The sequence below is a fragment of the Lepidochelys kempii genome, chromosome 3, assembly GCF_965140285.1.
Source record: "Lepidochelys kempii isolate rLepKem1 chromosome 3, rLepKem1.hap1, whole genome shotgun sequence".
NCBI lineage: Eukaryota > Metazoa > Chordata > Testudines > Cheloniidae > Lepidochelys > Lepidochelys kempii.
This window is the reverse complement of record NC_136382.1, coordinates 109,940,016-110,186,651: the sequence shown is the minus strand read 5'-3', so window position 1 is coordinate 110,186,651 and position 246,636 is coordinate 109,940,016. Positions and strand designations below refer to the sequence as shown.

Here is a 246,636-nt window from a genome sequence, read left to right as displayed (position 1 = left end):
ATGACATTCACCCAAGAGTTCTGAAAGAACTCAAATGTGAAATTGCAGAACTATTAACTATGGTTTGTAACCTGTCCTTTAAATCAGCTATTGTACTCAATGACTGGAAGATAGCTAATGTAACACCAATATTTAACGTGGGCTCTAGAGGTGATCCTGGCAATTACAGACCGGTAAGTCTATCATCAATAGGGGCAAATTAGTTGAAACAATAGTAAAGAATAAAATTGTCAGACACATGGAAGAACAAATTATTGGGCAAAAGTCAACATGGTTTCTGTAAAGGGAGATCATGTCTTATTAATCTATTAGAGTTCTTTGAGGGGGTCAACAAACGTGGACAAGGGGGATCCAGTGGACATAGTGTACTTAGATTTCCAAAAAGCCTTTGACAGGGTCCCTCACCAAAGGCTCTAATGTAAGTTAAGTTGTCATGGGATAAGAGGGAAGATCCTTTCATGGATTGAGAACTGGTTCAAAGATAGGGAACGAAGGATAGGAATAAATGGTAAATTTTCAGAATGGAGAGGGCTAACCAGTGGTGTTCCCCAAGGGTCAGTCCTAGGACCAATCCTATTCAACTTATTCATAAATGATCTGGAGAAAGGGGTAAACAGTGAGGTGGCAAAGTTTGCCGATGATACTAAACTGCTCAAGATAGTTAAGACCAAAACAAACTGTGAAGAACTTCAAAAAGATCTCACAAAACTAAGTGATTGGGCAACAAAATGGCAAATGAAATTTAATGGGGATAAATGTAAAGTAACGCACATTGGAAAAAATAACCCCAACTGTACATACAATATGATGGGGGTTAATTTAGCTACAACTAATCAGGAGAAAGATCTTGGAATCATTGTGGATAGTTCTCTGAAGACATCCAGTGTGCAGCGGCAGTAAAAAAAGCAAACGGGATGTTAAGAATCATTAAAAAAGGGAAAGAGAATAAGACGGAGAATATCTCATTGCCCTTATATAAATCCATGATACACCCACATCTTGAATACTGTGTACACCCTCATCTCAAAAAGGATATATTGGCATTAGAAAAGATTCAGAAAAGGACAAACAAAATGATTAGGGGTTTGGAACAGGTCTCATATGAGGAGAGATTAAAGAGGCTAGAACTTTTCAGCTTGGAAAAGAGGAGACTAAGGGGGGATATGATAGAGGTATATAAAATCATGAGTGGTGTGGAGAAAGTGAATAAGGAAATGTTATTTACTTGTTCCCATGATATAAGAACTATGGGCCACCAGATGAAATTAATGGGCAGCAGGTTTAAAACAAATAAAAGGAAATTCTTTACTCAGCTCACAGTCAACCTGTGGAACTCCTTGCCTGAGAAGGTTGTGAAGGCTAGGACTATAACAGGGTTTAAGAGAGAACTGGATAAATTCATGAAGGTTAAGTCCATTAATGGCTATTAGCAAGGATGGGTAAGGAATGGTGTCCCTAGCCTCTGTTTGTCAGAAGATGGAGATGGATGGCAGGAGAGAAATCACTTGATCATGACCTGTTAGGTTCACTCCCTCTGGGGCACCTGGCATTGGCCACTGTCGGTAGACAGGATACTGGGTTGGATGGACCTTTGGTCTGACCCATTATGGCTGTTCTTATGATATCCCCTCCCGCTTGGCCCTGCCCCCTGGTTGCCTGCACACTACCCCCATTGCTACACTGGTTGCTACAGACGGTCCTGAAACAGCTTAAGTAAATGGGGAAGTTAGCAGTCTCCGGCCCCAACCCATTGATAGGGTAGGCATGCAAATAGTTCAGGGGCCAAGGACCTCAGCCAGGGTAGGGCACCCCACAGTCAAAGGCTTTAACCCTTAGGCTGGGTAGCTGCGAGTGGTTCAGGGGGCCCAGGCCCTTAGCCAAGGCAGGGACCCCAGCAAGCAGTCTAGGGCGCTAGCAGGGGGTTGAGCACCCATGGAGCGCAGGCCTCCTGACCTAAGGACGGGGACTACTGCCACCCCAGGGGTGGGATGGCAGGGGGAACATGGGCCTGCCCAAGTCCACTGTGTCCTGGCCCAGAGCCCAAACAGCAGCAGAGTGATCTGCCACTGGGTCAGTGGGGAATCTCTGGCAGCACCACAGCCAGATGGTAGTGTGGTTCCCCTAGGCTGCTTCCTATACTCCCCCTTAGGTATACCTGTGTCCAAGGGTCGTCCTCCAAGTCTCCTGGGTGCACTGCGAGCAGCAGTCCTAGTAACTCCTCAGTGTCAGGTAGTCCTGGGCGGTCTCATCAGGACAGCTGATGTCTTCCGTGGGTTCCAGCTCCAGCAGCAGCTAGAAGCGTCTGCCTCTCTCGGCGGCTTTTGTTCAATTGAGCTGCAGGGCCTGCCTCTTGTACTTCCCATTCCTGTCCCGTGCTTCCAGCATGGCGGCCTAGGCCTTCTTGGTTCCGCCCACCAGGGGGCATCTGGCTCTCCCTCGCAGTCAGTCTCTGAAGGACACCACTCCCCTTTGACACCTTTAACACGTCTCCAGGGCTGGTAGGTTCCCTTCCCCCAGCCGCAACAAGGCATCAGTGTTGGCATGCTTCTTACTGGCTCGACGTTATACAGTAAAGGTGAATGGCTGCAAGGCCAGATACCATCGCTGTAATTGGGCATTGGTGTCCTTCATTTGTTGGAGCCATCTCGGGACAGTGAGGAGGGCATGGTCAGTTACCACTACAAAGGGGGTCCCAAGGAGGTAATATCAGAGGGCCCCTGCTGCCCATTTGACCGCTAGGGCATCTTTTTGATCACCAAATAGTTTCGTTCTCATGGGTATAGCTTCCGGCTAATAAAGAGGGCTGAGTGTTCCTCCCCAACTATGTCCTGGGGGAGGATAGCTCCCAGTCCTACTGCCAAGGCATCGGTTTGGACAATGAAACTGCATCTAAAGTTTGGGTATATAACATGGTTCTTGGCACAGGTGGTCCTTCAATGCCCGGAATGCTTTCTCACAGTCAGGACCACCTGGATGGCTGCAGTTGGTCTTTGGCAAGCAGATTATTTAAGGGGGCAGAAATTGTGGCAAAGTCAGGTACAAATCGCCAGTAATATCCCACCAACACCAGGAACTGTTTTTAGTGGTTGGGGTTAGGTGGTCTTGGAGAGCCTGCACCTTCCCAAGTAGGGGGGATAACATACCTCCCCCCAAGGTGCAACCGAGGTAGGTTGTCTCTTTCCACTTGATCCAGCACATCTTGGGGGTTGTGGTGAGACCTGATCCCTTTGGGGGCCTCAGGATAGCTGCCACCTGGTTCAAGTGGTCCTTCCAGCTGCAGCAGGGGGTTGAACACCCAGCAAATAGTCTAGGGCGCTGGCAGAGGGTTGAGCACCCATGGAGCGCAGGCCTCCTGACCTAAGAAAGTGGAGTACTGCCTCCCCCAGCCGACGGTAGTCTGGTTCCCCTGGGCTGCTTCCTATTCTCCCCCTCAGGTGTACCTGTGCCCAAGGATTGTCCTCCATCTCCCCTGGGTACACTGCAAGTGGCAGTCCTGGTACCTTGGCGGTCTCTTCAGGACAGCCAAAGTCTTCCATGGGTTCCAGCTCCAGCAGCAAGCTGGAAGCATCTGCCTCCCTCAATAGCTCCTGCTCAACTGAGCTGCTGGGCCCACCTCTTATACTTCCTGTTCCAGTCCTGCCCTTCTGCTTCTAGCGTGGCAGCCTAGGCCTTCCGGGTTCCACCCATCAGGGAGCATCTGGCTCTCCCTTGCTGTCAGTCTCTGAGGGAGGCCCACACCCCCTTTGCTGCAATCACCCTAAGCACAGTTCTTTCCCAGCATAGTTACCATACCATCCCATGTTCAGGACTGAGTTTAAAGGCTCAATCCAACTCCTAACTATGTTACCTTTATTACTGGTATTCCTGACCCATTTTGGATAATGAGTTATCTCCTGCCCTACTGATAATAATGTCTCTGTATATGATTTATATGTGTGCACACACAGCATGCCCCTAAGGAAAGTGGAAGAATTTTTTACCTTTCATGTGTCTAGAGAGAATAAAAGAATGTTAGTTGTTGCAAACAAAGAGATGACCATTCTTAATTTTGAATACATGTTTATATATCTGCTACTTTATATATGCACCTGGGAATTATTAATACCGGTTGAATTATCTTTCGGGTGTATTTCAGTATTTTTCAGTAGGTGTCACCAGAACTTCATAAGCTTACACATATTCTCTCTTTTTACTCTGTTGATACTTTCTGAAGTCTGGAAGCATTACCATGATTTAGTATGCTATGTGCTCTCTTCACTGGGAGATATTCAGCTTTATGGAAATGGATTAACTAATTTGATTTGATACTGTGTTTTGTCTGGTAATGATTTTAAAATAGTTCCTGTATTACTGTTATTTATTGGGAGGTGACTATAGTTGATGCTATACAGATCACAGAGGAGCCACAGGACCTGCTCTGAAGGAGCTCACAAACTAGGGACCTGATTTTGCAAGTCCTTTGGCAAGAATTCAATAGGACTACTTGTGTGAATAATGACTATTGCTAAAATAAGGATTTTCAGGCTCACACACTACAGGAGCAAGCACAACCCACCTCACTGTTTCTGCTTCTCAGCCTTATTACTGCAATATGGCCAACCCTAAATGTTCAAAATAATGATTTAACCCCCAAAATCACGGTTTAGGGGGTAGGGTTTTGCCTTGGAAGTTAGGAGAACTGGGTTCTAATCCCTGTTTAGCTTGTAACTTTCAGTCATATTTGCATCTTGGGCACTTCACATCTCTGTGTTGCCTCCATTTCCTCTTCCACGCTTTGTTTGGTCTTATAGTGTAAAATCTTTGGGGCAGGAACTATCTCTTACTATGTGTTTGTGTAGCGCCTAGCACAATGGGAGCCAAATCGTGGATGGAGTCGCTGGGTGAAACTGTAATCCAAATAATAAATTAGGAGATTTGTTTTGAAATAATGAAATAGAAATAATACTTAAATTACACTGGTGTTTGGACTGCCTTTTAATTGTTAAACTTTAGGGGGAATTCAGCTGCCTCCACCAGTGTGTGGTCATATGAGATTCAAAATTCAATTTTACATGTACACAAAATGCACATACAAAAATGCAGGCCACCCTCCTGCCTGCTAGGCCACGGGCTCTACTTACACTCACTTAATCCCTGGGATGAGGAAGGCATCATTCTTTTCTTCTCCAGTCCCTTCTCCCAGTCCCAGCAGTCACCCTTCCCTCATCTGCTCGCTATATCCACCCCTTTATATTTTCCTTTCCCTTCTTTTCAGTTTCCTAATGCTCACATTCGACATCTCTGCCTCTCCATCCCAAGCCTGCCCATCGGTCACTCTCCCACATCACACATTCCCCTGTCCCCTCAGGCCCCTGTCCAATCTGTGACCCAGAGGGCATGCTGGCCTTATTCAGCATGGTGGCCATGGTGAATAAGGGTAAAACCTTGCAAGAGAAGCCTCACAGTTTTTGAAATGGTAAAAGGCTTTAAAAAACCCAAACCCCTCCTCCCTGCCAAAGTCTGTTCAATCACAAGACTCCCAATAATGTTGTCAGAGTTGGCAACTCTGATTTAGGTGCCAACATCTAAAGCAAATTTCCTGGTATAACAAACAGAAAGGAACCTAGAGCTGGAGTTGCTGGAATGGAGTGTGCTGTTCACACCTGGGGAGTTTTTTGCAACTTCCATATGAACCTTTCAATTCTCAATGTCCCAAAGAGTTGGGCTTCAGCAAAGCAGCCTGAACTCATGGAGACCTTGTCCTTCCCTAACAGGCTCCTTCTCCTCCCTACCAGTAGTTGTCTTTTGGGGAAGAAGAGGGGGGAAGGGGTGGCTAGTGATGTGCCCTCTCCCTAGCCCCAACATTTTCAGGGCGGAACAGTAGGCCCATCTCTCACAAGGTGTCGCCGGATAGCATATCCTGCATGCTCTGTAGCAGCTGGGCCTCTTCTGTTTCTCTCTTGCAAATTGGGGAGGTTTAGGATACCCCACTGCCACCTTTGTGTGATCCCTGCCCATATTCCACTGTCTCCGAGTGTTCCCCATCCCCATTAAATCAACTCTCCCCACATTCACTGTCTTCCCGCTGTGTTTCTTCTGCACCCAGATTAACTGTCTTCCCTTAATAAACCCTACCATTCATAACTGCCCTGCAACTCAATCTCTAGCTAGCCAGTCAGGACCATCCCTCCGAATAGTGTCTTTCTACTGTATGTACAATAACCCTACCCAGCCACAACCTTTTGAAGCTTGAGCATTGATACTTATATTCAAATCACCTTAAGTTTCCCCAGGATTTGCACACAACCCCCTTCATTTCCTTTGCTGCTCCTAGAGCTGGGGCTCTTCAGAATTGTCCCAAGAAAATATTACAAGTGTTAGCAAATATGGCCTTGCTGCCTGTATTCTCTCTGCATACCGTAGAAGTGCTACTCCTTTTGGAGCATGCTACCAGCGTGCTATTGCTACTGCTGGCTCTCTTTGGAGCCTCCCTTCATGATGGGCATTAGGGTGTGTGTGCGGAGGGGTGTTTCACAAAGTAGAAGAGGAAGCAGTGTACTGCAAGTTACTACAGTTGTTACATTTGGCCTCACTGATGAATATCTAGACTTGCCAGGATCACTGTGCCCCCTGTCCCCCCCATCCTTTTTCCTTCACCAGTTGTAGTCTGAATGCAGCACAGAGGTTTCAAGAAAGAAGGAGCATGGCATTACGCTCTTCCTGGCCTTCTTCCAAACACCATTTGTGGGTGCAAGTTCCCTTCTGCTTAACAGTGCAGAAGGTTCAATATTAAAAGCAGTCTAGCTCCGGAGGGTTTCCTGACTGTAGCAGTGGCTCGTAAAATAACATTTTGGGGTAGTTCATATGCATAATTTTCTATTTTTTAACTAGATAGATTACTTTAAAAACCTAAACTTCAAATACATACATAATTAATTGGAGGGGGAAGTAGACATTTCCTCCATTGTATGTATTACTCCTTATGGGTAAAAAAAATATGTACTATTAGTATAATAAAACCTCAAGTATACTGGCCCATTTTCTGATTTCAGTTAAATTAGAGAAACTCTTAACTTTATTATAAGGAGGACTTGTGGCACCTTAGAGACTAACCAATTTATTTGAGCATGAGCTTTCGTGAGCTACAGCTCACTTCATCAGATGTTTACTGTGGAGTTTCCACGGTAAACATCTGATGAAGTGAGCTGTAGCTCACGAAAGCTCATGCTCAAATAAATTGGTTAGTCTCTAAGGTGCCACACGTCCTCCTTTTCTTTTTGCGAATACAGACTAACACGGCTGTTCCTCTGAAACTTTATTATAGTTTACTTCAGTGCAAAAAAGATGAGAATAAGGTTGCTAAGTATACATTTCTCATATACATCATCAAGAAACAGCCTGTTCTGAGACAAATCCATTTAAGGAAATTGTTTTGCTAAGTAATTGTTTTGCTAACTCTTGCAATAATACTAATGCCATGCTCATAAGCATAGAGTTGTTCTTTCTCTTGCAGTCACCTAATGAATGCTGCTGCTTGTGAAATGTCAAAAGAGTGGCAGGCATGCAGTGGTCTTCCATGAGCTCTTATGCAGTTCAGATAAACATTGCCAAGTTAAATACCTGGGGCTTAATTCTGCTCTGACATTGATGTAAATCAAGAGTTACTTGACTAAAGTCAGCAGAGGGAGTCAAACGGATATAAAACTAGTAAAACTGAGAGTAGACTATTGCCCCTCAATTCAGTTGAATATAATCATACTATCTAAATATTAACTCATCAGAGTGACTGAGCACAGCTTTTAATGGGCAGAACTATCTACAGAAGAGCTGTCAAATCAAAGATGTGTGAGGAGCTTCCAAAAATTAAAATGGAGACCAGAAAGATAATTTCACTTAGTATGTGTGGGAAAATGAACCCCCTCATCTGCAGTAAAGTCACTTTTAAGACAACCATCAGAGGTAAACTTCCTACAAAGTAAGGCCTGTCAGAAACCAGATCCATTACATTTGCATATGTAGTTACTACAAATTCAAGAAGAAAATGTTTGTGTTTCCTAACAGTTTTATTGAGGTAATTTTTTCATTTTATATATATTTATATATTTATATATATAAGAGCTAAACAGTTTTCTAAGGCACTTGAAACTGTGCACAGCAAAGTATCCTACAATATTGTACAACTAGGCAGAACACTGTTAAATAACAGCATAAACACAAAGGAAAGATGGGTACTGTATAAAAAAAGGTAATACATACTCTTTTCTGATGACAGTAGTGGAAAATATATACTGCAGAACAGATCAAGAACCAAGAAGAAACTGTGCTATTAATTAATGTGTAGTTCCAGTTATTTACATTTGCAGATATCAATACACCTGTGTAATCTGGAGTATTGGATTAGTCACTGGAAATGATAAAGTCATTCATTTGGTCTGAGATTTTCATCAAAGTTGCCATAGTTAGTCACTAACCAAAGCTGTTACGATACAAAGGGAGGCATACATGTCTTTACTTTACAATCACAATGATATAAAGTACTCTGTATAAGTTTAAGACTTGATTGTTTGATTCTCCATTGCTTTGCACTTTGTATGGTCTCTTATAGCTGTGCAAAATGAGTGTAAAATGCCACAGTTCTGAACTGGTGACATTTTACACCTACTTGGCATAGATACTAATGACTACACAACTCGCAAGGAAGGGGAAAATCAACCCTGGAATGTTGCTTGCTTCTTTCTTTAGAGTTTTAAGTATTGAACTTTGGTGAAATTCAGGCAGGATACTTTGAGCGCAACTGAGCATGTTTTGTTTGTGTTTTTAATCCAACTAATAATAATAATAATAATAAAGTGAAGTGTCAGCACTGTCCTAGTGCCTGTTGATATAGATAACAACCTTGATTGTATATATAATACAATACATATAATGACAACCTCGATTATAGTCTGCAAGTGAAATCCTGATCGCAATGAAATCAATGACAAAACCTTCAGTGGAGCTAAGATTTGACTATGGGCCCTAATCTGTTTCAAGAAGCAGATGGCAAAACTCCCATTGACTTCAATGAAAGCCCGATCAGCCCCTGTAGGAACTCTATCACTAGCTCTAGTTTGGATGTTGCACATAGTAGGTTTTATTCCTGTCTATTGTTTTAATGCTTGGCTAACCCGGCAAACCCCTCGCAAGGGAGGCATCCCTTTGAAGTGTCCCAGTGGACTTCAATGGAAAGAGTCACATGAGCAAAAATTTGCAGTATCAAGCCTTAACTGTGGTGCACTTCAGTTCTGCATCAGAGAATACTTTATCTTGAAAGTCCAGTGTTCTAGGTCTGCAACACAATGACATATTGATACTGCCAGGCTATGCTAATAGCCAGAGCAATTGGTCAGTAAAGAAAAAAATTGGCAAGTGGCACAAAACTGTTGGTTCTTCAATGTACAGCAGTGTCCATGCCTATCCATCAACTTGCCTAGATTTAACATTTTGCTGCAAATAGAATTCTTTTTCTCTTTAAGAAAAATAAAAATTCATAACCTCTATTTTAATGGAAATATTAAATTAGCTTTTGCTATATCAAAAAAACCAGTACACCTGGCTGTCCATCAAAACAATGCATTTAAGTCACAGATGTTGTTGTGTGGCTCAAAATCATACCAATTAAAATAACTGTCCAAAACACAATGTTTCTTTAATTCAAAAATTTACACAAATTTACAAATCAAAATACCACCGCACAGAATAGCAAAAGGAAGAAGATATGTTCAGCATCATTTTACTCTATTATAACAATACTTAACCATGGTTAAATTTGACATAGTATTGCAAGATGGTGAATCAAGAAATAATGATAGAGTAAAGACAGGCATAGAATATCATTAATCCCTTTGTTCCTACCCAATACAGTATTTAGCTTCTAGATGGAAAAACAAAAAAACAAACACACAAAGAAACCTACTGGTATAAAAACAACTTTCTTGCGTTGCTACAAGTAGCTCACATGAGCTATATTTTCATTAAAGTTCTGGAACAAGATATAGAGATTGACATAATAAAACATGACCTCATTCATTAAAATTAATAAATAGAAACCTGCCATAATATTATATTGAAGTTTGTTTTTTCTACTGCATCTCTCCCTCTTGATCTATATCTATATTTTCATAAGATTTTTCAGATGCCTATTTCTAAGCAGACAATTTAAGCTATTCAAGGGGATTTATTTTCCTTCCTTTTTATTTTATTCTTCAAAATATTTTCACTAGCAACCTAAAAACATCTTTCACAACTGGTTTCCTAAATACCATTCTTGTCCTCCAAAAGCTAGTTTTTAAGTCCCAGCAGTGAGTATTGCACTGTGCATTGTACAATAAAAATACCCATATCAACAACAGTAGAGCTAAATCTGGTGGCTCCTAAAGGCAGGAGGCAAATTTGTTTTTCACCCTGAGAACATCTTAATTTTGATTTACAGCAGCTGCAAAGGTTTAACTCCTTGAGATACAAATAAAAAGGGTGTTAAAGCATTAAATGATGCAGTTGTGTTGCGCCAGGACAATCATTGTGCTGATGAATACAGCATAAACCTTTAACTCATGATACTATCTGATAAAAGTACTAAAGTGGAAATTAAGGACAAAAGGCCAGATTGTGATACAGCAGCATAAAGCTCTATATCTATATTACACAGAGACAATCATGTCAGGGCATCTGATTACAACACATTTGGTCACCAACATGATTACAAACATGGGATGGGCTCTAGTGTCTACCAAAGTGAAGGGAATTCTTTCCATTGACTTCAATGGATGCTGGATTGGTACTCTGGTTCCCCCATATACTGTAATATAGACTTAGCTGTAAATACGTTTTTATTCATGCTAAATCCTTGATTAGACCAGGTTTGTAATTAGGTTGAGGGACAACTATGTTGTAAGCAGGTTCCTTAACATGGATGTAACATAAATGTTGACAAGACTTGTCTATGAAGCAATTCTATTGAAGATGGAATACTGATGAAAGTGAGTTCAGAAAGGGCATCTACCTTAGGATTTTTTTAAGTTTGGGTCACGGCTTTCATTTGATTTTAAAGAAAAAAATATTCTTTAGAGTTGATCTGAAAAGATTTGTAGCTGCCAATGAGCGAGTTCAGTATTTCTTTTGTAATAATTGACGTAAGCTTCACTAAAGCAGGGCAGGGCATGGCCTTAAGTTTTTGCACTGCTTTAGGAGTTCATAGTGTCAACTATAGGAGAGCACACATGGAACTTTGAACTTTGGTGTTTCTAGGTAAGTGCCTGATCCTTCAAACACTTACCTCCCCTGTAAACCCACTGTATGTCTTATTACGGCAAGTAAGCTCATTGATTTCATGGCAGTAATCTCTGTCCCTGGTAGTGCTGCAGGATCGGCCCTAACAGACTTAGACCTACAATCTCTGTCCAAAATTATTTTTAGCTTCTAGGTATCTTGTCTTAAAACAAGTTTAATTTTTAAGTCTACATGTATTTCCTATTAATTATTTAGGATTTTATACCATTTTTATAAGCTGCTCAGTTCACCCATAAGGAGATACAAATGTCATCTAAGAGGCCGGAGTGACTCCTTCAGACATTTCACTCTGCTTTGTACATAAGCGTTTAGGATTTTATTAAGGACCCAATCCTGTGTACCCTCAAGTACAATACAGTGGGATGTTTGGGTGCAAGACAAATGCAAGACTGAGACCTGTGTCTATTATATATCCAATAATTTTGAAATGGTTACTCCAGTCTACTGAGTGTGTCTGTATATATATTTATATCCACTTGGATTGCTGAACACAATACAGGTACCTAAGCCATGGTCAAGTGTCCTAAAATAGATTTGTATTAATTGTCTATCTGGACAGAAGTTCAAACTAACATTGATCACATTACCCATTTCAGCTAATTGGATTGTGTTTGGCACCGGGGTGGGAACTTTTTCACCTTTTTTCCCTCTCATTTTCTGCTGTAGGGACTGCCATGTTGACCCTCCCCAACCAGTTTCTCCCCCCTAGGCCTCATGTTACAGTACTTGTGATTATTTCCTGCTGAGTTGCATGCTGCCAGCCCCTCTGGGGCTTAGATACGCACCATATTCCTTTCCACGACAGCGATTTGAAAAAGACTCTGAGGCAACCTGTACAAAGGACCAAGAGACATATCTGAAATCTGAAGCTGTGCAGCTCAGCAAGAAAAAGCAAACTTGCCTCATCAAACACTACAATGTATCACAATCTCATTAACTTGTCTATCGCTTGGTCAATACTTTACAGCTTTTGTCCTCCAAACCCGTTGCTATTTACAATATATAAAATATATGTACAGGGTTAAACGTGTATGTATATCATACATAAACATGTTGTAAGTTCTAATTAAGCAAAGCACTTAAGTGTGTGCATAAGTCCTACTGAGGTCAACTTCCTTTATCCCATTTTAAGCATGTGGATAAGTACTTTGTTGAATTAGGGCCATAGTTTGTACCTTATTTTAACAGTGAAGGCCACGGTAGCTCCTAGTAGTCAAATATATAAAATGGCATATGTTCTCAATGACAAAGCCCACCACTGATTTCACTGAGAGTACAAGGGGGCCCTAAATTCCCAGTCCTGCTGGCCTTAACTTATATGGGTAGTCATTACTCACACAGTGATATCAATGGGACTACTATCCCGCATAGCATTTGCAGGGTCAGGCCACACATTTGTGAAAATTCTTACAGGACATATGTCATAGCCACTTTTCTAAATTTAATCCCTCGGTAATTTTTTTTTAAATTATCAAAGTGTTTAGGTCGTATTAAGGACCTGTCAGTTGTCCCATTTAATTTTTTTGAAACAAAAACCTCAAATTATATTGTTCAATGTCAAAATAGTAAACTTCTATGCTATTTTGCACTCCACACTTTCTTCAAAATTTGGCAACAAACAAACAAAAAAAAATAGTCTCTGGAGAAGTATTGTTTTGCCAAGCTTTAATCCAGGGTACAGTTTTATGGCTGGGTTTTAAACCCTGAAAATAAGGGATTTTAATAGGAATGCGGTCACAAGTACAACTAATGGCTTGCACATATCTGTATGATTTAGTGTGGTATGCATTTTCATTGCTTCCTTGATGTAAAAATGCTGCTTCCATAGTTACAAAATGATGGCATTGCAGAAGCTGAATTGTTTCCTACTAATTCTATTTTTAATACACCTAATTGATTCCAGTAAGAGGCAGAATGATGCTGATTATTTTTATTTGCTACAAGCTTGTAGTTGGATGTTTTACTAATTATTGATATTTTTGAGTTCATACTCTGCATTTTGTAGGATTTTTACCAAAATTAAAGTGTTCTTAAAAGGTTCTATCAACCTATTTCCTTAAAATGTTTAAATCAATCTATTTAAAAATAAACAGAAAGCCAGCTCATGGCAAGCACTCTGTTATTACTTGATTGCCCTTTACAAAAATAATACATCCCATTTAGGCAAACCTGTTCTTGTTGTAAATATCAGTAAAGAGTGAGATCTAATTTTAGCCACTAAATTGCATTCCGCCTTTAGGCTGACATCTAAAATGACAATCTTCAATTTTATAAATTAAAAACACTCCTCAAGAACCTATTGCAGAATCTGAGGTAAAAATCACTCTGCACAGACCTTTTATTGCCTGAAAAAATACTTAGCTTTCATAATTAAAAACTAAACAGGGCACATAATTACAATTTATTTTTGTCTTTTATGTACACATATAAAAAAGGATAAATAGTATATATACTGTAATACTGCATTACATGTATGTTTATGTGTACTCTAGGCCCAGAAAAATCATTGTGTACATAAACCAAAGGATAAATAAGTGCCAATATAAGACAGAGAATTTTTTAGTGTAAACAATGCCAAAGGCTTGTAATAGGCCTTAGGGCTGACATAACAAAAACATATATTGCCTTTCACGCTCCATACCATTTGATTTTAATAGTATTGTATTCACAAATGCAATTTCAGAAGTTATGAGTTAATAAGCATTCTTCACATACAACAAAAACAGGCTGTGGACACTAAGGATTTTCTGTAGCTTTTACAAGGCCCTTGATGAAGATGTATTGATCCACATGTTAATTCTTTCTAGAAGCAATCCAAGGGATCCATCTAATGTTACTCTTAAAGTCACATTGTTAACCACTTTCCAAACCTACTTATATGCAAATTCATGGCCAATTTCAGTTCTAATTTTGGAGTCAAATTAGAATGTCATGATTGTCAATACTGTCTGCCATAGTTCACAGAGATATTGGTGCCACTACTTTGACTACAACGTGAGTGACAGGCAAAAGAAGAGTGTTTCAAAACATGAATCCTTTCATTGCACTCACAGTTTCTCGTTATTTGTCCTTTGAAACCTACTTGTGTAATTCTGATGCATCATCATGGAGAATCCAAGGTGTAATTGTATTAAAAAATCACCAACCATATTTAGCTGTGCTATATGAATACTCAATGTATTTTCTTTAAGCATGCTTTTCAGAATTTTAAAAAATATATCTGAATTATAACAAGAATATTTTCTGGCAAGTAGGTTCACTGGTACCACAAAAATTACTGTACTTCACTAAAGTACTGATGAAATGAGGACTTGGTGGCTCACTGTCTTGCTAGGACAGGCTGAGGTCTCTAGAAAACACACACTCAGTTGCTCAAACTCCCAGATTTACAAATTTTTTCCTCCCGCCATCCAAATATATAATTAAACCAGTTTCACAAAGAACTTACTATCAGTTTGTTCTAACTTTTTTCTGTTAACTTACAGGTGAAGTCTCTTTCCCTGCCCGCCTCTCTCTGTGTTCCCACTGTACCCACAATTACACTCAGTCACCATGATGTGAAGTCTGATGAGTTCCTGGCCACAGGCTGTCAAACGATTGTCTTCAGCTCTTCCTGTCTTCTCAAGCTTTGATGAAAAAATATCAACATCTCTGTGTGAGCTAGCCACAGAACCACAATCTCTCTTACCATCAAGACATTGCTTAGTTAAAATGGAATGCTACTCCCACTTTCCCTAGGTTCTGGTCCCAGTCAAATCTCTTGTTCTCTAATCAAGATGAGGGCCACGTTCGTCATTATCCTCAGAGTAAGCTGTAACACGCACTCACGCTTGTTCAAGTGCCAGTGCAATCTCAGGTCTTCATGATGCAATGATTTTCCCAAAGGAAACTGGGGTGTGAAGTATGGGATACAGTCAAACAATTATGGACGATGAAACCTGAAACATTAAAATCAAATAAAAAGTTATAAGTGTTATTGTTTCATCAGATGATGGCATTGAGCCTGGTTCTGATTTCACACCTATTTATTTCCATTGACTTAACAGAGCTGTTCCTGATTTTCACTGATGTAAATGAGATCCAAACTAGATCAATTGTGTCTCATGTTTGAAACAACTGATTGGGAATCAGAAAAGCTTAGCGTCTCTGAAAAACAGGTCATTACTTTTAAGTCTGCTTCCTTATCTGTAAAAGGGGGATAACAATACTTAAACATCTTTGCATGTTGCTTTGAGATCTTAGGATGAAAGATACTTTGCACTTGCACAATATTATCTTCTTATTAGTTCAGTCAGTTATGCCAGATAAAGCATTAGAAGAGCACCAGGACCTGGTAATATAACCTATCATCAAGGATATGAATTTCTGTTTAAATAGTTTCAAAATGTATACACACGCATGGAAAATATAAAAATACTATATTGAGAATAATTCATCCAGTGCAGGCAAAATATTAAATTTTGGGTAGATATGATTATATGTTTTCTTCTGATATAGAGGGATATTTCAAGGCAAGAGAAAACAAGCTACACTCTACTGCAATATAATATAATTCATAGTTATATATAGGGTCACTTTTTAAAGTATGGGCACAATGGGTTTATCTGCAAAACCCAGTATTTGCATGTTAAGCAGGTGGATAACTAGCTGATGTTATACTGATTTGCAAAGGCAGATGTGTGATTTTAGTATTTATATTAATTAGAATGGTGTCTAATGACTGCAGAGGTTGAATGATGAAACTCATGTGAGGGTGAGACTTTTTAAAAATAACACATAGCACTGTATAAATATACACTATGTTGTCTTCCCAAATCTGAATGTTTACAAATTGGTAAATTATTCTGTTAATAAAATACTGTACATTTAGGAATTCACTTTCTTAGGTGTACATCTAAAATGACCTAATTAGTGTAATTACACAAGGAATCAGGCTACATTATCATGACTAAAAGGAAGGCTTTGGCCATTATACTTTGTAGACAAATAAATGTCAAAGCTTTTCTCTTTATTGTGTATCCAAAGCTCAGTGTTAAATCTGGGTAAGGCAAAAGAACTGTAAAAACAGATTAATAATAACCTATAGAAAGTAGCTCCTTTGTCTTCTCATCCTACCACTGAATTTTATGAGCAAATCTGTTCTGACTAGCTGCAGGCTGCAACTCACTTTTAATTTGTATTTCTTAAATAGTTCTTTTTTCTTTTAAATGAATAATTCATTCTATGCCGCAGAGTCACTTGCCCACGATACTATTAGACCTAAGCCTACTTTTGCTTTTTCAGTCCAATGTTATTAGTGACCTACATGAGTTACATTCCTTTTAACAACAGGGCCTTGAGGAGATTGAAGCTCTTTCCTTTCTCCCAGAATTGCAATCCTACAACATCTGTGCTTGATTCTGCTCTTAACCGCAATGGTTCTTCTCTAGTGTTACTCCACTGACTTCAGTATAATTACTCCTTCCTCTCACAGGCCAATCAGAGAGAACAGAGGGAACTGATGGGCAGGATCCCCTGGGAGGCTAATATGAGGGGGAAAGGAGTCCAGGAGAGCTGGCTGTATTTCAAAGAAGCCTTATTGAGGGTGCAGGAACAAACCATCCCGATGTGCAGAAAGAATAGCGAATATGGCAGGCGACCAGCTTGACTTAACAATGAAATCTGTGAGCTTAAACTCAAAAGGAAGCTTACAAGAAGTGGAAACTTGGACAGATGACTTGGGAGGAGAATAAAAATATTGTTCAAGCATACAGGGATGTAATCAGGAAGGCCAAAGCAAAACTGGAGTTGCAGCTAGCAAGGGATGTGAAGGGTAACAAGAAGGGTTTCTACAGGTACGTTAGCAACAAGAAGGTGGTCAGGGAAAGTGTGGGACCCTTACTGAATGGGGGAGGCAATCTAGTGACAGATGATGAGGAAAAAGCTGAAGTACTCAATGCTTTTTTTGCCTCGTTCTGCACAGACAAGGTCAGCCCCCAAGCTGCTGCACTGGGCAGCACAGTATGGGGAGGAGGTGAGCTGCCCTCAGTGGTGAAAGAACAGGTTAAGGACTATTTAGAAAAGCTGGACATGCACAAGTCCATGGGGCCGGATGCGCTGCATCTGAGGGTGCTGAGGGAGTTAGCTGATGTGATTGCAGAGCCATTGGCTATTATCTTTGAAAACTTGTGGTGCTTGGGGGAGGTCCCAGACGATTGAAAAAAAGGCAAATATAGTGCCCATCTTTAAAAAAGGGAAGGAGGAGAATTTAGAGAACTACAGACTCACCTCAGTCCCCAGAAAAATCATGAAGCAGGTCTTCTAGGAATCCATTTTGAAGCACTTGGAGGAGAGGAAGGTGATCAGGAACAATCAGCATGGATTGACCAAGGGTAAGTCATGCCTGACCAACCTGATTGCCTTCTATGATGAGATAACTGGCTCTGTGAATATGGGGAATGCAGTGGACGTGATATACCGTGACTTTAGCAAAGCTTTTGACATGGTCTCCCACAGTATTCTTGCCAGCAAGTTAAAGAAGTATGTACTGGATGAATGGACGATAAGTTGGATAGAAACTAGATTGGCTAGGTTGTCGGGCTAGATTGTTGGGCTCAACGGGTAGTGATCAACGGCTTGATGTCTAGTTGGCAGCCGGCATTAAGCAGAGTGCCCCAGGGGTCAGTGCTGGGGCCGATTTTGTTCAATATCTTCATTAATGATCTGGACAATGGGATAGATTGCACCCTCAGCAAGTTCGCGGATGACACTGAGCTGTGGGGAGAGATAGATACGCTGGAGGGTAGGGATAGGGTCCAGAGTGACCTAGATAAATTGGAGGATTGGGCCAAAAGAAATCTGATTAGGTTCAACAAGGACAAGTGCAGAGTCCTGCACTTAGCATGGAAGAATCCCATGCACCGCTACAGGCTGGGGACCGACTGGCTAAGTGGCAGTTCTGCAGAAAAGGATCTGGGGATTACAGGGGACAAGAAGCTGGATATGAGTCAACAGTGTGCCCTTGTTGCGAAGAAGGTTAACGGCATACTGGGTTGCATTAGTAGGAGCATTGCCAGCAGATCGAGGGCAGTGATTACTCCTCTCTATTCGGCATTGGTGAGGCCACATCTGGAGTACTGCATCCAGTTTTGGCCCCCCCACTACAGAAAGGATGTGAACAAATTGGAAAGAGTCCAGTGGAGAGCAACGAAAATGATTAGGGGGCTGGGGCACATGACTTATGCAGAGAGGCTGAGGGAACTTGGCTTATTTAGTCTGAGAAGAGTGAGTGGGGATTTGATGGCTGCTTTCAACTACCTGACAGGGGGTTCCAAAGAGGATGGAGCTCGGCTGTTCTCAGTGGCGGCAGATGACAGAACAAGGAGCAGTGGTCTTGAGTTGCAGTGGGGGATGTCTAGGTTGGATATTAGGAAACACTATTTCACTAAGAGGGTGGTGAAGCACTGGAATGGGTTATCTAGGGAGGTGGTGGAATCTCCATCCTTAGAGGTTTTTAAGGCCTGGCTTGACAAAGCCCTGGCTGGGATGATTTAGTTGGGGTTGGTCCTGCTTTGAGCAAGGTGTTGGACTAGATGACCTCCTGAGGTCTCTTCCAACCCTAATATTCTATGATTCTAACAGGGAGGGGACACTTTGGGGCCGAGTCTTCCTCAGGTAGTAGCTCCTTGAGGACCACCTGGACTCACTGGTTACGTGCACGATGGATAGGATTGGCATCCCTGTTTCAAGCCCCTCCCCTAAATACCTTTCTCACTGAGTTGCTGCAGTATTGGATCGCTTCAGACCTCTGGGCCCAGCTTCTGAGAATCCTACTGCAATCTGTGTCCATCAACTACTGTTTTCAGTGTTGGTGAGAAACGCTTCCAAGTTCCTCTTTGGTGTCTCTTGTACAAATATGTGCTAATTTTGCCATATAATTTGTAATGATGTAATCAAGGAGTTAAATTTCAATTGTATCAGTTCATAGCACAGAATAGTCTCTTGCAATTTACTTTATATTGCACTTTTCTAAACCTGTATTTTTACATATCCTAAAGACTAACAAATACAAGGAATACAAGACACAGGAAGCCAAATGGAGATACACGAGTTATGCACTTGGCCTAGTGATCTGTATCCATATTCATTATGGGCATTTTCTAATAGTCTAAGCAAAACACTGGGTTCTAATCCCTAACTGTATGTATGGTTATAATCCTTGGCTCAGTTTTTCCAGTTGTAAAAATGACAATGTTTCCTTACCTGCTTTATGCGGTGTTATGAGGATCAATTAGTTCATGTTTATAAACTGCATTGAAGTGCTAGGTGTTATTATAATTACATTAAAAACCTTATTTTAAAAGATGATTAAAGTTGTAAAGTCAAGCACTCAAAAATTAGGAAATGCCAGAATTAAAGTTGATCATTTAGACCAATTCAGCCTCACTGTGAGTATGCATTCTGATACAGTCTAGCTCAGGGGTCTCAAACTCAAATCACCACGAGGGCCACATGAGGACTCGTAGTTGGCTCGAGAGCCGCATCACCCCCTCCCAGCTGCCCCCGCACACCACCCCCACCCCTGGGGTGCAGCAGGGGGCTCAGAGCAGGGAGTTGGGGTGCAGGAGGGGTGTGGGGTGTGGCAGAGGGCTCAGGGCAGGGAGTTGGGGGGAGGGGTGCAGGAGGGGTCGGGTTCTCGCCTGGTGCCGCTTACCTTGAGCGGCTTTGGGGTGGCAGGGGCGCCTGCCTGCCTGTCCTGACCTTGGCCCTGTGCTGCTTCGCTCCGGGAAGTGGTGGGCACCCTGTCCCTGCGGCCCCGAGCGGAGGGGGAGCAGATAACTCCGTGAGCTGTTCTTGTCTGCGGGTACCTCCCTCGAAGCTCCCATTGGCTGCGCTTCCCCGTTCCCGGCCAATGGGAGCTTCAGGGGAGGTAACCACAGGCAAAAAACATCTCACGGAGTTCTCTTCTCCCCCTTCCGCCCTGGTAGTAGGGAAGCGGTGCCCACCGTTTCCCGGAGCAGTGTGGGGCCCTCAGCACCACGGGGTTGGCAAATCCATGGGCCGGATTCAAAGCCCAGAGGGGCTGGATCCAGCCCGGGGCCATAGTTTTCCCACCCCTGGCCTGGAGGTAGGCTGGGGACACGGCACGCTGGGGAGGGGCCGCGGGGAGCTTGGCGGGTCTCAGGAAAGAACCCCCTGTGTTTGAGACCCCTGGTCTAGCTACAGGATCACACACAATCACGGAGTGGTGGCAGCAATAGCAGTGGGAGGAAGGGACCCAGTTATGGATCAATTTTTGTGTGTGTTTTATCTGAAGGTTCAGTTTTTATAGAATCATAGAAATGTATGGCTGGAAGGGACCTCGAGAGGTCATCTAGTCCACAACCTCTCTTGATAACCTATTCCAGTACTAAGCTATCCTTCTAGTTAGAACATTTTCCTAATATCTAACCAAAATCTCCCTTGCTGCAGATTAGGGGAGCATGGTGTATGCAATGGTGAATGCAGGGTTTAATTTGTGGTAGGGCTTGCCAGGGCTGAGCCCCAGCACCTCTGGGCCTGGCAGTTCATAGCCCTAGCACCTGTAGGCTCGCTGCATCTGTTATGAATGTAAAAAAATTGCTTGAGCCCCTGCATCTTTTTCATTACAAATCAAGCACTGGTTGAATGATTTTAGCAGCAAGCTCTACTGAGCATAATGCAGACTGCTAAATGCAATCTTCAGAAGCTTAGAATTTGGATAAATCAGAACAGCTTTTCATGGGGATAGCAAAAAAAGCACACACCTGACCTCTGGAATAACCCTCTGTCAAATTTCAAAATCCTGCTGCAAATCATAGAGACATTAGAGCTCCTCAAAAAACTGTCAGAAAAAATAATTATAATGGGAATTGTTAGGGGACCTAAATAAAGGATACCACTTTCTCTATAATGATCTATTTGATAATTATATAGTGGTTTTAAAAATATCAGGGCCTTGTTTATTATTAATACAATAACACTATATTGAGTAATCCTTATGGAGTTGTAGTAGCTTGAGTGCAAAATTGGTTTACACTGTTAGTACCTTCTGATCCCTAATTTAAAATCCACACTAAAACTCCTATTAGCTTCACATTTGTTTTGTTTGATCTGTAACCAGCAAACTATTTTTAGACCAAATTTAAGGTTATTTAGACATGCACTTTTAAAGATATGGGATTTAAGAAAGACAGGTATTAATCATAGTTCGAAAATTCTTTTAGTTTTTTTTTGCCACATCCTAGCTGCAAGATAACGTATCCTGAATACTTCAAACAAGGCTTATTTGAAATATCTTGGTGAGATCTACGGCACAGGTCCAAACAGAGATGCATATTAAAACGTTATTTGTGTCAAATTAGGTATGTTAGAATGGAATGTCTGAATCTGGCAAATTTCCTAAAGATTGCTAGGAGCTCTGGCAATTGTTAGGAAGTTCTCCAGAATGGGAATGGACTTTGTGAAGTTTGCTAGACTGCTAGCTTGGTTCCAGTGTCCCAAAGCACCCACTAACACATACTTTCATATGCAGTGGTTCTATGGAAGCAGGCCTCTCCTCCCACACATGCAGACTGCGAATGGCTGATTTAGAACAACGCTTCCTCAGCTCTCGTCCCCTAAAGCCCCTACTCTACTTGCGCTATATTGATGACATCTTCATCATCTGGACCCATGGAAAAGAAGCCCTTGAGGAATTCCACCATGATTTCAACAATTTCCATCCCACCACCAACCTCAGCCTGGTCCAGTCCACACAAGAGATCCACTTCCTGGACACTACAGTGCTAATTAACAATGGTCACATAAACACCACCCTATACCGGAAACCTACTGACCGCTATTCCTACCTGCATGCCTCCAGCTTTCACCCTGACCACACCACACGATCCATCGTCTACAGCCAAGCTCTGCGATACAACCGCATTTGCTCCAACCCCTCAGACAGAGACAAACACCTACAAGATCTCTGTCAAGCTTTCTTACAACTACAATACCCACCTGCAGAAGTAAAGAAACAGATTGATAGAGCCAGAAGAGTTCCCAGAAGTTACCTACTACAGGACAGGCCTAACAAAGAAAATAACAGAACGCCACTAGCCGTCACCTTCAGCCCCCAACTAAAACCCCTCCAACGCATTATTAAGGATCTACAACCTATCCTAAAGGATGACCCAACACTCTCACAAATCTTGGGAGACAGGCCAGTCCTTGCCTACAGACAGCCCCGCAACCTGAAGCAAATACTCACCAACAACCACATACCACACAACAGAACCACTAACCCAGGAACTTATCCTTGCAACAAAGCCCGTTGCCAACTGTGCCCACATATCTATTCAGGGGACACCATCACAGGGCCTAATAACATCAGCCACACTATCAGAGGCTCGTTCACCTGCACATCCACCAATGTGATATATGCCATCATGTGCCAGCAATGCCCCTCTGCCATGTACATTGGTCAAACTGAACAGTCTCTACGTAAAAGAATAAATGGACACAAATCAGATGTCAAGAATTATAACATTCATAAACCAGTCGGAGAACACTTCAATCTCTCTGGTCACGCGATCACAGACATGAAGGTCGCTATCTTAAAACAAAAAAACTTCAAATCCAGACTCCAGCGAGAAACTGCTGAATTGGAATTCATTTGCAAATTGGATACTATTAATTTAGGCTTAAATAGAGACTTGGAGTGGCTAAGTCATTATGCAAGGTAGCCTGTTTCCTCTTGTTTTTTCCTACCCCCCCCCCCCCCAGATGTTCTGGTTTAACTTGGATTTTAACTTGAAGAGTGGTCAGTTTGGATGAGCTATTACCAGCAGGAGAGTGAGTTTGTGTGTGTATGGGGGTGGGGGGGGATGTGAGAACCTGGATTTATGCAGGAAATAGCCCAGCTTGATTGTCATGCACATTGTGTAAAGAGTTGTCACTTTGGATGGGCTATCACCAGCAGGAGAGTGAATTTGTGTGGGGGGGTGGAGGGTGAGAAAACCTGGATTTGTGCTGGAAATCACTTTAGATAAGCTATTACCAGCAGGACAGTGGGGTGGGAATAGGTATTGTTTCATATTCTCTGTGTATATATAAAGCCTGCTGCAGTTTCCACGATATGCATCTGAGGAAGTGAGCTGTAGCTCACGAAAGCTTATGCTCTAATAAATTGGTTAGTCTCTAAGGTGCCACAAGTCCTCCTTTTCTTTTTGCGAATACAGACTAACACGGCTGTTACTCTGAAACCTGTTCAATTCTGGTTACCCTCATTGCCATATCAATTATGTGGTTTCAGTGATCACATCAGCAACACTGGGAAATCCCACCAGTCAAGGAATTAATTACAGCATAACTCTAGAGGACTTGGGAAAGGCAGAGACTAATACATTCACCTCTCATTGGCTTTACGCCAAAAGGTACTTTTACTCACCTTGTAAACTGTCGACTTTCCTCATGTACTTCCATTTCTGTGCTTTTAAATTCATTCAGTTCTTTCCGTATTGCTGCCTAATTAAAAACATGCACAAACATCAGAAAGGTGAACATCCAATAAAAATACATTAACAGAACAAATTCCAACTCCTATGAGGTGCAAAATACCCTAATCTCTATTGTTTTCCATTTACTTTTCACTTAAATCCTTTCATTTAATCCATCACTCTTGCACACTTCTGATCCCAAGAACACAGTGGCTCTTTCAATTATGGTTATTTGAAGCAGTAAAACCATTTTTAGGAAAGCCATAAGAAAATATCTGGGGCCAGAAAATCCCTCCCCCAAAATATGGCATTTGCTACAAAAGAAGCAGGGAAAGGGAATTTGTCACCCTCAACAGCCACCTGCTTAGTATGCATCTGCAAAGAGATTATCACAGCATACAGCCCTGGAGGGGAGGATGAGTCATACTTCATGCATAGCAATTGCATAAACTGCAAGATTCCTATAGCTCCTGACTGGAGACAAGATTTTAGGAATGCTAGATGAATGCCACTTTTCAAATGGAAATTAGTCACTCTGTTTGATCAATTTTATGTAACATTACGTGAGGTGTTTAGACATTCCAGGGCCCTGTTTTCAGCTGGTAGATACTAAAGAACAGCAGAAATTCAGCACACTTTAAAATGTCAGTCCTTAATGCCTATGAAAAAGAATGGTAATCAATTTAATTCACTATGTAATTCATATAATTTCTTAAATGGCCACTCTACACACACAGGTATTGCTATAAACGCTTTTGGTCCAAATCTATAAATATTTTAAAACCACTGCTTTCAGACCCCGCTGTTCAGTGAAAGGTTTGTTCTGTCTTTCTTCTTTCTGTATGTCAAATACAAGTAATACCATTTGAGTAATCCTTTAAAAAAGCAGCTCATTAAAGAGCAATGTCTTTCAAAGCAGGACAGAATTCCAGTGTGGTAAGTTTACACTGTGTCATCAGAATGCCATCTCCTAAATGATAAATTTCACATTCCAGCAGGGGACTGTCCTGCTTAACACCAATGATACACTAGCACAAGGCTGCTGAAATAGTAAGGAAAGAGACAGCTCAGATATTGCACCCTTCCTTGTTTTTACGCATATGCCATACTGATTGACAAGATATCAGAGTCCTGAATCCACAGAACTGGTATAGCGCAGGCTTCATAGATTCATAGAATATTAGGGTTGGAAGAGACCTCAGGAGGTCATCTAGTCCAACCCCCTGCTCAAAGCAGGACCAACACCAACTAAATCATCCCAGCCAAGGCTTTGTCAAGCCAGGCCTTAAAAACCTCTAAGGATGGAGATTCCATCACCTCCCTAATGAAATAGTTCCAGTGCTTCACCACTCTCCTAGTGAAATAGTTTTTCCTAATATCCAACCTAGACCTCCCCCACTGCAACTTGAGACCATTACTCCTCGTTCTGTCATCTGCCACCACTGAGAACAGCTGAGCTTCATCTTCTTTGGAACCCCCCTTCAGGTAGCCGAAGGCTGCTATCAGATCCCCCCTCACTCTTCTCTTCTGCAGACTAAATAACTCAAGTTCCCTCAGCCTCTCATAGATTAGGGCTGGAAGAGACCTCAGGAGACCTCTTTTCCACTGATGTGCTTCAACTGGACCTAGAGGAACTACTTCTACGGAAAAGAGGTAATGGAGTCTTCAGATTCACTGGACTCTTTGCCCCTCTGCTGAGACTGAAAACATGGAGACCAATTTGTGCCAACTGTGCTGTGGAAACCTGTTCATTACAAAATGTATTGAGCCTAAAAATGTACTTCAGGTGGGTAATAATGTATGCAGTGTTGTTGGTCCCAGGGTATCAGAGAGACAAGGCGGGTGAGGTAATCTCTTTTATTGGTCCCTGTCTCTCAGGTGGTGAATAATGACTTTCAGCCACTATTAGCCAGACCTGAGCATGTGACCTACAAGTGAAAAAATTCCACTGCTATCATGAACAATCAAGCCCTTCTTGTATCATTTCTAAATGTGGCACTCTGATCTGCTGTGACTTGAGGCCTCATCTACACTGATTTGACCTATCAGCGCTAGCTACCAGTGTAGTTTGCTTGGTGCAACTCCCAACGCAGATGGATAAAGCTGCTATTTGCACCAGGACTGCTCACCTCAGTTTCCTGCAAGGTGCTGAGTGCTCTAAGCTCCTGAAGACTTCATGGGGAATAGAGAATGTTCAGCACCTGAAGCCCAGGGTCCTGAGCCCCGCCACCCGGGAAGAAGCTGAAGCCTGAGCAATGCAGCTTGGCATGGGCCCCTATGGCATGGGGCCTCAGGCAATTGCCCTGCTTGCTACCTACTAACACAGGTCCTGGCTTTTATATGCAGAAAACCAGTTGTTGTTGCACAGGTGGGCCGTGGAGTTTTTAATCGCATGTTGGGGGGGGGGGGTAGGCTCAGAAAGAAAAAGGTTGAGAACCTCTGCCTTACTTGGTATTGCAGCATCTTGAATTTTCTCCACAATTTAGTCCAGAAACAGTGGTTGGTAAACCACCCATTTCTAGTAGAGAAATCCTGCAGGTATCTTTGCAGGGGGAGTGGTGGTCAAAGAGGGGAATGGGACAGCTGACTAGATTTTTCTGAAATGCCCTATTGATTTGACTTGAAAAAAAAAAGAAAAGTAATTCCTTCCAGAAAGGCAGAGGAACAAGCAGCTTAACAGAATTGCACCCAAATAGTGTGTTGTACTGTGTAAGGTACAAACTTCCTGAAGAAAACAGTGCTCTTCACAGCATGATCAACAGTAACAGGAATGGCCAGCTCTTTCCTTGTGGGCTAATGTCATAACTGGATCCTGAACTTTACAGCCATTTCACAACAAAAATCTGAGGATTCAAGCCAGCTTCTCTTGCCTCTCTTCCCACCCCTACATTCACCTCTCTCAACTTGCCCCCTTCTTTTGTACAGGTTAGAGATATCCAATAATGTGAAGCACCCGGGATTCCTTCAGATCTGAGCATGGCATGGAAACACCATGGCTGAGGATCTCCAAAGGAGACTTAAGGCCAAATGTCTTTGGTGACTCTACTTGATCTTTCAGAGGCCTTTAAGACAGTTGATTATGAGGGGCTGCTGAAGTAACTGCAGGCTGGCAAGAGTAGATGGGATCACGTGATAATTCATCTACTCATTCCTTTCAGAGGAATAGTGACAGGGGATGGTGTTGGGTGACTGGTCCTCTCTTTCAACTGTGAAGTCTTGCAGGGCTCAGTTCTGACAGCCCTACTGTTCAACCATTATAAAACCACGAGGGGAGATCATGAGGAAATACGGGCTACAGTGAATTCAATGTACTGGTGACTTTCTGCTCTAGAGCCCCTTTTCATCAGACTCAGATGTACCAGTCTACATGCTCTCCCAAAATCTGGCATAGATGGGGCCTGAACAAAAGCCAGTTGACCTAAATTCAATTCTGAAAATAGTGATAATGCTGGTTGAAAATATTGTGAGGATCTGGCAAGGTATATGACTGCTTCCTCCTTTGAGAGTGTCCATCGGCCTGTTGTGAAAGCAGAAGGTAATATCAGGATTTAAAGTTAGTGACACCATTGCACATAGATGCTCAGATGGCACCAGTGGGCACAGCCATCTTTTCTTCCCCATTTGGGGCTGGCATGGACAGCCCTTTCCTCTCTGATGCAGACACTGCTACAGCCACTCAGGTCTTTGTTCCTGCCTGGCTAGAACAGTGTAACTCACTGTACTTGGAGCGAACTGCTAAAGTCACTTGGAAGCTAAGACTAGTAGCTGCCACTGCCTTTTGAGTGGGAGCTGGTTCCTTATGCTCTGCCCTCTGAAGTTATCTGCAGCCACAAAGAATGAAAACACATTGTTCTCAGACTTGAATCCATTTTTTAGCAAAGTAAGCCTGAAATATTTTATGACTTTTCACCAAAAAGCATGACTTTTCTTCTGAATTATTTTACCTAATTTTTAAAACTCTACTTATAAGTAAATAAGAAACCTGGTAGCTTCTCTCACTGTTTAAAGTTCTCTCTACTACCGAGTTAATCTCACCGCTCTGTTAAATTGCAGGGTAAAGACATAGGATTTTGACGCTGAAGGCTGAGTTTATTCCCCAATGGTGCATGAATGCAGTTGGTCACCTGACAAATGTAGTGATGGTGCATTCATGTGGCCAAACATTTTACAGTAATGGGAGAGCCTGTTATATTTCACTGTAACTGGTTTTAAAAGCAGCACTTAAGGGCCAGCATGTAGGCCTCTAACTGCAGAAACATTGGTTAAATTCCAAGGACTGCAACTAAAAGCTCACAGCAGTGACGTAACTGGCCTAGGAGGGATTTTAAAAGTGAGAGAGATTCATCTCTGAACTGCCACAACTGAGCTGGTAAGTACAATTTTAATAGGCATCTGAGTGGGTTCTGCTATGTGTGGGGAATGCATGGTACCCTATCAATGTCACTGCCTCAAGAAGATGTCATTAATGATACTAGTGTGGAGGGACTGAAAATAAGACCGGAGAAATATTTTGAAAGTTATAGAATTCAATCTCTATTTGTCTCTTGCCTTGTCTGCAGGCGTTAACCTTGCCCAGGGCTTGTCTGCTCGGCGATCGTAATCTGGGGAATCTGTTACCTCCACATACTCATTGAAACGTAGGATTCTTCTTGCCTGCAGTTCAGCCACTGTAGGTCTCAGACTGAGCTGTGAACAGGAGGTGGAAAAGAGTAAATTGAATAAGCCAAAATAAAACCTAGGGTATGACGTAACCTCAAGAGAACATTAATGGTATTTCTAATCAGGGTCACTTTCTGGTGTCTAAAAAAAGGCACCATCTAGGGAACATCAAACAGGAACTAGAAAGCAGTGCAACCTAGTTTCTTAGAGTATAAAATTAATTTTTGTCAGACAGGCCACAAAGAATCTTGACAGATCGTCTCTAAAACATTAATTTTTACTTTGCTACACTGGTGCTATTTACCCTCTTAGACAATGCTAGTATTTACATTAATACCTACAATCATCTGTTTTTCACTACAAAAAGAGAACAGGTTTTTGATGGGTTTCTCTAACTAAAAAGAATTTGTGAATCAGAGAGTCTATCTTTATTATGATATTGAACCAAATGATCCGAGTCACCCCAATCAAGGTACACATTAACTAATGTGAACTAATGATTGTCACAGTAAACAAAATTCTGCCATTGCACATATATTTTTGAAAGTGTAGGGAAATTGTATGTCATACTACGGGGCTTCCTCATCTCAAAAAGGATAGAGCAGAACTGGAAAGGATACAGAGAAGAACAATGAGAATGATCAAGGGTCTGGAAAAAAATGCTCATATGGAGAGAGACTAAAAAAGCTAGGAATGTTTACCTTAGAAAAGAGACCCATAAGAGGGGACATGATAAAAAATATATAAAATAACAAATAGAATAGAGAAGGTAAATTGGGAACTTCTGTTCTCCCTCTCTTGTAACCCAAGCACACGGGGATATTCCATGAAATTAAAAGGTTAAAATTCAAAACCGATAAAAAGAAATACTTTCACACAGGGTTTCAGAGTAACAGCCGTGTTAGTCTGTATTTGCAAAAAGGAAAGGAGTACTTGTGGCACCTTAGAGACTAACCAATTTATTTGAGCATAAGTGTTTGTGAGCTACAGAAGTGAGCTGTAGCTCACGAAAGCTTATGCTCAAATAAATTGGTTAGTCTCTAAGGTGCCACAAGTACTCCTTTTCTACTTTCACACAGAATGTTTGATTAAACTGTGGAACTCATTGCCAGGAAGTCACTGAGGCCAAGAACTAAACAAGATTTGAAAAGGGATTGGATAGTTGTATGGATAGCAAGAATATCCAACATTATTGCAATTAACACAATTTTGGAAGGGATATTAAACCTTCTGCTTCAGGGGGTTTAATCTGTAACTGTTAGGGACCAGGATGAGCTCAGGGTAGGGGGCAGACAATTTCACATCTGTCTACTATGGGATTCTTACACCTTCCTCTGAAACATCTGGTGCTGGCCACTGTCAGAGACAGGATATGAAACTAAGTGGACCTTGGGTCTGATCTAGTATGACAATTCCTGTATTCCCAAAATCCAGTTGATATCACTGGGTTTGCATTGGTCTAATGGAGAGCAGAATATAGCCCTAATCTGCAATAACATGCACGTTTACAAGCAATTTAGACACAATTAGAAAAACAGTAATTTTTTATGTGCTTGTTGCTTCAGGATCACATATATATAATTAATAATATATATGTACACACACATCAAATATGTGCATTATATATATATATGTAAAATTATTTTTTAAGGTTTTAAACTTCTCATTATTCAGAAAAAAGAGACATCCACGAGATTAACAGGACGATCACAATCCAAAAAAGTAACACAATTTAACAATTGACTTGGGCACAATGATAAATATTTTGTATACTGTGGTTCTCTCTTGTACTAGACTAGGAAAGACAAGCAAAAAGTTATACATTACCTGTTGAGAGAGCCTTGCATTGCAATGTTTTACATGGTACTACCCACTTTGCTCTTGATGATCAATTTTAGTGATTTAGATATACTCGATGGATCAGGACTGTGCCGTTGTCCCACTAAGAGCTCTGAGAGACACTGTGCATCGCTGAGGCACTGTGGGTGGGATTTTCAGAAACCTTCAGTGTTGGCTTATGTCTGCTACCACTGAAGTGAGTGGGAGATTTACCATTGACTTCAATGGGAACAGAGTTAGGCCAACTCTGAACAGGAGAATGCAGTATGTGCTCCCATCTGTGATGGGCAAGCTCTACTGGCTTGTGTATTGGATAGTGGTGGAGGGCTCTTCAGGGCCTCACACCTCTTCCAGCACCCTCCTTTTCCAAAAGAGGCAAGTACCTACACCTGGGGTTGCATGGGTGTGTGTGCGCACACTCGGGAAAGCTCCTGGTACTCACACCCCCTCCTTACACACACATGCAAAGGCTAATCACAATCGGGCCCTACATTTCCTTCAAAGATGGCAGTTCTGCCCTGTAAAAATGCTAGGGAAAATTGGACAGACTGGATTTATACCAAGGATGACTTTGGCCCATTCTATCTTTTAAACAGGGTTTACCTTTTGGGAAAATGGAGATGGGAAAGGGAATTTTGTCAGTATGTCTGAATATACTTTAGAATAATATAAAGAAAAATTCTCATCCTTTATTATACATACAAGTATACTACACATAAAACATTTTATCACCTTTCTGCTGAGTCTGCGTTTTAATTCCCTCCTGGCTTCCTGTTCTTCTTCTTCATTCTTCTCTGTTTTTGGAAGAGAGAAATAAAGGGGATGAGAAAGGGGCTATAACTGTATATGGTATATTTCTCCTGGCAGTAAGTTTCAGGCCTTAGAATATTGGCTCATGCATACTCATATTTCTGAGCTATCCTGTTTTTGTGTGTGTGTTCTCATTGCCTTTCTCTGTCCTCTCCAATTCCCAACTCTGTAGCCTTCTGTAGCTATCACCCTGTGCCTGGAATATAGCAGAGAGGCTACCGTCATTTCCACTCTGTGAAATAACGAACAAGGAGTTGCACAGCTGCTTCACCTACCTGCCAAGAGACTAAGATCATCATTGCCTTTATTCCCAAGGTCCCCTTTACCTTAGTCTAGAATCAGAGTTTAATTGTGTTTACTAGGGCAGAGAAAATAATTTGCAGTGAATAACCTACCTGATGAACCTAACCTCTTTTTTTGGCTCCCAGAATATCCATGAGCAGAGAGCAAATTCCTCAAATTTGTTTGTTAGTGGAAATTAAACAGTGAACTGCTTTGTTGTTGTTTTTTGTTAGATTCCATGGATTGATCATTAATAGTTCTCAGTGAGCATCTGATTTTCATAATTTGAGCTGTCTTGGTTAATTGTGATTAGTCAGACCAATCACAATTTATTATTTCTGTTCCTTGGTCAGATGAGGCAAATAATTTCATACGCAACTTTAAAATTTCTGCAGATATTTGTGCATGTAACTGAAATTTGCTTTCCAGAAACTTTTGTGTCAGTGAAAACTGATTGCCTGAATGTCTGTGGAAAGCAAATTAAAAAGGGGTACAAACATGGGTGAAACAAATTATTTTAAACTGATGAATGTTTGCAGAAAATTATTTGTATCATTTGCCCAGCTCTGTTGCTTATGTCTGAGTGTATCTTTACTGTGGATGAAATATTCCAATCAGAGATGTTGGCTGAACTGCAAAGCTCAGATCTGGATCCACATTTCCCCCAGGTCATGAGTTTGGATTGAGGGTTTTGGTTCAGGACCAACTCTAGTTCTAAAGGAGTTTATCTGTCCACTGCGGATGTGACCAAACTGCGTTAGAAGGTGAGAGCACAGTTTTGAACACTTGTTCAGTATGATTTGCCCTCATCCATAATAAATGGCCAAACTGTGTGAACATACAGTGTTTCCAAAACGAAGTTTGAATCTCGCGTAGGCGTTAGGCTTATGGTTGTTCAACAGGTACACCTGTTGTAAACGTTTTCACAGAGGGTGACCTGGGTATCACTGAAGACAGAACATCATTCAGGACTTGTAAATTTCCTTTGATAAAACATGAGATGCAGAGAAAGAAACAAACAACAAAAAACAGCATCAGACGAAAATCACAGCACCCGAAAGAAGTCATCAACACCAGCATTGCTCCTCAAGAAGATTTTGCCACCAAACTTCAAGCTTCAAGCGAGATAAAATCTTGCAAAGACTGCCAAGGCTAGGTTAACTCTATGATTGAAATTACATGTATTGAGATATGGAAGTGAATATTCTTCATATGACTTCTTTAAGTAGTCTAACTAAAGCTCTCTTTCCTTTACTGTATTTCACAGAGTTCAACAAGATCACTTACCTTTACTCATTTATTAGCTGTTTTAGTATATTTATGATGACTCACGTGGAAATGACTTACTTTTAAACAAACTTCCCTTTGTAATCAATAACCACAATATCTAAGGCAACTAAACAGGATCTATTAAATTAGGGATTAAGTCACTTGGTTTTAGCTCATTTAGAGAAGACTGTCCCTACAGGAACTGGATCTCCCGGGTGTAATCTCTGTTGCAAGCTCTTCATGAGGGAAGAGAGAGCCCAGAGGAGATTGTAAGTGAACACACACGTTGTACTGTTGCCTGTTTTTGTTATTTTCTTTCTAGAATTAGTTATTATTCATAACTTTGAATTCTCTTGCTTGTCTAAATCACTGTATGTCCTAAAGCATGGTAAGAACCTCCATATGAGAAATACTGGGATTATGTCTCTGAATTTATATCACAAGGAACCATTACTAATCATTTAGTCTACCGGATCTATGTTTCTCTAGACCATAATTCTTTTAAATTTGGGGATACAATTACTTGGCAATAGGCACAGGATGTGCTGGCCTTTAAAGGGGGTCAGAGCTCAGCTGCCCTCTGTGCCACCAAGGTGAAGGGAATAAATTCTGGGGTCACGTGGTTGAAGATTGTAACTCAGAGCTAGGCCTCTTGCAAAGCTTGAGTTAAGGGAGAAGGCTAGAGATGAGAAAAGAGCAGAGAGTTTCTCCTTAGCAACCAGGCCTGGGAGTGTGCACCTTGAAGGGAGCGGGTTAGGAAGGCTGGAAGTAGGACTGGCTAGAAAGAATTCCATTTTGTGAATAATTTTGAGATTGGGATATTTGTTTTTGTTTTGTATCTGAGTGAAAATGAGACCTTTTGAATTCTTTTGTGAAAAATTATTAACAAGAGAGAGACTGCCCCTACTAGTAACAGCCCAGTGGTTAGCGATGTGGGAGACCCAGGTTTGAGCCCCTACACTGCCTGATTTGGAGCAAGGACATGAATGTGGGTCTCCCACATCCCAGAGGAGTGCTGTAATCACTTGGCTATTGGGTGTGTGTGTTTGTCTGTTTCTCTCTCTCCCCCGACCCTTGTTCCTTCACCTGAAAGTTCATCCCAGACCGAAGAAATCTTCGCACTGAAATTTTAGTGGAAACTGAGACATTTCCACAAGAACATTTTGGTTTTGATGAATCCAAAGAAATGTTTAGTTGAAAAATTCCTGAACAGCTCTAGCTGGAAGCCACTCTGTTGAAGGAAAGCTCCAGCAGAAGGGAATAGAGAGCCTTCTTTATACCCACACAGAGGGTGTGAGGAACGAGGCCTGCATTGAGTAGATGACCTCCATCAGGAGACCCTACAGTCAGGAGAAAGGACATGGCTTATATGTTGAACTTACGTTGAACTGTTTTATTTGGAGAAATAAAACTCAAGCCCTAAAGAAAAAGGACTGAAATCCTGTGGCTACGTAGAGTTCTTTGATACACTGGCTGAGGAGCTGGCACTGATTTAAGGCACTCAGCACTGTAACTCACGCATAAAACACCCTTTTCACACTGTAACAGGGTGGATTGCCCCTTCAGGGCTGGAGGGCTATGGCTAGTCAGCCCTGATTACAGCATGATCCCCATCTTGGAGAGATTAGGGATTCCAGGTGGTTTGCCCTATAAAGAGCAGCAATGGGCTGCTCTGCAATGAAGGGGAGAAGCTCAGGAAGCTGTGGAGTCTGCAAAAGCTTCTGTGAGGAAGACCCTCAGACTGTGGGAGTTGATCATGGTAGGGACCCCTGGGAAAGATCTAGTCCATGCAGAAGAGACAATGCAAAGGCCCCAAGCAGGAAAGGCTGGGAGGTGGAAGAGAAACCTTGTGTTGTGTGGGATTATGAACGGACTGTTTGGGATTTTAAATTTTATTTAGAGTTCATTTTATATTAATAAACCCAGACTCCAAGAAGGGATTTTTTTGACCAAGAAAATGCCTGGGTGAAATTTTATTTGAACAGTCCAAGAGGGAAAAACTGAGACAGGCTGCCTGTAGTAAGATCCTAGACCACAAGAGGATGCACAGGAGATAGTTGGCCAAGACGACCGAACATTGTTTTAGTGTAATTCCTACATAAATACTGTCCTTAAAACAGTTCTCAGCAATAGAATAATGTTTTTGTTTTCCGTAATTGGCCATACTGGGTGAGATTTTGAAAGATGCCTAAGTGATTTAGGAGCATGAGTACCACAAAAATTCAGATGTGCTCCTAACTCACTTAGGCACATTAGAAAATCCCTCCTCAGTGCCAAATTCTGGCTGCAGGTATGAAAGTGGCTGACTTGCCCAAACAGGCATACACATTCATGCTGCAAAAGAAGTGTTTATGGGACCAGTTTGGCTGCTCTCCACCCTAGGAGCAGAAATCATCTGTATGGGGCTGAGAGTTAAATGCACGCACCATGCTCGCAATCTGCAAGCCCTATCCTGGAATGTCCCTCTGCAGCTCCACCTACCGACGACCTGCAGAGTGATCTCCTCTGGTTTGAAGGGCAGCTGGAATTTGACCGGAAAAACTATTCTATGGTTTCCTTCCTCTCCTGGCTGCTGCTTCTGGAACATACATGAAGGCACTGCCCAAGCCAGAATTTGATCCTAGATGAGAGGAATTTTAAATTGATGTCAATTATGGGATATTTTGGTGTCTCTTTAAATCAGTGACCTTGGAGAAATAAACATCTATGCCACGACTGCGACAGAAAATACTGGCATTTTAGACCCTGGCCTCATTATGGGATTTTTAATTCACCACAGAAAGTCAGGAAGAAAAGAGAGAAATCTTTCCGCATAAGGACTGTTCTGTTTTCAACTATAAAGTAATCCAGGAGCGTAAAACTGAACTTTCCACTAAGTCCCTGTGGGGATTAGCTATGTTTAGATTACTTTGTAGGATTGCTAGGGAAATGAAAAAGACGACAAACAAAGCACTAGGATCCTGGAATGCTGTCAAAAACAAAAAGCAGTTTCTGTTTTCACATTCAAAGATAATCATTAATATTCCCTAACTAGCATCAAAAGCTACATCACGTTTCTAAAAAGCCAGGCTTGGCAAGAGGACAGGCACACGGTCCAAAAAGCCTTGCTATTCTTTACAGCTACAGAAAAACACAATGGCTGTAAACTTGATTCCTTGTGAGAGTTGAAAAAGCTTCCTTGCTGTAATGCAACACCATAATTGATTCAAGGATGCACATCTAAAATGTTTCAAAGTCAGCATGCAAGAAACCAGCCTGTGTTAGAACTCATTCAAGTTACTACTTAACTTTTCATTTTTAATGTGGAAGGGTACAAAAGTCTGGATGCTTATACACACTTATCCAAGGGTCTATGATCTAGAAATCAGGCTAGAATCTCTGTCACAGGATTTCCAGTACTTCCTGGTTTCGCTGAAACTATAAAAATAAAAAAATATCTTTTGACATCATAAATCTTTGCTTTAGCTAGAGGTGCAAAAAACCAAAGTATTAAAAACTTTTTTGAACCTTATGAAAGGTTTGGATTCAACTTAATTTTGGGGCAAACATTTGGATCAATGTGATCTGTGCATCAGCTAATCTATCCCAAATGTATGCTAAAAAATAAATCAAATCACAATTTTTCTCCAGCTGCAGTACTGCTCTGTTTATGGGTAGTTCTAACACTAACACAACCCACCACAGCAGAAAGGAAGCTTTATGAAAGAAATTCTGACTCACTCACAAATCCTGCACACAACAACAATACAGGAATGTAAGGGATGTAAACATTTCAGAACTGTCCATAGGAAGTGGGCACAATAAACCCATAAACAATACATTTGGTTTAAGAGCTAAGAGAATTTCAGAAAGCCCACACTGGTAATGGGCTAAGGGCACTGTCAACATAAGCAACACACCTATTTGGCATTTAAAAGATCACCATCGACTTGAAATGTGTTACATTTAAAAAATTAATAAAAAGTAGTTTCAGGTACTACATGTGCTCTTGAGTGCCCACGCCACCTTTTACAATAAAAATTTCCTAATTTTTGAAATGTTTTTCTTTCTCCTGCTTCTCTGAGCAAGACCCACACAAATACCACAGGAAAATGAGAGAGACCAGGTAGGGTGAGGGTATGTTCACACTTAAAACATGAAACTAGAAGGAGAGCACTTCAGTCTCCCTGGACACTCAATAACAGACTTAAAAGTGGCCATTTTTCAACAAAAAAACTTCAAAAACAGACTTCAACAAGAAACTGCAGAACTGGAATTAATTCGCAAACTTGACACCATCAAATTAGGCCTGAATAAAGACTGGGAGTGGCTGGGTCACTACAAAAAATAATTTTCCCTTTGTTGATATTCACCCCTTCTTGTTAACTGTTGGGAATGGCCACATCCACCTTAACTGTATAGGCCTCCTTAGCACTGACCCCCCACTTGGTAAGACAACGCCCATCTTTTCATGTGATGTGTATTTATACCTGCTACTGTATTTTCCACTCCATGCATCTGATGAAGTGCGTTATAGCCCACGAAAGCTTATGCCCAAATAAATTTGTTAGTCTCTAAGGTGCCACAAGGACTCCTCGTTGTTTTTACAGTGGTGTAGACACTCACTACAGCAATGGGAGGGATTCTCCCATTGTTATAGTTAATCCACCCTCCCTGAGGCCATGTCTACACTTACAAGCGTACAGCAGCACAGCTGTACCGATACAGCTGTGCCACTGTAAAAGCGCTCATGTAGCCGCATTATACCAATGAGAGAGAGCTCTCCCATTGACATAATAAACGCGGCTCAATGAGCGGGAGTAGCAATGTTGGTGGGAGAGTGTGCTCCGCCGACATAGCACAGTGCACATGAACGCTTATGTTGGCAAAATTTATGTCACTTGGGGTGTGTTTTTTTCACACCCCTGAGTGACAAACATTTTGCCGACATAAGCGCTAGTACCGACCTGATCTGAGATGTGGTTCCTAGGTCGACGGAAGAATTCTTCCATCAACCTACCGCTGTGCACATAGCAGGGGGTTAGGTCTGCATAGCTACGTCACCAGGGGTGCGGATTTTTCACACCCCTGGGAGACGAAGTTAGACCTATGTAAGTTTTCATTGTAGACCAGCTCTCTTCAAGTCTGGGGAAAGTAACCTGAGTGTTCAAGCTAAATTCAAGGTGTTAAAGATTGTTAAACATAACAATTCTACATACACACACTGTAGGAGACCACTTAAAACAAAGTGGGCAATTAACACCTCTGCAGTTGTAGAACAATGGAGGGTTAGCAGGCAGTAGGGTGTATTACAAACTGTAATGAGCCACAAAACCAGTGTCTCTGTTAAAACCATGGTTTTTAGTGTCCAGCAGAGTTATAAATTTTGACGGAAAATGACTGTTTATTCTATGAAAACAGTGAAAGTTACTATACACAAAGTGCTGTCAAACCCACAACGTAAACTAGCTGAAACGACAGAGAAAATATTTATCTTCTGTTAATCTCTATCATCTATATTCATCTTTTGTGTTATGTGTAACAGTAGTAGGTCAAAAAATTAGTTCTAGGTGTAATTTTTAGTTTGATTGTGTCCTTTGACATGTTGATAGATCACATTTATTAGACCTGGACAGGGAAAGTGTAACTCGTGTCCTCAAAGTCAGCAGAAGTAGCTTGTGATATACTGGTATGAGTTTTTGGAATTATCTTTCTCGTGTACACAGGGCTTAAATTCAGCTGGAGTTGTCCAGAGCGGAGCTCCGGTAAATTTTTTCAAAGGCTTTAGGCGGAAGCCCCAAGCCCCAGCGCGCCCCGCGGGGCAGGAGCCCCGAGCCCTAGTGTCCCCTGTGGGGCAGAAACCATCAGCCCCGGCACCTCCTGTGGGGCAGAAACCCCCAGCCCTGGGGCTCCAGGAAATACTATATGAGATTTTAAACCCTGCATGTGGTCCAGTGTTTGCTGACTGGTTATCAGATTAATATGGTTATACTTCACAGTTTATCTTTATTACATTTGATAGTGTAATACAGAGATTCAAAATTTTCCTCATTACAAAATATATTGCAGATCACCTCTTGGCTAGGAGTTTGTTGAACCCTCTTTTATGCATAGCAGATAACCAGAAGCTACAATTTTAGTAATTATCCTAAAGGCTGGATGACATCACTGGTATTTTATCAGCATTATGGTTTCTCTGAAAGCTGATAACTTTTTTTTTTTTTTTTTTGATTTGTTGGCCTGATCAAGTGATGTTGCCAAAGTCACTTGGATTTCACAAGGCATGCCATCCATGCCTTCTTCTCTTCCTCTCTTCCACTCACACATTCTGTGTAGGTATTTCGAGATGGATTCCAGGCATGCAATGGTTGACTATGTGCTTGAAAATGTAGCATTACACACATTGTATCATTTATGTCATGGTTAGAAAATTTCTACACATCTAGTCTACATGGTGGGTTTTTTTGGTTGTAAATGGACTAGTTTTCCTATTATTATTGCTGTCATTTATTACTCATATGCTGGTAGAACCCACAATATGGTAGGTATTGGGCACTCACAAAGGAAGACACAAGTCTCTACCCCAAAGAGCTTACCTGTTTGAGTAGGCAAGCAACATAAATAAGGGTGAAGATGGGCAAACAATCAAAGTATGTACAATATACTTCATACTCATTGTTTTTTTCAACAATTAAACAACACATCAGCTATACTCAACCTATTCAGGATAACGGGCTGATTGCTTGTAGATGTCAGGGAAGGTCTGAGTCCTGAGAGGTGAGTGGCAGCCTTACGGATCAGTTGAGCGAGGATGTTCCATGCATGGGGGCAATATGGAAAAATGCATAACTATAGTTATGGGAGAAGCAGATCTGAGGGTGGGCAGGGCTGACATCACTGGCGGCATGCTGCCTCTCCTCCTCCCTCCCCATTACAAAGGAACCCAGCAATACTAATACAGCTTTAGGGAGGCATGGTTTCTTTTACATCTTCAAGGAGCTGGAATGTATTGTCTCCTCTCCTCCAGGACCCTTCACCTCCCTTTTTGCTCTTTGTACTTTACTCACTCATGTCTACCCCTGTTTGGGGGGCACAGAATATTTCCCTTCCTCCTTATAAAAGTTAGTGGGGAGTGATGAAAAGAATTAAAAATACCTTTAAGGAGTACCTGTCTGACTGATTTTTACAACAGTAGGAGCAGATTCTGTGCTCAGACACACTCATGCAGCTCTACTGAAGTCAAGGGAAAGAGTATGGGTGTGACCAATGACTCAGTTTGTCTCCCTGACTACAGCCTGTATTTAGTGCTGCCATTACAGATTTATGATGGGTCTAATGTCAAGATGCTACTTCACCAAGCACCAATCTCTCTCCAGGCATGAATCTAGCGTTTTATACTAGCAGTCAAGGTTCCTAATGAATCCCACAGTTGTTGTGCTTTTTTGCTGAATAAATAATTACACTAATCTGCACAGAATACTTACGCTTCAGGATGTTTCTCTGCTCTAGCTCTTCAGTTGTGGGCCTCTGGCTAAGTCTCCTGTGAGTACAAATTAAATGACCATTTATAAACCAAGATTTCTTAATCAAAGGTTAACAGTAAAAACAGCAGGTTGCTTTGTTAAAGTCTGCAATGCAACTCCTTTAATCAGTCTTTTAATGCTCTTCATTTTCCACTGAGGGGTAGGTGTGCAACTGCACGGTTAATCTGAATGCAGTTTCTACAACTGAGCACATACACTGGGTACTGAGCAGGCATATGTCTAGTTTGAGGCATGGTTGGCCACTTAGATATGCCAGTGGCCAATGTGAGGATGCAATCATGGTAACTGTGTGTGCAAACCTTTAAAAAAAAGGCTCTAAAATACTCCACTTTGGGATCTAGTTTGATGGAATAATCTGTACAAAAAACCCCCTGTACTGTATTGTAATATACTGTGCAACTGTTGAAATATTTTCATGCATTTATAAATTCTTTCAATTTCATTTGTTTTAAACACAGCAAAATGCACACTACTGACTGAGTACTACATATATGCAAACTCTGGAGATTTAAATCAAAACTATTTTAGTTACCTACATGCCAAAAAGTATCTGAACATTTTAAAAATGTCTGAAAACCACTTATTTTCAGGCTCGTATCCTATAAAACATGGTTAATATTGCCATAAATTTACTAAAGAAATTCACTTCTGGGCTGCAAAGAAGCAGGAGAAGTTTCAACAGGAAAGTTAATGTTGGGTATCTGTGCAAGTTAGGAGACCCAGAGGCAGCTTCTCTGTCTAGTAAACTCCTGTGATTCACCAAGGAGCATCACTGGCATAATTAATCGAATCATGTCCACCAGACTGCACTAGAAAACCTTAGCTGGTCTGTGGGAAAATGGAAGGAAGGGGCAAAGACAGGGGTGGGTGAGCGCATGAAACTTCAGCAGGGGCTGGAGCCACAGAGGTAGGCTAGAAAGTGGAATTGAGTGGCTGAGCTCTGCAGGATGGACTTTCTGGTAAGAGAAGCAGGTGAGATGTAGCTACAGGGGACTGGCACTGAATAATGGAAGTTCCCCACAAATACATAGTATTCCATTGATTTGCATTGTAGAGAAGAAACCTGTTAAAGCAATGGGCTGCAGTAACTGTGTATATATATTAAAGTAGCCCATGTCAATGGAGGACTGAGTTATGTACAAATTTTCAAGTGTGCACATGACTATCTCCAGCTTACAGAGTTTGAACAAAGTCAGACAGGGTTAAAAATGAGTGATTTTAATCTGTTTAGCAATCACTCATTGTGAAAAGTACATAGAAAATTTGGACCTGATCCAAAGCCCATTGAATAACAACAATATTAATAATATAAAATAATATAGTACCTAGCGCTTATATAGTGCTTTTCATCAGTAGTTCTCAAGACTTTCATTGACTTCAGTGGGTTTTGAATCTGACCCTTAAAGTGCCAGGTGCTGACTGAAATGTTAAAAAGTTTGATAAGAGTGTTAAACTTCATAGTGCTTACACAGGTTTACACTCCCCTTTAAGTGTAAAGCTCTACATGAACATAACCATGTAGCCACTAGGGTGGCGTAATAATCTATTATCCATGGCCAAAATTCAGCCACCTCTGGAGTGGAGCACATCAGTACCACCACTACTACGCAAGGCAGCTTAAGACAAGAAGTTAAGAACAGTGTATTCATTTTAACCTATGGTTAACCTATGGAGGAAATGTAGGTAAGCACAATATGATTACTGGAGTTGGAATTTGGCCAGGACACTAGTGATAAGAACCATATGCCTATATTTATTATTAATTAATTATTATTATTATTATTAAAGGGAAAGTGCCCCATGAATTCCACACATATGATCATCACACCTACCATTAAGGAATAAAACATGTTTTTTAATCTGGCTCTCAAGTTCACAAAATAATTTAGTTCATGCCATAAGAATGTATCAGATGTTCACAGACCTGGCAACCCAGAATATCCTGCACCAAATACCATGGCTGCATTTAAGATGTGATGCCAGTGTTCTTGTTTTTTTCCCTACCTCCCAAACCCACCCTCAGATTGCAATGGATACCTCACTAGCTTCGTTCCAATCTGATGTCTGATTTCCTGCCTCTCCTCCTCAGAGGTACGCTGCAAGATATTTTTGTCTTCCAATTCTTTTTTAGATGGTCTGTTGCCAAGTTTGATAGCAAGAGTATCCCTACGACGGATTTTACTTGCCAAAGAGCCTGAGGAAAAAAGGAGGGAGACAGTCAGTTCATTCACACTCAGGTTACAGATGCAAACTATCAGCAAGAACTTTTAATACATCCCCACAGCAGCCGCTTTTTCCACATGCAAGAGAGGAATTTTAATTAACCTCAGAAGAAAAAGAGTTCCAACTTGGTTCATGCAATAAAAGGCTGAAGGACTCAGAAAACAACAAGCTGACTGCCAAGATGTTCAAAGGTAGTGAGTGAATTTCCAAGCTTCACCCATCGTCTGTGAAGTGATATGATAAAAATGAGAAATCTGGGCTTGAATCTACCTGAAATCTGATACATTACAGGTTACTTTATTTTCTTTTTAAAAACAGCATGTTTAGCAAACTGCTTCTCTTTTCTTAAGCCTTACACTGTTCAGTCTAATTCTCCTCTTCTCCCTCACTCCCCCTCCTCATTTTTTAATGCTACTTAGCACTTTTATAGTGCTTTTCCTCTTCAAAGCACTCTGCAGACATGACCTAATCTGTGAAATTATCACACAACAGCAAATCCATTTTCTAAAAGTGCATTTAGTGCATGTAAAGTATTTTAGATGGAAAGCTGTGGGGGCTGTAGTCATCTATTCATTAAAAACCTGATACAGCATGGACAATGACAATGCAAGCCTCCCAACACTGTCCCACCAAAGTACTTAAACTAAGGGTGGGACCCAATCTCAAAAGAAATCAACGGAGCTACCCTGTACCCCTATGAATAACATTTTTCATACTGCTTGCATTGTATTGGACCAATGGGCAAATGAATGAAATACTCAAGCAATCGCATAACCGAGACTGCCATTCCCCTGCATCCCAACTCAGCACAGTGACAAACAGCTTCCTCCAGATCATTCCAAGATAGGTCACTCCGATGAAATTTCAAAACTTTCACACACACAGTGTATCATCTGTGCTAAGAGAGTCAAGTGCCTGAAAAATCCATAACCAAAGATGAAGGAGGCTCTTCCAGAAAATAGCTGAGTTAAACTACCGGCTCACTGATGGGTTACTTTTGCCATTCATATAAAGTGACCATCTCTCCCCCACACATCCCTCTTTAAATTGTCTTACTTTCTGCACTTGTGTTATCGTCGTCATCATCGTCATCATCAGTGTAGAGTATTGGCCCATCTGAATCGGAGTCACTGGTGTGGCTCTCTTTGCTGCTCTCACTTTCCGGACTGGCCATAGGCTCAGGAGGTTCTTCTGTTGGTTGAGGACTTGCTAGGTTAGGAGTCTCCTCTTCCTGATCTTCTTTGGTAACTGAACTGTTGATACATAATAAAGATGCTGTAACATTAAGGTAAGCAACACAGAACACCAAAAGGAGACCGCCTGGATAAGCAAGCATGAAAATACAAGCTGTTTTATTCAGACTGACTTAATCTTATATATAAAGAGATGCAAATGGTCTTAATGATGAGCTGCACCAGTAATACATAAAATGCATTGACAGCCAACAATCGGAGGTGTATACAGTGCAGGAGATTCTCTCCTGAGCCAGAAGTCTGCTTGTGGTAGGGGGATGGGATGGTACAAAAGGGCCAGTTCCAGCTTCCTGATCTGAAGGCCAGCCTGGCTCCATCACTGACTGCTGCTACTAGGTAGTTCTAAGTTACACCACTCGTGTATGCCTCTCCTTAGTGGAGCCTGTATCAGTGGAGGACTGGGGCAACTGAGTACAGCTGCACCGTGCCCACTGCCCTTCCACCCTCTGTGTGGGATGAGAGGGAAGGACAGAGGCACGGGGGCTTGATCGTGGCAGAGATGTGCTAGCCAGGAGTTCCCCTATACCAGGGGAATTCTTTGCTGGTGATTAGCATCTGGATTACAGCCCCTTTATGCCATCTAAGTGCAGAAACTAGAACTGCTTAGTGTGGTTGTGAATGATGCTGATTTCTCTTGTGAGGACAACAGAGCACGGTTGTGATAATGGGGCTGACAAGTTTACCCTAATTGTGAGCTCAGTCAGTAAGACGTTACAATAACCTAAAATAACAAATGTTGATGAAAAGTTGGTCAAGTTGATTTCAGTAATTAATGTTATAAACAGGTGCACGAGAACCAGACATAGACACTAAATTAGTCCAAACAAAACAAAACAAAACAAAAAAACCGACCACATTGATATGATTCAAGAACTATGTTGAAATCATGCTTGGTAAAAATAGAAGCTGCACAACCAGAAATTAATGAGCCAAAATTGGTGTGTCGGATACTAGGCCTAATTAGTGGACAAAATAATGACGGGATGGGCTATTCCACCATCATTCCCTTTTTGGGTCCTTAAAAGAAAGAGACTGGGGAGGGGTGTCAATGGAAGAACAGATGGAGACTACTGGAGTGAGCTTTACCCTCATGGCTGCCAACTCCACCATATGCTGGGACCCCCCAGATCTTCTTTGTCCTAATCCCGAGGGATATTCTGACCAGACTGGGCCAGAGAGAGGGACCCAGTTACATCACCACTCCAGATGAATCCCAAACACTGCTTTAGATGAAATGGGATCAGACTTTAACAACAGACACAACAACAGCAGCTCCAGCCCATCTCAGCTAACTTCTCTTCTCCCCAAATGGACAATTATTGCCATCTTTGATACCATCTAAGAGACTGTCAAACAAAGGGGGGTGAAAGTTTCCTTCTAAATTTTCTCCAGCTAAAGGGAAAGGGAGAAGGGATGTTGTTAAAATGAAAGCCTTTCTTAACACTTTACATTTCCAGTGCTTTAACTGTTCTTCCTTCTTCTCTGTATCTTTGATAAAAGGTTGAATGATTTTTAACTGTACTTGCCATGGTACTAAGAAGGCTACTGTCTCTGGATACCAAACCCCACACCTTGTTTAACACTGTTTAATGCTGACCGTGACTGGGTTCAGGGGCACCAGAGCAGGGGGGCCAGGGGGCTATGGCCCCATCACTTTTAAAAGTCGGGGAGCTATGCCTTAAGGGTGAGTGATGGGGGGGAGGGAGCAGACAAGAGCGAGTGCAAGGTGGGGCCTTGGCCGGAAGAGGTGGTGCAAGGGCAGGGCCTCACGGGAAGGTTATTTAGGGTTTGGTATTGATGCCCATCACTGTAATATTTGGGCCCCTTCCTGTTACTCAGAATGGCAATAGTGAAGTCCCTTCTGGACTCTAGAGTCTCTGATTCTTCTTCCTTTCTGGTTGATAAAAAAAAATACCCCAAGCAGATATTTCTATTATTATTCTTATAAAAGGGTGGGAGAGGGGAGCAGTTGCCATTGCAAACGTCATTCTGGTTATGTTGGGAAAGCATTTTCGAGTTTCGTTCATGTATTTTGCCACTTCTACTTTTGACTGGGACATGGAAGTGTAAAGGCAAGTGAAAATGAATAATAATGAAAAACAAGTTAACTAAAGTTTTGGATCTGATAGGCAAAGGTGCAAGACTGCAAGCATTTCTTACTTTATCTGAATCGTTTCGCCACCCCTAGCAATGAACTGAGCACCTCATTGCTTATCAACGACAGTAGAGTCTTACCATGTTGTGTTTTCTTCACTCCTATCCAGGCCACTGTCTAGGGCTGCCCTGCTAAGGTTTTCATTGTCTGTTTCATGTTCAGTCTGGAGAAGAGGATTAGAATCTGAGTCTGGGACAGATGCTTCGGTGCTAATGGGTACATCTGGTGTTTCTGGAGAGTCAGTGGACTGACTGGCTGAAGGAGGAGAGGAAGGTGGCGGCGGCAGAGGAGGAGGAGCAGTGGGAGGAGGAGGGACAATCAGTTTGCTCTGCTGGTCTGTATCTTCAGCTTCAGAAATTATGAAGGGAGGTTGCTCTGGATGAGAGTTTTCCACCTTTGTTTCTAAACTGTCTGCTGCTGCATTGGAGGTGGAAGAAATGTCCCCATCTGCATGGGTTCGTGGGGTTGACTGCTTCCCGGGTTTTCTCTTGCCCCTGGAAGTTCCTGATGTGCCCGTTTTACTAGGTGCTGTCTCCTTAGAGGCTTTCGGATGAGATGATGTGGATGAAGGAGATTGTGAAGAAGATGACTTGGAGACAGATGATTTTTTTACGCGAGAGGAACTAGCTAAAATGAAAAAGGACAAACATTTTACAACCTCAGAAATGCAGTTTTTCTTTAAACCATTTGAACTGTATCGTGACTTGATATTTTAATAATAAAACAACTATACTTAGTACTTCTATAACTCTAAGCATTTGACAAACATCAGCTAACTACTTGATCCTCACAAGTCCCCTGTGAGGTAGGTAAGTCTTATTAGTTCCAGTTTTAGAGGTGGGTAGAGGCAGAAGGTGTAAGTAGTTGCCCAAGGTCATTAGAGCTGAGGCTAGAGATCCTGATTGTCATCACTGTGTGGTGACCACTAGGCCAATGCCTAGTAATAATCTTAAAAATCCAGTTGTTTAAAATAATAACACAGTTGTCCTGACTGAATAGCTAGCTACACATCGGGAAAAATTTTCAGAAGTGCTTGGGTGACAGAAGCCTGTCTCATTTTCAAAAGTGACTCAGAGACTTATGAGCTACTGACTTTCAGTGGGACTTAAGCAATCAGTGCTAAATTACTCTTGAAAATGAAACTTAGTTTCCTAAATCATGTAGAGGCTTTTGAAAATGTTACTATGTCTGTGTATAAGTCTTGATTCACAATCATTAAAGCATGATTGTACTGTACATCCTCCTGTAGATGTACATGAATGTAGAGCATTTGTGAGAATTAGTTGTATGCATTCTGTGGAGAACTAGCTCCAGTGAAAACTTCCCTAGTCCCTCTTTTCTAAACAATGCTGGCCCCAAAAAGATACAAATAATCCCAGTTAGTCTGCAGCTAAAGTTAATAATCTTCAACACTAACCTTTCCTATTACGTTTTTTTGTCAGAGTATTATAGACTGTCATCATTATTGCCATTCCATAGCACCTTTCATATGAAAATCTAAATGCACTTTATATCATCCCATTATGTCTTGCAATGTTTAATTTTACAGATGAGGAAACTGAGGCACAGCTAGCTGTTTTGCCCAAGGTCACACAATGAGTCAGTGGCTAAACTGGGAGAGAATACAAGAATTCTGACTCTCATTTAAACACAAAACATACAATTAAATCCTTTTAATCAAAACACTGGTGAAGTCAAACACAATTTTTGGTAAGGGGAAATGCACTAAAATTAAGACAATGGGAGCATTTAAAAAAGAATCACGTAACAGATCAATGGATTAACATTCTGAGAATGGAATGGGGTCAACAGGTCCCACACTGAACCAGGGTGGGGAATAGAGGAATACTGCACTAGGAGGCCCTGGTCCTCAACAGATGCAAAGCATGTTCCCAGTGGAGGAACATTTTAGGGGCACTGGCAGCCCAGAAGGAAGGGGTGGGGGAATGAACTGTTCTGCACTGCACGTGGCACCAGGCAACAAGGCTGATGCTGAGAACTGTGCAGGGAGTGGCAACAGCTTTGTGAAGGGGGATTTGGGATCCCTCGCTCTTTGAGAGTTGAAAGCCCTGAGACAGATTGACTAACTGAACTGGACACTGATGACATGTCTACATTGCTGTTAGACACCCAGGGAAGTCCCATGCCAGCTGACTTGGTTTCCTGGGACTCAGGCTGAGGGGCTGTTTAATTGCAGAGATAGGGTTAGCTCTGGGACCCTCTCACCTCACAGGGTCCTAGAGCCTGGGCTCCAGCCAAGGCATGAACATCTATACTACAATTACACAGCCGCTTAGCCAGAGTCAGCTGGCACAGGCCAGCTGTGGGCTTTTAACTGCAGTGTAGACATACCCTAAGAGACTGAGGAGCGTCTGCTTATCCTGCAACCATGCCCCAAACTGAAGAGCATCAGACTGATAGGAAATGACCAGGGGGATACATAATTTGGGGTAACTCAGTAACTGGGCTGGCCACGTTGAGAGACTCCTGGGGGCTCTGCGCTGGTATCTGTTGGAGTGGGGATTCCCCCCCTATGTTGCCTCCCCCACCAGCTCCTTTGTAGTGATGAGCTCTGGAACATGAGGGGGTGAACGAGGCTGCAGCTGGGGCTCCCTCTGGGATGACTTGACTGGCAGAACTTGTAAAGTCATGAGCTGACCACTAGGCCAGATGGTCACCAGACCTTCCTGCTACAGAGTAGAACAGAAGGCTAACAATGTGTAACAGAAATTCACTTAACTGTATCTTTAAAACAGTAGATTATTATGGGAACCAAAATAAAGCTATTTGCCAAACTTATTTCAGTGAAATAAGCTCATGATACAAAAACAGCTTCCACTGCATGAAGTCTGAAACAGGAAAGTAATAGAGAAAGCCTATTATGCCATTTTCTCCTCTAACACAATTTTATGAGGTACAGACATTTAGAAGGTTCTCTGGTATAGGGTGCAACCTTAGGCAAATCACTTGCTGCTCTCTTTATGTCACAAACTAGCTGTAAAATGCACAAAAGCAGGACCTGACTGTAAAGCAGGTATTGCATATGAGCGGAGCTTTAGGGGTAACTAATTTACAAATCAATCAATCAAAAAGAAAAGAAATGTAAAGGCAGAAGTGGGAACTTGCAATGGAAACAAATAGTATCTTATTCCTCCTCAATATTTAGTAGAAACCTTTCTGTGAAGGTGAAGGGTGCTTACAAAGGGCTTAATCCTGCAAGATGCTGAGATCCAGCATACAGCTTGATCCAGTAAAGCATTAAACACAGGGTTGAAATCAGCAAGGCTAGACACATGCTTGAAGTTAAAAACCGGAACAGAATCTACAATCAATCTATAATAGTCACTGGTTAAACTTCAAAAGGTGAGGGTATTGAAAAATCTTGTCTCTTTCTTAGAACCTCTCTGGACTTGAAATCAGGCTGGAAAACTGCAAGAATGTTTCTCTGTGACATCGCCTGCCTAATTTCAGCTGGGTCAGCAGTATTATCATTCTTGTCATTGTTAGGGCTGGCTGAAATTTTTCCATCAGAACTGGTCTTTTGATGGAAAATTGGGTTTTCAACTAAGTAAATTTTTTTTGTGTGAAAAATGTTTGCTTTCCATGGAAAATTTCAATTTTTCATCTAAATAAATAAATAAATAAATAAATAGTTCAGCTAAAACCAGATTTTTTTTCCAATTTGGAAATACTGCCATGGTACCTTATGAGAACAGAAGCTCAGCTGACTCATGTCCCCATTCTCCTCCATGGGCTGGGCTCACTGGCTGGCCTATATATTCTAAGGTATATTGTGGCTGGGGATTCCCATGATGCATTGCCTCTCCTCTCCAGGAGGCAAGACCATGGTTCCTCACTGGAGAAGTAGTCCAACCAGAGAACCCTACAACTCCCATGAGGCACCACAACAGCATTGCAATTTTGGGGCAACATATTTCAGTTTTCAATAAATTGACATTTTCCATGGAAAATTTAAAAGAAAATTATTTTTTTCTATTTTCATCATAATTTGTGATGGAAAACTCGCTATTTTCAACCAGCTCTATTTATATGTATTGCCATAAGTGTACTTGGGGCCTTACAATAGGTATAGTGTGCTAAATATTTTGAAAGCCACCAGTGTAAAACAGGTTTCAGAGTAACAGCCATGTTAGTCTGTATTCGCAAAAAGAAAAGGAGTACTTGTGGCACCTTAGAGACTAACCAATTTATTTGAGCATAAGCTCACGTGTAGCTCACGAAAGCTCATGCTCAAATAAATTGGTTAGTCTCTAAGGTGCCACAAGTACTCCTTTTCTTTTCGCAGTGTAAAACGGATAATTTTTTTTCCATCTTTTAAAGGAACATGATATACCTAATGTTGAAATAAATTATTAGCACAGTCTGTATTACTTTAATAGCCAACAGATCAAATGCAGGTTTCAGTTATACTCATGCAATCTAAATAATTTTATGGAGTTACTCCTGACAGAATTCTGCGCCCAGGAGGGGGTGCAGAATTCATTTGGCCCGCATATTTCTGTGGCCGCCGTGCAGAAAAATGCAAAAGAAATCTGTGGGGGGACACGCGTCTCTTCCCCGGCAACCCAGGCAGTAGGTCTGTTCCAGCGTGCCTGGAGCAGCTTCAGAGACGCAAATCACTGCAGGGGGAGGGGGACTGGGCATGCGTGCCTGCGGGGCAGACGTTGATCACCGTCAGGGGGCGGGGCTGGCCAACAAGTGAGAGAGACTCTGTCCTTCTCTCTTGATACTGCGGCTCGAGAGGTGTGGACGAGGGTAGGTCTTTTTTGTCATGCAGGAGGAAGGCTCTGTCCCAAAGGCAGAAGTGTAGCAGCCTGCATGCTCAGTAAAATATAACTTCTTGAGAACTGAAAAAACAATTAAATATTAGTATCATGTTACTGAAAATTGTTTGTTTTTAAATTAAAGAAAATAGCTTTTGTAAAAATAACCACATTTTGTTAATGTTTCTGTTGATGGTTAATTGATCTCATTCTCTGAGACAGAAATGTAGCAACCTGCCTGCATAGTAACATTGTTAATTATTCTATTATTAGTTAACTGTTCTCAGTCTCAGTCAATTCCCCCATAAGCATAAAAGCCTGTAAAAGTTTTAAGGCCCCTACATTGCCAGAAGAAAAGGAGTACTTGTGGCACCTTAGAGACTAACCAATTTATTAGAGCATAAGCTTTCGTGAGCTACAGCTCACTTCATCAGATGCATATCGTGGAAACTGCAGCAGACTTTATATATACACAGAGAATATGAACCAATACCTCCTCCCACCCCACTGTCCTGCTGGTAATAGCTTATCTAATATTATCTTATTTGTGCAGGAAATAGCCCAACTTGATTGTCATGCACATTGTGTAAAGAGTTGTCACTTTGGATGGGCTATCACCAGCAGGAGAGTGAATTTGTGTGGGGGGGTGGAGGGTGAGAAAACCTGGATTTGTGCTGGAAATGGCCCACCTGATGATCACTTTAGATAAGCTATTACCATCAGGACAGTGGGGTGGGAGGAGGTATTGGTTCATATTCTCTGTGTATATATAAAGTCTGCTGCAGTTTCCACGATATGCATCTGAGGAAGTGAGCTGTAGCTCACGAAAGCTTATGCTCTAATAAATTGGTTAGTCTCTAAGGTGCCACAAGTACTCCTTTTCTTTTTGCGAATACAGACTAACACGGCTGTTACTCTGAAACCTTACATTGCCAGAGTGATGTAAGCCTTATAAATGACAGTAAGGGAATCAGCTAGGAAGATCTATGTGCTTTCTCACTTTTTTCCTGTGCCAAAGTGGCATAATGGGATTATATTTTTAGTTACCCATTTTAAAAAAAATAAAAATAAAAGGACTTCTGAGGGCAAATAAAACATTTACCAAGTAGTCAATAAAATGTCAGGAAAATCAAAACCAAGCACTTTCCAAAGTACCCAGCTAGGTCCAGGACAATGATTAGCAAAACTGTATGACTTTCATGTGTGAAAAGTCTGAGCAATTTAGGGCTTGTCTACACTGGATATTTACAGTGCTGTAACTTTCTCACTCAGGGGTGTGAAAAAAACACCCCCATGAGTGCAGCAAGTTTCAGCGCTGTAAAGCACCAGTGTAGACAGTGCACCAGCACTGGTAGCTACGCCCCTCATGGAGGTGTTTTTTTTAGAGCCCTGGAAGAGCTCTTTCCCAGTGCTCTGCCGCGACTACACAAGCCACGTTAAAGCCCTGCCATGGCAACGCCGCTGCTGCAGCACTTTAGCGTTGCCAGTGTAGACCAGCCCTTAAAATGACATTCTACTTTTTATTTTTCCGTTTGGTGTTCTGTAATGTAATTTAAATGAAAATCCAGGATTATAACTGGAATGCAGGGTATTAGTTACCAAGTATTTGTCATTTAACTTTCATGTATTTAGGAAATGCTGAATAGTTATTGTGACTTTTTTCCTGTATTGTAGTTTAAATAACTTACCAAAACAATTGAAACTGGTGTGATTATATTGCATTATTTTGACAAATACAATCTGCAGAATTTTGCAGTATTTTTTGGCGCAGTATTTTAAATTTTTTAGCGCATAATTTTTAATTTTCTGGCACAGAATTCTCCCAGGAGTGTGAGTTGTACAAAATCACTGAGGACAGAATCAGGCCCCAGGATAGCACCTATTTTAAGCAAACAAGTAAGATAATTATTTACCTAAATTCAAAATACGGATCTAATCACCTTCTTCACCTAAATCCATTGCTTTATTTCTATAAAAAAAATCTATTAGCTTTACCTTGTCAGAAAGTTTCCCAACCCTGTAAGAACTTAGTTTTCCACCTGAATGTGGAATACAAGCAATGCATTCTGGGTTAAAAGTGAACATTTGGGTAACTGGTGTAGTTAATGTCAAGTTCATGAATGAGACTTTTTCTGGTAACGTGACTATCAAAACTTTAGCAGCTTTGTAGTGTCTTCAATAGGATTCTTCTTTCATGCTTCAAACGCAAAACCTGCCAACATCTGCAATCTATCAATGGTGATATATTTGGAGAGAAAAATGGAGGCACTGAACGAGCTTTCCAGTTGGCCTAGTGCATAAACAAAGTGCACTGATTATAAACTCACTAGTGTTTTAATTGCCTTCTGGTGGTTTTACTTTTTTTTTTTTTGGGTCATCCTATAATTTATAACCACTCTCAGTCAAAGGATATTAGTGTTGTAGGCTTGACTGCTTACAATATCATTGCTAACTGATAGCTACACAGTATCCCAATGGGTAGGTATATCTGCGATTTATCTGGCAACATAGTTTGTCATGATAAGGGTATTCTGTATCTTTGAAAAGTATCCATCAACTGAGGGAATAGTTGGACTTTTTCAATGAGCTGTAATCATTCTAGCAGCTAGAGGCAAATATATTTGAGTCTCTAGGGCTAAGTTAGTGGTTTTAGATTCTGCCCTCTTAAGAGAACTTGTAGTCTTATAAAATTTACTGAAATGTTAGTTATTTCCAGGAGAAATATGTAGTGATACATTTCCCAGAGCTTTGGAGGAGTAACAAAGATAAATTTTGTCTTGGAACTCACCCTTTCCTCTGCAGCTTCTCCCAACACCTCTACCCTCAGTTTTTGCAGTTAACTGTGTATTCTACATCACCTCTGTATAGTACTTAATCTCACATATCCAGACATTAGACAGCAAAGTGATTTCTCCATTTTCAGAGGAGCTTTTATACAGCAAAGTATGAGCCCAATGGAGAGCTAGTAAGGTGCAGATTCATTAGTAATTACAATTTACACAGAGAATAATTAGCACAAGCAACCCCATGCACATGCACCCACCATTCTGGCACTGCCTATCCAGTACTCACCAGCTTCTCGATTTGCATTGTGACCTGTTGGCTTGGGAGGTGGGACAGGGGGCTGCTTAGCAGGAGCCTTGACCTTTTTTTTAACATGAGGTGCTTCATTACTCTTATGGCTGGTGGCAGTGGCAGCAGCAGGAGCATTTTTTGAAGGTATTGATGCTTTTTTAGGCTTAGGCTTAGACTTAGGAGGCAGTGGAGCATGGGATGCTGGTTTTTCAGGACAGTTAACAGTGCTCTCTACAAAGAAGAAAGTGAACAGAAGCCGACTGACACAGACATACACAATGTAAATGCAATGACAAGCTAGATGCTGCTGCTTAACCTCTTGGGAATCGGAAGAGAGTTCCTCTTCTCTTATTTAATAACAATGCATCACCCCAATGAAATGTTACACTAGGTCTCAACTGAAAACCTTTTTATGGAGGATGGAGCACGTACCCTGCTTCTCTCAATTTTTATCTATCCCATAGGTTTCTGAGTTCCACCCTTGACTTGCAGTAGCACTGATTGGTCTGCTAACTACAGTCTGAGTCAGTGTTAGAATCCAGGAGCTCCATCCTCCCCTCAAACAAATTCCCTGAGGTTCTTTTTCCTTCCCTTGAGAGCAGCAAAATGTATAGCGTTGTATTAAATTTGTGACCATTCAATAAATGGGGGCATCTCCACAGTCACAGGTTCAATGGTTACCAAACCTGGCAGTGGCTGGAAATTTCAGCTGCAGCAGCTAATTCTCCTGTACCACAGCATGTTTGCTAAAAATGGTAACTTTATTCAGGCATCTTCCTCACAGTACCTCTATTCTTCAGGCAGAACTGAAGCCAAATTAAATGGAATGTTATTTGGCATGGGAATACTCACCCACCCTTGCACGGACTCTGATTGTGACTGCCAGCACTGACAGTGTTGTCAAGAATCAATAATTCCTAAATCAAAGTAGATTTTGTAGTCTCCATAAAATTCTGCATCGTGTGGTTGTGTCTAGGTGCTTGCCAGATGGAAATTCTATTCTACTCCATCATTCTAGCCCAGCACTTGTTCAGTCTCCAGGTAACCTTCCTGACCTTTTTCAAAAACACTTTATATAACAGTAAGCGTGTGTCAAAAATCACAAATGTCTTACTTGCCCGTTAGTGACAAGCACAATGTTTGGGAAAATAGAGGAGAAAAGTGCATAGTTAAAGTATTTCTAAAAATAGCTACCTTTGATATTGGAGGTAGCTATTTTTGGCAATCAGTGGCAATCTGTGTACCAGCTCTTACAATTAAGATCATATTAGAACCAGATTCTGCATGCCAAGTGGCCATTTCTGGATCTCTTTGTCCTGCCTTCCACCCTCTATGTTACTACATCTCTAATCCATTCCCAAAAAATAAGCAGCATTTCTTCACTGTAAAGATTAGTAGATGAAAGACAAATAACGTGTTAGACAACAATTACACTGCTTTATCGCAGGATCAGGGATAAAAGATTAGGACCAATGCTGTGGTCTAGCAATGGTGAACTTGAGCCAGTGTGTCATTGGTCATAATTACACACAGCATGCACACTTATTGGTTTTCACATGTTGTGGGAATGAAGACAAACAGTTCATTCCTTTTCACTTACTGGGTTATCTAGCACAATCAGTTTACACTAACTGTTGATTTTGTCATTCTTTATTTCCAGCCTAAGCTTACAACATTATGGACTTGGCTGTTCTTGCTAATACTTTTGATACATTATGACAACCTTTTACAACTATTAAACTGAGGGCTACTTTTGCTCACTGACCCCTTGAACTATCTCTCAGCTCTCTTGCTTTTTGTTCCTGGATCAGACACACTCAGGGAGAAGGAGGAGATATATTTATTAAACATTCCTTTCCTCTTTTATAATACATTTTCTGTGCATATCTACCTAGTCATTACAACACCTATGCATCTGCCTCAAAATTCTCCCCAGCTTCCCTTTTCGATGATGACTTCTACTTTGATGCAGTGGAAGAAAGTATCAAGACAGCAGCAGAAGATATATGAAGGAAGCCCGCCTATTTTTAAAAGGCAAGATTATGACAGAAGCTGCCAGTGGGAGAGAAAAATCAGACAAGAGATTTCAGTCTTATGGCTGGTTCAGTGAAATTCCCAACTGGACCCTTTCTGATGTCAGCCATTTAAAAAAATCATGAATTTCAATTCCCCCAGCTCTGGACTAAGAGTGCAGAACTTAAATCAATTAATAAAATATCTTCCATTAGCTCCACACGGTCTTCAGGAAGTAGACAAACAGATTGGTCTTTAATAGCACAGTCCCATCCATCCACACAACTAGAAATCTTATTGTCTCACATCTCAATTCCTGCAGCATCATTTTCTCTGGTCTTGATGAGTGCAATCTTGCCCCAGTCATATCTATCCAGAATGCTGTTGTAAGGATCATTTCTCTAGTCCATCACTTTGACCATGTCACATCTCTTCTTGCATACAGCAGAGCCTCAGTTACGAACACCAGAGTTACGAACTGACTGGTCAACCACACACCTCATTTGGAATTGGAAGTACACAATCAGGCAGCAGCAGAGCCCCAAAAAAGGCAAATACAGTACACTACTGTGTTATAACATAAACTACTAAAAAAAAAAAACGGGGGGAAAAGCTTAAAAAAAGACATTTTACAAGGTAAGGAAACTGTTTCTGAGCTTGTTTCATGATGGGCAGGGATGGTGTGCCTTGCTTCTGTTTGCCAGAAGCTGGGAATGGGCGAGAGGGGATGGATCACTTGATGATTACCTGTTCTGTTCATTCCCTGTGGGGCACCTGGAATTAGCCGCTGTTGGAAAACAGGATACTGGTCTAGACGGACCTTTGGTCTGACCCAGCATGGCCATTCTTATGTTCTTATCTGAATCCCCCAGTGTGATTCTGCTTGTACATGACTTAATCTTAATGACTATTCATTCTTTGACACCTCAGCTGAGACTGACAACAGCAATAGCCATCAGAGCCAACTCTATCTGTCCGTTTCTCCATACCCATCTCCATGGTATGCCAGCACCAGCTATGAGGTGCTATTTTCTGATTTGGACATCCGTCCACTTGGAACTGGACCAAGATGACCAACTCATTTTATAAAACAATCTGAAACAGCCATCAGATGGGAGTAACTTTTAGTCACTATCACCTTGTACCAGATTCGGACAGGGAGCAATCACTTGGACCAAGACAATCCACCCATAAATTACCCTTTTAGAAACAAACAAAAACAAAGCAAATGTTAATGCCTCATTCAGAGCTTCAATCAATATTGCATTTATATTTAGAATATATTTCCCTAAGGGCCAGATGTTCTGATGCTGAGCACCCACAACGAGAGCCAGAGAAAGCTCTGCTCCTGCTGTGTAGACACCTAAACGACGTCCAGGTTTACAAAATGTTCACCATCCAGCAGCTTTCACTGTGACCTGATTTTCAAAAGGACGTGATACCCAAACATGCTGAGTTCTTTTGAAAATTTGACTATTTATTTTATAAGTGACAACTGAAGTCTTTTTAAACCAGGGTCCCAATGGTGGCGGTCAAACCCTTCTGAAAATTCTGGCCATAATGTTTAGAAATAACTCCCTGCATATTCATAAATTTACTGTTAACTTGTTGTTAATTGCTGGGGATATTTAATAATGAAAGACCAATGTTTTTCTCAATCTATCACAGCATTATCTCATACTGTTCTAGTAGTATTATTTCTAATGCTAGAGGAGCACCACAAGGAAACAGCAACACAGCAGACTCAGGAAGAGAGAACAGCTAGAGTTGCAACTCAGGCACCTAATTCACATCAACAGCAAAGTCACCCCCTCCAGGAAGAAAAGTGTAACTCAGCGGGTGATGCTATGGAAAAGGAGTGTTGCAAACAGCATGTGGTTATCACAGCTTACTGCAAAAATGAAACTGCTGTGAGAAGAAGAGGGATTTTTCCCTATGGCTGCTTGCATACAGAGCATTGACATGGTTAATTAAGAACATGGGGGTAGCCACTTGTGGACTTCTAACTCTATGTCACCACTTGTATCAGCAGCACAGTGCGCAAGAGGCCTTGTACAAGGGAATCTGCAGGAGTCTTTGGGTCAGGGGAGAGAGGCTAGTTTACATATGCCTCTCAGTGGAATGGTTTGCAGAGTGTAATTCTGCAGGGAGCAACTTATGAACGAGAAGGAAACAGACGCTTGCCTTGACTCAGGCTCCACAGGTCTGGAATCCTTTAAGGGGTAGATAGGCCCCTGCAGAAGTCACTGGGTGAGGGGAAAAGGATGTGGTTGATATGCTGAATTTGTGTTAAATAGTTTTACTTTGAAGAAACCAAAGCCCTGAAGAAAACAGAACTGAAAATCTGTGGCTGGAGACTGTTTTTTCATGCATGGGCCAGAGAGTTAGCCCACTGGCTTACATGCTCAAATAAAAAACTACACTGAAGGGAGATAAGGGATCGGTGGACAAATAGAAGGGGTAAGAAGCTACATCACAATGAGTTAAAACGCAGAGCTTTTGTTGAAGCTTGGAATAGAACTCTCCGTTGGAAAAAGACTCACAGATGTTGTGAAATCCAGCCGGAAATCAACATGCAAATTTCCTGCAGTGGGGGACATGCAGAAATCCACCAGAACACACAGCATTGTTCAGCTGATCTACTGTAAATGCTTAGGAACATTTCAGAACCTTGTGCTCAGTCTCACAGCATCCAGACACCAGCCCTGGCTTCCAACATTACTATAGTTTTTTACAGCACTAATAATCATGGCTGGCTACCAGGCTGCAAAATTAAACTTTTCCGTCCCCGTTCCCATCACTATCTTGCTCCTGGGTATTCAGCCAAATATTTCCTCAAGCCCAAGAAAACCACGAAGCGTGAAATTAACTAGTGGGGATAAAAACAGATTGAATCAGTTTTGTAAACTAAACTGAACTGAATGCTTAAGGTTCTAAACTAAGACAGTGAGCCAGAGACGGAGAAGGAAGAGCAATCCTGCCAGGGGCACTGGAGGTATTATGCTGTGTAGTGAGGAGTAAGCACACTGCCTCAGGAGTGCTTGGGGAAGGGATGGGAGGATCGTCCTTAGCAGTTACAATTCTGACACTTTTTCTACAACAAGTGTAACCTGTGCTCTCCCTAGTGCTGCTTCCTGTCTGTGGGTGGGGCAGTGCACATGAGGGGGAGGGAAAAGCACAAGTCCTTGGCTTTACCCCTCCTCCACACTTTTGCCCAATCTGGAGCCAGACTGGCAATCTCTCTGCCTAGCACTTCTGTAGCTCCAGCAACCCAATTACATCTGCCTTCTGTGTGGGTGAACTGGAGTGGGGAGGTACTTAGAAGCTCCCTATTCCCTCTTCTCCACTCCCGTGTACCTACACAGGACAGCCATAATTAAGCTCTTCATTTTCCTTGAAAGGTGCCGGGTCATTTTCCTTTTAAAAAACACTGGAGTTCACAGAGTAAATAAATGATCTATAACAATATCCAGGTTTCGCATCTGCAAAGGCTCAATAATCAATTACCCGTTGCATGTAAAAACTGTCAGCAGCTCCTCATTATCCTTATGCCAGGGAGGAATTTCCTTTTAAACATGCCACTTGGATGACTGACACCCTATCATTATTTCAAATAGCAACAGTTACATTATTAAGCTGCCAAAGGGAATTTTTTCACAAAATGTTAGAAGCATCTGTAAACTGACAAGCAGCAGATGGGTTTATAGTTTATAGAATTGTTTGGCAGCACACAGGACAACTTGGAAGGTTTTTTTTGTTTCATACACTTTTGCTTAATTCATTTTACATTGTATGTTTCAGTCTATTCTTTGCCCGTTTCTCTACCTCTACAGATCACCATGGGATGGTTCTTCCTTTAACTCCTAACATATTCCATTTCCAGTGTTGCCAATTCTTGCAATTTTACCGAGAGTCTTGTGATATTTGTTGTTTTTCTTAAAAGCCCCAGATCCTGGAGTCTTGTGAGAATCTCACTTTTTTTTTTTTTTTTGAAAAGTTCCTAGCCCTCCTGGTTGTGGGGAAAACTTGAAAACATGAACTCTACAGTCTCAAAATCCAGAAGACAGGTAGAAAGACCCCTCCACATTTTTTTAAATCTCATGATTTTTTAAAAACACTTTGGTCTGTCAATATTGATTACTGCAGCATGCCCTGATACTAAATGAAAGGAATTAATCCTGTCTCCAGTCCTCATATGCATGTCAAGTAGGCAAAAATTCTCCTTTAAGATTTATGCACAAGTACAGTACCTCTAAAATGGTTAAGAGTATCTGCCATGGGATTGTACTTCCTGAATACGTTACCCTGAATTTTTGAGCTAACTTTGAAGCTCTCATATTTTGATTTTTATGACAGAGTGAGAGTTGTCATCAGAGAGAGCAGCATGTTCCATGACCTGGGCACAGGACAGTGAGTCAGGAACTCCTGCATTGCAATTCCAGTTCTGACACAGACTCTTTCTGAGGCCACGAGCACATCATTTCCCTTAAACTCCAACTGAAGTTAATAGGCCCAACTGTCTTTTTACTTAATGTGGTGTAAGTCAAGAGTAACTCCAGTGAAGTGCAATGGGCTTATGCTGCTTTTGTTCAGCAAGTGGGAGGAGTGCGTTCACCACTTCTTGCAGGATTGGCCCTCTAATATTTCCATTGTCCTATTCAAATTCAAAGTGCTTTATATCCCCTATGTAATACTACTAAAACTTTATTGAAACTAGAAGATCAAAATCCCACTTTTCTTATTTTTATTACATCGCTTCCCCAAAGCATCTCAATTTCTCAGAGGAATTGGAGAGAAGAGGTATCATAGTTACGTATTCCTCGATTCTCAGATAGCTTTTGTGGTAAGGGTTTGGAATGGCTCTCTACAAAGCAGTCACAGTAGGTATAGAAGGTAGCAAACATATGTAGACTTTGAACCTTCTATTTTAACTAGAACTCTAAATTCTGCAGGATCAGCCATGTAGGATCAAATCACAATTAAAATAAAATGTTATTTTGCTCTTAAATGTTTCAAGGAAAACCCCGGAGTAGAAAAGCATAAAATAATAATTGACATAATCTTTAGCCCCAAAATCAATGTGAACTCTTTTTTGGTGAGTTTTCCCTTCCCATTATTTTCCATTCTACTGAATCTACGCATTCCTAGTCCTGGCTGGGACCAGAAGCAGGATGTGCCAAAATACCATGAGAAGGGCTGGTCTTGTTTTTCTGGCTCAACTGAGGGTAGCAAGTACTGGAAATCTCACAAGAAAGCCAGTTCTCAGATTTCCAGCCACATTTTGCAGCTCCAAAAGGTTTGCACAGTTTGGAGAAGGATCCAAACTTTTTGTGTGATTAGCTGAATTGACACACTCAACCTTCTGAGGAGCACTTCTCACTAGACAAGCCTACCAGAATATTTTGGAAAGGCTGTTAAATCAAACATCCAGAAATAGAGAGATCCCGACCCTTTGCATTCCTGATACTTTTCAGGAAAGTCTAACAAACAGGCTGTAATTCAAGAGTAATTTTCACTGACAATGAAATAGCAGTGTGCATTACCAGATATGTTGGAAAAGAAACAACAATTACGGGACAAATCCTGTGATCTTCACTCCGTGTTTACTCTTCCTTATTCCATCAAACTTCTAATGAAGTCAATAGAAGTTTGAGTGAAGACAGTATAAGCTAAACTGACTTCATGATTTGGCCAAATAATAATATTTAGCATGTATATGTTGCCTTCTACAAAGCACCTTACAGATATGGGATCAAATTTTCAAAAGCACGTAAGTGACTTATGAGCCGAAGTTCAATTTTCAAAAGTGACTTAGACACTTAGGTGGCTGAGACTCACTGAAAGTCAGTGGGATTTAGCTTCCCAAGTTACTTTTGACACCGAGACATAAGCTCATAAATCACTCTGGGCACTTTTGAAAATTGTACACATGAACTAATTTCTTCAACAATCCCAAAAGGCTAATAAGTATGTATAAAGGGGCTTAACCACCATCCACTAAAGGCAAGGGGAAGAACCCCAATTAGTCATGCTCTACAGCTGGGGAAGTGATTAACTAATTACCTCTTGCCTAAAGAAGGCAAAATTAGGCCTTATAAGTAGCCTGAGGGAGCTCAGTTATGAGAGAGAGGTCTCTCTAGTGGGGGGAGAAGCTCTGGGCTAAGGCTTAACAGACAGGATATAACAGGGGAACTAGTGAGAGGGGTGGAAGGGCCATTAGTTTGAAGACTTGTTTGAACCTCCATTTGGACTAACTCATGCTTCCTTAGAAAGGCTTTAGACTTTCATGTGACTTGACCAGAAGGCCAAGCCAAGTATGCCCTGAGCAGGATTTAGACAGTTGCAGGTTTGAGGAAAAGCCTTATAGAGAGTGCCAGAGACAAGAGCTCTGTGCAATGCTGTGACCAGCAATGAGGGGGTACCCATGAGGTAAGGATGCACTCTTACACTATGTATTATTATCCCCATTTTACAGAAGGAGAATCTGAAATAGAAACTTGCCTGAAGCCAGAAATGGACTCAGCACTGGAGTCAGGGATTAGAAATCAGACCTTCCTGACTCCCACTTCTGTGCTCAGACCACTTTCCCCTTTATGACCCATAAAGGTTTGTGAGAATATGAAGATTTGTTTGTTTACCTTTTTTATCTTCTTTTTTTCCTTCCTCAGCAGACGCGTTGGCTGATAAGGAGCCATTGTCTTCTGTGGTCTTTATTACATTTTCTTCCTGGATGGTTTCTTCACTGATTGTTATGGTGTGTCCATTTGAGGTTTCAAAATTTACTGTTACATCACCAGCTAAAATGAAGATTAAAAAGCCATTATCCAATTTTACAGCCTGCTCAAGAGCTAGTTCTCCATTTGTTGTCAACTCAGTGATTTTTCAGGTTTTAAGTTTCCATGAAAGAAAAGCACAATTTCACATTAATTTATTTTATGTATAAAACATTTTGATGAAGTTCTACTCTAACCAACTCTGTAATAGTATGTTATAAGGCTCTCCATTCACTGAGTTTGTGACTTCCAGATCACATGTGCCCAGCTAACAAGTAACATAGATTATTATCATCCAACTTCCCGCCCTTCAAACTGAACCTTGAAACACAAGATGAATTCTAAGTCATGCATCAGACAAGTAATAAAGATTATGCAGACCAAATTTTGCCCTACCTCTTACAACAGATTATCTTTACTTACTAATATTTATCTATAGTTTCCTCAATCTTTTTAAGAACCTGTCCTTAACACACACACCCTCCCTTCAGTGCATCTTGCTCCTCACTCTTTGCCTCCAAACATCTGGAGGACATTATCTACTTATGCTGTCCTTGACTAACTACAATCTGATTTCCACTCCTTATTAAGATACTTCACTGTCCTTATTAAGATAATCAACTATGTTCTTTCTGGTCATTTCTAAGACATTCTCTTTTACCTTTCTTCTCAAGTGCCTCCTGCCTTTCCCCTCCTACTGAATTCTCTCCCTACTAAAATTTATTACTTTTTCTATCTCAATTCTCGTCTTCTGTCTCCAACTGCTGCTTTGTTGACTTTTTCAATAGCTCCTTGTCCTCCTCCTGCTCTGCTGGAGTCTTGTGGCATTCAGTTCTTGGCCTACTCTGCCTTCCCTTTATTTTCATCCTCTTGCATAGCTTTTCTTACCATCTTTATGAATCTCAAATCTTGGTCTTTATCCTTGATCTCCCCCGTTGTTCAGTCTTATGACTCTGATTCTATCATTCTGGCTATCGAGACACCTGCTCCCACTCAACGTGATAAAAATAGAACTCCACTTTCTTAAATTCCTCTCCCTTCCTTGTTCATTACTGCTGATAATTCCACAATCTTCTTTTTCACTGTGCTGTCATAGTTGACTCCTCTGTCTCTCCTTCAGTCCTTTGTATACTGAGACTGTCATAAACCCATACTTTCCTCTCCACCTCCAAAGTTAAATACCTTCCCCCACAGCCCCTTCACTGCTATAAACTTGTCCTCACTAGCCTCACCACTTCCCCCCATCCACTCTTTAAGCTACACAAAATGCTGTCACCAAAATTATCTCCCTCACTGATTGGCCTTATCATGCCACTCCCCTGACCACCTTCCACATCTGGTTCAGACTTCTCATTCTCACCTTCAAGACCTGGCAATTCCTTTACCTGTCTACATCTCTGTGCTCATCCCTTCCTCCTCTCCATCCTGCTTAACCATTCCCTTCCTTCCAACTTTTACTCTCCTATCTTTGTGTGCCTTCTTTCTCAGAGCATCAAGCGTCTACTCTGTCTTCTTTTAGATTGCTCTTTAAAACATACATGTTTATCACATGTAAAGCAAGAAGCATTCTAGGAAGCATAGAAATGAACAGATGCCCCTTCTTAAACAAGGGAGAAAATATTTCACCTTCCTATCCTTTTCTCTCTTTGTACTGACCCAATCTGAACGAGAATTTAATGTGTATTACAACAGAATACCGAGTACTCTGGGTAGGGTGACCAGATGTCCCAATTTTATAGGGACAGTCCAATTTTTGGGTCTTTTTCTTATATAGGCTCCTATGATCCCCCCACCCCCTTTCCTGATTTTTTCACATTTGCTGACTGGTCGCCCTAACTCTGGGGTAGGGGGAAGGAAGGCAGGCTAAAGAAATAACAGCCGTTGTGTGTCCATTTTTAGCTCATTTATTTTAAATCTTGTTCTAATCAAAGTTAGAGATTAAAAAACATTGCACTTATTGCCCTTTCCCACCAAAATGCAATTTACAAACATCAATCAACTAAGCCTCACAGCACCACAAAAGAAAAGTATTTTTAAAAATTTGGTTTTACAAATGAGTAAACTGATTCACAGAGCAATTAAGTTCCTTGTTCTAAGCCACAGAACAAGACAGTAGCAAAGACAAGCTTAAAACCCAGATGTGCTGAGTGTCATGCTCTGATACACACACTGCAAGGGTGTCTAGAGACACGCCCCAGCACTAGCAGATATAAAAATAACCCCCCGTTTCTAAATATTAATGTATATGAAGCTGCAGGGAATATAAATATTAAGCTATCCCTGACTTCACACCTAACATTCATTACACTGATTCCTCGGGTCAGTCAGAGTAAAACTTTTTTTTTAGTGGAAATCTATTTTTAGAAATATCAGAACCTGTCCTCTAAGACTTTTATAGTCCACTAGATTCTTAGTCAGTTCCTTTTACTGTTGTCTTTTTAGTCTTCATGACAAATGGATTAATTTTAGGAGATGGAAAAGCATTGCAGTTACTAAAATTATATTAGACAAAGATTATATTAGCTCTAGATTTTTTTTATTAAATCAAGAATAGTACAAACACTACCACTATGAACAGCAGAAACAAACAACATTTTAAAGAGAGATGTGCATACTGCTGAAAACCTTCAGGTACAATCGGAGTTAGGTAACAATGCTTTACACAAGCTTTACATAATACATCTTGCTATGTTTACCATTTACTAAACCTGGCTGTGTTTTTAAACAAAGGGAGTTTTCCTCAAAGCTCCTTATGCCTCTGCTATTTGAATGTAGCATGTGTGATGGTGGTGGTGTGTGTGAGATACTGCACCTGTTACCTCTCAATATTGGAAACACCAGCTGTTGAGTTGCTTGCTTTGGTTTACACTTGTGACACATAGGGTGTTTCTACTCTGCAATCAGACAGCCGTGTCTGCCCCATGTCAGCTGATTTGGGCTCACAGGGCTCAGGCTGTTTAATTGCCGTGTAGACATTTGGGCTTAGGCTGCACTCTGAGCTGTGGGACTCCCCCCAAAACCTTGCAGGGTCCTAGAGCCTGGGCTCCAGCCTGAGCTCTAATGTCTACATCACAATTAAACAGCCCCTTCGTCTCAGTCAGCTGGCATGGGCCAGCCATGGGTTTTTAACTGCAGTGTACACATACCCCAAATGCAAAAAGAAAAGGAGTACTTGTGGCACCTTAGAGACTAACCAATTTATTTGAGCATAAGCTTTCGTGAGCTACAGCTCACTTCATCCGATGAATTGGTTAGTCTCTAAGGTGCCACTAGTACTCCTTTTCTTTTTGCGAATACAGACTAACACGGCTGTTACTCTGATACCCCAAATGGTAAGTGGCAGGGCCCCAAAGTTTTTAGTTTTCTCATCCATAATCGCCATATCATCCTCCAGCTGTTTTGGAAAGAACTGCTCAACTCAAAATATCCTCTGAATCACTGATTTCAAAAAGTAACATTAATTACTTAGCACTTTTCATCTACAGAACTCAATTTGCTTTACAAAAGTGCTAAGTATTACAGAGAACACAGAAAGGTTAAGTAACTTGTCCAAGAACACACAGCAAGTCAACAGCAGAACCAGGAACAAACTCCAGGTCTCCAGACTCCAAGTTTGGTGCCCTACCCTCTTGGTCAAACTGCCTCTCCCACTTGCTGCCAGTGTTTTGCCAAATCTGCCTTTTTATAACTGGATAGCTGATATTCATTATAAAATGGAACAACGTGATAATAATGTCCATGCTTAGAGTTTAAGATCTAAATTTTAGGTTATTTGTCATCACCTTGCTCAGATATTTCCTTCAGAACTCCCTTTCTTATCAGCTCCTCTCTGCTTTGTCTTGTTGAAATCTTCCTTTCCAACACTTAGAAAAAGAGAAAGCACAGTTAAGAATACATCCATTCTGGTACCAAATGTAAAATTAAAAAAACAAAACAAAACCACTCTGCAGACTCTTTGATTTTGCTAGAAAAAAGGGTTATTTTTTCAGATCTCACAAACTGGAAATATTCTTTATTTTATTAGTCAGACAGTAACCAATATCCTCAGCAATAATATTGCTTAGCATAACCTGTGCGGTGCCCTAACTGTATGGGAAAAACAGCTTTAAAAGAAGTTAATATGGCCTGTTATAAACAGGAACAAAATCATAATTTCGGCTGATTATCACAGCAAAAAATGCAAAGTCGTGTTTTTAGGTTGGGGAAAAAATCATGGCAAACATTTTAATTAAGTTTATTTTTCATTAAAAATAAATAGCTTTGCAGTCATTTAAAAACATATAAAGATAGCAACATACCCACACAAACAAAACACACACCAAAATAGAGCGCAGGGTAAAAATTGATGGAGACATCTTGTTAACAGCAGACAGTGCAGGATGAAAGAGACCATGAGTGAAATTTTCAGAAGCACCTAACTGACTTAAGAGCCTCAATCTCATTTTTAAAAGTGCCAGGCACTTACAGTCTGATTTTCAAAGGTATTTAAGCACCTAAAGAAGCAGATAGCATCAATTGGGATTTTCAAAAGCACCTGGGCACCTACTGCAATTAAAATCAAATTAGTTAGGTGCCTAGGCACTTTTGAAAATTCCACTAGACACCTACCTGCATCTTCAGATGCCTAAATACCTTTGAAAATCTGGTCCTTTGAAATCCTAGGTCTCACTGAAAGTCAATGGAACTTAGGCACACAGAAGTCTAAGGCCTGGTCTACACTACGAGTTTATGTTGGATTTAGCAGCGTTAAATCGAATTAACCCTACACCCATCCACAAAACGAAGCCATTTTTTTCAACATAAAGGGCTCTTAAAACCCATTTCTGTACTCCTCCCCAACAAAGGGATTAGTGCTGAAATCGACATCGCCGTTTCAAATTAGGGTTAGTGTGGATGCAATTCAAAGGTATTGGCCTCCGGGAGCTATTTCACAGTGCACCATTGTGACTGCTCTGAACTCCGATGCACTGGCCAGGTGTACAGGAAAAGCCCCAGGAACTTTTGAATCTCATTTCCTGTTTGGCCAGGCAAACTCATCAGCACAGGTGACCATGCAGTCCCAGAATCGAAAAAGAGCTCCCGCATGGACCGAACGGGAGGTACTGGATCTGATCGTTGTATGGGGAGAGGAATCCGTGCTATCAGAACTCCGTTCCAAAAGACGAAATGCCAAAACATTTCAAAAAATCTCCAAGGAGCTCAGACAAGCGTACTAGAAAAACAAAGAATCAAACCGACGCTCCGGGACAGAGCCCCAGACATGTCGCTTCTACGCTGAGCTGCATGCGATTCTAGGGGGGGCCGCCACCACTACCCCACCCCGTCCATGGACTCCAATGATGGGAGGATTTTGCGGATGGGGAAGATGAGGAGGAGAAGCTTGAGGAGAGCACACAGCACACTGTTCTCCCCGACAGCCAGGATCTTTTTATCACCCTGACTGAAATACCCTCCCAACCCAACCAAACCGGAGAAGGGACCTCTGGTGAGTGTACCTTTTAAAATACAGTACATGTTATAAAAGCAAGCGTTTTTTAATGATTAAATAGCCCTGAGGACTTGGGATGCATTCGAGGCCAGTACAGCTACTGGAAAAGTCTGTTAACGTGTCTGGGGATGGAGTGGAAATCCTCCAGGGACATCTCCATGAAGCTCTCCTGGAGGTACTCTAAAAGTCTTTGTAGAAGGTTTCTGGGGAGAGCAGCCTTATTCCGTCCTCCATGGTAGGACACTTTACTATGCCATGCTAGTAGCAAGTAATCTGGTATCATTGCATGACAAAGCCTGGCAGCGTATGGTCCCGGTGTTTGTTGGCATTCAAGCAACATCCATTCTTTATCTCTCTGTGTTATCCTCAGGAGAGTGATATCGTTCACGGCAACCTGGTTGAAATAGGGGAATTTAATTAAGGGGACACTCAGAGGTGGCTGTTCCTAATGGGCTGTTTGCCTGTGGCTGAAAATAAATCCTCCCCGCAGTTAGCCACGTGGTGGTGGTGGTGGTGGTGGGGGCATTGGCGCTGAGCTGTTCGCGTTTGGCTAGCAGGGATCTTCCCTGATATCAGCCATGTGGTGGAGTGAGGAGTAAAGCGATCATCCCAGAGAATTGGATGGCGGGGGGTTAGTCTGGTTTCTGCTGCTGCACATTAACAGGAAAACTGCAGCACTGCACTAAATGGCCAACTCAACGTGCTTTGCTTGGTATGGGAGAGAAGGGCGCTGCTGTTATGAAGGTTGCAGAAGCCGAAAGACTATGGCTTACCATGGCTGCCTGCAAGCCAAATTCTGTTGCCTGGCACTGCGTGTGTGATCTCTAACACCAAAGCCACAGGCACTCAATATAAGATGCAAAATGCGACTTTGTACCAAAATCACATGTGCTATGTAATGTGAATAGTGTTGTTCATCGTGAAAGAGTATAGCCATTGTTCTGTAAAATGTACCTTTTTAAATACTTCACTCCCTTTTTAACTCCAGCAGCTAAAAATGTTTCAAGCCTCCCTCCTCCATCCCAAAGGCTATCTCAAAAAAGGCAGCAAAAAAAAAACGCACGCGCGATGAAATGTTCTCTGAGCTCATACAGTCATCCGGCGCTGACAGAGCTCAGCAGAATGTGTGGAGGAACACAATAGCAGAGTACAGGAAAGTGGCCAATGAATGTGAGGAGAGGTGGCGGCAGGAAGATCAGAGGGGCATGATGCAACGCTGGGGCTACTGCAGGATCAAACAGACATGCTCCAGCGTCTGGTGGAGGTTCATGAACAGCAGCAGGATCACAGACTGCTGCTGCAGCCACTGTTTAACCATCCTCCCTCCTCCCCACGTTCCATAGCCTCCTCACCCAGATGCCCAAGAACGCAGGGTGGGAGGCTCTGGGCACCCAACCACTCCACCCCAGTGGACAGCCCAAGCAACAGAAGGCTATCATTCAACAAGTTTTGAAGTGGCCTTTTCCTTCCCTCCTACCACACCCCACCCGGGCTACCTTGTGAGTTATCTCCCTATTTTTATAAACAATTAATAAAGAATACATGTTTTTTAAATAATAGTGACTTTATTTCCTTTGCAAGCAAGCTGTGATCAAACGGGGGAGGGCGGGTGGCTTACAGGGAATTTAGAGGCAACCAAGGGCGGGGGTTTTCATCAAGGAGAAACAAACAGAAGTGTCACACAGTATCCTGGCCAGTCATGAAACTTGTTTTCAAAGCTTCTCTATTGCGCAGCGCTTCCTGCTGTGCTCTTCTAATCACCTTGGTGTCTGGCTGCGCGTATTCAGCGGCCAGGCGATTTGCCTCAACTTCCCACCCCGCCATAAACGTCTCCCCCTTACTCTCACAGAGATTGTGGAGCACACAGCAAGCAGCAATAACAATGGGAATACTGGTTTTGCTGAGGTCTGAGTGAGTCAGTAAACTGCGCCAGCGACCCTTTAAATGTCCAAATGCACACTCTACCACTATTCTGCACTTGCTTAGCCTACAGTTGAACAGCTCCTTACTACTGTCCAGGGTACCTGGGTATGGCTTCATGAGCCAGGGCATTAAGGGGTAGGCTGGGTCCCCAAGGATAACCATAGGCATTTCAACATCCCCAACAGTTATTTTCTGGTCTGGGAAGTAAATCCCTTCCTGCAGCCGTTTAAAAAGACCAGAGTTCCTGAAGACGCGAGCGTCATGAACCTTTCCCGGCCATCCTACCTTGATGTTGGTGAAACGTCCTTTGTGATCCACCAGTGCTTGCAGAACCATTGAAAAGTACCCCTTGCGGTTTATGTACTGGCTGCCCTGGTGGCCCAGTCCCAAGATAGGGATATGCGTTCCGTCTATAGCCCCACCACAGTTAGGGAATCCCATTGCAGCAAAGCCATCTAGTAGAACCTGCACATTTCCCAGAGTCACTACCTTTGATAGCAGCAGCTCAATGACTGCGTTGGCTACTTGCATCACAGTGACCCCCACAGCAGATTTGCCCACTCCAAATTGATTACTGACTGACTGGTAGCTGTCTGGTGTTGCAAGTTTCCACAGGGCTATCGCCACTCGCTTCTCAACTGTGAGGCTGCTCTCATCTTGGTATTGTGCTTTAGGGCAGGGGAAAGCAAGTCACAAAGTTCCATGAAAGTGCCCTTACGCATGTGAAAGTTTCGGAGCCACTGGGAATCATCCCAAACCTGCAACACTATGCGGTCCCACCACTCTGTGCTTGTTTCCCAGGCCCAGAATTGGCGTTCCACAGCATGAGCCTGCCCCAGTAACACCATGATCTCCAAATTGCTGGGGACCGCGGTTTTAGAGAAATCTGTGTTCATGTCCTCATCACCGCGCTGCCATCACCTCTTCACCTGGTTTTTCAGGTGCTGGTTCTGCATAAACTGCACGATAATGTGCAAGGTGTTTACAATGGTCATAACTGCTGCGGTGAGCTGAACGGGCTCCATGCTTGCTGTGTTATGGCGTCTGGCTAGGGCAATCCAGGGAAAAGGGCGCGAAATGATTTTCTGCTGTTGCTTTCATGGAGGGAGGGAGGGAGGGAGGGTTGACTGACGACATTTACCCATAACCATCCGTGACAAATTTTTGGCCCCATCAGGCATTGGGAGCTCAGTCCAGAATTCCAATGGGCAGCGGGGACTGTGGGATAGTGGGGACTGTGGGATAGTGCACAGCTCGGGTGCACAGTGGGGACTGTGGGATAGTGCACAGCGGGGACTGTGGGATAGTGCACAGCTCGGAATGTCGACGCTTACCACAGTACTGTGGATGCACACCGCCGAATTAATGTGCTCTGTGTGGACACGTGCACTCGACTTTATACTATCTGTTCCCAAAAATCGACTTCTGTAAAATCAGAGTACTTTCGTAGTGTAGACATGGCCTAAGTCACTTTTGAAAATAGAACTTAGGTTCTTTTGAAATTCACAAAAATCATGGCCATGACAAGCATACAGATTAATGCCCAGTTCTTGCAAAGAGATGTGTGTTGGTGGACACTTATGCCGCCTGGAGAGTACCATTAAAGTCAATGGGACATGACAAAGAAATAAAGGCCCACCTGTGCACATACTGTTGAAGGACTGGAGTCTTAACCATCATAGTAAGCAGGTTTATTTATGATAGTACTGCACTGAATGCATCATTCTATCACATAGGTTCCAAGGACAATAAAGGAGGCATGTAAAAAATTGCTTACCTGTTTTACTAATAACAATTTAGATTAAAAATCTTGCAGTTTTCAGAACCTAATTCACTTAATTCTTGCATTTATGCTTACTGCTTCCTTTTTGCATCTCACTTGCCCTGGACAGTGAAACTAGACTGATCAGTATCATTTTCTGCTTATAGGGCCTGATCCAATCTCCACTGAAATCAATAGCATTTTTTACACTGACTTCAATAGGCACTGGATTGGACCCATAATCTGGTTTTACTCTTCATTTCTCATGATGATGTTTTTCCAATGCTACTGGGTAACACTTGAATTTAAAATTGTTTTAAAAGAAAAATAAAAAGAACCATGAAACACTTCCTTTCATATTAGGATGAAACTCTTTACACTTTCAAAGCACTATACTACCATTACTACACATATTACCTAGAAGATAATACGGTGATAAGTAACAGTCAGCATGGATTTGTCAAGAACAAATCATGTCAAACCAACCTGATAGCTTTCTTTGACAGTGTAAGAAGCCTTGTAGATAGGAGGGAAGTGGTAGATGTTGTATATCTTGACTTTAGTAAGGCTTTTGATACTGTCTCTCATGACCTTCTCATAAACAAACTTGGGAAATACAACTTAGATGGAGCTACTATAAGGTGGGTGCATAACTGGTTAGAAAATCATTCCCAGAGAGTAGTTATTAGTGGTTCACAGTCATGCTGGAAGGGCATAACAAGTGGGGTCCCGCAGGGATCGGTTCTGGGTCTGGTTCTGTTCAATATCTTCATCAATGATTTAGATAATGGCATAGAGAGTACACTTATAACGTTTGTGGATGATACCAAGCTAGGAGGGTTTGTAAGTGCTTTGGAGGATAGGATTAAAATTCAAAATGATTTGGACAAACTGGAGAAATGGGATAAATAGATAGGATGAAATTCAATAAGGACAAATGCAAAGTGCTCCTCTTAGGAAGGAACAATCAGTTGCACACATCCAAAATGGGAAATGACTGCCTAGGTAGGAGTACTGCAGAAAGGGATCCGGGGGTCATAGTAAGAAGAAAAGGAGGACTTGTGGCACCTTAGAGACTAATAAATTTATTTGAGCATAAGCTTTCGTGAGCTACAGCTCACTTCATCGGAAGCATTCGGTGGAAAAATGGGGTCATAGTGGATCACAAGCTAAATATGAGTCAACAGTGTAACGCTGTTGCAAAAAAAGCAAACAACATTCTGGGATGTATTAGCAGTATTGTAAAGCAAGACACGAGAAGTAATTCTTCCGCTCTACTCTGTGCTGATTAGGCATCAACTGGAGTATTGTATCCATTTCTGGGAGCCACATTTCAGGAAAGATGTGGACAAATTGGAAAAGTCCAGAGAAGAACAACAAAAATGATTAAAGGTCTAGAAAACATGACCTATGAGGAAAGATTGAAAAAATTGGGTTTGTTTAGTCTGGAAAAGAGAAGACTGGGGGGACATGATAACAGTTTTCAAGTACATAAAAGCTTGTTACAAGGAGGAGGGAGAAAAATTGTTCTTCTTAACCTCTGAGGCTAAGACAAGAAGCAATGGGCTTAAATTGCTGCAAGGGAGGTTTATGTTGGACATTAGGAAAAAATTCCTAACTGTCAGGGTGGTTAAGCACTGGAATAAATTGCCTAGGGGAGGTTGTGGAATCTCCATCATTGGAGATTTTTAAGAGCAGGTTAGACAAACACCTGTCAGGAATGGTCTAGATAATACTTAGTCCTGCCATGAATGCGGGGGACTGGACTAGATGACCTCTCGACATCCCTTCCTGTTCTATGATTATGTAAGCTTCACAGCACCCCTTAAATATATTTATCCCCATTTTAAAGACTGGGAAATTCATGCGGAAGGAGGCTATGGTCTTGATCCTTCATCATTCCTAGTATTAACTGACTGTGTTTTATAAATTACTTTAAATAACTTACGTTCTGTTAGCCCAGCACGATAATATAATGTTCTCAATTTATTTGATTATTGGAAAGAACATTAGAAATTACGTTAATATTTGCTATGAATTTAGTTCCTATGAACAAAAAAGGTTGCATAACAAATACATCTGACCAAGATTCTGTACTCTTGTATAAGAAGTGTATTGTGTCTACTTACGTTACCTTAATATGAAAAGACGCCAGCATCTAATAAGGTTGAATCTTAATAATAATTTATGGCATATCACAGATATTATACATTACATTGCATTTCACAATCCAATATTTTCAAAAAGTAAATGCACTTATGCTGGGATTCATTCACTTAAGACAATAATTAAATCCAAAAAAACTATTTTAGAAGACTTAAGAATGTACAAGTCAAGCACTCAAAAGTCAGGAAATGCCAGAACTAAGATTGCCTGTGCCTTAATTCAGCCCCCTTGTGCCTAGGCATTATGACAAAACCTTTCATTACATGATCACATGCTATTTTTTCCATAGGATCTCTGCCTCATTCAGTGCCTGGGATGAATGGTGCTCACTGAACAAGTTGTTGTTCTTTCTTTTTCTTTTAATCCTTACTATTCAATGTGTGGCCCTAGGTCTTGTTCACTGTACACCATTCAAACACTGCTCTGAAAATTATTAATTTCCTCATGGGCATTTCTATGGTGATTTCACCACAGAATCTGAGTGCTTCACAAATATTAATGAAGTTACCTTCACAACACCCCTGTAAGGTCAGATGGTATTATTGTCCTCATCTGTAAAATGGGGAAGAGAGAACAAGGCCAGAACTGTCAAAAGAATCCACCCATTCTGAGAGATATTTTTGAATGTAATTTCCTAAGTTTAAATATGCAAACTGAAAAAAAACAGAAATTCTGTGGAACCATATTGACACCCACGTGGTTCATCAGCTGGCTCGGAACCTTGCATTGCATAGACCTCCACCATTAGAGCTAAGGGAGTTACTGATAGAGGTATCAGGCTGTTGTCTATGTGGCCCAGCCACTAGAAGCGGCGGGATGAAATGCAGTTTCCTAGTGGGTTTTGCTATTTGCTGGTAGCAGAGAAATATCAAGACAAAAATCTCCTTGGTTCAAGTCCAGATTGTGGAAGGTGGGCATGGTCTAATGGTTATAAACCATTTTGCCCCCTCTCTAGCTCCTGTCCCTGGGCCCTCCCATCCTACCCTAGTTCTTACCCCTGTATCCTCTCCCTGGGGTTGATTCAGCTGGCTCCTACTCCCCTCGTTTTCCCTCTTCCCTTTATTCCCATCCCCCTTCCATCCATCCTCCTGCATGTGTCTTTCCACTCCTAATCCCAGCCCCTGTACACACTGCTCCCATCCTCCCCTATGCTTCCCTACTTCTCAGCTCTTGCTCCTGCCTGCCCCCCACTTCTCTCACCCTCTGCATGCTAGTCAGGTTTCTTCCTCCTTCTCTTCCATGCTGCCTGGCCGCTAGTGTAGCTCAGTTGCTCTGTGGGGATGGCACAAATCCAGTTCAACTGACACACAGGCATTTAATAGACAGCAGGTTTAAAACAAACAAAAGGAAGTATTTCTTCACTCAACGCACAGTCAACCTGTGGAACTCCTTGCCAGAGTATGTTGTGAAGGCCAAGATTATAACAGGGTTCAAAAAAGAACTAGATAAGTTCATAGAGGAGGGGGTCCAACAATGGCTATTAGCCAGGATGGACAGGGATGGTGTCCCTAGCCCCTGTTTGCCAGAAGCTGGGAATTGGCCACAGGGGATGGATCACTTGATGCTTACCTGTTCTGTTCATTCCCTCTGGGGCACCTGGCATTGGCTACTGTTGGAAGATAGGATACTGGGCTAGATGGACCTTTGACCTGACCCAGTATGGCCATTCTTAAGTTCTTATTGAGAGAGGATGGAGCATGCTCAGTGCAGACAGACTCTATGGAGAATGTAGCCTCCAAATTTCAAGACGTCTCCATTGAGCATATGCGAACTTCAATTTTCAGGAATTTATAATTTGGCCAAATTTGGCTGGTTTTCCATGGGATGATAAACATTCCTGAAACCAGCGTGATCGCTCTCCCCCCAACACACCAAATTTCAAGCTCATACTCCAAATCACAAAGCTGCTAGAACTTCTCAATGGATAGTTGTAAGATTTTTTTTTTTTTAACATGGGCAAAACAATATATATTTTCCCTATTCTCATTCTCGGAAATGGCTGAATTATTTTTGGATGAAATTTAACACAAAAACAAAAAGCCCACACACAAACTCAGACCAAGTCAGATACCCAGCATGGAAAATTTGAGCCCAAAACATCTTAAGTTTGGCAAAGTTATAAATAATCAAAAATAGTGGTCTTGTAATGGAATGTGTTAGGCAGGCTAAACTATAGGCTATGCGATGGACACCGCTTACAATACACCAAGGGAATCTGAACACAACTAGAAGTCTCATCCATGCCTGATCATTTCCTGTCTTGATTACAACAAGGCTTCCCTGATACTCAGTCCATTAAAAATACAGTGGCTAAAATTACAGAACCATAGACATGTAGGGTTGGCAGGGACCTCAAGAGGTCATCAAGCCCAGCACCCTGCACTGAGACAGGACCAAGTAAACCTAGTCTATACTTGACAGGTGTTTGTTCAACTTATTCTTAAAAACCTCCAGTGAGGGGGATTCCACAACCTCCCTTAGAAGCCTATTCCAGCGCTAACTACCCTTATAGTTAGAAAGTTTTTCCTAATATTGGTCCTGAATCTTTCTTGTTGTAGATTAAGCCCATTACCTTTGGTCCTACCTTCAGCAGACCTGGAGAACAATTGATCACTGTTCTCCTTATAACAGCCCTTAACATATTTAAAGACTGAGGGGAAATCTGATAAAATTAAGTCTTCTTCTTAAGATTAAACATGCCCATTTTTTTTAACCTTTCCTCATAGGTCAGGCTTTCTCAACCTTTTATCATTTTTGTTGCTCTCCTCTGGACTCCCTCCAATTTGTTCACATCTTTCCTAAAGTGTGATGCCTAGAACTGGACACAGTACTCCAGCTGAGGCTTCACCAGTGCCGAGCAGAGTAGGACAGTTACCTCCAGTACCTGAAATGCAGTCCTCCAGAATATCATCCTTTTTCACAACATCACCACATTGTTGACTCTCATTCAACATCTTTGTGATACACTGTTACCTTTATTCCTTGCCTGTTGATTTAACCATGTTGTCCCCACCCACACCTTTCAATACTTCTGCTGGCTCTCTCTCCTTCACTACATGGGCCGCATCTACCATGATTGAATTGGCCTCGTTAGCACTACAAAAAGTAATTTTCCCTCTGTTGATATTTACCCCTTCTTGTCAACTGTTGAAAATAGGCCACATTCACCCTAATTGAATTGGCCTCGTTAGCACTGACCCCCCCACTCGGTAAGGCAACTCCCATCTTTTCACGTGCTGTGTATTTATATCTGCCTACTGTATTTTTCACTCCATGCATCTGATGAAGTGGGTTTAGCCCACGAAAGCTTATGCCCAAATAAATTTGTTAGTCTCCAAGGTGCCACAAGGACTCCCCTTTTTCTTATTCAGACTAACACCGCTACCCCTCTGAAACCTGTCATACATTCAGCTTAAATTTCTTAAATTTGCCTTGTAGACCCAACACAACTCTATCCCCTCCTGCTCCACTAACACCACCAGCCTCAGTGCACTATTCAGCTGATCCTCCCACAAGCATTTCTGTATCTTTATTCATGCTGTCTCCCACGTTTGAAATGTCTCCTTTTTCTGATTTTCCAAGCTACCACCTTCTCCTTATTCAGAGTGGTCACAATATGAAATTCTATCCTTGCAAATGCTTTTAAACTTAACCACCAGGATGTACACATGACTAGCTAAGTGACCACTAGATCTTATTGCTGTTACCTTTGTTCTCCCTTAGATCCCTTCTTTACTGTTTTTTATCCCCACTCCAAGCACCATGTCGGATACTAAAGCCCCAGTCTTGCCAAGGGATCTGCCCTTGTAGACCTTTACGCTTACTTGGAGTCCTGCTGAAGTCTCAAGGACTCCATGAGGGCATAGGGGTCCACATCAATAAATCTCTTTCCAGGTTCAGGGCCTTAAATTATACAGTTTTTTGGGACAAGACACCAGGGCTTTCTACCTGTACTGTAATCCACTTAGCACATTTCTGGAAGCTGTTAACGCAAACCACAATAATTCTTCTATATTAAATTCCATCATCAAATATGGTGATTTTAAAACAATATTAATGTGAAACAGATATGGCAATATACAGTATTTTAACATAGCATGTTTTATATACTCGTGCAGTATAACTAATTCAGTGTTGTTTGCTAGTCTAACTGACCTTGTCGACAATATTCATGTAAGTCTAATAAAAATTGGTCTTAGAGTTGAGATCTTTATAGCATAGTTGCCTTTTACTTGATGATATGATCCTTGTGGTTTTATAGAAATGCAAACTCAGTTTGGAGCTCTAGTAAACTAAATAGCATTGTGCCCCATACTCATATTATGAAATGCAACCAATTCCATAAGCACAATGTGCTTGCCTGAAGAAATGCGAATGTGATACAAACTCAGTTCCCAGATGCCCTTCTCCAGCAAGCTCAAAAATCTTAGGGTGAAGTCCTGGCCACACTGAATTCAATGGCAAAACTTCCACTGATTTCAGTGAGTCCAAGGCTTCATCCTTAGATGGGAAGGGTTGGGTTTTGTGAGACAGTGCGTGAATATAGCATATTTTGTGTAAACCTAATCCTGCAACCCCCATTCACTCCAGTAAACCCTACTCGTGCAAGGGATTCCACTGACTACTACATTTTTTGCAGTAGCCCAATTCAACATAGGACTTACTTTTCATGGAAAGGTGAAGAATCAACTTTATTTATTTATTGCAAAAAGAATGCTTCGTGCCATTCAGTAATCATAAGCTTCAAGCGGTCTTAAAAACCCCATTCTTCCATTTAAAAAGTAATCTGAGAGCCTAGATACCTGCCAATTTTTTTGTTTTGGTCTTTCCAAGATGAGCCCCAGCTGATTGTGATTTAGTTTTGAGTTTTTCTCTGGTCTTAATCCTGATCTAATCAGGCTAAAAATGGTTTCTGGCCCCAATTCCATATACTCTTACCATGGGGCTTTGAAGTGGCAGCTGCTTCATGCCAAGATATAAACTGCTGCCTTCTTTTGCTCTCCAGCAAATAGACACTGAGAGGAAAAATCTTGAGTTGATGCCATTCACTGTTTGTTTTTACATTATTTTAAAAGCCCTTTATACAGAAAGTGCACAACTAGGTTCACAGTGAATGGATTTTATGAGATACAGCATGGAAAATATGTTGCTAAAGGGAAAAATTCCAACCATCATTCCACATCAGTTCAAATATTTCCATATCTGGTTCTCCATCTTTTGAAATATTTGCACCATATGTTATGTAGATTTTTCAGCTCTTAGCACAATACAATTACGTGAAGATTTTGTAAAAAAACTGCATGATACAGCCTGGTCAAGCCTATACCAAGGCCCTATTTCAAAGGACTGATCCAAAGCCCAGTGAAGTCACTTGAAAGACTCTCTGACATTCTATTTTCTGACTGACAAGAAGTCTTCTCCCTATACACATATTTACCAGGGTAGGATATTTATTAGGCCTTTAAGAGAACAAGCTAAAAACAGGACAATAATTCTGCTAATAATCTTAGGCCAAGTGCTACCTTCATAGTTGTAATACACACAGCCACACCTCTGTCCAAAACACAGGTAAATCTCCCCTCCCAGCTGTTTGGGGAAGAGGCCCTTCTGCCCTGCACCTGTGACCTCCCTGCTCCTTTTCCATCATAGATCAGCAGGTAATATCTTTCCTGCTGCATTAATTGGTGGGGCAACAAGAGCCACCTGCTAAGCAAATGCAACATTTTAACTTCTGCTTTTCCTAGGAATCTCTCTTCAGTAGGTATAAGGATGAACTTTTTATCTCCAGGAAGCAGCTTGTGATAGGATGCATTCAGCCCAAATGAGGTTTCACTTCAAACCCCACCTTTAAGGAAAAGTACTATAGAATTTAATATGAGTCTATAAAAGTTATTCTATCTATTTAGAGAATTTAAGAGCAGATCAAGTCATTCCTATAGGTCTTTTGCGTGCATATGTCTTGACAACAGGCTCCATAGTAGATAAGAATATTTCTTCACTGCAGAGTTAACTTGGGTGATTTGGCACCTGGGCCTGAGCACTCAGGTTGGCCTAGGCTGGGTGGGAGCAGCCACATTGCAAACCCCTAGCCGAGTTACTAGGTCCTCATTGGTGCTGTGCTCATCTACGTGTGTTGCTAAGACTTTTGAAGACATGGCCTATAGTTCTTTGTGCTGCAGTAAGCTGAGCCGCTCTGTGGTTCTCTCTCAGTGAATTGTGGGAGAACTTGTCCGTCCTTCTGGGCACACAGGGGGAAATGTGGGAAGGCACTGGAGGATTATTAGCACTGGAGCGATTTAGCTTGTGTCCTTACTTCAGATTGGGTGGGTTACCAGCCCAAGTGATAGCAACACCTGAGTGCTGGCCTGCCGCTCTCAGACAGGCCAGCTAGCCCAGGTTGAAAGCACCACCACACTCAGCTGAAGAGGTTTTGTATGTAGACAGGAGGGAAGTTTGAGACAACAGTTGAGTAAGAGCCTGAGGTAACTGTACAGTGAAGAGAGACCCTCAGTGTAAGGAGATGTGGCTGCACTTGGGAACAAAGTAATTAATATTACAACAGTTCAATAATACTTTACACTTTCAAAGTGCAGTACAAATACACCTCTACCCCGATATAATGCGACCCAATATAACACAGTAAAGCAGTGCTCGGGGGGGGGGGCTGCTCACTCTGGCAGATCGGCAAGTCTGGCTCTGACACGCTGCTCTGAGCGGCGTGTTAAGGGTGCTGGACTGGGGCCGAGGGGTTGGATAAGGGGCAGAAGGTCTCGGGGGGCGGTCAGGGGACAGGGAGCAGGAGGGGTTGGATGGTTCGGAGGTTCTGGGGGCGGGGCGGTCAGGGAATGGGGGCGTTGGAGTCCCGGGGGGCCTATCAGGGGACAGGGAGCGGGGGAAGGAGGGTTGGGGGTTCTGAGGGGTCAGTCAAGGGGTAGGAAGTGACTATGAATAACGGAAATGCTCAAAGCCAAAGAAAGTTCGATATAATGCAGTTTCACCTATAACGCGGTAAGATTTTTTGGCTCCCGAGGACCGCGTTATATCGGGATAGAGGTGTAACAACATGGGTTTAAAATGGTATAGGTTTAGACATGCTAGCTTTGCCTCTGACTCCTTTCTTTTGAGCATTTTTGTTTGACCGTTACTGCTATCTGAGTGGTGGGAGGAGGAGAGGTTTGCAATCCTATTTTCCCAACTGACATTTCTTTAAACAACAACAGTGTGCGTGAGCCACAATGTTCAGCTCTAAATCTGGTTCTGAATTTTCCCATATTCCATTCCAGAGGTTTATTTGGGCTCATCTCTATTAAAAATCTTAAAGAAAAGGGAAAAAATAAGAATATCTTGTCAATGGATCAACTTATGTGAATCAGAGTGGAGTGTTTTCTTGACAGGGCTCTGATGGAGGTAGTAGAGCACACTGGCACCTCTCTTAATGTACTATCTTGTTGTCCAGAATCTTAGCTTTCTTTTTTTTTTTTTTTTTTTTTTTTAAACAAAGGAAGTCTCTCTCTCACTGTTATGGTTGTGAAGAAAACCTCAAAAATGTAATTGATGCAGAAATGTCTTCCTGAGCCTGGAACAATAGCTCTAAGATGTGAAAGGGCCCAGTCATCATAGGGAAGTGTTAATTCAGATGCCTAGTGATCATTTAAATGTCCTGATAGTTAACTAGCTCATTCCTCATGTAAAAAAAACAAAAATATCACAAATCTGTGCAATTTACTATGAGTGAATATTCATTTTGGTATCAAATGTGTGGAATGCATTTGACACTATCACCCCTCATTCCCTGCCCCAAATCAAGAAACCAAGTCTAAGGAACGTAGCAGATCCAAGGGGCATAATCAAGCCATTCCAAGGGGAATCAAGCTGAAAGAGCCCAGAGATCATGCATGGTCATATCTTGACATTTCCACAATGTACTGTGAGCAGCATCTCATTTTGGTGACTTGCAAGGGTGGATCTTATTTTGTATGCAGAGGCTGGAAGCGTACCAGCACCATTTTCTCCTCAGTTCAACCCCGCTTCTTGATATGTTTTGTGCTGTGAAAATATATTTGCAGACAGTAACAAACCTAGAAGACTGTGTAGTGTATATTTAAAGATGTGCACTATTTGATTATTTAGTGCTGCATTCTGCAGCTCTTAATCAGGCAAACTCCAACAGAACCCAATGAAAGTTTTGCTTGAGTAAGGACAATAAGATAAGGTAGCAAATATAGATCACCTAATGGCCCTATGATTATAGATTTATTAAAATTCTATGCATATTATAAACTATTTTATTCATGTAGAATGAGGTAGTGTATTTCCTTTACACTTTCTTTCTTAAAGTTAAATACTTCAGGCCAGATTGTCCAAAGTTCACACACCATTTTTTGTGAACCTATCTTAACAACACACAGGCTACAGTAGTGTACATGTGCAGTATTGCAAAACCCAGGCATTCAAAATCATGAGTCAGACTCCCAAAAATCATGGAGTGTATTAAATACAACTTTTTTAAAAATTGGGGTTCTTTTTACTTTTTTGAGCCTTTCAGGTTCACATATTCAAGTTTTTCTCTGCAACCAAGAGGGTTAGTCATCTAAATTTTCTTTAAAGTGAAAGCTGAGAATCTCAGGTTATAATAACATGACTCCAGGAGTTTGGGCTTTAAAAAAAACCCAGTAAATGTTGAAAACATTGGCAACAATGCATTTTTGTGCATATGTTCACTACAAATAAATAAAATACACATTTATGTATAAATAAATACAAAAAAATACATTTAAAAATCTGGGACTTGATCCTCCATTCTATCCTAATGGTGTAATTGCATAGAAGTAAACGGAATTTCACAGTCATATCATCAGTGAAATAGAGTGGAGAATCAGGCCCTTATATTCTATTTTAATTAAAGTCTATGTACTCATTAGGAAAAATAAAAAAAATAACCAGTCTACTAAATATTAAAGCAAATACCACAAGTTCCTGGGTCTGCTGTTTACTATGTTAACTTAATTCTCTAGAATATGCAGAGAATTTTCTCTGTTAGCACTTTGTGAATAAGAAAGGCAAGGAAATATTATAAATTCTAAAGTGTTGGGTTATACAAAAACTTTTGCTTTTAGAATTATTTTTTGTAAACATTCAGTAAAAAAAAAGGGGGGGGGGCCAGAATGCTGTATACTGGCTTGAATTGCATATTGTAAGGGCTTGTAGTAGGAAGCCTTAGCCAAATGCCAAGTCAAGATGATGAAATAAAAGTTAAAGGACAACTCGGCCCATTTCTGAAAAATTCTATGCACCTGAAAGTCCTTTTGGGAGTGGAGGAAACTTAGTTCAGGAGGTGCTTTACAGTCAGGTCCACTATTTGGTTGTGGCTAATAAAGCCAAGTTAATAGAGAAGTTCAGCTGCCAACCTTGTCACTGAGGGAAAGGGATTAATATCCATGCAGGTGACAGATCCTAAACTCCTTTCTATTTCTGTCATTCCCTGCTAGAGGGATCTTTACATTAGCATTACCTTTTTTGCGTCATTAATTTCCACAGCTCATTAGAAGACTTAAAAAGTCTTATAAAATGGGTTTGATGAAAACAATGATCCAGTTGACAGAGCTCTCCAACAAGAGCTTTCAGATCCATGTAATTATCTACTAACACATACCCATGGTCTATACTCCTTCATTACCAAGCACATTGTGTGTCCGCCACTTTTTCAATGTAAAATCTCTTAACCTGTATGTGAGTTCTACCTGCAGAATAGAGCTCTATACTGTAATCTGAAGATGAAAAAGTTAAAAAATTGAAATCGTGAAGAGGCAAAAAATTAAACCTAATCTATAATACTGTTTTGGTCTCTCAGACCTGAAGGACTGTGTTGTGAAATCGCTGCTGAAATGAAGAAAACAGTTTGCATGATTTAAAAGTGTTCCAGGAAAGTGATTCTGCTTTTCCTCTCTGCTGTACTCTGCTATATCAAACAAAGCCACGCTGCCAAAATAGAAGTCCAAGAGGTGGTCTTTGTAAAAAGAAGTTAGCTTACATATTTCAAACCCTCTCCTCTCTGTCCTTAAAAAAAAAGTCTGATAGATTACTTTTATTTGTCCTAATGTTTTCCTTCTGCAGCCAGTGTGAGCAGAGTATTCAAAATCACAAGTAATGTATAGAACATGCAAAAGTGTTGCAGAATTTAACAGAAATTGATTCACTTTCCATGTGTTTTTTGCACCATGATATACAATACGATAGGGAATTATAGTCCTTCTATAGAATTCTAAGAATGATTAAAAAACTACTTAAAAGAGATTACCCTCTGTTTTACGATATATGTTTTAAAAGTAATCTCAGACCATCTTTTTGTTCTGTGTTTGTACAGTGCCTAACACAACGAGCTTCTTTTCCATAACTAGGGATCCTAGCTGCTATGGGAACACAAATCATAAATGATACATAATAAAGACCCTATTAATTTTTATAGTATTCCATACATTTAATTCTTGGGCCATTCCATAGAATTTTTCCATATGGGGCAAGACAGGCCTTTCGGTCTCACAATGGCCCCAGCCACAATATTCCCCATTTTTGAGACCTTTTAAATGTTAATCACAGTTTCCATTTTAAGACAAGATAACTTCCAAATATAAAGCATCTGCCTTACTAGGCTCATCCTTACAAGACAGCCTTTACATCTTGGTCTTTACAACCTTTGATAATAGTTTACTGTCGCTGCCCTCCTGGTCTGGAGTCAAACCACTGTCACAGAAATTAAACGTTCCATATCCAATTACCCAACATTTGCGCATCTAGATCCCTGTGCATTGTGTTTACTGAATGTGATGTATGGTTGTGTGGGGTTTTGTTTGCTGGCCTATCAATGATATGGGTTTAACATTTTAAGGGATCAGGCAACATTAGAAATAATCTTTGGATTTCTTATTTCCAGCTTGCTAAAGAAAAATGATACATACACGTAAATACCCAATTTCAACAGTAGCCATCTTACAAATAGCTCTTATATAGCAGATCAAATATGAATCAAGATCTGACTCAGCAGCCTCTGCTTTCTCTCTCAAGCTGGGTCAGAGACTGGTGTTATGGTGTTAGACCCAATTTAAAGTTTAACTCTAATCATGGGGTAAACAGCTGCTTTGTATTATTTGTTTGATTAAATCCAGACAAGGAAGGCTTTTAAAACCAGAAGTGCCACAGGTGAGGAATTGGAACTTAAAAGTTGGGCCAAGTGAAAATTGATGCAATTATCCTTTACATGAACACATCAGAATTAGTTATTCGGAAGAACCCAATGCACAGCTACAGACTAGGGACCGAATGGCTAGGCAGCAGTTCTGCGGAAAAGGACCTAGGGGTGACAGTGGACGAGAAGCTGGATATGAGTCAGCAGTGTGCCCTTGTTGCCAAGAAGGCCAATGGCATTTTGGGATGTATAAGTAGGGGCATTGCCAGCAGATCAAGGGATGTGATCGTTCCCCTCTATTCGACATTGGTGAGGCCTCATCTGGAGTACTGTGTCCAGTTTTGGGCCCCACACTTCAAGAAGGATGTGGATAAATTGGAGAGAGTCCAGTGAAGGGCAAGAAAAATGATTAGGGGACTGGAACACATGAGTTATGAGGAGAGGCTGAGGGAGCTGGGATTGTTTAGCCTGCAAAAGAGAAGAATGAGGGGGGATTTGATAGTTGCTTTCAACTACCTGAAAGGGGGTTCCAAAGAGGATGGCTCTAGACTGTTCTCAATGGTAGCAGATGACAGAACGAGGAGTAATGGTCTCAAGTTGCAGTGGGGGAGGTTTAGATTGGATATTAGAAAAAACTTTTTCACTAAGAGGGTGGTGAAACACTGGAATGCGTTACCTAGGGAGGTGGTAGAATCTCCTTCCTTAGAGGTTTTTAAGGTCAGGCTTGACAAAGCCCTGGCTGGGATGATTTAACTGGGAATTGGTCCTGCTTTGAGCAGGGGGTTGGACTAGATGACCTTCTGGGGTCCCTTCCAACCCTGATATTCTATGATTCTATTCAGTATTTAAAATGGTCACATTAATATTAATAAATATAGTTGTTAATCAGGCAGTAATTATTGACATATACATGGGAACAGAAACGGAATCTGAAATGTTACCTGTAGTGTAACTTTAAAACACAATTTTAACCTAAATTCTAGAAATATTGTTTGCTCCATTATATCGGCATGATAACTAAGTTACCCCATATCCTAGTTGTACCTTTACCATAGTACAATTTATTTGAAATAACTGAGTTATTTGAAAGCTGTTTTAAATAACTTACAGGAAAATAGCCCATTATAGACTAACAATCAAAGCAATTTAGAAATAAAGGGAAGATTTGCCCTAGTTAGAGGAAAGTTGCAGAGGATGATAGGTCTCTGAAATGTCTATGATCGAAGAAATAAGGAAGGCGCTTAGAAAAAATATGACACCTAGGAGTAAAGTACATTTCAGAATTTCAGGGCGCTTCAAGGGAATGAACTAGTAACTATAAGAAAAAATAAATTGGGAGTAAAGGTCCATGCAATCTTAAAAACAAAACACATGAACGTCAGTACCAGGCAAATTAGTTGAAACAACAGTAAAGAATAAAATTGTCAGACACATAGAAGAACATAAATTGTTGGTCAAAAGTCAACATGGTTTCTGTAAATGGAGATGATGTCTTACTAATCTATTAGTGTTCTTTGAAGGGGTCAACAAACATGTGGACAAGGGGGATCCAGTGGATCCAGTGTACTTAGATTTCCAGAAAGCCTTTGACCAGGTCCCTCACCAAAGGGTCTTATGTAAATTACGTTGTCATGGGATAAGAAGATCCTTTCATGGCCTGAGAACTGGTTAAAAGACAGGGAACAAAGGGTAGGAATAAATGGTAAATTTTCAGAATGGAGAGGGGTAACTAGTGGTGTTCCCCAAGGGTCAGTCCTAGGACCAATCCTATTCAATTTATTCATAAATGATCTGGAGAAAGGGGTAAACAGTGAGGTGGCAAAGTTTGCAGATGATACTAAACTGCCCAAGATAGTTAAGACCAAAGCAGACTGTGAAGAACTTGAAAAAGATCTCACACAACTAAGTGATTGGGCAACAAAATGGCAAATGAAATTTAATGGGGATAAATGTAAAGTAATGAACATTGGAAAAAATAACCCCAACTATACATACAATATCATGGGGGCTAATTTAGCTACAACTAATCAGGAAAGAGATCTTGGAATCATTGTGGATAGTTCTCTGAAGACGTCCATGCAGTGTGCAGCGGCAGTCAAAAAAGCAAACAGGATGTTAGGAATCATTAAAAAAGGGATAGAGAATAAGACAGAGAATATTTTATTGCCCTTATATAAATCCATAGTACGCCCACATCTTGAATACTGTGTACAGATGTGGTCCCCTCATCTCAAAAAAGATATACTTGCATTAGAAAAGGTTCAGAGAAGGGCAACTAAAATGATTAGGGGTTTGGAAAGGGTCCCATATGAGGAGAGATTAAAGAGGCTAAGACTTTTCAGCTTGGAAAAGAGGAGAGTAAGGGGGGATATGATAGAGGTATATAAAATCATGAGTGGTGTGGAGAAAGTGAATAAGGAAAAGTTATTTACTTGTTCCCATAATATAAGAACTAGGGGCCACCAAATGAAATTAATGGGTAGCAGGTTTAAAACAAATAAAAGGAAGTTCTTCTTCACTCAGCGCACAGTCAACCTGTGGAACTCCTTGCCAGAGGAGGTTGTGAAGGCTAGGACTATAACAGGGTTTAAAAGAGAACTGGATAAATTCATGGAGGTCAGGTCCATAAATGGCTATTAGCCAGGATGGGTAAGGAATGGTGTCCCCAGCCTTTGTTTGTCAGAGGGTAGAGATGGATGGCAGGAGAGAGATCACTTGATCATGACCTGTTAGGTTCACTCCCTCTGGGGCACCTGGCATTGGTCACTGTCGGTAGACAGCATACTGGGCTGGATGGACCTTTGGTCTGACCCCGTATGGCAATTCTTATGTTCTAAAAAGTTCCCATTTCACTCCTTTTATAGCTGTGCAGAGCAGAACCTGCAATGTTTTGTTGGTGTGAACTCTGGCCTTGGTCCTGAAAACACACCCAAGAGTAACTATATGCATATATTTGCTCAGTTAGGGACAGAGTTCATGCTATCAAAATATGGCAGACTTCATTGTACATGGCTATAAATGGAGTGAAATAGGAACTTATTTCTTTTATGATATATGTCTGCCAAGCATCTCATCTCATCACCTTGCAGGATCAAGCTTTTGAGGCAAATTCTCTGCCCAACAACTGGCCAGGCAAGAAACAGCTCTGATTTGCACTCAATATTCGGTATTTCCTGTACGTAAAATGGTGCATGTGAGATTATGAACATGCTTTTGAAAAATATGGGTATAGGCCAACATTTTCAAATATCCACTAATTTTGGGTAATTGAGTTTACAGACATCCCTCTTGAGATAGGCTGGGCCTGAGCCAAGTTAATGGGAATCACAGGTCTTAAACATCTTTGCAAAACTGGGCCCCAGGTATCTCAAGTTAGGCCCTCAAAAACTAAGGAAGCTAAGTAGACACTATTGAAAATGTTAGTCTTAACTTCTGTGCCTCATTTTCCCCATCTGTAAAATGTGAAGAATAATCATACTTATTTATCTTGCATGGGTGTTGTGAGAACTGAAATTCCATTCTCATAGAAATGCTTTGAAGGAAGGAAGTTGATATAGAATACAAAATGCTATTTAATTACGGATGTATTAATAGTATGATTTTGTGAAAAATATCTGATGAGGTGCATACAATTTATTATTTAAGGGAGGGAATAAAGCCTGTAACGGTCCATGTGTTAATAAACTGTGACAGTTTGAGGAATTTATCTATGTACAACTTATGAATTCTGACTGATTTTATGAACTATATGTATAGCTCAAACCCACAGTGTGTATTAAATCAGCTGTTTGCTGATGAGGACTTGTGGTCACTGTGACGTTGCATCCAATAATGCTTTATAGAAATAGGCTTATGAGTGTAAATATGACATAACTGGAATATGTTTTATGCTAGATATGCCATGTAACATATCTTTGCAAAGGTTATGTTCTGCTGAATGTATTCATCCTATTCACATGCATGTATCATTTTTATATCTGAAGTTATGAGTGTTGGCTCTATGCTTGTATTTAAAGTGTTTGCTGTAGGAAGCACATAAGGCAGATTTGGTCAACATAGTGTGAAGGGGTTATTCAAGTAATTGGGAGTACTTAGCTAACAATGGACCTTGAGAGACACCAATCCACATCTGAGCTTTCCTGGGAATGTTCAAACTAACATGTAAACAATGGCGGCCTGTAAAGAACTGAGTCATGCATGGGCATGTGACTTGCCCAGGTGACCGTAAAACTCCATCTTGTTGAGGGGATTTTACACAGGAAAAGAGAGGGGTTTCTACCCATAAGAGAAAGACTATATAAGCCCCTGGAAACCCCGCCATTTTATCTTCAGCTGGCTCAAGAGATAGCCTCTCCACCCCAAAGGGATGCTTGAAAGAAACTGGAACAAAGGACAGTAACTACATGGGTGTGAGTGATTGCTGGACCCAGTCTAGGAAGGAGTTTAGTCTGTCAAAGAAGCTAACTGGAACATCTCTGAGGGTGAGATTTACCTGCATTTAGTTTCCTACTGTATTAGGCTTAGACTTGCGTGTTTTTGTTTTATTTTGCTTGGCAATTTACTTTGTTCTGTCTGTTATTACTTGGAACCACTTAAATCCTACTTTTTATATTTAATAAAATCACTTTTTACTTATTTTAATGAACCTAGAGCAAGTAATTAATTCCTGGGGGACCAAACAGCTGTGCATCTCTCTCTATCAGTGTTATAGAGGGCGAACAATTTATGAGTTTACCCTGTATAAGCTTTATACAGAGTAAAAAGGATTTATTTGGGGTTTGGATCCCATTGGGAACTGGGTATCTGGGTGTTGGAGACAGGAGCACTTCTTAAGCTGTTTTCAGTTAAGCCTGCAGCTTCTGGGGGACGTGGTTCAGACCTGGGTCTGCGTTTGTATCAGGCTAATGTGTCTGACTCAAACCAGGCAAGGTACTGAAGTCCCAAGCTGCCAGGGAAAACGGGCTTAGAGGTAGTCTCAGCACACCTGGTGGCAGTCCGAAGCGGGTTTCTGTGACCCAACCTGTCACAGTCTCATATTACACATTCTGTCTGGAAGCAGCTACAGAACAAATCCTAGAGTACAGAGTCACCAACTGGTGGGGGAATATTTTACCTGTCCATCCCAAGTTTCTCTGGGGGAAGGTAGCATATGGCCCTGTGTTCATGAATAAACATATATTTTCTACGTTAAAAGAATATGAAATGCAGAGGTAAAAAATATTGCTGTTTATTTAGCAAAGTTCTTAGTGACAGAACTGATGACAGAATTTGAATTAGGTTATTCCTCACCTGGTAAGAATCAGTTAAGGAATGTCAAATATTGGGCCTAAAACTCTTTACAATGTCACTTTAGCATCTAACAAACTTCGGTACCTTTTGAAGCATTACCATCTAATGGTCACTTCTGGCCTTAAAAATTGAGCAATCTATGAAAACAATTTTTACAGTTAACAAATGACCATACACATACCTGCTGATGTTTCTTTAAATTTGTCACTGGTCTTCTTCTTCCTCCATTTCCAAGGTTTAAAGATTTTGCCAATGGTAGAGAGTTTTCCTTTTCTCTTGAAAGGAGGGGTTTGGGATCCTGGGGTTGGCCCATCAGAATTTGCAATTGAAGCCTTGTCTAATCCATCAACTATATAAAGAAGAAATGTAAAATGTTACTGAAACAAGCAGGACAGGGAAGTCATTCTAAATCTAAACCTGAATGTTATTAGATTGCAGAGTGCAGTGTGGGTGGACTCTCTTCTGAGTCCAGATTGAGATTGTTTCAGTGGACTCAAAGCAATCATCACTTCGGGCCCCTTCGTTCCAAAACTATTCAATAGCCTAGTTAGAACTGGTTAGAACTTTGTTATAAAATATTTCTGATAAAAGCATCAACATTTTTTCAACAAAGATGTGAGATTTTTTTCCCCCCGAAGGTTGAGAGCCTGGTCAGAACATTTTATTGAGGGAAAAAAAATCTTCCCCTGCAAACTGGAACAATTCCCATAGTTAAAATTTTAGCAGAAAAAATAAATCAGTTTTTCACCCAGCTCTAATATTAACAATTTTAGCAATGGAATGGGACACTCAGAAATAGGTCAGTTTGATATCCTTCACAGTCAGTAATTCACAGTGGAGTCTGTCATGATTAAGGCTCCTTATTAACAAACAGAATTTAACACTAAGCTTTTGGGGCTGAATCCAAAATACTGTAGGCAAATATGCAAATAAGAATTACTGGGTTTGGTCAGCAAAGATTTATTGACAATATCAATGTCAGAGCCAATATTTAGCACAACTAACCTTAATGCTGGGGTTTGTGGACCCAGTTAAGAATAACCATTCAGCAGGGGGGGTGTGTGTAGAGTTAAATGTATAGTGGCATGAACTTCCCTATGATATCACTTTGACGTCTATTATTATTTTTTCTTATTACAGTAGAGGCTTCTTTAAGAATCAGAAGACAACAGGTAGAACATTCTAGCCTGATCCTGCAAACACTTAAATATGTGCTTAATTATGCTATGTGAGTAGTTTCATTGAAATCAGTTGAAATTGTTTATGCATATAGAGTTAAGTACATGCATGTTTATGGGAGAATGGCTTCTGTTAGTACTTTGGTTTATTTACATATTCCAGTTATAACTGGATCAACATTTGATGCCACCACTGACAGTAATAATAATAATAATAATAATCAGTCTGTACATCTCAAGGTTCTCTACAAAGGGGAGGGGGAGTAGTGCTATCCCCATTTTATTGAGAGAGAAACTGAGGCACAGTACAATTAAGTGCTTAGTTCTAAGGTTGAAAGTGAGCCAGTGGCAGATCCTGGAAAAGAACCCAGATTTCCTGAAAGCTGATCTTGTGCCCTGTCTACTGCCCCATGCAGCTTCTGGCCCATCACACCAGTATAGACTCTTGACATCATAGTTCCCAGGCAATCAGTGTTTGTTTGATAAGATCTGTACTTGCCCTAGACTTCAGTATTGACCTTGGATGTTTAAAAAATTCCTTGCTGTGGGAGAATTTTGAAACACTGATGTCAGCCAATCCGAAGGCAAGAAATATTATTCCCAATATTCTGTAAAAGACACTTGGCCAAAATGATATCTCGTCCAACTATATTGAAATCCATGGAGTTAAAAGCAGGGATGAATTTGGCCCAATATGTAGCATTTAATCAATAAACCTGAACAAATTAGGCCATAAAATGTAATAAATCCTGCAGGGGCAGGAAGATGGAGCAAATAACATAAAAGGGTTTTTCCAGCTTAATTGCTGTTATTTAAATGCTTCAGAATAGTAATTCTATACTCAGTTTTTATTTAAGTGTTATCCTTGCACAACTGAGTATTTGTAAAATAGAAAGGCCACTACAGTTGGCTTTAAAGAAGCTTGCCAGCCTTAGAGCCAGACTGTGACTGGCCCTTGCATAGGGCCACAGGATGGGATGACACAAGTGGTCTCCCCACTTGGCTATCCTGGGCAGCCAGTCACAGTTACAGTCTTTCACAGGTGGAATGGCCTTTAAGAAGAGTTGGGCCCAACCCGGTCAGTGACTCATCAGCTGCCTCCCAGCTGAGGCTGCAAGGCTAGGAACTGCTGGAAGATCAGATGGTCCTCACAGAAAGCAGTTCAGAATGAGAACTGCAGGGCATCATTAGGCTCCTACAGGAGTTTCAAGGGCAGAGCAAAGAGCCTAGTTTATGACTCTCAGGTGAATGTAACCCTGCAGGAGAACCTGGGTCAGGGAGGAAAGGGCATAGCGATACATTAAATAGTTGGAAGAAACAGAACTGAAGTCCTGAAGAAAAGGGACTGGAATCCTGAGACTAGAGAGTGGTCTTTGGGACATGGGTCAGTGAGTAGCTCCTTGGTTTATACAGAGTTAAGTGACTGCAGGGACTGCATCGTTCATACACCCAAAGTCAGCAGGGAGGACGTATGACCATGGCCCTGCTCTTTTCTTCACTGGCCTGAAGAACAGACTGCTGCTCATTCCAGTGAGCAGGCTGCATCATCCTAAAGGATGGTGCAGCCTCCATAGACTCTCTACGCACTGGAGAGCTCATGGAGATACTGGGGCTCCTAGAGCGCCCTGTAGAGCAACATAGTTCTGCACTGGCCCCTACATAGGGCTGTGACTAGAGGGCAACATTTAGCTCTGTAACACAGCTTTACCATCAGCTTTAACTTGACAAATACCTCTCCTTCAAACGAGCAAACATTTTTCATACACAAATAAGATCAATTTAGCTACAAATACTATACAGGAAAAACCACAACTTTTGAAAACAGGATTCAAAACTAAAATATTTTTGAAGATATATGGAGAAGACTTTCATTTAATAAACAATTGCCCCTGTGTTCATTCCTTCATTTTGAAGGCAACCCAGCAAAGAACTGGCTGCAACAAACAAGGATGGCCAGACCTTGCAGGCTGTTTCTAGAATTACCCCATGATGAGGTATTTGGTAAAATTTCTGAGCTAAAGAAAATATCAGCATTCCAATTAAAAAGCAATAATAAATTAACACATTTGATTTCAAACTAACACACCACCAGGAAGAAAGCTATTTCAGAATGAAATTCCAGAGGATTTATGGAGACTTTTTTCCCCATAAACTATTTCTCTTCAACTTTGTAACTCTTTGCAGGAAATTGGTTTTTAAGATTTACACTGTATGCTTTACATGTCATACATCAAAGGGTATATTTTTACCTCAAAGTGCCCATGGACCTTCTATAAATGTATAAATGAATAAATGCTTACAGTGATTAATGAGTAGGTGCTTAACTCTCCGTGACTGGATGTTGTTTGGTTACTTACGTTGCTCTCTCACTTTTACTCTGGAACCTTATGGGGGGACTTGATACCAGTCAGCTCAGTGTTTTTGGGGAACCACGGCGTAGTATCTAGCCTGTCTAACTCATGAAAGACACCCCCACTACCAGTCTCTGCTTGAACCAAAACCGATCAGAGAAAAGGCTTGCAGAGAGCAGTGAAGGGTGTTGGGAGACACACCTAGACCCCTCCTGACAAGGGTGACAAGATTGAGACATCTCCAATAGCATACAGAATGAAGAACAGAGACAACTCCCCTAGCCTCATCTGCATGAAAGATGGGACAGGGATTAGCATAAAGAATGAAGAACAGAGAACTGCACTGAACCCTGGGACCAGAAAAGCAGGGAAGCATAGCATCATGGGAATCTCTGCTTCAGATGTTAATGAACCTATGCCTGCACACACCCATCTCAGCAATTATCAGACCAGTTCTAGTAATAAATCCTTGACTGATATCCAAAATACTGAAGCAGCCTGGTTGCATTGTGAGCTCCCTGGAAGAAAACACCACCCATAGCCAAGAGTGATCAGCTCCTATTGTCTAGTCTAAAGAAAACCCTTAAATCATCAGTTTACCTATAAACAAATCTAGTGTTCTCCCTTGAACCATTGTATTTTCTCTACAAAAATCTCTGCTCGCCCTCCAGTCAGTGTTCTGATCCATGGATCCAAACTCTGCATCAGTTTCACTGGGACGCCATCTCCTGACTGATCGTGCTGGGGGCTCTGCCTGTCTCCAGCAATCAGGACCCTGAGCTACCACCATCACCTGGGAACCCGGACCAGTTCAAGCCTCATGGAGTGGGTGAGATCCAGTGATGAGCTGCCAAAAGCTGAAGAACTGGTTCCTTCAGTCGCTCTGGGTCTTCGGTGGCACTGAAGGACCAGCTGCCGAAGTGCCGTCGAAGACCCAGAGCGAGTAAGGGACCCACCGCCGAAGTGCCGCCGAAGACCCGGAGCGCCGCTGGGTGAGTAAAAATTAAAAAGGGATTCTCAGGAGAGCCTCCCCAGCCGAGAGCTCAGGCTGGCTGAACGGGATGGTCCCGCAGGCCGGATGTGGCCCACGGGCTGGAATTTGCCCAACCCTTTAACAACCAGTTCTAAACTCGCTTCAAAATTTAACAACCGGTTCGCACAAACCGGTGCAAACCAACTCCAGCTCACCACTGATGAGATCCCTCTCTCTCTCTCTCACTCTCTGTTTTCTTTTTTACCTCAGGTATTAACCTTTAATAATGTAACTGTTATGTTGGTTTAGGCTCTGCTTGCGTAGTTATCACTATTATTCAATAAATAACTTTTATGGTTAAGCTGGTTGCTTCTCTCTCTCTCTGCACTTTACTCTTTTCTGTTTTTAGCTTCCTCCATTTACTGTGCAGCAACGCTTCTTTTACCTAAGCTAAAGATCCCTGTAGCGCCCAAAAATACTGTGGGGTTTGCTCATCAAGTGGGTTACTACCAGTACAATTGTGACATGAAAGTGGGATAGGGATGTGCTAAACCTGTGGCATATAAGGAGCGGCAGCTGAAAGTGCTGCTCAGCCCAGCCTATTGAGACCAGGGGCATATAAGGGTGACAGCCTGGAAGTGCTGCTTGACCCAGCCCATTGAGTACAGGGGCATATAAGGGGATCAGCTTGAGAGTGCTGATTGACCTGGCCTGCTCAGACTTGCTCTGTTAGTGTGCATCTGCATGTTCATCTGGTTCTAGGGCTGGAGGAACCCAGTCTTGGGGAACATAGGTCCTGCAAGATAGCTCCATTGGGAGGGGACTTGCAGAAGGAAGGAGTAGAGCTCCATATGAACACACAAGTGACACAAGCAGTACATTAATAGAATTACAGAACCCCCTTTCTCCCCCCTGAAGAGTAACCCTAATAAATGAGCATACTCAAAGTAACGGGCACATCTGGTAGCACCTTTGCCTTCTCCCCCATTGTCAAAAAGCCAGTGAGCCACTCACTTGCCCTCGATAACGGTCATCTATTAAGTCTGACGTTAGGATTTTTCACAATACAATATGCATAGATTTAGTTTACATCATTTCAATTGTTTACCCCATCTACAGATTTTTCATCTGAAGGCTTAGGTGGCAAATTCCACTGAATGCAGGAGAAAATGATAGGCAATTCATTTTAAATTAAGGAGCTGTTTTACTATTGGAGAACTAGATGCACTTAAACATTTTTATGCTATTTCACTGAAATTAATTTCTGGAAAACAGTAATGCAAGAAAATTCCCTCTGTCTGGCTCTAGTGCAGGAAAACACCTAACAATATGCTTAAATCTATTCAGGAAAGCACTTAAGCATATCCTTAAGTGCTTTCCTGAATAGAACCTCTACTGGGAAATTCTAGAACATATTCGTTATTAAAGAGCACTTGACAAACATTATGGACACAAAGTGGTTGCCATTAAAAGTCAACCGTTAACCAATGTTACCACACAGCAGTATTTTAGGCCCCGAACCTGCAATGAGCTCCACAAGGGTAGATCTCTGAGCACTCATGGAGCCCCACCAAATTCAGCGGGGTGCTGCATGGGCCCATGGGTTGCCTATGCAGAGCCACTTGCAAGGTTGGGGAATCCGTTACAGTGGGTAAATGTTGACTTTTAATGGTGCACACAGTGTGACAGCCATTTCGTGCATTTCTCTCAGTGATAAGAAATACGTCATTTAAGCCGACATTATCAGGGACCTGTCAACCCAGTGAAGCAAAAGATGTAGGACTATTTACAAGGGAAATTAACGTTATAAATAATATTAATCTCTAAACATACTGGCTATTTCAAAGTGTGCCAAGCTGAAGTTTGCCATCCTAAGCATTTTCTATTTTGTTAAGATTTGTAGAAGGTCAAATTGTTAAAGATCAACTAAAAGCCTGATTCACCCCCGCACTGGTGATGAACTAACCGTAGGAACCAAGAAGGGAAGCAACGCACCTCCCTGAGCCTGGTGCTGCCAGCGCACATTAGAGCAGCCTCAGGGACTGCCCAAACTTGTACCTCAGGTCTAATGGCCCCTATAGGCCGCTCCAGCAGCCAAGGAGAGCCAAGGTGTAGGAATGCTCTGGCCAGGGCCGGTGTAACCACTAGGCGAACTAGGTGGCCGCCTAGGGCGACAAGATTTGGGGGTGCCAAAAAGCGGTGACCCCCAAATTTTTTTCCCCACTATTGCTGGAAAATGAATGAATAAAGAAAAGAGAAACGTCATTGAACTTGTATTTTAACTTGTCGTTCTCTGGTACTTTACAGCTATAGCCTACGCCAGCTCTGCGTTGCAGGCACAAGTGTACTGCTTTATTACGGTACAAAGTGGCAATGATGTCATTTTTCTCATCGCACGCAGCCGGTAACCCGTTCTGACAGGCTGTTTATCATGCTACGTTTACTAGTTTTCGGAGGTTATCGACTGAGGCTATTTTTGTTGAGTTGTTTCAGATCTAACACTCTGGCAATTGCTGCTGCATCATTTCGCTAATACTTTGTGTCCATTGTGTATGTTCAGTATTTGAGTGTATATGTTTATCAGGTGCAAATATCCATGTGTAGGTTGTTGAAATCTGTCATCTTGATATTGTCAGTTGTATGACGGAGTATCCGCCATTCTCATTTTATAAATTTTATTAATAACAATAACTGGATATTCTAAAGGTAGAATAAAATGCAGTAGGTTTTGATATGAAAAAAATGAAGAAAGGAAGTATACATGACTAAAAAGGATGTATTTCCGATTACTATCAACATTGCTTAATTTTAAGGAAAAGTCATCTTGATCTCTTAATCAATGTTTACATCAAACAGATGATGAAATTCAAATAGTGACTCATAGTTAGTAAGTGACATGTATTCTCTATCCTTTACTTTTAATAGTGAACAAGAAAAAGAACTGATAGGAAAAAAATTCATTTTTTTCGTTTTCAGTTGATGTAGCCTCATGGCAGATAGAGAAAAATTGTTGATAAAAACATACATGCGAACATCAATGTTGCAACAAAGACTTGTTGGGCTATCTACCTTGTCAACAGAACATAACATTGCTCACAACATTGACTTGGAGGAACTTGTTTCTAAATTTGCTAAACTGAAAGTGCGGAAAAATAAATTCTAAATTATAACGTGTTACTCTGTGACAGTGTATTGTGTATAATATATGTGATTTATTTTTAAGATCCATGCTATGGTGTGCAAAGTGAAAACAATAACAATGTTAACACTTTCAGGTTATTCATTTATTTTCATTAAATATGTATACTAAATAATGAAATTAATAAATTTTCAAACCAAACATGTATTAATTCTAATGAACAATGCCACATTATGCAGTATTCATTTTTGAAAGTTTATAATAAGCGATGCTCCGGGGGAGGGAGGGTGCAAGGTGGAAGTTTCGCTTAGGGCACAAAATATCCTTGCACCGGCCCTGGCTCTGGCCACGCTCCATCCTAAGCACACCCCCTATGCTGGGTAACAGAGAGCCAGCTATGCTGTTTGTGCAACTCATCATTAATATCCGCTGCCGGGATGAGTTTGTTTTGTTTTTTTCCCCCGAACTGCTAAACACTACAAAACCAAAATATCTTTTTACTTGTAAATTGAACTAATTTTATTTGGAATAATTTAGGGAAATATGGGACAACCCCATGCCATATTTACAGCCACTGTTTAGAATAAAGCCACCTTTTAGTAGTTAACTGAAAATTCCTTGGTTATAGTCTGCTTTTAGTAACTTGAGTTATTTCTCACTAAAAAGGAATATAAAAGAAGAGTAATGAAGTAGCTAACAACAATAAACAGTGTACTCAAAGAATTTTTTCTACAAAAAAAGAAGGCTATTGAACTTGCATAGTCATTGCTTTTAATAATCCTTTTCTTCTCCACCTAAAATAGCAATTCCACATGAATACGAACGGAACTTTGAGTTACATGGCTAACATCAGTGCATGTTTGGATGTCATTTTAATTAAATCCTACAGAGACACTGCATTACCAAGATAATATTAAGCAAAACTTATAGTACGCAAATATATAGAGATTTCATTATGTAGGTATATGTTGAGCTATAGGGGCAAAACGTATCTACAAAGGCTGTATTATTACATCAAATTACAATTACATCAGTAATAGTCTAATAGAGCATAAGATTGGGAATTAGACCTTCTGAATTTTGTTTCTGGTTATGTCACTGACTCTAAGTAACCATGGACAAGACAGTTAAGCCATTTCTGCCACAGTCCGTCCATCTGCAAAATGGGGATAAGATTTACAGAGATCACAAAATCATTATTTATTTATTTATTTATTTATGATTTTCACAAAATCATTGTGAGCCTTATTTAATTACTGATTGTGAAGAAGAATTTTGAGATTCTGAAGCGAAGGCACTTAATGCTAATAATACTTAGCATTTATATGATGCTTTATAAAGCATTTACTAAACTAATGAATCTGTGTGGTAGGGAAGTATTAATTATTATTAATTATTATTCTTATTAATAGAAATACAAACATTAATGCTAAGACTTCAGCCCACAAAAAGCAAAGTAATTCTGACTAAAGGCTGCTACAGCACCTTGAAGTTTGCCCCATTTGTTTAAGCATTATTGCAGAAACGCAGCTTGCTGGAACACCTCATAAATGGATTGGATTCATGTGGTCTTTCCTGGTCTCACCTCTATTAGACTCATACGGCTCTGTTAGGTCAACCGCTGTCAAATAATTCATTTAAAAAATATGGGTTAAGAATGGAAATGCACATAAATGGTTGTTGCATTCCCTCTGAACACCACATATGAAAAATCACCCATGCACGGTGTGATGGGGTGTGCACGCCATACTGTCCTTGCAAGAGCTGAATTAAGTCAGGTAGGCCCAATCAGCTAATTAGGTTACAAATGGGAACTTTAGGCTGGAAGCAGCTAATTAGAGAGAGGCTCACCTATAAAGCCAGGTAGTGGGCTACAGACAGGACTGCTAGGAAAGGCTGCAGGAAGGCAGGCAGCAGCCACTCCCTGGGAAGAGGGTTCTTAGAGCTGGTGCACCCAGAGAGAAGGGGAACCAGAGTTATAGGAAGCAGTCCAGGGAAGGAGCAGTGAAGGCTGAGAGAGAAAAGCCAAGAACTGCTGAGCTGAGGGTCCCTGGACTGGAACCCAGAGAAGGGGGTGGGCCCAGGTTCCCCTACCAGCCACTGAGGGTGTGGCATGGAGCTGAGGCAGTGAATGGGAAGACTGCCTTTCACTGCTGATAGATTGTATCCCAGAAGTGGGAACACTGAGTGACCTAGTACCTAGCTGAATGACTTATCAACTCAGTGTGGTGAACTTTTTTTTAAACCAATCATCGTAGGAACTACTATGTCTAACCATAAAAGAGTTGATTTCAGGCTGGGAGGATGTGCCAGTCTGAAATCAGACTTACTTTATTTTTGTGGATTTATGTCTTAGTATTTTGTATATGTATTGGTTTCAGAGTAGCAGCCGTGTTAATCTGTATTCGCAAAAAGAAAAGGAGGACTTGTGGCACCTTAGAGACTAACACATTTATTTGAGCATAAGCTTTCGTGAGCTACAGCTCACTTCATCGGATGCATCACGAAAGCTTATGCTCAAATAAATGTGTTAGTCTCTAAGGTGTCACAAGTCCTCCTTTTCTTTTTTTGTATATTTATTATTTATCAACCAGTCTGCTAGAGATCCAGTTTTGAATGTAGTTCTCTCTCGCTCTGGCTTCCTCTGATCTCACCCTCTCTCCCCAAAAGGATATGCTACAAAAGACATACTGGTATATTGAGACCTCAAATCCTCTTTTGAAGATGTTGTGACTTCACATACAACCTTGCTAGAGGGTGCCAGAGTTTGACGACATGGTCTCTAACCCAGCAGAATCAACATGTTTATGCAGCTGCATGTTATCCCAATTCACCGACAAGAATAATAACTCCTGGACTTGGTACAAAGTAAATGAAGCTGCTTGTTTCTAGAGCTGATTGGAAAATTCTTTTGAATGGTAAAATGTTTGAGCCTCTGGTTTAAAAAGTCACTTTTGAGATTATCAATGTGATTTTAAATTAAACTCTCAAATTCTATAACATATCAATTCTTCCTGAAGCAAAAACAGGATTCTTTTTTCTTTGTTATTTTCTTACTGGAGAAGAAAAAGAATGCAACTAATCCCCAATAAATAAACTGACAAATGGGGGAGCTGTAATGCACCTCTGAGCAACCCAATCAATTGACATTGTATGCATTTGCCTAGCCATACATCTGGGTGTTTTAACTTTGGGAAACTATCATAATGTAATTGATTTGAGTGTATTTTAATTAAATAGAAGGGAACAACTAAAGTTTTTACGTGGGTGTCTGAATGATAGTTTCCATACGGGGCTGCCAGTACTGCAAAATGTTAATTAGATCTCCTGCTAGCAATGTGCTCAACAGGGTGGGTAGTGGCACCTCAGATGAATTCTGATTGCTATCTTAAAATAACAGAAGTGGGTAGTGGATATATTCCCTTGGGATAGCCAAAGCTGGAGCTGAGCACAGCCCACCTGAAAGTCACCATCTTGCCACACGGACAAAACTGCACACTGGTCAGGCTGTCAGTGAGATGGTCCTGCAACACACAAGTTCAGAAAGGGTTTCACATGGCTGATTCATGCCTCTCTATCTCATGAGAAGCAAAGTGAAATCTTGCTGCAGTAAGTCCAATCCATAACAGAAGAGGCAAATCTGTCTACGTTTTTTAAACCGCCAAACAAAAGGCCAAATTCTGCTCCTCGATGAGCAACTGTATAGGGCTGCAAACTACCCTTAGTAATGTACATGTGCTTCACAAGCACTTAGCAAGGATCTATTGGAATTCTGTGCTTCCTTGAAAGTGCTACTACAAATACATATGGTCTCTACGCTGTTATCCAGACATCTCAGAAAAAGTCATAGTATCCAAAGAGGTGGGCAGGTTATATTACAGACATGATTTATACTAGCCTCATATCCCCTTGGTCTCAGGAGTACGTTACACAAACACACTTCCTGGCTCTTTTGATAACAAAATGTTATGTATGGCCACAACAGATGCCTTTCACAGCTGTACACGGCATGAGCATCTGCAGAGCCACATGACTTAGGCATGAATATAACCTGAACAATGGTTCCATCTTCCACATGCACTTGCTACTATTTTTTTTCTCTCTCTCTTTTACTCTCTCCCACCCCTAAAACATAATTTTTCTCGCTATCCTCAAGCATGTATTTAGAGGTTTCAGAGTAGCAGCCGTGTTAGTCTGTATCTGCAAAAAGAACAGGAGTACTTGTGGCACCTTAGCGTCAGTGTTAAAAAAACCAGGTACCCTTCTGTGACATGGTGGGGAGGCCTCTTCCTGGCTGCCAGGAAGCAAGGAGTTAACGTCAGCTTAGTATCCCACTACTCTGCACATGTGCCTAAGGGAAGATAGAATGATGGATGTTCCAGTGGTTTGGGTGCCAGCTGGGACACGGGACCCCCAGTTCCAATTCCCTGCTCTGCCAGAATTCCTCTGCAACCTGCAGGAAGTCACTGAGGGTTTGTCTTCACTGACAAGTTAACTTAGCTTTGTCCCTAACTCTAGTCCTACCCCCACACAAACTCTTAACTCACATGTGGTGATGATACTTTTAACTTGAGCTGACTGGCCCATTAGGGGTGTAGGCTACAGCTTGAGTTAGCACTACCTGTCAGCTGCTAATATGATGTAATGTCACTAAAAGAATCACTCTGTTCAGCTCAACCGTAACTTCACAATGTAGTTGGACTCATGTGAGCTCAGCTCATTTGAGTGTAGATAATTCAAATTACCTTTGAAGAACTACGCTGAGTCTCTCTGTGCCTCTGTTTCTCATCTGTAAGATGGGGATAACAGCACTTCCCTACCTCACAGGTGTTGTGAGGATAGATATATTAAAGATTATGAGGCACTCTGATACAATAGTAATGGGGTCTATATAAGTACCATAGATAATGAAGCTAGCTAGGCTGGAGAATGCAGGGCAATCAAATAACAGAGGACACTGAATAAGAACTACTGCATTGGCTTGGAAGACAAGCAAGCAAGGAGGGCTGTGTGGTGAGCTAGGCTGGGATTTTTCCTATTATGTTTCTAGGCAATATAAGACCAGTTTGTCTTGTCCTTTCGTAAATACTTCATCCTGAAACCCTCAGGAAGGAAAAAACCATAAGGAAGGATGCAGGAGGCCAGAAACACTGTTTTATTTCATCTGTCCCCACAGCTGATTTCCACATTCAGTGCACCGTGCAGTATGTTGCTGGTGGTGCTCACAAGGGCATCCTGACTGATGACATTGTTTAAAACTGAAAAATAATGAGCATACAAAGAAACAGCTGCGATGAGGAAAACCCTTAGCACCTTATTCAGACTTGTACTTAGTTCTTGAATAGACGAACCCCATACCGAGATTAGTAGGAGTTTGCCTAGGACTGAATACACTGCACCTCTGGATTTGGCTTCATAGTTGTAATACTCACAAATACCAACCTATCACAGACTAGTTATTGCATTCCGGCACCATACTGTCTTCATTAGAGCATAAGATTGTCCTACATACTCATCACTTACTCCCTCTTCAACCAACTGTTCAACTTCTGTCCTTTTTGGCTTCTTTCATAAGGAAAGATTAAGAGCCTATTGTTCCCAGAATACAGATATTAGAACCCAATTTGGATGAAAATTAATAATTCCCACCTGTTACTTGCTCTCTGATTGGAACCCAGTTGGCTCAGATCGGAAAAGAGCAAAGTTAGGCTTACAGTAAACTGTATACTGTCCTTTCCTCCCTCCAATGATTTGTTTTAAAAAAGCAGATGGAAAGCTTCCAGGCAGTAAAGTTTTCCAGATGTAATAAACGTCAAGATAGATCCTAAATTTGACCTAAAAAACTACACAGTAAAAAACCAAGCAAGCAACCAACCAAACCAGCCGTTGTAAGGAGAAAGGGGGGTGGAAAGAAAAGAAAAAAAAATTGCTAAACAAATGAAATCACAACCAAACCGCTTTGTTTAATTGAGGGCTGAAAGTTGTTGTACATCATGTCAGTGTATCAGGAAATAAATCTCCTCACTCTGATGCAGAGTGATAACATTTTCTAAGAGAAAAATCTTAGAGAATTTTGATATTCAGCCTAAAAATAAATTTAATTTTACTTATCTTGTTGAATTTTACTGTGATATATTTCAATGCCACATCTGAGAACAAATACTGCAAAACCAGAAATGTTTCCTTAAATTGATATTTCTTGCTTTATTTCAAGATTAGGGAAAAATCAGTGATGATTGTTTATGGAAAATATATTTAGCAACTGGCAAGTGACAGAAATTCTTAGCAGAGACTGAACAGGAGTGTGAAAATAATTTAAAGTAAGTATGTGGCCACCCTACTTTTCTGCTAAAATAAACAGGAACTAAAAACAAACAGTTCTGGAGTAAATGAAACATGTTTTACAGATGATAAAATGAAACCAAGTCAAGTGTATCACATGGAAGCCTCTGGACCCATTCCCATTTCTCAAGCTAGTTCCAAAATTACCTTCCAGCTGCACAAAATACAGTGGAAACTCTTCAATGGCCTGTCAAAACATCTAGCACTAAAGCAAGGAAAGATAGGAGAGAGCTGAGACCCTCAAACTGGTTTAGTCTTCCAAGAGAAAACACATAAGAGATACACTGTGTAATTTGCCTAAATTAGGACTTCCTATCCCCTGTAGTTCACAGAAACCTGAAAAGACAACATGAGAAACAAAATATGCAGGAATTAGTTTAAAAATATTGAAATGAGTAAGTCAAGTGAGCACTTCCTACCAACACAACACAGGTGCTGCTCACAGTCATTCCAAAATGCCAGGGTCCTTCCTGACTGCCAGGGTCCTAAACCTCCAAATACAAGATTTACAAAAGAGCTCAGAGCCAGATTATCCAATGCTCAACACCTACATTTAGGTCCAGTTTCCAAGAGAGCTAAACTCCCATTTAGGCACCTAAATAATAATGATGTAGTTTCACCATATGGCAATAACTCTTTCTATTCCACCAGTATCTCTAGAGGATGTTAAACTACAGCTACTAAAAAGTCAGCCATTTTTAAATCAGCAGGTACAGGTAACTTGCATCCAAGGGTTTTAAAAGAACTGGCTGAGGAGCTCATTGGACCATTAATATTGATTGTCAATAAGCCTTAGAATATTGGGAAAGTCCAGAAACTGAAAGAAAGTGATTATAATATTGATTTTTAAAAAAGGTAAACGAGATGACTGGATAGCAATAGGCCTGTCAGCCTGACACCACTCCTAAACAAGATAATGGAGCAGCTGATACTGGACTCAATTAGTAAAGAATTAAAGGAGGGTAAAGTAATTAATGTGAATCAAGATGCGTTGATGAAAAACAGATATTGTCATACTAACTTGATATCTTATTTTGATGAGATTATAATTTCGGTTGATAAAGGTAATAGTGTTGACATAATCTACTTAGACTTCTCTACAGCATTAGACTTGGTACCATAAAATATTTTGATTACAAAATATTGAACAATATAAAATTAATGTAGCATATATGAAATGGATGAAATGGATGAAAAAATTATTAACTATAGGTCTCAGAATGTAACAGTAAAGGGGGCCCCAGCACCTCCAGTCAGGGGTGCCCTGAGGGCACATATATGAGCTCGTCAAAGTACGTTATCCCATCCTGCATGGACAGTGTCCCTTGGGTCTTTTTTTTTTTTGAGGCAGATCAGATGAAGGAGAGCAGGTCTCACTGAACTGTGGCACTGGCAAAGTTACCAGTCTCAAGGCGATAGGTGGGCTTGGAAGTCGATTCTTAGCTTGCCCAGTAGTATTCCCCCTTCCACAACAGAGCACCAGCTCTTCCATTTCAGTTTCCCAGGTAGTCGGTAATTGTGAAATTGAACCAAGAAAAGAACAGAGCCCACCTTAGCTGCCTCTGGTTCAATGCTCAGGTCTTGCTAAGATACTTAAGGTATTGTTCAAATGCCGTTTTTATAGCAAGCAGCTCCTTGTCCAGTATTTCATAGTTCATCTCTGCAGGGGTAAGTTTTTGAGAACAGAATGTGCAAGGGTGCAGAACTGACTGGGATCTGAGTCACTGTGAGAGTACTGTCCCTATGGCCACATTGGATGCATCTGCTGCCACTATGAAGGGATGAGTCAGGTCAAGGTGTTCCAGGATTGGGGATGTGGTGGAGACAGCCCTTAGTTGGTCAAAAGCAAGCTGGGCTTCAGACAACCAAGTGAATCACATGGCTTTGAGGAGGAGGGAAGTCAGGTGGGTTGTGAGTTTGCTGATGAATCTCCTATAAAAATCTGTAAAGCCCAGGAAGTGCTGAAGTTCTCACAGCACCACTGGGGTGCTGTCCAGTTGCAGATGGCTTCCACCTTCTGTGGATCCATCTGGATTTCCTCAGGGGAGATGGTGTACCCCAAAAATTCAATGGTGGTCTGGTCAAGTTTGGCATACAAATGCTTCCCTAACCTCTCCAAGACAGACCGAACATGTTGGTAGTGCTGCTCCAAGTTTTTGGAAAATACCGGTATATCCATTGAGGTAGATGATTACATACTGGTCCAGGATATCCCTGAACACATCATTTATGAAATGCTGAAATGTTGCAGGGACATTGGCTAAGCTAAAGGGCATTAGCAAGTATTTGAAGTTTCTATATCATGTATGAAAAGTGGTCTTCCATTCGTCCCCAGACCTTATGTCCCCCAAATACCTAGTTTCATAAATATCCTGGCAGTCCTCAGGCAGTCCAGCAATTCCAGAATGAGGGGCAAAGGGTATTCGTTATGAATGGTCACTTGGTTCAATGAGTGATAGTCTACACAGAGACACAGTGGGCCATTCTGCTCCTTCACAAACAGGATTGGTGCCTCTGCTGGAGAGGTGAATTGCCAAAGAAGCCGTAGACTATGTTTTCCTGTAAATACCTACCTAGTGCCTCCAGCTCTGGCTAGGACATGGAGTGTATCTGTCCGTAAGGCACCTTTGACCCAGGCTGGAGATTTATTGGGCAGTTGTAGTTTCTGTGCAGGGGTAGTGAGTCTGCATTTTTCTTTTTGAAAACATCCAGGGAGTTGTGGTGTTGTCTGATTTTTAGGGGATTAATATTATTTATATAAAATGGGTTATAGGCTCGACAATTAATCTGATTAGAAGAAAATAAGATTCTTATCCCAGAAGCAAGCTACACAGAGTTTTGCAAGGACTGTCGGGATGTATGACAAGGACACTTACACTGAGAACAAAATACAGCCTCAAAGACACTTATTGAGATAAATAGAAAGTAATCAAATGGAAAATTAACCAATCAGAATTAAAAAGGAAATAATATTGTTCAAGAGGTACATATGGTATTATTTTCTATAAAACTTCCTAGATTAACATATTCATACCCTGCCTTGACAACCTGGTGGTGAGAGCCAAAGGACCAGCCTTACCTTCACATGCCAAAAGAGTCTGACGGTCCAGTTTCCTCAATTCTCAAGTGGGACGTGAAGAATTTAGGAGAACCTAGAGAGCTAAAAAGCTATAGAAAGACTATAGAAGGTAACTTAAAACCTGACGAAAACTAACTAAAAACTAACTAAACATGGTGGGTTGCCCCTCTTATAGAGCCTGAGCACTATGTGCCCACCTTCCATGTCCAAACTTTATTTCCTCATCCACAAAATATCAGGGTACAATTACTTTATAGACTGGCATGTTCATATGTATTAATGACCATTAGCTCATTCTCACATCTGTTATTTCTGGCCTAACCGGTTATTTCCATGTTCTTTGTGGTGTACCTGATATGTTTGTAGGGGGCATGAACTTAAGTAGCCATCTATCTATGCCAAAAGTCTTATTTCATTGAAGTCATCCTCATTTATCTATGCTAAAGGTCACAAACATATATAGGCTAACTTTATGCTCTAACTCAACATATAGGAAGTGGCCGTTAGCTTCAATGCATTATGGCCAAAAATACTCTACTATGAATCTATAAATCTATTATAACAAAACAATCAAACCCATAAGAAAGGATATATAAGCAAGCAAGCAAGCTAACCTTATGGGTTACAGCTGTACTTGTCAGGGAGGCTGATATTCTGGCCTGGAGCCGCTCCTGACTGGCTAGCCACTGCTGTCCAGGGTTCCACTTCCAGGAGTCTCCTTCCATCATGTGGCCCTGGATCCAGGTCAACTGAGGGTTGGTTGCTTTGTTGTGGGCATGCCTTTTGACAGTATTCGGAGGGGAAGCTAATCTTCTCCACCACCAGGAGATACATGGGTCATCCTGCTCCAACCAAGGAATGTCATGAATTATCAGGGAGAATGGAGAGCGCATCACATCAAAGCATAGTATTTCTCAGTGCTCTCCCACTATGGCCTCTAAGGGGACAGTCTCCTGAGTCACCAGTCCTGACAATAGGGGTGACCCATAAATCAACTCCCCAGTTATGGTGTGGGTTTTGGAGGGTTTTGGCTGCCTCAACGTCTATCAAGTTGGCCACAGCCCCAGAGTCTATCATTGCTAGTTGTGAGGAGATCTACTTACCCAAAGACCTGCAACCACAGTAGCAACTGGAAACAAAGGAAGACACCATGGTTCCCATGAGCTACCTGAGGTTGGGGGAGGAGTGGGTTCAGAACATGGGGCTCTGATGGTGCACAGGCTGTACTGCATATTAGGCCTGGGCTGGTCCATTTCCGGAGTTCTTCTGAGCTGGGCAGGAGGCAAGGGCATGTCCTGGTCCCCCTCAGTCAAAAACAGAGGTTCAGTGGTCATTGACAATCTTTCTCCTCCAGAGTCAGATGTCAGCGACCCAGGCTGGCCTGCATGGATTCAGGACTCGATTCTACAGGCCTTGGCGTGGAGGGCAGGTGTAGTGTTGTCGGGCCACCTCCTCTTTCCTCCTTCCGCTCACACAGCAGAGAGTCGATGCACAGGGTGAGGTCAATAACAGTGCCTAGACAGGTGGAGTTTTCAATGTGGGCTTGCTCATCTTTTACCTCATCACTGAGCCTCTACTACAACTGGTGAAATTGGCCTGCCTTATTCCATTCAACGTTAGCCCTGAGCTGTTAGAAATGGGCAGTGTAGGAGGTGGTTGGTCCTTACCCCTGGCAAAGCCTTCCAAAGAGCAGCCTCTGCAGAGCAGATACAATACGGGTCATCAAAGATGGTTGGGAAGACTTCCCAGTCAGAGAGTTCTGGGCTGTTCTGCTCCAACAGAGGGAGGGCCAAACAAGCTCTTCGCCAGAGAGCAGGCTGACAACAAGCCCCACCTGAGTCTGGCCTGTGGGATACAGTAGAGGGCAGAGCATGAAGAGCAGCCCCGGACTTTCCAATGATCCCCACTGAACTGTTTGGGCCGTGGCACAGTGAGGGCTGGTTCTCCCTGTAAGCGTACAATCTGCTTCTGTAGGGTCTATGCTTTAGCAGTGATCTGCACCACTTGAGCCTGCAATGGGGCTAGTTGCTAGTGCAGGGTCCGTGCTTTGAGTGCAGACTGCATACCATGATCTGTAGTGCGAGGTTCTCTGCCTGCAGATGAGTGACTTGGTCCTGTGGGTCCCGGACGCTTGGGGGGCCGCTGGTTGGAGAGCAGCCAGCCCTTTCCATTGTCTGTGGAAGGGTTTGATGGATCGGGCGGGCACCCAGAGATGGTCTGAGAAAACTGTCATGACTGTAACAAAGGCAGTCAGACATAGTGGTCAGAGAAGGAGTCAGGCTGAGTCAAGTACCAGTATGTCAGAGTCCAAGACGGGTCAGACGACAAACCAAATGTCAGGTGTGAGGAGGCAGGCAGGGTCAGGCACCAGCTGCGGACAGCAATCAAAGAGCAAAGCCAAGGATAAACCACGATCAGAAGCCAGAGTCTAGGGTCTACCATGAGCAGAGACAGGCAGGCAGTCTGTGCTGTTGCTCAGACAGCTTCCCATCATGACTTCTGGTTTAAGTACTGGTACCAGCCAGTCAGTGGGCTGTGAGGGGCTGTCACTCAGGTCCTGCTGGGTAGTACTTCCTGCAAGGCCTAGCTTCACATGGTCATACTGTAGGAACCCAGACTAAGCCTCCTGTAGCAACACAGAACTCCCACGTTCCAGCCCTGCAGGTTTTTAAACTTATAGTGATAGGTTTAAAGAGTTAAATCTATTTCGAGAAGGTTACGAGATAACTTAATTAAAGTTATAAGTATCTACATGGGGAACAAATATTTAATAATGGGTTCTGCAGTCTAGCAGAGAAAGGCATAGCACAATCCCATGGCTGAAAGTTGACAATTTCAGGCATAAATTTTTAACAGAGAGGGTATTCAACCATAGGAACAACTTGCCAAGGTTGTGATGAATTCTCCATCACTGATCATTTTTAAATCAAGATTGGATGTTTTTCTAAACGCATCTGCTCTAGGAATTATTCTGGGGAAATGCTAAGGCCTATGTTATACAGGAAGTCTGACCAGATTATCACAATAGTCCCTTGTGGCCTTGGAATCTATAAATCTATAAGATCCAAGACTGTCCATAGTGTGCAGCTTCCGGCAGCTCCTGCTGTGATGCTTTGGGCCATTCTTTCAAAAGAGTTCGGTACCAATGTGCTGAGCTCTTTGAAAAATCTGGCCCCAAATGTTTTGTCTCCTGCCTGTTTCTTAATGCTATAAGAACAAGATACTTCATCCAAAAAGGAAAAAAAAAAGGGGGGGGGGGAGGGAGGAAGGAAATGCATGGAAAGAATGGGCACAAACCCCCCCCCCCCCTTCTTCTAGAAGGAATAAGAGACAGTAAAAGCTCATACATAGTCATCCTTCCCATGAAAGAAGGGAATATAAAATGACTTGGTTATGAAAACAGGACTGGAAGAGGGAAGAGGAGAGACACCTCCAGCAGCTCAACACGTGATGTTTGCTGCCTCTTCCTCAGAAGATTAATGCACATGTGACAAGTCTTGGGTTGAACCAGTACAGGGTAGCACAGCATGCTGGCCTGTCTCTGAAGCTGCTACCAAACTGACCACTCTCCAAGTTTAAATCCAAGTTAAACCAGAACATCTGGGGGGGGGGTAGGAAAAAACAAGGGGAAATAGGCTACCTTGCATAATGACTTAGCCACTCCCAGTCTCTATTTAAGTCTAAATTAATAGTATCCAATTTGCAAATGAATTCCAATTCAGCAGTTTCTCGCTGGAGTCTGGATTTGAAGTTTTTTTGTTTTAAGATAGCGACCTTCATGTCTGTGATCGTGTGACCAGAGAGATTGAAGTGTTCTCCGACTGGTTTATGAATGTTATAATTCTTGACATCTGATTTGTGTCCATTTATTCTTTTACGTAGAGACTGTCCAGTTTGACCAATGTAAATGGCAGAGGGGCATTGCTGGCACATGATGGCATATATCTCATTGGTGGATGTGCAGGTGAACGAGCCTCTGATAGTGTGGCTGATGTTATTAGGCCCTGTGATGGTGTCCCCTGATGATCACTTTAGATAAGCTATTACCAGCAGGACAGTGGGGTGGGAGGAGGTATTGTTTCATATTCTCTGTGTGTATATAAAGTCTGCTGCAGTTTCCACGGTATGCATCCGATGAAGTGAGCTGTAGCTCACGAAAGCTCATGCTCAAATAAATTGGTTAGTCTCTAAGGTGCCACAAGTACTCCTTTTCTTTTTACCTTGTTCCTTGCAATCTCATCTTTCATATAAAAACAAAAGTGTAAGTTTCTACTTGCTATAGTTGCAAAGAAAGCCTCTGTGACTTTCCCCTGGTGTTATCTGGGCAGGTGATCTGCTAGGTCACTCCAATCCTTGACTCTGGGAGCCAGCCTTACCCTGCTCCGCCATGAGAACCCCCATTCCTGGGCTGTTCCCGCACAGCCTCTAGCGTTTAAGCTGCTCCCAGCTATGTGAGTGAGCACTTTTCGCCAGCCACTGCTTGGATTGTGCAGCTGAATGACACTAGCCAATATCTCCGGTCCCGGACACAACCCTAGGAACCTCCATCTTGCAGTGTCCAGTTATGCCCACTGGACGCTGCAAGCTTATATGAATTCATCAATTTAACAAAGAAATTGATATGTACCAGGCTTGTTATCCCAAGGGGAGTCTCTGACATGCTTCAAACCAAATTCACTGCTTCTGGTAGAACAAACAAACAGATTTATTAACTAAAAAGATAGATTAACTACAAAGATAGAGTAGCGAACAGCGGAGAGGCTAACAGAGGGAGTTTGCCTGGGATCCGTCCGAGAGGAGGTACACAAAGGGCTGCATTAGTGGGGCTGTGTTGGTGAGCATCTGAGTGTCTGTTGCAGGGACAGTCTGACTGTGTGCTTGATTGTTTGAAAAGTGTGAATTGGGAGTGCTTTGTTCCAGGTGAGCCTTGAGTGGGCCTGACTGTTATAAAAAGCCAGTCAGCTGCAAACCAGCTGAGCGGCGAACAGCGGAGCAGCTAACAGAGGGAGTTTGCCTGGTAGCTCGCCTGGGAAGAGCCCACTGCGGCTTTCATTGTGCAGGTGTCTCTGAGTAGTTACTACAACACCTGAGGAAGCTCTTAGAAGGAAGGTAATATGGATGGTGAGTGTTCAGCTGTTGTTACCTACATAGGATGTGCCATGTTTGTCTTTCTTCCACAGGACAGAAGCAACTTTGTCTGTACAAAGTGCAAGCAGGTCTCCATATTGGAAGAGCAGGTTGAAAGTCTGGAGAAACAAGTATCGACCCTGCGTTGCATAAGAGAAACTGAAGATTTCCTGGACAGACGTCAGGATATACTTTTACGGACACAACATTATGAAGATTCAGAGCAGGCTGCGCAGCGGGGACAGAAGGACGGTGAAGAAATCTAGCAGCATGTGACCTCCAGAAGAAGAAAGGGGAGTGTCCATGTACCAGCAATGCAGATACAGGTAAGCAACCATTTTCATGTTCTCTCCATGGGTTCTAATGCGGATAATGGACTAGAGACAATATATCTGAGGGAAGGGAGCAGAAGAAGACTCCACCGATTGGAAGGCATGAGATGCACTGTCCTAGGGATGGGGGTGCCATGACCACCGCTCCCAAGAGAAGGAGGTGGGTGGTGGTGGTTGGGGACTCCCTCCTCAGGGGGACTGAGTCACCTATCTGCCACCCCAACTGGGAAAACCGAGAAGACTGCTGCTTGCCAGGAGCTACGATTCACGATGTGACGGAGAGACTGCCGACACTCATCAAGCGCTCGGATCGCTACCCCTTCCTGCTTCTCCACATGGGCACCAGTGATACTGCCAAGAATGACCTTGAGCAGATCACTGCAGACTTCGTGACTCTGGGAAGAAGGATAAAGGAGTTTGAGGTGCAAGTGGTGTTCTTGTCCATCCTCTCTGTGGAAAGAAAAGGCCCGGGTAGAGACCGTTGAATCGTGGAATCAACGAATGACTACACAGGTGGTGTCGGAGAGAAGGCTTTGGATTCTTTGACCATGGGAGGGTGTTCCAAGAAGGAGGAGTGCTAGGCAGAGACGGGCTCCACATAACGAAGAGAGGGAAGAGCATCTTCGGAAGCAGGCTGGCTAACCTAGTGAGGAAGGCTTTAAACTAGGTTCACCGGGAAAGGAGACCAAAGCCCTGAGGTAAGTGGGGACGTGGGATACTGGGAGGAAGCATGAGCAGGAGGGCTCCTGCCTCATAATGAGAAAGTGGGATGATCAGCAAGTTATCTTAAGCACCTATACACAAATGCAAGAAGTCTGGGAAACAAGCAGGGAAAACTGGAAGGAATTATGATGTGACTGGAATAACAGAGACTTGATGGGATAACTCACATGACTGAAGTACTGTCATGGATGGATATAAACTGTTCAGGAAGGACAGGCAGGGCAGAAAATGTGTGGGAGTTGCATTGTATGTGAGGGAGCAGTATGACTGCTCAGAGCTCCGTATGAAACTGCAGAAAAACCTGAGAGTCTCTGGATTAAGTTTAGAAGTGTAAGCAACAAGGGTGATGTTGTGGTGGGAGTCTGCTATAGACCACCAGACCAGGGGGATGAGGCTTTCTTCCAGCAACTAACGGAAGTTACTAGACTGCAGGCCCTGGTTCTCATGGGAGACTTCAATCACCCTGATATCTGCTGGGAGAGCAATACAGCGGTGCACAGACAATCCAGGAAGTTTTGGAAAGTGTAGGGGACAATTTCCTGGTGCAAGTGCTGGAGGAACCAACTAGGGGCAGAGCTCTTCTTGACCTACTGCTCACAAGCCGGGAAGAATTCGTAGGGGAAGCAAAAGTGGATGGAAACCTGGGAGGCAGTGACCATGAGATGGTCAAGCTCAGGATCCTGACACAAGGAAGAAAGGAGAGCAGCAGAATACGGACCCTGGACTTCAGAAAAGCAGACTTTGACAACCTCAGGGAACTGATGGGCAGGATCCCCTGGGAGAATAACATGAGGGGGAAAGAAGTCCAGGAGAGCTGGCTGTATCTTAAGGAATCCTTATTGAGGTTACAGGAACAAACCATCCCAGTGTATAGAAAGAATAGTAAATATGGCAGGCGACCAGCTTGGCTTAACAGTGAAATCCTTGCTGATCTTGAACACAAAAAAGAAGCTTACTAGAAGTGGAAGACTGGACAAATGACCAGGGAGGAGTATAAAAATATTGCTCAGGCATTCAAGAGTGAAATCAGGAAGGCTAAATCACACTTGGAGTTGCAGCTAGCAAGAGATGTTAAGAGCAACAAGAAGGGTTTCTTCAGGTATGTTAGCAACAAGAAGAAAGTGAAGGGAAGTGTGGGCCCCTTACTGAATGAGGGAGGCGACCTAGTGACAGAGGATGTGGAAAAGGCAGATGTACTCAATGCTTTTTTTGCCTCCGTCTTCACAAACAAGGTCAGCTCCCAGACTGCTGCACTGGGCAGCACAGCATGGGGAGGAGATGACCAGCCCTCTGTGGAGAAAGTAGTGGTTCGAGACTATTTAGAAAAGCTGGACAAGCACAAGTCCCTGGGGCCAGATGCTCTGCATCCGAGAGTGCTAAAGGAGTTGGCGGATGTGATTGCAGAGCGATTGGCCATTATCTTTGAAAACTCATGGTGATCGGGGGAGGTCCCGGACGACTGGAAAAAGGCTAATGTAGTGCCCATCTTTAAAAAAGGGAAGAAGGAGGATCAGGGGAACTACAGGCCAGTCAGCCTCACCTCAGTTCCTGGAAAAATCATGAAGCAGGTCCTGTAGGAATCAATTCTGAAGCACTTAGAGGAGAGGAAAGTGATCAGGAACAGTCAGCATGGATTCACCAAGGGCAAGTTATGCCTATCTAATTGCCTTCTATGACGAGATAACTGGCTCTGTGGATGAGTGGAAAGCAGTGGACGTGTTATTCCTTGACTTTAGCAAAGCTTTTGATACAGTCTCCCACAGTATTCTTGCCAGCAAATTAAAGAAGTATGGGCTGGATGAATGGACTATAAGGTAGATAGAAAGCTGGCCAGATCATCAGGCTCAATGGGTAGTGATCAATGGCTCCATGTCTAGTTGGCAGCCGGTATCAAGCAGAATGCCCCAAGGGTAGGTCCTGGACTTAGGACAGAAGAATCCCATGCACCGCTACAGACTAGGGACCAAATGGCTTGGCAGCACTTCTGCAGAAAGGGACCTAGGGGTTACAGTGGATGAGAAGCTGGATATGAGTCAACCGTGTGCCCTTGTTGCCAAGAAGGCGAACGGCATTTAGGGCTGTATAAGTAGGGGCATTGCCAGCAGATCGAGGGATGTGATCATTCCCCTCTATTTGACATTGGTGAGGCCTCATCTGGAGTACTGTGTCCAGTTTTGGGCCCCACACTACAAGAAGGATGTGGAAAAATTGGAAAGCATCCAGAAGAGGGCAACAAAAATGATTAGGGGACTGGAACACATGAGTTATGAGAAGAGGCTGAGGGAACTGGGATTGTTTAGTCTGCAGAAGAGAAGAATGAGGGGGGATTTGATAGCTGCTTTCAACTACCTGAAAGGGGGTTCTAAAGAGGATGGATCTAAACTGTTTTCAGTGGTAGCAGATGACAGAACAAGGAGTAATGGTCTCAAGCTGCAGCGGGGGAGGTTTAGGTTGGATATTAGGAAAAACTTTTTCACTAGGAGGGTGGTGAAGCACTGGAATGAGTTACCTAGAGAGGTGGTGAAATCTCCTTCCTTCGAGGTTTTTAAGGTCAGGCTTGACAAAGCCCTGGCTGGGATGATTTATTTGGGGATTGGTCCTGCTTTGAGCAGTGGGTTGGACTAGATGACCTCCTGAGGTCCCTTCCAACCCTGATATTCTATGATTTTTAGTGTTTATAAGTCAGAGCACAAGTAATCAAATTTGGTCAAATGAAATAAAAACAAAACACATTCTAAACTGATCTTAACACTTTCAGTGCCCTTACAAACTTAGATGCTTTTCACCACAGGCTGGCTGGTTGCCCTTCAGCCAGGCTCTCCCCTTTGATCAGCGCTTCAGTCGCTTGATGGTGGTGTCTGTAGATGGAGGTGGTAGAGAGTCAAAGAACACCATGGGTAATGAACAAACCAACCTCAAACCAGACTGTCTGAACTGAGGATGTGGTATCATAAAGATACTTGTAAATACCCATCTTATATGCTAGAGGCTGTGTGGGAACAACCCAGGAGCGGGGGGGTCTCACAGCAGAGCAGGGTAAAGCTGGCTCCCAGAGTCGAGGACTGGAGTGACCTAGCAGATCACTGGTCCAGATAACCGCAGGGGAACATCACAGCCTAAAAATGTGAACGGATTGTAACTGATGAAGAGATGTCTGGGTATGTATTCACGGCAGCGTTAACCTGGGCTAGTACTCAGGCATTGTCCCTAACCCACTCTTGTCTGCACACAAAACCCTCTTGCCGAGTGTGATGGTGCTTTCAACCAAGGCTAGGTGTCCTATCCCAGGGCTGTAGGCTAGAACCTAGGTGATGCTTTCTCTCAGGTGGTAACCCACCCAATTTGCAGTGAAGACATAGGCTAAATCACTCGAGTGCTGACAGTCCTCCAGTGTCTTCCCAGAATTCTCTCCCATTCGTCCAGAAGGACAGACAAGTAGAGCCCTGCAAATCCACAGGTATCCAGTTTAAATCTGCAGATATCTGCATCCGCAGATGCAGTTGTATTGTTTACCATTTTTGTGGATCAGATGCGGATCCTAATTTTTGTATCTGCACAGGGACCTAACAGTGAGATAGAATGCTGGTGTGGATGCAAATGTGGATACATATAAAAGGTGGCATGCGGATTGCAGGTCGGATACAAATTAATTATTGTGGACGTGGATCGGATGCAGATCCAAATTATTGTATCTGCAGTGGGCTCTACAGACACATTCTTCCACAATTCACTGGGAAAGAATCATACTGCAGCACTAAGAACCACAGGATGTGCCCCCATAAGTCCTGGTGATACAACTGGTTGAGTGAAGCACCAGTGAGGACACACTAACTCAAGCGTGGCTTTGCTGTATGAACACTCACACACACGCTAGGCTAACCCAGATACTGATCACTTGAATTGACTCTGCAGTGAAGACATACCCTCTGTGTGAGTGTGTGGAGATCCTCAAACAATAGCTCTGACGGGGTGAGCTGCCCCAGACATCTCAGGTCGGTGTTAAATCAGATGCCCAGTGATGAACATTTAAAACATTAACATTGTTAATTATTTTATTTTTCATGTAAGAATGAAGCTCCCCCGCTTCCCAAATTCAACCCCTGGTCACCAAAATCCCATGGTAAAATTATGCATGGGGGGGGATATTATTGCATTATTATAATACCTTAAAGTATAACTGAGTCCCTTTGAAAATTGCATATTGGTGACTCACAAAGGTGGAGTTATTTTCTGGATCGAGCCTGGGAGACATTTTTCCAGTATGACCCCTCTGCATGCTGTGATTAGAGGTCTAAATCCACAGATGCAAACAACAGAATATTTACATACAAAAACCTAAGATCAACTTGATATCAGTTGTGTTGTTAAAATCCCTATTACAGAACTGTCTGGAGATTCCAGTGCTGCATTTTTAAAAGTGATATTTCTTATATTCCCACAGTTTTGTCATCTATGTTCAAAACCACATAGTATAGGAAGTTGCATTTTGCTGCAGTTATTCAAATGTGCATAAGTCAAACCTGATGCAAAAGGTTTCATGTTGTGCCCCAGCTGGCCACAAAAACCTAATGAAGAGGCCAAGGGGAGGTTTAAATCTCACTGGTAAATTTCTGAGCTTTCTTATTGCAAATGGTTATGGAGCCTATTAGCTCTGCACCCATAAAAAGGACTATGTTTAATTTGGTTTAGTTCTTAACTCCCTTGAAAATGTCTGTCTTCATTGCTAGATCCTACCTTGGGTAAACAGTAAAGTTTGAACACGAGCACAAGAAATGTATCAGTTATTAATCACAACTGTTCTTGGTCTAAATCCCAATTTGTCAATACCAAGCACATGTTCTAAAGTGATACAGTTTAAGATCATGTTTTTCTCCACAGTAATATCAGGATCCTGGGTAAAACCAAAGCACTTATTTGCTGTGAGGACATCCAAGCCAACAAGTTGCAGATGGCTTTTATTCAGCATCATGTTTCATTGCTCTCATCATCCCTAGCTGCATGGCAAACAGCTGTTGTATTTACTGTATCTAGCTCTTCATTAAGGAAAGAGGGAGAAACTGCACACAGGATGAAACATTCTTCAACCCAGCTGCTTCTCCTAGTCTAAGCACACATAAAAATGCAGCTTGTGAAGGGATTCAGTTCTATTTTAAAGGATTATAATAAAAAGTTTAATGTGCTTTCATTTATACATAATAAAGCAATAATAATTCCATCAAGGGATTCTGGTGACATCATGAACCATGAGCGCAAAGCTCCAAGTGGAATTATAGCTCTGCTTTATGTGATTTGAGGAGTGCATTAGGTTTTTAATTTTGCTATGGAGCTGGGGGTTATGAAAGTGGGGGGCTAACAACTAACACCACCAACACTGGCTAGAATAGATTGCAAAGCAGCAACTGCGCAAGCTTCCTCTACACAGCTGTCAGTGCATCTCAATCCTGTCCTCCAGCACCTTCTGTTCTTCCATTTCAGGTTGCCCATCAGCATGGTGGTTTTATTATGTGGAGCACAAATGACAAGGTATTTGGAGATCTTAATCCACTTTCTCGTTTGGAAAATAGATTTGAGTATAGATCCCCGAAGATAAAAGGCTAGAGGACTAACCACCTTGTCACCTTCTATCCCTATAATACAGCCTGGAAAATTCAATTTAACTGTGCTCCTGGGGCAAGCACTATTTTGACATGCAAGTAAAATGCCATTAGTTTTTCTACTGTCATCAAGTTAAGGGTAGGCAGATAGGTTGGGTGCATGGGATGATACATTTCCATTACAATTTTGCAAGTGTCTTATAAAACATGGTAAATACACAATATTTTCCTTATCTATGTCTCTTAATCTCTCCACAGCCTTCAGCCAGTCTGTATTTCAGATTCCACCTTCTCCTCTGCTCCCTACTTTTCTGGTTCTTCTCTACCTACCTGTTTAACAGTTTGATTTTTAAGACTATTTACATTCCTACAAGCTCATGTGATTTTCTTTACTGTATGCACTTTTCTGGCACTCCCTTTCATTCCGATATTCACACTGAGTAATAGTAAGAATGCACTCCTTTTTATTTAACATATCTATGTAGGCTTTAGGCTAAAATAAAATCTAATCGTGTACTTTTCTTTAACATTTTAAAGTTAATTTAGTGCTTCTGTTAGCTTGGTGCTGGATTGGCAACCCTGGCAATTGAAGACAGCTACCCACTGAAGCAACACAATATAAACGGCTCATATTTCTCCAGTAATGTAGCCCTAATGTGTTTCACTCCTATGCTGGGAGCCCACCTCTTGCAGAAAGTCACCATGTTTATTCAGTCAGAGACCACTCCCTCCCTCTAATATAGACCACTGAACTGCCATCAGATGGTAACTTTTGGTCATTACCAACCTGGGCCAGATTCAAACCTGGCAGTCTGTATCCCATTGGCAATCTCTTGGAAACCATTTCAGTCCTCCACCAAGTCTATTCAAATAAGTTCTAAATGATAATAAGTTTTACTTGTTTACACAAAAAATAAGGATCTTCTGAACAGACTTCAATAATCATTTAAAACCTACTTTGGCCAAACTATTGTTGCCAATCTCATGATTTTATTGAACGTGTCAAGATATTTGATGTTTTCCTTAAAGTTCTAAACCCTGGAGTCATGCGAATACATTAAAATCCCAGCTTTAATTTAAAAAATGAAAAGCAAGTTTCTAGCCCTCCTGGTTGTTAGATAATCCTGAAAAAACGGAAACCCTAAAAGTTCAAAAGCCATTAGGCAAATCATAAGAACCCCAAACGTATTATTTAAAAATCTCAGGAGTTTTAAGCAAATCATCATCTTTAGGGCCTGACTCATATCTTCGGAATGCTTGAATTCTGCAGACTCAGATGTAATAGGCTGCAGATTTTGTGGCAGCTTCAATCAAGATAAAAATGGAAGGTTTAGTTGAATTAAATATGCAAATGAATAATACAATCACAACGATCTTCACTGTTATTTTATAGTACAATTACTATAAGATCTTGCATTGAAAATGGATAGCTTCATTACAGAAGTTGCTAGGGGAAGCTGGAGGTTCTGGCAGCTGGATTAGGGTTCTGGGCACGCCATTCAAATAAACTGGGACATCTCACACTGCTCAGAGCAATTATTTCAGGCTCTCTGAGGAATCAGGAGAACAAGACTAGGAGTTAACACTCTATTAATATTTGCAAGGTGTCATGATTCAGGCCTACCAGCAAAGGCACCCAACTCTGGGCTCCCAGCCTCTCAGCTATCACCTCTCTTGGGCGGAGACCCTCATCTGACTGGGGTTTTTCCAGGCTGCAGGGTTCCTTGCCTATGCTGCGAGTTCCCCAGCAAGGCAAACTGCCTAAACAAGCCTACTTTGCTTTCTCCTTGGAGGCTATACACAGTGCAATTGCCAGCAGCCCTTTCTACAGCACAGCACATTTTTAAAGGTGAAAGCATTACAGATAAAACACATTAAAAACAATAGAAGAATCTATCTACATGCTGATAAATTTATCAGAGATTACCTCAACTCCAACAAGGTCTCTGGCAGGTAACCCATCTTTCAAACCCCCAAGGGTTCATAACAGCTGTTAGCTCAGAACAAGCACCCCCATGAATCTGTGAGTCCCTCCTTTATGCCTTTGGGCCTTTGATCTTGGGACTCTGGGAACAGGTGATCAGTAGACAATCTCCCTCTCTTAGGGCGTAGCTGGGTTCTTGCATAACCAGAGAGAACACATTTGCCTCTGGCTAGAGATTACTTGGGAACCCCCTTTTAACTTTGTTTGTGCCAAAAGTTCATTCTTGCTGGCATATTTAAATTAGTCCTTTAAAGCTCATAACACTTCCTAGGCTTTACATTTAGTTGGTGTTGGTCCTGCTTTGAGCAGGGGGTTGGACTAGATGACCTCCTGAGGTCTCTTCCGACCATGATCTTCTAGGATTCTATGTCTGCCCCCTAGGGAAGTTACATTCAATCTGACAAAAAGAAAAGGAGGACTTGTGGCACCTTAGAGACTAACCAATTTATTAGAGCATAAGCTTTCGTGAGCTACAGCTCACTTCCTCAGATGCATATCGTGGAAACTGACGATATGACAAAATCTGACAATAATACATAAAACTTTGAATTTACAATACAATCGACTCCAATGCTATTTAAACTTAATTCATTAAGATCTCCCAAAGATATTGCAGGAAATTGCTGTTTCTGTCACACAAGATTTACTTCACCACCAAAATGGTTAGAAATTTATTTAAGTGAAATTTACATTCTGGAGTACCATTCTGTGCCAAAGGGTCGATTCTGCAACAAAATCTACAACAGCAGAATTGGAGCATTTAGATTTTTTTTTTCCTTCTTTGCCTTAGCTTACAGTCTAGTTAGTAGTAGGGTGACAGAACATGATTGAGGGCAAAGAAAAGGTGTGAGAACAATATTATGTAGCTAATTCTTAGCTGAATATTTAGTTGTGTGTTTAAAAATACCTACTAAAGCTGTGATAATAAAAAGGTAGACACAAAAAGGTAGCATATTGCTGAAAGGCAATGGATTTTTTAGCCACTTGCTGCTGTTGTAGAAGAACAGCAATTCTGTTAAGAATAAGCTCCTCATCCATAAAATTCAGGCCTAACAAATTCAACTTTGGCTTTATTTAAGTTTTGTGAAGTTTTCTTTTTTAAACTGCTACCAAATGGTTTCCAAATGAGGGAACATTATGTGACAGAGCAAGCCTCGGTTTCCAATGTCCCTGGGAAAGTGAGCCACGGCTCAGAGAAGCCGATAGGAATACTTCAAAAATTCCGGTTTGCTAGTGTTTTGCTTGTCCCAATCTTTTTAGCCTCCTCCTGGTCTTTTATGTAAATGGTCTAGCAGCTCATTAACAGTACAAAAGAGGAAAAGATTTAGAAAAAAAAACAATAAAATGGGCTGAGAGCCACATTATGCCCTGCATAGGATAGTCCCACCAAAAAACACTAGCAAACCCCGAATTTCCACGGTATCTTTCTATCAGCAATTTGCCCACACTCCCACACACGGAAGAGAGGGGGTAGCCAACACCTAGAAGCAAGAGATCTGTGGGGCTCCTGTGCCTCTTCACATCAACCTTGTCAGGCCTTCCCTCTAGCTGGCAGCATGGCTCCTCTAGGAGTCCTGTTGCCGTTCATTGACTCCTTAAATCCTGATCAGATTTCTGCCTTGGAAGTATGCAGGCTCATCAGGGAAGCAGACTGTGGACATCAGCTACTCTCTGACTGCACTCCATCCCACCCCTTTCCCTCAAAAACACTGTAGCTGAAACCCTGCAGGGGAGTCTTTTTGTAGGAAGACAAAAAACCATGGAGACTGTGCCTAATGGATGATCTTGACCCTCTGCTCAGGGAAGCAGAAAGAAAACTATAGCTCCATGTTAACAACAAGTGGAATTTTGCGCTGTATTACTTTTGCAACATATGGCTTCTTTTCTGGCTGTTTCTAAGTGCTACCCTTATTATGTTATATTTGAAGCCCATCCAATACCACATTTCATACAGCACTGACTGACCAGAAACCTTCAAGTAATCAACTACAATTTATTCCCCCGAACACGTACCGGGAAAATATCTTTTCCAAAATTACCTTCAGGTAACTAATGATAAATGCATTCCATACATGAAACTACACGGGCTGAATACAGCTGACGAGTAATTAGACCCTGATATAAAACATACATTGTATAAAAGCATGTTTTGACATAAAAAAGGTAGCAATTATTTTTGAAAAGCACATTTACAAAACAGCTTACAAATGACTGCTTCTTTCCAGTGCTTTTAGGAGGGGTTGGTGACACTTTTAAAATGCAAAGGACTGAGGAAGGCTAAGTCACTGCTTTTGTAGCTTGGAAAATGTTTCTAATTTCTCAAACTTCCCTCCCATTCTTGCACACATTGCTCAACACATTTTAAAACACTGCGCTCAGTCTTCATTTCATTCCATCCCTAATGAGTGACAAACACAAGGAAATTATGGCAATTTGCACCACATGAGCTGCTCCCAAAGACTGCAGTGTGCCATTCTATACCACCCCTTCACCACGCACAAAATCCTGCCTTACCCACACAGAATCCTGCAAACACCACCACGGGGAACAAACAGTTTCTAACCTGATGGCAACGTAACGCAACAATCCATTTTGTTACTGTAGAAAGGACAAAAGGGTAGCATTGTTTAATTATATTTAATTCTTTCCAGAGCAGTGCTTTCTTGAATTAAGATATTTCAGTGTAAAAACGTTAGTGACCTGGACAGTCAGAAGCCACAGTACAGTAAGACAGAAGGTTTTTGTTTTTGTTTTTTTTTAAACTAAAGGTTATGTCTTATACTGGAGGCAGAACGTGTAATATCTAACTTGGGTAGACATAGAGGTGCTAGATAGAGTGCTAAACATAGCAGTGTGGCCTAGCAGCAAGGGTGGTGGGACAGGCCAGTTGCCTGAGTACAATCCAGGGGTGAAAGTAACTTACCAGTATGCAGGGTGGCCGGGGTACTGGGGGGGCAGGGGAGCGGCTCTGGCCCCCCAAAGGGGTGGGGCCTCAGGCAGAAGGGGCGGAGCCTCAGACGGAAGGGGCGGAGCCTCAGACGGAAGGGGCGGAGCCTATGGGGTGGCCGGGAGCCCCGGGCCCTTTAAATCGCTGCCAGAGCCCTGGGGCAGCTGCCCCTTTAGCCCCCCCCCGCCTCATCAGTGGCCCAGCCGATACGGTTGGCAGTTTCTTACCGGTACACCGTGTCGTACCAGCTTCCTTTCACCATCTGACAGTAGGTCTACACTACAAACTTTTGCCAATGCAAATTACGATGGCATAAAGCTGCCACAGTTAATATGCCGTTTGTGCGCACGCGTACTTGGCTCCTTGCGTTGGCGTTGCGCGTACTAGGCAGGAGTGCCTGTGTTGATGCACAGTGCAGTGCATCATGGGGAGGTACCCCGCTGTGCAACTCACACCATCCAGTGCCCTGTCTTTTGGGAAGTTTTGGCAATTCATGGTGTGGCAGGAACAAGTAGTGCGGGCTGAGTGTGCGGTGAAGTTTCATGTCCACGTTTCTATGACTGGTCTGTAGCAGTGCTTGCACAGCCTCTTCTCTCCACCGGCCAGGAGTTGCAGTATCTCCTTCAGGCTGGAGCACATCTGGAGCACGTAGCCGGCATGGTCAGCTGGGCAGTCGCCCACCCCAATGGAGAGCTGCTAGATGGGCTCGCCAAGATGGACAATCAGGAAAAGGCATTTCAAAAATTCACCGGGAAGGGGGACTTCTGGTCTCCATGATCTCTGGGTATTAGAGTTCACAATAATGACCAGAGTGGTCAGTGCTGAGCATTGTGGGACAGCTGTTGGAGGACTGTTAGGGTTGACATAGGTAACACAGTGTCTACATTCGCTCTGCATTGACCACCACACATCAACTTTGGCTCAGTGCCTCTCAGGGAGGTGATGTTACTATGTTAACGTAATGGAGAGCTTACATCGGTGAGAGACAAATTTCAGGTGAAGACATATGCACAACTATGTCGACGATGCAAGGTGGCTTACGCTGACCTAATTTTGCAGTGTAGACCAAGCCCAAGACAGGGACTCAGGCAGCTAGTGTGAGCAGCTGCCTCCATTGCCATGGTTACACTGCTATTTTTCGTGACCAAAGCTAGCACTTGTACATCTACCCAGGTTGGAAATTACACCTCCAGCTGCACTGTAGATGTACCCTCTGTGTAGCTGCACAAATGCGAACCTCTGCTGTAGGCAAACTGCAGCAGTGCTTCTTCCTCCAGGTAAAAAGAGCATCAAAAGTTGCACACCACCCTTCAGTGAATAGTTCCTTGCTCTGGAAAAAACTCTATTTAATTAAAACTGGTTATTAAGTCAAGGGTTTATTTTTAAAGTCAAAAATTACTGCCCCAGATCAGGATAGTAAAATAAAACTAAACAGCATCGTCACAGTGGTGCCAACTCTTGAAAGGTTATTGTGAGTTTCAGGAGATTAGGTGTTGTTTCGGCTCCTGAAGTCATGCTGTTATGTGAGAATCTCAGTTTTCATTTTGTAAGCCCTAATGGCTGTGGAGAAAAGCTGGAAAATGTGATTCCTACAGGTTCAAAAAGCAGAAGGCAAAAGAAAAAAAGGCATCAAACTTTATTCCTTAAAATCTCATGATTTGGGGGGGCATGACTCATGATTTTTGAATGCTTGGGGTTCAGAGTATTGCAGACATGCAGTAACAATTCCATGGCCAAATAAGACTTCACAGTTATTAGATGAGTCATCACAATGTGGGCACGAGGATATTGCAGTTGTCAGCAAGATTAGAACTGACGATCTTCTGGCTCCGCCTGTTCCTTGGGCTAAGGAGAATCTCCATAAGCTGCACTACTATTAAAACATGTATTGTAGATCAAGAGAGAGCAAAGAGAAAAGAGAGCAAGGACCCAAACACTTGAGTTGGTCCACAATCTTCTACAGTATAACCTATAAGCGTTAGCCCACCTCTTACAGAAGTGCTTATTTTATTAATGCATTTCTGCTTCATTATATGGTGGTTCCACCTCCTAATCACACAGTTATTTGTATCTGAACTGGTTGTTATTTTCACAGCACACGTACAGAGAAATGGAAGAAAAACATAAGTACACTTCCTGGGAGGTTGCAATGCAACACTACTTTATTTCTCAGAACCCAGAACTCTAAGGGTATGTCTACACTAGAGCTGCTACAGCGACTGCACTGCAGATGTGCTGCATAATAGATGCTTCCATATTGACGGAAGGGATTTTTCTGTCAATGTAGTTAATCCACCTCTCCGAGAGGTGGTAGCTAGCTTGATGGAAGTATTCTTCGTCAAACTAGCCACGTCTACACTGGGCTTAGATCAATCTAACTACACTGCACATGCTGCAGAATTTTTCACAGTCCTGAGTGATGTAGCTAAATTAAGCATAGACCAGGCCACCCACCCACACCAGGCTGTTTACCTAAGGCAGAGATGCCTAACACAACCCACCTTGCTGCAGTCAGGCTCTTTTCAGTCACCCAAGACGACTCAGGTCACATGGCTTCTCTCAGAGCCCCCTTGCCCTGGAAGCAGGACTAGGAAACCCTTTATAATTTAAGTGATTTCTTGTCATTTTAATCCAGTTTCAATACATCACATTGTAATTAAGAACCTGCCAACAGCAAACTCTTTTGAGCAGTGACTATTTTTCCCTTGTAAGTTCTGTTCAGCATGGAATAGTGTCCTCTGACATCAATCGTCATCAGCTAATACTTAAGTAGGACAGTACAGTGGTACACATGTACAATTCACTCAATTGCAATTAATGCCAGACACTGGGAGCCATGCTCTGCTTTCAGTTACTCCTGTATTCAGCCGGTTAAACGTCAAAATATAAAAGGGAAAATTTTCAATTAAATTTTGGGAATTTTTGTTCTGGTTTTTGACCGACACCACGTCTAGTTCAAAAGTGGAATTCTGAAAATAAACACAAATGCATTTTTAAAAATGAACGATTTCACACCCTTTCTCCCCATAAATAAATCTAATCTTCTGGAACTTTACAGAAATCAATAGGCAGAATTTGTCCCATACTCTTTGTATTCAGTATAGTTGAGGGGGAAGAAAACCCTCAACACACAGGTGCTGAAGTTCACAATCCAAACTTTTTACTGCCTAATCAGCTCCATCACTACTATTAGCATCCCTCGCTAACCTACCTTCAGGCTGAGACAACCAGACCAATATTCAACTTTCTTTTCTCCTTTACAAAACCAAAAAAACTGCATGAAATTTTAATTTTGTTTTATTTGTAATAGTAACTTTTAAGGCATCATTGTACTAAAAGGGAGGTTTATAAAACAGGGGAAAATTAAAAAGAAAAATTCATGTTTTCTTATATCAGTTTTAAAAAACACGTTAAATAGTTTCTTTAGTATTTACAGGAAGAGAACAGGTAGTAGGGTTTTATTTACTAAACCTGTAAGTTTCATGATCAATATTTGAATACTGTCAAAAATAGATAAATACTGTATCTGGAAAGAGAGAAACCTATACAAATGATAGAAGTCAATAGCTATGACTCCCTCAATGAAGGCTCTTAAACAAATCTAAATCTCCTCTTCAGTGGTTACAGCAACAACTATGCAATTTCCTTTTCCCATCTGTGACAGACGCATTAGCAGAATGCTGGCTTCCTGGGGAAGCAGTAGGACACAGAAAAACATAAATTTAACATAAGGACTGTTTAGATGAGAACTTCTAGTTACACACTAGTTGCTGTGAACTCCGTATCCTACAAACTGGCTTTACAGAAGGGCCTTACCCTCCAAGAAATACTTTTACAAGCATATATAGGTTTATGAATAAGACCAGGCACATACTCTATGTTGGTTTCAGAGTAGCAGCCGTGTTAGTCTGTATTTGCAAAAAGAAAAGGAGTACTTGTGGCACCTTAGAGACTAACAAATTTGTTAGTCTCTAAAGTGCCACAAGTATACGATATATAAAGATCCAAATATGGATTTACATTTGAAAGAGTTCAGATTTCAGAAAATAAACATCTGTTTGCCTCCTGTACACAGTCCAAATGATTGTAATATAATCTGATTTAAGATAATACATTGAAAAATTGTTTGTTGTTTTGACAAGCATAACGTTACATTCTAACTATCTCAGAATGGTATCAAAAGAAAGCTAAGTCACTTCCTGTGACCAGATACAATATCTGACTCATCCTCATTTTCTGACCCTTATCTCTGAAGTTCTTAGTTTTCTTTCAAGTCCACAACATGTATATTACTTCCATAACGAGGTGCAGTTTGAATAGTCCAAGTATGGCCCAGGAGACCTGTGTTCTAGTCCTCATTTTGCCCTTGGCTCACTGTGTGATCTTGGGCAAGTCCCTTTAAGTATTGCCATGGATCAGTTTCTTTACCTGTAAAACAGAAGACAAACTGACCACTTTGTGAAGGGTTTCCAGATCTTCATATGTGTGCACAGTATTATTGCTACACTGGGCTACCTTGAAGAAGCAAGAGCTTTTAACCAACTGGAGAAAGTACATAATTTCAGAATACAGACTTACTGAGCAATTGGACTCTCTCCTATGGGTCTGAGAGTCCAGAAAAGAGTGTGAAATAAAATCCAGTTATTTTATATCCCAGTCCCTTTCATGGAGCTTAATTTTGGCAGACACAGATGACTAGTGACTGTACATATTAAGGTTCTGTCCAGTTGGAAGCAGAACTTTTCATTCTATAACGACGTTTAAACACAGTTATTGCTGGCAGAATTCTACCTTTTTAAAAAACAAATATTAGTAAGGGAATACTTTGAGAAATAGAGTATAGTTTTTAGGAGACCCGTACTTCAATAGATTCTAACGTATACCATGACTTCATAAAAAGGATCTAACTTGGGCACTGATCCTGCAAACTCTTATGTACATTACATCTGAGTACTCTTACTGAATTGTTTGCAGAATCAGGGCCATATCCTCAGGTGAAAAAATTGTCAGAGAAACCATACCAAAATCTTGCTGGCAAGAACTGTTTTGAGCTAGAGCTGTTCCACATCTTCACTTAATTTCGTACCATGCTATCAGCTTGAAGGGGCTTAGTGAAAGTCTTCACCAGGGAGTTTTACAAGGGCTCTGCTGCTACTTGGCTAATTTGCTGCAGGCGTAAAAGACAAGTGTCCCTACCTTGTCTCTCCCCCCAAACAACCTCTTCCCCCTCTTTTCTTGCTAAACAGTGAAGTTGTTTTGTTGTATTAAGGTATATTGAACTCTTAATGCCCTTCACGTCACTTAAAAAAAGTGTGGGAGCATAGGTTTAATTAAAAAGAAATAAACAGAGTAAAACAAAATAAATCTATCTAGATTTGCAGGTTTTCCCCTCGCTGACATCTGTGCTTACAAGTAACTGCCTAAGCCAATAAAAATGTTCTACACATGCTGGTATTTTTGGGCAATATTGAACTAAGTTTGTCTGGGGGGGTTGTTTTAGAAGTCACTAACTTAATTTCCTCTCTTTCTTTCTGTTCCTCCAAGCGTGGGGCTTACAATATAAAAAGGAGAGGGGACAATGCAATTGGGAGGGCTGTAATGAGAATTCTATGCCCAGAGGTATCAATCCTCACAGGAGATGGACAAGGCTAAACTAACCTACCCTGTGCTGTCAGATACCTCTATAGTCCTTGTCTGCAGAGAGGAAGAGTCCCCTAAGGCTTGGAACATTCCCTGTTGCTGGCTTTATATCCCCTGAAACACCCCTTTAAGGAGGAGAAATAGGTTACCAAATATACTAAAGAGTAGCAGCTCTCCCTTCCGGGGATGGCTGCTGCCTAATTAAGTTATCAGCTGGATTGTAGGCAGGGGTACTGGAACAATTGGTATAGTGGGGGTGCTAAGAGCCTATTCAACCAAACTGTAAACCTTGTATATGATGGTAACCATTTCAAGCCAGGGGTAGGGCAGCACCTGCAGCATTCCTAGTTCCAGCACCTCTGACTGTAGACAGTAAGAGTCTTCGGTAGCTTTCTGATCTGAAAATTAACACAGTGCCTGTTTATGGGCTACCCCAGGCCTCATTCATCCACCATGATGAATTCATCTCATAGGAGACCTCCTCTATTTGTTCTCATTTGCAGTTTTCTGAGGCTGGTTTTTACAACGTTTTTCCTGTATGGCTGTACATGCTTTGAATGCTCTATGGGGGTGGAGAGGCCGGAAGAGAGAGATGTTTAATATACAAAATAGGGCTGTCAAGCGATTAAAAAAATTAATCGCACGTTATTTTTATTACAAATATTTGCACTGTAGAAAAACAAAATAGTATTTTTCAATTCATCTAATACAAGTACTGTAGTGCAATCTCTTTATCATGAAACTTGAACTTAATTATGTAGAATTATGTACAAAAAATAACTGCATTCAAAAATAAAACAATGTAAAATTTTTAGTACTGAAGTACAATCTCTTTAATTGTGAAAGTGAAACTTACAAATGTAGGGTTTTTGTGTTACGGAACTGCACTCAAAAATAAAACAATGTAAAACTTTAGAGCCCACAAGTCCACTCAGTCCTATTCCTTGTTCAGCCAATCGCTCCAACAAACAAGTTTGTTTACATTTGCAGCAGATAATGCTGCCCGCTACTTGTTCACAATGTCACCTGAAAGTGAGAACAGGTGTTCTCCAGCACGGTTGTAGCCAGCGTCATAAGATATTTACATGACAGATGCGCTAAAGATTCATAAGTCCCTTCATGCTTCAATCATCATTCCAGAGGACATGCGTCCATGACAGGTTCTGCTCGGTAACAATCCAAAGCAGTGCAGACCAACGCATGTTCTTTTTCATCATCTGAGTCAGATGCCACCACCAGAAGGTTGATTTTCTTTTTTGGTTATTCGGGTTCTGTAGTTTCCGCATCGGAGCGTTGCTCTTTTACGACTTTTGAAAGCATGCTACACACCTCATCCCTCTCAGATTTTGGAAGGCACTTCAGACTCTTAAACCTTGAATTGAGTGCTATAGCTATCTTTAGGAATCTCACATTGGTACCTTCTTTGCATTTTGTCAAATCTCCAGTGAAAGTGTTCTTAAAATCAACAACGTGCTGGAAAAACAACGAGGAGTCCTTGTTGCACCTTAGAGACTAACATTTATTTGAGCATATCATCATCAGAGACTGCTATAACATGAAATATATGGCAGAATGCAGGTAAAACAGAGCAGGAGGCATACAATTCTCCCCCAAGGAGTACAGTACTTGTATGAGGCGAACTGAAAAATACTATTTCCCTTATTTTTACAGTGTAAATATTTGTAATAAAAAATAATAATATAGAGTGAGCAGTGTACACTTTGTATTCTGTGTTGTAATTGAAATCAATATATTTGAAAATGTAGAAAACATCCAAAAATATTTATTAAATTTCAATTGATATTCTATTGTTTAACAGTGTGATTAAAACGGCAATTAATTGTGATTAATTTTTTTTTACTTAATCGCATGAGTGAACTGTGATTAATCGAAAGCTGTAATACAAAATTATTAGCCCTGGTGGACAGAATGGGGGAGGGTAGCTGAGAGGAAGGGGGACACAAATTCCTGAGTTTAATTCATTTATTTCTGCTTAGTGCAGGGGTGGGCAAACTTTTTGGTCTGAGGGCCATATCAGGGAATAGAAATTGTATGGCGGGCCATGAATGCTCACAAAATTGGGGTTGGGGTGCGGGGAAGGGGGGGTGCGGGCTCTGGGGTGGGGCTGGAGGGTGCTCCGGGCTGGGAATCGAAGGGTTTGGAGAGCGGGAGGGGGATCGGCTCAGGGGTGCAGACTACAAGCAGCGCTTACCTCAGACAGTTCCTGGAAGCAGTGGCATGTCCCGTCTCTGGCTCCTACATGGAGGCACGGCCAGGCGGCTCTGCATGCTGCCCCATCTGCAGGCACCGCCCCTGCAGCTCCCATTGGAGCTCCGGAATGGACCATTGGAGCCTGTAGGAGCCAGAGCAGGGCCATGCTGCAGCTTCCAGAAGCCACATAGTGCAGCCCCGACCCTGGCTCCAGCCAGAGCACTGGAGCAGGGCCAAGCCACGTGGTGCAGCTCCCAACTCACCACCCCGGCTGGAGTGGGGCCAAGCCACGTGGTGCGGCCCCCTACCCAGTGCCTCGGCTGGAGCAGGGCCAAACCACATGGTGTGGCCCCCGACCCAGCACCCCAGCCAGAGTGCTGAAGTGGGGCTGAGCCGTGTGGTGCAGCTCGCGGGCTGGCTTAAAATGGCTCTGGCCCACGGGCCGTAGTTTGCCCACCCCGGGGTTAGTGGCTTTGGGTAAGTCATGCACCTACCCAGGTCTCACTTTCCACATCTGTACTAGAAAGTTAGCAGTAACACTTGAGTGAGCAGAAATGGAAAAGTTAACAAGGGGTTAACTTAAGAGGTTGAAACAGCAGCCACTGGGATTAGAGGCTGGTAGCTGTTGCCACTTGACAGGGGTATAAATGTTAAACTAACTCATGTCATGAGACCAGGACCAGGCATACAGAGCAGTCTCTTATCAGCACTTCTGTGCATCACACTTTTGTGTCAACCTGAGCACACAAGAATCATGAGTCAGGCCCCAAAATCATGAAATTGGCTTAAAATCATGATTTATCTTTTAAAAAAAAAATCACTATGCGGGGGTAGCCTTCAAGTTTCTGAACCTTTATGGCGCCACTTGCTTCACATTTTCAAGCTTTTCTCTGCAATCATGTGGGCTAGAGAAGTACATTTTTAAAAAAAAAAAAATGAAAGCTGAGAGAGACTTGTGATTCCAGAGGTTGGATCTTTAAGAAAAACACTACATATTGTAAAATTTCAAGAGTTGGGGATATTGTTTATTGCAGTGGTGCGAAATATGAATGGACTGAATCCACCTCAAATATGAATGGTAACGGATCTTTTTCTTTTCATATGAGATTTCACAGTTCCTTGTTTCAACCCAGGCTTCTCCATGGATAATGTTAGTAGATAAACTTGAAGTATTGCTGTAGCACAACATTTATATGGACTTGACAGATCTGTTATTTGGACTGGAGGGTATAACCCTGTTCCACTGAGCTGAGGACCCACTGGTCCGAGGTTATAGCTGTCCAGGCAGGGAGGAAGAGGGAAAGGCGGTTGGAGAACACAGGGAAGGATGGATCCGGGGAATAGTCTAGTACGTCGCCCTCGGGCACACCCTCGAAAATGACTATTTGTCCCACTGCTTATTATGGGTCAAGCCCGGCTGGGCAGAGCAGGGAGGTGGGTGGCTCAGGCAGCGCTTATAACCCTTGGCTCGTTTATGGGGCTGGTCCTGCCGAGGCTGACTCCCCTGGCCCTGCGGTTGCTGCAGTTTGAACCGCTTACGCGCTGGGGCTGGGACATAGAGACCCAGGGTTTTCAGAGTGCTGTGGGAGTCCTTGAGGCCATGCAATTTGCTGTCTGTTTGCTCTGCAAATAGGATCCGGCCATCGAAGGGCAGATCCTGCATTGGCTGCTGAGCCTCAGTGGACAACCCAAAGAGGAGCAGCCAAGAGGCTCGCCGCATGGAGGTAGCGGAAGCCATGGGAAGGGCAGCAGCGTCTGCAGCATCTGATGCTGCCTGGAGAGCCGCAGTCGTGCCCACATTGAGGATCGCTTGGAACTCCTTCTTGGAAGCCTCGGGGAGCCACCCTTCGAACTTGGCCAAGGCTTGCCACATATTGAAGTCATATTGGCCCAGGAGGGCTTGGTGGTTGGCCACTCTCAGCTGAAGGCTGGAAGACTAATAAACCTTAGAAAGTCCCTTCATGAAGGGGTAGAGCCCCCCTGGCAGGGGCTGAGGAGCAGATGATGTCGAACAGAGAGTCCGAGGGCTCTTCCAATTCCTCTGCCTGAAGCCCGAGATTAGAAGCGACCTTCTTCAAAAGTTCCTGGTGTGCCTTAGTGTCATCCTGAGGAACTGGGTGAGGGGGCCCCGTGATAGCCTCGTCCAGCGACGAGGTTGATGCCGGTGCAGCGGGAACCTCCACATCCACTGGTGGTCCAGTAGCTTGCTCCCCTGGGTCCTTCTGGACCTGCAGGGGTCTTAACCCCCCAAGCCTCAAGCACTGGAGGAGGACAGGATGGAGGGGGACAGGACCAAGGGCGCTGGCCTCTCCAAGGCTCCCGACACCGATCGGGCAGGCCACGCACTTGGGGCCAGGGGATAGGTTTCAGTGCTGATAATATAGTCAGCACCGTTGGTACTGGGGCTTGTCCCGCAGTCAGGGAACCTCGCTCCGAGCTGGAGCTACCAGCAGAGCAGTCAGTGCTGGGCGACCAGGATTAGGCTGAGTGGGGGCTCTTGTCCAACCGGTGCCAGCTGCTGCCTCCCGAAGCCAATCTGCTTGAGCGAGATGGTCTTGGTTGGGCTCTCAGGGACCAACAGTATTCGGCGGATCTGTGTTGGATACCCAGCGATCCATGCCTCAGGATGCTCGACAAGTACCAAGATGTTGAGTGAGACCAGAAGCTATTACAAGCCGGTTGCCAGGAGCATCGTCCTGAGTAGGGCAACCTTCCTTTTGGAGACAGGCGATGATGGCCCAATGATTGGCTGTCTCTGGTGCCCGATTGGTCCTGGGATCAGTAACAGGCCCTTGAAGATTGTCGGGGCCGGTCCCCAAGTTCTTGCTGGATGGCATGTGCCTCAGAGGGTCTGAGCCAATCTACCAGCGAGGTACAGGGTACCACTCTCGAGTCCCTTGATCGGTGCCTCAGTGTGAGGACCGAAGAGGGCTCCGCTGAGCCTGCCTCTCCCATCCTGAGGCATGACGACTGTGGGTGGGCTAACGCTGGTGGGACGCCCCTCTCGATGGGAAACGGTACCGATGACATGGGGACACATGCATAGGTCCCAACGCGGGTTTTCTCCGAGACCAGGGTACTGCAGGAGCCAGTGAGGATGGCACCAGGAGCATCAGGATCTCCTGAGCTGCTTGAAGGGCTTCGGGTGTCGATGGCACCTGAAGCTGACCGGGGCCTGAACCGCTATCCAGAGTCGCAGGCAAGGCATGGGATGGGCTGCACCGCTCGACTTGAGCTGGGGCCCAACTTCCAAAGGGGAATGTTGAGTTGCCCTACTCAGGTCTTGGCTCTTCCCCTGCCCTCTCCTTTCCCTATGGGAGGTAGGAGATTTTCCCCTCACAGTCTTTTTTGGCTTCCGTGGAGGGAGACCAGTGCCAGCTTGTGGATGGCTCTGGGGGAGCCCTGCACAGGGAGGCCATGGTACTGAGTCGGACTGCTGCTCCAGTGCCGGAGTGAGTGCTGGATATCACGCTCCTTCTTCATCCTAGGTTTGAAGGACTTGCAGATACAGCACTTGTCACTTATGTGCCCTTTGGCTAAGCACCTTAGGCAGCTGGTAGGTGGACTGCTGATGGGCATAGGCCGTTTGCAGCAATCAAAGGGCTTAAAGCCTGGGGCATGCTCTGACCCCCAGCTAGGTTCCGTTTGGGACGAATGGAGAGTTTGAGTACTATTACTATGGGTAACTAAGAAAACTACTATGTATAGCTATTTTACAGGATTTCAAAGTTTGCAAGAACAGAGAAGGAATCAATGCTAGCTGAAGCAGCAGACATTCCAGCACCGTTACTGGCGGCAAGAAGGAACTGAGGGTGGTGGGGAGCTGGTGGCGCCCCTTATTCCGCACCATGTGGGCACCACTCCAGAGGGCTTCAGAGCCGGTCCCCTACAGATATTGCTGAGGGAAAAAATTCCAGCACCGGTGCATGTGGCAAGCACACACACCTAATATGGAATGGACATGAGCAAACACTCGAAGAAGAACCAACTTTCCTCCACTCAAATGTGTAATAAATTAATAAAACGTCAAGAAATCACCCAGTAATCTTCAGACATATTGAATACATTTACAGGAACAGAAATACATGACCAATTTAGAACTATTAGCAATGAAATAAATTTTAACACATATATAAATTCTTGGCAATGAAAGGTATTGGGTTATTTTTTCCCAGTAAAGACAGCTAGAATCCAGAAATCACTTCCCACCAGATAACAACAACTTTCAGTGGTTACATGAGCTAAATTACTTTACTGTGTCTCACTGAATAGATGTGTTTAATAAACATGTGTTGAAAAGTGTCATTGTGTTCATTCCCTCACCTAACAAAACCAAAACACATAGAAGATTAGGTTTCATACTGGGCTAGTTGCTTGTTATGACTTTAATGCTTTGCATATATTATACAGCAGGAAGGGCTGGTATTCAGGTCAGAAATAACAAAAATGATGCAGTCACTACTGTCCCCAGCCAAAAGACAGGAAATATATTTAACATAGTACATGAGCTGTCCATGCACCACAGAACAATGAATGAGTAGAGTACTTACTGAAGTGGCAGTGGTCTGGCCTCTGAATTTCCATTATGAGGTTAGCTACAACTTACAAACCTGTAAGGATTCATTAGATGATAGAGCTAAGGAGATCAAAAGTCACATAAGAACATGTATGGGAAATACACGGATGCTTAATTGGTGGCTCATGGGAGAACTTAGGTTTTGAGAAGAGCATCCAATGTGTCTCCTAGTCTCTTACTTCCTATTGTACCTGCAAAGTTTGATTTGGGAACACAGATGCATGTATGTAGGACCCCAGCATGGTGTCTCCCCACTGGACTGTTGTGCCTTTTGGCATGCCTGAAACACCATGATTCAGTGCACCCCTGATTCCAACAGGCATAAGATTGCGCATCAAGTCACTGGGGATGATCATATTGCCTTGCCACAGAGTCGGGATATATAAATTTATAATTTAAACAAATGGCGAGTCAGTTTAAAAGAATGAAGTGGGCTGAACTGAATTTAGATGGAGTTGTGAAGGAGGAGACTCCAATCCAGCTGTTAAAAAAAAAAAATTAACACACACTCATGACAAGTGGCCCCACTGTGAAACCTCCTGCACACCCAACCCAACTTCCCTCATGACAAGTGCCCTATTACTTTGGTAAGAATGTTGAGGGCCATGACCAAACAACAATTTGGTTCTATATTGTTCAGCATTGACCATCCTTGGTCTAGAGATATATGGGCAGAGGAGAAAGGGGAGATGCCTTATTTCTTCATCAGCAGAGATGCAAATGGTTGAACTGTAACATTTACAATATATCAGATGGTGGTAACAAAGTTCTGGGTAACAAACCCCAGGCATATCGGCCCATGGAGGTTGATCCCCAGTCAAGAGTCGTTGAAAAAAATAGTAGATTGGGTTCAGTTCTCAGCCAAAGCTGCAGCCATTTAATAAGAAGCCTGAGGACTTCAGAAGCGTCCCTGTCTGCCTCTAGCTATCACCCCAGGCAAATCATGGCTTACCCTGCAGTAGATGTGACAACAAACACTTGACTGGAGGATTGTGGGACTCACTTGAGGGGAGGGCTATGAAAAACCTGTGATTGGGTTTTTGGTTTTTTTCCAGGTTCCAAGTTCTATAGAAAACTGGACAGCTCATCTTATTTTTCAGCCTTGTCAGTATTGAATTTATGAGGTGGTCTTTTCTCTTTCTAACTGTAGTAAATCAGGAAGCTGCTGATTAATGCTGCGAACAGCTGATTAGTGGTTAGAGATTACCAAATATCAGGGTATGAATTTATCAGACTCAACATACAGTTGAAGGTAGTGGTAAGAAACACATGTCTGAAAGAGCTGAAGTAATGAAAACAATTTTTTCTGAAGTGAAATGTAAATACGGTACGGAATACTTAAGTAGCAAAATGGAAAGGATTCAAGCTCATCTTAAGAGCTGCCTCAATAAGTGAAAGAAGGTGGAAACACTAAGGTTGAGATTTGCACGGCATTAAGCCTACATTTGTCACAAACACATTGGCCATTCCTGTGGAGTGGTTATTCCTCCACGGCACAGCAGAGAGAGAACCCCTACTTTCCACTGCAGCTTAACACTGCAACCTCGTCTGTAGTGAGTTATTGTTGCAGCAGTGGAGTTCATTCGGGGCCAATCAAAAATTAACTGCTGTGGCATTTTGTGTAGTGTTTTGCCCAAGGAGAGCATGGCTGAGTTACTGAAGTTCCTCCCAGCAATATTTCTGCTTTCCTTTTTGCACAGTCCCCCAGTCCATTTGTTCACATTTTAGTCTTGATGGGTAGCAAAAAGCTTGGGGCACCGAGACCTAAATTTTCAAAAGTGGCTATTTAATTTTGGCTTCCCAGTTTGACACACAAATGTACTGATCTTTCAGCGGGTCTGAGCACCTGCAGCTCCCACTGATGTCAGCTGGAGTAGTGGCTGCTCAGAATCTCAGAAAATCGGTGCCAAGTTGGGTACCCAAAATTGCAGTACATTTTTAAAAATTGAGGCTCATATAAGTCAAGATTTATGGACATAAGGGGTTCAGACCTCAAACAAACCTGTTCAGACCAAGATCTACATACATGCAAAAGCTCCAGATAATCAGAATTGATCACTTTTTCACTGACGTTACTAAGGAAGCTAAAATTCAGTACAAATTGAGACTAGTAGTCTCCCTAGATTTTAGATATACAATCCTCCAGAATTAGGGCCCTACCAAATTCACATCACGGACCATGAAAACTGGTCTCCCTCTGTGAAATGTGGTCTTTTGTATACTTTTACCCTATAAAATACAGATTTCATGGGAGAGAGCAGTGTTTCCCAAATTGGTGGTCCTGACCCAAAAGGGAGTTGCATGGGGGTCACAAAGTTATTTTATGGGGGTCACGGTATTGCCACGCTTACATCTGCACTGCCTTCAGAGCTGGGCTGGACAGAGAGCCGTGGCTGTTGGCTGGGTGCCCAGCTCTGAAGGCAGTGCCCCGCCAGCAGCAGCATAGAAATAAGGGTGGCAGTACCATGCCACCCTTACTTCTGCGCTGCTGCCTTCAGAGCTGGTGGCCGGAGAGAGTCAGAGTCTGACTGAGGGCCCAGGTCTGCAGACAGGAGCACAGAAGTAAGGGTGGCAGTACCATGCCACGCCATCCTTACTTCTGTGCTGCTGCTGGCGGCGGCTCTACCTTCAGAGCTGGGCTCCAGTCAGCAGCCACCACTCTCCAGCTGCCAACCTCTGAAGGCAGCGCCGCCGCCAGCAGCAGTGCAGAAATAAGGGTAGCAGTACCACAACCCCCCCTACAATAATGTTGTGATCCCTCCACAACTTCTTCATGGGTCAGGACCCCTACAATTACAACACTGTGAAATTTCACATTTAAATAGCTGAAATCATGAAATTTACGCTTTTTAAAATCCCATGACCATGAAATGGACCAAAATGGTCCTGAATTTGGTAGGGCCCTATCCATAATTACACAAGGGTACAGTGCAAGAGACAAAAAAGGACAGAGTTCCAATTCTCAGGCTTGGTCTACAGTTAAAATTTATCCTAGCATAGATGTGTCTGTTTGGAGTGTGAAGAAAACACACTCCTGACTGACATAGCTATGCCAAAAAAAAATTCCAGTGTAGACACAGCTATGCTCACAGAGGGTTGTTTCAGTCCGTATGGTTCATGTCCTTTGGGGAGGTGGTTTTTCTCTACTGGCAGAAAAACTCCTTCCGTCAATGTGCACTTAGGCTACGCTAAGGGGCTCTGCCAACATAGCTATGCCAACACAGGTACAGACCATCGTGTATCCATAGCCTCAGTATTATGTGGGCACAATCCTAAATTTCCCATTGTTTGTTCCTGTGGGAAAAAAATAAAGATAAAATCCTACCAATCCTATGTTGTTTAGAACTTGGTTCAAGTCAGCATAGAGGCAGCTATTGCTCATATTCACAACAAAACTATTAGCCTTCCTAGTTGTACTCTTATGCTGCACCTTTTTTGTGACTCCAGACATAAGAATGAAAAAAATGGAAAAGTTATTTACTGTACGTGAAGTCCAATCAGGTTTATTTATGGCTGAAAAGAAAGAGTTGAATGAAAAGAATGTTTCAGAAGTACAGTTTTTCTTAAACAGCAAGGCAGATAGCATGTTTCTTTCAGGTTAAGACGTGTGTGCCAAGATTCAAAACTCAAGGGAAGCAGTGACTTTCACTTCTGAAGACTTGGGTTGAAATCTCAACTTAGTTGGCAAAGGAAAATGAATTTTGTGGTCATATTCTAGTTCCCATTTGTCCATACCCCAATATTACCACAAAATCCATCACAGTTAGCAGGCTGTGTGTGCAAGAGCTACAGAGTGGAATTGCAAGCTTGTTGAGGCTTGGGGCTCAGATACATTGGGAGAGTTAATGGGAGAAACTTTGTGATGTGCGTGTTTGCAATCCCTCTGGCTCAAAATCAGCACTGAGTCCTTTATTTTCATGAGCATTAAATGTCCTCACAAATTCTAAAGTCAAAACAAAAGACAAATCCAAACATACACGCACACTTCTCCAAAGAAGAATCAAACATTCTGAACAAAATATGCACTGGACATTTCCTGAATGTATGTCTGTACTCAATGGACTGCAGTACCAGAACACTGCAATATAAAAGATAATGGGAAAAATTTTCAAACACACCTAACAGACTTAGATTCCTAAGTCTCATTTTCAAAAATGACACAGGTCACTGTCACATGTAGGGGTAACTGGGTGTTATTTACAAGGCCAGATTATGATTTAAGACAGTAGTTCTTAAAGACGGTCCGCCATTTGTTTAGGGAAAGCCCCTGGCGGGCCAGACCGGTTTGTTTACCTGCTACGTCCGCAGGTTCGGCCGATCGCAGCTCCCACTGGCCACGGTTCGCCGATCCAGGCCAATGGGGGCTGCAGAAAGCGGCGCGGGCCAAGGGACATGCTCGCCACCCTTCCAGCAGTTCACATCGGCCCTACCTGCGGACGCAGCAGGTAAACAAACCGGTCCGGCCCGCCAAGAGCTTTCCCTGTACAAGCGGCAGACCGGCTTTGAGAACCACTGATCTAACAGACCCTTCTGGCCTTAAAAAGTATGAAAAGCTAATATACATTTTCGAGATACTAAAAAAAAAAAGATGTAGGGTAAAATTTCAAAAGCATCCAAGTGACTTATGAGCCTAATTCCTATTTTCAATAGTGATTTAGACTCAAAATGCCTTACTGAAAGTCAATGGAATGTAGGCTCCCAAGTTATTTAGACACTTCTGAAAATTTTACCAAAAAGATACATGATAAAAATAGGACAGGGCCTGGTAGTACTTTTCATCAGTAGTTCTCTAAGCACTTTGCAAAGATTGGCACACATGACTCTCTCTCTCTCAGATGGGTGAAAATGAAGTATAGAAAGGTTCCTGGACTTGCCCAAACTGACACAGGTGAGCGAGTGGCACAGAATAGCACTTACATCTTCTGACTCTCAATCCTACCCCCACTGAATAACACTGGCTAATAAAAAGAAAAGGAGGACTTGTGGCACTTTAGAGACTAGCCAATTTATTTGAGCATAAGCTTTCGTGAGCTACAGCTCACTTCATCAGATGCATCCGATGAAGTGAGCTGTAGCTCACGAAAGCTCATGCTCAAATAAATTGGTTAGTCTCTAAGGTGCCACAAGTCCTCCTTTTCTTTTTGCGAATACAGACTAACACGGCTGCTACTCTGAAAACTGGCTAATAAATGTATTGCCTGCCCAATCACTGACCTGCTTGGGAACTATACTTTCGTGTCAGGATAAATTTGACTGTCAGAACCACAGCTCACACCTAGTATATTGCATATGTAGTTTAGACTCATTATTTCTCATAACTCAGACAATGTCCAATAGTTTGTCAGAGTTTGAATAGCACTGACACCGCCTTCATGGCCCCTTTACCTGCCAAAGCAGTGTAAAGGAGCCTGCATATAAATGAGAAGAAGCTTCCAATGTGTTTATCAAGTTAGAAAAACTGTTCTCAATCTCTTTGTCAGGACTTTTCAACACAACTATTGACACTCACCCTTCCCACCTTAAAATCCACATGACTGTGTTGTGTTTATGATAAAAAAAGTAAATTAAAAAAAAATCAGAGTACAGAACAAATCTCTGAACTTATCAGAAAGCCCTTATTGCCTGAGTCTGTACAATCACTCAGAACTGAAATTCCTTGTGTAGTTTATCAGGGTCTCAGTGCAAACTCCAAACAGACAGATATTTAGTATACAGTGTCCAACAGCCACTTGCAAAGGGTTTTCTCCTTGCAAAAAAGTACACTGCCTTACACCAATACTCTCTGATCTACATGAGCATCCAGTTTGTTTCTGGGTTAAATTAAAGGGGCTGGTTTTAACCTATAAAGCCTTAAATGGACTGTGTCTTAGTTGTCTCAGAGACCAATTCTTAACCCATATAAACAAAAGAGTAGCAGTTGAGATCAGATGAGGTCCTTGACTAACGGTCCCAAAGTTCTCTGTGAGGAGGTTTGCAGGCAGAGCATTTTCAGTGAGAGCTCCCTGGCTATAAAATTCACTTCCCCAGTTGGGGAAAAGCCTGAATTAGTTGACTTTCTGTTCATACTGCAAGGGTTGTCTGTTTTGTCAGGCTCCCTCTGTCTCTGTTTTTTAGAAAGAGGGAGCAGAGGAGGATGAGTGGGGGGAACCGAAGCACCTCAGTTTGATGGAGTAATTTGGGTGCATCTGATTTTTGGAAATTAGCTCCTAGTTGTTTGTGACAAGGCACCAACCCTGGAGCATGCCCTCTCATGGCACTGCAGGCATACAACCTGTAGTTCCCTCTTGCATTTCTACAATAACTTGTTCCCAGACCAAATTATTTAACATAATATTCCCCCTTCCTGGGGTCCAATTTCTTCAGTATTTATAAATATACAGTTTCCCTTGGCTCTTCAGGACCAAATCCTTACCCTAGCTAAAGGGAGTCCACAGCCCTCCTCCTGGAGCTGTGTACTGCTTTTTCCTGGTAAAGCAACTCCATATCCCTGCCTTCTGGGGCTATGACATGGTTAAAGCCAACTTTTCTGGCACACCAGGTATCAGCCCTGCTTCATAGGCTTTGTCTACACTACACAGCTTTTAGAAAGACTCAATTGGGTTGCTTATTGATACCTAGCTTTGTTCTTTCAGTGAAACAAAGATCACCTTTTCCATTGCATTCTGAAAAAAAATTGTTGGTGATGTGCCTGGCTGGTCAAAACAAGCTGCAAGTCCTCTGGCCAGCCATAGGAAAAGATGTAATTGCTGTGTCAACTAACAGGAAGCCCCTAGCCCCAAGAGAGAAAAATAAGCATGCTGAGAAACAAGTTAACTTTTGACCCCTGATAATGCCTGCACAGAATGCCAAGCTCAACAAATAGCAGGATCCAATGGGCTTTAGTTTTTCAGCTTTAGGGATAAGGGCTTTTGAGTGCTACATTCCCAGTGTGGCTCCCACTCTTCCATATGAGAAGTCTCCACCCTCACGGTACTAAGTGGCTGGCACCAAGCAATACAAGACCTACTTATAAAAGCTGCTTCCCATCAGTGGTCAGCAGCTCTTCTCCCTTCTTGAAAGCCACCGATCTGCTGGACAGAAAGCAGAAGCGACAGTTGCACTGATCAACTCTTGAGCGCAAAGCTAAGTCCCTGAACATCTCTCAGTGAATGGGAACGGAGTGCTGGTTTGGCAAGTCCTGTCAGGCCTGGGAAAGATCAGAGAGGAGGAAGGAAGAGGAACTAAGGCAGGATGTTCTCAAACTTTTTCTTTTTTTAAACAATGTGGGCCACGTTTCAACACAGCGGTCGTCTACTGGACCCACTGTCCCCCTCATCTTTTACAATTGCATTGCCCACTTTCTCTACCAGTCACATTTACAGAGCATCTTCGATGCAGCTAGAGCAAGGGCATACACAGAAAAAGAACTCTAGAAAAAACTTTTAAATGTGTTTGAGCAGCTGGAGCGAAGGCGGAGAAGCCAGCTCCATGTGACCAGCCAGCTCTCTAAAGACAGCCAGCAACTGCTCTGCCAGTGGTCTGCAGACCGCAGTTTGACTGCCTCTGGGTTAGAGGAAAGAACAGATTTCAGATCTGATCCTCCTTTCTTTTACACCAGTGTAAACCTGAACACACACCAGTGAAGGCAATGTGTGTAAACAGAATCAATGAGAGCAGAAATAGGTCCTTAATGAAAAGAAAGAGTAAAAGAAATAAGCTAACCAGAGGGGAAAGAGACACTAAAATTACAGGAGGGAAGATATATTTATGCAAAGGAAAAATAGTGAGTGGTTTAAAAAAAATAAATAAAAGGGTGTCTCACCTTAACCATGTGCATAAGTCCCCTTAAGGTCACTGTTAAGTGCTTTGCTGAGTCAGGGGCACAGCAAGTGATTTTACTTTTGTAGCAAGTTTGATGTCCAAAATAGTTTTCTCTCTCTCCGGCAAGGTCTGGATAATGTAAGGTGCTACGGAGCATTGCTGTGTAGGATGAAGGAGGTTTGGGAGATACGGTCACAGAGGGGAGACGGACATGGAAATCCAAACTTCGTACACAGACAGGAAAGGGCAACCTGTTGCAGAACTGATGCTAGCTCTGGTTTTGGGTTTAGGCCGTGATCGTGCAAGACACCCACGGGAAACACTCAAAATGTATTTGGGGCCCTCCTTTCTTGGGTCTACGCATTTTAAACACACATTTCCAGATAAATACCAAACAAACTTACTTTTCAGGGTCCTCTACCTGCCCCCTTAAAAAAAAACCTTTTGATTTAAAATAAATAATCAAAAATGTAGGCCATTACAACTGATACTTCCCATTTTCTAGGCAAGAACCCCCTGGAATCTTCATTTTAATTTTTTTCTGTATTGAACAAATTTCTGCTTCTTGAGCAAATCTAAGGCCCCAATTCTGAAATGTGATCCTGTAGTTCAAACCTCTGGTGCCCAGATGCTGGACCCTTAACATCACACAGGCACAACAGTCCACACTAGAAAATCATACTGCACAATCAGAGCCTAAATGTTAGCTTGGATGAGAAAGAGGTTGGAGCTAGGGTTGCCAATTTTGGTTGGACGTAGTCCTGAAGGTTTCATCACATGACATAATCTTTAATTAAAGATTAATCTTTAAATTCCTGGAGACTCCAGGACAATCCTGGAGGGTTGACAACCCTAGTTGCAGCCCCAGGCCAGGGTATGCCCTTTCACAGGTGCTTTTGCTTGGGTGGCTAAGGGTTTGAATGTCCTATTGATTCCTTAGTACTAAAACAGATTTGCAGCCCCTGAGTATAAATGGTAAAGCTCTCCTTTAACTCTCTAATCTCTAGCAACTGTCAATGGTTTATACAGCTTGTAGTTGGCTGGTAATGTCAAACTGAATGAAGATTTTTGGCCTGTCTATTCATGAGGGGGCAACCCAGCTCCACTGGAGTCAAGAAGAAAAGGAGTACTTTTGGCACCTTAGAGACTAACCAATTTATTTGAGCATAAGCTGTAGCTCACGGAAGCTTATGCTCAAATAAACAGCTTATGCTCAAATAAATTGGTTAGTCTCTAAGGTGTCACAAGTACTCCTTTTCTTTTTGCGAATACAGACTAACACGGCTGCTACTCTGAAAACCGGAGCAGACAAGAGGAAGTCATTTCATTGAATTCAGTGGAACAGGAATTGGCCCCAAAAGCTTATGACTTTTTAAGCATCCAAACCAGACCTGTAAAATAGACTAGATAGAAAAACAGACTCCATAGGACCTATCCACCCACGTATTTGTCTCAAGGGTTTCCTGCTGAGAATATACTACCCAGACATTTTCAGAAGCTTACTGCAGTTTTGTGAAACTTTCTGAAAGCTGCATCAATGTCATATTACAAGGGTATTCAGACAAGGCTACCTCTAACGCAAGAATCATAAGGATAGTATGCTTGTCAGTTAAAATTTTTACAATTAGTATAACTCATCTGCAGCTCCACAAAGTACCATCAAAATGTACATTTTCCAGCTGGTTTTCTTCTTTTGCTCTGAAGTGAAAATGCTGTTTTCAATTAAAAGAGGATTCTGAGATTTTTTAAGTTAGTTATAAAACCAGCACAATTATTCTTCATCAGTGTGCACCTTGTGTCTATATTCTCCAAGTAACATGTTTCAAGATATACAAACCCCATCCCCTAACCACACCCAAAACACATTTACACACAACATTTTGAACACATTTTTGTAAAGGAAGTTTAACAAAAACTTTATCTAAGGCTTCCGTTTCCTTAAATTTGTTTCCTAACAACAGCTACCTTGATGAAATTCTAATGTGCTTGCTGTTGGGTGAGACCTTTAAAAATATGGCCAAATTTCTCTAACGTATATTCATAGAAGATGAAGTGAGTCAAGAGAAGGAATAATCGAAGTTTTCTTACACAGATAATTTTACTAGGCTCATGCATGGTGGGAACTGAAAATTATACCATCTGCAACACGATCTATTTTTCCAGAAAACCTCCATGTTTTCATAAAACCGTTCTCTAATACCCCACAGCACCATGAATAAACAGTAAAGAAGGGAAAAGAGTGTTTGATATATAGTGTCTTGATTTACAAAAGGTTCCCATTATCTGTGTCACTGAACACACTTGGAAACAAATGCAAAGTATATAGAGTGGTCACCCTCACCAAAGGGTTGGTTTGTTTGCTAATTTTAAAAGGATGGCAAGAGGAAGAGGTGTTAAAGAAAAAACTCTGAGTACATTGAAATTTCCAGTAAAAATTTCAAACCTTGCTGGTATTAATTTAGATTCTACATTCCCTTCTCTTTTATTGTTGTTGGGGTTAGCTGATCTTTTGTTCAGCAACTAAAACACACTAGGTTATATCAACATGTTTCTGCCCCAAAATATCAAATATATAATATTAATCTTCAAAAAGTCAATTTGGAAAGAACCAAAATTTTTAAAAAATTCCACTAATGTTATTTCTTTTAACAGTCAGCTTACACATAAAATGTAAGAGAGCCAAGAGCAAACAGATGGGTGGGTTCTAGCCGTACTGCTGGGATAAGTGCCAGAGGTCCCCTTCCTTCCTTTCTTTCTTTTTTTAATTAAAAAATATTGCAGGGGCGGAGAAGGGGAGAGGAAAGAAACAGTGCATTGCAACTCAGAGAGAGCCCGTTAATGTTTTCAGAGGAACACTCTTTGGTTACATGTCAGTTATGCCTTGATAGCTTTTTTAAAAATTCAAATGAATGATGAGTAAAGAGAATATATACATTAGTGCAGAATTAAAAACTTCTGAAATGCCTAGATGGTGTTTGTATTCTGTGGAAGCAGAGTGGGGGGGAGGGGGGGAACAGAGAAGGAAATATATGCATCAAACCAAAGCTAAAACATTTAGAATAGGCGTTAAGAAGTGCTTTAGACAGCAGAACTCCATTGCATACTGTTCTTTTCCATATGTTTCAAAGCAGAACAACAAAAGCACTCTTTTCTTGCATCTTAGACAAACAGTTTCTGATTAAAAAAAAAAAAAGACAGTAAGGAATGCGTGATTCCCTGACCTATAGATCTATATTATGATCAAGTTAACTTTTTATTTTCAAAAAGGGTAGTTCCAGATCTAACCAAGGTTAAATCAATAAAGGGGTATTCAAATAATGCCAAACGAAGGCATCCTTTTAGGAAAAGAGCGCCCTGTGCCTTTAAGACAAACTCTGCTGCATGCAACCCCAAAGGCATTCTACTTTTTCTTTGACAAAGAATTTGGTGCAGCGCTGCTGTTCCGTCCATCTATGGGGACTGGACACGCTGCAGCTTGTTTAACTCACTGCAGTTTGACTTTTCTTCAACTGAGAAAACAACAGTTACAGCGCGCACCAAACACCCCCCGGGTGAGTCCGGCGCAAAGGCTTGCTGCTTTCCCGTGCTACTCACCGCTGGCTGGCTCAGGCAGAGAGGAGACTGAGGTCTGGCCCATTTCTTAACCTTTAAGAGGGCCGGTGTCCAACAATCATGCAGCTCTCTTGGTCCGCTGGTCATGTAGTCTCTGCCACAGACATTTCCAAGGGTTCATTTCACCTTTTCCCTGGGCTTGCTGTTTTACTACCAGACTGGAACTCCTGCCTCTGCTCGCAGGCTGGTTTGTAAGTCCACCTCCTCCGGCTGCAGCCCAGCTCACGACTGTTCCTGCTCAGCTGAATGCCTGTCATTCCTCTATGCAGATTATGGGGAGGGTCAAAGGTCACGGGGAGGGCGTCCCTTGCTGGTACAGCCACATGGAGACCATCACAGGAACAGTTTGTAGTTTTAAGCTACTTTGTGTTAGAGGAGAGTAGCTTAAAACTACAAACTGTTCCTGTGATGGTCTCCATGTGGCTGTACCAGCAAGGAGAACTAATTAAGTACTTAGACATGGTACTTAAATTTAACAGGGTCTGCTTTTCTTTAGTGGTCTTATCCCTCTTTATCTCCCCCACCTCAAAGGACTAATAAGTTGGTTAGTCTCTAAGGTGCCACCAGTACTCCTTTTCTTTTTGCGAATACAGACCAACACGGCTGCTACTCTGAAACCTGAGTTCTCTGTGTTCTGGTGGTGCTAGGATGGAATAGCAACCACAGCACATGTACACACACACAGAGGCATTATAGTTCTCCTCACAGCTCCCTGCACTTTATAGATGGCTAAGGTCTTGGGAAGGATTTTTTTATTATTACTTTTTTTAAAAACCTTTAAAGATACATTCAGAAAAATAAAGTTTAATCAGTAGAACCTCCTGATGCCACTAGAAGCCCAAATCCGTAACAAACCCTTTCCCCACAGCCCAAAACATACTAGGGTAACCAGATGTCCCAATTTTTATAATGACAGTCCCGATATTTGGGGCTTTTTCTTATATAGGCTCCTATTAGCCCCCATCCCCATCCAGATTTTTCACACTTGCTATCTCCTCAGCCTAAAACATACCCATATTTCAGTTCTAAAAGACATCAAAAGTTAAATACTGGGATGTCCTGATCTTACCTGGTATGTTAAAAAAATGTAGACTAAAATAACTGATCCTGACCCCACGAATTGCTCAATATAGGAGGACTCCTGGGTCCATGCAGAACCCCACTGATTTCCACAGTACTTCTATGCTCTTGTACTACAGCTTGTAGGATCAGGATTATTGAGAGCCACTAATTTCACCAAAGCTGGATGTTTTTGGTAGGTTTTCCATTATTTCCCACCCACATACACTATATTCCTAAAAAAAGTCTCAATGCACTTCAGATTCTGCATTTGTGGTGTGGCTATGGGGGAGTGTTTGTGCAATATCTGAAGTGATTAAGACAAAGCTGTATCCATGAATTAAGATGAATAAAGATGAACTAATCACGGGATTGGAAGTTGGTGATTGACTGGGACTAGTGATCATGTCCTGATTACTTTCAATGTGGGCAAACAGAGGAGAGTCCCAAACGGCAATATATATATATATATATTAGGGCTGTCGATTAATCGTAGTTAAGTCATGCAGTTAACTAAAAAAATTAATCACGATTAAAAACTTAATCATAGTTTTAATCACACACTGTTAAACAATAGAATCCCAAATGAAATTTATTAAATATTTTTGGAATTTTTTTTCTACATTTTCAAATATATTGACTTCAATTACAACACAGAATACAAAGTGCACAGTGCTCACTTTATTATTTTTTATTACAAATATTTGCACTTTAAAAATGATAAACAAAAGAAATAGTATTTTTCAGTTCACCTCATACAAGTACTGAAATGCAATCTTGTAAAACTTTAGAGCCTACAAGTCGACTCCGTCCTACTTCTCATTCAGCTAACCACTAAGACAAACAAGTTTACTTTTACGGGAAATAATGCTGCCCGCTTCTTATTTACAATGTCACCTGAAAATGAGAACAGGTGTTCGCATTGGACTTTTGTAGCCGGCATTGCAAGGTGCCAGATATGCTAAACATTCGGATGCCCCTTAATGCTTCAACCACCATTCCAGAGAACATGCTTCCATGCTGATGATGCTCATTAAAAAGATAATGCATTATTAAATTTGTGACTGAACTCCTTGGGGGAGAATTGTATGCTCTGGTTTATTTGCATTCTGCCATATATTTCATGTTATAGCAGTCTCTGATGATGATATGCCCAAATAAATTTATTAGTCTCTGTCAAGGTTCCTTCCCCACTCTGAACTCTAGGGTACAGATGTGGGGACCTGCATGAAAACCTCCTAAGCTTACTTTTCCCAGCTTAGGTTAAAACTTCCCCAAGGTACAAATTAATTTTACCCTTTGCCCTTGGATTTCCACTGCCACCACCAAACTTTATCTGGGTTTACTGGGAAACGTAGTTTGGACACGTCTTTCCTCCTAAAATCCTCCCAACCCTTGCACCCCACTTCCTGGGGAAGGTTTGGTAAAAATCCTCACCAATTTGCATAGGTGACCACAGACCCAAACCCTTGGATCTTAGAACAATGAAAAAGCATTCAGTTCTCTTACAAGACGACTTTTAATAGAAGTAAAGAAATCCCCTCTGTAAAGTCAGGATGGTAGATACCTTACAGGGTAATTAGTTTCAAAACATAGAGAATCCCTCTAGGCAAAACCTTAAGTTACAAAAAAGACACACAGACAGGAACAGTCATTCTATTCAGCACAACTCTTTTCTCAGCCATTTAAAGAAATCATAATCTAACACATACCTAGCTAGATTACTTACTAAAAGTTCTAAGACTCCATTCCTGTTCTGTCCCCGGCAAAAGCAGCATACAGACAGACACAGACCCTTTGTTTTTCTCCCTCATCCCAGCTTTTGAAAGTATCGTCTCCTTATTGGTCATTTTGGTCAGGTGCCAGAGAGGTTACCTTTAGCTTCTTAACCCTTTACAGGTGAGAGGATTTTTCCTCTGGCCAGGAGGGATTTTAAAGGGGTTTACCCTTCCCTTTATATTTATGACTGTCTCTAAGGTGCAACAAGGACTCCTCGCTGTTTTTCCAGCACATTGTTTATTTTAAGAACACTTTCACTGCAGATTTGACAAAATGCAAGGAAGGTACCAATGTAAGATTTCTAAAGATAGATACAGCACTTGACCCAAGGTTTAAGAATCTGAAGTGCCTTCCAAAATCTGAGATGGATGAGGTATGGAGCATGCTTTCAGATGTATTGAAAGAGCAGCACTCCAGTGCAGAAACTACAGAACCTGAACCACCAAAAAAGAAAATCAACCTTCTAGTGGTAGAATCTGACCCAGATGATGAAAATTAACATGCATTGGTCTACACTGTTTTGGATTGTTATCGAGCAGAACCCATCAGCAGCATGGACACGTCCTCTAGAATGGTGGTTGAAGCATGACCTATGAATCTTTAGCACATCTGGCACGTAAATATCTTGCGACGCCGGCTATGACAGTGCCATGCGAACACCCTGTTCTCGTTTTCAGGTGACACTGTAAACAAGAAGCAGGCAGCATTATCTCCTGCAAATGTAAACAAACTTGTGTGTCTGGGCGATTAGCGCCTACAAGTCCACTCTGTCCTACTTCTAGTTCAGCCAAAGTTTTACATTGTTTTATTTTTGAATGTGGTTTTTTTGGTACATAATTCTACATTTGTAAGTTCAACTTTCATGATAAAGAGATTGCACTACAGTACTTGTAATGGGGGAACTGAAAAATATTTTTTTTTTACAATGCAAATATTTGTAATAAAAATATAATGTGAGCACTGTACACTGTGTATTCTGTGTTGTAATTTAAATCAATATATTTGAAAATGTAGAAAACATCCAAAAAATTTAAATAAATGGTATTCTATTATTAACAGCAGGATTAATCACACAAGTAATCACGCAATTAATTTTTTTTCATTGCTTGACAGCCCTAATATATATATTATATATGACACTTCAGAGGGTTAATTTCTGAAAGCTGAGGAAAATCATGAACAAAATTGATTGGGAGGAAAAATTTTAACAGAAAAATGTCAATGAAAATTGGGAGTTCTTTAAGAAAAGTTTATTAAATGGCCAAAAATGATGGGAACTTTGGCTAAAAGCAACATCTATCAAATGGGGAAATAGATAGCAATCCATATAAATTAGAAGTTATGGTGTGCAGAAAATTGATAAGGGAAGCTAAAGATGTCAGGGAATTATCCATAGTTATCAGGGCTAAGGACAATAAGGAGCTTAAGTATACTAAGAACAAAACAAATCCTAGCAATGTTCTAAACCCATTACTAGATGGTGATAGTAAAATTCTTAATAATGATGCAGAAAAGGCAGAAGTAGTCAATAAATATTTTTATTCTGTATTTAGAAAGAAGCAGAATGATATACTCATATCACATGTAAATGATGAAGTACTTTCCAGTCCTTTAGTAAATAAGGAGGATTTTAAGTAACATCTATTAGGAATAAACATTTTTAAATGAGGAGGCTTGGATAATTTGCACCCAAAAGAAAAGTTGGTTGATGAGATCTCTGGCTTGCTGATTTTAATTTTTAATAAATCTTCGAATATCTGGGTAATTCCAGAAGTCTGGAAGAGTCCTTTTGCTGTAACCAAAAATTGTAAATGGGATAACTCAGATAGCTATAGGCCAGTTAGCCTAACGTCACCCCCCAGACAAAATAATGGAAAACCTGATATGACATTCAGTTAATAGAATGCCCCTTAGAATCATAGAATATCAGGGTTGGGAGGGACCTCAGGAGGTCATCTAGTCCAACCCACTGCTCAAAGCAGGACCAATCCCCAACTAAATCATCCCAGCCAGGGCTTTGTCAAGCCTGACCTTAAAAACTTCTAAGGAAGGAGATTCCACCACCTCCCTAGGTAACGCATTCCAGTGCTTTACCACCCTCCTAGTGAAAAAGTTTCCTAATATCCAACCTAACCTCCCCCACTGCAACTTGAGACCATTACTCCTCGTTCTGTCAACTGCTACCACTGAGAACAGTCTAGATCCATCCTCTTTGGAACCCCCTTTCAGGTAGTTGGAAGCAGCTATCAAATCCCCCCTCATTCTTCTCTTCTGCAGGCTAAACAATCCCATTTCCCTCAGCCTCTCCTCATAAGTCATGTGTTCCAGTCCTGTAATCATTTTTGTTGCCCTCCACTGGACGTTTTCCAATTTTTCCACATCCTTCTTGTAGTGTGGGGCCCAAAACTGGACACAGTACTCCAGATGAGGCCTCACCAATGTTGAATAGAAGGGAATGATCACGTCCCTCCATCTGCTAGCAATGCCCCTACTTATACATCCCAAAATGCCATTGGCCTTCTTGGTAACAACGGCACACTGTTGACTCATATCCAGCTTCTCGTCCACTGTAACCCCTAGGTCCTTTTCTGCAGAACTGCTGCCGAGCCATTCGGTCCCTAGTCTGTAGCAGTGCATGGGATTCTTCCATCCTAAGTGCAGGACTCTGCACTTGTCCTTGTTGAACCTCATCAGATTTCTTTTGGCCCAATCCTCTAATTTGTCTAGGGCCCTCTGTATCCTATCCCTACCCTCCAGCGTATCTACCTCTCCTCCCAGTTTAGTGTCATCTGCAAACTTGCTGAGGGTGCAATCCACACCATCCTCCAGATCATTAATGAAGATATTGAACAAAACCCTTATCCAACCCCTCGGCCCCGGCTCGGCCTGGCATCCTTAACACGCTGCAGTAGCGTGTTGGAGCTTTACCGCGTTGTATGCAAACCTGCATTATATCGGGGTAGAGGTGTATTTAAATCCCTACTGTAAAAAAATTTCAGTCTTTGAGAGAGGTCACCACAAATCCGTCAAGTCAAATTTTATAGAGAGCAGAATTAAGACATTTATACAAAATAGTTAAGAGAGGCCTATAGAAGAACATTGGGAGCCCCAGCTGGGAAAAAGTTTATGGCATATGTATACAGGGGTTCAGACTAGATGATCATAGTAGTCCCATTGGAAATATTAATCTTTTAAAATTCAGATATGAGGCAGACAGGAATTTGAACTCAGGTTAAAACCTTCAGCCAGGGCAAGTAATATGCAAAAGGAGGATAATTAGGCCAGAACAAAAAGCAGACATACCTTGGAGGAGAGCTGCTTATTTAGAAGTAAAATGTATTTGTGCTGGGAGCCAAGTAGTCCTTGTCTACACTAGGCTCTCCCCTATGAAATTTCCCCCAGTAGGTTGAAAAGTTAGGAGGTGCAAGGGGGAGGAGGGATGTCTAGAGTGGACACAATGCATATACACATCATCAAAAGAGCTGTTTAAATTGAGTAGGAAAAAACACCACCCAAAACTAATTGCTCAAAGCAACAAAGAATCCTGACTGGACTGAGGGGATGGACATACAATGGATATTTCAGGTGAGTGTGTGCTAACTTAAGTGGCCATCTAAGTAAAATCCTTTGTGGAAAATACGGATATAATAATGAACAGAATAACACCTTTCATATCAAAAGCATCAGAGTCTATACTTTGGATGATTTGACAAATGTACTGGAAGAAGACACCTACCCAAAGAAACAGAGACCTTGGGCTCAATACTGGGATGCAATATTGGTCACATTTCACCATCTAAAAAGCTTACCAGTGAGCTTTCCAAGGATCGGCTAGCATGTACCAGATGTACTTCTTGACTTCAGGGCAGAAGGTAGAACAGGACAAGCTGGGGGGGACAAAACCCATATTTTGGACCTGAACTACTCTGACATTTTTCATTTAATCACCAAGTAGAAATACGTTTTTAGTGCAGCTTTAGCAGTACTTGGCTGAAAAATCCAAATCTACTCAGAACAAGCTGTTTCAGTTGCAGAAAGAACAGTTTGAGTAATACCAATAATACTTAGGACTTAGAGTGCTGAAAGGGAAATGCTTTCCTTCACCCAACTTGAAATCTAGTCAGTTTCAAACAATGAGCAATTTCAGGTATTATGCTTTAGTCCCCCTGCCAGTTTTTGTGGTTTTACGATCATATTTTCCTATTTAATTCCCCCCCGTGGCTGCAAGACCCCCACAAAGGAAAAGGAACACTGATTAACTGAATGATTACACAGTCAGGGAACAGTGAAACTGATCATACACAAAGTGCTGTCAAAAGCACAAAGTAGCCAAACTGAAAAAACAAAGAAAAGGATTTTGCCCCTCTCAAATCTGTTTCACTTGTAGTAATCTTACTTGTGATACTGGTAGAGGAGAACATTTCAGGCAGAAGTGTGGTTTTTAATTTGATGGAACAATTTCAAATCATTGTACAAACATTAACTAGTCAATCCCCACAACATTCCTGAACAATTGATATTCTCCAGTCTCTCTAGTTGTGGTCCCTTTAAATATCTGCCATTGTACTAGCCTTGCTGCACTATCCCTTGTGGATACATTACTGGGTGTGTTCTTCATGGCAAATACTCTCCTTGCTGGCTGTAACTTTATCTACATGGCCTAAAACTTCTCAATGACTCATTGACTTTTGTCAAAAGAGCCAAAATAAACTCAATTTTGGATGCTTTTTGCCAAACGTATACACTTACGGCAACCTAGGAATAATAATAAAAGGCAAAAAAAAGTGTTAATGGAACATTATGACTATGTAGTGAAAATCACTAAAAGTCAGAAAATACAAATTATACAGTCCTAATAGTAACTTCTCAGCCAGAGAGTACATCTTGTATAGTTTAAGTATACATATAATGAAATATTTTCAGCTACAGATTTATCAGGCAAAACTAATAGTTAGTACTAGTGTGCAATGAGGCTAAATGAACATGGCTGTTAGAAGCTTAAATATTGCTTTTCCTTTTGGTTATTTTAACTGTGCAATCTTAACGCATTTACATTTCCTAACCTTTTTAAAGAAAACATTCGATTTGCAGCACTGTTTAGCTGGCAGAGCTTGTCAGTCACTTGAATGTAAGTACCTAAGATAGCTAGAAGGTGAGTACTGCACCCAGGACAGGGTTTCCATACCACATCAGAAGTGTGTGGGGGTGGGAGGAATCAGGTGGCACTATAGCCACCACCCTCTGCTGTGAGGGAGCAGCTTTAAACTCCAGCTGGGGTTCCCTAGGAGCACCCTTGGCAGAGGCTGCCCAGGTGATGTGCTGAACAAACATCTTCTGAAGTTCCTATCCCTATCCTATCCCTTGCTGTTCCCACCTCTTTGTGGCTGTGGGTGGCTGGCTGGCTCCAGTCTTGGTTGTTCAGGAATTGTAGGCATCTTGTGCAACTGCACACTTTCAAGGTGGACTTTCTGCTTATGGGGACCTACAGCGTTGTTTCTGTCTACTTGAACAAGCAGAACCACAGATGCTAATCTGGGCCCATGGGTTTTTCCTCATAACTATCCTGAGAGGTGATGTTTTCTGGGCATCCTGGTTCTCTCTTGCCAATTAAGACTTTATACTAACCTTCACTGATCAATTAGAATGACCTACCATAAGTTAACATGCTAGTTAAGACGACAGCAGTGAAAACAGTCTTCAGTCCACTTTTTGATGTTACAAAGCTTCCACCCTACTAAGTTCCAATGTCTATGTGGCCCCATCTGCTCACTCTGAGGTTAGCACGCTGCATACCACAAGAGACACCTGGGATTCATCAGATAATGACGGGCTTGTACATGTGCGTCCTACCAGATGGAATATCATACACTCCCCCATGTTTGTTAGCATCCTCTACTGGCTGAGCTAGCATAGCTTCTTATTTACCTTAGAGAGGGCAGCGGTGTCTTTATGTGGTCACAGATCCAGTCTGTCTCTCCTTGGACTGACAGGAGCCAAGACTGCTGGAGAGGCAGCATGCTCAGACAACAGTCAGAAATAGAGAGCTCCTTGCATTACTCAGAAGTGACTGCTCTAAGCACAGGCCTGACAAAGTAGTTTTATTCAAAGCATGGTAACTACAGTGCAAGATAATCAGGGAAAGGGGAGCTAGGAAGGAAAGGGGAAACAGGAGAGTTTCTTTTCACTGGATTCCTTGCCTCTTTATAACTAATGCAATTTGCACATTGAATTCAAAATCCCACTCCTAGTTCTGAGAAAATTGTATAACAGCTGTATTCATGCACACTCTACCAGGACATGTTTTCAGAACCTCCAGCAGATCCAAGGGCAGCCAAATGTCAGTGTGGCATTGCATCAGCCATACTGTATATATTTGGAGCACTTGACTGAGATGCACTTATTTACATAACATGGATCAAATGGTCAAAAACTGACTCTGTACTCTGCAAGCCTAAAAAGCAGGAGAGACTGTGACTAGGCAAGCAGGCTATTTAGCCAAGAAAACACAATAAACCAAGCGATTTTATGAAACATCTTCCACAAATGAATGTGGATTTTGTTCTTATACCATAGAGTATATGGATATACTTTTTTAGATTTTCATTGAAAAGGTGTAACTAGATCAGGTTTCTTGTTAATATACCTAACCGTACAACCATGTTCCCATTCAGAAAAGGGACTGGTTGTCTTTGTTTGTCTGTTTGGATCACTTGGACTTATAGCTACTGGGTTTGATACATTTGTTTTAAGCCCCAAACTGTCTTTTCATTTTTTAATAGTAATGTTGCCCCTAATTAGAGGGAATTTCCTCATTACTAGTTTCTTTGTAGTGCCTTTTCTTCAACCATTCTCCATCTTGAGAAAATATTCATACCAACTTAACTTTTAAGATACACAGTGGCTGGGTCAGAATGCAGATCTACTTTCAGGTTTTGCATAATAAAAACATGTAATAATGTGCCAATTCGTCCTTGAGTAGCAGACACTTCCTCCATACTTCATATATATACACCAGATATGGAAACTGGTCTATAAACATCAATAGGATTTAACTTAGCACAGGTTAGGGAGTTCAGTTGCATCACACAGAGGGAGAGTTTTCTAGGTTTTTGTTCTGAGTCTGCCCAGCAAATTCACCAAATGAACAAACTTGGGGCAATACATGGGACTGGGTGGAAACCAAGTGCAATTAGTGATTTTGCTTTAAGTACACTAGTTCATTCAATCATGAAATCCCAAAGAAAATTCAGGGGTGTTGAACCCTACAAAAGAACATCTAAAGAGTTCATGTGAATTAAAGCATTAATTTTGTACAGCTCTGGTTGTGAAAATCACCTTCACCAAGGTAAGTGTCAATGCTGCACCTTTTAAAAGAAGCAGCTCACACCAAACTCAGATACTGAAACATACAAATTTCTGCTAAAATTTACAATTAAAATGAGAATAACTGAAAATGATATGGGTGCCATAGGAAATACTACCAGTTAAAATTGCAGATTTTCAGCGCTACTGTATATTAAATTTTGTAACGAAACCACAATTCAATTAAGTAACATTGAGGGAAACGCTTACAAAGGTTGAAAGAAAAATAACTTACAGGTGAGAAACATTTTATTCAAGAAAAAAAATAGCAGATCAGGTACTTGCATTGTGCTGTGGCTGCACTGTGCTACACACTGGTGCAAAGCAGCCCTACAGTCAACATAGAGGGATCTTATTTCCTTTACCTGTATTTTAAAAAGGGCTTCACTGTTCAGTATTTACTGTGAATGTTTCGGTGTGAAAAATTCACTCAACGTGGTCTCTTTGCCAAGGAGGAAATTCTCACAAGGATGGCCCAGCCTGAGTAACCACGTTGCGTGCTCTGGTATGTGTGGAATCCTCAGCCCCATCCTGCAATTTCTAATGCATATCTGCTGGACAAGTGCTATTGCAGGGTATTGGTGTGAACAGCAGCCATGGGCCACTGCTCCCTCATGTGTATGGTTTGGGGCAGATTATCCATGTAGCTCACTGACTCATTGGCCACAACCCCAGTCTATGCCCCTCCCGCTGTAAAGTGGGCTGCTGCAGAACTCATTTCTACAATCCTCCTGCATGATCATTCCTGCATTTTCTTTATCTAAAGGTAATTATAGTGCACCTATAAGCACAATACAGTATTTAAGTGCTAGGCCTGCTGCGTTATATGACCCTTCCAAGGTCCCTATCCGGCCCCAAAGAAAAAAAAAATCACCCATAATTTATTTTACTTTTAAAATTGTGATTGCTTTCAGAGAATTAGAGCAGGTTAACTCCATTTGATAATTACAGGAATGCAGTAAATAATGTTTGGTACTGTAATAGTAAATACAAGTCTATAGAAAGATCAGCCACTAATCATGTAATGTACCACAACGGGCATTCCTCCATGATTCTCAAACACAGATCCTCACTTGCCTACACTATTTTCAAACATAGCACAAAGCATGAGAGTTTTCATTTTCTCACACACTGCACTATAACTACAAAACTGCATCTTGATTCAGACACAGTAATAAAACCTGGTGCCTGTAAATTTATTAATTTGACCCATAGTCATTAAAGTACATTATGTTGTGGTCAGGCTGATGCCTGTTTCTTTCCTTAATCTTTTTCTTATTTAATGATCTATTGTTGGAAGCATGCCAGAAAATTTCAGGAATGTTTTATGACTTATTTGACTGAGAAATGTGTACCGTATTTACCATCCAGCCTATCCTGACTTGTCTACACATAAAGGCTGCAACAGTTTAACTAAAGTTGTTTTTTACATTATTTATTTACTTAAACCTGTGCAAACTCCTGAATGGATACACTTAAAATCAGTTTATACCTGGCTTATAATCAATTTAGCTGAAATCAATACAGGCCAGTTGTAAAATGATTTAAATTAAAGCAGTGTAACTTTTGCATTTCAGTCAGCCCTGGCACGAAATTTCCACATTCATATTCTATCCTGGTAGCTCATACTGTCAGCCCCGTTGGATTCCTGAACATCTAAACTTCATCCCAGGACCATAATGCTATCCACCCAGCTCAATGGATAGGATACCTGATTGGGTGCAACAAGGGCAGGGAGGCAGGAGTCCCAGGTCCTGTCCCCCCTGCCCTTCACCACAGACTACAACTACAAATTCACATGAATGTCCTTGCTGAGCCACCATCTTTCCTTCTGAAACAGGCTCAGAAGCGGAAAAGGTAGAGGAGACAGGATGAGGAAATGGCAGCCTGCAGTTCTGGGAGGTGGAGAGCTGGGGTCACTGGATCCTGGGGCTGCAAACCCTCTGCCCATGCCCTGAGTGGTCGCGGATAGCTTCAGTTACCAGTTCTTCCTCACCTCCAAGCACCACCCCGGGAGAGAGCCCTGGACCCAGATCCCCACTTCCCAGAACTAGGGGCTGCCATCTCCACACGGTGCTTCCTCCTGTTCTTCCACTTCCAGGCCCACTCCAGAATGAGAGATGGTGGCTTGGCAAGGACCTACATGTGCCAGGGAGCAGTGCAAAGGGAGGGAACCCCATGTGCCTCTCAGAACATGACCTCTGCTGCAGGGCCCCTTCCTAAGGAAAATTCTGGTTGTGCCCCTGTACCTGATAGGACCTGCAGGGAAGTGGACAGCCTTGGAGCAAAATGGTGAGAAAACATATGCTGGAGAAACACAGGTTTGCCCTTCCTCCTCTTAGTTGGGCTCTCTGCCTCCCATTGGCTAGCCAGATAGAGATGGGAGATGATGGACTCCTTGTTTCCCTCCATTAATTTAAATCCTTGCCTAGGGCTCTTGGAGCCTCTTGTTTAGGTCAGATTTAGTCTCTTGTTTCTGGCCTCAGATTCTAGCCTGTAGCATATACTATCAGCCTTGTTGGACTCCTGACAGTTTAAGCTTCGGACCAGGACCAGAATGTGGATGCATGTCAATCTAAATCCATGCAGGAAATGGGCAGAAAGGGAGAAACATACCTAAAAAGAAATCTCTTTACCTGTCCAAAAAAAAGACAACCCAGATTCGGACATTTATTTATTATTCATTTGAAAGAGGCAGTTTACATTTATTTGGTATTTTCCCATCAGTTGAAATAATGTGCCTTACAAAAGATTAGAAGCAATTCAAAAACATTTTCTCCATCAACTCTGCTGAGTTCAAATGAGGGACTCTTTGTTTGTATGGGTTTGCATATTTATACTTGAAAAAAAATCCCCCATGTGAGTTTAGTAACTAACTAATAAGCTTTGAACATAACACCTTAAGATGAATGAGAGAAATGCACACTCCACTGGGTTTAGTTTAGCCTTGTCTGTCTATAAACTTAAGACAGCTGCACATAGGATTTTGTAGTGAAGTTTGTTTTTCTGACCGCGAGCGCAAAATACTTAATTTTTAACCCCTCAGATGCTACATGGTCATGTATATCCAAGTTAACGCTTTCTAAAAGGTGTGCCAGTCTAACATGGTGGAGGAACACCCACAGCGTATGTGCACTACATGTAGCTGTTTATTTAGACTCAGCAGGTAAAGTGTATGTGGTATGTCAGTACTAACAGATAGTCATGAAACTGCATAAAGGAAGGCTGATATCTGGGATGCAGCTGGTGGACAGACATAATCCATGCGATTTCCTAGTCCCTACCTCTATTTGTCTCTCATGTTGGGTGGCCATTAAAGATAAAGCTCAAGTTTAACCAAATTCATCACTGGTGCAACTTCATTTGAGTCACAGAAATGCGGTCAAAAGATATGTTGGAGATGCCTACATTATGTATAAATTTTGATGCAGAAAGTAGCTCTAATTTCTTTGGAGTTATATCCAACCCAGATTAGACCCCATGAATCTGATTCTCTGCTCTGAGCGGTGTCTGGCCAACTCACATCTGGTTGGATACCTGGTCAGAGCACTGACCTACTTTCTCTCTAACGTTCACATACCTTCCAGAAAAAGCCAATTGGATTCCACTCTACAGTAGTTTCCTAGGTGGCCCAACTAGGCATAGAAACATACGGCCAACCTCCTCCCCCAAAAAGACAAAACCAAAAATCCTGCAGCATTTGCGTATTCTGTAGACCTTTGAATAGTTTAAAATAATATTGAGATATTGTGTTCCTAAACAATACTGCTCAAGAAAAAAAAACTCTGTGGGGATGGAGCCCTCGAGACAGGAATGCCCAAAACTTTCCCTGTGGAGAGTTACGGCCTTTTCTCAGAACTGGTTTATAATTCTGAGTAAAGTGCTTCTACCATGCATGAGGAATATTCTCCTTTAACTCATGGAGTAGAGGCTCATGTTTTTGAAACACTAAATCTTAATTTCATTTTCTTCCAGAAAGTATGCAAGCTCTCAGGGCTACACCACACCTAATATGCACTGCATCTTATCTGATTTGTCTTTTTTTAAATTTTTGATTGCCTCAGGTTATATCCCCTCCACCCACGCACTCTCCCCTTCATACATACCAATGACAGTGTGTATATAAACAGCTGGGAATTGTTATAATGAATCATTTTATATTATACACAAAAAGCTACATTAAAAGAATGTTAAGGTTGCAAAGCCAAGCGTTCAAATGTTAGGAAATGGTAGAATTAAGGTTGCCAGTGCAACCTTAATATGCATTATGATACAGTCATTAATTACATGATCCCATAGTATTTTCTCCACAGGAAGTTTTTAATGTAGTTTTTTGTGTAATACATAATACACTGTCCCCTGACACAGACTTGTAAACTGTAGACTTTTATGGGCCTGTATCTTACAGTGTGCTGCTTCATGGTATGTAATATATCGTTAGAGGTCATGGTGACATAGTTGGAGTAATAGAGTCTGATCCTCAGAAGTCTTAAGCACCAACAACTCCAAATGAAGTCTAACAGAGTTGTGAGCATTCAGCCTCTCTGATAGTCCCATAATGTTTACAAAGGAATTCTAGCTATACTCCAGCAGTGTCCTCAGAAAGAACCACCCCACCATCAACCTCAGCCTGGGCCAGTCCACACAAGAGATCCACTTCCTGGACACTACGGTGCTAATAAGCGATGGTCACATAAACACCACCTGATACCAGAAACCTACTGACCGCTATTCCTACTTACATGCCTCCAGCTTTCACCCAGATCACACCACACGATCCATTGTCTACAGCCAAGCTCTATGATACAAACACATTTACTCCAACCCCTCAGACAGAGGCAAACACCTACAAGATCTCTATCAAGCATTCTTACAACTACCATACCCACCTGCTGAAGCGAAGAAACAGATTGACAGAGCCAGAAGAGTACCCAGAAGTCACCTACTACAGGACAGGCCCAACAAAGAAAATAACAGAACGCCACTAGCCATCACCTTTAGCCCCCAACTAAAACCTCTCCAACGCATCATCAAGGATCTACAACCTATCCTGAAGGATGACCCATCACTCTCACAGATCTTGGGAGACAGGCCAGTCCTTGCCTACAGACAGCCCCCCAACCTGAAGCAAATACTCACCAGCAACCACACAACAGAACCACTAACCCAGGAACCTATCCTTGCAACAAAGCCCATTGCCAACTGTGTCCACATATCTATTCAGGGGACACCATCATAGGGCCTAATCACATCAGCCACACTATCAGAGGCTCGTTCACCTGCACATCTACCAATGTGATATCTGCCACCATGTGCCAGCAATGCCCCTCTGCCATGTACACTGGCCAAACCGGACAGTCTCCACACAAAAGAATAAAAGGACACAAATCAGACGTCAAGAATTAGAACATTCAAAAACGAGTCGGAGAACACTTCAATCTCTCTGGTCACTTGATTAGAGACCTAAAAGTGACAATTCTTCAACAAAAAACTTCAAAAACAGACTCCAACGAGAGACTGCTGAATTGGAATTAATTTGCAAACTGGATACAATTAACTTAGGCTTGAATAGAGACTGGGAGTGGATGGGTCGTTACACAAAGTAAAACTATTTCCGCATGTTTATTTCCCCTTCCCCCACCCCCCACTGTTCCTCAGAAGTTCTTGTCAGCTCCTGGAAATGGCCCACCTTGATTATCACTACAAAACGTTTTCTTCCCCTGCCCCCCCCCCACTCTTCTGCTGGTATTAGCTCATCTGAAGTGATCACTCTCCTTACAGTGTGTATGGTAACACCCATTGTTTCATGTTCTCTGTGTATATAAATCTCCCCACTGTATTTTCCACTGAATGCATCCAATGCAGTGAGCTGTAGCTCACGAAAACTTATGCTCAAATAAATTTGTTAGTCTCTGAGGTGCCACAAGTACTCCTTTTCTTGATTTTTCTGTTATTCCTGATGACTAGAGAAAAAAATATGTAAGAGAACGAATAAATGAAAACATACATAGTAAAAAAATGTTAAATTGTTTTATTTGCCTTGTGTATTACTTATAATAAACTACATACAACTGCTGTATTTTAAATTCTTGCACTTAACTTTTGAGTGCTTAACTTTACAACTGTAATGACATCCTTTTAACATAGCTTTTTGTGTGTAATTTACTAGGTTTTTAAAAAGGTAAACTGAAAAAAACATTCATCATATGACATTATATGGTCACCCACGTGGCTCAAAAGTGTGAGAACTTTTAGATCCACTGTACAGTCCTCTGCCACTTGCACCAGAGGAGTCACTGACAGCAGTAGTGGATTGTCATCATCAATGTGGACCAGCACTATTAGGGAATGAGACACACAGTTTGCCAGTGGTTTCACAGATATTTCCTGATTGCAGGGAACTGTGAGACTCAAGAATTTGGGTTCCATTCCAGGCTCTGGAGGGGAGTGTTCTCTAGTGCAGTGATCTCCAAACTTTTTTGATCGCGCACCCCCAGTATATGTATATTTATTAATGTATAAATTATATATATGTACTACTGTACTAATATATTGTGTAAATTATAAAACATACATAAAAATAGAAATTAAAAAACGATAAGCTGAAAAATAATATTTTAAAAATTTTTTTTATTTTATTTATTAACTGTACAAAAAACTTTTGCTCTCACTAAAAAAATTAATAATATTTTTAGTGAGAGCAATGTGATTGAGTAGGCTTTATTATTTTTGAAAATCTTGGTTTAACACTTTGTGATACAGTGGACATTCAGGCGTGTGGTGCGGGGTCTGGGAGGGAGTTAGGGTGTGGGAGGAGGCTCAGGGCTGGGGCAGGCAGGAGGTGCAGAGCACTTACCCGGGGCAGCTCCTGTTTGGTGCAGCGGGGGGGTGCAGATGGCTCTGCGCAGCGCAGCACCACCCCCATGGCCACGATTCTGGGAGCTGCCCCCCTCCTCCGCCCCGGCAGCAGGGCCACCCGGAACACAGAGGCTTTAAAGGGGAAAGCGCCGTTCTTTCCGGTGGCTGGCTGCACGGCTGCCCCTGCTCCTCCATGGGCCGGAGGACTCAGGGCCGCCCCCCCTTCCGCCTCCCCCCCCCACGGTGCTCCTCCTGCCGCGCCGCCCTTTTGCTCCGGCGGCACCCCCCAATTGATCGTCTTGTGCACCCCACTTTGTGCACTAGAGCAGTGGTCTCCAAAGACATTTCCGCCCATTCCCCACAAGATACCTGTTTCCTCCCCATCCCCTGGAACCTGTCTCTGTTCTATTTCCATCTCTTCCCCACCCCTGGCTCCTTGTCCCAGTCTCCTTACTGACCCAGTCCCAGCTGCCACTCCTCAGGCTTCTCGTTTCAATCCCAGTCTCCTTGCCCAGACAGTCCTAGTGTCCCCATCATGGCTCCTTGGATGATCTGTCTCTCCCTTCCTCCCTACAATGGCTCCCAGTCCTAATCTCCCTCCCCAGGCTTTTCACTCATTCTCAGTCTCCCCCAACCTCTTCCTCCACCCCATTCCTTGCCCCAGTCTCTTTCCCCAGCCACTCCTAGCTCTCCCCCAGTTCCTCCTCAGATCTGTCTACCTCCCTCTCCCACTCCCTAATCTGATTCCTAGTCCCAGTCTCTTTGTTCAACAAGTCCCAGTCTCCTCCTGCCACTCCCTCCTCCTCTGACCTCAATGTCCTTCCCCAGCCAACTGGCTTTAGTCCCCCCCCCCCAATTCCCTCATAAGCTCCTTTTCCAACCTTCCTCCTCACCCATGGCTTCCAGTCTCAGCCTCTCCTCCAACTTTGGATTCCCACTCTTCGTGCCCAGATAGTCCTAGTTGCAGTTTCTCTCCCACACCCTCTCCAGTCCCAGCCTCACCAGACTCCTTGTCCCAATACACCCCTTCACCTCTCCCTGATCCAGCTTTTGCCCCCTCTGCATTCAAATCATATGGATCCCTCCTCCATATTGCCTGGCTGCCAGCTGCAAAGGGAGAGATAGGTTCCCTGCTCTCACGTTCAGTACCCAGACCACACTGCCTGTAGCAGCAGGAGAGTGGGGCTTTGCCCCTGTAGCCCTGGGCTGGAGCATGCTCAGTTGCTCTGAGGGCCTGGCTCATGAATAGTCTGGACAGCACAAGGAACTATGAGAAGCTCAAGCATCCTGAGTGAGGAGGGAATCTTCAGAGATTTTTGCCGCTAAAATCAAATTAGTCTCTACTGAGCATGTGAAAATTGCAATTTTTCAAAGGCTGGTAACTTTGGGCATATTTTCACAGGGATGGGAAAAGACATCCCTGACACAAAGGCCACCAGCTGCTAAATTTCAAATCCTTGCTCCAAAGCATGGGGGTGCTAAAGCTGTTCAAAGAAAAGGTCACCAAAATTTTGTAACACGGGCAAAACATTTTTCCTTCGCCTCATTCCCAGAAATGGCTGAACCATTTTGGTTAAAATTTCCCAAAGAATTTCAGCCTGATAAAGACACCTGGTATGCAAAATTTCAGCCCAAATGGTTGAAGTTTGGCAAAGTTATAAGCATCTAAAAACAGGATCTTATAATGGGAAGTGTCAGGAAATCTTAACAACCGGCTGGGCTACCAGTCTCGCCTATAATTAATCTGGTTCACAGACTGAAACCAGAAAGAATGACAGCTGTGTCTCACCTTTTCTACTATTAGAAATAGATCCCTTTTGAACATACAAATGGGAAAAATGAATATAGATTCATCCTTTTAAAACACAAGTTTTTAAAAAATTACTACATTAGAATATACTTTTAAAAAACTAAACATATTGTTATGCTTAACCATTCTCAGATTATGTGTACATGCCTACTAAAGACTATAATTGTAGGGAGTTATTTTTGAATGAAAGTGAAAAGGTAGTGGAGACTGTTGCTTGTTCTTTGATCTGAGCTCGTCTCCAATCTTCTCTGATATGGAGCAATTACACGTATTATGTAGCCTACTGTCAGATTATTTTCATTGTGCTCAAAGTCTTTCATGTGGTTTGTCACAGGACAAAAAGAAAACAAGATATAGGATATTATTTATTTCTGATACATCATTTCTATGCAAGACTGTCACAAAGTGTATCACAAGAGTTGAACATTTATCTATCTATGGTATTTATATGGGATTTATCATTACCCCTATTTTACAGATGGGGAACTGAGGCACTGAGAGACTTAGTGACTTGCTTATGGTCAACCAGGAAGTCTGTAGCAGACAAAGGAATTGAGCCTGGTTTCTTGAGTCCAAGACCAGTGCTTTTAAACCATCCATCTGATATAAAGCTTTGTACACTAGAACCAAAATTCACATCTGGTTTTTGAACCTAGTTCAGAGGCCCTCACATCTGTGGTGGACGGGGGTTCATTTTAGTATGACCTGGTGTTGGTCAAGGTTAGGCTGCAATAAAAGCAAAATTCAAATCCACATCTGGGATTAGATTCCAAATCCTCCAAAATGCCAGGGTGCTCAGGTCCAATGTTCTGTTCATAGCTATCTGTTCAATACCATCACATGTTTCTAACCAAACCTTTCTCTAGCATAGTGGTTCCCAAATTGTTTAGTAAGGCAAGCCATCAGCTGCATAATGTGTCTTTTTTGCGACCCACCCGGAGTCCAAATTTTGGGGGGGACCCCAAAATCATAGGACTCCACTCTTCTCCTCTGCCCACCTCCTCCTCACCCCGCTGATGGGACACTGACCACCCACAGCAGCACCCTCCATCCTGGCACCACAATCATAATCTCGGCTCAATACAGAGCAGAGGCTGTGGGGTGGGTTGGAGAGCAAGCCTGCCCCACACTAACCCGAAAGCGGCATGTCCTGACCTATGGAGCTGAGCCTGGCTCTCAACTCTGGGCATTGCCATCTGATGCATTTAGAATCCAGCACCCCTATGGTTTGGCCCAGCCACCCCTCTGTCATAAAAGAGGAGTGGCAGGGCCAAATATGTGAATGGTATGGTGATTCCTTGTGCCAGGTGGCAACTCCACTCATTCAAATCTGGCCTGGCAACCCCACAGTCATGACAGAGGGACAGATGGGCCAAACCTGAGTAATGCTGTGACCTCGTGCACCAAGTCAAAACTCCCAGTGCAGGGAGACAGGCCCAGCTTCGCAGGACAGGAACCACCACTGTGGAGGTGAGTGCGGAGTCACTCTCCAACGTCCTCACTCCTCTCAGGGAGTTGCCTCCACACTGGGCCTGTGACCTCCCTAGAAATGTCACGCGATCCAGCATCTGGGTGGAAACACTGCCCTAGCACCTTAGGGGTGTTTGGGGCCAAGGTTTGGTTTGAATACATTTCAAAATTAAAAAAAAATCCTGAATTGCATTGGTCTTTCTTCTCTTATGCACTCCAGAGTGTTATGGTGAGGTGTTGCTGTAATTGGGAAAAGAAATCATACAGTAGACAAAATTATTAGTTGTACACAGCGTAGGGGTTCTGGTTTGAAAGGAAGCCTTCAAACCTTTATATAGTTTTGTTAGGCTTGTATTCTCACTCCTTGAGCCTTACTTTACATGTACGGTTTCAATTAACCTAAAAATAAAAACTAAGCTCATTGTAAACTGTCAGATTTTGCCTGGTTTGAAGTGAAAACGACATATAACCACAGTGCATAGATGCAAATAGTCACATCTATATGAAACAACTGAGGTATCATTTGCACCTGTATGTAGAGAGCACCAAGCACCAGAGCAGCATCAATAATTGGCATATTTAACAGCCAGATTTTCAGTGAATAAGCAGTGCTCAGTAGGCAAGTCACTGAAGAGATTTACAGCCCACTGGTTAGATTGCAGCCCTGTGTAACTTCCAGCTACAATGTCAAGCTGACATCTAAAATGAAAATGTGGATGTTTGACTTCAGCAACTCTGGAATAATGCCAAGACCTCTCCCCTCCTTTGGCATAAATGGAGACAAATCTTTTAACTGGCTCTGGATTACCCATCACCAGACCCACTTGTTATTACTTATCTCATAAAAGGAACATGAGCTGCTCTATCATACATGAACCACAGTTAGCACTGAGTCCATATTGATCGAACAGAACTGAGCATTTCTCTTTTAACTACACACACAAACACTCTAAAATACAGTATTTTAACAAGCCTCTCTCATCCTGAGGAGGTAACCAAGATTTACATGTACTGGTATGACCACATTGTAGTGTCCAAAAGGCAGCAATTCGGGCAGATTGTGTTAGCTACACTATCAGAAAGAATTTTGAACTCTGGATGTTGAGACACCTGACTCCCATCTCTGAGCAGTCTGTCTGGTTTAACGTGTATGGCAGTATTTGTCCCTGATAGTACCCAATAGTTATCTGGAATTTTCCAAACGCAAATATATTCCTAACCATCCCTTTCCAAGAGCATATTTGCATGTTTGTGCAATTGTTCCCAACAACACCCATCTACTGAGGAGATCACTACACTATCTAGTCCTAAAACTAGAGAGAAATAGTCCAAATGAACTCTTTCTAGTAAACAAAATACTTGTCAATCTTCTCCCTAACAAGATTATTGTAGTGAGAGAGGCAAGGTTCAAAATTCCAAGGTCATCTAGTCTGACCTCCTGCATAACACAGGCACATAGGACTTCCCTAAATTAATTCCTGCTTGAAATCTAATAGCCATGGTTGAACTAGACCACCGCTTTTAGAAAAATATCCAATCTTGATTAAAAAATTTCCAATGATTGAGAATACACCTCCCCCTTTGGTAAATTGTTCCAATGGCTAATTACCCTCACATAAAAAAATGCATCTTATTTCTAGTCTATATTTGTCCAGCTTCAACTTTCAGCCACTATACATTCTACATTTGCCTGCTAATTTGGAGGGCCCTTTATCATCAAATTTCTATTTTGCATGTAGGTACTTAGAGACTGATCAAGTCATCCTTTAGCCGTCTCTTTGATAAGCTAAATAAGCACTGTAAGGCATGTTTCCCAATCCTTTTATTATTCTTGTGGCCATGAGCTAGCCCACTGGCTCCACCCCTTTCTCCCGAGGCCTCACACCCCCGAGACCCCTCTCCCCACAGCCAGAGCCACAAGTCCCCCGCGGCCTGAGCTGTGCCAGCTGGTCAGCCCCAGCTGTGCTGACCCACCCTGGGCCAGCCCCAGCCACCCCAGTTGTGCCAGCCCAAGCTGCCTCAGCTGGCCCGACCCTGGCTGGCCGGCTCGACCTCCAAGCTGCCCTGAGCCACGTCGGCTGGCCCAACCTCCACTGGCCAGCCCAAGTTGCCCCGGGCCGCTGCCCTGACCCCCAGCCCAAGCTGCCCCTGTCCACACCAGCCCCTGGCTGCTGGCTGAGCTCCAGGTTGCAGCTGGAGCTGAGCCCCCAGCCCACCAGCTTCAGGGCTCGGGGGCGGGGAGCATGGGTGGGGCCACAGCCATGGTCAGGGAAAGTTTAGCCTTCCCTGGCCTGATACCTTCCGCCCCTGCTTGTGGCTCTTCTCTGAACCCTCTCCAGTTTTTCCAACATCCTTCTTGAAGTGTGTCCTCCAGAACTAGACATAATTTTCCAGTAGTGGTCATACCAGTGCCAAATATAGAGGTAACAACCTCCCTACTCCTATTTGAGATTCCCCTGTTTATACATCTGTGATGCTTCCCAGGGGTACCCAGGGGCTGCAAGGCACCTTGCTACCACCCGCCCTGAGTGTGAGGAAGCCTTGTCTGTGCCTCACGTGGATCAGATCCCCAACTCCACCAGCCACGGGCAACACGAGCACTGCCCTCTAGGCCTCGCAGTCCCTGCGGTTACTCTACACGTTAGCAATTGACATATTCCAACCTTTGAGCTCTCCGAGCAGCTCCCTGCACTTTCCAGCCTCTGGTCCACTGGACCCTTGCAATATTCACAGATCTGCAGCTTCCAAAGAAACATTACAACTCAGCTTACCAGTTCCACCTTCAATCAGTGCTCCACTTAACACACAGCACTTAGCACAGAGTTGCAAGTAGTAGCAAGTAGAAGTATTGGAAACAAAAGATTACATAAAAATAAAATCATAACACACATTCTAGACCCTTGATTTAATTAACAAGATATTCTCATGTGGTACAGAATATTGCTCACCCCAAATCCTTGCTGCTCCATCCAGCTGGGCTAGCTGTGACCCTCTTTACATGAAGCAAGCATGCAGTCAGTTTGCGTCCTAGGTGAAGGACCCAGTGTGTCTCTTTGCCCCAGGCTTAGTTTGCAAAAAAGCAGACATTGTGAGGCATACAATACAAACTACACAAATGGCCAAATAGGGAAATAGGTGTCAGTTACCTATTACCAGCAGGAGAGTGAGTTTGGGGGGGTGGGGGGCAGAGGGTGAGAAAACCTGGATTTGTGCTGGAAATGGCCCAACTTGATGATCACTTTAGATAAGCTATTACCAGCAGGAGAGTGGGTGGGAGGAGGTATTGTTTCATGGTCTCTGTGTATATAATGTCTTCTGTAGTTTCCACAGTATGCATCCGATGAAGTGAGCTATAGCTCACGAAAGCTCATGCTTAAATAAATTGGTTAGTCTCTAAGGTGCCACAAGTACTCCTTTTCTAGTTACCTCTTGGTTACCTGCCTTAACTCCAAGACCTTAAGAACATAATTTTCAAGATAGATACTCTCTCCTCATGCCCTATGCTACCAGCACTCCCAGCTATCTTCGAGACACCACTGACTTCCTGAGGAAACTACAATCCTTTGGTGATCTTCCAGAAAACACCGTCCTAGCCACTATGGTTGTAGAAGCTCTCTACACAAACATTCCACACAACGATGGAATACAAGCCATCAGGAATAGCATCCCCGATACCATCACGGCAAACCTGGTGGCTGAACTTTGACTTTGTCCTCACCCAAAACTATTTCAGATTTGGAGTCAATTTATACCTTCAAGTCACCAGGATTGCTATGGGTACCCGTATGGCCCCACAATATACCAACATTTTTATGGCTGACTTAGAACAACGCTTCCTCAGCTCTCGTCCCCTAACACCCCTACTCTACTTGCGCTACATTGATGACATCATCATCTGAACCCATGGGAAGGAGGCCCTTGAGGAATTCCATCAAGATTTCAACAATTTCCACCCCACCATCAACCTCAGCCTGGACCAGTCCACACAAGAGGTCCACTTCCTAGACACTACAGTGCTAATAAGCGATGGTCACCTAACCACCACCCTATACCAGAAACCTACTGACCGCTATTCCTACCTGCATGCCTCCAGCTTTGATCCAGACCACCCCACACAATCCATTGTCTACAGCCAAGCTCTACGATACAACCGCATTTGCTCCAACCCCTCAGACAGAGGCAAACACCTACAGGATCTCTATCAAGCATTCTTACAACTACAATACCCACCTGCTAAAGTGAAGAAACAGACTGACAGAGCCAGAAGAGTACCAGAAGTCATCTACTACAAGACAGGCCCAACAAAGAAAGTAACAGAACGCCACTAGCTGTCACCTACAGCCCCCAACTAAAACTTCTCCAGCGCATCATCAAGGATCTACAACCTATCCTGAAGGATGATCTCTCACTCTCACAGACCTTGGGGGACAGGACAGTCCTTGCTTACAGACAGCCCCCAACCTGAAGCAAATACTCAACAGCAACTACACACCACACAACAAAAACACTAATCCAGGAACCAAACCCTGCAACAAACCCCAGTGCCAACTCTGTACACATATCTATTCAAGGGGCAGCATTATAAGACCTAAACACATCCATAGAACCATAGAATATCAGGGTTGGAAGGGACCCCAGAAGGTCATCTAGTCCAACCTCCTGCTCGAAGCAGGACCAATTCCCAGTTAAATCATCCCAGCCAGGGCTTTGTCAAGCCTGACCTTAAAAACCTCTAAGGAAGGAGATTCTACCACCTCCCTAGGTAACGCGTTCCAGTGTTTCACCACCCTCTTAGTGAAAAAGTTTTTCCTAATATCCAATCTAAACCTCCCCCACTGCAACTTGAGACCATTACTCCTCGTTCTGTCATCTGCTACCATTGAGAACAGTCTAGAGCCATCCTCTTTGGAACCCCCTTTCAGGTAGTTGAAAGCAGCTATCAAATCCCCCCTCATTCTTCTCTTCTGCAGGCTAAACAATCCTCAGCCTCTCCTCATAAGTCATGTGTTCTAGACCCCTAATAATTTTTGTTGCCCTTCGCTGGACTCTCTCCAATTTATCCACATCCTTCTTGTAGTGTGGTGCCCAAAACTGGACACAGTACTCCAGATGAGGCCTCACCAATGTCGAATAGAGGGGAACGATCACATCCCTCGATCTGCTCGCTATGCCCCTACTTATACATCCCAAAATGCCATTGGCCTTCTTGGCAACAAGGGCACACTGCTGACTCCTATCCAGCTTCTCGTCCACTGTCACCCCTGGGTCCTTTTCCGCAGAACTGCTGCCTAGCCATTCGGTCCCTAGTCTGTAGCTGTGCATTGGGTTCTTCCGTCCTAAGTGCAGGACCCTGCACTTATCCTTATTGAACCTCATCAGATTTCTTTTGGCCCAATCCTCCAATTTGTCTAGGTCCTTCTGTATCCTATCCCTCCCCTCCAGCGTATCTACCACTCCTCCCAGTTTAGTATCATCCGCAAATTTGCTGAGAGTGCAATCCACACCATCCTCCAGATCATTTATGAAGATATTGAACAAAACCGGCCCCAGGACCGACCCTTGGGGCACTCCACTTGATACCGGCTGCCAACTAGACATGGAGCCATTGATCACTACCCGTTGAGCCCGACAATCTAGCCAGCTTTCTACCCACCTTATAGTGCATTCATCCAGCCCATACTTCCTTAACTTGCTGACAAGAATACTGTCATCAACATCAGCCTAACACCATCAGGGGCTCGTTCACCTGCACACTGAACAATGTGCTATGTGCCAGCAATGCCCCTCTGCCATGTACATTGGCCAAACCGGACAGTCTCTATGCAAAAGACTAAATGGACACAAATCTGACATCAGGAATCATAACATTCAAAAACCAGTAGGAAAACACTGCAATCTCCTTGGTCACTCAATAACAGACCTAAAACTGGCAATCCTTCAACAAAAAAACTTCAAAAACAGACTCCAACGTGAAACTGCAGAACTGGAATTAATTTGCAAACTGGGCACCATCAGATTAGGCCTGAATAAAGACTGGGAGTGGTTGGGTCATTATAAAACCTAAACCTAATTTCCCCAATACTAATTTCCCCCTACTGTTACTCACATCTTCTTGTCAACTGTCTGAAATGGGCCACTCTCATTACCACTTCAAAAGTTATTTTTCCTCGCTTGGTATCCTGCTGTCAATTGAATTGTCTCGTTAGACTAACCTCACACTTGGTAAGGCAATTCACATCTTTTCATGTATTTATACCTGCTCCTGTATTTTCCACTCCATGCATCTGATGAAGTGGGTTCTAGCCCACGAAAGCTTATGCCCAAATAAATTTGTTAGTCTCTAAGGTGCCACAAGGACTCATTGTTGTTTTTGCTGATACAGACTAACATGGCTACCACTCTGAAACGCCTTTATTATTATCCATACATACAGTTTGCAATGATTTTGACAACCAGCAGGCAATTGGCTCTTGGTAGAGACTTCAAATGTTACCTTCTGGTGAACTATTATGTAGATATCTGATCCAGGATATCCCCGTACAACTCTATGCACTCCCTGTACTAATTACCGACTGTGACTACTAAGTCTACTTTAGAGTCACTGCTACCCAGCATAGAGTCCCCCATCCTGTAAAGATGGCCTACCTTCTTTGTTCCTAGATGTATAGCTATATATTTGGCTGTATTAAATGCATATTGTTTGTTTGTGCCTAACTTACTAGGCAGTCCAGATCATGCTGTATGAGTCACCTGTCCTCTTCATTATTTACTACTCCTTTAATCTTTGGGCCATCTGCAAACTTCATCAGTGATAATTTTATGTTTTCTTCCCGCTCATTGATAAAAAGTACTAAATAGTGTAGGGCCAAGAACCAATCCCTACAAGACCCCACTAGAAACTACACACACTCAATGATGATTCCCCAGTTACAATTACCTTTTGAACCTATGAGTTAGCCTGTTTATAATCTGTTAAATGAGTATCACATTGATTTTGAAGCTTTCTAATTTCTTAATCAAAATGTCATGCAGTACCAAGTCAAACTCCTTACAGAAGTATAAGTGTATTACATCAAACACTATTACCTTTATCAACCAAACTTGTAATCTCATGAAAATTATATCGAGTTTGATCTATTTTCCATAAACCCAGCTTGATAGGTATTAACTGTATTACTCTTCTTGAATTCCTGTATCAGCTATTCTGTTATTTTGCCTAGAATCAGTGTCAGGCTGAGAGACCTGTAATTACCCAGCTCATTCTGTTTACCTATAAGGTCTCAGACCCAGGCCTGGGAGTCCCTGGAAAACTGCCACATGTTGGCTTCCACCCACTGGCTACTGAAATTAGGTGGGCCGAGAAGCTACTAGGGCTATAACCTCAGCCAAGGCACTACCCACAGGAGCTCTGACAGGAGGATTCCCTGGTTCCACCAACTGGTCCAACTGTGCTAGTTAAGCCAGGACAAGGAACCGGAAGTTTGCCTGGGCAACAAAGTAGTTCCATTAAACCTTGCTTCTGCCTGCTCCCTTTACTCAACCCTGTTCCTGCTCTGCTCCTTGCTCTTGCCTTATCCCTGTCTTTGCTCCTGCTCTGTGCTTGATCCTTGCTTCTCCTCCTGTCCTGGTGCCTGGCCACCAGTCCTGGCACCAACTCTGGCCTCCAGCTTCTGACCCTTACTCTGGCATTTGGTATCTGAGCTTGGCTATGACCCTGAGCTTTGATTCCTGCTTCTGACTCTGGCTTGACCCCTGGCTCTGGTAACTGGCAGTTGACTCTTGTGGTGACCCTGGGTTCGTTCCCCAACCTAGATTCCTGCTCTGCCCTCTAGATCTGACTGCCTACATCTAGTCTATAACATTACCCTTTTAAAATATTGGAACTAGGTAGATCAGTGCCTATCCTCTGGCAAGAGCAGGAAATTGTTCACTGGGCATGCAGTTCTCTCACAAACAGGAAAAAACTGTCACATCACATTCTCTGTACAGTTAGCTTCATGAAGGGAATTATTCTGAGGATAGAGAAGCTAATTTCACTCTCCTCAACCCATGGGCAGAGCGCAGGAGAGCTTTGCTACCCTTCTGCAGCTGCTACCTCAGTCTCTGGGTTAGAATAGGGTTAGGGTTAGAATAGGCTCTACATGGGGTTTGTGGCCATTGGAACTGCATAATCATGGACCTAGTGGCCAACCGTCCACAGCTCCCTTAGAGAGCATTCACCCTGCCCCCACCTCTCTGTACCTTAGCATGAAGCCTAGCATGCAAAGGATGTAAAGTACCTCTGTGCACCGACTCCAGGGCTGGCTCTAGGTTTTTTGCCGGAACGCCGCCCCTGGAACTGTGCCGCCCCAAGCACGTGCTTGCTTTGCTGGTGCCTGGAGCCGCTCCTGTTCGACTCCACAGCTGCCCAGCCCTCCATGCAGCAGCAACACCACAGATCCTGCCTTCCGGGGCCCCTATGCCCTGGGCGAATGTCACTCAGAGAGAAGAATCTGTCCTATTCTGAAAAGTGCTAGGAAATAGTTCAGGAAATGCTGTTCGTACATATTCACAGTACTCCTGAACTCTAAGAAGAATGCTAAACTATGTGTGACCGATCTTCATGTATCCGCATGTGAATAATATCAAGAGAAGTGGTTGGCTTTGTAGGGGAACTCATACGTATAGTTGTAATTTAATGTCCACTAGAATGGGAAGACAAACACTTGGGGGAGGGAAGATCAGAAAGGTGTGTGTTTTTAAGGTAGGTAAAATCCAGGGCGTGTCAATTGTCGCCCTGCCTCACTCAATTCTCTGAAATGATCAGACAGCCCTCGTCTGAGTTATGCTCAGGCATTTTTACATCACTGTGGCAGGTGCTTTAAATTTACACCCATCTTAAGGCACTTTCACTCTGCTTGAGCAGGGCCTGATATGTTACCTAATTTTAGTTTTCCCTTTATAGTAAACACAGTATACCTAAATTGTGCAGTAAACCAGAATTGCTATGATTTTGGACAATGTTTTCTCTGGGGCAAATTCTGAACCCATACCTGGATCCAAGTAACAGGATGGGTGTGGGCCGAATTGTGGAAACAGATGAGTAGCAGCAATCCTCTTCCCAGGCTGTGGTATCTCTCCACCGAGGCTATTTCAGCTCAGTGGCTGAAGTAGTCACCATGGCACTTACCTAGCCCTTCCTCGGGTGAGGATATACATAAGAGCATGTCTTCCAGCTCCACCATTACTCCAGAAATCCACTGTGCGTTGCTAATGTGCACCCCACACCATGGGTGTCATGCGGGGGAGGGGGGGGGGATGGGGCCTTCCCTCCCCAAATTGCAAGCCTCAGGCAGGCGTGGAATTCCCCTCCCCCGCTCATGCCCAGCCTGATTAACCTGACTGGAGCTCCCCCTGCAAATATAAAAGTCAATACTACACCTATGCCCCACATCTAGGTCCAGCTACCCCCTTACCCGGTAGTATTGCATCACTTCCACCCCCAACAGGAGAGCCTGTGTTGTATTTGGAAAACTCCCAATAACCCCAATGGATAATTAATATTTTAATTCCTTTTCAGCAGTCAGTTAGAGGGGAATTTTTTTTTGTATCCATACCACTTTGGATGCTTTTAATTAGGTTGTACAATTTCACAAGCTATTTTCTGTTAAGTGTAATAATAGCACAGATAACACTTCAGATGTAATGTGACCATTAGCTCTTCTACTATTAATTCCTAATTTATTATCTGAACCCTCCTTTTCATTGGATGGCAAACGATGGTATGTTTGCTTCTATCCCCTATGTTTTTTCCCTGTTGAGCTTCTCTCACCCCTCTCTTTTGGAAGCCCCTTAAAAAAAAACCAAAAAACATTTTCCTGGGCATACTATCAGAAAACTCTTTTCCGTACTCTTCAGAAACTGCAGTGTGCAATCAGTTTAAGATGATGCAATTTCATGCTGATCTGTTTTCCCTTCCTGTGTGCATTAAAAAAAATAAAGCAATATTTATTGGTGGGCACTTCCTAAAATTATTAGGAGACAGTTATATAGCATCTTTCATGCCAATGCACCTTACAAGTTAATTATATGTTGTATTATATATGTCCAGAGTTATTTATTGCTTGTGTGCGTTTTTAAAATGCATCAGCAAAAACTGATCCATACACATCTGCATAATTTAAAACTTACATGTATAGGTTTTAGAGCTGGTCAAAAGCTGCTCAAAAACAGAGACATGAAGGGCCTAATCCTGTATGGTACCAAAGTACCAAGTGTTGCTTTGAGATGCTGAGTGCCTTCAGCTCCTACTCACTTCAGGGACAAAACCAGGGAATTTGAAGGTTACTTACCATCCTTACTGTATGATACTGCTCTAGTTATTTCACAATGTCTCAATTTAAGGACAGCACACTGGCCCTAATTTTAAATTGCTTGGTTTTTGACAGTTTGCGTCAGAGCATTAATGTTAAAAAAAAAACTGTTTAACTTCCTTCATGAAAGCTTGCTGATCATGTAATGCTTGACAAAGCAGAATAGCTCCATTAGAATTATGATTTATTGTAAATATGGAAGTATTAAGCATGACTATTATGGATCTTAAAATTGCACGGAAAAATCCATTGAATAACAAATTATGTGAGCTGTCATATTTATTAAAGCTCAATAACTCTATCATATGCATTTCTTTTTAAAATGCCAAAAGCAATTAAACCACACCACATCTGCTTGCCAAATTTCATTTGAAATTAGACAGGCCAGTGCAGTATGTCACTTATTTTAATATTAAAAAATAGAAACAAAGAAAAGAGGTAGGAGAAAAAGGAAGAGTATCCAACAAAGCCAACTACATACAAAGTAGCCAAGACAGACAAAAGCAAATAAATATTACACATGGAATTATTAGGTCTCCAACAAAGTTCACATTGCATACTAAATAGCATTCACACAGGCTTCATGCATTAGCAAACATTTTTCATTTGAAGTTAAGGCGCTGATTCAGCAAAGCATCTAAGCACATGACTAACCTTAAGCATGCGATTGTTTTACTGAATTGGGCTCTAAATGAGTAAAGGCCAACGCTGGAGCAACATCTCCATTCCTCAGATTTGATATAATCAAATATTTTAATTTCTTCAAGTCTCAAAGCTGGTTTCCACACAAGAATTTATATCCAAACATCAGAATCAAGCTCCAGGGAGGAAGTTACACGGTGCCTGTGAGTAAGTGGTAGATTTGAGCTGGAACAAATCCAGATTGTGACTTTAACTGTGGAAGTACTAGCTGCTGCCATGTTTGTGTCTGAGTTGCACTGTGCAAGGGTTCTCAAACTTTCTGGACCATTTCATAAACTGTATCCACCTCCCTTTTATGATGGTAGAATATGCCATGTGGATATTGCTACACAAAGACATGAATTTAAAAAAGATTTACTACATAGCAAATCAGGAAATAAGTGGAGAAGTTACAGGTGTGTTGGTATTAGGCAAAAAAATATGCAGCCCAGTTCAACTCAGACTCTTATTGGCAAGTAGACAAAAGCATTCATGTTGGCCTTTATCTTTTGTTAATCAGATTCCATCAGGTCCACAACAACTTATCTTGCTTGGACCAAACATTCCTTGGCAGCCCAGACTTCCCATTGGAGGGGCTGCTATGCTTAAAATAATTCATTCTGGCTTTCAAATTTTTGCAGTCTTCCTGTGAGAAGATCCTCACTGTGCTAGTGCCACTGTTATGTTGGATCATATTAAAGAACTTCTGTATTAAAAATCACAAATGAGTTTGATTCCTTATAGTTTAAATTCCAGGGTATTGCTAATTAAGAGGTCTCTTGGGTTTTGGTACTGTTTCTCCCCTCTCTGTGTGAAACTTGCAAGCTGCAGATTGTGTTAGTACATCCTAAGACAGAGTCTGTTCTCAAAGCAATACTTTGTAACTACTCACACAGAGAGAAACTCAAAGCGATACTTTGTAACAATAGAAACAGCACCCAGAGACTCCCTGCCCTTTTGTTGTATTCCTCTCGCTTTGTTAACAATTGTGATTAAAATGGAGATAGAGGATGTATGTGGATGGATGCTTGGTGTAGATAATAACTGAATGATCAGGGAGGTGCCAGCCTAAGAATCCGGTGTCCATTGGCCAAAGAAGGTGTCCAGTGGAAACAACCAGAGGACCCCCGGAGGGCAGACTGGAATCCACCAACAGCCTCAAGGATGGGAGAACCGAAGAACAAGATAACATCTAGCACCACAGAGCCGTCAGGAATGTGCCATCTGCTGATTGATTCAGCAACAGCATGATGAAGCAATTCCCATAGACTGGCATAGGAATAAATTCCTATAAAAATGGACTCTAGAAACTGAGAACTTTGGGGTCTGATTCTGCAAACCAACTTCCAGGAGCATCAGATGAGCATCTGACAAGGCCCTGCTCCCTCCTCATGTCCAGGCCACCGGGCCAGTGGCTTGGCACGAGCAACTCTAAGGCTGGTAACTATGATGCCAACCTTGCAGAACCTGTGTGTGTGTGTGTGTGTGTGTGTGTGTGTGTGTGTGTGAGAATAAATATGAAATTGAATGGAATGTTATAGCTATAACTGCTTACTATGATTCTTTCTGTATTCACAATAAATGTGGCATTTTGCCTTTTCCTCTTTAATAAGATCCTGCTGGTTTTTATTTTATTGGTATACCACCACCCTCACAAGGTTCTTGGAGAGGGCAGCTTTGTGCTGGTTTCTACCAATGGTAGTTTCCATCCACCAGCAACTGTAGAAGACATCTGGCATCTTATGGTGGTGGTACTGTAGAACCTGCCAGTTTTAACTAGAGATGGTTATCCATTATCTAGCCCTTGTGCTTCCTGTGACCCTATGGCATTCTCATACTACCCAAAATATTGTCTATATACTCATGTAACGTCAAACTTACCACCTTCCTTGGGTTTGGCTTTACTGGGCACTCAGATAATTAAAAAGATTATTAACCTCAGTCTAAGCATTCTCTCCAAGCCTGGCAGTTTAAGTTTTTCTGCAGAACCTCTTTTTTGGTCCCTAGTTCCTTCTCATGCTCATTTCTTACATCCTGGTAAGTTACCAAGCCACACCTGCCCCAAAGTCAGTAGAAGTGACTCCGCAGTTTTATGCAAGGTTCTAGGATGGTGGGTCAAGAGAATATTCCTGCATCCCTATACTATTTTATATTCAACTCCAATTACACTTTAAGAAAAAGTCTCATAAAAAGTTATATATGCAAGTATAGTTAAAAAGAACAAACCCATTAACAAACTGAGAAATTCTTGTGTAAAATTCCACTTTTACACCCCACAGCACGCCGAGGCAAGTAACACCATGATCATCAGACTTTCCTAAAAGATTCACAGCTATACAATGACAAAAACAACTATATGTTGGAGTCTCACTATCAGCTACCTTCTCTTTGGTCACATGATTTTGTTTCTTCCCCTACGGCTAACTTCCTGCCTCCACAATTTCCTGCCTTGAAATGCCCCAGAGTATGATCCAGTTTTCTTGAAGGAAGATTTTGGGCTGATGCTACTTTTAGTATATTCTCTTCCGTCCTGTACCTAAAGTGCTGCGCTCCAACTTCAGTGGTTGCTAGAAATTTAAAGGGAAGAATAAATGTAGAGGGTTTACTTTTTTTTGCTATTCCCATACATAAAACCAAAACACAACACAAAAGGGAAGTTGTGATCATTATACAGAAAACAGAACAACCAGGCAGTTACAGTCACCTGCCATCTTGGGACACTGCACATTTCCATCTGGTTTTTAAAGCATGGCTTCAGCCCCCTTGTGGCTATCATTTTCCATCTTAGCATGTTTGTGAGTTTCTGGTCAGAAAATGAAATGAGAGCACTTCTCAGGTCACCATTTACAACATGTCACCTCTTTGTACTAGTCAGGGCTGATGGTTCCTGTAGCTCTCAATACTGTGCTGCAGGTACTAGGGCAGTAGCTTGCAATACAATGCTGTGGGCTTGTACCAAAACAATGCTGCAGCCTCCCAGCCATGCGCCAATAGCTCTTTCATAGAATGCATGCGTGTGCAGTGGAACGAGTTCTTCCTGGTGCATTTTCTCACAGTCCATTAAAAGCAATCAAGGGAAGGAGCAGGTTTAAGGGAATTAAGGGAAGGACCTCAGCATGACCACTGACAACTGAGTCTCGACCTTAGGTAGCTTTATCAGGTAGGGGCACACTTCCCAAAGACAACTGAGCTGGTTGATGGGCTAGGAATCAAGTTCTCTTGGCCTGGTGTCTGGAGACACTGTTGTAATTGCTTCAGGAAGGTTTAGTAAACAGGCAGAATGGTCAGGCCACTGGACTGAGTCCCAGGAGAGATCAGGTCTGCCCCTGACCTGCTGGGTGACTTCAGGCAAGTTACATCACCTGTTTCCCCTCCCAGTTTTTGGATGAAATCTTAGCCCCAGTGAAATCAATGTCAAAACATCCAATGACTTCAGTGAAACCAGAGTTCCACCTTTTATCAGTCTTGTCCTAGATCTAGACTGTCTCTTACTATGCATTTGTACAGTGCCTAGCAAAATGGGGCCCTTATTTCTGTTGGGGCCTCTAGGTGGTTCAGGAATACAAACAGTAAAAACACAAACACCAAAAATTTTGCCTGGTGGGTGAGTTCAGCAGTTTAAGAACTGGGGCTGCAAAAACAATTTTTCCTCGCATTTGAAACATATACGCTATTTAAATACATGGTCTTCCTTTACCCTCATTCTTGTGACACTAGGCAGAAGGTGATTAGCAAGGCAACAGGAAAGAAGGGAAAAATGTATTTAAAACATGATTGCACAGTGATAATTCAAGGTGAACATCAACCAAAGAACTATGAAGAGAGTACAGCAAAGAAGCAAATTGTAATCGGTTAAAACAGTATTTCCCCCCATATCGATTCAGTGCACAGCATTACTTTACATACAAAGCAGACTGAGCAACTGTCCTCTCTTAACATGTTCTACTCTTTGATTAAAGATACAAGCAAGGAAAAAAGGATGTAACAGTCAAAACAATGGCTGGACAGTAGTGAGAAATTGCATAACGTCATCTTCCTGGATGAAGAAAAGTGGATGTGGATTACCATGGTAATAGGCGTTTCTGGAACACCTGTATTTAGCACCTGAAGCCACAAAGTTACCTGTCTGGGAGCCATTTCAACAATGGAGAATGGCCCCATGCTTATTTTGGAAGATGCAGCACGGCTTTATATACTGCCCATTAAGTCTTATAGTAGTACTTGTTTTACATCTGTGCAACTACTGTACTGTCATTTCAGGTGACATGGACCAAAAATCCCTTTTGTTTTAAAGCAGAGTGCTGGAAGAAGAGGTACCATTCCTGAAGAAGTTTACTCCTCCCAGATGTTTTTCCAGTGTGATGGTTTCCTGTACATTCTGTTCCAGTTTCTTTGTAAAGGGCTATATAAACAAGTATTATTCTAATCAAAATACAATAAATGAGAGATTTAAATTTTCTTGCAGTGACCCAACTATGGGAGCTGCTTTCACCGAGAACCATGACTGCAAACAGCTCCTACTGATGTATTTTGTTACAAATTAAAATATACAGAATATAAGAAGGTTGATCATTGCTTTGCAATTTGCTGTCTACTTACAATCTCTTTTTTGATCTACAGGTCACCGGATATGAACCCAATAGAGCTAGTGTGGCATCATCATAGCCCCATTATATATAGGAAGAGGCTAAAGTCAGCAAAAAAGGGTGAACTGAAGGTCATTCAGAGAACATCTCCACACTGTTGAAAAATGTAAGAGACACAGAAGTCATCTGGCCATATCAGAGAGAAAAGGAGTTGCCAGCAGAATTTCAATTGAGCCAATGTATTTTGTTATAACATGAAAGCTAGTCATCCCACTCCATACCCATGCATTCTATGCAAATCTCAACTTTCGTAAGGCATTTTCGTAAGGCACTGTCTCACATGACCTTCTCGAACAAAACTAGAGAAATACAACTGGTTGGAAAACTGTACTCAAAGAGTAGTTTATCAATGGTTCAGTCAAGCTGGAAGGCCATATCATGGGGGGTCCCACAGAGATCTGTCCTGGGTCCAGTTCTATTCAATATTTTCATAAATTATTTAGATAATGGCATAGAGAGTACACGTATAAAGTCTGCGGCTGATACCAAGCTGGGAGGAATTGCAGCACTTTGGAGGACAGGATTAGAAATCAAAATGATCTTGACAAACTGGAGAAATAGTCTGAAATAAATAGGATGAAATTCAATTAGGATAAATGCGAAATTCTATACTTAGGACAGAATAATCAATTGCACAAATACAAAATGGGAAATGATCGACTAGGAAGGAGTACTGCAAAAAGGGGTCTGGGGGGTTGTAGTGGATTAGAAACTAAATATGAATCAACAATATAATATGGTTGTAAAAAAAGAAAACATCACTTTGGGATGTATTAGCAGAAGTGTTGTAAGCAAGACACAAGAAGTAAATTTTCCGCTCTACTCAGCACTGATAAGGCCTCAGCTGGAGTACTGTGTCTAGTTCTGGGCATCACACTTCAGGAAAGAGGTGGACAAACTGGAGAAAGTCCAGAAGAGAGCAACAGAATGATTAAAGGTCTAGAAAACGTGACCTATGAGGAAAGGTTGAAAAATTGGGTTTGTTCAGCCTGGAGAAGAGTGAGGGGGTACAGGAAAACTATCTTCAAGTATGTAAAAGGTTATTATAAAGAGGAGGGCAATAAATTGTTCTCTTTAACCACCGAGGACAGGATAAGAAGTAACAGGCTTAAATAGTAACAGGGGAGATTTAGGCTAAACATTAGGAAAAACTTCCTAACCATAAGGGTAGTTAAGGAACAAATACCAAGGGAGGTTGCGGAACCTTCATCATTGGAGGTTTAGAAGAGCAGGTTGGACAAACACCTGTCGGGTGTTGGTCTAGAATCTAGATAACATTTAGTCCTGCCTCAGTGCTGGGGACTGGATTAGATGACCTATCAAGGTCCCTTCCAGTTCTACATTTCTATGATTCTATGGTTCCAATTTGAAGCACTGACAGGATATTAGAATAAAGCCTTGGATATCCAAGAATCTCAAAACCTATATGACAGGCAAGTATTATTCTAATCTTACAAATTGGTAAACTGAGCCATAGAAAGACTGAAAAGAGGCACTTGCACCCAGGGTCAAACAGGGAGCTGGTGGCAAATACAGGAACAGAATCTGAGTTCCATTGCTTTAACCACCTAAATGCACATCTTCCTTAAATCTTAAATAAAATGTATACTTTTATGTTAACATATAACATCCTATATTTAATGTAGAAATATTGCTTGAGTTTGAGGCATTCAGTTACATGTGAAAGATTTATACGATCTGAAGAGAAACCAGAGCTTAATAATGATAAAGTATCAGTTTAGGGGCCAGGTCCTGACCAGGTCAGGATTTGGCCCCAGTTGTATACTTCATATTGACTTTGTGGAAAATAAATTAACAAACGCATCAAAAGCAAAATGAATTATGTTTGGCAAATTTCTACTCTACTCTCAGCCTTCCTCTTTACAGTAGGGGGTATATTGGAAAAATAGATTAAAATTAATGCTTTAAACCAAGTCTGCAACACTATTTCAGGATTTCCATAAATAGTCATTAAAGATCACTATTCTACAAGAACTTTAAAATGTTTACCGCTGGTGAAATATTGAATCTCATGTTCAGTTAGACAGTCCTCAAAAATGATATGGCATTCAGTGTACATGTCTTGTATTTCCTTTAAAAGAAACAATTTAATGCAAGGCAGGGCCCCTCTGTTGGAGCTACCCACACAGTGGCACTATGTAGTCACTCATCCCAATATAAATACCTCAAGAACTTTCAACATTTCTGGCTAAAGTGGCAGCCAACAGTCTAATGCAAGTGAGAATATTGCTTGAGTGCTACTTGTCTGCTTTGCTGTAGGGTTCCTATCCAGGAATAATAAAACCGTTTAACACCTGCAGGAGAAGAGATAAGGCTGGTCTTACATATTTTTAAAGAAAGTCCAAGAATTACTGTGTTTCCTCAGCCTCTCTCCTCCTGCTATCACATTACTCCTGCTGTTTTTATAACCTCCCCATTAGTCTACTGTCAGTTTTTTCTCTGTAAGTCGTCCATCTTTTTATTTCTTTAAAATGTGCTTTATTGCCATCATTCCTGACCCCAGCCACCAAGTAAGCAACACAGGCGCCATGATGACTACAGTTTACATGCCCTAGGATTGGCTGCGGGAAGGGAGAAGAGAGATAGCTATTATATCGCCTTTTCAAACATATACATGGGTAGCTGTAATTCAAAAGAAAACACCACTGAATGCCTCCAGCTATAACTACAGAAACAACTATTACCACCAAAACAGGTGCCAAACATTGCTGGAACTACCCTGACACTCCATACACTATTTAATGAATATTTGATTGTTATTCCAGGAAAGGCTTTTAAAAGACTACAGAAGACAACAATTATGCAGAGCGGTCTCACTAACAGAGCAAGAATGTAAGCTCTAACATGAAACTGAAAGATGGACACTTTTCACAAGAGCATTGTTTCTTAAATCTACAACATAGGATGGACTGAAACAGCAAAAAGTGCATACAGCTGACCCAAAGACAACAGTGGCCATCTTCAAAACCAGATTTGCCTAGCACATTATTCTCGTGTTAGCACACTGTTTGACTGATAAATTACAGAGCTATATGTCTGTTATGCAGAGCAGTAGTTGGAACAATTATCCATAGTCTGACTCTGAAAGGCTATTTGGCAGAAGGATGAATTTGATAACAAAAGGCCTGATTCACTGACGTTGATAACCAAATTGGTATTTCCAGCACTCAATGGTTAAAACCAGCAGCTGTGCATAAGACTCTATAATTCTATAATGCCAGAAATAGCATCGACTCAGGAAATATTCAGGCAGGTACCCAATGTGTCTCTATCATTATCTTGTTTATATATAAAATGAAAAACTACCAAAGTACAAGTTAATTAGGCATTTTAGTTTACAGATATTTTAGACCTTACAGTTGTATCAGCAATTATACTCAGAAGTTAAATACGAATTCTGAGATATAGGCTGAAGGGGGTTTTCAAAAGGACGCCCAAATCTTGTTGGCAATAAGCACTGGGTGCACAGCTCTTTTGGCGCCTTTGAAAGCTATTATACATTTACATCTTCAAGCAGACACATATTCCTGGAAAAGGTCCCTAGTTCACAAGTGTAACTGAAGCTCATTTAAGGCTCAGTTCTACACAACTGAAGTCAATGAGAGTTTTGCTATTGACTGCAATGGAAGCAGAATTAAGGCCTTACCCATTACAGTGAGGCTCTTCACAATATTTTGTTTGATGTTTTTATCTAATTCTTAATTCACCATTCAAAGGTACAAACATACAGTTTATCTGTCTACATTTCTGAAAGAGAGAGATTACCAGTCATGTTTTTGGGGATTGTTGATGATATCAGCAATATGGAACATACGGACACTGGCTGGTTAAAGTTATGCAGAGAGCAATGTCCTATTTATTTTTAAATTCCAAAATGCTGCTGGTTGCAAAGCAATGAGGAATCAGAATTTGAAAACTTCCTAAGGCAAAAAGGAAACAATACAGGAAAAATTGTTTTGATGGTTTTCAGATATTAGCCTTTCTCCTCTGCCCCATACTTAAAATAAGTATGAATCATTCTAGAAAAGGCTCTTACAGATGGATTAAAGTGATAGCTCTGTCAGGATTTCAATAATAATGATTGTTGATAGTGGAGAGTTTAAGAGCAGGAGGAATTAGCAGTTTATGGTATCTCTCACCTACAGGCATTTTATACTGTAATAAGGGAATCCTCTCACCTGACTGGAAAACTCTGCCTAGTCATGGAATATCAAGCATGTGTCATTGTCTTTTATTCCAGATCTATTGAGTATACTTAAAAAGACAGCCAACATGGGGAGTGCAAAGAGTGCCCCCAAATCTCTCTTCTATCTTATTTCATAAAAGCTAATGTTAAACTTGCACCACATCAGTTTAGGAATTCACTGGTACTATAACTGACCATACATTGTCAGTAGTACTAACACCTTAATCTCTGGTAGTATTTTCTGTTTATCTTAAGAACAGGATTTCACAGAAATCAAAGCAAGATTTTCTAACCTGCTTATCCACAAAATCAATCAAGGTACATGAGAGATGGATTTGGCCACTACAGCTTAAAGGCACAAACAAAAGCACACTCTTATTATAAAAATAAAATATAGGAGCATCATCTTGTAGCATCTTCTTTCAATTGTACTATATAAAAGGGTGTATATACACAGTATATAGCGAGTCATCTTTTTAAGTACTGAGCAAACCAAATGATTTAAACCAGGTGCAATGGCAATGAATCCACAGATAATTCTGTACCTTACTTTATTTTTTGCTGGTACAATAAAAACAATGAGCAACAGACATGTGCAAGTTGCATTGCAGTTAAAGCAATATGTGAAATGTTCATCACAAAGAGTTGTCTTTTTGCACTGATCTATATAACCATCAAAAAGTGAAATGCAAATACTGTATTTGTAAGAATAAGTAAAGCTATTATTATGTTTACCTCCTTAGAAACCCTGAGATGCATTATTTGGCATTAAAATGCATGCTCTAAAGATGAAACATCAAAGGAAATAGAAAAAAGTGCAAATATATTCAATGTTTTATCTTCTAATTGGTTAGAAAGCACAGTGCTTTTACATAAAAGAAAAAACATCTTAAAATAAATACATGTGATGAGTATGAATGTTAATGCTCTTTGCTCTTTCAGTTTGCTCTGTTAATTACTTATACAGACCTTTTGCCATCTGTCTGATATTTTTCAAGTTAACTGTATACATTTTTCCCTCCTCTACTGTGATATAAAGAGATCAAAGTCCACACTTCCTGCAGACAGATTCTGAAATACTGAAGTCCTTAAAAGATAAATTTTCAATTACAGTTTATATTCACATTTCCAAAACCCCCAAACTTCAGCAGACTATTAAAGGGTTAAATGAGTATGTCACATTTTACACAATAGAAATTCAGTTTAATAAACATGTAATTTTTAATAGCAGAACTGCAAATAGCAGAATAGCAAACATCCTACAGCAAATGAGACAGGATACAAATGAAGCCTTAGATCAGCTAAGAATTAAGATCTGTTTTCTTTCACTTACCAGCATTATCCATTTTTTCTGCACCCGCCTGCTTCAAGAAGCAGAGTTCTATAGAAAAGCAGCCGGTGCTGCTCTTTTTCTCTCTAATGAAGCTCACTGCCCTTCTCCTGATTATTAGACCTTGCTGGCAGTCAGAGCATACTTCATGCACTGACTGCAGTAGACACCACCAGGAAATTTATATCTCCAAGGATGACAAACAGCCATTAGCTCCATTATAGGCTGATTAAGACTATGTGAGCCTATCAAGTGGATACTTGAATCCCCCCAGGATTTTCACCTCTCCTGGGGAGAAAACAAAAAACCCCCTCCAACTATGGAATATTGAATACACATTTTTGCAAAGTAGAAGAAATGTTGTTTTAATGAGGAAGTGTTAAAAGGTGGGGAGGCAAAACTCTAAAGAAAAAGATGTAGATAACAGAGTGCAATGAGTCTACATTATAAATGGCAAAAGTTTTGATTCTGGGAGGGGGGAGGATGGGGAAAGGCAGTCTTTTTCCTCAGGTGTTTTAGCTTTGAGAAAAATGTATCACTAAAAGATGTTACATTTGCTGCAGTCATTAACTCTGGCTGTGCATTAAATCTTACAACTTCTATGTCTGATGTTCCATATTGTTTACCAGAAATGCATTTATAGCTGTATCAATAGGCATATGCAGACAAGCAATTCATCCATTTGAGACATTAATTATTATACTACCGTTTGCAGACTAAAAGTAACTAAAGGGTCAGATCCTATTAGTCAAGGGTATAACTGTCATTAGATGCCAGCAGAATCAGGCCCAACAAAAACTGATTGTCATAGGTAGAAATGAAAAGCCAACTACAGACATTTCTGCTAGACTTTCCATACCATCTGAGATTCTGATGCCCAAGATTTTTCCATGATCATGTAAAATAATTTTAGTGGAATTGGATTTTTAAACATTTCCCTTTTCTATATTATCAGTTCTCTTACAAATAATACATATTTTTTATGTTCACACAAAGATATTTCTCCTGCCAGCTAAGGTTGAATTGATTCAATATGGGGATAGGCCTCAGGGGACTGGCTACTATTCCCAACTCTTCCACAGACCCGCCATCTGACTGGAGGGAAGGAACAACCTTTACCTCAGTTTCCTCATTTGTATGAGGGAGATAATCCTACTTACTCACTTTTGTGAAGTTCATTAGAGTCCTATATGAAAAGATACTGCTATCTAGTCATGAAACTACATAAATGCCACACAGTATTATTTTTTCTCCTAGTTTCTCTTTCATTTAAATAATTCTGTGTGCTACCAGAATCCTCAGCAGTATTGTAAAGAAAACGGAATGTTTTTATATTTTTTACTGATATAAGATTCTGCTGACCACCAATGAGTGTATTATAGGAGCAGCAATATACATCTCTGTAATTATCCCCCCCCCCGGCCTCCCGCCTTTTTAAATACAAAAATGCTTAGAGCCCTGATCTATTTGAACTGATTGGGGGTGGGGAGAGAGAATCAACTGCTGAGAGTGAATGTCATCAGCAAAAATGGAGAGTATCTAGGGCATGTTGGTTACATCCTGTATTGTAGAAAGGAAAAGCTTGGAGGGCTAAGGAGAGGCAAAAGATTAGAAATATGTCACACTTTATACTGAAGTTCTATTTATAAATTGTTTATAAAGAGCCTATCAATGACAGATGTCATAAGCATGTTGCAGTAGTATGTGTGATAGAAGGTGAAAAACACATCAGTACAAGGTGTTATATACCATTATAAGCCATGGTAGTAAGCAACCTATTCACCTGTTGGACTCTATAATAATCACTAACAAATGATTAACCAAGTAATAACTTATTGAGTATTTATAAATGAATCCTTAACAGAAAGTGTGAATCTCCTCTTCTAGGCCAAAGTAGAAAAGAACTTCTAGAGAAGAAAAAATAAAAGTTACAGAACCAGAGAAGGTACATATGTTGATTAGCATATGCTGCTACATGTTACTTCTTAATGAAAACCCATGAGCAGATGCAACTATTACATTACAGCATCAGGGCGACATCTCACTTATGGTTTGGCTGCCAAAACTACTAAGCTTTAACTATCAATTTTAACTTTAATTTTCTACTGACATCTCTATTGTTGGTTGAAAAGTGTAAAAAGTGGTATTTTTTTCAAAATTTTCCCAAATTTTGAAACCCCAGAATTATGAAATTTGAAAAACTTTCAGCAAGCTCTACTGAATTTCATTCCTTTTTTTGCTTTACTTTAAAATAAATAATAATTATTATTAATAATAATAATAATTTGAAATTAGGGATAAAATAAATCCACTTTTTTTTCATTCAAGCAAATAACAAACAGTACTACAGTGGTATGACAAACACTGAATCCAAACCCTTGTTGTCTGTGACGCCACACTACAGTGTTAAGATTTGGTCAGTAAATAGGGCTTCTTAATCCAGTGATGATCTGTACACGCGCCTTTAGTAGGAGAGAAAGACACAAAATGATTAAAGGGGATGCTGTGATTCTTTTCAGAATTTTCTCAGCTACTTCACTTACTTTGATTTAACTTATTTTGCTCTTCTTCATCATAGCTGATGAAAAGCACTATATAAGTGCCAGATATAATTATTTAGTATGGGTCTGACACTGTACCCATTGAAATCGATAGCAAAGCACTCACTGATTTCAACAAGGGCAGGATCAGTCCCTAAACTTAATGCTGTGAATTGTACCACTGTAGTCACTGAGCCGCAAGGTGGTCCAGTGGAGTCCTGGGCTCACATCCCTGTTCCACCACAGATTCCCTGTGTGACCTCAGGCAAATCCCTCAGCCTCTCTGTGCCTCAGTTCCCCATCTGTGAAATGGGGATAATAAGCACTTCCCTATGTTGCAGGGGTCCTGTGAGGATAAATACATTAAAAACTGTGCCCAGGAACTACGGTGATGAGGGCCATAATATAGACAGATAATCAAAGCTATGATTTATGATCATAAACATGACACCCAGAGGTAAGTATTTTGCAGAATAGGACCCTAAATCTCAAACCTGCAATGTATAATGTGTAGGTGGGCTGCTGCGCCTATGTGGAGTCCCAGTAAAGTCAAGTGGGCCCAGTTCACCCAAGTATTGCACATTGTGGGCTTGGGAACTAAGTGAGTAAACAGAGGGAAAGGGGTAAATAAACCACAGCTCCCACTAAAAGTTAAGACTGAATAATTGAACCCAAATAATCAATTACAGCTTCAGCAAGTATAACCAATAATGAAAAATAAGCCTAAACACACATGTAGAAAATGTAAACAATGACTCAGTGTAAATATATCATTATAAAGGATTTGATATTTTAAAAACAATTTCTGGTAAAGTACAGCACTTCATTTCACTGTTTCTGTTTCTTCCCAAGCAGAAGCTTTAATGTAAATGTCTCTGGGAGAAGCTGTATTTGGTTTTAGATGCTGTGGGGTTTTTAGCTAACCTCAAAGTTCTAAATATACAATTTCAAGTAATTCTGTAAAGCATCTTTCAATTCCCAGGATAGTTTTTGTGATCGCATGGGAATTGTGGTGTTCCATAAAACATATTCATTCTAAGGAATTTTCCTTCCCTTCCCTGCCAGAGATGGCATGATTCCACGGATAAAAGGATGCTCTGAAAACACAGGAATCAGAACAGTCTTCCTGTGTCATCACCTTTGGGTAAATCATTTAACCTTCTGTGCCTCACTTTCTCTGCCTGTAAAATGGGGATAGCCACTTACCTCACAATGATATTTTGAGTCTTAATTAATGTTTATAAATCACATTGACATCCTTGAATGGTAATATCTATATAAATGCAAGGTTGTTATTAATAATTTCCCCTATCATCTTCTGTATTCACAAGGCCTTATGTGTATGAAAGCCATTCCTTCTGGGCTCATTCTTGCAAGAGGCTGGTCGCTCTGGCCCAATCCAGTGAAGTACTTAAGCAAGTGTTTAACTAGAAGTGCACGAGTAGTCCCAATGGGTAAAGCTAAACACATACTTAAGTGCTTCACTGGATCAGGCTTGAGAGCTCAGCATTTTTTCCCTTAAACCTCTGCAACAGCTACCCATGTCACAGCACAACACAAGGGAAGCAGGGCTGCTACTCTCCACATTATACTGGTGGCTGGCTAAGGGGCAGCACAACAATGTGCTGATCTTTGCTTTGGGCTAAGCCACGAATCAGCCTGAAATGATTATTTATATAATGCTGTAAGCACACAGGATGCTTTGCAGTACATAATGTGCTAAACAGAGAACAGAGTCCTTGCAAGAAAGTGTTTAATCTAAAAGCATGAACAAGTACACAGGGCCTGATTCTGCTCTCTCATTGGAGGACCAGCAGTAACACCACTGAAGTCAACAGATTTAGAAAGATGTAAAGATGACTTGAAAAGAAAACTGAACCCATTTAGCAATGTGTGGTGTTTGTAGGTTGGAAGCTTCACAGAACAGAAGGATTTTCAGAGGAACAGGAAAGGGCTTGGCATATGTTAAAACCGGGGGACTGTCAAAATGGAGAAGGTGGCAAGAAAGATGGCATGAAGACAGTGGGGGTGGAAAACAGAGACATAAGGAGAGGTCAAGAAAAAGCTTGAGTGTAGCATGGGGAAAGACGCAGCGGGAGATAAGCAAAGATGTAGGCAAGAATAGAATCATAGAATATCAGGGTTGGAAGGGACCCCAGAAGGTCATCTAGTCCAACCCCCTGCTTGAAGCAGGACCAATTCCCAGTTAAATCATCCCAGCCAGGGCTTTGTCAAGCCTGACCTTAAAAACCTCTAAGGAAGGAGATTCTACCACCTCCCTAGGTAACGCATTCCAGTGTTTCACCACCCTCTTAGTGAAAAAGTTTTTTCTAATATCCAATCTAAACCTCCCCCACTGCAACTTGAGACCATTACTCCTCGTTCTGTCATCTGCTACCATTGAGAACAGTCCAGAGCCATCCTCTTTGGAACCCCCTTTCAGGTAGTTGAAAGCAGCTATCAAATCCCCCCTCATTCTTCTCTTCTGCAGGCTAAACAATCCCAGCTCCCTCAGCCTCTCCTCATAAGTCATGTGTTCTAGACCCCTAATCATTTTTGTTGCCCTTCGCTGGACTCTCTCCAATTTATCCACATCCTTCTTGTAGTGTGGGGCCCAAAACTGGACACAGTACTCCAGATGAGGCCTCACCAATGTCGAATAGAGGGGAACGATCACGTCCCTCGATCTGCTCGCTATGCCCCTACTTATACATCCCAAAATGCCATTGGCCTTCTTGGCAACAAGGGCACACTGCTGACTCATATCCAGCTTCTCGTCCACTGTCACCCCTAGGTCCTTTTCCGCAGAACTGCTGCCTAGCCATTCGGTCCCTAGTCTGTAGCTGTGCATTGGGTTCTTCCGTCCTAAGTGCAGGACCCTGCACTTATCCTTATTGAACCTCATCAGATTTCTTTTGGCCCAATCCTCCAATTTGTCTAGGTCCTTCTGTATCCTATCCCTCCCCTCCAGCGTATCTACCACTCCTCCCAGTTTAGTATCATCCGCAAATTTGCTGAGAGTGCAATCCACACCATCCTCCAGATCATTTATGAAGATATTGAATAAAACCGGCCCCAGGACCGACCCTTGGGGCACTCCACTTGATATCGGCTGCCAACTAGACATGGAGCCATTGATCACTACCCGTTGAGCCCGACAATCTAGCCAGCTTTCTACCCACCTTATAGTGCATTCATCCAGCCCATACTTCTTTAACTTGCTGACAAGAATACTGTGGGAGACCGTGTCAAAAGCTTTGCTAAAGTCAAGAAACAATACATCCACTGCTTTCCCTTCATCCACAGAACCAGTAATCTCATCATAAAAGGCAATTAGATTAGTCAGGCATGACCTTCCCTTGGTGAATCCATGCTGGCTGTTCCTGATCACTTTCCTCTCATGCAAGTGCTTCAGGATTGATTCTTTGAGGACCTGCTCCATGATTTTTCCAGGGACTGAGGTGAGGCTGACTGGCCTGTAGTTCCCAGGATCCTCCTTCTTCCCTTTTTTAAAGATTGGCACTACATTAGCCTTTTTCCAGTCATCCGGGACTTCCCCGGTTTGCTACGAGTTTTCAAAGATAATGGCCAATGGCTCTGCAATCACAGCCGCCAATTCCTTCAGCACTCTCGGATGCAACTCGTCCGGCCCCATGGACTTGTGCACGTCCAGCTTTTCTAAATAGTCCCTAACCACCTCTATCTCCACAGAGGGCTGGCCATCTCTTCCCCATTTTGTGATGCCCAGTGCAGCAGTCTGGGAGCTGACCTTGTTAGTGAAAACAGAGGCAAAAAAAGCATTGAGTACATTAGCTTTTTCCACATCCTCTGTCACTAGGTTGCCTCCCTCATTCAGTAAGGGGCCCACACTTTCCTTGGCTTTCTTCTTGTTGCCAACATACCTGAAGAAACCCTTCTTTATAAAAATAACCTTTTTAAATGTAGTGTTATTTAAGGAAACTCTAAATTAATTCTGAATTATGACTTTTAATAAACTCAGATCTAGAAAGGAGTATGAGAGGTGCTGAGTTTTCATCTCAGACACAAATTGTGGTATATAGGCAAGCTAACTGCCACAGGAGCAAACCCCACAATTACACCAGGAAGAATTGTGAAACTTCGGTGCATGCAGAAAAGGGCTCTTGAACGCAACTCTTCTCTTCTTCTCTTTTTAGAAAATAATGTTCTGTTATTATGTCCGGTAGCTTTGTATGTGCACATTTGCATACTTAGTGCTGTAAAACTTTAGTGCACACACTGAGGAGGATTACATACAAATACTTTGGTCACCGTCTAAACTGGGGAATTTTATCAAAAACTGTCCACTCATACTACTACCAAGTGTGATGCACTGGTGAGAGCCAGAGAACTGAAAGGGTATGTCTACACAGCAATTAAAAACCCATGACAGGCCCATGCCAGTGGACTTGGGCTCATGGAGTTTGGGCTAAGGGCTGTTTAACTGTGGTGTAGACAAGGGCTCAGGCTGCAGCCCAAACTCTGGGACCCTCCCACCTTGCAAGGGCTCCATGAGCCTGAACATCTACACTACAGTTAAACAGTTCCTTAGCCCAAGCCCTGTGAGCCCGTGGCATGTGCCTGCTGCAAGTCTTTAATTTGAGTGTAGACATGGTGGCTTCTGACGTTTCTACTACTGTGTCATTTAAACCTGCTCAGAGCATTTGAGGGTTACTAGCAAGCTGGCAGCCTCCAGAGCACATTTCAGTCAACTCAGAGCAAGGTTTAATTGACATAGTGGTCAAAAATGCCAGAAGTCTAAACTACACTAAGGTGCATCTTTTTAAATAACCAGCCATTCCTGACAATTGAACATACCATGCAGAGCAATAGATAGAGAATGCCCACAATGCTGTCGTGTTCACACAATGCTGTCTGACACTAAAGGTCTAGCTCTGAAAGTCCTTTATTTATGTAACTCCCACAGACTCCAGCGGGAGCTCTGCACATGGAGGGCTTGCGTGACTGATCCCTTAAGTAGCAACTATCACAGGTTTCCCTCACAAATTTGACATAAACTTTAAAGTATTTTTCTTGAAGAAACAAACTTCTTCTTCCTTTCAGATTCTTATAGGCATCTGGAGTCACTCTTGTAAAATCACTATGTAAAGAAAGGAGATAAACATCTTGGAAAAACAAATGGCCATTGAGAAAATAGGGCTGGGTCTTGGCCAAAACAAACAAAACAATTAATTAATATGGTACAGCTTCTCTTCTTAACACAAAAAGGTACATGGTCAATAAGAAAGACTGCAAGATCCTGGGTAGCGCTAATGTATGTCTGGCTGTTCAGTTCCTCATTGTACAAACACAATATATCATTTACATGTCTAGCACATCAAAATAGGTAACATACTCAAAAATGAGATGCTTTCTCCTGCCTTGTACTAAAGATAGATTAAACATTACAAACAAATGCATTAAAACACGATTTTCCCAAGGAAAACAGAGATGAGCCTGAAACAAAACCTTGCAATCTTTGTTTCACCAGATGTATCTGGCCACATACAATTACATAAAACAGGCAAAACCAAAACCCTGGATCCAAACAAACCCAAACTTTACGAAAATTTTGGATCTGGATTTGTATCAGAAATGTCTGGCTCTGTTGAGCTGTGACTGGCATACTGGCACCTCTTCACCACTGTTTGATGAGCAGTCTGACAGATGAGGATAGCTAGTACAAAAAAAGTTTCAGCTTATAGAAAAGAGTTTTAAATATATAAAGTGATCATATATTTAAAGTAATAAGGAGAAAATACCAGGTAGTAAAGGGAACTTAAATCTTGCAGAGAAAATTGTAACAAGAACAAATAGCTGGAAGCTGAAGCCAGACAAATTCAAACTAGAAATGAGACACACATTTTTAACGAGGTGATTAACCACAGGAACAAACTACCAAGCCATGTGATAGATTCTCCATCCTTTGATGTATTCAAATCAAGATATGCTGTAGCCAAACACAAAGTTATTCTTTACGCAATTACTGGGGTCAGTACAGGAGTAACTGGGTGAAATGTAATGGTTGTGATATATAGGAGGTCAGACGATCTAATGGTCCTTTCTGGCTTCAAACTCCATGAATCTATGAAAATGGCCTGACTCCATAGTCCTTACAGCCCCTTCCATCCTTAGCGGACTGAAATACTGGACTGTTTTGTCAGGCTTTTACCACTGAATTACAGGAATGTATTTCATATATTTAAATAAAAATACATTTTACCCTATCCACAATATTGGGACTATAGTCTTGCCTTTTTGCCCTCCACTTTCCCCTCTGTTTGGTCTGCAGGTTCATTTCCCATGTTTTATGACCTCACTTTTGGTAAAAGAAGGAAATGTACATTAATGTTAGGCATAAAACAAAGCAGAGAGTAGCAGGAAAAATACATGGCACTAACAGTGGAATTACCTATCAGGAGAGAAAAACAAAGGGAAGACAACATAATCTTGTCCCGAGGACTCAGGGTACAATCCTAGTCCCACTGACTTTAGTGAGGCCAGGCTTCCACCCTTGGCTTTAAAATATAGAGAAGAGTGTGTGTGAGGGATGGAAAATGTACAAGGGGCATGAACTTTTATTTGTGTTAAATGGGAGGGTGAGAAGGAAGACTTAACACAGAAAAGAGGGAGGTATTTGTAGTGTTTGTTGGCATTCAACTTTCTCAATCCTTCCCTGTTGTAATGAGAATATTGAAAGAAAAGGGATCCTGATAATTACTGTGTGTGTGTGTAAGTCCATCTCCATCCCAAGGAAAATAGAGGAACAATTGTTAACAGTTCTGGAGGGTAATGTAACGATGAGCAATATGAGGTTAGTTATAAAATAACATTCTAGGATTGTCACTGTGTGTCACTCTGAAGCTTGTCTGTTGGGTCAGTGTGAAGTGACAAACAGTTACAAGCATGGTTGAAAGCACTTTTCGTTCAGAATATCACCAGGTTCAATCATCACTGGGATTCACAGTCTGTTATGATCCAATTTTGACAGATGAATTACAGCTGTGCAACAGCACAGGCCTTCAGGTACAGTGAGGCATGCTAGACCATTATGATATCAGGGATAAATCAACCAGTCACTGCCCTTACCCTACAGCTAATTTGCATGCAACAGTTTCATTGGTTGTATGAGGGAGACCACACAGAGAGTGGATTACTTGACACAACTGCCACACATGAACAGCAAGGCCTCTCATCCACTACTAAAGTATAAATTTTGCTAGACAAACTTGATTACTTTAAAAAAAAAAAAAAGCATTTACTGACTTAATTCATAAGATGGGAAAATGAAAAATAGTATATTAAAGACATTTTACAGGCAATACTAAACTGGGAGAACTAAAGATGCAAATCCCCCCAAAGCCTGTTGCCCAGTTGTCTCTCTCCTTGCATCCCAACATTTGTACTCTTTGCTGAATGGTGCTGGCTTTTGTGTCCTCCATTACAGATTAAAAAGTGAAATGGATCATTACAAAAAACTGGATAACCATTATGTGCTGTTCTATGTCCAGTGATATCTGGGCATAGCAAAGTGGACGAACCAAACCACAGCTTAAAAAAAGGACACTGTCCAATGCTATAATTCCCAATAATTTTAAAGAACTTTTATTTGTGGTGCTTCAACCCAATTACTGTTACTGAGCAGACATATAGATATCCCAATTAGAGATGGGAGAGATACACGTAATCACTTCAGGTGCAGGGTAACTACTGTGTCAGCCCATGGGCTTCTATAAAACTGCACTCATTGCTCCTTCAAACCATTTGGGCTGAGGGTCAGGTCACTGGACTGATATAGTTGTGATCAAGCCCTCACCCTCAGGCATGTTAGCCTAGGTAGCATCAACAGGAAGACCCTTTTAGAAAACACAGGGGATGTGAGGCCAACATCCCGTCTGCTGCAGTAGCACCAGGTTGCTTAGGAATGTAGGAACTACCATACTAGTTCAGCATAATGTCTCCAGCAATGGCCAGTACCAGTCGCCTCAGAGGAAAGTAGGCGATTATGGAATAACCCACCCACAAGGAATGTTTCTTCCTAACCCCCAGTAGTCAGAGGTTGGCTTAACCATTAAAACATGAGGAGTTTATATATCTTCTCAAATACTTGGTCATGGGAGGGGAGTACTGTTGTAACTCTGGGTATTATTCTTAGTCATCTAAGAGTTTAATGCCTTTTTTGAATCCTGCTAAGTTCTTGGCCCGAGGAATAGAGATCCTTGTACACCTGGATGAATTTCACTGTGAGTTTAAATATTTCTAAAGCAATCAGAAAAAACTAGGGCTGTCAATTAATCTCAGTTAACTTATGTGATTAACTCAAAAAAATGAATAGCGAGTAAAAAAAATTAATCGCCGTTTTAATCGTACTGTTAAACAATAGAATACCAGTTGAAATTTATTAAATATTTTGGGTGTTTTTCTACATTTTGACATATATTGCATTCTGTGTTGTAATTGGAATCAAATTGTATATTATTTTTATTACAAATATTTGCACTGTAAAAATGATAAACAAAAAAAATAGTATTTTTCAGTTCACCTCATACAATTAACTTCATACCATTTTTTTGTTGTGAAAGTGCAACTTACAAATGTAGATCTCTTTGTTACATAACTACACTCAAAAACAAAACAATGTAAAAGTTTAGAGCCTACAAGTCCACTCAGTCCTACTTCTTGTTCAGCCAATCGCTGAGACAAACAAGTTTGTTTACATTTACAGGAGATCATGCTGCCCTCTTCTTATTTATAATGTCACCAGAAAGTGAGAACAGACATTTACATGGGACTTTTGTAGCCAGCATTGCAAGGTATTTACATGCCAGATATGCTAAAGATTTGTATGCCCCTTCATGGTTCAGCCACCATTCCAGAGGACATGCTTCCATGCTGATGATGCTTGTTAAACTTTGGTAATTAAATTTGTGACTGAACTCCTGGGGGGAGAATTGTATGTCCCCTGCTCTGTTTTACTATATTCTGCCATATATTTCATGTTATAGCAGTCTCGGATGATGACCCAGCACATGTTGTTCATTTTAAGGACACTTTCACTGCAGATTTCACAAAATGCAAAGAAGGTACCAAAGTGAGATTTCTAAAGATAGCTACAGCACTCGACCCAAGGTTTAAGAATCAGAAGTGCCTTCCAAAATCTGAGGGATGAGGTGTGGAGCATGCTTTCAGAACTCTAAAGAGCAACACTCCAATGCGGAAACTACAGAACCTGAACCACCAAAAAAGAAAATCAACCTTCTGCTGGTGGCATCTCACTCAGATAACAAAAATGAGCATGCATTGGTTGGCACTGCTTTGGATTGTTGTTGAGCAGAACCTGTCATCAGCATGGGCACATGTCCACTGGAATAGTGGTGGAAGCATGAAGGGACATATGAATCTTTAGCCCATCTGGCATGTAAATATCTTGCGATGCGGGCTACAACAGTGCCATCAGAACACCTGTTCTCACTTTCAGGTAACAATATAAACGAGAGGCGGGCAGCATTATCTCCTGCAAATGCAAACAAAGTTGTTTGTCTGAGTGATTGGCTGAACAAAAAGTAGGACTGAATGGACTTGCAGGCTCTAAAATTTTAGATTGTTTTATTTTTGGATTCAAGTTTTTTTGTAGATAATTCCACATTTGTAAGTTCAACTTTCATGATAAAGAGATTGTACTTCAGTATTTGTATTAAGTGAATTGAAAAATACTATTTCTTTTGTTTTTTTAGAGAGCAAATATTTGTAATAAAAAATAAATATAAAGTACACCTTGTATTCTGCGTTGTAATTTAAATTAATATATTTGAAAATGTAGAAAACATCAAAAATATTTATATAAATGGTATTATTAACAGTGTGATTAATCGTGATTAATTTTTTTAATCGCTTGACAGCCCTAGAAAAAACAGATACTCAAATGCCTCAAAAGATAATTAAACTAAGCAAGGGTTTTTTTTAACTTCTACAATGATATATACTTGCAGTTAAAGGGGAACAGTCTGCAGCATCTAGTTATTTTTTATCATAGTTCTGTAGTTGAGAGCTTCGCCATGATTTCCTCCAAAATGTATTATGACAAGCTTATAGCCAAACAGATATGAACACAGTACATTAAACAAATTGGCATGTTGGTGAGGTGCCATAAACAGGTGTGAGAGTAACACGCATCAGAAGAAACCTGCCTGTCTCTGTAGAGCTAGCTGGGGAGGCAAAAAGGTTTATAGCTCAGTCTGTAGTCATATCACCATGGGCTGTGATATTACTGGATTCTACAAGCTAAGCAGGGTCAGATCAGGTCAGTATATTGAAAGAGAGACCATAGAAATCCCAGTTGCTGCAGGAAGTGATGATTCAGTAGCTGGCACTTGTCATACTGAGTCAATGCTGAACCATTACTCCAGCATAGCGTTAGGAGGTACTGCAGTGTTAGAGATGCCACATAACAGCTTCTGCTGCAAGTATATAAAATCATGATCAGCAACAAGCTGGAGGTTGAGTACTTATATTATTTTAAGTCCTTGGTACTGGTGTAACTTCATGATCAAATATATATATATTATAAAAGAGCTGGTGGCACTTCTTTTCCTCTCTAGGTATTACAAAATACCTTATTTATTGCAAGATTTCTTTCACCTAGGCATCCATTCACAGCACATCATGTAAAGCCATCTATTCCTTTTGTGGAAAACAAGTCATCGCTGTACTCCTGGGGTGATAATCAGACATAAAAAGATACTGACGTGACATTTGTACAGCATTGTTCTCTTTCTTTCCCCTTCACAATAGCACCCGCTTGCAGTTGCACACCAAAGAGGCACTGCAATCTTGGATGCTGTAATTTTCTTACAAACACAGGTTTTTGTATTAAGGCACCAACAAAGGTGGGGGAGGGGAAATGATATACCCCTCATCATTTATTTCTAAGAATAACCTTCAGCAGGAGCAAACTGCGCAACATGTGCTCTAAGAGCATATTTAGGACCCAGGGAGGGGTGGCCTCTTGAGCACAATATCAAAGGGCTCATTAAAACAGTTATGAGAAGCTGTTAGGCATTTTTATAACTCTGTCGACCTTTTCTTTACATCATATGACAGGGAGAAACTTAATCTGCTCGGCTTCAATGACAGTGCGAATGACATTAGAGGGACCCTGTCAAAATAAGTATTACAATGTTCTTTCCCTGCATTACTAATAATGCTTGAATTATGAAAACATAATGTATTTGAAATAGCTAATTCACTTTTTCACCACTTAAACCTTTTTTTTTGGCATATCACTCAGCATAAAGAGTAAAACTAGTCTGGGGAGTTTTCACCTTCTTTTTATGTTCAGATTCACTTTCTGGTGTTTATGCACTAGCACCATGGCTCTTAAATTTTCCCATACTAGGGCTCCCTCTCCTCTTGAGCAATATGGAAAGGGAAACGTGATTACCATCCCCTGAAGCTTCCATCACCCACCCACCCCCACCAGTGGGTCATGACCCACAAGCTGAGAACCCATGTATTAGCACATTGTTGTTGTGACGCTCTAACTCAGGGCAACACCCGGCACACCCATGTTCATCCTTATAATATGATTGTGTGGCATCCAAAGCAAAGTTTTTCATGTTGGGTGTCTTCGGAAGGCTCATGATGCACTGAGCATTGAGGTTATAGTAATGTTATAGGTTGTAATTTCATGTATATAGTTATGAGGCTGAAAATGTGTCCTCATAGCTTAAAACAAGCCCAGGCAAAAACTCTCCAGGAGCAGAAGCCCAGGCAAAACTCTCCAAGAGCAGAGGGGCAGTTCACACCTCATCAGGGCATGTATGGGACAAATCCAACCCAGCCTCACAGGAACAAAGGACACTGGCCTAAGCAGCAACAAAGGATCTGCTGGACTCTCAAATGACTCACCCCCCTTCCCTTCGTCAGTTTGGGACTACGATGAGGTAATGCTCACCTGACTCTGAAGTGAGGGGGGCAAAGCCAAGAGGGAAGAAAGAACATGATAAAAGGGAGAGACATTTGCCATGCTTTCTCTCTTCCACCTGCAGCTACAGACACCACCACCAAGCAACTGAAGCGCTGTTCAAAGGGGAGAGCCTGGCTGAAGGGCAACCAGCTAGCCTATGTTGAGAAGCATCTAAGTTTTTAAGGGCACTGAAAGTGTTAAGATCAGCTTGGAATGCTGTCAATGTCAATGTTCCTTCCCCACTCTGAACTCTAGGGTACAGATGTGGGGACCTGCATGAAAGACCCCCTAAGCTTATTCTTACCAGCTTAGGTTAAAAACTTCCCCAAGGTACAAATTTTTACCTTTTGTCCTTGAACCTTATGCTGCCACCACCAAAGTGTCTAACAAAAACAACAGGGGAAGTGCCCACTTGGAAACGTCTCCCCCCTACCAAAATATCCCCCCAAGCACTACACCCCCTTTCCTGGGGAAGGCTTGATAAAAATCCTCACCAATTTGCATAGGTGAACACAGACCCAAACCCTTGGATCCTTAAGAACAATGAAAAAGCAATCAGGTTCTTAAAAGAAGAATTTTAATTAAAGAAAAAGTAAAAGAATCACCTCTGTAGAATCAGGATGGTAAATACCTTACAGGCTAATCAGATTCAAAACATAGAGAATCCCTCTAGGCAAAACCTTAAGTTACAAAAAGACACAAAAACAGGAATATACATTCCATTCAGCACAACTTTTTATCAGCCATGTAAACAAAACAGAATCTAACGCATATCTAACTAGATTGCTTACTAACTCTTTACAGGAGTTCTGACCTGCATTCCTGCTCTGGTCCCGGCAAAAGCATCACACAGACAGAGCATCCCCCCACTCCAGCTTTGAAAGTATCTTGTCTCCTCATTGGTCATTTTGGTCAGGTGCCAGCGAGGTTATCCTAGCTTCTTAACCCTTTACAAGTGGAAGGGTTTTTCCTCTGGCCAGGAGGGATTTAAAGATGTTTACCCTTCCCTTTATAGTTATGACAAATGCATTTTGCTTTTATTTCATTTGACCAACTCTGACTTGTTGTGCTTTGATTTATAATCGCTTAAAGCAGGGATGGGCAAATGTTTTGGCCTGAGGGCCACATCAGGGTTCCAAAACTGTATGGAGGGCCAGGTAGGGAAGGCTGTGCCTCCCCAAACAGCCTGACCCCCATCCCCTATCTGCCACCCCCCCACTTCCCACCCCTCTCAGAACCCCTGACCCATCCAACCTTCCCCCCCACTCCTTGTCCCCTGACCGCCCCTCCCAGTACCTCCTGCCCCTAACCACTCCCCCAGAACCCCACCCCCATCCAACGCCCCCGCTCCTTATCCCCTGACTGTCCTGCCCCCTATCCACACCCCCGCCCCCTGACAGGTCCCCTGGGTCTCCCACGCCTATTCAACCCCCCCCTCCATTCCCCATCCCCTGACCACCGACCTCAGAACCTCTGCCCCATCCAACTTCCCCATGTTCCCTGTCTGCTCCTGGTACTCCCTGCCCCTTATCCAACCCCCCCGCTCCCCGCCCCCTTACCATGCAACTCAGAGCAGCAGGATTGGCAGCTACGCGGCCCAGCCAGTGCCAGCCACACCACCGCACTGCCCGGCAGGAGCTCACAGCCCTGCTGCCCAGAGCGCTGGCCGCACGGCGAGCTGAGGCTGCGGGGAAGGGGGGATAGTAGGGGAGGGGCCGGGGGCTAGCCTCCCTGGCCAGGAGCTCAAGGACTGGGCAGGACAGTCCTGCGGGCAGGATGTGGCCTGCAGGCTGTAGTTTGCCCACCTCTGACTTAAAGGCTATCTTTCGTAGTTAATACATTTGTTTGTTTACTCTATTTGAAGCAGTGCGTTTGGTCTGAAGCATGTCAGAGACTCCCCTCGGGATAACAAGCCTGGTACATATCAATTTCTTTGTTAAATTGACAAACTCATATAAGCTTGCAGCATCCAGTGGGCATAACTGGACACACAAGATGGAGGTTCCTATGGTTGTGTCTGGGACTGGAGATATTGGCTAATGTCATTCGGCTGCACAGTCCAAGCAGCGGCTGGCCAAAAGTACTCACTCACATAGCTGTAGCTGCTTACATGCTAGAGGCTGTGTGTGAACAGCCCAGGAGTGGGGGTTCTCACAGAAGAGAAGGGTAAGGCTGGCTCCCAGAGTCATAGAATCATAGACTTTAAGGTCAGAAGGGACCATTATGATCATTTAGTCTGACCTCCTGCACAACGCAGGCCACGGAATCTCACCCACCAACTCCTGAACTGCACACAATATTCCAGATGAGGTCTCACCAGTGCCTTGTATAACGGTACTGAGTCAAGGACTGGAGTGACCAAGCAGATCACTGGTCCTGATAACACCAGGGGAACGTCACAGTTGTGTTTGAGTTTCTTACACTACAAAACTTTTAATTAAAATTCAAAATGTTTTATGTTTCTATACATACTTCCAGAGATTTTGTTGGGCACCCATTGCACAATTTTTATTTAAAAATAAACTAAAACCTAAATGGTGGGCTTCAACAAATTTCACCTGGAGCTCTATAATGGATCCTATGTAGGTTCCTGTTATGAACAAACCAGTCAAACACACGAGAGTATCAGTGAATATGAAACTATCTGAATATTTCAACAGATCAGAATTTTTGTTCGTAACTCTACACTTCTCTGTCTAAAGACAAGTGTGCAAACAGTTACTCTCACAATCATCTCTCACCATCAAAAAGCCTACAGGATGTGGCACTGGAGAAGGAAATCTCCACTAGGAACCTAGTGTTGATATTCTTTGCAGTGTTCTGTCAGGAAATCAGGATGTGCAAAACAGACTACAGACAACCTCCCTTCCCGAAACAGGCGTATCCTCCAGGGTCAATGAGAGGCCAGGATCATATGTACAGAGGTTCTGCCCCCCACCCTCCCTGGCAGTGTACTCCATTGGACCTGACCTACCAGCCACCTTCCCCCCAGTCACTGCTTGCCTCCAGGACTGCTGAGGTGATGGTGCTCTATGGAGAAGACAATAAAAGCACAAGTCATTACCTTTTCTGCTTAAGTTTCCCAGGGTTGGGGGGATGAGGGAGGGGCAGAAGATGTACATCCCCTTCCACCCAGTACTTAGCCTCTTGATCCACCCAATCTCCAGCCTCTCCAGATGATCCCAGAGATGCAGCAATCCCTCTGTGGTGTCCGGATGAAGGACGGGGATGTTATGGAGACAATGACCTCCCCATTTTCCATATAGTAAGAGGGCTATCAATGTGCAGAGAGTCCCCTTCATGTGCAGATCTGGGGGGTGGGTGGAGATGATCCAGCCAATGTTCTTCAGACTAAGGGTTGCAGGATTGGATCCTATAAAAACTACACATTTATTCACTGTTCCAAGAGTTGAAGAAAACACTTAATTTTACTGACTGAATTTTTAGGATTTCTTTATGATACTACATTTTAAAGCAGGAGAGGATTACTTTTTGCCTGCTTCTAAAAATATAACTTTAAGCTAAAATGACTGACATTTTAAAATTATCTGGAAACAGGAAGCAACGTAGGAGACCTGCTTATGCTAGTATCTTCAACTGTCTAGTAGGAGGAATGAATTCATAGCTTAATTATAAATCCTTTCATGGCCAATTAATTTACATTTCAGTTAGTTCAATATAACTGCTGTCTTGATACAGAGCTATAAAGGCATAACACACACAGCCCTGGAACAGGATTTGTTCTTAGATTAGCCAAGTTTGTCCTAAACTCATCTAAGTGGAAGTCTTCTCTTCCAAACTGCCCTCCTCTTTATAGTCAGAGTTACTGGCAAATTTATTATTTTGACTACAGTAGTGCCTAGGGGGTCCAGTCATAGATCAGGACTCAGTTGTGCTGGGCGCTGTGCACACACATAACTGAGACAAACCCTGCCCCGAAGATCTTGCAATCTAACCATAAGTCAAGAGACAACAGGTGGATACACAATCAGATGGGGGAGAACAAGGTAACAACAAGGTAATTATGATCAGCAATGATATAAACAGCACTCATGGCACACCAGCTGACTAGCCATTGTCTAGCACTTTGAAGGTATCCTGGAAGAAGTAAATTTTAAGGAGGACAATATGGTAGCTTTGCAGATTTTTACGGGGAATGCCTTAGATAAAGGACTGATCCTGAAAATGCTTAACCCCAGGAGTAACCTGACTCAGGCAAGCAGTCTAATTGACCTCAAAGGTCCCATTCATATAAGTGATTAAAGGACTGGCCCCTAAGGGAAGAAATATTCAGAGGTGTTCATGCTCCTGCTTGGCAAACACTAAAATGCTACAATTAAAGAAAGACCAACTGTAATAGGCAAGCCTTGAATCTGCAAGGACCTGCTAGGCAGGCTAGGCCTTCCTGCCACTCACCAGAACTCTTACATGCTTCTGCTTCCAAATCAGACAGAAAAGCAGTTTGGAAGATGCTCTCAAGAATTAACCTAAAATTAGACATTCGAATGATCTAGTTCTTTAAAGCAACATTGGGCCAATGCTGTGTCTGAATCTAAACAGGGGCTGGAAAATGTTATAGCCATTAGAAACAGTGATATTATCCATGCTAACAGATGGAAAATTTCAGCCATAAATTTGCAGGGGAGGAAGGAATTTTACCAGTCCTTCTTCCCCACCTCCAACACACAGAACAAACTGAGAAGCTAGATCCTCTTGTGCATTAAGGCAACTTTCCACAAAACTGCCCTAAAATGTTCTCTGTGTCGTATTCTTAAGTGACACAGATGCACTGTAGTTATTCCTATGCTGCCACCACACACTTCTGCGGCTGGTATGAGGGAGGTGAAGTTGGGCTTCCCCAGCTGCTGAAATGCCTCTTTAGAGCTGTTGGCAACTGGTATGATAGCACACTGACTTTGATGTTACTATATTTTTTCTCTGTCAAAACCTAGCTAGCTATAGCTACTATGACTAATTTTTCTTTTATGTTTATCCCATTAGCTAAGCATGTCTATTTAGGAGGTAGTTATATCAATGGCAGCTTACTGAATAAGGTCAATGATATCATTTATTTGTTCTCTGTTTTTACTTACAATTGATGCATTCCACAATCTGGCTAATTACTTCTCCAGTAACTGGACTGCTGTGACAACATCTCTAGGCTCTCTCCATTTATTTGCTGTGAGAAGTTTAGGTAATGATAATGAATAAATAATTGAGCAATGTTTTAGTAACAGTGATTTTTAATGCTTCATTTTTGGAAAACACCAAAATTCAGTATGACGTTATTCTATAACAATATAGCTCCCCCTTTTCTTTTTCATTACACTTGACATAGGTTTACATTTGAATTTTGCTGTGCAACAAAATCTCCTCTGCCTTACTCACCAACTCCCGTACATGCATTCACTATTTATGTCTTCATTTGAATTTGATCCTCATGTGACCCATTTAATCACTTACTGTTGTAATTCTTTTTTTTTTTTAACAATGTCTGATTTTTGTCATCATTTCTGACGAGGCCCTCAAGCTTAGGAATGGATGGATCAGATCTGTGATGTTTATATGGCCCTACATACCACTCCACACATCCCCCACCCACTGAAATTCATTCTCATTCATCAGTCCCTCATGGCCAAATGCATCAGATTGTATGCTCTCTGGGGCACAGACTGTATTTTGTTCTGTGTGTGTACAGTGCCTAGCACAATGGGGTCCATGACTGGGGTTTCCACGCAAAACTACAATTCATATAATAAATAATAATTACAATAAATCATGAAAGAAAGAGTTTTTTGTTTTTCACTCTACTCATAAGATGCTATGGTACAGTACAGGTAAAGGAATGCACTCCACTTTTTTCTCTCATAAGAATGGTCATACGGGGTCAGACCAAAGCTCCATCTAGCCCAGTATCCTGTCGTCTCACAGTGGCCAATGCCAGAAGGAATTAACAGAACAAGTAATCATCAAGTGATCCATGGTCACTGATTTACATTTGACATGATTGATACCGATCAAAAGTCATCACCATACAGCAGGAGCTCTGTAGCCTATGTGTATTTAGTTATGGGCCCCAGTCCAATTCCCAAAGTGGACAGGTATCTGCATCACAGAATCACTATTCTGTGCTCATAAACCTGCTGCTTTAGCTCAGAAACAAAGCACTTGGTCTATATGCTAGAAATCCTGGTTCTAGTAACAGCAGACTTCTCCCCGCATCCTGAACTGAAGTCGATTAATACCATAGATGTGCAACAACCTCAGGCTGGAGAATACAAGCCTCTAATGATTCCAGCCTAGTACAACACAAATAGGTGTAGCAGAACTGACTTCTCACCTGCTCCTCACTCAGTTTCTTTGAAGATCAATATGAAAAGCCCAAACCTTGGTCAAGCACAGCAGAATCAAATACTACAAAAGAGCTCATATTTCACTAGCACAACCAATAATGTAAGGCTCATTACATTACATCACATTACATTGGCTGAGAACAGTAGCACTGACTGATAATTACTTTTTTAAATTGCTTAAACAACCTTTGTAGATTGGAACACAAATTGCCTTTAGGAATTTTTAAAACAATGCTGTCCCGTTAGTTAGCTTTTTATTCTCTTAAAGAAACCAAACCTAATAATGACTCTACTGTGACTTCAAATCATTCAGATATGAATGAAACCTAAATGTTAAAAATAATTGGAGTAATTAATTAATTCTGCCACACAAGGACTTATGTACTTTATATAACTTCATAAAAGAAAGAAAATATTTTTGTATCCTCATGCCAGCAATTTGACATCAGCATAACAACCACTCCATCTAGTGTGTCAACTTCACACAGCAGCAATTTCATTTGCCATCTCACATTTTTCCTTGTATTAATCCCTTATCAAACAGTCTTGCAATTAGAAAGTATATATTAAAATCCTAATCAGAAAAATATTTAAGAATATAAACAATACAGTGTATATCTAAACTAATAGCCTGGACAGCAGGTGAATCATACAGAGTACTGCTGGACAAAATAGGAGTGCTTGATATAAGATGAGCTGCCTAGTCAGGAGATAGCTGTGTTAGCTGGGGTAACAGCAGCTGAAAGGCCAGACTCTTCAAAGGGTCTCTCATGTGGACAACCTGAGGAATAACAAGAGGAATCCTCTCTCTTTTTTTTTTTTTTGTAAAGTCCTGCTCTTCCTCCTTTTTTCTCAGTTCAATAAAAATAATTGGACTTCAGGCTGAAACATGCTACTCCATTCAATTGCATCATAACAATCTGAGTGTGGAAGTAACTTCCACTGGCAAGCTGAAGGTAGGGAGGGGTATAGCATGGCTCCATCTCCTCATACTCTAGGTCAGTGGTTCTCAAACTGTGGGTCGGGACCCCAAAGTGGGTCGGGACTCCTTTCTAATGGGATTGCCAGAGCTGGTGTTATACTTCCTGGGGCCGAAACTGAAGCCTGAACCCCACTGCCCAGGGCTGAAGCCAAAGTTTGAGGGCTTCAGCCCTGGGTGGTGGGGCTCAGGTTACAGGCCTCCCACCTGGGGCTGAAGCCCTTTCACTTTGGGCCCCCCTCCCCACTGTTCGGGGCAGTCAGTCTCAGGCTTTGGCTTTGGGCCCTCCTGTCTTGACTGGCAGGACTTGGGCTTTGCCCCGACCCACCCAGGGCAGTGGGACTCGGGCAGGCTCAGGCTTCAGTCCCACCTCCTGGGGTCATGTAGTAATTTATTGTTAGAAGGGGGTCATAGTGCAATGACATTTGAGAACCCCTGTTCTAGGTAATCCAATGATGACCACTTTCCTACTGATGACCACTGAAGTCAGCTTGAGTAAGAACTGTCAAAATCCAACATTAAAGGAGATTTAATCCTAGTTCAGGGTTGCGCAAAATTTCCCCTTTCAATATTGCCAGATTGTCATTGTGAAAATAAAGTTGCTTACAAAAGCCTTAGCTCTATTGCATTTTGCCATTCCTTCCCACCCAACAGAAAAACCGCAGGAGGCCTGGGCCTTGTAAAACTAGAAAGGTCATGAAAGAGGCAAAGAGCTCCTGCAGTCCTTATTCAGTCAAAACTACTTTTAGGAATAAATATTATTCACATGAGTGAGACTCCTCCCAGGTAACTTTAATGGTTCCAAAACATTACAACATAGATAAGTGAACTAGAACCACAGGTCTGCCCATTCCATGGGTTTTTCCCTGCAGGCTATGGGTTTTCAGATCCTTCTATGGGTCTGCAGGTAAAACGTCTAGCCTATGGGGAATTCCCCTTCTGATTGCCTGGCAAATGGTAGCTAGTCAGAGTGGCTGACATCTTGGTCTCTTGGAAAATATGGCCACCAGTCCTTCCCTACAAACATAGGGCCAGAACTTACCTGGGTCAGCTATGCCATGTCTCCTGGACACTCCCCATCCAGGCTGGGAACCCTGCCAAGTCTGGGGAGTTGAGGAATGAAGGTCCTACACTGTGGGTGTCTCCCACAGATAAGCTGGATCCACTGCTCTTTTCATGGGAGGGAAGTCAGAGCAAGCAGCAGGGCTCAGAGCACAAGAGAACATCAGAATAGAAAAAAGGTAGAGGCAGGCCGGTGCGGGGCTCCAGGGGGCAGAAACAATTGGGTGAGTGTGTGTGGAGGGAGCAGTATCCAGTGTGAGGGCTTGTGGAGAGCAGAACCAACTTGTTTTTCAGGGTAGAGTTATTTTGTTGGCATTTTGTGCTGTGTGTGTGTACAGGGAGAAGGAGTGAAGCATAGAATCTGGAGACATAGTAGGGGAAGGAGTGGAAAATTTGAAATGGAGAGGAAATCTTAAAATCTATTCCATTTTGCCACAAATCCACTCTCACTCTGCTATTTAGACTTAACCTTTCTTCCTCCCCAGGACATTTCCTTCCTTTTCCTCTTCCATTTAATAGGATTAAGGAGGGCAAGCTTGAAAGAGGGCAAAGGGGATGTAGGCACAGAGCACCCTTCACCAGGGGAGAGTTTAGCCAGGAAGTCAAGCAGCACACACCATCACAGAGAAGAACCACCACTGACACCTATCACACCCAGTTCCTGCCCTTAACTCAGTGGGAAGGGAGCTGTTACATATGAATCACATAGAGATGTGGGCAACATTTTTTTTCAGTAAAAATATTTCAGAAATATCTAAATTAAACATTTTTTGTTTCATGCTGATGAAGTTTCTCTTTTCTATTTGGGGTATTTTGACAAAAGCAAAGGACTAGAGTCACAAAATGGCAGGCAGGGGGAAGTGGCCTCCCTTACAACCTTTAGCCCAGTGGTTAGAGAACTCACCCAGTCTGTTGGAGACCCTGCTTCAGTTCCCCCTCTGCTGCATAAGAAAAGAAAAGATTGGAACTAGGCTCTCCCACACTTCTTAGGTGAGTATCATTGCTATCTTAACTAGCAATGTTTCTTTTTTTGAAAATGAAAGCTGATATTCTCAAATAATCTGAAACCTGTCAAATAATCATGTGACTCTAAGAGCTGGAACTTTAAAACAAAACCCCACCAAATATCACAGGAGTCACAATGAAATCATAAGAGTTGGTAACTCTGAAATAGGCCTTAAAGGCAGGTATGATGTTTAAAAGGAAGGGGATGCACGGTAGTTAAATATGTGTGTGTGGACGGATCATCATAACTGCATGATAACAGAACTAAATCATTCTTGCAGAGTTATCCTCTGAACTGTATACATGTTAAACAACTCTTTTCTATGCTAAGAGTTCCTGGTTATAATTATCTCTTTTCTTAAAACATACACTTTTGCTCAACAATCAAATGTTTCTTTGTCAAGGATATTATTATAACTTTACAATAAAATTGTAATATTAAACACTCTAAAATTAGAGTAAAAGTATCAAAGGCTCGTACCTGGAAGCATCTCTAGTGGGAGGAAATCACATAGCTATTCCTGCCCCTCATTCTTGTTCTCCCCCAGTGTCCAACAGCCTCTGGCCATTTCTTTGTACACCCCAGGGGTTGCTCCCACTGGGGTCTCTAGGAAAAAATGACCCACACAGCCAGTTTCCAGTCCCCTCACCCACAGCATCTGAGAGCTTCCAGCTGGTTCTCTCCCTATATCCCACAGTGATCCAGCATAGTGCAGCAATGTAGAGGTGGAATGTGCAATTTCAGTCTGACAGTGTTTCAGAAAAATGGCATTTTAAGTAGAGTATTGCGTGGATACAACATTTGTATCCGCATCCGATCTGCGATCTGCAGATGTGGTCAATAGAGATAAAGTGAATATCCACAGATTTGCAGGGCTCTAGATATAAAATTTGTATCCGCATTCATCCGCGATCTGCAAACATGATCTGGAGATATCTGCAGATTTGCAGGGGCCTAATTGAAGATGGATATTTGTAGAACATTATAAACACACACAAATTATACCAGCCAATCAAAAGGTATCTATGGACCAGGGCCAGGGCATACACAGTATATAATTATTCTTAATGTTGCAAAATTTTCTGTATTGCATATTGTGAATCTTCACCACAAAGCCACGTACAAGAATTTTACATTTGCTTTACCTCTGCTGTAGTGTGGCTTCCAGTCCTATATCAAATTCGTACAACGCTTTCCACCTTTTACAAAGTACAGTATCACACAAGCAATACTATTATACAAATTCCTGGCCTCAGAGAAAACCCTAATGGAGACTGTGCACTGTAGAGTGGTACCAAAGAAAGATATTCCATTAAAGCATCAACAGTCCAAAAACAATGGACTTGAGTAGCCGTAATCAGGTTCCAGAATGAATATTGTAAACATTTGGCATCCACCAATAGCTACTGTAATTGGTTTCTGATTTTTCCTCATTAAACTCATTACACTAGTTTTGCCTCTAAATATGAAAAGCCATTCTTGCAAATGTTTGAAAAGGACTAAACACCTATTGATGTTAGAGATTAGGCTCATTACAATGTATACACGTGCCTGTTGCCCTTACTATGCTTTTTAAATGTAAAGTAGCATTACGAGTTGTTGTTCACATTGTTCTGTGTACTTTTTTCGAACTGCAGTGTTTTCTTTCCAGTGTTCATAAACCCAAGCATCTAATCCTTGGTAAGAGAGAGTGATACTTACTTGTCATTTACACAGTGGGTTCTAAAATTGTTTGGATTTTTTTTTTTTTTTTTTTTTTTAGAACTCTGGCCCCACAAGGCCAGGTTCTCCTCTCGATTACACTATAGTCCATCTAGATTCATTCCAGTGAAGCCAGAAGTAGTGTTTTAATGGAGATCAGAATTTGTTTTAGTTATTTCTGCTTGCATTGAAATCTCTTTTGACATTTTTTCTATCCTTCACATTAAACATAGAAAAGAGCATAGAAAATTGCTAAAGCCATTTGGTTCAGCAGAATTGCCATTACCAAGACCCTTCCCAACTTTGTAAGCTTCTTAGGATAGTCCCAATTTCAGACATAAGCAGTTGCCTCTGGACTTGTGTCAAGGTTCCTCCCCCACTCTGAACTCTAGGGTACGGATGTGGGGACCTGCATGAAAACCTCCTAAGCTTACTTTCACCAGCTTAGGTTAAAACTTCCCCAAGGTACAAATTAATTTTATCCTTTGTCCCTGGATCTCCACTGCCACCAACAAACTCTCACTGGGTTTACTGGGAAACGTAGTTTGGACACGTCTTTCCCCCCCAAAATCCTCCCAACCCTTGCACCCCACTTCCTGGGAAAGGTTTGGTAAAAATCCTCACCAATTTGCATAGGTGACCACAGACCCAAACCCTTGGATCTGAGAACAATGAAAAAGCATTCAGTTTTCTTACAAGACAACTTTTAATAGAAGTAAAGAAATCCCCTCTGTAAAATCAGGATGGTAGATACCTTACAGGGTAATTAGATTCAAAACAGAGAATCCCTCTAGGCAAAACCTTAAGTTACAAAAAAGACACAGACAGGAATAGTCATTCTATTCAGCACAGTTCCTTTCTCAGCCATTTAAAGAAATCATAATCTAACACATACCTAGCTAGATTACTTACTAAAGTTCTAAGACTCCATTCCTGGTCTATCCCCGGCAAAAGCAGCATACAGACAGACACAGACCCTTTGTTTCTCTCCCTCCTCCCAGCTTTTGAAAGTATCTTGTCTCCTTATTGGTCATTTTGGTCAGGTGCCAGCGAGGTTACCTTTAGCTTCTTAACCCTTTACAGGTGAGAGGATTTTTCCTCTGGCCAGGAGGGATTTTGAAGGGGTTTACCCTTCCCTTTATATTTATGGCAACTTGTTCTGTGGTTCATCTAAATATAGTTAGCCTAATCCCAGGGTTAAGGTAAAGTGGAATGCAACTCTCACTCTGTATTTCGCACAGGAAAAGTGCTCTCCCTCCTCCTGGGTTTATTTTCAGTTCAGTTTAATGAGATTTTATTGGCATGACAAGCTATACAAGTGTTGCCAAAGTGTAAGAAAGATAGACTCCTCAGGTGTCTACTAGAGAGGATTTGCACACAGCATTTTGAGTTTGATCCTGTGTCCATTTGTCATTATTCCACCTGATCTAGTGGCAGGTTGCTTCATTGCATAATGCTACCTCTACCATCACTCTTTCTCTCATCTCTCCTGGCACACCCCTGCTCCTGCTTCTTCACTGGCTGCCTCATCAGGCAGGAGCCTCTAAGTGGGAGCAGCAGGAGGAACTAGTGCCTGGCTGAGAGTTTATATGTCTCCAAGCCTCCCATCAGCAACAGCAGCCTCTAATGGGGGAAGACTTCCGAATTGTACCAGTCCCCTATCTGCTTCATTTTTTCCTCAGGAAGATTCCTGTCCCGTCCCCCCGCCACCAGTGGATCCCTCCAGAGGGGTAGAGAGGGAAAGAGGGAGAGTCTGCCTGCCTTCAGCTCTCTCCCCATCCAGTGGAAAATTGCCACCAGTTCTGAATTGTAGCAGAAACCCAGAATCAGGGGACTTTCAGCCACAAAAGACCTGTTAGGTCATCTCTGCTGATGCAGGATTGTTCCTTTCTATATATTTTTCTAGTGCTTTACCCAGTCTGATTTTAAACATTGCAAGCAGTGCACAATTTCTCTTGGGAGACTATTCCACAGTCTCATGGATCTCAACTCTCAGAAGCTTTTTCCTAATAACATTTGATCTTTTCCCCCCTAAATTTCATCCCAATACTCTTACATATGACCCCTTGCATGTTGTACCAGATACCTTTTGTTTGGACTCATGTAAGTGAATCAATATCATTCCCTCTCCACTCCCACCCAAAATTCACAAAATATTACGATTGCAAAATGATTGCCAATATAGCAGATGTGAAGCTGCTTTTCTAAGCTATATTCTTTATTACATGACTGGGGTTGTTTTTACTTCTAACTTCTGCGATATAAGCTTGTGTGTGTTAGTACATTTCTTGCAATATACGCTTTGCGGCAACTTTAAGAAATGCAATAAAAAGACAAAATTAGAAAAGGAAAATAATTGTGATTACCCTGTTATTATAACAGTTACCTCATTTAAAAGAGCTGATTTAGCAACTGCTAAAAGAAAGTGTAACATGTGGAGAAAATAACGTGAACATGGAAAATGACAGGTAAAATGTCTTTTTTTTTGTACCTAGGGTTTCTTTATGTTCTCTGCTTATTATGTCAGAAGTTCAGGGGATAAAACACAGTTTCAGTGAACAACTACAAGCACTGCAAGTGTCCAACGTTTTAAGGAGTCATTAAACAGGGTTTTGAGAAAAGTCACTGGAAATGTATATTTCGTAGAAAGTAATTAATTCTGCTGTTTTGCTCAAGGTCAGTCAGATCCTCTGCTACAAGGATCAACTGGTACCACTGATAGGCTGCCAGCTGAATGAGAGGGATGTAATACAGTGAGTTCTTTCTGAGTACAAATTATGATTGTCAGATATGGAGCATTGGCAGGGAACCTTCTTCAGCATAACTATTTCATTCTCTTGAGAGCCACATTAGAAGCCTTTTGAATTGCTTTCAGGACTGTTTCTGTTCTGACTGCTATGCAGACTGTGCAGTGACTTGAGACAGAAGACATTGGTCCTTGTGTAAATAAATGACAGGCATGTCTGCTATGATATTTGAGATTGTGTTAGTGATTACGTACACTTATGTCCTAGAGAGAAACTGCATCCACTATACAATGAAAAATATCCACACTACACAATGAAATATATGTTGTTGTATTGTATGCTAAAATGCACAGCACCTTGCTCCACAACACACACACAATCCTATATATTTAAAACTGATCACAATGTGAAGATTCTGTTGGACAACTGTCTTATTGATTCTCTAAACAAGACAGGAGCTACAAAAATAAATCCATTTAAACTTTCTCTCTCTAAAACCAAATTTGCTTTTTGCAGATCAAAAATCACCGTTATTTCAACTTCCAAGAAATCTAACAAAAATTTCATAGCAGAACCAGCTTTTTTTCCTGAGCTTCGCCATCACTCTTCTTATGGTTCTGAAAGATCTCCCCTCTATTCCCACTATTCAGTCTTCCCTTTTCAGGACTCCTAACAGGCCTTTTATTCCTTCCCCATGATCTCAAAGATCTAATGGACCTCTCCTTTTCTTGTGCAACTTCCAACTACCCCTGTTTATCCACAACCTTAGCCAAAGGCTGTCTTTAGCTTTAATGGAGCTTTTGTGGAATCTAATAAATCTAGCTCATGTTTTCTGGGTCCCAGCTCCATTCAAATCTCATTCACTGGAGCTTCCTAGTCAAAGGGTCTCTAGAACATTAGTAGTATAAGGGGCCTACCATCAATCAAACATGAGCCGCACCCCCTGACCCTGGCCACCTGTCACCCTAAGACCCACCCCCTGGGGTATTACTTCTGGAGTCAAGACAGACATGACCGGAAGCAAAGGGCGTCATGTGACCCCTCTATGAACTCCTCCCACCACCCTCTACCAATCAGAATGGGTTTTAGCCACAGAGGACCTCCCCAAGAGCAGATTTGACCAATTGCGGAGAGTTCTGGGGCAGGGTGACCCACCCAGGAGAGGGTTGTGTGACCACTCTACTAATCAGAGCACAGCACCAGCCCCGAAAGTTCCAGAGCCATGCAGAAGAGGCCATTTTGTTCCAAGAACATGTGTTTTAGAAATTGTGGAAATGCTGAGAGGAAACATGGACTCCTTCCCCACCCTGGTGAAAACTTCAGACTTTGTTTTAGCTCTGAGGGTCTTTGACGACCCGCTGAGGAAGCCCTACATCAGTGACAGTTCTGAGGAGGAGGAGGGAGCGGCTAAGGGGAGCCCTTTGGCCCAGCCGATGATGGATACACCAGAGCCCAACCCCAAAACCCAACTGCTCATGAGGAAGACCGATGAGAATGACGGCCTCTCGTTGTCCACCCCTATGGAAGAAGGCGACCACGGTTCATGAGAGACACCCATGGATGAGGTGAACAGAAAATATGTCACTCAGGTAAATGAACAATTAAGAAGTGATGGTTGAGAATGGGGTGTAATGGGGTTCGGAATGAACCTGGGGTTGCATAAATCTAAAAACAAGCAGTGGGGGCTTACAGTTGTTTCTTTTCTGAAAATCTCTCGACAGCTCAATGATGCCGTTCTAGAGGACCCAGAGGCCCTGGACAGCATTGCATCAGACAACAAAGATGAACTGGGCCCATCCTGTTTTTGCTTAACACTGGTACAAATTGTTGACAATGATGCCAAGGATGCCGAGGATGACGGCTATATGGATTTAAGAGGAGCCTTGGCATGGAACTAACTGAGCCAGTGCCACGTCGTTAGCATAAAAAAGTCATGCATTCTATTGTATGTGTTGCTTTTTATGCTGTCCTTAATCACTGCCTTAGGGAAAAGCTTTTTGAAGATTGTGAGAGCTATGTCATAGACGCACCAGCCCAACGGCACCATGACTATGTGAGTTGGACTTTGGAGGATATAAACTGCAAGCTCTGGGACCTATGCACTGACTTGTGTTTGGAAAGTTTGTTAAACACTGTTATTGCCATAGGTTATGCTTTGCAATGTCTGTGCCTAACTCAAGAAAATTTAGCACAAGGGGTGACCTTGATAAATGCTGTGCAATTCGGTCGAGACCCTGGCAGTGTTTTAAAGAAAATAACCAAAATGGAAGATGCCTGCTTACAGCGTTCTATTGACTGTCTGGTCCATACAAAAAGTTACAGAACGCTGCTTAAGAAAGAGACTATTGTTAAGAAATCTAAAAGAATTAAGTTAGAGAATGGTGAGGGGACAAATGTGATATCAAACTTGGTAGCTGTAAATAAAAATATCTATAGAAAAGGGCTTTGTGACTATCTGTGTTTCTGTTAGAAGGTCTGTGTGGCCATTAAGTAAGATAAAAGTTTTGATGGAGCATCTTGGTTTGTATTCAAGGGCCTGTATGTCTTTTAAATAAAAAAAAATAGTTTGTGAGAAACTAGCTCTTGTGTCTTTGTGTAAAAGACACCCATTTATAGCAAAAAGCTGAAATGTGTGTAGTAGAATCTTGTCGGGGGAGCCCCCCGACAAATGTGTTTAAAATAAAAGCAAAAAAAAGAAGGCTTCTATATAAAACAGGGGTGTTTGAGACATGTTTGAATCCAATCGAGCTGACTTATCCTGTTGAGCTGATGGTTTAACCACACCCCTACTGAATAGCAAGGGGGACTCTATTCAGTCTGTAGGTCTAGATGTGATTACCCACCCTTGTTGCCATCAGGGTTAAACGAATTAGTGATCAGTAATTAAGTTTGATGGGTGTACATCCACAGTATGTGATGCATCCAATGTGATACGTCCATTTTATTTCAAAACAACCCAAAACTTTAAGCATGAAAGAAACATGTTTAAAAAAACAAACAAAAAACCAAGACATTCATTAATATCAGTAACATTAAGGATTGTTGTGTATGGTGATTTACTGTTTACTACTGTAAGCAGGCCCTATAGTGCTCTGTTTTTTCACTGAAACAGAAAAATGTATTTTAACTAAAAAAAAAAAAAAAAAGCAGCCCAGTTGTGCAGACAATTTAATTCCCCCACTTCTCAGATCACAAAAAGGAACTTCGGGGAGGAGTGCATAATTTCCTTAAGTATCTATTAATTCAGAGTTGTAAGTGATCAAGTCAACCTGCTAACTACAGACTCTGAAACAAAGAGTTAGGATGGTATAAACACCTCAGTTTTTTGGAGACTATCCTCTTTCAACAGAAACTATCTTGAACAGAATAGGTACTGGACTGCAAGACTAGATATGTTGCTTGTTTTAACTCTGAAAATATATATTATATAATGTCACCCTTTGTCCATGCTGTCTGTACTAAATAATGGTACCTGTCTTTATTGCAGTGTGATCTGTTTAGCATGGAAATAGCAGTTTCAAGCTGCTTTTCAACCAGGGCCAGGTAAAACCCCATTTTTAACTACAGTTGTGCTTAATACTGTTAAAATTAAAAAACACCAGGTATAACACAGACTGCACAGAGATTTGATGCAATAGGGGAATACTACTAACTAAAAACTTTGCTTGTTCTTTAATCCAAAGGCCCAAATACACATAGGGGGAAAACAGAATAGCTATGTACCAGCATTCCTTTACCCTGTTGTGGAAGGTAACTTTCTGCAATTGGCTTTTAAAAGCATGTGTGTGTTTTAAAATGTTTTAAAATTAGTTTTAATGTTTAAATTGGGAGTTAGGGGTCTGCAAGACATAAGTGTGGGTTTTTTTAAAGTATATGGTTGCAAACAGTTGGTTTGGTATGTTCAAAACTGGTGGGATTTTTGTGAGTTGGAGGGTCGGTGAAAGACATAGATGTGGGTTGTTTTTTTGTTTTTTTTAAGTATTTGGTTGCAAACTGGGTTGTTTCAAACGAACAGGATTTTTTACTCTGCAAAATGTGATGTGTTAAAAAATGGGTGGTTTGTCTTTTTAAAATTAGTTTTAATGTTTAAATTGTTGTTGGTGATTCAGGGGGGCCTAAGTGTGTGGGGTTTTACAGTATTTTGTTTCAAAAACAGTTTGGTTTTTACTCTGCAAAATGTGATGTATTTTTAAAATGGGTTGTTTTAAAATTAGTTGTCGGAGACTTAGGGGGCCTATTCAAGACATAGTTATGTTGTGGGATTTAAAAAGTATTTTATTGCACACTTTGTTATTGGATGTATGGTGGAAACATGTGCTTGTATTAAAAATGTCTAGGTTTTAGAGAAACACTATTGGTAGAAATAAACCAAAACCTGTGTTTGTTGTACAGCCTGAAATGAATTATTTTGTTTTAAAGCTATGACTTTTTAAATAGAAAAACACCCTAATGAATATTTTATTTTTTAAGTTTACAAGACGGTTTCATGTGTTTTATAAATAATATTGTTGTCTGCTCCACAGTACGGTCAAAACATGAGAGATCCTTAGACCAGAGGGTAAACAAGCTCAAAAGAAAAAGGAAAGACAGCTGGAAAGGAAAATTCACCAGCATCAATGGCTGACGGATGGATGAAGCCCAGTAAATATATGTTGCTTATTGGTTTGGTTATTTTATGAGATTTTGTATTTTAAGCAAATACATAGGTGTGGGTGAGAATGATGGTAAAGTTAAGTTTTGTAAAATGTTTATTTGATGATGAATTGGAACATCTCTGTTTTCCTTAATCAGGCATGGGCAGCTCTCCTGGCAGTGCTGTAGTCAGAGCTACAGGAGCACCTCTACCAGAACTGCCAAAGAACCAGAAATCTGCTCTGAGACCTTTAACAACAACAGCACCAACGCAAAACAGCACAAGAGCGCAGACTAAGTCTCAGGACAGTTCAAAGCTCGTATACATCAAACCCAAGGACAAAACAAAAAAGACTCTGGTAAAAAGCAACCATGCAAACACAACTCCAGTTCCTCAGCGGTCAGCACCACACCAGGCCCTGAGAAAACACACACACATTCACAAACCTGGAGCACGCACTTTAGAGGTTGTGAATAAAAAACCAAGGACTGAAAGCTCCTGCGATGCTGGGGTATTTCTTTATGAAGTATCTGAAAATTATTGCGAACCATTCACCCAACACAATAAGCTCGGCACAGCTCTCTGGTATTCTAAAAAGATTTGGAGAAAATATGATGCTTCATTCAGAAAGCTGATGGGTGCTGTATCCTCAGGGATTCTAAAGAAAGGAGGACTGGAAACTACATACAAAATGCAAAAGCTCTTCCGGGTGACTTTTTGAAAAATACTTCAATTTTTTCAGAGGGTGGCTCTGAGCAGGTGTGACTAGTCGTGGAAAGGGGCCTGGATAAAAGGGGCATCCTCAAAGGTACACATCAGCTAAGGCATATGTCAAAGTTCCTTCCCCACTCTGAACTCTAGGGTAGAGATGTGGGGACCTGCATGAAAACCTCCTAAGCTTATTTTTACTGGCTTAGGTTAAAACTTCTCCAAGGTACAAACTATTTTCCTTTTTCCCTTGGACTTTATTGCTGCCACCACCAAGCATCTAACAGATATATAACCAGGAAAGAGCCCGCTTGGAAAAACGTCTTTCCCCCCCAAACTCTACACCCCCTTTCCTGGGGAAGGCTTGATAAAAATCCTCACCAATTTACATAGGTGAACACAGACCCAAACCCTTGTATCTTAAGAACAATGAAAAGCAATCAGGTTCTTAAAAGGAGAATTTTAATAGAAGAAAAAGTAAAAGAATCACCTCTGTAAAATCAGGATGGTAAATACCTTACAGGGTAATTAGATTCAAAACATAGAGATTCCCTCTAGGCAAAACCTTAAGTTTCAAAAAGACACAAAAACAGGAATATACATTCCATTCAGCACAGCTTATTTTCTCAGCCATTTAAACAAACAGAATCTAACGCATATCTAGTTAGATTACTTACTAAGTTCTAAGACTCCATTTCTTTCTGTTCCCGGCAAAAGCATCACACAGACAGAAAGAGACTTTGTTTCTCCCTCCCTCCAGCTTTTGAAAGTATCTTGTCTCCTCACTGGTCATTTTGGTCAGGTGCCAGCGAGGTTATCCTAGCTTCTTAACCCTTTACAGGTGAAAGGGTTTTTCCTCTGGCCAGGAGGGATTTTAAAGGTGTTTACCCTTCCCTTTATATTTATGACAGCAAAAACAAAAAGGGGGGGACAGCATTTGGGGGATAAAAGGAAGGCTGCCCAAAAGTTACAGACCAGGATCATTGTAAAAATTTTGAAAAAGGCTAAATAGGTGATAAGGAGAAAAAAACAAAGAGATGCCCCCTATTGGAGGCTCTCAAACTGGTGTGTCTGAGAATGGGGAGGCGGAATCTGACCTGTGGGGTGGTGTTGACTCTCACACAGAGTCTGATTTAGAAACTTCCCCAGAAGGATCTCCAGATGGGTCCCTGTCTACTCCTGATGATCCTTGTGGTGGCCCCTCGGAGTCTGACTCTCAAATAGCATCTGACGTAGAAGACACAGCTGATGGTCCCACAGAGGAACCCCCAAGTAACCCTGAAAATGCAAATGCGACCCCGAAACAGACGTGTATATGGCGCGAGTGAGAAGTTGGCAATGGGAATTACCTAGATTTGGAGGTTTGGTGTATTGTCAGGAATTTCATTGTGTCAATCTTGAGTGAATGAATTCAGCTCAGCAGGTTGTTGAAGCCATACACAGGGGGATACAGTTAGTTCTCGATGACGTTAACAGTAGGGTAGCCTGTGATGATTACGTTCAGTTACGCTTAGAGAGTTGTAATTTAACCAATATAGTTCAGAACATATTTTGTCAGGGAAAAAAGACTCGCAGATTAACCTAAACCCAAAGTTCATGGTTCTGTTCAAAAACCCCAGGGATAAATTACAAATTGCTATGCTTGTTCAGCAAATGTATACCCTGGCAAAGCACAGTTCTTTCTAGAAGCTTTTGAGGATGCTACCAAAAGACCTTATGGCTACCTGGTGGTGGATTTAGATGCTTCCACACCAGAAGGTTATAGACTAAGAACTCGTCTTTTCCCTCCAGACTGGCCAGCGGTTTATACTTTGAAAAGAACAGCAGCTGGGTATAAAAAGAGATGAATTATCGGTAGACCCTTTTCAACAGCCAGGGTCACTGACCAAAAACATGTCTAGCGGCATGAAGAGAAGCCTGGTCCTTTTAAAATTACTCAGCAAATCGTCCCTGCAGCAAAGGAAGGCTATACTGTGTCCTCTGACAATTTAGTAGTGGCCATCTCAGAAATAGCACTCAGTACCTTAAAAGGAAACGTATCTTTGATACAGAATCAAGTGCGTGTGCTGAAAAAGAGACGCACACTTATAAAAACTTTGTGTAATAAAAGGGTTTCATTTAAAAGAAAGAAGCATCTGGTAAAGCAGTCAGGGGGGTTTAATCGGACCTCTGTTAAGTTTTGCTATTCCTCTGATAATGGTGCTTTTGTCTAATCGATAATGGAGTATGCAGAAAAAAAATGTACCTGGTGGCCAGCCGCCTGTTGGAGCAATTAAGGGCTCCCCCACCGGCAGAGGAAAATATCAGAATGATCGCAACTCGCTTACTGGATGCTGAAACGAAGTCTGTTCTTCAAAGGATGGACTTAGCTGAATACAAAAAGGCTAAACTTTACAGTGCAGTGCTTGAAAAAGGTACCTAATGTACATGAAGCAGAGCACTGAGGAAGAAGAGAAAATAAGTCTGTTTTTACTGGAACAGGAACAAAGTGTAACTGCCAAACCCCCAAAAACACCAAAGACCTCAGACTCTGTTGTTCAGGAGGTGTTGGATAACGTGAATAAGCATTATAACAAATATGTATTAGTATTGCTAAATAAGCTGGGCCAGGATAAAAAAAAATCTCTTTGTGGAACAATAAAGGGGCTTTTGTGTACAAAGATTTGGTGGTTAATGATTCTAACATGCTCGACTTAGGCAGGGCCATCACCCAGACGCGCTCTGTTCCTAGCGGACACATACCTAAAGGATGGGATGTGTTTATGAATGCCGTGGTGGAACTGAAAGTATATCTTCCGTCATGGGCAATGTGGCCAACAGAGATCTTTTGGAATGCCTGAAGGCCTTGACCACTGACACCGGGGTTGATCGAGAAACTCCTTGAGTGAAATGAAGTTCCCAAATATCTGCAAGGTAACACAGAAGATCCTTGTTTTGTTTTGTTCGGCTCCACCTATGTTAGCGAACAAATGTTTTCCTTGCTGAATTACAACAAATCTCGCTACAGATTCCAGTTAACTGACCAGCATCTCAGCTCAGTATTGCAGATTTCCACAACGAGAATGACACCGGACTTTGATGCTATTGTAAAGAAGGGTGACCAGCTGCATTGTTCACATTCATCAATGAGGGCGTGGAAAGGGGTGAAGTTTGGTTTAATTATTGTAATACGTTGTTATGACAGTATATTTATAATAGTAAGTAAGGTTTTATGTTTATTTCCACTAAAATGTATCTTTATTAAATAGAGTTTATTTGAATATCTCTGAATTGTTAATTTTGTGAGTGTTCATGGCCTGCCATACAATTTCCATACCCAGATGTGGTCCTCAGGCCTGAAAGTTTATTGAGTACTTCTGAGGATGTAGGAAAGTGGATTTAGAAATGACACAAAGAATGAGAACGAGATAATGTTAATGTATGCAAAAAGAATATAAGATCAGTAATGTGAGAGAGATGAGAGATGATAGAAAAGCATGTCATTACCAAAGTACACAGCAGGTGATGCTGCTGTTTAACAGAGCTGTACTTGAATGCCCTTCACATGAGGGCAAGGGAATTTTGCGAGGACTTTTGACATTGCTCTGATAAAGCTTCTGGCTGAGTGACAACGACACTAACATTTCTGAAGCCATTGTAACTAGGATTTGATTCCTGTAATATTTAAGACTATTTCAGTGCTTCAACCCTTCATAAACTCACAAATCCTAATGTTTTTACAGACTTTCATAGTTATATAGCTTGCTTTTATATATTAAAGGCCCAATTCTGATCTCATAAACATTGTAAACAAGAACAAGTCCTCAGAAGTCAATGGTATAAAACTGATGTGAATGAGAGCAAGATCAGGCTCTTACTGTCTGTGTATTTCTTTTACAGGATAAACAGCCTAAGTCTTTACATATGTTAAGAAGAAGACAAAGCTTTCCACCTGGATGACGAGAAAGAATGTCTCTTGTCATTAATATTTCTATGACAGGATATTTGAAAGACAAGTAAAAGGTAATGGAATCCAGGACACTGAACTCAGGATTTTTTGGTCCCGCTTTGGAAACTCTTCCAGATGAGCTGAGTGGTTTAACAGAGTACCTTTAGGAAATATTGACCTACTCATCTGCACTACAACTAGCAACAAACAATACTAGGCAAATGTAATGATTGCTACTAAGGGATAATTTATCACATCATACTAATACTGACCTCACTTTGTAAAGTGTTTTGAGATCCACTGAGTTCTATATAGGAGCTAGATATTATTATTCGCCAAAGTATACTTGTCGATGAGCAGCCTGGACACCCAGATAACAACTGACTACTTTATGCGGGGCTTTCATGGGCTCCACCACTGTGAAAAACAAGAATAGTCACAGGGTGCAGTCTTCATCTTAAAATTCCACTTTGAGTGCTCCTATTTACCATATGTAATGCACAAAGGAGCAGGAATTTCTCTTGATATTCTGTATCATAGATGGCTTACGAATCTCACATTGAAGCTTACAAACTGTACATGGTTTCTATCATAATATGTTAATGGTCCTGTGATGGGGTGTAACTTGGCCTTTGTGGCTCCCTAGGGGAGGGCCCATGGTCCTAGTACACCCCACCCCAGGAAGGTGGGAGGAAAAGGGCTGCAAAGATCCATCAACCCTGCCTAGAGAGGCTTTGTTGGAGAACCCATCTTGGAAGCTAGAGAGACCTGGGCCTTAGGATTGCCAATTTTAGTTGGACATATTCCTGGAAATTTCATCACATGACATAAAATTTAATTAAAGATTAATCTTTAATCCTGGAGACTCCAGGACAATCCTGGAGGGTGGTCCTCCAAGGGCTAGAAGGGCTAGTGACAGCCAGTCAGAACCCAGCAGGCCAGATAAAAGAAGCTGCAGGAGCTTAGCAGATCAGTTCCTGCCTGGTACCAGAGCAGGGGACGAAGCGTTCTTCTCTCTGGCTAAAGGAACTTGAGGGATAGCCAGAGTTTGTTTTTGGCTGCATTTTGCATAACTGGATTTGTAGAGAGAGAAAAGACCTAAGTGCCTTAACCCTGAAGCTAGAGGGGCCGCGTAGGGAGAGGCCCAGAGAGGAAGTAGCAAAGAATTGGATGAAGCAGTACATGGCTGCTGTGTAGAGGGTTCCAGTATTGGAGCCCATACTAGTGGGCCTGGGCCTGGGTTCCCCCACTGGCCACCAGGTAAAGTGGCATAAACCCCAAGAAGGGGATGGAGCTTATTTGGGAGTCTGAACAAAGGGCTGAATTTAAAGGGCCCAGATCTGGGTCTGATGGCCCGAGTAAGGGCAAAGTAGACTGTTTATTTATTGGACTCTTCCTACCCCAAAAGGGTTCATTCAGACTTTGTGGCTTGGCCAGAGGGCCAAGCCATTGAAGACCCATCAAGGTTGGTCAGCAGCCTGCAGGTGACACCAAGGGTGAGAAAAGGTACAGTGTCACACCCAGCTACTCAGAGTGCCCCATTACAACCCCATGTAACTGTTTACAGCCCATGTACCTCTAACCACATGCAGTTCTGATTGCCACAAAGGGCTATTATTTCATGAAATGACAAAACAACAAAGGAATAAATAAATTTAAGTCAATGATGCGCTCAATCAGATGAAATATTTAGGGTTTTGTTTTTCAGAACCTTACATGACTTACAGTCAGCAAAGATAAAGGAGTGAACTCTTTTGCAACATATCTTTTAATAGCCTACGCAGACTTTGTACTTCAGATGTGATCTGATATTAAATGGTTACTCAGTAAAAGCCTCGCTTCAGCAGGAAGTGAGAAATGCCAAAGGCCATGAGAAACTAAAATACACAGTGGCAAAATGCTAAACAGATCACACAGCCAGTAGCTGATTCATTGCCACAAATACATGTTAAATCATATACTGCAAATGTTTGTACCCTGCTTTCTACTTAGCTAGCCATGGAGATCATTACCACTATAGATAATGTTTTTCATCCTGGGCCCACATCTAGAATTGATTTTAAAGTGCTGCATTGGAAATCATTCCACTTGTAAAAATGACATACTATTTTGTGTTTTTTAAATCATGGTGCTCCCAGTGCACCCTGACAATCATTCTGTGTTATTATCAGAGACAATTGTTTTCTACAAGCTTCAGCAGGCAGCAAGAGTCACACAGACTTCATCTTTTACAATAAATGCAGTATGAAAAAATGTACACCGACAGCTGACATTTTCCTTAGAACAACTTTGAAACTACAAATGATGTGTAATGATGAAAACAGTCAAGTTTAACATTATGTGACAATGGCTGCAGTATGTTTCCCAATTACAAAGAAATATGTCTACGTATTTCATAAACATTTGCTTGTCAGACAAACTACTGGTAGGTTTATCTCCTATTCTCAATAGTCCAAGTTTTAAATATAATGAAACAAAGATCAAGAGCCTACCGCCTTCGTAAAAGGATGTACAATTTCTTAGAAATCACACAGGTTGTTCCTAAGTTGCTGATCCTAAAACAACAAAGTAACTATTTGTCTTTTCTTCTACTGTAATTTTCCATCCCAAATTACCTGTCTTAAATTTCCTATGATTTCTGTTCTTTAATCTATGCTGTAAACAAATCCTGCAAAAGCCTGCTCAATAAAAGTGTATATTTAATTTATATTTTTCTCCTTTTTCAATTTGTATGTAATTTTCATACAAACACTTGCAAAGTTAATTACTATACACACAAATATACTCCCCTAGCATGAAAGAGACACCCCCCAAAACTTGCCATCTCCCTCATCCACAGACTGAAAGATTCTCTCTGCTGAACAGCCCCACTCAGCGTATGCGTGACATGATTTTTTGGATGCACTGAACATCTGCAGCTCCCATGGACTTCAGTTACAATATTGGGTGTCTGGTACATGTGAAAATGAGACCCCAAAATTATGGAACTCAGTCTGTGGCCACTTCTGAAGACTTTGGCCTAAGTGACTTACCCAACGTCAAACATGAAGAGCCGAATTCAGAGATTAGTCTAAATTAGTCAAAACAAGCCTAAAGAGCTAATCAGCACCTAATATCTCCCACTACTGAGGCAGTCTACCCTCAAAGAGTCAAATCAGTCCATAGCCTGGGAGTTCTGGGCTCCAGATTGTTTCTGGACACTAAAATACCTACAGCTGTCAAAAACATCTTTTATTTGCATCTGCCAAGAAGATTGTACCTGCTGCTGCCCGATAATGGCCTGGCTGCAATGATCCACTTCTTAGTGATGTTCAGGTTGGATTACTGAAACTCACTGGTTCTGGAAATGAGTGCACCGGCCATAAAAAGCTCCAACCTATCCAAAATGTATCAATTCTCTTCCTGAGCAAAACCTGCCATCAAAAGCACATCACCCTGGTGCTCTTCTCACTACACTGGCTCCCCCCAGAACACTCGATTCATTTCAAGATAGTGGTGATTCTAAATGACCTTTCTGCAAGCGGGGACCTTACTGAACTAAATTATCCTAGATGGAGTAGTCCCCTAAGGACCACTCTGCTGGCTAAGGATTGCCAGAATATACCATACTATGGCTCCACCCTGTCACCCCGGCCAACCCCTGGTGTCTCAGGATGGGTTGTGGGGTGGTACAATGCCAGCTACATTGGTTGAATCCCTGGTTGCCTTCTTAGGATCTCTCTCCAGTCCCTTTCCTCAACCAGAACTGCACAACGGGGTTGGAGATGGGGTCCAAAATCTACCCTTTCACCCGTAAAGTGCATCCGTGGCATTGGAACAAGTTATCTTAACAAAGAACCTCTTGCAAAGGACCAACACCAAGACACCCACAGGGACAATTAAACTGTCAACCACAAGGATTAGTTTCAGAGTAGCAGCCGTGTTAGTCTGTATTCGCAAAAAGAAAAGGAGTGCTAGTGGCACCTTAGAGACTAACCAATTTATTTGAGCATAAGCTTTCTTGAGCTACAGCTTACTGTAAGCTGTAGCTCATGAAAGCTTATGCTCAAATAAATTGGTTAGTCTCTAAGGTGCCACTAGTACTCCTTTTCGTTTTACCACAAGGATTAAACTCATGAATTCTTTCTTGGCAACTGCCAAAGGTGGGTGGGGATTAGACCACTGGACCAGAGAATTGCCCACATACGCATCCTTGGGTTCCACCCTCATAACTGAGGTGCATTAGGGCTGTGAGGACAGCTGCTTCAGCCATTTGACGCAAGTAGTTTCCATGCATTGGCTCTGCAGCTTCTCTGAAACTTGGGGAGAATATTCCTTCTCCACCTACCGTCCAGAGACACACCCCAGGGTATCTCTAGGCAGTTCCCTGACTTAATTCCTCTTAGAATGGGAATTTAATGGCATGCAGGCTATGCTGTGCAGGAGCCCTCTGAACTTGGATGACTTTAATCTTTTTTGAGGGTACAAGTCACATTGCTACCAAAGGGCCAGATTATGCCACTTTTATTCACCATTAAGTCGTACCTCACTCCTCAAATAGTCCCTCTGAAATGAATGAAAATACTTGAAGATAAGGTATTTCTCAGCCTGACTAGGATTGACACAGTTTGGCCCAGACAGAGGAAGAAAATAACCTGCCATCACTTACCCTAGGATAGGTCCCTTTTGAAAAAAAAAAGTATGTATTTTAAATTGTATTAGCCTAAAAAGTAGGATGGCAGTTGATGGCAAGCTGCTGTAAAGAGATGCCAGGAAACTGTTACTTCCAGGATATAGAAAAAGCCTAGATTCATTCATCTGTTCACATATATAGATTGCTTGTCTGGAAAAACAGACAGATGGATTTTGTGAGCCATTGCCAAAACTGCTTTTAGAAAGCCTAGTATAATTTTCGTAACTAGACAATCTCCTTTAACATTGTCCCTCAACAACTGCTGCAGTTATAGTGGCAAATTCAGTGGTGACTAAAATGGTGGAATAACCTTCTTGTAGGGGATATTGATTTTTCAGAAAATGGATCAAACTGTGCTCTCATTTAAGTCAGCACAACTGAGTTCAGAGTCTGGCTGATGGGGACAAAAATATGACTTCAACAGGCACCATTTAATTTCATTCAAATATACTGGGGCTGGACAGATTTTGGGAGGGACAAAGGGGGAAAAAACCACATGTACAGATTTCTTTAAAAATCCTTCTAAATAGGGACACTTGGCATGCATGTGATATCTTTGACGTGAATGAGTGGCCTACTTTAAATAAATAAACTGATAAGGCTACAGGAAAAGATGGGGCAAAAATAATAATCACCATCTTATTGTACCTCCAAGCACCCTACAATGCAGTCCCAGTTACATTTGCTTTCTATGTTTTTGGAAGAACGAGAATGCCTGGTTATTTTTCATGGAAACACTATATTAAAAATATTCCTAACCACCATATTAAAAATGTAACAGCTTTGAATTTTTAATGCAGGTGTTCCCTTTTAAAAAATGGAATCAACAGTTTCGTTACCTGACCTTTTGCTGTGCACATGCACAGCTGGAAAAATCCAGGGAACAGCAATGGAGAAAATAAAGAAGTGGTTAAAAAAATAAATCAGAAGGAATTATTTGTCAGTCGCTGGCAGGGAGCACGTCCTTGAAAGGTTTTGGTTTTTTTTAAAAAACATACCAGGGCAGGAAGGGAAGCCTAATTTGCCTCACATAAGGCAAGAAAACTACAAATAAATAATACTGTTGAAAGGAAATGTCCACATCATGGTAGTCACCACAGTTAACACTAACTCTTTGTTGGCAGTCTTGGCAGACAAACTGAAAACCAAACATACATGGAGACTGAACACTATCACTCCTAGAAGTGGCTTTTCTAGGCCTGGATTGAGGCATATTGGTCGGGCAGCATGAGGAGCTTGCAGGGCTGCAGTCCGTGCTGTACCTGTTCTGGCTCTTATCTCACTTGCTTAACACAAACAATTCGTCCCCTATACCTGCAGAACCCTTCACCAACCCAGAATTTGCTTGAACATAGTTCAAAAAGAACAAATATGAAAAGAAAAAGGTAAAAGAAAAGATGAGATGCAGAGACTGCATAGGGTATTTGTCAGCAAAAGAGTTTCAGACTGAATCTAATACAGGCCCAGATTGAGCTTCGCTTCCTTGTGAGTGTGCAAGAAGCCTCCTCTCCCACTTGTGCACTATGCACAGCAGCCAGATGGACTCACAGTTTCTGCGTTCCCCCAACCAAAGAACCTACTCCCACCTAGCATTTCCCATGGTGCAGCTGCATTAGAGGGCAGTGCCCTTCATACCAGGCAGCATTGCTAGCTCAGTGCAGTGTGCTGCTCTACCTACATTATCTGAATAGATACTGCAGCAGAGGTGCTCACTCTGTGCATCCGATGAAGTGAGCTGTAGCTCATGAAAGCTTATGCTCAAATAAATTGGTTAGTCTCTAAGGTGCCACAAGTACTCCTTTTCTTTTTGCAAATACAGACTAACACAGCTGCTACTCTGAAATCTGTACACTTGGGAGCTCCAGAAGGCACTCTGCCTCCCTAAAGCATAATCCCTCATTGTGGTTTGGCTCCACATCAACCTCGGTGTATAAATAGCATAACTGAATCCAAAGCATCTCAGGCCAGATCCTCAGCTGGTGTAAACTGGCATAGTTTCATTTAACTCAATGGTGTAGAGCTGACTTACATCAGCTGAGGATCTGGCCTTTCATTTTCCAAATAAGTGTAAACATATGCAGATCTGTACTGCAGGATGCATCAGGGCTTTGCTCTTTTTAAACTGAGCCATGAGAAATGGCCTAAAACACTAAGAAATACCCTCATTTTTACTTTTGACACTTTACAATTTCTACAGTGTAGACTGGGATCCTCATCTCCCTTAAATTTCTACTTGAAATTCCCCGGACCTCCTTGGAAGCCTCATGTGTCTCTAACGCTCAAATTACACCCAGAGACATGCACCCGCAACTTCCTTAAGTCAGTATGTATGTTGTACACTCCTAGCTGTGGACAGAATTTTGCATCACAAGTTTTTGTCCCATTGGAAACTCCACCTTTGTTAGTGAAACTGTAAATGTGTGAGAGGTTTTAAGGTAGTACATTTACTTAGGAATCTTCAAAATAACATTTTAATAGAAAGTGTAAGGCAGTAAAACAATACAGTGCAATTCCCACTCCAAGCCAGAACCTGCAGCCTTTATTAGGCAAAGCACTCTTAATGAGGACAAATTGGGCCTTGTGTGAGTCATGCAATCAGTCCCACTTCTCTGTATTTGGGGTCCCTTTCAGGGCATTTCACTGACTCTTTTCAGGAAGTTTGTGAACACTCGCATAAAATATTGTATATTTGAGGAAAGTCATTTTGCCAGGTAGCAAAATGATAACTGCACTTTTGAAATAGAAGAAGGGAATATCCCAGCAATGAATAATGAGGGTAATAAAGGTGTTTACATCGCATAAACAGACAATCTGCATAAACAAACAGTGATATTAGCCATAAGGTAGGCTGATCTTGAGTGCCCAATCAGAGTGAAGTCAAAATTAATCTTAGGCACTCTTTGCCTCTTAGGATCAGCCGCATGTTGTGAGGTCTTATAAACAAATTTGCAGACTCATTCGTGTCTTGAAGCATGTCAGATGGAGTGCTACACTGCCTTTCCCTGTTTAGATACACTTTGGATGTTAGAAACAGACACGGAACAATACAACTTTCAAGGTGATGCTCCTGAGTCAAGCTGGAGAGAGAACTGGCACTGGGTTCTCCATATAAACCTAAGTTTTTGGTCACAACACCTGCTGTCACCTTCCTGCTGTCACCTTCCGCCCTCAACACTTGGGAAGGTTTTTAAACCCCAGTGACCAGACAGGTACAAAACCCAGACGGATCTGTCACTAACAGGGCTTCCCTTACCCCAAATCCCCTCCAGGACACCCGCTGCAACAGCTCCCAAGCAGAACAGAGTACTGAGTACTAAGAGCCCAGGTTTGCGGACTGCAGGTGGCCTAGACCAACTTCTTGCACCTGAGTCAGACGGGAACACATTTAACTAGAAATCCACCAAAAAAAGACCCGACTCCGCCACTCACCGGAGCCTGTGATGTTGCATCTGAACGGGTGGCTTCTTCTGGAGGAACAGGAGGAGGAGATGTCGCTTTGGGAACGGCCTCTGGGGCCAGGATCACCGGGCAGCAGCCAACTGGCTGGAGGAGCTGCCTCTGCGGCGCTCCCTTTCCTCCCCTCCATCATCACCTCCTGGGCAGACAGCGGCAGCCCTGCGATCCGCTAGCCGGGAGCGTGGGGCAGGGCGCGACCTGCCGACCGAGTCCGTCTGAGGAGGGGCGGTGGAATCTGAGGTGTCTTCAGCACAGAGCCGCGGGCAAAGGGAACAAGCGAAATAGGCTCCCGCTCCTCTGCAAGGCACTGAGGTGGACGGGGGAGGGAGGGAGGGAGGCAGGCAGGCAAGAGAAAAGTTTGCACAGGAAGGAGCCGCCCACTGGCACAAAACTCCTCTCAGAGACACAGCGTGCTGCCTCCAGAGATGCGCCTGAGTGCTGCCCTGGCTGACCTCCCTCACACACGCAGGCAGCTTCAGCAGCAGGCTTCAGTCATGTCCCCTTGGATCGGGTTTTCTGTGCAGCCCTGCGTTTGAAAAGATGGGGCTAAAAGGAGGGGGTTGTATCGCAGCGGATAGAGCATTAATGAGGAAACAGGAAAGATTGTTTCTAAACTTTTCATGCATAAGATCTGTGTGTGTTTAAATGCCCTTTACTTATTACACACCCCTACATCCACATGTCTCTGCAGAGAGGAAGGGAAGGTGTATGTGTGTGTGTGTACATGAGTCAAAACAGATAGAGCTGTGGGTGGGTTCATATGTAATACACTATTATCGCTTTTTCAAAGTTCAGCCTAACCACTCTGTTGTGGCTTTTTTAGTTAGCCCTTCCTGACTGTCTCAGAGACACCTTGGGTCTGATTCTCCACTGCTTTGCACCTGCTGTAGTCATTTGCACAAAGTGGAAGCAAAAGCTTACTCAGATCAGACAGGTGGCATTTTATACCCACGTTGGGCAAGTGTAAATGACCACACCGGGGGCAAGTCAGTGGAGAATTATGCCATGTCTGTGTAGGAAGAAAAAAGAATTCATTCTAGACTCAGAGCCTGATCCTTCCTCACTTATGCCAGCAGTCCCAGTGACATGATAATTGTTTTCCACTTTGTTTCCTACTCCCAGAAACAAACTGTAACGGTCAATGAGACAAGAGCTAAGAAATTGACAGTATCAATTTTCTTCCGTGTACAGGATGCCTTATTTCTCCACCTCCTGACCTGTACAACAAAGAAGTTGCTTGCTGCATCACTCTACCCATAGTTACTGTGATGAGTCAAATTTTCTGCCTAACATGAAGTTTTATGTTACGAAGGGTGCTTTGCCTTTTCTTGATAAAGTCTCTAGCTGCTGCTATATGTAACAAATTCTAAATACATTAGAAATCATTCCTCCTCCCCTTGAAATCAGTTGTGGAATTCTCATTGATTTTAGTGGAAGCAAGATCAGGCCCTATGATTTCAGTATTTCTCTCCCATTTAAGTACTTCCATAACATTAGGCAACATAAAAGTCATCAATGGAAAAATCCAGCTTCTGTTAGATAAATAATTGCAGTTCATTATAGTAGATTAATGTTAGCCAGAAAAAGACTGATATGAAAGTCTAAAGCAGTGGCACTCAACCTTTCCAGACTACAGTACTATATCCCTTTCAGGAGTTTGATTTGTTTTGCATACCCCCAAGTTTCACTCAATTAAAAACTACTTGCTTACAAAACCAGACATAAAAACACTAAGGTATCACAGCGCACTATTACTGAACCATTGCTTACTTCCTCATTTTACCATATAATTGTAAATCAATTGGAATATAAATATTGTCTGTACATTTCAGTGTATAGAGCAGTATAAACAAGTCATTGTCTGTACAAAATTTTAGTTTGTATTGACTTTGCTAGTGCTTTTTATGTAGCCTGTTGTAAAATTAGGCAAATATCTAGATGAGTTCATGTACACCCTGGAAGACCTCTGTGTACCCCTAGGGGTACACATACCCCTGATTGAGAACCACTGGTCTAAAGCGTTCCCAACCAATATTACAGCCATTACAAAACATGGATTGTGGAAGTGCTACTAATGGCAGTTGTAGTTCACCGGCTGTGTGTGTGACTAGGAACGGGGGTTCTAATTGCCTCTCAAGACTTACTTCTTAGGCATCTTAAAAGGGTGCTGTGCTTACAGCAGCAGAAGGGAATAAATTTTAATCTCTGCAATGTATTGGCTTTTCCACAGATGTCATCTAACTGGTAAAATCCTGGCTCCATTGAAGTCAGTGGCAAAATTCCTATTTACTTCAGTGGGGCCAGGGTTTTACCCTTTATGTATTCCTAATGCACCAAATATCATAGTGTCTAAGCCAGGGGTCGGCAACCTTTCAGAAGTGGTGTGCCAAGTCTTCATTTATTCACTCTAATTTAAGGTTTCGCATGCCAGTAATACATTAACATTTTTAGAAGGTCTCTTTCTATAGGTCTATAATATAGAACTAAACTATTGTTGTATGTAAAGTAAATAAGGTTTTTAAAATGTTTAAGAAACTTCAATTAAATTAAAATGCAGAGCCCTCCAGACTGGTGGCCAGGACCCGGGCAGTGTGAGTGCCACTGAAAATCAGCTCACGTGCCGCCTTTGACATGCATGCCATAGGTCGTCTACCCCTGATCTAAGCTATAACATACAAAATTAAGTGTCACATTAAAGCTGTATGAAGAAGATTCTATTCAGCAGCTGCTACTTAGAGATTATCTTCATTTTTTCTTCATTTCTTCTATTCATTGACAGGCCATTCTTTATACTTCATTATTGCAAAAAGCTCCAGCCCCAGCCCAAATGTTTACACTGCTATTTTTAGTACCACAGTGCTACCCCAGTCATTTGAGTAGTGCTGTGAGACTTGCTGCCACAGGTTTTTTTGTGCTGCATAGATATACCCAGAGTGACCTAAATGCTGTCCATATTCAGACAGCTTCCTGTGTACCCATCAGAATTGCTCTATTATTCAGTCTTCATAGGCAATTAGTGAAATGTAATACTTTTTTTTATTATTATTAGTTTCCCATTGCATTTTGTATCACTGCTGACCTTCTTTCTTACCATGGATTTCAGTGACTATCCTGGGCCCTTGTAACTTTTCTTGGACACAGTTAACTGAATTCCTGTTTATCAAAAATGTATTTTTGGTCATGATTAATATTTATTCAATGGTTTTATTTTTTAAATTTCAATGGATTCAATTAAATTAACAAAATACACAGTGTCTGATCCAAAGCTCTTGGAAGTCAACGAGAAATTATTGACTTCAATGGGCTTTGAATTAGAGCCACAAGCTAGTTTTGGACTATTTTTTCATTCACAGCATTTAAGGCATAGTGGTTGCACCTCAGGTGTGCTGCATGACATGGTGCTATTTTAACAGAGTACACTTCAAAACACCTACAAGTAAGGAGCACTTAAGTATTTGGAATCTTTTAGTGAAGCGCAAATATCAAAAGGGAGAAGACACAGGCTACAGCATGTAAGAAAGCTAAAAGAACAGAGAAACTGGAAGAGTAAAGCAACAAAGTAGCAAGAGACAGAAGATGCATGATAATACGTGGTGAGAAGCAAAGTGACATAGAAAGGAATGAAGGTAAAAAAATATCTTGCAGAAAGTAGGTCAACTTTGAGAATAAAATAAGCAGATACCAATATGAAAAGGCAGGATGAAAAGTAAAAGTTCAGGTGCTCGTATTTCTAAATTTAAAACACCATTAGAAATCAGAGTAATGTTAATAATCAGAATGAATGATGCCATGGGAACCACAATGTTTTAATCAGCCACTAAGTTGATATGCTCAGCAACACATACAACTGATGAAAATATTAAATGTTACGTCCTTGTTTTTTAAGGCCATTGAATTTTTTGGGGGTGAACATAATGTTTGTGATCGACAGCTCTGGAGACTGAAGCCCTCTATCCACAGGACAGGAAAAGCACACACAACAAAGTGAGGCACAAACTTCTTCATATAGCCCTACCGTGAAGGGAGGGGCCATTCTAATGGGGAGAGATTACTTCAATTGCCTGTCAATTCAGTCCTTGGCCTTTCTGACAAGATTGCCAACCTGGGTCCCGGTCGTGGTGCTGATTTTGGGAAGTGCATATTTGTTCACTAAGAAATGGGATTAAAGCAACTAATTTGACAGAGGTCACCCCAACAGCCATTAGTGGCCTCAGACAGAAGACAGACAGTAAGCAGTAGCTAGTAGGTCTAAGGCAGTGGTGGGCAACCTGCGACCCACAGGCTGCATGCGGCCCGTTAGGGTAATCCGCTGGCGGGCCACGAGACAGTTTGTTTACATTGACCATCTGCAGGCACGGCTGCCTTCAGCTCCCAGGGGCCGCGGTTTGGTGTTTCCGGCCAATGGGAGCTGCGGGAAGCGGCAAGGGAAAGTTTCCTACAGCGGGGGAAGAAACAAAGCAGACCTTTGGCAGAGGATTACCTCTCCTCTGTGTGCAGGGACCAAGGCGGTACATAGATGAGCAGCATAGGGAGCAGGATGGAAGCCACAAGCATGGAGTAGATGTACCCTCATTTCCCCGCTTACCCTTAGCAGTGAGATGTCTGCTAGAATTACCCCTGCCTGTGGAAAAGTATGGGAGAACTTTAGAATTTGTTCTAGAAAGCTGCACCATGACCCTTGTAAAGAGTGTGTGCTCTTTCCCCTATATGGAGCACCCCCAGCCAACATTCACCATGCTTTGGGTGTTTGCAGAGATGTGTGCCTGGCTAGGGTCAGTGAGAAAATGATGGCAATGTTGCAAAAGGTGCATTTAACAGAAATGTTTCAATGCTGTGCGTGAATTTAACAATCCCACTTCTGTGCATTGTCCCCTGTGCTTCACCAGATGTGGCCTTCAGGAACACCCCATGCACCTCAGCCGAGTGTCTCCGCCAGATAGGAAAGTGCCCAAGATGCAGCAAAGACGACATGCTCTGGGAGGTCCTGCTCCAACGCAGAAAATAGGGAACAAAAGGAGTGCTGGGAAGCCGAATGGCAGGACAGAAAAGAGAATCACATTTTTGTTAAGGACACCACTGAGCAGATGATTAAAGTCATGGAGGAGCAAACACAGATGCTGAAGTCCTTAATAATGCTGCAGACGGAGCAGATCCGTGCTCGACCTCCACTGCAGCACATTCAGAACTCTTTTCCATGCTCCCCTAAACGCCGCCCACCCAGTCCTTTCCCAGTTTCCCTTTCACTCCACCCCCTCGGACAACTTTCACAATGATAGCTGGACCGGCACACAGTTGTGAAAGTCTGCCCTTCCCTGGTTTCTCCTTTCCCGCCAAGCATCTGTGTGTGCTGTTTCTCGTGCAATGAAAGGAAACTTTTATAATGATAAATCATCTTTATTTTTTTTCCTACAAGGTGAGATTGTAGGCACTGCCAATACATGCACAGGCATTGTAATCACTTTATTACAGGAATATAAGGTCCCCAATGTCACCCCAGGAAAACTACATGTCATGGAACATTGAAGCAACTCAGACTCAGATATATGTTACTAGTACTGATCCCTCTAAGCTGTGTGCGTGCGCACACAGATCCTAAACCCCATGCATACAGCGAAACACCGCGTGCACAAAAATTTGCACAGAAGAAATTTGTTGCGCACACGGCCTGTCAAAAATTAGAGGGAACATTGGTTACTGGTGGTCATAGTCGAAGTGATGCCTCAAAGCTTCCCTGATTCAAATAGCTCCCCTCTGGGCTCCTCTGACAGCCCTGGCATCTGGCTGCTCAAAATCAGCAGCCAACCGTCTGCCTCAGCACTCCACCCCGAGCAAACTTTTCACCCTTAGCTTCACAGAGATTATGCAATGTATAGCATGCAGCTATGACCATAGAAATATTATCCTCAGTGAGATCCAACCTGTCATAAAGGCATCACCAGCACTCCTTTAATCTGCCAAAGGCACATTCAACTGTCATCCAGCACCTACTCAGCCTGTTGTTGAACCACTCCTTACTTCTGTCCAGGTGTCCTGTATAAGGTTTCATGAGCCACGGCTGTAAGGGGTATGCAGGGTCCCCCAGGATCACTATGGCCATTTCAACACCCCCCACTATAATCTTCTGGTTAGGAAAGAAAGTCCCCCCTTGCAGTTTTCTGTACAGGCTGATGTTCCTAAAGATGCATGCGTCATGCACCTTCCCAGACCACCCTGCGTTGATGTCAGTGAAACACCTGCAGTGATCCTCAAGCCTGTAACACCACGGAGAAGTACCTCTTCCTATTGATGTACTCCATTGCAAGGTGGTCTGGTACCAAAATTGGAATATGTGTGCCACCTATCGCCTCTCTACTGTTAGGGAAGCCCATGTCTGCAAAGCCTTCCACTATTTCACACACATTTCCCAGAGTCATGGTCCTTTGTGGCAGGATGTGATTTATTGCCCTGCACACTTGCACTAATGCAGCCCCAACGCTCAACTTCCCCACTCCAAACTGATTTGCGACGGACCAATAGCAGTCAGGCGTTGCCAGTTTCCACACAGAAATTGCCACACGCTTCTGTACCGAGAAGGCAGCTCTCATTCAGGTGTCCTTGCGCTGCAGGTCTGGGGCGAGCTCTGTGCATCGTTCCAAGGAGGCGGCTTTCTGCAGCCAAAAGTTCTGTAGCCACTGCTTGTCATCCCACACCTGCATGACGATATGATCCCACCATTCAGTGCTTGTTTCAGGAGCCCAAAAGCGATGGTCTACCCTATCTATGCATTTGCTCTGTGAATGCCAAAAGCAATCTAAAGTTGCTCCTATCCGTATCATGCAGAATGTCGGGCACCTGTGAGTCTTCTTCAGTTAGGAACTTCACGATTAATTGCACTGCCATCCATGATGTCTTCATGACAGTTAACAGAGCATAGGAGAGCAGTGTGGGATCCATCCCTTCTCACAAAGATGCTGGGGTGCACAGCAAAGAAGGGCCGTTGAAAAATGCCATGAAAGAAAGTCCTTAAGAAAGCCCATGGAGTACTGGGACAGAAAGCAATGCATCACAGGACATTTGGCACTGTCCCAAGATGCACTGCAATCCGCTCCGTTGTCCCACAAAACCTAGCGACAGAAGGACTTTTGGAATAGGTACCCACAGTGCATTGCTCACACTGTTCATGATGGTGCCCCCACTCTGGATGCAATCTGCCAACAGAGGGAACAAGCATGAAATTGCAATTTTTATTTTGTCAACTTTTGGGTGTCGAAATCACTTTTGGTGACAAAACTTGGTAGTGTAGACAAGGCCTTAGGAACCCAAAGGAGGTGGTGGACCAGGGAGACAAAAACAGCAGCCAACTGGCCCAAGCTCCAGGACCACAAAGGCCTGGTTTATTGCAAACAGTTCTGCAGGTGAACAGTGAATGAGGAACAATAATAAGACAAGTAGAGAGATACCGATAGATGGGCAGTGAATATGCAGATTTATTGCAACAGGCATGTGGCTAATGCAAAAACAGCTGTCCTGTGGGAGGGGTAGAGGGGGAGGAGGCTAAAAGTTGGTTATGTTTTTCTTTTGGGCCCTTGTTCAGCTTCTGCCTATACCTGGTACTGGATCTAGGTAAAGGGACACTGATAGATACAGAACCATGTGCTTGTTCATTGTTTTCTGCAGAAGGAAGGGCACCATGATGTTCTGGTATGGTAGATGCAGGAATAGGAGAATTAAGATTTTGGAGAAAATGTGGAGAGGCAGAGGGAGGGGCAAGGTTGGGTAACATGGGTGCGGATGTAGAGTCATTCCGTGAGGCATCTGGAGAAGTTGGGGAGAAAAGTAAAGGATCAGTTTGTTCATCAGTCTCACTCTATTGCGGTGTGGTAGGGAATTAAGATTTGGAGAGGAAGGGGGAATGCCTTAACCAGTTACTCAGCACCACAAGAGGAGAGGTAGAATAATGAGAACACGGATGCTGCACTGCCTGCCCTTGTAAATGCATGTTGACACCTGAAAAGGATGCTGTTGATTCTGTGGTGATCTTTTGAGACAGTATCATGAGAAACAGTGCCTGGTACATTCCTCACAGGGTCACTTTGCTCCTTCACTGCGAGTGGTCCAAGTATGAGTCAATGCTAAATCAGGCTGGGGCAGTGCTCTATTGTTCCAGAGTCCTTTCAAAAAATGATCTTCCTGCTCAGGTAGATAAAAATCAATGATTTTTTAAATAAAAAAATCAATTTTTTTGATAAATGCTTTTTGAGGAAAAGCTATCTAAAGAAAGATACATTATAGCTCAAAGATATATCATGGGATAGGGATTATAAATTCTAATTCTATAGAATGAGACAATATATTCACGTAATGATTAGGAAAAGTTTTGTAAATGAGTTCCAATAGTTCATGGATTAGGGACCCAATCTTATGGGGGTCCAGGGGCTTCTGTATAGATTCTTTAGGTTAATCTTTCTATCTATCCAATAGGACTCAGTGGTCAGTCTAGAAGATACCATGAGAGATGCTTAGTTTTGCAGTTCTCAAACTGTGGATTTGTCTCTCCAGATATAACAGCAAAAATGTTTTAAAATAAATATATAGAGGTGAGAAATAACAGACCTCAGCCCTATTGTCCCTCTGAAAATTTGTGTCACAGAATCTCTCTCTCTAAGGGTGCAAAGTTTCAATGAATAGAAGATTGTTGGGGGTGGAATAGATCTGGACAAGGAGAAGAAGTCTGGAGATAAGTGTGAGAAGGGAGGGGACAGACAGTAGAAACAAAAGTGAAACTGTTTGAGCAGCATATTCTAGAAGTCTGAGGGTAGCCTTCATTGATTTGAAATCTACCATACCATTCTCTCACTAGAGGGGAAAACCTATAACAGCAGCAGCCCCTAAAGAGAGACCCAGTTTGGGAATATTTTAATTAAGTTCCTCTACCTGTGGTTAAGATTGTTTGCGTCTTGCACGCATGCCTGTGCAACAAAGAAGTGCAAGACCCGGTTGCCCAAATGAAACAACATTATGAGAAGTGTTCCTTCTCAGGAGGAAGTTGTGTTGAAGATAATGAAACCAACATGTCTGAACATGCAAGATCTTCAGGTTGGTACACTTTTATTTCATACTTCTTTCTTAAGGACTGCTGGTCCTCCTGCTATTCTTGAACTCTCATGTTTGAGCAAAAAAATGCATATAATTTTAGATGCAGTTGTGATAAAAAATAAATAGCTGAAATAGACAGATCTTCTATTTACAATTTCACCTTTAAAGTAGTAGAGTGGCAGTGAATGCCTTGAGTAATACTAAATTAGTATGGTAATAAATAACTACATTGACTTATTTGTTTAGGAGAATCCATCCTCAACACAGAGGATTCTGAAGACTATCCACCTTCAAGATCACCAACATTTTCTATAGTTTCAGAGTTATCTGCCAATGATAGTGTTTCAGTCACATCATGTATGTCACATAGCCACAGTATATCACCTGTAGCAAAAAGATACAACCATAAATAAATTTGTGGTAACTGTAGATTACAAAAAAGGTAATTGAAGAAAAAAATTGCCCAGGTTGTTTATGTAACAAACTCTCCTTTCCTTATGATTGAGAACTTACTTCATTAACATGGTTCAGTCATTAAGACCAGGATACAGTCCACCTAACAGAGTGGGTGTTGCAGGTAAATTGCTGGATAAAGTGTATGAAAGAGAAATTGAGCAGTGTGCAAAGTGTCTAGAGGATAAAATTGTTAACCTGAGTGTTGATGGATGGAGCAATGTCCACAATGATCTTGTTGTATGCGCTTGTATGACAAAAGAAGGGAATATCTTCCTTACAGAAACAATTGATACATCAGGAAATGCATCCACACCAGAATACTTACAAGTAGCAGTAGTAAAAGCTATAACAAGCGGTTAAAAATTTTTCATGTCTAGTATGCAGCTTGGTCACAGACAATGCTGCAAATGTATCCAGGAAGAGAAGGAATTTAGAAGTGAGTCCCAAGCTAATAACATACAGTTGCAGTGCTCATTTGATGCACCTCCTAGCCAATGACTTCAGTGTTCCTGAAATAAAGGCGAATGTCGTTGAAATTGCAAATTACTTCTGTAACAAGTCACTTTGCAGCACCTGCTCTGAAAGAAGTGGGAGGAACCAAGTGAATTCTCCCACAAGATGTGTGATGGAATTCAGTAGTGGACTGTGTTGAGCACTGTATCAAGAACTGGCCTAATCGGATGACAGTTTCTGAACAAAATCATGAAAAAAAATAGGTGGCACTGTCACAGCCAAAGTTCTCAATATTTCTCTTAAGCCCAATATTGAACACATGCCAAGTACCCTGAAGCCTATTTCTGTAGGCTTGAACAAAATGCAGAGAAATAGCTGTTTTATTACTGATGCTGTTGAAATTTGGAAGGAACTGAGAGATCTTAAAAAGAAATATGCAGAGAGAGTTAAATTACAAGCATTAAAAAAAAATAAAAATGGGACAAGCACCACCATCTCAAGCTCATTTTCTTGAGAATATTCAAGACTTGGTACCAGGATCAAACCTTAATTGCTGAAGAGTTGACTATGACATGGACCTCCAGCAATCACCCCTCCATAATGCTAACTATATTAAACTTCAGAGCTTGGGGTGAACCATTCAATATATATGTTTCCAGATAATGTTTTAAAGAAAGTCACACCAGTGGTGGAAGTCACTTAAGCACTTTGATTCAGAGACTGTCAAAGTGATCATCTCACTTTTAACAGCAGTAGCTTCTGCTGCCAGTGTAGAAAGAATATTTTCTTCCTTTGGACTAATTCATTCCAAATTGAAAGATCATTTGGGACCTGAAAAAAGCAGAAGAGTTTCTCTTTTCCAGATTATGAAAAAACAGGAAAATGAAGGTGAAGACAGACTTCGCAGAAGCCAATATTTTAAGTTTCTCATGTTAACCTAGCAGAGATAGTTAACTCAAATAGACTTAATTTGTTTTAATTTCATTTAACAATTTTAACAAAAACCAACCTGATTTTAAAAACTTGAAGGTTCAAATTCAAAAATTCATGCTTGTTTTGTTAATTATATGTTTGCTGTTGAAGAAAACTCCAGAATACATAACGTTGTTTTACTTAATTAAAACAATTTAAAATGTCTGTCTGGTGATGTTCTCTGCCTAATACAAAATGGCAAGAAAATCCTCCAATTATTAACCTGTTGAATTGGAGATATTTATGAAGTCATTGGGATGTGAACTATCTGTTTCAATTACCTTTGCTAAATGAAATAGCCAAATAATCATTCATTTTCTGATATAGCTGTAAAACTGATCTGAAAAGTTTTCAAAATACTTTTAAAAATGTATAGTGTGCATGATGGGTTAAATCACAGAAATCCCCTGGGAGCTGCCACCTGATGTGCCCAGACTACTTGTGCTCCTGCTTTCCTGCCCTGGCAGCTTAGGACTTCAGTACTCTGCCTAGTTTGAGC

The 246,636-nt window shown here is 41.9% G+C and overlaps 1 protein-coding gene across 6 annotated transcripts; it reads right to left on the bottom strand.

The window, feature by feature from the left end:
• Positions 1-13,142: 13,142 nt before the first annotated feature.
• Positions 13,143-235,451, bottom strand: PHACTR2 (phosphatase and actin regulator 2). Of its 6 annotated transcripts, none has more exons than XM_073337511.2 (13): positions 235,155-235,448; positions 90,433-90,600; positions 66,224-66,304; positions 62,307-62,465; positions 53,653-53,886; positions 45,877-46,423; positions 43,445-43,641; positions 42,203-42,359; positions 40,106-40,161; positions 31,014-31,075; positions 28,332-28,469; positions 23,735-23,811; positions 13,143-15,245 (listed from the first exon to the last, which is right to left on the bottom strand). In XM_073337511.2, exons 1-13 carry the CDS (start codon positions 235,312-235,314, stop codon positions 15,230-15,232), a joined length of 2,052 nt encoding a protein of 683 aa, XP_073193612.1. In that variant the 5' UTR covers positions 235,315-235,448; the 3' UTR covers positions 13,143-15,229. The 6 variants fall into 6 exon arrangements, 5 of the variants coding, with proteins under 5 accessions (XP_073193612.1, XP_073193614.1, XP_073193613.1 ...); XM_073337513.1 differs by lacking the exon at positions 235,155-235,448 and adding an exon at positions 189,417-189,531; XM_073337512.1 differs by lacking the exon at positions 235,155-235,448 and adding an exon at positions 147,842-148,089.
• Positions 235,452-246,636: the final 11,185 nt, after the last annotated feature.

Coding starts and splice junctions, on each gene's coding strand:
- PHACTR2 (XM_073337511.2), bottom strand. CDS start 235,314: ATGATGGAGGGGAGGAAAGGGAGCGCCGCAGAGGCAGCTCCTCCAGCC. Junction 90,601..235,154: donor ATGCAACATCACAGGCTCCG/GTGAGTGGCGGA, acceptor TTCTTTATATAG/TTGATGGATTAGACAAGGCT. Junction 31,076..40,105: donor GCAGAGAAACATCCTGAAGC/GTAAGTATTCTG, acceptor TTCCAAAAACAG/AGAAGAATGAAGAAGAAGAA.